Here is a 288358-nt window from a genome sequence, read left to right on the forward strand (position 1 = left end):
CCCTACAGCACAGACAGACTCTTGTCAGAGGTTCCTTTATTAACCATTCAGTCATGAGTCCACTACATTTCCTTATGTCAGATAGCGCAATGGACACACACACATACCACACGGGTTCTGCTTTGTCTTTTCTTACAGTTTCTCTCAATCACTTTGGCACATTTTTCAGATGTCAGTGCTATATTTTCAAAACTCAACACAAAGCTCATTACAGATAATGAACCATGTCTTATGTTCAGCGCCTTACATTGGAGTTGAACGCATCTTTCACTTCCGAGTCATTCAAGTTTGACATACCATGACAACATTTTGTTAGCAATAAATCATTTTCATAATGGATCATTTTGAAGTGCTAAATAGGAATAATAGAGGGTAAATACAATTTTCCATACATTATTTAGCTATGTACCGGTATATACCAATTTTCAAGTTGATTGCAAACAAATTCATTTGAATCCTAAAAGCCCAACAGGGGTACATTTTGACCTTCTGAAATTGTAGGAATTTGTCAAGCCACTAGTTACTGACAAGAAACAATTTACGATGATTTTTGTGTTACTACGGAGGAATGAAAAATCACCTCTCGTATATGTTAGTGGTGTGCTGCTAAGCGATAAATGTTGACTCAATGGTTTACTTTGTGATAAAAGCACCACATTTTGCACAGAGGTAGATGTACAGTTGAAGTTGGAAGTTTACATACACCTTAGCCAAATACATTTAAACTCTGTTTTTCACAATTCCTGACATTTAATCAGAGTAAAAATTCCCTGTCTTTGAAATTGTCGATATAGGCCTCGTTTTATTGTGGATATAGATACTTTTGTACCCGTTTCCTTCAGCATCTTCACAAGGTCCTTTGCTGTTGTTCTGGGATTGATTTACACTTTTTGCACCAAAGTACATTCATCTCTAGAAGACAGAATGCGTCTCCTTCCTGAGTGGTATGACGGCTGCGTGGTCCCATGGTGTTTAATCTTGCGTACTATTGTTTGTACAGATGAACGTGGTAGCTTCAGGCATTTGGAAATTGCTCCCAAGGATGAACCAGACTTGTGGTCTACGATTTTTTTTCTGAGGTCTTGGCTGATTTCCCCATGATGTCAAGCAAAGAGGCACTGAGTTTGAAGGTAGGCCTTGAAATACATCCACAGGTACACCTCCAATTGACTCAAGTGATGTCAATTAACCTATCAGAAGCTTCTAAAGCCATGGCATCATTTTCTGGAATTTTTCAAGCTGTGTAAAGGCACAGTCAACTTAGTGTGTAATGTAAACTTGTAAACTTCTGACCCACTGGAATTGTGATACAGTGAATTATAAGTTTAATTATCTGTTTGTAAACAATTGTTGGAAAAATTACTTGTGTCATGCACAAAGTAGATGTCCTAACCGACTTGCCAAAACTATAGTTTGTTAACAAGGTATTTGTGGAGTGGTTTAAAAACAAGTTTTAATTACTCTAACTTAAGTGTATGTAAGCTTCCGACTTCAACTGTATGTACCCTGAAAATATATTGATATGGAGCCACCCACAATTTGGCCCTTAGGCAGCCACTTTAACAAAAAAATTACTTAAAAATGTAAATACATATTTAGATTCCAGTCAATGTCTCTATACCAAGTCTAGAGTCTAACATTTTCACTTAGGGGTGTACTCACTTTTGTTGCCAGTGGTTTAGACATTAATGGCTGTGTGTTGAGTTATTTTGAGGGGTCAGCAAATTTACACTGTTATACAAGCTGTACACTCACTACTTTACATTGTAGCAAAGTGTCATTTCTTCAGTGTTGTCACATGAAAAGATATACTCAAATATTTACAAAAATGTGAGGGGTGTACTCACTTTTGTGATATACTGTATTTATGCAAAGTTTGGACCATGTTGTGAAAAATGTTAGTCTTCTTTCTCTTGTTATTGTACTGCTCGATATTGCTACGCTGTTAGAGCTAGAAACATAAGCATTTTGCTGCACCTGCAAAACTGTGTAGGCAACCCATAAACTTTTATTATATTTTATTTAATAAATCAATAATTTATTTCCAGACATATATGTTTCATATCAATATAATTACATTTTTCTCATAATAGCAGAAACAAGTGTCATTAATATTAACAATGGACGATTCCACCCTCTCATTGAAAGTAATGCTGCAGCAATGAGGCACTTTCAGAGCAGGGAAGAGAAAACAAATAAGAAAGAAAATTACATTTTTTCAGAAAATTACCACAGTTAACACATTTATTTTGTAAAGAGACAGGGCCGCTGATAATACTTCCATCGTCAGCGAGGCAGAGGACATAAGTCATAAAGGCGACGAGGCCAGAGACAGTTCCAGGCCTAGCTAGAACTTCAACAACCACTAGCATTAGCCTGGCTTGCACTTCAACCAGTAGCATGACGTGGAATATTCTAATCAAGTGAGAGAGACTTTGTCATTTCTTTAAACAATTATCTTAATTTAATATTGATTAATTAATGCCATAATGAGACTGGTCGACCCCACACTCTTGAGTGTTGGACCGAGAGCCTAACCTTTACAGAAAATATTGGTTCTTATATAGCGGACACTAAAAATGCTTAGTCATGGCTGGTTCCACCCCACCCATGCAGATCGGGGGCATCATAAGCAACTTTGGGTTAATATTGTGGTTAACTCCCACCCGGTTTAGTCTCCCAGATCCAAGGATGATTTTGCGACAATTAAGGATTTTTCTTCTCCTAAACTATCTCTAGTAAAACCTATTCTTGACCATACGCCCAGATTAGCTGCAGGGAGCTAGAGTAGAGACCAAAAAAACACAGCATTAGTAGAACAGAAATGTCTTACTATTGTTAAATATATAATTGTTAAATATCAAACAAATCAGCAAAATATGTATTTTTTCTCTCACATTCATTACTGCCTTTGTTGCATCATCATTAGTAGCGGCTAGCACTAGCAGCAGCGTGTTCAGTCAAGGTGGAGGGATGGAGAACTTTCAGCTAGATGGGGAGACACACCTGCATTGCCATGATGAACCAGGACCATTACCCAGTGAAATTGGGCATCAACTCAGACCTGAGCTCCACAGTAAGTACACAGTTATTTTGTTCCCACTACCTGGTATAAAAAGTTTTTAAAAAAAACGTAATATTTTTCATAAACATTCTTTCCAATTCATCTGATCTCTCCTCTTCTCCATTTTCGCCCTGCCTCTTGTTTCTTCCCTCTCTCTGCAGATTGTTCTGATGCAGTATGATTTCAGCATGTCTGTGTTCCTCCCTGATGAGGTCACTGCCAACATGTCCCTAATGGAGGAGAGCCTGATGGCTGAAAGTTTGTCTAGGACCTCTCCCTCACATTGCCTTCCTGGAGTTGAACTACTCTGCTTACCTCTGCTCACTGGCCAGGGTGAGTATTCATTCATTCAACCTCATCCTGTCTTCAAATGGTTCTCCCTCCTCCTCTACCCCTCTCTTCTAAACCCTTAGGACCAATAAAACTTAAGAGTAAAGTAAAATAACTATTTCTTTAAAAAATATGATGGAAGATAATATGTGTAAGGTCAGGTGTATATAATGAGTTAATGTCAAAAGTGCAGGGAATCATCTCAGTTTCTAACCTGTCAAGGACATGGTGCCTTCTCCCTCTCTCCAGGTCCATCTGGTTGGCGGAAACAGACATGATGAAGATCACCAATCAGGCAGCAAAGCACAGCAACCTCATTGACAAGGTGGCACACACACACACACACACACACAGACTTAGCAGGTCCTAAGAGGGGACCAGCCAATAAATATAATATTTACTCATCTAAAGCTAAATCTTTAAATATGGTGTACCTTTAATTAGAATTTTCTCGACAGACTCACTAGAATATATATCGAGAGACAGGTTCAGAATAGGCATCAAGGAAAGAAAGCCATCTAAATACGCGCATATTTGACTCAATTTCAGGACCAATTGGTAGATTAAAAAAATTATCTGATCTTGTAGATTACTTAGTCTTAAGAAAGTATGTATGAATCATACATGAACAGGGTGGGAGATCCTCTAAGCACAAAATGTATTGAAGGAATCAAAAAACACTGCGTTTTGATTCATCCTGAAAGTTGCCATATTCAATTGTTCAAGCCATGAAATATTGGAAGGTGAGAAATGTGTACAATAGGGGTTGAATAATAGTCCTATATATATATATCTACCCTAATCCTCATTAATCACGGAACTGTGATGACAATTGTCCAGTTGTCATGAACAGTGCTCCAGGCTCAAAGTTTAATCTGCTGCAGCATGTATGGTCTAACTTCCATAATGATTCAAATAGGCTACATGTCTCAAATTATTGGTCATCACTGCCGCAAAGTCATAATAATGGCTAAACCCAGCCTATTTCAGCAATCCAATTCCATAGGCTACAGCATAGGCTTGTGTCTCCAAATGTCAAATGACAAATTATGAAACCATAGTCCTACAATAAAGACACAGCTATTTATACTTCACTGTGGGAAAGAGGCCGAAATACCTGTCATTTTGACATGCTTTTATCAAATTATCAATTACAGTGCATGGAGATTGGTGTTATTTTTATTTGGAAAAAATAAAGTTGAGCTTTTCCACTTTGCGCGACCTTATTCATGGTTTCCTGGGCTTAAATGTTATGGAATTATGAGGGAATTAAGTCAAGGTCAAAATACAGTTTATCTGTAGACACATCTCTGCCACACCTCAATCTTACAGTTTTTCCTCAGTCGCTTTGGTGCATTTCTTAGATCAAAAGTGCAATTCTTGATACTACTTGTACAAATTCCAAATCATCTAGTCACTTGTGCACACCATTAAAGCAATTTCTTATTCCTTTGAACAAATTGCAATTGATAATGTACAAGTGTCAGCTTTTTTCCACATTATCAATTGCTCATGTCATGTTGATCAAAATATAGTAGATGGTTCTCTGTTGAATAGTCTTACCCCTCAAAACATCTAGGCATTAGATCCTTGCATAAGCCATTACATGCAAAATTGTTGAACTATTTGTCATAAACTGTCAAGCATAGTTTTACACATTTCTATTAGACCTTTTGTACAAAAACGTGAATTGATGAATCGTGCAGGTGAAATTGACCCTCACTCATGAAGGAATGTAAAGTGTTAGTTCAACCAACAATCAACCAGTTGTCTAAATTGCTCAAAGTTGCATCTCATGAAGAATCAATTGGCAAGCATATACAGTATAGACATACCACAACACAGAGTTGCAATTTTCCAATAATGGATGGACCAGGAAACGAACAGGGTCAACAGCCAAGAGGAGGAAGAAGAGGAGCAAGGATGCGTGGTGGAAGGCAAAACAGAGGAAGAGGCAGAAGATGACATAGGCGCATATCTGATGACATAAGGGCCACTATTGTAGACCATGTTGTCAATCATGGCCTTACAATGGCTGAGGCGGGTCGAAGGGTCCAGCCGAATATTGGGAGATCAACCGTGTCCTCAATAGTTCAAACGTTTCGAAGAGAGAACAGGTCTGTCCATCAATGTCCAGTGCACTGTTACTGTATATAAGCAGTATACTGTATACTTCCTACAATGCTTCATATTACAGTAGTCCACTTGTATTTCACAGCATACAGAAATATACTCTATACAGATACATACTGCACCTTACATGCACCCACCTGTATGTTTTACAGTAAAATGTGTGTTCGCATAGTTTTTATAAAATCTATGTGAAAGTGTGCGATGCATCACTGCATTTTTTCCCACATAGGAGTGCAAGATTACCTCAAACCGGTGGCAGAGGACGCCTTTTCACACCTCAACAGGAGGAGGCTATTTGCACCATGGTCCGAGTAAACAATGCCACGAGACTCAGGGAAATACAAAGGACCATTATAGAAGACAACGATGTCTTTGAAAACATCCATACGGTTAGCATCTCAACCACCGACAGGGTGCTGCATAGAAACCAGATGAGTATGAAACAGCTGTACCGTGTACCATTCCAAAGGAATGAGGACAGAATTAAGGCGCTACGGTACCAGTATGTACAGGTAAAACATATATCTATGCAACTACTTTACAGCAACATTTTATAGTGATACATAGTACAGTAAGCATAAACTGCACACATTTCCATTGCTGTGGAAGGAACATGCAATATATGTACATTTTATGTCACTCTTCCTTACCAAAACAAATCCAACTGTGTGTTCTGGGATATAGCGTATAATGGAGTTGGAATCAAGTGAACCCTCTCACAACTTTGTATACGTGGATGAGGCTGGCTTCAACCTGACCAAATGCAGAAGGCGGGGTCGGAATATCATCGGTCACAGAGCTACTGTGGATTTGCCAGGCCAACGGGGAGGAAATATCACCATGTGTGCTGCTATTTCGGAGCATGGTGTCCTAATCCATATCCCCCTTATAGGGCGATACAACACCCAGCATCTACTCAACTTTTTAGAGACTCTCTATGGGGCTCTCATCCCTGATGATGAGAGGGGTCTGTTTAGAGAGGATTTGCCAAAGTATGTGGTCATTTGTGATAATGTGAGTTTCCATCGATCAAACATCATAAGGTATTGGTTTGTGACCCACCCGAGGACGCTCATAGAATTCCTCCCACCTTATTCACCATTCCTTAACCCAATTGAGGAGTTATTTTCAGCATGGAGGTGGAAGGTGTACGATCGTCAGCCACACACACAGATGACCCTGCTGGCTGCAATGGATGCAGCATGTGAGGACATCACAGTAGACGCCTGCAGAGGATGGATAAGGCATTCCAAAAGATTCTTTCCAAGTTGCATTGAAAGGGAAAATATCTGGTGTGATGTGGATGAGAATATGTGGGCTGACAGACAGGAATGTCTGGATGTGTAGAGACAGCACAACAGTGCTGCGGGCAAAGTTGTGCCTTAGGGGTGGTTTCCTGTGTTTCTTTCTAATTTCGTTTTTTTCCCCTTTGTGTCCCTTGGGTTGTCCAGTCTCTTTCAATCAATAACCCACATACAGTAATATGTAAATAGTACTGTTGAAATTGATATATGCCATAGAAGTGCAGCCTTGTGCATTTTCAATACAGTAACTGTCATCCAAACTGTAGCCTAAGTTTACATCAGGTAATACTGTCAAAGTACACAGTTACATTGACAACATGCCTAAACATTTTGATGACCTTGTTCGTGAACAATGACTCAATGACTTATCATTCTGATGACACTGACATGATCATTGGCATGAATATTTACTTTTGAGAGATGTACTAAGGATTTTTAGTGACTGACTAGCTTTAGAAACATATCTATTGTATATTGCAGTTTGTACAAATTGTTCTGAGAAATGCACTTATTATTTTGCACATGTTAGGGATGATGTGAAAAATGCACCAAAGTGACTGAGAAAAACTGTAATGATCTCCACCCCAAACGAATAGCTGGCTGGCATATACTTTACCACATGCTTAAATTGAAGGTCAGAATAAGGGTAGAGAAAAAGGTGCATAAAAAGGGAATTCAGTTGTGTGCATTACTCAGGTCTGAATTCCCCTTGAAGAATAGCCCACACAACTGTTTTTCTCATTTGGAAACTAATGGCTACATGTATTTGAACAACTTTCATCACCCAGTCATACTATGTATGACAGTACGTTCTTAAAACCAGCTGCGCGCATGCGCCATCGTGCGCTATCATGCATTTATTTTGTCCCCCTACACCAAACGCGATCACCACAGGCAGGTTAAAATATCAAAACAAACTCTGAACCAATGACATTAATTTGGGGACACGTCGAAAAGCATTAAACATGGAAATGTAGCTAGTTAGCTTGCACTTGCTAGGTAATTTATCCTATTTAGCTAGCTTGCTGTTGCTAGCTAATTTGTCCCGGGATATAAACATTGAGTTGTTAATTTACGTGAAATGCACAAGCTCCTCTACTCCGCCAATCAATCCACACATAAAACGGCCAATCGAATCGTTTCTAGTCATCTCTCCTCCTTCCAGGCTTTTTCATCTTTGAATTCATATGGTGATTGGCATCTAAACGTTCATAGTATTACCACGACATCCGTCAAAACAGTTCGTCTTTCAATCTACCACGTGGGTATAACCAATGAGGAGATGGCACGTGGGTACCTGCTTCTATAAACCAATGAGGAGATGGGAGAGGCAGGACTTTCAGCGCGATCTGCTTCAGAAATAGAAAGGAGTTATATTTTAGCCCTTGGCAACGCAGACGCTAGTTGGCGTGAGCGAGCAGTGTGGTGCAATAATTGAATAACATGGATGTTTACATTTATTTTGCGATGTGTCCGGTCTCGTCAGCATGTTACTGTGCCTTTATGCGTGACGCCTACACTGAAGCTGTTTGTGCAATAGACATTGATATAGGCTATGAGTTGATGATAGGGCGGCAAGTAGCTTAGCAGTTAGAGTGCTGGGCCAGTAACCGAAGGGTTGCTGATTTTAATAACTGAGATAAGGTGAAGAATCTGTCTATGTGCCTTTGAGTAAGGCACTTAACCCAAATTTGCGCCAGGGGTGCAGTACTATCATGGCTGACCCTATAAAACAGCACATTTCACTGCACAGATCTGGTGTATGTGACAATAAAATATATATTTTTATATGTACAAAGTATGTAGACACACTATTTCAGCCACACCTGTTGCTAGCAGGTGTATACAATTGAACACACTGCCATGCAATCTCCATAGACAAACATTGGCAGTAGGATGGCTTTACTGAAAAGCTCAATGACTTTAAACGTAGCATTGTCATAGGATGCCACTTTTCCAACAAGTCAGTTTTTTTGCCCTGCTAGAGCTGCCCCGGTTAACTGTAAGTGCTGCTATTGTGAAGTGGAAACGTCTAGGAGCAACGATGGTGAAGTGGTAGGCTACACAAGCTCACAGAACGGGACCTCTGAGCATCCTCGGTTGCAACACTCACTACACTCTGGGGCTGTTTTTCATGGTTTGGGCTTGGCCCCTTAGTTCCAGTAAAGGGAAATCTTAATGCTAAGGCATACAATAACATTCTAGACAATTCTGTGCATCCAACATTGTGTCAACAGTTTGGGTGTCACGGTCGTCATAGTGAGGAGACCAAGGCGCAGCGTGATTAGAATACATAATTTTTTAAATAAACAAACAACACTTGACAAACTATACAAAACAACAAAACTATCGTGACGCTATGCACAACGAGTGCTGACACAGGCAACCATACATAGACAATAACCCACAAACTATCCAAGGCATATGGCTACCTAAATATGGTCCCCAATCAGAGACAACGAAAAACAGCTGCCTCTGATTGAGAACCAATCTAGGCAAACATAGACATAAAAACACCTATACTGGAAAAACCCATAAACATACAAAAACCCTAGACAGGACAAAAACACATACATCACCCTCGTCACACCCTGACCTAACCAAAATAATAAAGAAAACAAAGATAACTAAGGTCAGGGCGTGACATTGGGGAAGGCCCTTTCTTGTTTCAGTACAAAGCGAGGTCCATATAGAAAAGCACTCACAAACTTCTACAGATGCACAATCGAGAGCATCCTGGCGGGCTGTATCACCGCCTGGTATGGCAACTGCACCGCCCTCAACCGTAAGGCTCTCCAGAGGGTAGTGAGGTCTGCACAACGCATCACCGGGGGCAAACTACCTGCCCTCCAGGACACCTACACCACCCGATGTCACAGGAAGGCCATAAAGATCATCAAGGACATCAACCACCCGAGCCACTGCCTGTTCACCCCGCTATCATCCAGAAGGCGAGGTCAGTACAGGTGCATCAAAGCTGGGACCGAGAGACTGAAAAACAGCTTCTATCTCAAGGCCATCAGACTGTTAAACAGCCACCACTAACACTGACACTGACTCAACTCCAGCCACTTTAATAATGGGAATTGATGGGAAATGACGTAAATATATCACTAGCCACTTTAAACAATGCTACCTTATATAAATGTTACTTACCCTACATTATTCATCTCATATGCATACGTATATACTGTACTCTATATCATCGACGGTATCCTTATGTAATACATGTATCACTAGCCACTTTATACTATACTATGCCACTTTGTTTACATACTCATCTCATTTGTACATACTGTACTCGATACCATCTACTGTATCTTGCCTATGCTGCTCTGTACCATCACTCATTCATATATCCTTATGTACATATTCTTTATCCCCTTACACTGTGTACAAGACAGTAGTTTTGGAATTGTTAGTTAGATTACTTGTTATTACTGCATTGTCGGAACTAGAAGCACAAGCATTTCGCTACACTCGCACTAACATCTGCTAACCATGTGTATGTGACAAATAAAATTTGATTTGATTTGATTTGAAATGGTTTGTTGAGATCAGTGTGGAAGAACTTGACTGTCCTGCACATGGCCCTGACCTCAACCCCATCGAACACCTTTGGAATGAATTGGAATGTTGCCAGGCCTAATCACCCAACATTAGTGCCTGACCTCACTAATGCTACTGTTGCTGAATGGAAGCAAGTCTCTGCAGTAATGTTCCAACATCTAGCGGAAATCATTCACATAAGAGTGGATGGAGGCTGTTATAGCAGCAAAGGGAGAACCATCTCCATATTAATGCCTATGATTTGGAATAAGATGTTCGACGAGCAGCTGTCCACATACTTTTCATGCAGTGTATATACAGTGCCATCGGAAAGTAGTCAGATCCCTTGACTTTTTCTACATTTTGTTACTTTACAGCCTTATTCTAAAATGGATTAAAAAATAATAATCCTCAGCCATCTACACACAATACCCCATAAGTATTCAGACCCTGCGCTATGAGACTCGGAATTGAGTTCAGGTGCATCCTGTTTCCATTGATCATCCATGAGATGTCTCTACAACTTGATTGGAGTCCACCTGTGGTAAATTCAATTGATTGGACATGATTTGGAAAGGCACACATTTGTCTATATAAGGTCCCACAGTTGACAGTGCATGTCAGAGTAAAAATTGTCTGTAGAGCGCCGAGACAGGAGGACAACCATCTCTGCAGCACTCCACCAATCAGGCCTTTATGGTAGAGTGGCCAGACGGAAGCCACTCCTCAGTAAAAGGCACACGACAGGCTACTTGGAGTTTGCCATGAGGCACCTAAAGACTCTCAGACTATGAGAAACAATATTCTCTGGTCTGATGAATCAAGATTGAACTCTTTGGCCTGATTGCCAAGCGTCACGTCTGGAGGAAACCTGGCACCATCCCTATGGTGAAGCATGGTGGTGGCATCATCATGCTGTGGGGATGTTTTTCAGCAACAGGGACTGCGAGACTAGTCAGGATCGAGGGAAAGATGAACTGAGCAAAGTACAGAGAGTCTTGATGAAAACCTGCTCCAGAGTGCTCAGGACCTCAAACTGGGGCGAACCTTTGTCGTTATGGGGTATTGTATGTATATTGATCAGAAATCAATTTTAGAATAAGGCTGTAACCTAACAAAATATGGAAAAAGTCAAGGGGCTGAATACTTTCTGTATATATGATCTCATGGTAATCAATTGCCTTGGGTTTCATGGGGAAAGGGGGATCTTAGTTGGATGTAGAAAGGGTTTTAGGCTAAGACTAGCTCTTAAAAGTGCAACCACAAGTAGCAGCAGACTATCACTTGTCATGGGTCATGGCTAGGGTCACAGCTAAGGTTAAAAAAATATATATAGTATCAGTGTTGACTTGTGACCCCTATTGATGCTGACAGTGGAGTAAACCCTGTATGCCTAACTAACACAATTAATTCCTTCTTTGAAGCAATCTTTATAGGCCTACAGTATTCTGACATGGTAGGCTGATTTCATTGTTGGGATTTATTGGTATTGTCAAGTAAAGTAATAATCTAGATCACAGATTTTCGAAAACACATGAGTACGAGGTCTCTAGAATGTCTCCATGTGGAGCACGCGCGACTGCCATTGTAGCTATAAAAGCAGTTCATGCGCACGGCGCACGCCTCCTCATTCGCCGGATGCGTAGACCGGTATGGATCCGATGTGAGAATGAAACAAGCTAAATAGTATTTGAAGGTCTTTTAGTGCATTGGGAAAAGTTCAGTCGCTCTCTCTGTATCTATTTCATAATTTAGTGTGGGGACTATCTGAGATTTTGTTGTCTTTCTTCTTATTTCACCGAACACGTGGAGGTCTTTAAAAAGGCACGTAAGGTATGGGCTTTCTTCTACAAATCTACGTATTACAATTAGTCTTTATAGGGATTTCTTTCTCAACTGAATGACATTGATAAGATAGAGAGATCGCCTTCACTTTATTTCGGGAAATGTAAGGTTAATGAAATAATAAAGAGTATGAAAGAACTCTGTAAGATTCTCGTTATTGGAATGTCAAATGTATATCCGAATAAAATTAATTAGGATGTTTTTAAAAAATCCCATTCCATTTAAAAGTTCAATTGAAATTGACTTGAGATTCATTCCTATCAGAACATCTGTGAATACTTGTTTCGATAATGTGTTAATAAATAACCCCAAATAATGATATTGTATATCTTTTATGCATTTTTTAAATTATAACGTGAGAAATAATGAATTAATTTTATTATTTATTGTTTGATTTAAATTAAATGCTTTTGCATGATAGTATAGGGTGTACAAAAAAAGTACAAAACTGCCGTATTTAATAAGGTTTAACATTGGCTGTGTATGTTTAGAAATCTTTATACACATTATAAGCATATCATAAACATGATAGTATAAAGAGCATTATCAAAGCTGAATAAATAAGAGATATCAGAACTAACTGGAGTTGTTGAATGTAAAACATCTTTGTTGACAGTCTGCTTTCAAAGAGGATGAAAGATGTTTGTGACAGTCATTGGTATTACTTATGACAATCATTGGCATTGGGATATTATCATAATGCCAATGACTGTCACAAACATCTCTCATCCCATTTGAAAAACAGAATATATTCAGGCAAATAGAATGGTTGTTGAGCGCTCCAAGCTGAGTGGTTGTCATAGAGAAGTTCTGATATTCATTAATCGACATTCACCATCTTGCTATACTTACAACAACATTGTCACCTCACTACCCATAATTAATTGTAATGCTTCTTATGCATATCATTGTCGCTTCATGGAGACAGCTAACAAACATACCTTTTTTGGTGGATTACTGAAACATACTGTACACAGGATTCTGAGGTCCTACAGTGGATTGGCCTAAACCATACACTGCATTCTCAATTGATCACCTGGACAACCATATATATCTACCTACCAGAAGTCGATAAAACAAGTCAACAAAAAATATAATTCACCAAAGTGATGAAAGACTTAATGTGATTTAGCTTTTTTTTTTAAAGATGCCAAATATTTGTAATGATTTACTCCCGTGTAATAAATATGTTATTGTTTTTTGGGGTATTTTTAGCCTGACTGTTCTCCTGGTCTAATAAGAGGAGTTCAAGATGGAGGACACATTGGAACTTCAATTGACCACTACTCATTACATGACCTCTGACCTTATTCTCTCAACAAACCTCACCAACCTGACCGACTGCACCAACACCAACTCCAGCTGCACCGTCTCTAGCATCAAGCTCTCCCCTTACTACCAACATTCTTTGGCTATAGCAGCCAGCTTTACCCTAGCCTACCTGTTCATCTTCATGCCATGCATGGTGGGTAATTGCCTGGTGTGCCTCATTGTGGTTAAGAACCGTCACATGCGGACAGTTACCAACCTCTTCATCCTCAACCTGGCTATCAGTGACCTGCTGGTGGGCATCTTCTGCATCCCCACCACGCTGGTGGACAACCTCATCACAGGTACAGTAATACCTTATAGAAGCATAGCAAATCTCTTGTACATCAAGCTGCCTCACACTACAGAGACAAGTACACCCACTGGACAGGAGGCTAGTCTATCGCAGGGCCTTACCTCCAATCCATCTCATTAATGCTGAGTGTCAAGCAGAGAGGCATAGAGTCCTACCATTTTTCAGTCTTTTTGGTATGACCTTCCAATCTCAGGGAGGAAACTCTTACCACAAAGCCACTGAGTTGGTTTTACCCTACTGCTATAATGATTCTGTAAATTAATAAAACACCATACTCTGTATTCATTGCTGTTAGCTTTGATGAAAAGAATGATGCAACCTTTAGAAAAAGACAGTTATTTCTATAACTGATTTGCCAGTTTCCTTTAGCTATTGATTACAAACAATTATTAGCATAAACTCATCTTGTGCCTTGAAATAAACATAATTCTAGCTATCCCCAGTAGTCATTCACATGTATTGTATGACTCTGTTTCAGCAGGGGTCTTATATATGTCTGAAGTTGCACATGCCCCAGCCTAGCCAGCTTTGCAATGGTTTAGATAAGTTCAATTAATTATCACAGTAATACATCTTCACACATCTCACAAGCTGAATTGCCAGTCTGTTATTAAATGGTATTATTTTAATTTGTACTATTATTAATAGCAAGCCTTTTTAACATTGTCTTGAAAAAAAAAACACTCGCACATGACTCTTTTCAAACTTACTTTTCTGACTTTGCTGATAGCTACTTTATTGAGGAAAATGTACTTACCATGACTGTGCTATATGGTTGTCCCACCTAGTTATCTTAAGATGAATGCACTAACTGTAAGTCGCTCTGGATAAGAGCATCTGCTAAATGACAAAAATGTAAATGTAAATTGGATATTGCAGATTCATGTTTGAATAGTTCAGAACTGAGAGAAAAATAGTAGGTCTGAACATGATGATTTCAGCTGTCTTTCATTTGACAGCCTGATGAATAGCTTTACATTTTTAGACAGTTCTTCACGATCTCTTCATCTCTTCAATACAGACATTAGTTGAGTCCAGGCAGTAAAAGTGCTTTTAGAAAACCCCAAATGTACAAAAGTGTGAAATAATCATTGCCATAAAATCACTCAGACGGGAAGTCTTAACTTACAGTAATTACTTTTTCAAAACACAGCTTTTGTTGGCTACATATTCACGCTGGGTAGATATAAATACTTGATCCACTCTTGTGCAAAAAGGTATTTTGGCATCTTTCATGCAGGTTTTAAATGTACAGTACTCCTGAAGTTGTTTATTATTTGTGACCAAATCATGTGTACCAAACTAACCCACGTGTACCAAACTAACTCATGTGTACCAAAAATGACAAAAACACCTGTTCACAGTATGGCTATTGACTCTCATTGACATGTCTGGCAGCTCACCAATAAAGTGTTATTGTTGCTATTGTTGTTTGGCAGGCTGGCCCTTTAGCAATGCAGTGTGTAAGTTAAGTGGCCTGGTACAGGGGATATCAGTGGCTGCATCTGTCTTCACCTTGGTTGCCATCGCCGTGGACAGGTAAGTCCCCCACCTCTTCCCTCCCCCATTGTCTCCTTTAGGCATGCAGGGTACTTGTTAGTATCTGCACATGTGAATTGGAAGGGGAAATAAACACTTTCATGTATGCATGTTAAACACTTCGTGTTTTACAGTAAATTGTTTAATCTACAGATTTAGGATCTTAATTTGAGCCGGTTTGCTACAACAGAAAAATAATCCTGCAGCAACAGGAAATATGAATTATAATGAATCAACATTTTTTTGTTGATACATTTTTCATTAGGGAAAATCAAGTCTGAAATTTTAAAGCAGTAATTACAAACTTTAGAAGCCATTTAACCCTTGAATACACTACAAGTTTGCATTTCCTGCTCAGCAACAAAATAGTGATCAAATGAAGATCCTACATCTGTATGCGGCAAGAATCCTTAGTGAAATGAATCGCTTCATCACTTCTCACCTATCTCTCCTCTCTCTCTCTCTCCCATTAGATTCCGCTGTATTGTTTACCCCTTTAAGCCCAAGCTAACCCTTCTTGTTGCTAAGGCAACTATAGGGCTGGTGTGGGCTCTTGCACTGGTGATCATGCTTCCGTCGGCTGTGATGCTGACGGTGGATCAAGAGAAGGGTCACTTCATGGTATCCAGTGACAACAAAATCTACCCTCTCTACTACTGCTATGAGACCTGGCCTGACCCTGAGATGAGGAAAGTTTACACCATGGTCCTGTTTACGCACATCTACCTGATGCCCTTAGCTCTTATCATGATCATGTATGGCTGCATCGGAGCCAAGCTTTCTGCTACAGCTGTTCTATCCAACAGTGGGCACCCAGATATTAAGTCCCCTATCTCCCAGAGGAAGGTCAAGGTAGTTAAAATGCTAATCGTGGTGGCTCTCCTCTTCATGCTGTCCTGGCTGCCACTCTGGACCCTGATGCTCCTCACAGACTACGCCAGACCTGAAGGGGACCAGCTGGACCTTCTGACAGGCTACATCTTCCCCTTCTCCCACTGGCTGGCCTTCTCCAACTCCAGCATCAACCCCATCATCTATGGCTACTTCAATGAAAACTTTAAGAAGGGCTTCCAGGCTGCCTGTCGTCCTGGATCCTGTTGCAGCGTGGTCCCCCAGGAGCAGGCGGTGAGCAAGGATCATCAGGGGTGCAAGGCCAGAACCACCAGGGACACAGCCCTCAGTGCCAACCCTCTCACCATCCGGGGGGTGAGAAACCGCATCCACACCGACAGCGACCTGACTGGCTGCGTGTGTCTAGAGATGGAGCAGAGGAAGGCAGAGTGCTCGGCTGAGGCAGGAGGCTGGCGGGGCTCAGAGGCAGAGGGAAGTAACAGTAACGGTGGAGTGTCAATAAAAAGGGGTGTTCATGCGGAGGATGTCGATGGACTCTCTCCAATAGGGGTTGCTGTGTGTCAGGCGTGGGAGCATTGAAAGGCAGTGGGGTGGACAACAACAGTGGGGTGGACAATGACAGTGGGGTGGACAACAACAGTGGGATGGACAACAGTGGGGTGGACAACAACAGTGGGGTGGACAACAACAGTGAGGTGGACAACAACAGTGAGGTGGACAACAACAGTGGGGTGGACAACAGTGGGGTGGACAACAACAGTGAGGTGGACAACAACAGTGGGGTGGACAACAGTGGGGTGGACAACAACAGTGGGGTGGACAACAGTGGGGTGGACAACAACAGTGAGGTGGACAACAACAGTGGGGTGGACAACAGTGGGGTGGACAACAACAGTGAGGTGGACAACAACAGTGGGGTGGACAACAGTGGGGTGGACAACAGTGGGGTGGACAACAACAGTGGAGTGGACAACAACAGTGGGGTTGACAACAACAGTGAGGTGGACAAAAACAGTGGGGTGGACAACAGTGGGGTGGACAACAACAGTGGGGTGGACAACAGTGGGGTGGACAACAACAGTGAGGTGGACAACAGTGGGGTGGACAACAGTGGGGTGGACAACAACAGTGGGGTGGACAACAGTGGGGTGGACAACAACAGTGGGGTGGACAACAACAGTGGGGTGGACAACAGTGGGGTGGACAACAACAGTGGGGTGGACAACAGTGGGGTGGACAACAACAGTGGGGTGGACAACAACAGTGGGGTGGACAACAGTGGGGTGGACAACAACAGTGGGGTGGACAACAGTGGGGTGGACAACAACAGTTAGGTGGACAGCAGTGGGGTGGACAACAACAGTGGGGTGGACAACAACAGTGGGGTGGACAACAACAGTGGGGTGGACAACAACAGTGGGGTGGACAACAGTGGGGTGGACAACATTGGGGTGGACAACAACAGTGGGGTGGACAACAACAGTGGAGTGGACAACAACAGTGGGGTGGACAACAACAGTGAGGTGGACAACAACAGTGGGGTGGACAACAACAGTGGGGTGGACAACAACAGTGGGGTGGACAACAGTGGGGTGGACAACATTGGGGTGGACAACAACAGTGGGGTGGACAACAACAGTGGAGTGGACAACAACAGTGGGGTGGACAACAACAGTGAGGTGGACAACAACAGTGGGGTAAACAACAACAGTGGGGTGGACAACAACAGTGGGGTGGACAACAACAGTGGGGGGGACAACAACAGTGGGGTGGACAACAGTGGGGTGGACAACATTGGGGTGGACAACAACAGTGGGGTGGACAACAACAGTGGAGTGGACAACAACAGTGGGGTGGACAACAACAGTGAGGTGGACAACAACAGTGAGGTGGACAACAACAGTGAGGTGGACAACAACAGTGAGGTGGACAACAGTGGGGTGAACAACAACAGTGGGGTGGACAACAACAGTGAGGTGGACAACAACAGTGAGGTGGACAAAAACAGTGGGGTGGACAACAGTGGGGTGGACAACAATAGTGGGGTGGACAACAACAGTGGGGTGGACAACAGTGGGGTGGACAACAACAGTGAGGTGGACAAAAACAGTGGGGTGGACAATAGTGGGGTGGACAACAATAGTGGGGTGGACAACAACAGTGGGGTGGACAACAACAGTGGGGTGGACAACAACAGTGGGGTGGACAACAGTGGGGTGGACAACAATAGTGAGGTGGACATCAGTGAGGTGGACAACAACAGTGGGGTGGACAACAGTGGGGTGGACAACAACAGTGAGGTGGACAACAGTGGGGTGGACAACAACAGTGGGGTGGACAGCAACAGTGGGGTGGACAACAACAGTGGGGTGGACAACAGTGGAGTGGACAACAACAGTGAGGTGGACAGCAGTGAGGTGGACAACAACAGTGGGGTGGACAACAACAGTGAGGTGGACAACAGTGGGGTGGACAACAACAGTGGGGTGGACAACAACAGTGGGGTGGACAACAACAGTGGGGTGGACAACAGTGGGGTGGACAACAGTGGGGTGGACAACAACAGTGGGGTGGACAACAACAGTGGAGTGGACAACAACAGTGGGGTGGACAACAACAGTGGGGTGGACAACAACAGTGGGGTGGACAACAGTGGGGTGGACAACAACAGTGGGGTGGACAACAACAGTGGGGTGGACAACAACAGTGGGGTGGACAACAATAGTGGGGTGTATACATGGTGAAGTTGGATAATGAACAGGTTGGGGATAAGACATTTTACTGTGAAAGAGCTCTTTCCACCTGACTGTAATGCTAGATATGTCCTATACAGGAGCCCTCAAATCAACTGTCATTACAGAGACCCATTATAATATAATACATGTGAGGGAAGAATAAAGTGAACCACCTCCATGTCTGTCCTCCATCTCAGTTTACTGTCCTCCAGCTCAGCTTACTGTCCTCCAGCTCAGTTTACTGTCCTCCAGCTCAGTTTACTGTCCTCCAGCTCAGTTTACTGTTCTCCAGCTCAGCTTACTGTCCTCCAGCTCAGCTTACTGTCCTCCAGCTCAGTTTACTGTTCTCCAGCTCAGTTTACTGTTCTCCAGCTCAGCTTACTGTCCTCCAGCTCAGTTTACTGTCCTCCAGCTCAGTTTACTGTCCTCCAGCTCAGTTTACTGTTCTCCAGCTCAGCTTACTCTCCTCCATCTCAGTTTACTGTCCTCCAGCTCAGCTTACTGTCCTCCAGCTCAGCTTACTGTCCTCCAGCTCAGCTTACTGTCCTCCAGCTCAGCTTACTGTCCTCCATCTCAGCTTACTGTCCTCCAGCTCAGCTTACTGTTCTCCAGCTCAGTTTACTGTCCTCCAGCTCAGCTTACTGTCCTCCAGCTCAGCTTACTGTCCTCCAGCTCAGCTTACTATCCTCCAGCTCAGCTTACTGTCCTCCATCTCAGTTTACTGTCCTCCAGCTCAGTTTACTGTCCTCCAGCTCAGTTTACTGTTCTCCAGCTCAGCTTACTGTCCTCCAGCTCAGCTTACTGTCCTCCAGTTCAGTTTACTCTCCTCCAGCTCAGTTTACTGTCCTCCAGCTCAGTTTACTGTTCTCCAGCTCAGCTTACTGTCCTCCATCTCAGTTTACTGTCCTCCAGCTCAGCTTACTGTCCTCCAGCTCAGCTTACTGTCCTCCAGCTCAGTTTACTGTCCTCCAGCTCAGCTTACTGTCCTCCAGCTCAGCTTACTGTCCTCCATCTCAGTTTACTGTCCTCCAGCTCAGTTTACTGTTCTCCATCTCAGTTTACTGTCCTCCATCTCAGTTTACTGTTCTGCAGCTCAGCTTACTGTTCTCCAGCTCAGCTTACTGTCCTCCATCTCAGTTTACTGTCCTCCAGCTCAGTTTACTGTTCTCCAGCTCAGCTTACTGTCCTCCATCTCAGTTTACTGTCCTCCATCTCAGTTTACTGTCCTCCATCTCAGTTTACTGTCCTCCAGCTCAGTTTACTGTCCTCCAGCTCAGTTTACTGTCCTCCAGCTCAGCTTACTGTCCTCCATCTCAGTTTACTGTCCTCCAGCTCAGCTTACTGTCCTCCATCTCAGTTTACTGTCCTCCAGCTCAGTTTACTGTTCTCCAGCTCAGTTTACTGTCCTCCAGCTCAGTTTACTGTCCTCCAGCTCAGCTTACTGTCCTCCAGCTCAGCTTACTGTCCTCCATCTCAGTTTACTGTCCTGCTCAGTTTACTGTTCTCCAGCTCAGCTTACTGTCCTCCAGCTCAGCTTACTGTCCTCCATCTCAGTTTACTGTCCTCCAGCTCAGCTTACTGTCCTCCAGCTCAGCTTATTGTCCTCCAGCTACGGAGTTGTTCTCTACAGGTTGCTTAGATAAATAATGGTCTAGGGAAATCTTTAGGTAATGTAGGAGGACATTCATATGTTACTACTAACTGGGTATTACTGACATTCATTAACCATTTGAGTTGACCTCATGGCTGATATCCAATACACTCCCCCAGAGAGACAAGAAAGAGTTGGCCACAAAAAAAGACAATGGAGATCACATTTTCACATGCAAATAGCACGTTGTTTGATTTCTTCTGGTCAAGGAATGACATTCCATGATAGCAACATTTCTTTGAGTTAAACTATACAAATTCTGTTCACAATGTTTGCTGTTACTTACTGCATGAATATTGATGTGTTGTGAACCATATATGAGCCTATTCCAGATGGTAGAATGCAGAGCAGATATGAAGCCGAGAAAGTAACTGAAATTAACTGGCAACGGTAATGCAATTGTGTGTTTTCTTGGTGTAACCTTACATGCTCTAATACAGGGGTTCTCAAAGTGGGGGCCACAGGCAGTGGAGGCTGCTGAGGGGAGGACGGCTCATAATATTGGCTGGAATGGAGCAAATGGAATGGCATCAAACACATGAAAACCATGTATTTGATTCAATTCCACCAATTCCGCTCCAGCCATTACCATGAGCCCGTCCTCCCCAATTAAGATGCCGCCAACCTCCTGTGCACAGAGGTACTGCAGGGGGTCCGCGACCAGATCAAATGTTTATATGAATATTACCTACAGCAACAGATTAAACACATTTTAGGGATTAGTGGAATACGTTTAGAGGGTGTAATACTATACAATGTTGTATTATGAATCTAAAATTGATGTTCTTAATAATATTATGAATCTACAATTTAGGTTCTTAACCCTGGGCAACATAGGCCTGGGAGGCTTACAGGGATGTTGGTATCCACTGTACTCCACCAGTTATAGCATTTTCAACTCAATACTTCTTGTAGTCCTCCAATTTTTGGGGGGACATAAATGCACTGTAATTTAGGCTTTAAAACGGCAACGTTTTCTCTCTGCCTCATGGCAACGTGTAGAAATTCAGGATATTAGCTTTAAAGCTGCAGCAACAAAAAATCTCTCTGCCCATGGCTAAATGTGCAGAATTGCAGGAAATTAGTTGACAACTGCTAAATGTTCTCTACAATGTCAAGAGGTGGGCCTTTCAAATGTTTCTTTACAGGGCCGGAGACTTGTTTTTTTTTTTCTCCATGCACTGCCAAAGTCAGAGTAATTATTTACTTGAGTTGTATTCTGATTATGAGGGGTCCCTGATGAATTTGCTATCACAAAATGGGTCCCCGGAACCAAAAGGTTTGAGAACCCTTGCACTAACAGGGGGCTTGTAAACTTGAATCATAAACAGGTTGATGTTGGTGTGGACTGTGTATGAATACAGATCAAAGTGTTGTGTTGACAATGTGAAAAAGGTTTTTATCTGTGTTTGTGATTCTCACTATATTTTTGTGTATTTATTTTTGCAGCTTCTACAGAATGTTGCTTTAACTATTGGAGTAGTAAAAGAGGGTCACGCTTATTCGGATAGTCCGGATAGCATCTACAGATGGTGATATTATCAACAAACTATCTATTGATAAGCAGCTACTAGCTAAGGTTACGGTTAGTGTTAGGGTTAGTTTTAGAATAAGGGTAAGGGTTAAGGTTCGAGTGACTAGATACTTAGCTGAAATGTACTGATAGTCTGTAAAGCATCTACCCATGTACTATCCAAATAATGTGTAACCTAAAATAGTGCAAGACGATGATATGGTTGTCTATAGTATAGAAGTGATCTTGAGATACGTTTGCATTACCAGATTGCAGTTTGTCGGTGGACTGTTCTAGATAAGTATGTTTCGTAGCTTTCAGTTTAAATAAGACTGACATCCACCTCACACAGAGTTTCGAGCTATTTGTAATAATTGTGTCATGTTAGATATTGTCCTTAGGTGCTGCTTTGGTTGTTAAGTGGAAATTGTTGTTAAATGGTCTTCTTGTATAAAGTGTTATCAGGTGAAGCTTTGATGGAAATTTGAGTGAACCTATCCAAATGACAAAAACGACTCCCTTTTCTTCTATACTGTACTGCATGAGACAGGTTGTACTGCATGTGGATGTTTTTGTTTCAGAATAGTCCCCATCCTCTCATCGTATTCATCCCATCAAATGTTATTTTCCTGTTGATTGCTCGTTAGTGCATGTGGTATGGAGATAGCTCCAATTAGTTCCTTTTCACGTCAAATCCCTAAATCAGAAACCGAAGGTAATAACTCCCCTGATCAATAATGTATCATAATTGCTTGTTATCTTTGAATAAATTCCACTAAAACATGCACACCCCCATGTTGTGTCTTGTTACTGGGATTAAAAAAACAGTACAGGTGTAATATCTAAAAAAAAAAAAAACAGTTTCTCACAGCAGGAAAATAATCCTACAGCAACAGGACATGTGAATTATTATGTGGATTATAATTAATGGACAGTTTTGTCTGACATTTTTAAGTGGAAATTACACATTTTAGAAACCTTTTTAAACCTTGAATACAATACAAGTTTGAATTTCCTGCTGTGCAGGGAAAATTCTCTGCGACAATAGTGATCAAATTAAGATAACCATCCGTACTTCAGTAGTCATCAGTAATAAAAACATTAGTTGTTAACGGGATTTACCATTTCGATCATGTCTATCTAATGTAATTTCTCGACATGTATAAAAGATGATGCAGAACGTGTGCGTTTATGTTTAAACATAGATTAATGAGTGACAGTTTGTGTCATTTAAAGACAACCTCCAGCGATTTTTTTAAACTTTTACTGTAGAAAAGCGATATCCCAAGTATAAATACAGTATATTAGTGGTACACACACTAAAGAGGGAAAAAAAACAGTTTTGGGGCAAAATAGACACAACTGCACATTTCAAGGAAAGGGCATTCATGGAGTTGGTCTGATGGGGATTTGTGATGTCATCTGCCTCCCTCTGCTTGAGGAACAATAAATCAAATAAAATTGTATTTGTTACATGCGCCGAATACAACAACTGTAGACCTTACAGTGAAATACTTACTTAGAAGCACTTAACCAACAATGCAGTTTTAAGCAAAATACCTGCTAAGTAAAAAGAGAGGCTTTTTATAGCTTGGCTATATACAGGAAGAGGTTAGTCGAGGTATTTGAGGTAATATGTACATGTAGGTAGAGTTATAAAAGTAACTATGCATAGATAATAAATAGAGTAGCGGCAGCATAAAGAGGGGGGCAAATCAAATAGTCTGGGTAGCCATTTGATTAGCTGTTCAGGAGACTTATGGCTTGGGGGTAGAAGCTGTTTAGAAGCCCCTTGGACCTTGACTTGGAGCTCCAGTACCGCTTGCTGTGCAGTATCAGAGAGAACAGTCTATGACTGGGGTGGCAGGAGTCTTTGAGTCAATTTTTGACAATTCCAGGTCCTGGATGGCAGGAAGCTTGGCCCCAGTGATGTACTGGGCTGTTTGCACTACCCTCTGTAGTGCCTTGCTGTCGGAGGCCAAGCAGTTGCCATACCAGGCAGTGATGCAACCAGTCAGAATGCTCTCGATGGTGTAGCTGTAGAACCTTTTGAGGATCTAAGGATGCATGCCAAATCTTTTCAGTCTCCTGAGGGGGAATAGGTTTTGTCGTGCCCCCTTCACAACTGTCTTGGTGTGCTTGGACCATGTTAGTTTGTTGTTGATGTGGACAACAAGGAACTTGAAGCTCTCAACCTGCTCCATTACAAACCAGTCTATGAGAATGGGTGCGTGCTCGGTCCTCCTAGTCCTGTAGTCCACAATTATCTCCTTTGTCTTGATCACGTTGAGGGAGGTTGTTGTCCTGGCACCACACGGCCATTATCAGGGATCATTCCTACCACTGTTGTGTCATCGGCAAACTTAATGGTGTTGGAGTCATACCTGGCCATGAAGTCATGAGTGAACAGGGAGTACAGGAGGGGACTGAGCATGCACCCTTGAGGGCCCCCCGTGTTGAGGATCAGCGTGGCAGGTTTGTTGTTACCCACAGTACCCTTCCCACCTGGGGGCGGCCCACCAGGAAGTCCAGGATCCAGTTGCAGAGGGAGGTATTTAGTCCTCAGAGGTACAATAGAGAACAAAAGTACTATGTCACAAGGATACCTGGGTCACCTATTGAGATGTGCCTTTTGTTAAGGAAATCAGGTAATAAATGAGCTGAAAAGGAGACTGAGTAGGACCTTAATAGTGACTGGCTGCCAGTCAGCAGATGATAAAAAGCTAGCGGTGAGATACACTGTGTATCTCTGTGCTTGCCATGTCATCAGGCCTCCCCTAATCACCATAATACATAACAAGGGATCTTGAGGATACTGTTAAATGGGGTACATGTTCCATATTTAGGAGGTAGTCCAGAGTGGATTTAATTTGACTGGTTGACTCTATAGCCATGCGGCCTAGATCCAGTAGATGCTATTTGTGCCGGTAGTTTACTTTGTAATGCGAGGTAGTTTACGTTGTAATGCGAGGTAGTTTACGTTGTAATGCGAGGTAGTTTACGTTGTAATGCGAGGTAGTTTACGTTGTAATGCGAGGTAGTTTACGTTGTAATGCGAGGTAGTTTACGTTGTAATGCGAGGTAGTTTACGTTGTAATGTGAGGTAGTTTACGTTGTAATGTGAGGTAGTTTACGTTGTAATGTGAGGTAGTTTACGTTGTAATGTGAGGGACATAAGGTAGAGAAAGCTTTGTAATAAAGGCCTTGGAGTTTTGAACAAAGTGAGTTCTTTTAGTCAGACTTTAGCTAATGGCTGTCTGATAGATCATAAGAATTGAAATGTTCCAACTGAGAAGTCCTGTATGTAGAAGGAGAGCATATTTCTTGACCCTAGAGATTATGGTCATAAAATTCATTAGTTTTGTTACAAAGCAAAATGTATGATTTCACTGAAATGTACTTTTGTTGACCATGTGTTTCTGAAAGGGTTTTAAACACAATACATACAACTGAACTTCCACCATACCACCTTGGATATGCATTCAGCATTGGATAACAGAAACAGAGGCAGAGAGCAAAGTGACTTTAGATAATGGACGCTCTGCAATCCTGCCAAAGATAGTACTCTAATGGAAAACAGCCAGCCACTATGAAAATGAATCACTTACATAATAATAAAACAACACTTTTGTCATTACCTATAGCAACACTTCAAGCAGCCATTAACAGCATTGGATCAAAGGAATCAAAACAGGATTTACACAACTACTATTAATAGTATATTATTGTTATGTCACAATATGTGCTCATAAAAAAATAATGAGGCTTTCATCTACAAACAGAATCCTTTACATCTGAGAGTGTGAAGATGGTTCAATCCTTTACCACATGCATTATGGAAGAACCATGGAAAACATGTTGGATTGGTTTATATCACTTAGAATGACTACAGTGCTTATTTATGGGGGATGCTATATTATAAATGATTCTACCAATCTACTACCACTATAGCACAGTGTTTAAACTAAAGTATGCAATCTGTCATTCAATGAGAAATGTTCATACACTAAGAATACAAAACATTAGGAACATCTGCTCTTTCCATGACATACACTGACCAGGTGAATCCAGGTGAAAGCTATGATCCCTTATTGATGTCACTTGTTAAATCCACTTCAATCAGGGTAGATGAAGGGGAGCAGACGGGTTAAAAATAAGGATTTTTAAGCGCCTTGAGACATGGAATGTGTATGTGTACCATTCAGAGGGTGTAAGTGCCTTTGAACGGGGTACTTCCGGCGCCGACAGAGATGGCCGCCTCGCTTCGCGTTCCTAGGAAACTATGCAGTTTTTTGTTTTTTTACGTGTTATTTCTTACATTAGTACCCCAGGTCATCTTAGGTTTCATTACATACAGTCGAGAAGAACTACTGAATATAAGATCAGCATCAACTCACCATCAGTACGACCAAGAATATGTTTTTCGCGACGCGGATCCTGTGTTCTGCCTTACAAACAGGACAACGGAGTGGATCCTATGCAGCGACCCAAAAAAACGACTCCGAAAGAGAGGGAAACGAGGCGGTCTTCTGGTCAGACTCCGGAGACGGGCACAGCGCGCACCACTCCCTAGCATTCTTCTTGCCAATGTCCAGTCTCTTGACAACAAGGTTGATGAAATCCGAGCAAGGGTAGCATTCCAGAGGGACATCAGAGACTGTAACGTTCTTTGCTTCACGGAAACGTGGCTTACTGGAGAGACGCTATCCGAAGCGGTGCAGCCAACAGGTTTCTCCACGCATCGCGCAGACAGGAAAAAACATCTTTCTGGTAAAAAGAGGGGCGGGGGCGTATGCCTTATGACTAACGTGACATGGTGCGATGAAAGAAACATACAGGAACTCAAATCCTTCTGTTCACCTGATTTAGAATTCCTCACAATCAAATGTAGACCGCATTATCTACCAAGAGAATTCTCTTCGATTATAATCACAGCCGTATATATCCCCCCCCAAGCAGACACATCGATGGCTCTGAACGAACTTTATTTAACTCTCTGCAAACTGGAAACAATTTATCCGGAGGCTGCATTCATTGTAGCTGGGGATTTTAACAAGGCTAATCTGAAAACAAGACTCCCCAAATTTTATCAGCATATCGATTGCGCAACCAGGGGAGGAAAGACCTTGGACCATTGTTACTCTAACTTCCGCGACGCATATAAGGCCCTGCCCCGCCCCCCTTTCGGAAAAGCTGACCACGACTCCATTTTGTTGATCCCTGCCTACAGACAGAAACTAAAACAAGAGGCTCCCACGCTGAGGTCTGTCCAACGCTGGTCCGACCAAGCTGACTCCACACTCCAAGACTGCTTCCATCACGTGGACTGGGAGATGTTTCGTATTGCGTCAGATAACAACATTGACGAATACGCTGATTCGGTGTGCGAGTTCATTAGAACGTGCGTTGAAGATGTCGTTCCCATAGCAACGATTAAAACATTCCCTAACCAGAAACCGTGGATTGATGGCAGCATTCGTGTGAAACTGAAAGCGCGAACCACTGCTTTTAATCAGGGCAAGGTGTCTGGTAACATGACCGAATACAAACAGTGCAGCTATTCCCTCCGCAAGGCTATCAAACAAGCTAAGCGCCAGTACAGAGACAAAGTAGAATCTCAATTCAACGGCTCAGACACAAGAGGCATGTGGCAGGGTCTACAGTCAATCACGGACTACAGGAAGAAACCCAGCCCAGTCACGGACCAGGATGTCTTGCTCCCAGGCAGACTAAATAACTTTTTTGCCCGCTTTGAGGACAATACAGTGCCACTGACACGGCCTGCAACGAAAACATGCGGTCTCTCCTTCACTGCAGCCGAGGTGAGTAAGACATTTAAACGTGTTAACCCTCGCAAGGCTGCAGGCCCAGATGGCATCCCCAGCCGCGCCCTCAGAGCATGCGCAGACCAGCTGGCCGGTGTGTTTACGGACATATTCAATCAATCCCTATACCAGTCTGCTGTTCCCACATGCTTCAAGAGGGCCACCATTGTTCCTGTTCCCAAGAAAGCTAAGGTAACTGAGCTAAATGACTACCGCCCCGTAGCACTCACATCCGTCATCATGAAGTGCTTTGAGAGACTAGTCAAGGACCATATCACCTCCACCCTACCTGACACCCTAGACCCACTCCAATTTGCTTACCGCCCAAATAGGTCCACAGACGATGCAATCTCAACCACACTGCACACTGCCCTAACCCATCTGGACAAGAGGAATACCTATGTGAGAATGCTGTTCATCGACTACAGCTCGGCATTCAACACCATAGTACCCTCCAAGCTCGTCATCAAGCTCGAGACCCGGGGTCTCGACCCCGCCCTGTGCAACTGGGTACTGGACTTCCTGACGGGCCGCCCCCAGGTGGTGAGGGTAGGCAACAACATCTCCTCCCCGCTGATCCTCAACACTGGGGCCCCACAAGGTTGCGTTCTGAGCCCTCTCCTGTACTCCCTGTTCACCCACGACTGCGTGGCCACGCACGCCTCCAACTCAATCATCAAGTTTGCGGACGACACAACAGTGGTAGGCTTGATTACCAACAACGATGAGACGGCCTACAGGGAGGAGGTGAGGGCCCTCGGAGTGTGGTGTCAGGAAAACAACCTCACACTCAACGTCAACAAAACTAAGGAGATGATTGTGGACTTCAGGAAACAGCAGAGGGAACACCCCCCTATCCACATCGATGGAACAGTAGTGGAGAGGGTAGCAAGTTTTAAGTTCCTCGGCATACACATCACAGACAAACTGAATTGGTCCACTCACACAGACAGCATCGTGAAGAAGGCGCAGCAGCGCCTCTTCAACCTCAGGAGGCTGAAGAAATTCGGCTTGTCACCAAAAGCACTCACAAACTTCTACAGATGCACAATCGAGAGCATCCTGGCGGGGTGTATCACCGCCTGGTATGGCAACTGCACCGCCCTCAACCGTAAGGCTCTCCAGAGGGTAGTGAGGTCTGCACAACGCATCACCGGGGGCAAACTACCTGCCCTCCAGGACACCTACACCACCCGATGTCACAGGAAGGCCATAAAGATCATCAAGGACATCAACCACCCGAGCCACTGCCTGTTCACCCCGCTATCATCCAGAAGGCGAGGTCAGTACAGGTGCATCAAAGCTGGGACCGAGAGACTGAAAAACAGCTTCTATCTCAAGGCCATCAGACTGTTAAACAGCCACCACTAACACTGAGTGGCTGCTGCCAACACACTGACACTGACTCAACTCCAGCCACTTTAATAATGGGAATTGATGGGAAATGATGTAAATATATCACTAGCCACTTTAAACAATGCTACCTTATATAAATGTTACTTACCCTACATTATTCATCTCATATGCATACGTATATACTGTACTCTATATCATCGACGGTATCCTTATGTAATACATGTATCACTAGCCACTTTATACTATACTATGCCACTTTGTTTACATACTCATCTCATTTGTACATACTGTACCCGATACCATCTACTGTATCTTACCTATGCTGCTCTGTACCATCACTCATTCATATATCCTTATGTACATATTCTTTATCCCCTTACACTGTGTACAAGACAGTAGTTTTGGAATTGTTAGTTAGATTACTTGTTATTACTGCATTGTCGGAACTAGAAGCACAAGCATTTCGCTACACTCGCATTAACATCTGCTAACCATGTGTATGTGACAAATAAAATTTGATTTGATTTGATTTGATTTGATTTAGTAGGTGCCAGGCGCACCGGTTTGTGTCAAGAACTGCAATGCTGCTGGGTTTTTCACGCTCAAAAGTTTCCTATGTGTCTCAAGAATGGTCCACCACCCAAAGGACATCCAGCCAACTTGACACAACTGTGAGAATCACTGAGTCAACATGGGCCAGCATCCCTGTGTCTGTGCACATAGAAAAGAGAGTTGCATGTCATGTAACTTCACCAAATAACTTGTTTTTTGACCCGCTTTTTATTTTATTCGGAGAAGCACGGACATCTGAGGTCTCTGGTTCAACTGCAAAACGTATTGAATAGGTGACGTTCTGCTGTAACAAAGTTATTCAGCTCAGTGGTCTTGAGAATCCAGACCCTCTATTGAAACTTGCGCCTGTCAATAGATTTCAACATCTGCAAAGGGCTACATCTACAGGGAACGACCTATGACCCTGAGGCTGTCCTGACTTACCATGCAGAGACAATACGCAGTATAGACTGCAAAATAATTGGAAAAGCAGAATTGTCCCCTCAAAACACACTTCTCATATAAAATGAGATTAATACATTTTTCACTCGCATGTCATTTGATGACATACCTGTAAATAGGTTTATGACAGACATATTCATTAATCTACTTGTTGCAGAAATCCTTGGGTATAATCAGTGTAATAGAAAAAAGAGAAGAGTACAATCAGACTTTGATCCGTTTTCTAACTGCCTGACAGCTCAGACTCATTAAAATGATAATACGTCGGAGTGCAATGATGTATACTGTAGATTACGTTTTTTTTATCCTTAAAATCTTTGCACTCAAAGTCTGTCAATGTTTATAGACAATAAAGTAAATAAAAGATCATACAAAATGTTTGAAACACAACAAAGAATGTAATGATTGCAGTTGTAGTGAATTCATCATACAGTTCGGATGTGACAAACACACCTGATGACATCACTACAGCCTTGGTGACACAGTTGAACCACCCATCGGGAGGCCACTCAGACAATAACAATAGCCCAAGATTGCACAAATCAAATCAAACTGTTGATTACTTAATGACTACAAGTCTCTGTCCCCTGTTATTTAGGCACTTGTACAGCCACTTGTATTATTGTCCCGTTTTGTTAGATAGATGACGACTTGCTTATCACAAACTATTTCTGTCGCATCGTGTTGTCATGACATTTTCCCGAACCTCAGAGGAGACAAACTGATTGAAAAATTGTTCAGTGTTGGAGATAACTGCTAACCTTTGCTAGTGCGTAACCACCATGCCAGTCAGTATTGCGAGGCTTAACAGTCATGCGAGGAGTACTGTGAAAGCATTCCTCCGTATCAATGCTCAGCCTGACCTCAGAGCCATACAAACATACTTTACGTATTTCTGAGCACTTCCAAGTAGAAGGGTATAATTGCAGACAGCAATTAAGGGTGTTTTCTGATATAGGCATTTCTTGATATCAAGTTACACCCATTAACACTCGCCATTGGTCAGTGGCTGTTCCTTTTCCTAACCATAACCTCAGTCTCCTAACCTGTCACGCTAATTCACCTAACCTGCCACGTTAATGATTCTAACCTGCTATACAAACAAATCATCTGTGAATCCCCCGAATTGCGGTCTGCAATTACACCATATTCCCTCCAAGACGTACAGTATGATACATATCTACTAATGGTTGAGTTACATTAGACAGAAATGAAAGTAGTGAAATTGGTCAGGGAGGATGAGTAGGTGTAATCTGCGACCATCTAACAATTCAAAGGTTGCGTGTTCGAGTTGCATCGAGGACAACTGCAGCATTTTAGCTAACCCTTCCCCTTATTCTAAACTTTACCCAATTCACCTAACCTTTGTTGTTAGTTCCCCTAACCGCCATTGACAATTCTCCCCGTAACTCTCTTTTGTCGTTTGAGCACAACAAGCAATCTGGTCTCAGAGAAAAACCTATATGTACATATCTACCTCAATTACCTCGTACCTCTGCACATCGACTCGGTACTAGTACCACGTGTATATAACCGAGTTATCGTTACTCATTGAAGAATTTACTCATTATGTTATTCTTTATTATTTCTCTTTCTTTCTCTCTGCATTGTTGGGAAGGACCATAAGTAAGTATCTCACCTGTTGTTTACAAAGCATGTGACAAATCAAATTAGAATGCTATATGATAAGTTAGTTAAGTCATCCAATTCTTATGCTGTTGTATGACCGGGTAAGATGCATGATACGACACGTCCTATAATTACAGAATAATACGAATTGCCCTGAGACCACGCTGCAGGACTATAAGCACTACTTCACTAAGAAATCTCATCTCATCATCCTGTATAGTACACTGCTAAAATAATGGCCATTACAGTCCTATACAGAACCTTTTTGAAGACCATTTAGGGAGAGAGCCCTAACTATTAAGAGTGTGCAATACCATTAACGCTAAGAGTGTACAGCATTACCTCATGGCCTGGTCCATATGTTCCTGCATGGACATTTCTGCATGTTGCATTGATATACAGTACCAGTCAAAAGTTTGGACACAACTACTCATTCAAGGGTTTTTCTTTATTTTTACTATTTTCAATATTGTAGAATCAAAACTATGAAATAACAAATAATTGAAAAACAAATCAAAATATATTGACAGCTGCACACTCTTGGCATTCTCTCAACCAGCTTCATGAGGAATGCTTTTCCAACACGGTGGAAGAAGTTCCCACATTTTTAAAACTAGGCAAGTCAGTTATGAACAAATTCTTATTTTCAAGGACAGCCTAGGAACAGAGGGACAGAACGACAGATTTGTACCTTATCAGCTCGGGGATTCGAACTTGCAACCTTTCGGTTACTAGTCCAACGCTCTAACCACTAGGCTACCTTGCCGCCCCAAGTACTCACATATGCTGAGTACTTGTTGGCTGCGGTCCAACCCATCCCAAGCCATCTCAATTGGGTTAAGGTCGGGTGACTGTGAAGGCCAGGTCATCTGATGCAGCACTTCATCACTCTCCTTGGTAAAATAGTCCTTACACAGCCTGGAGCTGTGTTTTGGGTCATTGTCCTGTTGAAAAACAAATGATAGTCCCACTAAGCGCAAACCAGATGGGGTGGTGTATCGCTGCAGATGCTGTGGTAGCCATGCTGGTTAAGTGTGCCTTGAATTCTAAATAAATCACTGACAGTGTCACCAGCAAAGCACCCCCACACCATCACACCTCCTCCTCCATGCTTCACGGTGGGAACCATTTACCTACTCTGCATCACAAAGACAGCGGTTGGAACCAAAAGGTTCACATTTTGACTCAACAGACCAAAGGACAGATTTCCACCGGTCTAATGTCCATTGCTTGTGTTTCTCTTCCCAAGCAAGTCTCCTCTTCTTATTGGTGTCCTTTAGTAGTGGTTTCTTTGCAGCAATTCAACCATGAAGGCCTGATTCATGCAGTCTCCTCTGAACAGTTGATGGTGAGATGTTACTTGAACTCTGTGAAGCATTCATTTGGGCTGCAATCTGAGGTGCAGTTAACACTAATGAACTTCTGCGCTAATGAACCCTCTGCAGCTGAGGTAACTCTGGGTCTTCCTTTCCTGTGGCGGTCCTCATGAGAGCCAGTTTCATCATAGCGCTTGATGGTTGACTGACCTTCATGTCTTAAAGTAATGATGGACTGTCGTTTCTCTTTGCTTTTTTTTAACTGTTCTTGCCATAATATGGACTTTACCAAATAGGGCAATCTTCTGTATACCATCCCTACCTTGTCACAACTGATTGGCTCAAATGCATTAAGAAGAAAATAAATTCTGCAAATTAACTTATAACAAGGCACACCTGTTAATTGAAATTCCAGGTGACTACCTCGTGAAGCTGGTTGAGAGAATGCCAAGAGTGTGCAAAGCTGTCATCAAAGCAGGGGTGGCTACTTTGAAGAATCTTAATATAAAATATATTTTGATTTGTTTAACACTTTTTGGGTTACTACATGATTCATGTGTTATTTCATAGTTTTGATGTCTTCACTATTATTCTACAATGTAGAAAATTGTAAAAATTAAAGAAAAACCCTGGAATGAGTAGGTGTGTCCAAACTTTTGACTGGTACTGTAAGTACGGAGGGACTGCACTGAACACTATGAAGGTGTCTGCCCAATGAAATGCCACTGCCCCAGAGGTTGTCGTTATGTAGCACAGCAGGTAGGCTACACCACAGAGGGCTTCATTAAAATCAGCTACGAGATGTCAATCAATAGATAATATCTGTTTATCAAGATAATTTGAAGTTTTGTAATTGCTCTTGCAGATTTTAGATGGTGCTTATTAAATTAATTCATTTTTTATCTAATCAAGAAATGTCATGACACATCTAATCAAGAAGTGTATTGACACACTAATGTTTATTGTTGAATATGACAACTACTGATAAGCAGAATTTGTCGGGGCATGAACTCTGCAAGGTGTCAAAAGCATTCCACAGGGATGCTAGTCAATGTTGACTCCAATGCTTCCCATAGTTGTGTCAAGATGGCTGGATGTCCTTTCGATGGTGGACCATTCAAACCGGTGCACCTGGCACCTACTAGCATATCCAAGGGACTTAAATATTTTGTCTTGCCCATTCACCCTCTTAATGGCAAACATACACAAACCTTGTCTCAATTGTCTCAAGGCTTAAAAACATGAACTTGTCTCCTCCCGTTCATCTACACTGATTGAAGTGGATTTAACAAGTGACATCAATAAGGTTTCACCTGGATTTACCTGGTCAGTTTGTTATTGAAAGAGCAGAAATGTTTGGTAGACTCTGTACAGTACTGTACATTAACCTGAAGAAAGGAAAGCACTGTCATGGATCTATGGTCTCTGGATATACTCTGACCTCTTGTGGGACACCTGCAGCACTGCATTAGATTGTCAATGAGTGTTACGAGTGATGATCCTTTCTAATTCACTTTTCAGCCTGCATCACCCTATGAGATTGAGAGGTTATCCCAGAGGTTAGTCTTTCCAAGAAAATACATTAATGCTGATATTCAGTGCCCTCACTCAGGTGTCATAAATAAATACAACGTTTATCCTAAAGAAACAGATATCACATTGTAGGTTAAAGAGAATTTAAGCTGAAAGTTGTGTGTACAAGTCTCCCATCAACAACCAGAGAAAGCACACGCAAATGAGTAGATAGAAGATGAGTGGAGTTTGAGTTAGTGGTCGTCAGCAGGCTGGCTGGCCCAGAGAGAGGCAGGGTGTGGTAGATAGAAGATGAGTGGAGTTGGAGTTAGTGGTCGTCAGCAGGCTGGCTGGCCCAGAGAGAGGCAGGGTGCGGTAGATAGAAGATGAGTGGAGTTGGAGTTAGTGGTCGTCAGCAGGCTGGCTGGCCCAGAGAGAGGCAGAGCCCAAGTGACATCTCCAACATGTCAGCACAGTGAAGTGGACAACACATCCCGCCCTGCCCTCTGCACCCAATCACAAGATCAACAAGGACAAAGCTGTTTTCCCTCGACCCCCACACCACCCTGTCAGCCCCGAGACAAACTGCCGTTGGATAAGGTAGAACTGTTCTGCAGGTATCCTCTGCAGAGGATCCTATTCTATTTCCATACTTGATACTCATCCTTTGGACCTGAACCCGCCTTTGACTCAGGCAGTCATGGTTACTCCAGTGTTCTCCATACTGGGCTACATCTACTCTCTGAGCCTCCTGCCTCTGCTGCTGCCTGGTTCCAGCCAGGGCAGTCCCATCATGTCACCTGAGGAGTTTCGAAGGGGCCCTGGGGCTAGAGGTCTGGTGGATACCTCCATGTTGGAGCAGAATGAAGACCTGGACATGCAGGACTTTCAGGGTCAGTTTCTGTCCACATTGAACCTCACAGAGCTGGGCCCCTGGCCAAGGCCCCGTGAGGCCCGTAAAGAGCCACCAGAATACATGCTGGAACTGTACAACCGCTTTGCCAACGATCGCACGGCCATGCCCTCTGCCAACATAGTGCGTAGTTTCAAGAATGAAGGTACAACATGTACTTATATTTGTCTGAAGACATTGTTTTTTTAAATGTTTAACTTTTCATCATTTTGAAAAAATGTATCTTTGGATATGATTAATTGTTTATTTAGCTAACATTATGAAGCAACTCAAATTAACTTGAGAACAATAGCACTATACAATCTATTGACCAATACAACTTTAAAAGTATATTAAAAATGTACACTGATACTCAGCTGTTCTTTCAGAGGAGTTAAGATTTGACTAACTGTAAATCACTCTCTGTTTGGATAACTGAGATTAACTTTAAATGATTCAAAGTGTTATGGAGTTCGCCTTAAATTTTGACAAGAATGAAATATGATATTTACCCTTAAAGAAACTTTTATTAAATTGTAATTGGTTTAACAGTTACTTATTTCCTCTTCTTGAAGTCAAATTACATGATATGATCGCAATTTATTCTAACCATATAAAAAAATATCTCAATTAAAAGCTTTATTATTGATGCATTATTTAATATAAAATTGATTAAATCCAATTTGAGTCTAAACCCAATTCAGACCTTCATTGATATTTTAATTCCAGATTCCTCCTTCTACAGTGTGACGGTCAGGGGCGTGAGGACACACCCCCTGCTGTTCAACATCTCCATCCCCCACCACGAGCACATCCTCACCGCTGAGCTCCGCCTCTACACCCTGGTCCAGAGGGATCGCAGATGCTACGCCGGCCTTGATCGCAAGGTGACCATCTACAAGATCCACGAGGGGGGGCACTGGAGGAAAGAAGAGGGGAGGGACGAAAGAAGGAATGAGCAGGAGACAGACAAAATGGAGGAAATGGAGGTGCTGGCAACCCGGCAAATCTATGGTAAAGACGATGCCTGGATTACCTTTGACCTGACTCATCAGGTCAACCTTTGGTGTAAGGCAGAGAGCTCCGCCCACCGACTGGAGGTCCACATTGCAAGTCTGGGTTCTGATGGTGGGAAGACCCCCCAGGTCAGAGAAGAGGATGGAAGGAAAGAGTTGGTCGATGTGGATGTTGACATGGGCTCAGATGGTAAACACATGCCAGTGGTGATTGTGTTCTCAGATGATCAGAACAGAGACCATCGTGAGGAGGACAAGTGGGAGCTCAACCAGTTTACAGAACATGAGAATGACCTGCCGGCTGACCTGGAGCCGAGTCCACAGGTGAATTGGGGGGACCAGGCTGGGAGCGATGCTAGGAACACTGATGGAGAGGAGCTGTATGAGGAGACTCTCATGCAACTGCACTCCAACCTCATTTATGACACGCTTCCCCGAATCCGCCGCAACACCAAGGGTGACCCCTGTAAGAAGACCCCTCTCTATGTGGAGTTTAAGGACATTGGCTGGGATACTTGGGTCATACAGCCCCTGGGCTATGAAGCCTATGAGTGCAATGGTGTATGCAGCTACCCCATGACCTCTGAGGTCTCGCCTACCAAGCACGCCATTGTCCAGAGTCGGCTGAGCAGTAAGATTCCACAGAAGGCGTCACCAGCCTGCTGTGTTCCCACCAAGCTAGAGCCCATCTCACTCCTTTATGTCGAGGACGGAGGAGTGGTCACCTACATGCACAAGTACGAGGGCATGGTGGTGTCAGAATGCGGCTGTAGATAATCATAGAACTGACTGTAGGTTCAGGAGAGAGGTATAGAGACTGTGGATTAACGTAGACTGAGTGGTCATCAATTTCACTATCAAGAAGAAAATCAGATCAAAAGTGCCTATTTGAAAATAATACATTTCTGCAATCATTAAGGATACTTGCTTTGTGAGCTATTAGCAGACATATAGTGTAAACAGAATGCATACAGTAAACCATATTAAGGGCATGAAAAATTTCTATATCTATATTTTGCAGCATCAACTACATTGTATGACAAAGATAAACAGTGGAGGCGTAAATAGGAAGATGACAGGGCAAGAGGGTCCTGCCTGTATGTGCATTCAATTATGTACATTTGCCATTTGTAAAAGTACATTTCTTATTATATTGAGATTATATAAATGCTATTTTACAATGCCAGCAATATAATTATTTTTTTTTAAGAAAAAAAAAGTGAAATGTGAATATCATGCTGTTCTTTGTAGTTTGTGATCATACATTTGACTTTCATTTTGGCGATATTGGTATGTACCGTCAGATATACACAAAACCTTGTTGGTTTAAGTAGCTCTTGGTTTAAATGGTTGGTCCTGTATGGCTTAGTTGGTAGAGTATGGCGCTTACCAGGTCAGTATTGTGGGTTTGATTCCTGTGTCCACCCATATGTAAAATGTATGCACGCATGACTCTTAAGTCGTGTCTGCTAAATGGCATATATTGTTATAATATATCATTATACAATGAGTGTACAAAACGTTAAGAACACCCCCCCCCCCCCCCCCCCCACACACACACACACACAAAATGTTACCCATCCAGCTTCAATTCGTCAGGGCATGGACTTTACAAGGGGTCGAAAGCGTTCCACAGGGATGCTCGCCCATGTTGACTCCAATGCTTCCCACAGTTGTGTCGAGTGGGCTGGATGTCCGTTGGGTGGTGGACCATTCTTGATACACACGGGAAACTGTTGAATGTGAAAAACCCAGCAGCGTTGCAGTTCTTCACACAAACCGATGCGCCTGGCTCCTCCTACCACAACCCGTTCTAAAGCACTTAAATATGTTGTCTTTCCCATTCAGCCTCGTCTCAGTTGTCTTTCCCATTCAGCCTCGTCTCAGTTGTCTTTCCCATTCAGCCTCGTCTCAGTTGTCTTTCCCATTCAGCCTCGTCTCAGTTGTCTTTCCCATTCAGCCTCGTCTCAATTGTCTCAAGGCTTAAAAATGCTTCTTTAACCTGTCTCCTCCCCTTCATCTACATTGATTGAAGTGGATTTAACAAGTGTTATCAATAAGGGATCATAGCTTTCACCTGGATTCAGCTGGTCAGTCTATGTCATGGAAAGAGCAGGTGTTCATAATGTTTTGTACACTCAGTGTATATTATAAATGAAATAAAAAGTATAACAGATAACTCGTATATATCCTACATGCTAAGACAAAGAGGTGTATTCTAAAGCAGAGCAGAATAAATTGTGTTTGAAGTTCATTACAAATGTGAGTGCTTTCAGGGTTGGGTAGGTTTCTTTCTAAATTGAATACGTTAAAGTTACTATCAACCTGTCCAAAATTGCAGTCAGTGATGTAACGTCTAGATGACCCAAACTCAGTAACGTAATCGGATTACTTTTTTATTATTTTCCCCTTAAGTGGCATTAGAAGAAGACAAAAATTATCCATCAAACACATTTGGTGTGTCATCAGAGGTCTCTGACTTGAGGTCAGACTCGCTCAGGTGGAACAAACTTAAACCTGCATCTTTTTCCAATTCTGAATTGAATGTCATTGAGAAAACAGAAAGGTGTCTTTTTTTATTTAACTAGGCACGTCAGTTAAGAACAAATTCTTATTTACAATGACGGCATACCATATAGTGAAAAAATTGTATACATCCGCAAACACCCTTTCTGGATTTAAAAGTAATCCAAGAAGTGATCTAGTTTTTCAAAAGTATCTGTAATCAGATTACAATATGTTTGCTGGTAAAGTAAATGATTACAATTACTATTTGTTTGTAATCAGACAACCCTGTGTGCTTCCATGATTGACTAGACATAGCCTGGTGAAATGTGTTAGAGATTACACTTTGTTTGAGGTTCTCCATTAAAGGCATGCAGACAAGCCAAGAATACAAGTGCACTACAGCAGAAGTGAACCTGAAATTAATATTGCTTTGAATAGAGTGGCATTGTGCAAAAATGGCACTGAACAATGAACTTGCTATAACCTTTCAAGAGTGTTAAGTCAGAGAAGAGAATGTGAAAGCAAAGAAAAACAATACAAAAGTGTCATTACTTTTCTTTATTGCAGATCTCGTTTATCTCTGCAATACATCAAACTTCTCCAATTGTAGAAAACAGAAGCAGAAAGGTACAGATGATGCACAGAGCCATAGATTAAGTTTGTTTGCTAAGTGTTATTTTTCCTGAATACATAATACTGTTCATGTCCATAGAACCAAATGGTTGTTTCAAATCCATTCTATCCACTTATTTGTGGGGTAATCTATTTGCCCCAGTCTGACTCACACTCCCTCCCCACAATCACACTTCCTTCTAAAGCCACATGCCACGCGAGCCGCTTTCTCCCCCCCCCCCCCACCTCCCCCCACCTCAATGTGATGGTGATAAAGAGGTGTCAGGGCCTGGAGACTTGTAGACCATCACTCAGGATGAGACACCATTCCAAGTGGTGAGCAGTTGGGAGAGGGTGCTGTCAGATTCCTGGGCCCCAACACCAACAATCTGTATGGACGTTCCACCCCCCAGACAGCCTCTCTGTATTGGACGTTCTCTCTCTACCCACCGCTGCCTCCCACCTAACCTTGTCTGACATGGCCACTCGGCAGCCCTAATCATGGCTTTGTCTACAGGACAGATGGAAAAACACATGTCACATCATTACCCAGTTTCTGTTGTCAGTGGACTGAAGGCGAGACAACCTCTATGCAATAACGCTGAATGACTGAGTCCAGATTTGCACTTCACTGCCATGCATTTGTGAATCACAAGTATACTGTACTTACCTATGGGGCTGTTTCAGATATTATTTCAGAGTACTCACTTTATGAATTATGATGGTTATTTATTTTGTCAATTTCATTTGACATTTAATCCTGTGGCAATGAATTATCTTCATGAAAAATAAACTGTTTTGCAGCATGAAGACATGGTTGGTATATGGTGTTGTTGAACTAAATTCCAGATCAAATCTCCAGAGTGTTGGATATGCACATAGACCTATGGTACATTTACTTTACTTAAAACAAATGACATACCACCCCTGTACCCCACTGCCAGCTTGCCTCTGAAGCTAAGCAGGGTTGGTCCTGGATGGGAGAGCCAGTAGGAGGCTCTCTTTTCTCTGAAAATAAAAAGATCGCAATGCCCCAGGTCAGTGATTGGGGACATTACCCTGTGTAGGCTGCTTTGGATGTATGTTAAATGGGTGTCCTGACTCTTTGTGGTCACTAAAGATCCAATGGCACTTATTGTCGGGGTGTTAACCCTGGTGTCCTGGCTAATTTCACAAAATCACCCTTAAACCATCATGGCCACCTAAAAACCCCATAGCTTCCAATTGGCTCATTCATCCTCCTCCCCCCTGTAACTTCCCTAGGTTGTTGCTGTAAATGAGAATGTGTTCTCAGTCAACTTACCTGGTAAAAAAAGGGAACAATATAAATGTCTAGGCTATACACAACGAGGAGCAGAACTGATGAACTAAACACTTCTACATGAGTTTGTAGACAGGTTTAACATGTTAAATTACATTTGTCTGTTATGAATGGAATATCGAATGAACACATACAAACGATATGAAACCACAACTGATCTTATCAGCCCTAGGGCCAACTTTTAGCCGACCAGCCTGGCCACTGAGCTCCAGCAAAGCGCTCACAAAACATGCGCCCCCTGCTGCTGACATGAGCGGCACTGCACTCACTGGAGTCGCAGGGAGTTTATGTTTGTAGCTGGCGCTATAGCATTGTTTACGAGTATATTGCAAACATGTTGGTTTTGTTCAGTCACTGACACAATTGAAAAACGTAAAATACAGTCGCATAATATCTCATAACGAGAAGATAATCGAGTATTGGCTCGAAATTCGATTCAGAAAACACTGGTTTTGTTGACGACTACCGTTAGCAAGCTTTAGCTGTCGCTAAAGTAACTAGCTATGTGATAATCGGCTGTACTAAACACTGGACACCCAGGTAAGTCCGATAAATAGATAGCTATTACTTATTTTTTGCTTGTATGTAGTTTCCACTGACTTACAATTTAACCACACGGGGCACATCATCCTTGGGTTTGTAAACGACTAACGTTAGCATACTTAGCTAGTTGTTAGGAGATGTCATAAAAAAAAGTTACCTTTATTTAACTATGCAAGCCAGTTAAGAACAAATGCTTTATTTACCGGGAAACAGTGGGTTAACTGCCTTGTTCAGGGGCAGAACGACAGCGTTTTACCTTGTCAGTTCGGGGATTCGATCCAGTTACCTTTCGGTTACTGGCCCAACGCTCTGTAATAGTCACTAAGCTACCTGTCGCCCCAAAATGTTAACTTACTACTGATAGGCATTTGGCAGTCTCTTAGACACGATTTGACGCGTTTTATGCAACGTTAATTTGTTTTTGTAGCTAAGTAATATTTTGGTTTCTGTAACTTAAGGTTTTGTAGAAAAGTAGCTAGCTAACGTTTGTCGGCATCATTCATTTGCTGTCAGGCAATGCTTTTCTGCATTGACGTGAAATCACAGAAATAGTAGCAAGTTAGTACAACTAACATTCTTTTCTGTCTCCCTTACTGCAGACTGTCCTGGACACCCCGAAGTATGTAGAGTGAACAGGACACATGCCATTCTCACCCTAGCAAAAGGCTTCTGAGATTGTGTTTGACTTATTCCTAGAGTGAGAATTAAGCATATGATTGAACATCAAGTAATAGTGACTGTAGAACGGTGAGCAAGATGTCGATCACAAACACCCCCACAAGCAACGATGCTTGCTTGAGTATTGTGCACAGCCTGATGTGCCACAGACAGGGTGGCGAGAACGAGACATTCGCCAAGCGAGCCATCGAGAGCCTCGTCAAGAAACTGAAGGAGAAGAAAGATGAGCTAGATTCTCTCATCACAGCCATCACCATCAACGGAGCTCACCCCAGCAAGTGTGTCACCATACTGCGCACCTTGGATGGGCGGTTGCAGGTAATGGGGTAGCTGAGTAATTTAATATTATTGCACCAAAAAAAGTGTTTATTGGACAAGTTCAGGTAGTCCCTCCCTGTTTCAGTCCCATTGGTGCCTAATGAATACCAACCTGCTGATAGATAGAAGATATTACACTCACATTACGAGCTGAACTATTTTCTCAGATGACTGCTGTGCTTAGTTCATAACACGTCTTCTCTGTGCTCTCAGGTCGCAGGGCGTAAAGGCTTCCCCCATGTGATCTATGCCACATTGTGGCGGTGGCCTGACCTGCACAAGAATGAACTGAAGCATGTGAAATACTGCCAGTTTGTCTTTGACCTCAAAGCTGACAATGTGTGTGTTAACCCATACCACTACGAGAGGGTGGTATCACCAGGGATTGGTGAGTGGGATTTGTTTTCTCCACTCTCTTGAATACTGTTGTTTAACCCCTCTGAATTTTAAGTTGGATCTTATTTGTGTCCCTCTACTTCTCTTCACAGACCTTTCAGGACTGACTCTTTCAAGCTCAGCTAAGGAAGGGTCTTGCCCTGTACTAATAATTTGCAGTTCACAACAGAGGATTCAAGTGAAGTTCCCCAAAACGTTGACCCTCTCACCCTCCCTGCCCTACCAGGCACACTCATGGTCAAAGATGAGTATGAATTTGAGAACCAGCCATCTCACTCTGGTGCGGATGGCCACCACCAGACCATCCAGCACCAGCCCTCCAGACCAGGGGGTCCCCAGGAGTTGTTCAGCAGCTCGGCTCTGCTCCCTCCCCCTGAGGGCAGCAGCTCAGCCTCTACCTCTGCCTTCTCCAGCCTCGCTGCTGGAGCCTCAAGTGAGATACTGCATTGTGTTTAACCCTCCCCTGTCTTGCAGTTCATTACTCCCCTTAAATGTAACACTTCATTTTGTGGTGAATACACTCCTGACATAAATACAGGATACAGTGGCTCCCTCATACCCCAGTCAGTGTCATGCTGAGAAGCTTTTTCCTTTTTCTGAGGTGTCCTTCCTAATCACTTTTGTTTGTGTGTCTCTGTATTGTGGATTGTTTGGGTGTGTGTGTGTTTGCATATGTTTTTCCTACCCACTCACTCTGGCCCATCCTGCTCCTGCCTCTGTAGCCCAGTCCACTAGCCTTCTGTCAGGGAGCCATAGCACTGAAGGGCTGCGGCAGTTATCCTCAAGGCCAGGCCCAGGGCCTTCACAGGGGCAGAGCGGCTTCTCCCTGGCACAGAGTGCCACATACCATCGCAGTAAGCACCCACACTTGGCCCTCCACATTTCATACAATACCAAGTTTGGGGTTGATTCCATTTGCTTCTTGAATTTACCACATTTAAATGGAATTGACCCAAGCCCTGTCAAACACCATTAAATTGAGTTGGCACCTGCATCCAACAGCCTAAAAATAACAGCTTAGCACTCACACTGCCTATGTCACGAACAATCACATAAATTACCTGCACTTTCAAACAATCATTACAGGTAGCACTCACATTCATCTGCCTTCCATAGACCATGACAATGGAAACCTACGATGAGTGTAACAAACATTAGGAAATCTTTCCATGACATTTGCTCCCGAGTGGCGCAGCGGTCTAAGGCACTGCATCTCAGTGCAAGAGGCGTCGCTACAGTCCCTGGTTCGAATTCAGGCTGTATCACATCCGGCCGTGATTGGGAGTCCCATAGGGCGGCACACAATTGGCCCAGCGCTGTCCAGGTTTGGCCATCATTGTAAATACGAATTGGTTCTTAACCGACTTACCTAGTTAAATAACAAAATACAAAATAATAATAGACTGACCAGGTGAAAGCTATGATCCCTTGTTGATGTCACCTGTTAAATCAATCAGTGTAGATGAAGGGGAGGCGACCGGTTAAAGAAGGATTTTTAAGCCTTGACATGGAGTGTGTGTGCACCATTCAAAGGGTGAACGGGCAAGACAGAAGATTTAAGTGCCTTTGCACGGGGTGTAGTAGTAGGTGCCAGGCGCACCGGTTTGAGTGTGTCAAGAACTGCCACACTGCTGGGGTTTTCACGCTCAACAGTTCCCCGTGTGTATCAAAAAGGGTCCACCACCCAAAGGCCATCCAGCCAACTTGACACTATGCATTGAAGTCAACATGCGCCAGCATCCCTGTGGAACGCTTTCGACACCTTGTAGAGTCCATGCTCTGACGAATTGAGGCTGTTCAGAGAGCAAAAGGGGGGGGTGCAACTCAATATTAGGAAGGTGTTCCTAATGTTTTGTACACTCAGTGTACTTCTGCCATCCCACAAATCCCTGCCCTGTTGCTTTTCACCGTAACCCCATTTACTTCTCAGCATCTGGATGTTCTCTCAAAAAGCTTTTCAGCATTACCACATTGCCTCTCTAGGGGGTTAATTCCTCCTTGGTCAGTTAAATAATTCCTCTCAGCCCTCTGACAGGAGGCCGTTGTTATAGTTCATTAGGTATGTGTTTAGTGTGATTGAGTTATTTTTAGGTCATGGTATTTTCTATCTGTGCTTATGGTCTGATGCAACTGGTGATTGTTCTGATTTCAGATGCCGCCTCAGGCTGGCCGAGAAATGGGAACTTCACCCCCTCAGTGCCTCACCACCAGAATGGGCACCTGCAGCACCACCAACCCATGCCCCACACCCCACACTACTGTGAGTGGCTGTGTTATCCTCCCTCTCTGGGCATTAATCTAAGGGTGCTGCCAACATCTGAGCCTTACAGATTATATATCCCTCAAAGGAACAAGCTAACCTTGAACTAATGCAAAAATTGAGTTCTTGTAAAAGGAAAGAGCTGTTTCCCAGAAAGGATGTAAATGTGCACATATAATGTCAAATAGTCAATGTTATGTCATTCAACATTCATTTGTACTCCTTTGATCCGAGCAGTACAAACTACACCAAACAGCACCGTTGTCTTAATTACATGACATTCTCTTCCAGGGATGGTCAACAATGAGATTGCATTCCAGCCCCCCATCTCAAATCATCCGGGTGAGTCTGTGTGAAACGTTACTCAGAGACTTAGTTCTGTATGTACGGTATGTGTCCCCATTTGATCCGGTATGTGTTGTGAAATAGTACAGAGACCATGTGAATTGAATGTGGTAGTGTTGTTCTGTTCCAGCCCCTGACTACTGGTGCTCCATTGCCTACTTTGAGATGGATGTTCAGGTGGGGGAGACGTTCAAGGTTCCGGCCAGCTGCCCCACGGTGACAGTGGATGGGTACGTGGATCCCTCAGGAGGGGACCGCTTCTGCCTGGGCCAGCTCAGCAACGTCCACAGGACAGAGGCCATCGAGAGAGCTAGGTACTCTACTGTCGTGTCTTTGGCTATGGCGGATTAAGTGATATGACCTGCTATTCTATAAAATCCTTTCTCTGTAATTAATATTACCTGATTGAGCTAATCATGTAAATGTAATTAACTAGAAAGTTGAGGCACCACAAAATAATATTTATAGAGCTTTTATCTTCCGAATAAACTCTTAAAGACCTAGTAATATTTTACATCAATAGTAGTCAATATTAATCGTCACCTTATTTCAGTCTCATCTGAAAATTGTAAATTCTTGGTTATCTTCACGAACCCTGGCTAACAAGTTGAATCAGCAATACAAAATTGTGTTTAATTATTTATTTACTAAATACCTAACTAATCACACAGAATTACATATACACAGAATGAATCATACCTTGATTACAAATTATATCATGAAGGAAAACGTTCCTAGCGGTTGGAACAGATATGACAGCTGGTAACCCCAAAAAAATGGTCTGGGTTTGAGTGAAAGAGCGGGAAGACCGAGGAACAAAGGGAGAAGCGATGTCTCTATCGTAAATACAGTATTTTATGCATTCTAAATTACCGCCCATTTGGAAAAGGAAAATGCAATAAATATTTACTCTGAGCTGCGCTTCGGTAAGTTGGTGGTAGATGGAAGGCTGTATTGCCCAACCGAGTCCTTTGTCCTTTGAAGAATGTCTCTTGTGGTAAATTGAATACTTTGTAGTAACATCGTTGTGTGGTAGACGGGATACTCTGTCTGTTCTTTCCTAGGCCACGTTTGCAGCTGCTGTTGTTAACTCAACGGCTAGGAGGTATCACTTCTGTAGTGAATAAGAGTTCAAAGTTCATCCCATTCGCAACCAAAGCTCACGCTGAGGTTGGCTTCGTTCTGTAGTTGACTTGTTAGTCCTTTTAACGTATGGACCGTCGTCCTCACATCCTCGGAACAGGAGGTTACATTTTCGTCAAGGCTTTATATAGTGGAGCGAGAAGGATGTGTTTGAAAAGTTTTATAACCCATGTCTCTTCACAGGGGCGGGCCACTGATTGAGCAGAGCCCTAACCTTATGAAAACCCAAATCTCTCATATGGAAGCTAAAATTACATTTAATCTCTTCACCAATAATTTCACATTCAAACATTTAAATTGAACAACAATTCCATGTGAATCCGATAACTACAATGTGCAGACTTTCCACTGTAGAGTTTATGTCATCCTATCATTGGTGAGAATGTCTCAGATGACAACCGAACTGACATCATATTCATTAAGTACCACCGCATATGTTCAATTGGTCGGATTACCAGAATCTAGTTCATTTCCCCCCACCTTCTGATGTTCCCAGAATCTCTATGTTAACCAAGGGGTTTTCAAATGTCACATCAGTGGGGAAGAGGTATTTATGACTGTCATAAACCCACCCCAGGCCAAAGTCATGAACCTACCATATCAAATAGAAAAAGGAAAGATTTATAGAACAAGTAATGATTTAATGTCTTTGCTAAATGAAATGACTAAGCAGAACATCATTCATAGTTTTGGAAAAATACACTAGCAAAATGTGAAGGCTTTTACATTATTATTTTACTGTTTGTCTCCATCTGCTTCTTTCCTTCCTTCCTGGCTTTAGACTTCACATTGGTAAAGGGGTGCAGCTGGAGTGTAAAGGGGAAGGTGACGTGTGGGTGCGTTGCCTTAGTGATCATGCAGTGTTTGTGCAGAGTTATTACTTGGACAGGGAGGCAGGACGGGCCCCTGGAGACGCAGTGCACAAGATCTACCCCAGCGCCTATATCAAGGTGACAGATTTTATTTCAGTATTATTCTAATGTATTCCATTGAGGTTGTGTACTTATTATTATTTATTAATAATAATATTATTATACTTCTATTCTTATTGTTGTCACAAAGTTGAGAGTTGACTACTTGGGAAGGTTTATTGTTTCAAAACAGGTTAAAATCCATTAAGTTTTAGACTGTTGTACCTAGGGATGGTTACACAGTATCCAATAATGATGACGCAAAAACAGGTTTTGAAATTTTTGCAAATGTATTAAAAATAAACATCACATTTCCATAATTATTCATACCCTTTACTCAGTACTTTGTTGAAGCAAGTCTTAGATATGACGCTACAAGCTTGGCACACCTGTATTTGGGGAGTTTCTCCCATTCTTCTCTGCAGATCCTCTTAAGCTCTGTCAGGTTAGATGGGGAGCGTCGCTGCACAGCTATTTTCAGGTCTCTCCAGAGATGTTAGATCAGGTTCAAGTCTGGGCTCTGGCTGGACCACTCAAGGACATTCAGAGACTTGTCCCGAAGCCACTCCTGTATTGTTTTGGTCATGTGCTTAGGGTCGTTGTCGCATTGAAGGTGAACCTTTGCCCCAGTCTGAGGTCCTGAGCACTCTGGAGTAGGTTTTCATCAAGGATCTGTCTCTACTTTGCTCTGTTCATCTTTCCTTCGATCCTGACTAGGCTCCCAGTCATTGCAGCTGAAAAACATCCCCCACAGCATGATGCTAACACCACCATGCTTCACCGTAGGGATGGTGCTAGGTTTCCTCAAAGCGTGACACTTGGCATTCAGGCCGAAGAGTTCCATCTTGGTTTCATTATACCAGAGAATTTTGTTTCTCAAGGTCTGACAGTCCATCAGGTTCCTTTTGGCAAACTCCAAGCAGGCTGTCATGTGCCTTTTACTGAGGAGTGGCTTCCGTCTGGCCACTCTACCATAAATTGGTAGAGTACTGCAGAGATGGTTGTCCTTCTGGAAAGTTCTCCAATCTCCACAGAGGCCACTGTGTTCTTGGGCACCACCAATGCTGCAGAAATGTTTTGGTACCCCTCGACACAATCCTGTCTCGGCGCTCTACAGACAATTCCTTTGACCTTATGGCTTGGTTTTTGCTCTGACATGCACTGTCAACTGTGGGACCTTTTATAGGCAGGTGTGTGCCTTTACAAATCATGACTCCAATCAAGTTGTAGAAACATATCAAAGATGATCAATGAAAACAGGATGCACCTGAGCTCAATTTCGTGTCTCATAGCAAAGGGTCTGAATACTTCTGTAAAATAAGGTATTTCAGTTTTAAGTGTGCAAAAAATCTAAACCTGTTTTCACTCTTTCAATATGGGGTATTGTGTGTAGATTGATGAGGAACATTTAGAATAAGGCTGTAATGTAACAATGTGGGAAAAAGTCTTGGTCTAAACTAAATGATCAGTTTGCCATTGTTACCTACAAGGATATACCATGGCATTTAAAATTCTGAAGTGACTACGGTTCCAGATTTTTTTTGTCGTAGCAAAAAAAATTAGATTTCTGCGCTAGTGCAGGATTTTTTTTACGCCAGCTTTATTTAAAAAAATTTATTTTACCTTTATTTAACTAGGCAAGTCAGTTAAGAACAAATTCTTATTTTCAATGATGGCCTAGGAACAGTGGGTTAACTGCCTTTTCAGGGGCAGAACGACAGATTTGTACCTTGCCAGCTCGAGGATTCGAACTTGCAACCTTTCGGTTACTAGTCCAACGCTCTAACCACTAGGCTACCCTGCATAGCTGCAGCTCAGTGCTCCGCTGCGTTTTGCTTGGCGATGAAAGCCTTTGTCTGGTGTAGCCTACACACTTCATGTTGTACATACATAAAGGACATGGTCGACATGTCCCAACTAATGCATTCCATGTCTCATTAGGCTGTTGAGCATAAGTGCAATTTCATGTTTTCTCAGCAGGAGTTAGGCTACATGCAGCTATTTATTTACATGTTGTACATAAAAGACATGTAACTCTGGCTAATGGCTACATCATCACACAAAATGCAGATTGTTTTTTCTCTAATGCAATGGGTAGGGACTGTGTCCTGCATGTGCATCTGCAATATCCGTCACAACAGACAGAGAAGCTTGTAGCCTCCATAATGGCCTTGAATGCTTGTTCAAATCTCTGCAGGGTTTTTATTTCAGCTGTTTTAGAAACTTCAGAGTGTTCTCTATCCAATACTACTAATAATATGCATATATTAGCATCTGGGACAGAGTAGCAGGCAGTTTATTCTTGACACTTTATTCATCCAAGCTACTCAATATTGCCCCCCTGTCACCAAGAAGTTAAACAAATAAAAACATATTTTATATTTGAGATTCTTCAAAGTAGCCACCCTTTGCACGCTCTTGGCATTCTCTCAACTAGCTTCATGAGGTAGTCACCTGGAAAGCATTTCAATTAGCAGATGTGCCTTGTTAAAAGTTCATTTGTGGATTAATTGTGGTTAATTTCTTTATGCGTTTGAACCAATCAGTTGTGTTGTGACTAGGTAGGGGTGGTATACAGAAGGTAGCCCTATTTGGTAAAAGACCAAGTCCATATTATGGCAGGAACAGCTAAAATAAGCAAAGAGAAACGACAGTCCATCATTACATTAAGACATGAAGGTCAGTCAATACGGAAAATTGTAAGATTTTTGAAAGTTTCTTCAAGTGCAGTTGCAAAAACCATCAAGCGCTATGATGAAACTGGCTCTCATGAGGACCGCCACAGGAAAGGAAGACCTTTGCTGCAGAGGATAACTAATGAAGTTACCAGACTCAGAAATTGTTCAACTGTTCAGAGGAGACTGCGTGAATCAGAATTGCTGCAAAGAAACACTACTAAAAGACACTGATATGAAGAAGAGACTTGCTTGGGCCAAGAAACACAAGCAATGGACATTAGACCGTTGGAAATCTGTCCTTTGGTCTGATGAGTCCAAATTTGCGATTTTTGGTTCCAACAGCTGTTTCCTTTTGAGAAGCAGAGTAGATGAATGGATGACCTCCACATGTGTGGTTCCCACTGTGAAGCATGGAGGAGTGATGGTGTGGGGGTGCTTTGCTGGTGACCCTGTCAGTGATTTATTTAGAATTCAAGGCACACTTAACCAGTATGGCTACCACAGCATTCTGCAGCGATACGCCATCCCATCTGGTTTGCGCAGGGGGACTATCATTTGTTTTTCAACAGGACAATGACCCAACACACTTCCAGGCTGTGTAAGGGCTATTTGACCAATAAAGAGAGTGATTGAGTGCTGCACCAGATGACCGGCATATGTGGGAACTCCTTCAAGTCTGTTGGAAAAGCATTTCAGGTGAAGCAGTTTGAGAGAATGCCAAGAGTGTGCAAAGCTGTCATCAAGGCAAAGGGTGGCTACTTTGAAGAATCTCAAATATAAAATATATTTTTTTTTGGTTACTACATGATTCCATATGTGTTATTTCATAGTTTGTGTGTTCACTATTATTCCACAATGTAGAAAATAGTAAAAATAAAGAAAAACCCTTGAATGAGTAGATGTATCCAAACTTTTGACTTGGTACTGCACCTCAAGTGCGCATTACTGCTCTATCACTCAGAGCGCATTGTTGTGTTCGTTCACTCATTCACACACATTTTTCAAAGGTAAACGTTAGGCTTGGGCGGTATCCAGATTTTCATATCGTCTCCATGCCTGGATTTACGGTATTACCGGCATAACACACAAAGGGCATTTAAAAAACTCATTTACCAGAATGCTATCAAAATTAGCACAAACTAATAGCGAAATCACATAGCTAAATGCTAACACGCAAAAACGAACAAACTAATTGTAAAGATGGTCATCCAGCTCAAAGTTATACAAGCGTAGCTATTAGCTACCGAATGTGTGGACATTTACAAGCAAAGTGAACGAGAGAAATTATGCAAATGAACAAAGTTGTGATGCATGCTTTTCTGAAGAAAGAGCAGCATCTGTACGCGGAGCAGAGGAGGAGAAAAAAAATGCAGGTAGGAAGCACAGGGAAAAAATTACTCATCCAGAGCCCTTTGACTTCGGGCAGAAAGCCGTTGTAATATATCTGATGGCAAACATTTAGTATCGCCGATAGACAGAACACTATGGACTCACTAGCTTCCGCTTTCTCCCATTGTGCTATTTACAAACAAATGTCATAATGTGACAGGTGAAATGAAGAATGCAATCTGCTTTATCTCCTTACATATTGCACAAGTTGAATGCAGGTATTAACATTAAAAAGTAGCTACAAATATTCAAATTCATAGAAAAACTTTAAAGTAAATTGTTTTGAAGGTATTGAAAACCCATCACATGGCTTTATCCAAATACCCTGATAGACGGTATACCGCCCAAGCCTTGCAAACAACACCTGCAGATCAAAATGCACATGATTTCCTTAATTGTTCCTATTCAATTATCAACAAAATAGACTAATAAATAGCATGGCTGGCTACTACTCCCTGCATTTATTTAGATGAAAGTAGGCTAATTCACTTGTTTCACTTTGGAGAGGAGAAAAGCATTTCTCTCCCAACACTTATGCCACATTTGTGCGATCAAAATAAACTATCTACATTTCTTTTTATTTTCTAATAATCTGTCGCTCGGTGAACATGCCTAGGCGAGAATAAATAATAGCAAGCAAGCATGAGCTTGTATCACGACATAACGACAGCAACTGCAGAGGACTACAGGAGCGAAGTAGCTACTCTTAGCAAGCAAGAAGCAAACCTACATAAACTACTGGGGAACCCACACTCACCTACTTTGTCTTTTTCTTCCACCCCAGTAGCCAGACGCCGCTCTGGTCTGTTGGAAGTTTCACTGCCGTGTCGGCTCTCCACAGCCGACTGGCCGGTGCTAGGCAGGGTCCCATGCCAGAAGGAGTCTCCCCCTTCCCTGGAGAACAGAGCTGCTCTCACCCCCAACCAACCAGCCATGAAGGTATATTCCACTCACCGTGGAAGTCGAAGAAAGCGTCCTCTGGCAACGGGGGTCTCCATGGAGATGTTGAGCCCGGAACTGACACAGACCAGAAACAGCTTTGCCGCCCTGGAGCCAGGGGTTCTGGCGCCTTCGTCCATGGTGGCTTCCCAATCAAGATCGGATCCGGAGGTACCTGCGTCTTCGTCCTCGATTCTGTCTCCCTCTGCAGTGGCTTCTACCTTCGGGTTCAGATCCTCGGAGCTCCCAGCCTCACTAGACCTCGAGGCTGCCTGAGAGACTGACCCATTCAACATCACCAGCTGTCATCATAGGCAGCTCTATGGTGAGAAACATCTTGGTCCCCAAGGCAAAAACCCTGTGCTACCCAGGCGCACGAGTACAGGACATAACAAGGCTGCTTCTGACTGTTCTACCACAGATGCCGGGAGCTGACATTGTTGTAGTCCGTGTGGGGTCAAACGACGGAACATTTAAAAATGGATTTTAAAGAACTGATTTTAGCATTAAAAGACTCCAAAAAACTGCCAATTTCAGGTCCGGTACCATCGTTGGGCATTACACATCTGGCTAAAAGACGACTGTAGCTCTGCTGGAGTCACTTTTATTGATAACTTTGACACCTTCTTGAAACAGAAGATACTCTACAGGAATGAGGGAGTCCATCCAAATCATCTTGGCTCCTGGACTCTGTCCATGCATTTCAAGGCTGTGTTGAAACAATGACTTGTAAATGATCCAAGACCTGCTCAGTTAATCCCTACCATTGTGAGACTGAGTCGTCATAATGCTGCATCAAATGTACATGATCTTAGGGGCATTGGCAAACACAATGTAAGTAATTTAATTTATGTACCCCTAATTGCACCAAATACATCTGTTTATCCTACAGCTATTGTAAGCAGTAATCATGAGCCGAAAACCAAAGTTACTTTGAAGAATATATGCAAATGAACTGAGGCGGTGTGCAATAGTAGGAAGACCACTTTATGCAGCTCATTTATGCAGCTCATCCTGTACTATCAGCTCCAATGTAAATAACATGAGTAAGTCTACCTCTGATAAGCTTCCTAGTAAAGCATTAAAAACAATCAAACAACCCAGAAAAGTGCTAAAAATTGCCCATATTAACGTATGTAGCCTAAGAAACAAGGTCCATGAAGTCAATAACTTGCTTGTAACAGATGACATTCATATTCTGACTCTCTGAAACTCACTTAGATAATACCTTTGATACAATGGTAGCAATACATGGTTATGCCAACTGTTGCAGTCTATATTCAGAACCATATTCCTGTGAAGCTTAGATGAGGAATGGAAAAATTGTATGGTTGAGAGGGATGAGGCAAAAGGTATGGCAATTAAGTCTGGCAGCCCAACTGATTGGCAAATGTACTGCAAATTAGGAAACCATGTGACTAAATTTAAATGAAAATAAAAATAAACTACACTATGAAACAAAGAAATGTATATAAAGAATGATAGTAAAAAGCTTTGGGGCACCTTAAATGGAATCTTGGGGGGAAAAAGCAAACTCGGCTCATTCATTACAAAGCCCACTGATATTGCAAACTACTTTCATTACTTTTTCATTGGCAAGATAAGCAAACTTAGGGATGACAGGCTAGCAACAAACACTGATGAAAGACAATTGTATTTTTGAATTCTGTAAAGTCAGTGTGGAAGAGGTGAAAAAATGTATGTCAGCTTTTGACATTATTGATCATAGTCTGCTGCTGGAAAAAACGTATGTGTTATGGCTTTACACCCCCTGCTATAATGTGGATAAAGAGTTAGACAAGTAACAGAACACAGAGGGTGTTACTTCCAGCCTCTCAAGTATGATCCAGTTAGAATCAGGAATTCCCCAGGGTAACTGTTTAGGCCCCTTGATTTTAGGCCCCTTGACTTTGAGTAAAGCCTGTGTCTGTGTATAGCGTCGAGTCATCTGCATACATATCAGCTACTACAGCGACTGAAATGACTGCAACACTCAACAAAGAGCTGCAGTTTCAGAGTGGGTGGCAAGGAATAAGTTAGCCCTAAATATTTCTAAAACTAAAAGCATTGTATTTGGAACAAAACACTCACTAAACGCTAAACCTCAACTAAACCTTGAAATAAATAATGTGGAAATTGAGCAAGTTGAGATGACTAAACTGCTTGGAGTAACCTTAGATTGTAAACTGTCATGGTCAAAACATATTGATGCAGTAGTAGTTAAGATGGGGAGAAGTCTGTCTATAATAAAGCGATGCTCTGCCTAAACAACACTATCAACAAGGCAGGTTCTACAGGCCCTAGTTTTATCGCACCTTGACAACTGTTCAGTCCTGTACAAAAAAGGACTTAGGAAAATTGCAATTGGCTCAGAACAGGGCAGCACAGCTGGCCCTTAGATGTACACAGAGAGCTAATATTCATAATATGCATGGCAATATCTCCTGGCTGAAAGTGGAGGAGCGATTGACTTCATCACTACTTTTATTTATGAGAGGTATTGACATTGAATGCACCGAGCTGTCTGTCTAAACTACTGGCACACAGCTAGGACACCCATGCCTACCCCACAAGACATGCCACAAGAGGCCTCTTCACAGTCCCCAAGTCCAGAACAAACCATGGGAGGCACACAGTACTACATAGAGCCATGACTACATGGAATTCTATTCCACATCAAGTAACTGATGCAAGCAGTAAAATTAGATTTAAAAAACACCTTATGGAACAGCGGGGACTGTGAAGCAACACAAGCATTGGCACAGACACATGCATACACACACAATAACATACACACTATACATACACATGGATTTAGTACTGTAGATATGTGGTAATGGTGGAGTAGGGGCCTGAGGGCACACAGTGTGTTGTGAAATCTGTGAATGTATTGTAATGTTTTTAAAATTGTATAAACTGCCTTCATTTTGCTGCTTTGGCAGCAGCTAATGGGGATCCGTAATAAATACAGATGTCGTCAGCAATGGAATAATTAGAAGAACAGACAAACTAGTCTACTGAACAACGTCAAGTAGCCAGACAAAAACAACTATATGGCCTCTACAAAGTCGACAGGAAATAACTGCATTGAACAACGACTAGCTACGAATTCTGATTCATTCACAATGTTTGGAGAAGAGGATACTTGTGCCCTGAGACGTTTGACTGAGTGAAACAGAGCCGCGAGTGTGTCTGTGGGGAAATGAGAGCAGAGGGAAAATGGCTTGTTCTGATCCAATCGTTGCAGCAGGCTCATCCGATACCCTGACAGAAGAACTAGCCAATAATTGTTTAGAGTGCACATCGCTTCACACTGAGTGAAAGAGATGTGTGCTGGCAGCTGAAAATGACCTTTTTTCTGAACACAGATAATTACCAAAAATACTCATGTCATAATCGTATTTGTAACATTCTCCATATCCATTAGGATACTTGTTTTGTCTGAGTACTCGGCACAGCCCTAATTTTGACAATCTGGATATCTGGAAAAAATGTCATATGATTTGAATAGTGAAGTTATTTCAGATGCCCATCCCTCGTTGAACCCCTATCCCTTCTACCCTATTGTGTGTAGGCCCTAACCCTGCCTTTCCCCCTTGTGATGTGCAGGTGTTTGACCTGCGTCAGTGCCACAGGCAGATGCAACAGCAGGCAGCCACAGCCCAGGTGGCAGCCGCAGCACAGGCAGCAGCAGTGGCTGGAAACATCCCCGGGCCTGGCTCTGTGGGAGGCATCGCGCCCGCCATTAGTGAGTCTCTCTACATACTATTCATCCTTTAACCTGTCTGCCCAGCAATATATCAATTTGTCTTGTCTCAGAGCATCTCAGGACCTCACAGAAATGCGAAAGTGTATGTACTGTCTCAGATATGAAACTCTATATTCCCCCGAGTAGGTGGTGAATAACTGAGTGATTCATTCTGTCTGATGTACAGTGAGGGGAAAAAGTATTTGATCCCCTGCTGATTTTGTACGTTTGCCCACTGACAAAGAAGTGACCAGTCTATAATTTTAATGGTAGGTTTATTTGAACAGTGAGAAACAGAAAAAAAAGAAAAAAAATCCAGAAAAATGCATGCAAAAAATTTTATGAATTGATTTGCATTTTAATGAGGGAAATAAGTATTTGACCCCTTTGCAAGACATGACTTAGTACTTGTTGGCAATCAGAGGTCAGATGTTTCTTGTAGTTGGCCACCAGGTTTGCACACATCTCAGGAGGGATTTTGTACCACTCCTCTTTGCAGATCTTCTCCAAGTCATTAAGGTTTCGAGGCTGACGTTTGGCAACTCGAACCTTCAGCTCCCTCCACAGATTTTCTATGGGATTAAGGTCTGGAGACTGGCTAGGCCACTCCAGGACCTTAATGTGCTTCTTTGTGAGCCACTCCTCTGTTGCCTTGGCCGTGTGTTTTGGGTCATTGTCATGCTGGAATACCCATCCACGACCCATTTTCAGTGCCCTGGCTGAGGGAAGGAGGTTCTCACCCAAGATTTGACTGTACATGGCCCCGTCCATCGTCCCTTTGATGCGGTGAAGTTGTCCTGTCCCCTTAGCAGAAAAACACCCCCAAAGCATAATGTTTCCACCTCCATGTTTGACGGTGGGGATGGTGTTCTTGGGGTCATAGGCAGCATTCCTCCTCCGAACACGGTGAGTTGAGCTCCATTTTGGTCTCATCTGACCACAACACTTTCACCCAGTTGTCCTCTGAATCATTGATGTTCGTTGGCAAACTTCAGACGGGCATGTACAGTGGGGCAAAAAAGTATTTAGTCAGCCACCAATTGTGCAAGTTCTCCCACTTAAAAAGATGAGAGGCCTGTAATTTTCATCATATGTACACTTCAACTATGACAGACAAAATGAGAAAAAAAATCCAGAAAATCACATTGTAGGATTTTTTATTAATTTATTTGCAAATTATGGTGGAAAATAAGTATTTGGTCAATAACAAAAGTTTATCTCAATACTTTGTTATATACCCTTTGTTGGCAATGACAGAGGTCAAACGTTTTCTGTAAGTCTTCACAAGGTTTTCACACACTGTTGCTGGTATTTTGGCCCATTCCTCCATGCAGATCTCCTCTAGAGTAGTGATGTTTTGGGGCTGTTGCTGGGCAACACGGACTTTCAACTCCCTCCAAAGATTTTCTATGGGGTTGAGACTGGCTAGGCCACTCCAGGACCTTGAAATGCTTCTTACGAAGCCACTCCTTCGTTGCCCGGGCGGTGTGTTTGGGATCATTGTCATGCTGAAAGACCCAGCCACGTTTCATCTTCAATGCCCTTGCTGATGGAAGGAGGTTTTCAATCAAAATCTCACGATACATGGCCCCATTCATTCTTTCCTTTACACGGATCAGTCGTCCTGGTCCCTTTGCAGAAAAACAGCCCCAAGGCATGATGTTTCCACCCCCATGCTTCACAGTAGGTATGGTGTTCTTTGGATGCAACTCAGCATTCTTTGTCCTCCAAACACGACGAGTTGAGTTTTTACCAAAAAGTTATATTTTGGTTTCATCTGACCATATGACATTCTCCCAATCTTCTTCTGGATCATCCAAATGCTCTCTAGCAAACTTCAGACGGGCCTGTACATGTACTGGCTTAAGCAGGTCGGACACGTCTGGCACTGCAGGATTTGATTCCCTGGCGGCGTAGTGTGTTAGGCTTTGTTACTTTGGTCCCAGCTCTCTGCAGGTCATTCACTAGGTCTCCCCGTGTGGTTCTGGGATGTTTGCTCACCATTCTTGTGATCATTTTGACCCTACGGTGTGAGATCTTGCGTGGAGCCCCAGATCGAGGGAGATTATCAGTGGTCTTGTATGTCTTCCATTTCTTAATAATTGCTCCCACAGTTGATTTCTTCAAACCAAGCTGCTTACCTATTGCAGATTCAGTCTTCCCAGCCTGGTGCAGGTCTACAATTTTGTTTCTGGTGTCCTTTGACAGCTCTTTGGTCTTGGCCATAGTGGAGTTTGGAATGTGACTGTTTGAGGTTGTGGACAGGTGTCTTTTATACTGATAACAAGTTCAAACAGGTACCATTAATACAGGTAACGAGTGGAGGACAGGGGAGCCTCTTAAAGAAGAAGTTACAGGTCTGTGAGAGCCAGAAATCTTGCTTGTTTGTAGGTGACCAAATACTTATTTTCCACCATAATTTGCAAATAAATTCATTAAAAATCCTAGTATGGGATTTTCTGTAATTTTTTTTCTCATTTTGTCTGTCATAGTTGAAGTGTACCTATGATGAAAATTACAGGCCTCATCTTTTTAAGTGGGAGAACTTGCACAATTGGTGGCTGACTAAATACTTTTTTGCCCCACTGTATATGTGCTTTCTTGAGCCAGGGGGACCTTGCGGGCGCTGCAGGATTTCAGTCCTTCACGGCGTAGTGTATTACCAATTGTTTTGTTGGTGACTATGGTCCCAGCTGCTTTGAGATCATTGACAAGATCCTCCCGTGTAGTTCTGGGCTGATTCCTCACCGTTCTCATGATCATTGCAACTCCACGAGGCGAGATCTTGCATGGAGCCCCAGGCTGAGGGAGATTGACAGTTCTTTTGTGTTTCTTCCATTTGCGAATAATCGCACCAACTGTTGTTACCTTCTCACCAAGCTGCTTGACGATGGTCTTGTAGCCCATTCCAGCCTAGTGTAGGTCTACAATCTTGTCCCTGACATCCTTGGAGAGCTCTTTGGTCTTGGCCATGGTGGAGAGTTTGGAATCTGATTGATTGCTTCTGTGGATAGGTGTCTTTTATACAGGTAACAAACTGAGGTTAGGAGCACTCCCTTTAAGAGTGTGCTCCTAATCTCAGCTCGTTACCTGTATAAAAGACACCTGGGAGCCAGAAATATTTCTGATTGAGAGGGGGTCAAATACTTATTTCCCTCCATTAAAATGCAAATCAATTCATAACATTTTTTACATGCGTTTTTCTGGATTTTTTGTTGTTATTCTGTCTCTCACTGTTCAAATAAACCTACCATTAAAATTATAGACTGATCATTTCTTTGTCAGTGGGCAAATGTACAAAATCAGCAGGGGATCAAATACTTTTTTCCCTCACTGTAGCACTAAACTACAACCTCTAACCACTGAGTGTTTTTAACCCCCATCCTCCAGGTATGTCTGTGGCTGCGGGTATAGGAGTGGATGACCTGCGCAGGCTGTGTATCCTGAGAATGAGTTTTGTGAAGGGCTGGGGGCCTGACTACCCCCGGCAGAGCATCAAGGAGACACCGTGCTGGATTGAGATCCATCTCCACCGGGCCCTGCAGCTACTGGATGAGGTGCTGCACACCATGCCCATCGCTGACCCTCAGCCCTTGGACTGAGTTATAGAACTGCAACACATTCACGAACTGTCCATAGCCAGCCAACCCTTGAACTGACTGATGGACTGCCCATGCCCCGTAGGCTAGTCCATCTTAACTATTTATCATCCCGCTGTCTGCTGTGCTGAATGGGATGAGAGAGCAGAGGAATATATATGATTTATATTTTCTACCCGCTGGCATCACAGCTAGCCAGAGTTTCCGCTCTGAAGATACCAGCTCATGAATCCGTTTTCTACTCGCCTCAGAATCAGGATACACAGTCATGACTCATGGATGCTTTTCATTCTCTTTTTTTCTATTCATAAATATCTATTTTCATATCTTCCTATTCATGTCAGTTTATATACTGTATTTTTGAGTTGTCAATGCTATGTTTTTTAAATGACATTAGCTTAAATGAGAACTTTATTGGTTTACTTTTCATGTGCTTGTTTTCAGTATGTTGTGTCTTGTTGATTGTTTAGAAAATGTATTTGATATACAGTGTGAGGGTGGTTTCCACATTTATATTTGAAAGTAGGTATGTGTGTCTCAGAATATTCAGCTTTTGTAGCAATGAGTGTGATCCAGGCCAGAGCTTTTGGAAGATGGTGTTCACATCACTGACTTAAATTAATATTTCAGATGCCTCAATGTCTAGACAGATGGCGGTTGTACATTTCAGTTTCGGTCCATTTTTATCTCCACTATAAGTTCTGTAATCATGACTTGGAAGAATTGACTTAAGGGCTGTGATGATACCAATATCGCAATATTTTTTCCCATGGCAAAAATGAAAACATGAAGCAAACCAAACTCTTTGATCTTTTTAAAAACCTGCTGTATGGAAAATATTTTGCTATAGCTTGGAGAGAAAAAATAAATTGAACTCTGGATGACAACATGTTTGTGTTCAACCATAGAGCTGTTTTCCTAAAGAAGTTAAATCTGCTTTGTTTTGTTTCCTTGCCATGACGCTAACGAGTATTGCGATACTGCTATCGTCCCACCCTGGACTTGTGATAACATTCCTTAGAGATATTGGAGGAAAGTCTGAAGCCATATTGATACCAAATGGACCCATATGAAACGTGTAAATGGGTCATAGCAGTCATGTGAAACTTGTAAATACATGTTTTTAAGACCAGATTCTGCATTTGAGAATATTAGCAATCATGTGGTTCTGGATTACTTGTCAGTTTAAAATTGTATACTCATTTTGCTACCTAATTATGACCATGTTTTAAAGAAAGTTAGAAAATGATATGTAGGCTAAGGAAACAGTGCTCATTCTCTACCTTAATTTCTACCTATTATTAATGGAAATAAAATGTATTATATTGAATGTGTATAATTTCTGTTATCACATAGCTGCCCCACAGAGCAAAATTTTTGGACGTTGGTTGCATCCTTATAGGAAAAACCCACTCAGGTTATCTCTTGGTATTTTTTATATTAGTCCACTGGTAAGACATAACCTGACATGCAAAACATTATGGTAAAGACATAGGATTTTCAAGAAGCTAACAAAAACAACTGGGAACTCGAGCTCCGACTGGAAAAAATAGTTTTTAACGGTCATCCAATTTGGGAACACTGACCTCTTTCTAGAACTCACTTTCCGACCTGAAGATCACTGACGTCATTATTTCTCAGAGCTCCCAGTTGTCTTGAACACACCACAAGTGTCACTTGTCACATTAAGTTTTGTATAATTTATCTTGAACACTTGACTGCTGACATTCAAAACATTTTGGGACTGTATTGACTGGAATAATGGAAAAAAAGACCAAAAGATGGTTTGAGTAGATATTTCCTCTAAGCAGCGGGTGGTTGTCCTATTGCCTCACCAGAATGTGTCGTTAATTTCCCGACAATTCTACAAGTTGAATCGCCACCGTTCGCCATACAGCAGGTGATCACTAACACGCCCACTGCCTTCATCCGTTCATCTTCTCGGTGTGTCCATTCTCTATGACAACTTAATTGAGATACAACAGCAATGACAATTATTTTCAACAAGAAAAAGTTTATTAATTTAAAAGACAAGCCACAAATTTTAAGAAAACAACACTAAGCTAGCCTGAGCTCAAGTCTGAAATATTCAGAAAACCAAACTACGTGTTTTTAATAGTTCCTATATTTTCATCATTACGACAAACTAAATGTTAATATATGCCTTTATAAATATAAAAGTTTCCCAGTTTTCCTCATCTTTTATGTAAAATACACAATACAAATCACCCTACACTTATTGGTTAGCTCTTGCCAATTTAAGAAGATATAATATACTAGCTAAGAGGTAACTTGAAACAACACACAAAAAGAAAGTCACTTGAGATGTACAGTATGTATACACAGGCAACTGCCAAAATACAGGAAACATTAACATAGTGTCTTAATAGGGCGTTGGGCCACCACGAGCCAGAACAGCTTCAATACACCTTGGCATACAGTGCCTTCAGAAAGTATTCACACCCCTTGGCTTTCTCCACAATTTGTTGTTACAAAGTGGGATTAGAATGGATTTGTCATGTTTTGTTAACAATCTACACAAAATAGTCTGTCAAAGCGTAAGAAAAAATCTAACATTTGTAAAAAATAAAAATGTTTACAAAAATAAAATAAATATATCTTGATGAGATAAGTTTTCAACCCCCTGAGTCAAAGAAAACCTCCGGCAGCGATTACAGATGAGTCTTTCTGAGTAAGTCTCTAAGAGCTTTGCACACCTGGATTGTGCAACATTTGCCCATTATGCTTTTAAAAAAAAAGTCTTCAAGCTCTGTCAAATTGGTTGTTGATCATTGGTAGTCAACCATTTTCAGATCTTGCCATAGATGTAAGTCAACACTGTAACTCAGCCATTCAGGAACATTCACTGTCTTCTTGGTAAGCAACTCCAGTGAAGATTTGGCCTGTGTTTAGGTTTATTGTCTTACTGAAATGTGAATTTATCTCCCAGTGTCTGGGGGAAAGCAGACTGAACCAGGTTTTCCTCTAATCAAATCATATCAAGCTTTATTTATTCACAGCACATTTCAGACATGGAATGCAACACAATGTGCTTTACAGGAAAAAAACTAATTAAAATAAAAGCGGAAATATTTACTACACAACAAACATGATAGGATTTTTCCTGTGCTTAGCTCCATTCCGTTCCTATTGATCCTGAAAAACTCCCCAATCCTTAACGATTACAAGCATACCCATAACATGATGCAGCCACCACTATGCTTAGATGAGTGGTAGATGAGTGGTACTCAGTAATGTGTTGTATTTGCCCTAAACATAACACATTGTATTCAGGACAAAAAGTTAATCGCTTTGCCACATTTTTTGCAGCATTATTTTTTAATCTGTACAGGCTTCCTTCTTTTCACTGTCAATTAGGTTAGTATTGTGGAGTAACTACAATGTTGTTGATCCATCAATTTCCTAACGGTTTTAAAGTCACCATTGGCCTGATGGTGAGTTAATTACTTCAAAAGATGCCCATCTTTGTGAGGAATTGGAAAACCTCCCTAATCTTTGTGGCTGAATCTTTGTTGGAAATTCTTGTGAGTCTTGTTAAGCACATTATTACTCCTGAACTTATTTAGGCTTGCCATACTTGACAAGACATTTGCTTTTCCTTTTAAATTCATTTGTAAAAATGTCTAACATTATGGGGGTATTGTGTGTAGGCCAGTGTCAAGAAAATCTCAATATAATACATTTTAAACTCAGACTGTAACACAAAAACATTTGAAAAAAAAATCAGGGGTGTGAATACTTTCTGAAATTCCATCATTTGGTGTTTTGTTGATGGTGGAAAACGCTGTCTCAGGCACGGCTCCAGAATCTCCCACAAGTGTTCATTTGAGTTGAGATCTGGTGACAGACAGCCATGGCATATGGTTTACATTGTTTCATGCTCATCAAAACCATTCAGGTGACCACTCATGCCCTGTGGATAGGGGCACAGCCATGCTAGCCAAAACGTGGTGGGATGTTCATTGCTTAATTTGAATTAATTCAGGAACCACACCTTTGTAGAACCACCTACTTTTTTAACATACTTTGTATCCCTCATTTACTGAAGTGTTAACATTATCGTGGCAGCTACCTGTATATGAATACAATACATGATCCAAAACGAGGAAAAAGAGAAATCAATGTTTTTTTGGCTGAAATAAAACATCCAAAAAGAACAAAACAAATATTTAAGGAGACAGTAAATAAATATCCTTTCTTCCCATTTTGTCTATATTTACATCTTGGTTACATCTGGGGAGTTTTCAACTAAAAGGTTTCCCCATAAATCCACTGCCAAATGCGTGTGCTTGCATTAGAGCGTGCTACAGCGGGCCACAACTCACTAGACTGTCAAATGGCACTTAAAATAGAACAGGAAAATATTCCAAATCATACTGAATAAAGCAAACATACAGCAATCAGTGAATATCATACAACGAAAGGAAATGATCGTGACAACAATGAAAGTGATAGTACAGTGTTGCTATTGGCAAATATCCCAGTCCAGTTATGCTCCAATCTTTGTTAGTTTAGTGATACAGTAAATCTATACAATAGTAGTTCTCTCCTAATGCGCAGTCCAACAGCAAATATCTGGAGCACGCTACATCCATTGTAAACTGTCCTGTGTGGTCATTGGTCAGTAACAGTTGACCAGTACTCATAGTTTGGATGAGATCAGGATCAAGGGTAGAAGTGTACGATCCCTCAGGCCCATATCCTCCTCTCACTGTGAGCAGCCATTTTCACCTCACTACCATAAAACGCCTGTCTAAAGAGCCTGTATCTGGAACCATGGAGTCAGACCAGAGACGTAGGCCCCCCTGCCTGGGCAAAATCAAAGGCACTGGGTCTCGTGGATCAGTGAAGCTGCCGTATTCTCACCCCTCCCAACTGACATAGTTTGAGAGTAGCTGATATGTTTTGCAGGATGTCATTTTTTCCTTTTCAGTTTTTTGTTGTAGTTGCTGGATCTAACCTTTAACGTTGGAAATGGGCTCAATTATCAAGGAACCAAAAAGGGAAGGCCCTAATATTTTAAATCTTAAACAAATATAAATGTACGACTTTTTGTGAATGGTCAACTATGAATAAAACACAATTGATGTTAAAACAGGCAGGTTTGATGAGGTTACCGAGTGAATACAGCATTTACTGTCTGGCACATAAAAAAATTTAAAAAATGAGATAAACTAACAGATTCTAGCAGCACAAAAAGGCATGCAAGACCAAAAAAAGCACTTTCAAGATTCTAAAGCACATCTGTAAGCCGTTTGCACTCCAGGCACAAATGAATACACATTTAATCTTAACATCTTCAGTATTTTCATGACAAAAAAGGTCAAAGTCCAAGAGCCATATCTAACGGCATGTTGGGTGACAGTACAGTCATTAAGAAAGATCTTGTCATTTCTGTGAGGTCAGAGTTTGGCATGTAAACAAATGCCCAAAGGCCTTCAATTACCTGTAAGCAAGGTCGATGACCTTCAGTTTAAAGTGAACACACTTTATCTTCCGCGAAAACTAATGAAAGGCAATATAATTCTACTTGTCCTTTCTCATATCCCTGTAAAGAAAATGTAGTTTATCAAATAAATCCACTTCCACTGAAAACATAATTCCAGTCCTTTTGCAGGTACATTGTGTTTCTCAGAAGTTATAATTCCATTTTCAAGACTGGTTTACGCATGGATACATGTGCATAACTTAAGAATCATTTCTCAAATAGTAAAACAAAAGCACTATGAATACTAATAAATGAAGTCGAGGCAAAGCATTGGTGCAGACAGTTCTCCAGATGAGAGTTAAAAAACAGAAAGGTAACTTCAGTAGTATCAACAACAAGATTCTTCCAGTTCAACACATTGTTCCTGTGTGTTCTCCATTTCCTAAAAGCTATCAATAACAGTTCAAGTACAAAATGTGTATCCAGTGTCATCAGAGAAGCTGGTCCCCATGCCCCCACCCATTTCACAGTCAATCAACCAATCACAGAAGAGCTACAAAAGAAACAATCACAGATGACAATCAGATCAACCACATGAAAACAAAACAAACAAAATGAATACATTGTGTCATCCTTATATATATATATATATATATATATCTTTAAATATCAGAAAATATCTACTTTTGGTCCACTATACAAATATGCACTTTAGAAGGGAGATAATAAGGGTGATGACGTTGTGGACTAAGAACTGAAGGGGCTGAAATGACTGTGTATTTTAGTTGTGTGTGGTGTAACAGGCATGTATAATGTTAGTGTGCAGCGTTGAAGGAGTAATACGGTTAGTATGTCAGAACAAGTTTGGTGACTGTGCTGTACGTGTCAACGGGCTGGCAACACTGGTGTGAGGTAGGGTGACTAGTGGGTGTGCTCAAACACATGTTCAGACTCATTCATACACACACAATCAACATCTCAATCAAGTCCTCCCATCTGCACATGCACACACACTTCACCCAATAGCAGAGGCCAAAGCAGGAGCAGGCCTCGAGTGTGGAAAGAGTGAGAGCAGGTACAAACAAACAAAACATTTCATAGAACCAGCACAGAGAACTCAACAAGCACCTCTGAACCTGCATCTCTCCAGCCCTGCAGTAACACTGATGAGCCAGCCCAAATCCAGCCACAAGTCACCAGAGACACAAAGTTGTTGCTGGGACAGTAACGCAGAGGAGCTGTGTGTGTCTCTGTGTGTGTGTGTGTGTGTGTGTGTGTGTGCTATCCTTTCCCTCAACCACACAATCAGTCAGGACTACATGGACAGCTGCAGTAAGGGTTATTAAGGCACTACGATGAAGCCGAGGTACATAGAATCCCTGACATTCACTCTGCTCTGCAACACGGCACTGTTGGGACAGGAAACAGAACACGCAGCACCCTCGCCGTGGTAACTGTGGTGGCCATGATGGCTCTCTTTCGCTCTGCCAGTTTCCTCTGGTTGGTTGGTTTTTGGTCCATTCAGAACTCAAGAAACCTACAAAAAAACACACTTACTGTACTGAGAACATATCAGTAGATAATAAGTCCAACTAATGTAATTTTGTCACACTATCGAGCATCTAAACCCAACCAAACCAAGGCCATAAGTCAAGCACACCCCACACTATGCATGAAATGTGTAGAAAAGCCAGTGTTGTTGAAGTGTACTACAGCTTGTCTGTTTAACCTCGTCTCTCTGTCTCTACATAGTAACAGCATAAATAACAGAATGTCTTCCTTCATGGGCAGAACTAACTTCATGGCTAAAAGCCATTAGTGCTTATCAGGGGATCATGGCTACAATTATACACTATTCAATAAATCATAGGATGCCAAACAACACATTACAAGCAATAAGTAATCATAATCCACCAAATGTCATATCTCAACAATGCTTCGAAAGATTCATGACTTTAAAAAAATATTATGTCACTCAACTGAATTCTGTCTGAACATCTGGTAGTGTAAGAGAATAGCACCTGTGTGGTTGTTTAGATATATACTAAACAAGCCAATCTAAGAGAGAACCAAGTGTTTTCTGTCAATCAATGCCGTTGTTCTTCTGGGGCTGGTGGCTTGGATTTGAGCTTTTAAACATCAGGAAATACGTGAATCTCTAAGTAAGGACACCTTCCCTTCTACACAGCTACAGTAGGGTCAAGCCAGTGTCTCACGCCTGTACAACCCCCCACCTCCCAATCCCCCTCCCTGACCCAGAGGACAGCCACATGACAGACAGAGACAGCCCGTCCACATGACTCTGCCACATCCACATTCCCGTCTAGCTCTACTCATCCATCCACCGCTTGTGTGACGCCAGCTGTGGTCGTGATGTTTTTCACGCTCCCTTACTGGTCAGGGTGGAGGGGGGAGGAGTGTGTCTAGACGAGTGCAGAGAAAACACAGCGTACGACAGAGGGGACAGTGCAGACGTGCGTGACAGCGAGAGACAGAGAGAAGAGAGGTTGCCCGGCGGAGGGGGGGGGGGGTCATCTCCCTCTCAGACGGAGGCGTAGGTGTTGCCGGTGGCACTGCAGTGGCGGATGGTGGTGGTGGCGGCGGAGGTGGTGAGGATGTGCTCAGCATGGTTCTGGGGGGGCTGGGGCAGGGAGTGCAGGATGCCCGGCTGGAGCACCCCCACCACGGGGTTACTGCCGTCCTCCAGAGCCCCCACCTGAATCACCTGGATCACCTGGTGCTCATGTTCCACCTCAGCCTTCTCCCGCTTGGCCAGCGGCTCCCCGGACTCCTCCATGTCCTCCTCCAGGTCACTGTCCATCTCACTCACCTCGTCTGGACAGAGGGACAAGGTCAGTCAGACAGATTGGCAGGAAGACCAGAGGTACAGAGTTAAAATAATGATTCTCCAGGATTCTCAGGAGTCCTGCGGGACCATTGTTTTGACAGGAAAGGCTGCACACAAAACAACAGCTTTTCTTACTAACATTTGAATGTTACATTTAACTAAATCAATGGGTATTAATTGAAGGCGCTGCTCTTTAAGTGACAGCACGTTGAGACCAAGGTAAGAGGAGTTAAGGCTCCTGAAAGCTGAATGACCCACAGCCATGCTGGACGGACATATCTCAAAGATCTTAAGAACTCCATGTACTGTAGACGCAGAAACCTACAGAGACTTAGCCTGTAGACGCAGAAACCTACAGAGACTTAGCCTGTAGACGCAGAAACCTACAGAGACTTAGCCTGTAGACACAGAAACCTACAGAGACTTAGCCTGTAGACACAGAAACCTACAGAGACTTAGCCTGTAGACGCAGAAACCTACAGAGACTTAGCCTGTAGACGCAGAAACCTACAGAGACTTAGCCTGTAGACGCAAAAACCTACAGAGACTTAGCCTGTAGACACAGAAACCTACAGAGACTTAGCCTGTAGACAAAGAAACCTACAGAGACTTAGCCTGTAGACAAAGAAACCTACAGAGACTTAGCCTGTAGACACAGAAACCTACAGAGACTTAGCCTGTAGACACAGAAACCTACAGAGACTTAGCCTGTAGACACAGAAACCTACAGAGACTTAGCCTGTAGACAAAGAAACCTACAGAGACTTAGCCTGTAGACACAGAAACATACAGAGACTTAGCCTGTAGACACAGAAACCTACAAAGACTTAGCCTGTAGACACAGAAACCTACAGAGACTTAGCCTGTAGACACAGAAACCTACAGAGACTTAGCCTGTAGACACAGAAACCTACAGAGACTTAGCCTGTAGACGCAGAAACCTACAGAGACTTAGCCTGTAGACACAGAAACCTACAAAGACTTAGCCTGTAGACACAGCTTGGGGTTGGCTTACCTTTGTCTATGTTAGCAGGTGACATGGCGTTGAGGTCATCGAACTGCAATACAATAAACATCACATAGAAACCATACTGAAACTGAGCACAAGGATAATGGGACTGTTACATTTATGCGTGTGCGTGTCTATATATATATATATATAACGTGTTCATTTCTTCTGGCCCTTACTTCTCCCATGACACTGATAGGTGTCTGGCCGGTTGCCTGGGCGACGCGGTGTTCCACCAGGTAGAACATGTACTCGTCGTAGAGCAGGCGGATCAGGTGGAACGAGCCAAAACTGGCCGCGCTGCGCAGGGTCAGGTCCCGAATCACCATGGAGCTGAAAAAGAGATGAACAGGAGATCCTCATCAACCACTGGAAAACTTCTGAACTTCTAATAATCAATGAATATGATAAACAATACAACACACTACTTAAATTGGGTAAGAGGGCAAAAACATAGAAATGATTCTATTTCGATGGACGGTACAGTAGCTGACCTGTAGAAGGACCACTTGAGCAGGAACTGTCGTGCCGCCCTGGGGAAGCTGGGCCTGTCCTCGAAGGGCTGTAGGACCTGGGTGACCACGTTGTCCAGCCAGGCAGCCCACTGCTCCAGAGAGCTCTGCTGCTGCAGGGTGGCCTTGAAGTCCTGCTCTAACCTCTGAACCACACCCTCCTCACACTGACACACCCACGACGCCTGCTCCTAAAGAGAGAGCGACGAGAGAGATGGGACGGGTCATTGTGGACTTGCAAATACACAGATGCACACGCATCCTTTGATGAAATAAACAGCTAATTCAAGCAGAGAGAGGACTAACAGATGAGGACATATGGCAATACAATAGACAGATGTATTCCTCTAAATAAATACACAGACAATCAAACAAAACCATTGCCAGACAGCCGGACGGAGGGACGGACAGCCAGCCAGAGGGACGGACCTGCACGTTGGCGAAGTCGACGCGGTTGAGGTCGCTGAGCATCTGATTGATCTGGGAGGTGTTCTGCAGCACAGCGCGTGCTGCCTGGGCCAGGTGGTTCAGACTAGTGTAGCGACGCAGCGTCTGAGCAAAGGCACTAACAGCGGCAACCTGCAGCCAATCAAACAGCAGCCAATTAGAATCAGACCAAAACTAACAGATAAAACAGGAAAGTCAGGATCAAAGCAAATAATACAAAAATAGGCCATTTAAGTTGATTTGTCAAAATGTGTGTAAGTAAGTGAGCAAGTAGGTGTGTTTTTACCTTGGTCTGGATCATTCTCTGTGGAATGGTGTTCATGGCATTGTTGAGCCAGCCTTCCAGGCTTTTGGCAAAGTTGCGGATGGCTTGAGTCAAGGCACCTAGAGGGACAGATAAAAAGCATAGCAGTCTATTTAATGACCAACATTTGAATTCTGATGTCCAACTAAGGACGAGTGAGAGAGTGCGTGTGTGTGACAGCCACTCACTGGGGATGGGTCTGAGGACATCAGGGATGAGGATCTCCACTAGGGCCTGGTACATCAGGTGGTCACAGGAACTCATCCACTTGAGCACAGCCTCGTTCCTACAGAGCACCAGCAGTCTGCAGCAGGGCAGACGGCCCTCAATCTCACTCACACCACTGTGGAGACCAGGTTCAAGAGTTACACATACTCTCATATACTGGATCAGATTCACCTCAATCTCACTCACACCACCGTGGAGACCAGGTTCAAGAGTTACACATACTCTCATATACTGGATCAGATTCACCTCACTCACACCACTGTGGAGACCAGGTTCAAGAGTTACACATACTCTCATATACTGGATCAGATTCACCTCAATCTCACTCACACCACTGTGGAGACCAGGTTCAAGAGTTACACACACTCTCATATACTGGATCAGATTCACCTCAATCTCACTGGCCCTACTGTCCGGGGATGGGGTTGACCTTTGACCAGCCACATTACATCTCTCCAATCAAAAGACATCTGTCCATTTGGAAGACATTTGAAACATTTCCTTATCAAAAGGATATTTGAAGCATTCAAGAGGATGAAGAGTTTAGGCTTACTATAATGAAATATGTTTCTAATGGACATATTTTTCTAATGGACATCTGTTTTAAGGAGGTGAATGTTATTTATAATAAGATTTACATGGAGAAAATCAGACCTCTCTGAAATTAAAATGGATGGCCCTCCATTCAGCAAAATATATTTGACCTAAATCCTCCCTGAACGCTTAACAGAAAGTGACCCTCCCCTATACCCCAAATAATAATTAAAACAAAGTGGATAGCAGAGAACATTCTGTCGTTTACCCTCATTTCTTGGACAGACAGACAGTCTTAGATATGCCGTTTTAAAAACTGTTCTTCGTCCTGTAAGCATTACAAGGCAAACGCAGGAATTGTGGGCTACAGTTTGGGCTACACACAAATATGACCTCTCTATGTAAAGGTGAGACTCTCACGAACATGTTGGTTTTGCTCTAAGTTGCACACAAGCCTCAAGATTCGTCTGACGGTCCCCCGCTACCAGTTGAAACAATTTACAGAAGTACAGTATATATGGAGACAGTTTAGTGCCAAAAATAAGGGATTAAATACATGTAAAAAATATTGTTTCCTGATCTTTCTTCTCTCTCAGATGTAGGACAGATCCTTCAGAACAAACTTCCTTTAGATTTATTTTTTTTGGGGGGGACTATCTGTTGTTCCATGTAGTGAATCTGTTATTCAATGCATTTCTATGGGCTAATATCAGTAAGGCCACAAAATGTTTCCATCTAATCATTTTTGGGATACTTCAAGGGGTCTTAAAATTCAAAATCAAATCGCAAAATTATCCTTGGTATGACCTTAAAACAATTCCACATAGCTTAGTAGTAACAAGGTAGTCGGTATGCAAGCTAGTGCATTTTTTGGACTATGCCTAGTCAAAGACTTTCTTTGGAAAAGCCTTTGACTCTCCTCCTGAACTGCCCCCGTAGGCCTACACAGCACAGTCATTGGTTAGACAGCTCACAAAAACATTTTTGATCAGCAAGAGCAGAGCAGACCGGGGCTCAAGGTTGGAATATCCATTACAGGGTGTAATGCAGCCTAGTTTTATTTACACCATCCCAGCAGCTATCTTACAGATATACCTTTGCCTTATGCTTCCCCCGAGCATGTACTTTGTAGCCTATAGGCATACTTGATTTGGGCGCCCAGCGGAGAATCAGAGGTGAGGGTATACACTGAGTATACCAAACATTAGAAACACCTTCCTAATATTGAGTTGCACCCCGCCCCCCTTTGTCCTCATAACAGACTCAATTCGTTGGGGCATGGACTCTACAAGGTGTTGAAAGCTTTCCCAGGGATGCCATGTTGACTCCAATGCTTCGCACAGTTGTGTCAAGTTGGCTGGATGTCCTTTGGGTGGTGGACCATTCTTGATACACACAGAAAACTGATACACACTGAGAAATATTTAAATTTCATCAATTACATATTACCTGACCCTCCCCTGGACTACATACAAAAAATATATACTAAACCTTTCCTTTGACTGAAATGTAAAAAGCATGACCCTCTCCCATTTTCCTCCAGGTAACCATTTTGTAAATCTCGATCCATCCCTAATGGACAATGATTAATGACAACAAGAGAGATGGAGAGTTAACGAGTGAGAGAGAGTGTGTGTGAGAAACGGAGAGAGAGAGAGAGGAGAGAGAGAAGAGAGACAGAGAGAGAGAGACAGAGAGAGGACCTGTTTTCTGTGATGGTGGCGCCCTCCACTGAGTCAGAAGGAGAATAGCGCCAGAAAGTCTGCCACAGCTTCTCTATTAGACTGAACTGGAGGTTGACCACCACATCCAGAATGGCCTGCAAGAGACACACGACATGGTCAACATCACACAACGCTCATTCACAGTCATTCTGATTAGCATAGATGATCTGGTGTGTACCCATATACTTACATGTACATATTCTCATTTACCCCTTTAGATTTGTGTGTATTAGGTAGTTGTTGGAGAAGTGTTAGATTACTTGTTAGATACTGCACTGTCGGAACTAGACGCACAAGCATTTTGCTACACTCGCAATAACATCTTCTACCCATGTGTATGTGACCAATAAAATTTGATTTGATTAGTGGAGATGAAGACTTGGAAATATCATGCATGCCAAAGAAAGCTCCCATTCATTTGCACATTTATCATAATACAAAACTTTGATGTGAAATGTTGTTAGAGGTGATGGATAATCTCTGACCTCACAGTGCTCTCTGTAGAGTGACTGGAGAGCTTTGATGTCGTCTGGGCCGACATTGTCCACGTTGGTCTCTCCCAGGTCCAGCTCCACAAAGTCTGGCAGGGCCCGCGATGTGTCTGTCAGGAGGGACACATGGAAACCAAGGTCAACAACAACTCACGTTATCAGTCCAGTAAAAAGCAGAGAAACAAACAGGGTAGATATTTAACAAGGAAATGCTAAAGACTGAGAAAATGGTATCAATGGTTCAGTGCAGGATATAACCGACAGGGGAACACTTAGGAGACTGCTTACAGAACTCAGCAGAGGAACACTTAGGAGACTGCTTACAGAACTCAGCAGAGGAACACTTAGGAGACTGCTTACAGAACTCAGCAGAGGAACACTTAGGAGACTGCTTACAGAACTCAGCAGAGGAACACTTAGGAGACTGCTTACAGAACTCAGCAGAGGAACACTTAGGAAACTGCTTACAGAACTCAGCAGAGGAACACTTAGGAGACTGCTTACAGAACTCAGCAGAGGAACACTTAGGAGACTACTTACAGAACTCAGCAGAGGAACAATTAGGAAACTACTTACAGAACTCAGCAGAGGAACAATTAGGAAACTGCTTACAGAACTCAGCAGAGGAACACTTACTATCAAGCAAACTGTGTCAATAAATAGACCTTCTGGGAGCATCAAACGCTATCAATCTATTGACGCTGCAAGTCAGTTAGTAAGCATACACACTGCTCACTCACCCAGGTACTGCTGGTGGTGCTGGCTCTGTGCGATGACAGTCTGCTCCGCTGCACTGGGGGTGTGCTGGCCTCCGCCTGAGAAGTTCTCCCCAGATACACCATCAACCTTCTGCATCGGCTTAAACCTACAATAACAATGCCTCAGTCAGTACTGTATGTGTGTGTGTGTGTGTGTGTATGAAAGCCTGTATGTGTGTGTGTGTGTGTGTGTGTGTGTGTGTGTGCGCATGTGTATGAAAGCCTGTATGTGTGTGTGTGTGTGTGTGTGTGTGTGTGTGTGTGTGTGTGTGTGTGTGTGTGTGTGTATGAAAGCCTGTATGTGTGTGTGTGTTGTACCTCTGTTTCTGTTGGACAGGCTGCTGTCTGAGGGCCATGTACTGCATGTCCTCCTGCAGTCTGTTGAGAGGAGAGTCCGGCTTCAACCGGATCCCATAGTAGTGGTACTTCGAGTTCCCTCTGCAACACACACAGTCAGGAATGATCAGCTAACTGTTCTCAGTACTGAAGAACACTACACCAATCAAAAACATGCTGTAATACCAAACGAGAAATCCTAATGAAGACAGACGGGAAAAAAATAAAAGCCAAGGAAAAGGGAAATACTCAACTGCAGGAGTTCGAGGAGATACAGAGAATAGGACTGGAGATGTAGAGATAGGAGAGTAGAAGAGGAGAGAGAGTAGGACTGGAGATGTAGAGATAGGAGAGTAGAAGAGGAGAGAGAGTAGGACTGGAGATGTAGAGATAGGATAGTAGAATAGGAGAGAGAGTAGGACTGGAGATGTAGAGAAAGGATAGAAGAAGAGAAGAGAGAGTAGGACTGGAGATGTAGAGATAGGATAGAAGAAGAGGAGAGAGAGCAGGACTGGAGACGTAGAGAGAGTAGGACTGGAGATGTAGAGTTAGGATAGAAGAAGAGAAGAGAGAGCAGGACTGGAGGACTGGAGACGTAGAGAAAGGATAGAAGAAGAGGAGAGAGAGCAGGACTGGAGGACTGGAGACGTAGAGAAAGGATAGAAGAAGAGAAGAGAGAGCAGGACTGGAGACGTAGAGATAGGATAGTAGAAGAGAAGAGAGAGCAGGACTGGAGGACTGGAGACGCAGAGAAAGGATAGAAGAAGAGAAGAGAGAGTAGGACTGGAGACGTAGAGATAGTAGAAGAGAAGAGAGCAGGACTGGAGGACTGGAGAAGTAGAGATAGGATAGAAGAGGAGGAGAAAGAGTAGGACTGGAGGACTAGAGACGTAGAGATAGAATAAGAGAGAGCAGGACTGGAGACATAGAGATAGGCTAGAAGAAGAGGAGAGAGAGAGAGAGAGGTCAATACTAGAGCGTGTCTGTTCTCTCAGTAGCTTACCGTGTGCCCAGGCGACGCGTGCGGAGCCCCATGAAGATGGAGCGGATGAGTTTACCAAAGGAAGCAGCGTTGACCGGGTCCAACTTCTGCTCCTGGCAGTGGCGCAGGTAGTGGTTGTAGAGGGTGGAGCGAGGCAGACTCACCCCCTCCGCTGTCTCATAGTTATCCAGTAGCCACTGCAGCTGGGAGGGGGGGGGGGGTGGGGGTGTATGGAGTCAATTACACACATGTATGTCACTAGCAGATAGTCCCATGTGTCACCCTCCCCCACTTGTCTGTAAAATACCATCACCCACTGATCTGGCATTAAAAGCACAATTAACTAACGGAGTGAAACATTTCAATCAGAGCACAGGAGGCATCCCAATCACCACAGAGTGAAAGAGAGCGAGAGAGAGACAGCTGGAGATACTAGAAGAGAGAGAGAGCTGGAGATACTAGAAGAGAGGGAGAGCTGGAGATCCTAAAAGAGAGGGAGAGCTGGAGGTACTAGAAGAAAGAGAGAGCTGGAGATACTAGAAGAGGGAGAGAGAGCTGGAGATACTAGAAGAGAGAGAGAGAGCTGGAGATACTAGAAGAGAGGGAGAGCTGGAAATACTAAAAGAGAGAGAGAGGTGGAGATATAAAAAGAGAGAGAGAGCTGGAGATAATAAAAGAGAGAGAGCTGGAGATACTAGAAGAGGGGGAGAAATGGAGATATAAGAAGAGAAGGAGAGCTGGATATACTAAGAGAGAGGGAGAGCTGTAGATACTAGAAGAGAGGGAGAGCTGTAGACACTAGAAGAGAGGGAGAGCTGGAGATACTAAAAGAGAGGGAGAGCTGGAGGTACTAGAAGAAAGAAAGAGCTGGAGATACTAGAAGATAAGGAGAGCTGGAGATACTAGAAGAGAGGGAGGAGAGCTGGAGATACTAGAAGAGAGGGAGGAGAGCTGGAGATACTAGAAAAGAGGGAGAGCTGGAGATACTAGAAGAGAAGGAGAGCTGGAGATACTAGAAGAGAATGAGAGCTGGAGATACTAGAAGAGAAGGAGAGCTGGAGATACTAGAAGAGAGGGAGAGCTGGAGATACTAGAAGAGAGCGAGAGAGCTGGAGATACTAGAAGAGAGCGAGACAGCTGGAGATACAAAAAGAAAGGGATACTTGGAGATACTAGAAGAGAGGGAGAGCTGGAGATACTAGAAGAGAAGGAGAGCTGGAGATACTAGAAGAGAAAGAGAGCTGGAGATACTAGAAGAGAAGGAGAGCTGGAGATACTAGAAGAGAAGGAGAGCTGGAGATACTAGAAGAGAAGGAGAGCTGGAGATACTAGAAGAGAAGGAGAGCTGGAGATACTAGAAGAGAAGGAGAGCTGGAGATTCTAGAAGAGAAGGAGAGCTGGAGATACTAGAAGAGAGGGAGAGCTGGATATACTAAGAGAGAGGGAGAGCTGTAGATACTAGAAGAGATGGAGAGCTGTAGATACTAGAAGAGAAGGAGAGCTGGAGATACTAGAAGAGAAAGAGAGCTGGAGATACTAGAAGAGAAGGAGAGCTGGAGATACTAGAAGAGAAGGAGAGCTGGAGATACTAGAAGAGAGGGAGAGCTGGAGATACTAGAAGAGAGGGAGAGCTGGAGATACTAGAAGAGAGAGGGAGAGCTGGAGATACTAGAAGAGAGAGAGAGCTGGAGATACTAGAAGAGAGAGAGAGCTGGAGATACTAGAAGAGAAGGAGAGCTGGAGATACTAGAAGAGAGGGAGAGCTGGAGATACTAGAAAATAGGGAGAGCTGGAGATACTAGAAGAGAAGGAGAGAGAGCTGGAGACACTAGAAGAGAGGGAGGAGAGCTGGAGATACTAGAAGAGAGAGAGAGAGCTGGAGATACTAGAAGAGAAGGAGAGCTATAGATACTAGAAGAGAAAGAGAGCTGTAGATACTAGAAGAGAGGGAGAGCTGTAGATACTAGAAGAGAAGGAGAGCTGGAGATACTAGAAGAGAGGGAGAGCTGTAGATACTAGAAGAGAAAGAGAGCTGTAGATACTAGAAGAGAGGGAGAGCTGGAGATACTAGAAGAGAAGGAGAGCTGGAGATACTAGAAGAGAGGGAGAGCTGTAGATACTAGAAGAGAGGGAGAGCTGTAGATACTAGAAGAGAATGAGAGCAGTAGATACTAGAAGAGAGGGAGAGCTGGAGATACTAGAAGAGAGGGAGAGCTGTAGATACTAGAAGAGAGGGAGAGCTGTAGATACTAGAAGAGAAGGAGAGCTGTAGATACTAGAAGAGAAAGAGAGCTGGAGATACTAGAAAAGAGGGAGAGCTGGAGATACTAGAAGAGAAGGAGAGCTGGAGATACTAGAAGAGAAGGAGAGCTGGAGATACTAGAAGAGAAGGAGAGCTGGAGATACTAGAAGAGAAGGAGAGCTGGAGATACTAGAAGAGAGGGAGAGCTGGATATACTAAGAGAGATGGAGAGCTGTAGATACTAGAAGAGATGGAGAGCTGTAGATACTAGAAGAGAAGGAGAGCTGGAGATACTAGAAGAGAGGGAGAGCTGTAGATACTAGAAGAGAGGGAGAGCTGTAGATACTAGAAGAGAAGGAGAGCTGTAGATACTAGAAGAGAAAGAGAGCTGGAGATACTAGAAAAGAGGGAGAGCTGGAGATACTAGAAGAGAAGGAGAGCTGGAGATACTAGAAGAGAAGGAGAGCTGGAGATACTAGAAGAGAAGGAGAGATGGAGATACTAGAAGAGAAGGAGAGCTATAGATACTAGAAGAGAAAGAGAGCTAGAGATACTAGAAGAGAGGGCGAGATGTAGATACTAGAAGAGAAGGTGAGCTGGAGATACTAGAAGAGAGGGAGAGCTGTAGATACTAGAAGAGAGGGAGAGCTGTAGATACTAGAAGAGAGGGAGAGCTGTAGATACTAGAAGAGAGGGAGAGCTGTAGATACTAGAAGAGAGGGAGAGAGAGCTGGATATACTAGAAGAGAGGGAGAGCTGTAGATACTAGAAGAGAGGGAGAGCTGTAGATACTAGAAGAGAGGGAGAGCTGTAGATACTAGAAGAGAAAGAGAGCTGTAGATACTAGAAGAGAGGGAGAGCTGGAGATACTAGAAGAGAGGGAGAGCTGGAGATACTAGAAGAGAGGGAGAGCTGGAGATACTAGAAGAGAAGGAGAGCTGGAGATACTAGAAGAGAAGGAGAGCTGGAGATACTAGAAGAGAAGGAGAGCTGGAGATACTAGAAGAGAGGGAGAGCTGGAGATACTAGCAGAGAGGGAGAGCTGTAGATACTAGCAGAGAGGGAGAGCTGGAGATACTAGAAGAGAGGGAGAGCTGGAGATACTAGAAGAGAGGGAGAGCTGTAGATACTAGAAGAGAAGGCGAGCTGGAGATACTAGAAGAGAAGGAGAGCTGTAGATACTAGAAGAGAGGCAGAGCTTTAGATACTAGAAGAGAGGGAGAGAGAGCTGGAGATACTAGAAGAGAAGGAGAGCTGTAGATACTAGAAGAGAGGCAGAGCTTTAGATACTAGAAGAGAGGGAGAGAGAGCTGGAGATACTAGAAGAGAAGGAGAGAGAGCTGGAGATACTAGGAGAGAGGGAGAGAGAGCTGGAGATACTAGAAGAGAAGGAGAGCTGTAGATACTAGAAGAGAGGCAGAGCTTTAGATACTAGAAGAGAGGGAGAGAGAGCTGGAGATACTAGAAGAGAAGGAGAGAGAGCTGGAGATACTAGGAGAGAGGGAGAGAGAGCTGGAGATACTAGAAGAGAGGGAGAGAGAGCTGGATATACTAGAAGAGAGGGAGAGCTGGAGATACTAGAAGAGAGGGAGAGCTGTAGATACTAGAAGAGAGGGAGAGCTGTAGATACTAGAAGAGAGGGAGAGCTGTAGATACTAGAAGAGAGGGAGAGAGAGCTGGATATACTAGAAGAGAGGGAGAGAGAGCTGGAGATACTAGAAGAGAGGCAGAGCTGGAGATACTAGAAGAGAGGGAGGGAGAGCTGGAGATACTAGAAGAGAGGCAGAGCTGGAGATACTAGAAGAGAGGGAGGGAGAGCTGGAGATACTAGAAGAGAAGGAGATCTGTAGATACAAGAAGAGAGGCAGAGCTGGAGATACTAGAAGAGAGGGAGAGAGAGCTGGAGATACTAGAAGAGAGGGGGGAGAGCTGTAGATACTAGAAGAGAGGGAGAGCTGTAGATACTAGAAGAGAGGGAGAGCTGGAGATACTAGAAGAGAGGGGGAGAGAGCTGGAGATACTAGAAGAGAGGGAGAGAGAGCTGGAGATACTAGAAGAGAGGGAGAGAGAGCTGGAGATACTAGAAGAGAGGGAGAGAGAGCTGGAGATACTAGAAGAGAGGGAGAGAGAGCTGTAGATACTAGAAGAGAGGGAGAGCTGTAGATACTAGAAGAGAGGGAGAGCTGGAGATACTAGAAGAGAGGGAGAGCTGGAGATACTAGAAGAGGGGGGGAGAGAGCTGGAGATACTAGAAGAGAGAGAGAGCTGGAGATACTGGAAGAGAGGGAGAGAGAGCTGGAGATACTAGAAGAGGGGGGGAGAGAGCTGGAGATACTAAAAGAGAGAGAGAGCTGGAGATACTGGAAGAGAGAGAGCACAGCTATGCAGGCAAGGTGAGGCGTTTAGAGTGGTGACTTACATGGCTATTGAGTAGTGAGCTTCTCTGACTGGATAAACCTTCAGTCTTTTGGAGCGTCTCAATCGCCATTTCAATCTGATAGACCAAGGAGCAAAAAAATGGAAGGAAAAACAACAAAGGACGAAGTTGCAGTAGAACAATGAAAATACTGACACATAGAAAATCTGAAAATCCAGGACAGATCCTAAAGCAAGCATCACCAAAATTACTCCTAAAAGCCCTGCTTTGCGAAGCCAGTTTAAACTTAAATTCAATTTACTGTCTCTGTCTGTACATGGACATACTTCTTCTTTTGAAAGTCAAGGAAAACAATGAAAAATGTTAACACCACAATAATATAAGAAATGATCTCAGAAGCTGTGAAACTACCATATTGTGAAACTACCATATTGTGAAACTACCATATTCAGCCACCGGAAGGTAGCACAGATCCACTGCGGTGGACTGCACTCAAGTCTAAACGCTTCGCTACAGAGCAAAGCAGAACCAACAAATATTATGGAGGAGATTTATTTATTTACACCTCAGCTAAAACACAGCACAAGAGGAAATTATGTTTCACAGTACTGGATGGGTAGATGACAATAAAAAACTGAAGTACTAGCTGAGAAGACCACAGGAAATAGGGAGACAACACAATTACAGACATTCTCAGACACCGACATGAAGTAGCTAAGTGGTGCTATAGCTACTGAAGAAAGGCTTCAGATATGCATTATGACAGGCAGAAGAGAGTGGCCTGGCCGTCAGGGACAGACAGGGACAGACGGGGACAGACAGGGACGGACAGGGAGGGACAGGGACAGACAGGGAGGGACAGGGACAGACAGGGACAGACAGGGACAGACGGGGACAGACGGGGACAGACAGAGGGACAGACAGAGGGACAGACGGGGACAGACAGGGACAGAGACAGACAGGGACAGACAGGGAGGGACAGGGACAGACAGGCAGGGACAGGGACAGACAGAGAATAGTAAGTAGAGGGGGGCCGTACACTCACAGTGGCCGGGGAGGCTCGGGTGGTCTGGGCTGCTGGGTGGGGGGCAGAGTTATCCATGGTGTTGCCCCCGATGAGGTAGGCCCCAGAGCTGCTGATGATCTGCCCCCCAGCCAGACCCATGGTCAGCCCCCCGTTCCCCCCGCCGTTGTTGGCCATGCCATGGGATGACACCACCGTAGACACCTGGGATGAGCTGCCCTGCGTGTCAAAGTAGCTCCCTCCACTGTTCTGGCTGTACAGCTGGGGCTCGGAGTACGAGTATGTCCGTCTGGGCAAAAATAGTGGAGGAAAAAGTTACACATTTCCCCCCCCCAGAGCAATAGGTTCAGGATAATTGCCCTTTACATAAAGTTTCAATATAGTGCTAGAGTGCTTATTGGAAGTGAATTAGCGGTACCATTCTGAGCCTTCGTGGGCATGCAATATTCCTGTGTTATTGAAAGTGGAGTTTCCATGGTTACTCAAATCACCTGAGGAGTGGCCGTGCTGACAGAGATTTCTGTGTTTGTCGTTTTGACTGCAGTCACTCCATTAACCTGGCCTCTGATATAATGGCACCCTTCAGTGGCTTGACACAACTCCCTTTATGATAGCAGGTCTCAATTCACGTGGACCAGAAACATACTCTCTCAACCCTTTATAAGACCTATGCCAGAACTCTGACCGTACGAAAACAAATTGTAGTCAGAGGTCAGTGTAACTGCAGTATGCTGTGTCCAAAATAACACCTTTTATTCTGCGATTACTGTGTCCAAAATAACACCTTTTATTCTGCGATTACTGTGTCCAAAATAACACCTTTTATTCTGCGATTACTGTGTCCAAAATAACACCTTTTATTCTGCGATTACTGTGTCCAAAATAACACCTTTTATTCTGCGATTACTGTGTCCAAAATAACACCTTTTATTCTGCCATTACTGTGTCCAAAATAACACTTTTTATTCTGCCATTACTGTGTCCAAAATAACACTTTTTATTCTGCGATTACTGTGTCCAAAATAACACTTTTTATTCTGCGATTACTGCGTCCAACACATTTTATTCTGCGATTACTGTGTCCAAAATAACACTTTTTATTCTGAGATTACTGCGTCCAAAATAACACTTTTTATTCTGCGATTACTGTGTCCAAAATAACACTTTTTATTCTGAGATTACTGTGTCCAAAATAACACTTTTTATTCTGAGATTACTGCATCCAACACTTTTTATTCTGCGATTACTGCATCCAACACTTTTTATTCCGCGATTACTGGGTCCAAAATAACACTTTTTATTCAGCGATTACTGCGTCCAACACTTTTTATTCTGCGATTACTGCGTCCAAAATAACACTTTTTATTCTGCGATTACTGCGTCCAAAATAACACTTTTTATTCTGCGATTACTGCGTCCAAAATAACACTTTTTATTCAGCGATTACTGCGTCCAACACTTTTTATTCTGCGATTACTGCGTCCAACACTTTTTATTCTGCGATTACTGCGTCCAAAATAACACTTTTTATTCCGCGATTACTGCGTCCAAAATAACACTTTTTATTCTGCGATTACTGCGTCCAAAATAACACTTTTTATTCCGCGATTACTGCGTCCAAAATAACACTTTTTATTCCGCGATTACTGCGTCCAAAATAACACTTTTTATTCTGCGATTACTGTGTCCAAAATAACACTTTTTATTCCGCGATTACTGCGTCCAAAATAACACTTTTTATTCTGCAATTACTGTGTCCAAAATAACACTTTTTATTCTGCGATTACTGCGTCCAAAATAAAGCTGACTGCAGTTACTGCACTTTTAAAGTTTGGGGCACTGGCATGATTCTTGTTGACAAATCATGTGAACTGTAAGAAATATCCACTGCCCTTTTTCATGTAGAAGACATTACTGTACTCTTTTCGGTCTACTTCTGTGGAGGAGACAAGAATGTGGTACTAACACACAGTTAACAGACTCAAATAGATTGTGTGTAAGTGTGTGCTCAGCTCACTTGTTCTGCCCTGAAGTGAGACTGTGTTCAGCTCGCCTGTTAGCCGGGCTGTACCCCTCCCTGAGCCCCTCCCTCAGAGACCGCTGTCTGTCTGTGACTGTGTGTCTGTCACTATGGAACAGGCACAGCCTGGGCTAGTCAGTAGAGTGTATCCTGTCCCCCAAGCCCAGGAGAAGACTCCGTAGCACTTCTAGATACTCCTGGTCATCTCCAGGTGACTGCACATATTCAAGCAGTACTTCACTGTGCTTGTACTGCCCCTGCCATGTTTGTGTGGCAGAAATGCTGCTGTGAAGTGACTTTAGCTGTTGCCATTGACTACAAAGAATACATTAAAGCAACTATGTATAGTGCCACTGCAGCAGAGGGGTGGCAAAAAGTGGGTGAACAACACGAAACACTCACATGTTCCCGTTGGTATAGACGCCACTGTTCTCCTCCACGTACTGCACCTGTTGTGCTGGGTATACATGCTGAACCTGTTGAACAGTCTGGGCCTGCAACAACACAGTGAAGCGTTAGATATAAATCTCACTTTCACACACACACACACACACACACACACACACACACACACACACACACACACACACACACACACACACACACACACACACACACACACACACACACACACACCTGAGAGGACACCTGCTGGGCGGAGCCTGCAGGCTGCACAGGCACAGCGGTGTGGACAGTGGAGGCGGATTCAGCGCCTGCCTCAGGGGTCTGCATGGCGCCTGCAGAAGAGAGAGAGGACACATTGGTCAACTGGGTACGACCAGAGCCATAGACGGAGGGGACTATAGAAAACCACAAGCTCTGAACAGTGGCTAAACAAACTCCACTGCAACGAACTCCACAAGCAACCTTCTTCTCAATTTGGTTTGCATACACAGTACCAGAACAATTCATGAAAAGGTGTGTCTGGGTCTGGGAGTATAAAATCAATATTACATAAATCCTAGATGATTTGCCAATATTATTATTATACAGTGAGGGAAAAAAGTATTTGATCCCCTGCTGATGTTGTACCTTTGCCCACTGACAAAGAAATGTTGAGTCTATAATTGTAATGGTAGGTTTATTTGAACAGTGAGAAACAGAATAACAACAACAAAATCCAGAAAATGCATGTAAAAAAATGTTATAAATTGATTTGCATTTTAATGAGGGAAATAAGTATTTGACCCCCTCTCAATCAGAAATATTTCTGGCTCCCAGGTGTCTTTTATACAGGTAACGAGCTGAGATTAGGAGCACACTCTTAAATGTAGTGCTCCAAATCTCAGTTTGTTACCTGTATAAAAGACACCTGTCCACAGAAGCAATCAATCAGATTCCAAACTCTCCACCATGGCCAAGACCAAAGAGCTCTCCAAGGATGTCAGGGACAAGATTGTAGACCTACACTAGGCTGGAATGGGCTACAAGACCATCGCCAAGCAGCTTGGTGAGAAGGTGACAACAGTTGGTGCGATTATTCGCAAATGGAAGAAACACAAAAGAACTGTCAATCTCCCTCAGCCTGGGGCTCCATGCAAGATCTCGCCTCGTGGAGTTGTAATGATCATGAGAACGGTGAGGAATCAGCCCAGAACTACACGGGAGGATCTTGTCAATGATCTCAAGGCAGCTGGGACCATCGTCACCAACAAAACAATTGGTAACACACTATGCCGTAAAGGACTGAAATCCTGCAGCGCCCGCAAGGTCCCCATGCTCAAGAAAGCACCTATACATGCCCGTCTGAAGTAGATGTCGACCAATTATGATTTTTCAACGCCGATACCGATTATTGGAGGACCAAAAAAGCCAATATCGATTACATCGGCTGAATTGTATTTATTTATTTGTAATAATGACAATTACAACAATACTGAATGAACACTTATTTTAACTTAATATAATGCATAAAAAAAATCTATTTAGCCTCAAGTAAATAATGAAACGTTCAATTTGGTTTAAATAATGCAAAAAACAAAAGTGTTGGAGAAGAAAGTAAAAGTGCAATATGTGCTATGTAAGAAAGCTAACGTTTCAGTTCCTTGCTCAGAACATGAGAACATATGAAAGCTGGCGGTTCCTTTTAACATGAGTCTTCAATATTCCCAGGTAAGAAGTTTTAGGTTGTAGTTATTGCAGGAATTATAGGACTATTTCCCTCTATACCATCTGTATTTCATATACCTTTGACTATTAGATGTTCTTATAGGCACTTTAGTATTGCCAGTGTAACAGTATAGCTTCCGTCCCTCTCCTCGCTCCTCCCTGGGCTCGAACCAGCAACACAACGAAAACAGCCACCCTCGAAGCAGCGTTACCCAGCATTACCCATGTAGAGCAAGGAGAACAACTACTAGAAGGCTCAGAGGAGTGACATTTGAAACGCTATTAGCGCGCACTAACTAGCTAGCCATTTCACTTCAGTTACACCAGCCTCATCTCGGGAGTTGATAGGCTTGAAGTCATAAACAGCGCAATGCTTGACGCACAACGAAGAGCTGCTGGCAAAACGCACGAAAGTGCTGTTTGAATGAATGTTTATGCGCCTGCTTCTGCCTACCACCGCTCAGTCAGATACTTCAGTCAGTCAGATTATATGCAACGCAGGACATGCTAGATAATATCTAGTAATATCATCAACCATGTGTAGTTAAAGTGATTATGATTGATAGTTTTTTATAAGATAAGTTTAATGCTAGCTAGCAACTTACCTTGGCTTACTGCATTCGCGTAACAGGCAGTCTCCTTGTGGAGTGCAACGAGAGAGGCAGGTCGTTATTGCGTTGGACTAGTTAACCTCTAAGGTTGCAAGATTGGATCTCCCGAGCTAAAAAGGTGAAAATCTGTCGTTCTGCCCCTGAACGAGGCAGTTAACCCACCGTTCCTAGGCCGTCATTGAAAATAAGAATGTGTTCTTAACTGACTTGCCTAGTTAAATAAAAGGTATTTAATTATTATTTAAAAAAATAATAATAATAAATAAAAAAAAATTTAAAAAATCGTCAAATCGGCACCCAAAAATACCGATTTCCGATTGTTATGAAAACTTGAAAATCGTCCCTGATTAATCGGTCGATCTCTAGTCTAAAGTTTGCCAATGAACATCTGAATGATTCAGAGGACAACTGGGTGAAAGTGTTGTGGTCAGATGAGACCAAAACGGAGCTCTTTGGCATCAACTCAACTCACAGTGTTTGGAGGAGGAGGAATGCTGCCTATGACCTCAAGAACACCATCCCCACCGTCAAACATGGAGGTGGAAACATTATGCTTTGGGGGTGTTTTTCTGCTAAGGGGACAGGACAACTTCACTGCATCAAAGGGACGATGGACGGGGCCATGTACCGTCAAATCTTGGGTGAGAACCTCCTTCCCTCAGCCAGGGCACTGAAAATGGGTCGTGGATGGGTATTCCAGCATGACAATGACCCAAAACACACGGCCAAGGCAACAAATGAGTAGCTCACGAAGAAGCACATCAAGGTCCTGGAGTGGCCTAGCCAGTCTCCAGACCTTAATCCCATAGAAAATCTGTGGAGGGAGCTGAAGGTTCGAGTTGCCAAACGTCAGCCTCGAAACCTTAATGACTTGGAGAAGATCTACAAAGAGGAGTGGGACAAAATCCCTCCTGAGATGTGTGCAAACCTGGTGGCCAACTACAAGAAACATCTGACCTCTGATTGCCAACAAGGGTTTTGCCATCAAGTACTAAGTCATGTTTTGCAGAGGGGTCAAATACTTATTTCCCTCATTAAAATGCAAATAAATTTATAACATTTTTGACACGCGTTTTTCTGGATTTTTTTGTTGATATTCTGTCTCTCACTGTTCAAATAAACATACCATTAAAATTATAGACTGATAATTTCTTTGTCATTGGGCAAACGTATAACATCAACAGGGGATCAAATACTTTTTTCCTTCACTGTATACTAATGAACAGTGGTGTCATGACGTTGCCCTCTTTGGGTATAGCAAGCCCCATCCCCCTCTCCCTGCCTCCCCCTTGCCTCCTTCAACTAGGCTGGTGTGGTCAGAGAGAGGTCGTACATTCCTGAGGAGAAGACCCTGCCACATGGCCACACAATATAAGAGGCAGAGTAAATTTTCATAGAGAACAAAGGAATTTCTTCCACCTCACAGAACGTGAGGTACGAAAAAATGTCATGTTCCGGAGGAAGTATAAAAGATGGGTGAAGAAACCAGCTATGAACTGATCCGTTTGTTACAACTTGGGGAAGCTCATGGGAGACGGTGTGGCCACATTACCATAACGCTGTTTAGATAATAGCCTCAGATATGAGGTTTACATCTAATTGTTGTATAAGATGAATGAGTGAGTATGATACTGTTTACACAATTTTACATTGTGATTTTGGACTGTTTAATGAAGGAAACGCCAATTCCCTTTTGAGTTTAACTGAATCAGAGGACCGCCCCTGAGCCCAGTTAGGGTCAGGCATCCTGGGACAGCCCCTTTTCTGCAATTCCGAATAAAACCCAACTTTGAGAAATTATCACCAGACCATATTTTTCTCTAATAGGAGAGGACGAAGGTTGTAGACCATTGCTGAATCTTTTAACCATACCACGTGGTGAAACTCTTAGACTGTCGATACCGACAGAATAAGAACAAGTCTTTGATATTAATTACTAGTCTGCAGCTAGGAATTCGGTATCATTGAACGCGAAGAACAACAACCGCCGAAACATCCATCCTATAACAAATGAATGAATGTCACTCTGAACTATTCCCTCTAAGCAAGACAGAGAGAGAGAGAGAGAGCGAGATGACGAAACGCTCCAGTAGAAAAACTTTTCAAAAGCGTTCAAGACGACACACTGAGCGTAAATATATATATTGATTGCAATTGTTCCAAATGTGTGATCGTTCATATGCAAAGGATTAGCATTTCAATTGTTATAATTATCAGCTTTGTAGTGTCTCATCTCAGTTGACCCCCACTTCCCCTTTTGCCTAACAAGCCGCGATGCCGGTTTAGCCCACTAAGGCACATTCCCTTATTTCTTGTAACCACATTTACCTTGTTTGCTTGTTTATGCATTTCTGTGAATTACTTAGTTAGTAATAAATACATTATTTAAGACAATTGATGTATGGATGACTCATAGGGAAGACTGGGTTCGTGCAGATAACCAACAATTTACAACGTTTGGAATGAGACTAACGTGAGGTAAAGTAAATAATTAATTAATCAGAAGACTATCAATCAGATATGAAAATATCTGAAAGGTTATATTAGGAAATTATAATCTTGTAATCTGAATATTTTTCCTTGGTGGCCCGACTTCCTAGTTACATGATTAATCAGTTGATCGCGTAATACTAATCACAGAGAATCTTTGATAAAAACTATAAGTCTTCAATTTAATGATAGTAAAGACATGCCAGTGGTCATTCAGATTCTGGAAAGACAGGAAGTAAGCTTCTGTACCAATCATCTATGCACAGATTCAGTCACAGTGCCATAGAAATGGCAGGTAGCCTAGAGGTTAAAAAAGTGTTGGGCCAGTAACCAGAAGGTTTCTGGTTTAAGTCCCTGAGCCGACTAGGTGAAAAATCTGCTGATGTGCCCTTGAGTAAGGCACTTTTATTAATTTATTTAACCCTTATTTTACCAGGTAAATCTGTAAAAAACGACCTGGGGAATAGTTATAGGGGAGAGGGCGGGGATGAATGAGCCAATTGTAAGCTGGGGATGATTAGGTGACCATGATGGTATGAGGGACAGATTGGGAATTTAGCCAGGACACCGGGGTTAACACACCTACTCTAACGATAAGTGCCATTGGAACTTTTAGTGACCAGAGTCTGTTTAACGTCCCATCCGAAAGACGGCAAGAAATTCTCCAGAAATCTCAGAGATCAGGTGGTAAACTGATTTACCACCCCAGAATATCCCCGAACATCTATTTGCACCCCTACTGGATGGAAACTACAGATGTAATGGCTGTGCTCAATGCATAGCCATTGTAGATCCTTCAAAAACACCCCAAAACAGGGGAGGAGATCCCAATCAAAAGGTGTTATCACATGCTCACATGCTCAGGTAGTTATTTATCTTATAACTTGTTATTGTGGTAAAAATGAGGTTGGTAAAACGAAGCGCGAATTAAAAGTAAAAATCTCGGGTCATCGTAGCACCATCACGTGCAAAAACTTGACATACCCAGTGACAGTCCACTTTTTGAAAGCAAACCACTATATTGTCCCTACGTTATATCGGCATCGAACATATCACCCTCCCTAGGAGAGAGGGTGACCTCGACAATTTATTGTTAAAACAAGAGGCTGCCTGGATCATTCATTTAAAGACCCTTCGATCTGAAGCCATTCTTGTGATTATTGTGATTTTGATATTCATTGTAAATATTTGTAGGCTTATGTAGCCAAATTGTATCTATGACTATATGCTGTCCATTTATGTTTTTTATATGTTCTATTTATATCTGTAAATCAACCAATGACATCAAGCCACACCCGGCCATGATCACAGACACCCGTGAGTCCTTTGAAACTATATAAACTAGTGACCCGCAGTGTTTGTGATTATACCCTGATGAAGACAGCTTGTCTGTCGAAACGTTGGATATTAGATTATTACATCTGAGCTCCTAGAATGTGCGGCTCTCCTTTTCGTTTTCATGCGTCTGGGATTTGAAAATCAATATCACTCACAGAGACAAAAATCCTAGATGCTTTGACAATAACTATAATATGATTATTATAATATACAGGTTGACTAATGAACAGTGATCATTCAGATCCTGGCAAGACAGGAAGTAAGCTTCTGTGCCAATCGTCTATGCACAACATTCACTTTTACATTCACAGTACCATAGAAATGGCAGGTAACTTAGCGGTTAAAAGTGTTGGGCCAGTAACCAATAAGGTCGCTGGTTCGAGTCCCGGAACCGACTAGATGAACAATCTGCCAATGTACTCTTGAGTAAGGCACTTAACCCTAATTGCTCCAGTAAGTCACACGGTACTAGGAACCCATCACACTGACTGTACCTGTGATATTATAGCTGCTGTACTCATGCAACAGGCAACTGTGGCCAGCAGTACAGAATGTACTCAGGTCACTAAGGTAGTGTAAGAGTCAGTGGTCCAAGCAGCGAGTTCCTGTCTCTGTGTTCATAGCAATAAAATCAAGTTAAATATTAACAGCCCTAATGAGCTGCACTTTCATTCTCTGCTCTCACAAATCTGGATTTCTTTACAACTTCCAACTGTTTTGTATCATTCAGATATCTTTTAATTTATTTATTGCCAAACACATTTAGGTTAATTTTGTGAAAATCTGGTCATGTCCACTGCCAAACCACGTTTTTTTACTTCGTTCTCTCACCTCTGCATTAGAACACATACATAGATGTCCCAAAATGCAGGGTGTCAGTGATTTAGAATCCACCTTTATTGGCTAACGACCAAACCTTGAACACACAGAGCTATAGTGAGATGAGGACTTGGGCAGAGGGAGACATTCACAGTAACGCTACATGTAGGCTAATCATAGAACAGCCACCTCTCCCCCTCCTCCGTGGTGCCTCCCCCCCTTCTCCCTCCTTCTCCCCCCTCTTCTGCTCAACTTAGTTTCCATGACCAAGCCTCTCCTGGTTAATTAAACTGTCTCCTAATAGCTCTGCATCTCTCAAGGGTCTGCCTTGCCTGCACCATCTTGCTCTCTCTCTCTGTTCATCTTTAGTGATATACCGGAGGTTAACAGGTGTTGTGGTCTGAATGCACAGAGATCGACATCATTCCCATTCAACTCAAGAGGCTGGATTGAATAGGATTTTCCCCCCATCCTTTATTGCTAAAAAACTGAAACAGTTGAGCACTGATTCAGACAGGTGGTTCCATGCTGTTCACAGAAAGAACCAGAGACCTGGCAGAACATTCTGCTGCTGTTGTTCTGCCGTCAGTCACAACTTTTAAAATGAAACCTCTCAGTGGAAGGAACATAGCCTATACTTTTATGGTGCGGCAGGGGTTGAAGTATTCCCCTTGTTTCTGTAATGTATTAGCCAGTTGATACAATCCAAGGCAGAAAGACGTTCAACATGTTGAAGAGCTCTCAGAATCCGGTGAAGATGAAAATCCTATATGACTTAATTAACTTATTGTTCCATCTCTGATTCGTTGATGATTCGTTGATGTCTCTCAGTTAACTTTCCATATGTTCTGCTGATAGCCTGACAACATGGTGTAAAAAGCTCCAAAAGCCCAGGTAACTGACCACAGGGCGGTGCTAGGAATAAAGCAGACAACAGAAACTAACTTGACAGTGACAGTCAGTGCCAGGGAGATGATGCTGACATGGCTAAGTGATGGATCCAGAGGTTACCTGCAGGTCACGCTCTCTCCTCTAGTCTCTACAGGTTCCATTTTTCTTCTGCTCCATGCACTCTGCCAAAGGAGAGCTAAAGTGCAGGGCCCTGTCTGACTATACTACACAAAGCCCACCTGCTCCCTGCAGCCTGCCCCTGATGAGACCCCTGATGATTAGGAGACAAGGAGAGGAATGACTTTCTGGATGTAAACAGGGCACCTGCCGCCCCTTACACCCCCCCCATCCCTAGGCACTTTGTTCAGCCTGCTCTCACTCCCCTGTGGCCCACTTAAGCGCTGTGCTCCACTGAGCAACTGCATGTTCTACAAAGCCAAGTAGAAACAAAGGCCACTGAGGAGGGCAAGACTTGCGTAGCCTCTCCTTCACCCTTCCCGGCTCCTTCCCCCCAATTTGACTGACAGCTGAGGAAATGGGGAGGGCTATTACATCAGAGCAAGATGTCATCACATTATCAGAGCCAATAAAGGAGCAACTTGAATGACGTAACCAAAATGAATACATTATGTTGAAAGTCTAAAATACTGATGCCTCCTATATCCATTTGAGACTGATAGCAAGTGGATTGTCCAAAACCTAAAAATGTATTGATGAATGTCCTGAAACAACATGTTTTGGGGAAAGGGGTTGTAACACTGTGGAAGAAAGGCAACCCCAAATAAAGAGGCATGCATCATGTTAGACCTATGTGGTAATGAGTAAGTTTCCATGCACACCAATAATCTGGTTTTAAAATGATTATGGTAGTAGACAGAGTATGGCATTAAGCATAATAAAAGGTGGTTAACATAACTATCTTAAATCGGCGTACGATCGGCATGCGCCGATTAAAACACCTGGTTTTCTGAGCAATTTTTCAAATTAGTGGGACACGTAAACACCTTAAAATCGGAGTTACGTCAATGTATTATATATGCTCATGTGCTAGCACCACCCGAGCGAGCCTCCCTCTTTCCCTTACAATTATGGAACAGTGATACAGTACACCTTGTCATGTAAAAACACAATGAGATGACAGACAGAGGTGGGCTTATTTAAACATGGGAAGGTCTCCTGTTCGGTCAACAATGTCTGATCCACATGTAGTGTACACAGGCTGCTGTGCATGTAGATAAGAGAACAAAACACACAGTTTATGCTGCTAAGCTATGAAAATGGATGGATGAATAATTGAATGAATCAGCTGCTCTTTAAGTGATTGGAAATGGAACAGGATCCAGGGAACAGGTGGCATGGTCCTATTTTTGCCCTACACCTGACTTCAGGTAAAGTGGTAATGTGATCTGATAACTAGCCGTTTCTGACATCCTGTCCTCTGTCCACAGAGGTGCGTGTGTGTGTTGCCTTAAACATCTATGGAGAGGGGAGGAATTGGCTGAATATAAATCAAGAGAGGTAGTCACACACACACGACAGTGGTTGCATGTTCTTACGAAAAAAGCCTAGCCTATAACTAATGGGTCCTATTTTAACAATGTAGAACAACAATAGTGTCAAAAGACAGACTTTCAGATGCTCATGATTTAGACTTTCAGATGCTCATGATTTAGACTTTCAGATGCTCGTGATTTAGACTTTCAGATGCTCGTGATTTAGACTTTCAGATGCTCGTGATTTAGAACTAGAGTCCTCAGATCACAGCAATAACTGTGCAAATAATCATTAAGCTAATTCATTGTAATTTATTCATTTAAATGAATTGTTTTCCCGATGTTGCTTTTGCCAGTCTGTTCCATTCATTTGGAATTGATGCCTGCAGAGGTTTCTTCTAATGCATCAGGGCCCACACAACACATTCAGTGGAATATGACATAACAGATTTCTTGATGTAGCTTGCAATGCTATAAAAGGTAAGATTTAAATTATTTTATTTTGAGAAGCTACCCAAATAGGCTTGCACTGCAGTAATGATGGACAAATTAATATATAGGTTTTGTGTCACTGGCCTACACACAATAACCCATTATGTCAAAGTGGAATTATGTTTTTGAAATGTTTACAAATTAATCAAAAATGAAAATCTGAAATGTCTTGAGTAATTCGTATTCAACCCCTTTGTTGTGGCAAGCCTAAATACGTTCAGGAGTAAACAAGTCACATAACTTGCATAGACACACTGTGTGCAATAATAACAACGTTTAACAAGATTTATGAATGACTACCTCATCTCTGTACCGCACACATACAATTATGTATTGAGCAGTGCATTTCAAAACACAAAGACCAGGGAAGTTTTCCAATGCCTCACAAAGGCATCTATTGGTAGATGGGTAACAAATAAAAAAGCAGACATTGAATACTTCTTTGAGCATGGTGAAGTTATTAATTACACAAGTTATTATCAATACACCCAGTCACTACAAAGATATAGGCATCCTTCCTAACTCAGTTGCTGGAGAGGAAGAAAACCACTCAGGGATTTCACCATGAGGCCAATGGTGACTTTAAAACAGTTAGTTTAATGGCTGTGATAGGAGATAACTGAGGATGGCTCAACAACATTGTAGTTACTCCACAATACTAACCTAATTGACAGAGTGAAAAGAAGAAGGAAGCCTGTTCAGAATTAAAATATTCCAAAACATGCATCCTGTTTTCAACAAGGCAGCACAAAAGTAATACTGCAAAACATGTAGCAAATAAATTAATGTCCTGAATACAAAGTGTTATGTTTAGGGCAAATCCAATACACACTACTGAGTACCACTCTCCATATTTTCATTGTGATGCCTGAGTCATGTTATGGGTATGCTTGTCGTCGTTAAGGACTGGGGGAGTTTTTCCGGATAACAAAGAAACGGAATGGAGCTAGGCAAAATCCTAGTGGAAAACCTGGTTTAGTCTGCTTCCACCAGACAGCGAGAGATGAAGTCACCTTTCAGGAGTTCAATAATTTAGCAAATTGTGTTTTATATTAAAAACGTGTTTTTGCTTTGTCATTATGGGGTATTGTATGTAGATATTTCCCCTAATTCATCTACACACAATACCCCATAATGAAAAAGAAAATGTTTGCAAATAAAAAAACTGAAATATCACATTTACATAAGTATTCAGACCCTTTACTCAATACTTTGTTGAAGCACCTTTGGCAGCGATTACAGCATCGAGTCTTCTTGGGTATGATGCTACACGCTTGGCACAACTGTATTTGGGAAGTTTCTCGTACTCTTCTCTGCAGATCCTCTCAAGCTCTGTCAGGTTGGATGGGGAGCATCGCTGGACAGCTAATTTCAGGTCTCTCCAGAGATGTTCGATCAGGTTCAAGTCCCGGCTCTGGCTGGACCACTCAAGGACATTCAGAGACTTATCCCGAAGCCACTCCTGTGTTGTCTTGGCTGTGTGCTTAGGGTCATTGTCATGTTGGAAGGTGAACCTTCACCCTAGTCTGAAGTCCTGAGCGCGTTGAGGCAGGTTTTCATCAAGGATCTCTCTGTACTTTGCGCCGTTAATCATTCCCTCGATCCTGACTAGTCTCCCAGCTCCTGCAGCTGAAAAACATCCCCACAGCATGTTGCTTCACCACCATGCTTCACTATTCACAGGGAATATCCCTAGGGATGGTGCCAGGTTTCCTCCAGACGTGACGCTTGGCATTCCAGCCAAAGAGTTCAATCTTGGGTTTCATCAGACCAGAGAATCTTGTTTCTCATGATCTGAGTCCTTTAGGTGCCTTTTGGCATACTCCAAACAGGCTGTCATGTGCCTTTTACTGAGTAGTGGCTTCCATCTGGCCACTCTACCATAATGGCCTGATTGGTGGAGTGCTGCAGAGATGGTTGTCCTTCTGGAAGGTTCTCCCATCTCCACAAAGGAATTCTGGAGCTCTGTCAGAGTGACCATTGGGTTCTTGGTCACCTCCATGACCAAGGCCCTCCTCCACCAACTGCTCCGTTTGGCTTGGCAGCCAACTCTAGGAAGAGTCTTGGTGGTTCCAAACTTCTTCCATTTAAGAATGATGGAGGCCACTGTGTTCATGGGGACCTTCAATGCTGTAGAAATGTTTTGGTACCCTTCCCCAGATCTGTGCCTCGACACAATCCTGTCTTGGAGCTCTACAGACAATTCTTTCAACCTTATGGCTTGGTTTTTGCTCTGACATGCACCGTCAACTGTGGGTCCTTTTGTAGACAGGTGTGCGCCTTTCCAAATCATGTCCAATCAATTGAATTTACCACAAGTGGACTCCAATCAAGTTGTAGAAACATATCAAGAATGCATCCTGTTTTTATTGATCACCAGAGCTCAATTTCGAGTCTCATAGCAAAGGGTCTGAATACTTGTAAATAAGGTATTTATGTTTTTTATTTGTAATAAAAACCTGTTTTAGCTTTGTCAAAATGGGGTATTGTGTGTAGAAGAGGGAACATAAAAAAAAAAAAAAAATTTTAGAATAAGGCTGTAATGTAGAAAAGGGGAAGGGGTCTGAATTACTTACCAAATGCCCTGTACGTACCAAGATTGAATGTTCCTGAATGGCAGAGTTACAGCTTGGACTTAAATCTGACCTGAAAATGGTTGTCAAGCAATGCTCAAAACACGCACACGCACAGCCTTGCAAAAGTATTCATCCCCAGGGGTGTTTTTCCTATTTAGTTGCATTACAACCTGTTATTTAATGGATTTTTATTTGGATTTCATGTAATGGACATGCACAAAATAGTCCAAATTGAAAATTGAAAAGAATTACTTGTTTCAAAAAAAAATAAAAAAATAAAAAAAGCATGAAGCTATGAAGCCCTTAAATAAGATCTGGTCCAACCAATTACCCAGAAGTCACATTATTTAATTAATTAAGTTCACCTATGTGCAATCTAAGTGTCATATGATCTGTCACATGATCTCAGTATATTTATTTTACACACACACACACACACACACACACACACACACACACACACACACACACCTGTTCTGAAAGGCCCCAGTGTCTGCAACACCACTAAGCAAAAGGGCACCACCAAGCAAGCGGCACCATGAAGACCAAGGAGCTCTCCAAACAGGTCAGGGCCAAAGTTGTGGAGAAGAACAGATCAGGGTTGGGTTCTAAAAGAAACTCGGAAACTTTGAACATCCAACGGAGCACCATTAAACCCATTATTAAAAAATGGAAAGAATATGGCACCACAACAAAGAAAAGTAAATAAAAACAATTTGGGGGGTAGGTAGGTTGGATGGGCTATTTTACAGATGGGCTATGTACAGCTGCAGCGATCATTAAGCTGCTCGGATAGCTGATGTTTAAAGTTATTGAGGGAAATATAAGTCTCCAGCTTTAGCGATTTTTGCAATTCGTGCCAGTCACTGGCAGCAGAGAACTGGAAGGAAAGGTGGCCAAAGGAGGTGTTGGCTTTGGGGATGACCAGTGAGATATAAATGCTGGAGCGCGTGCTACAGGTGGGTGTTGTTATAGTGACCAGTGAGCTAAGGCGGAGCTTTACCTAGCAAAGACTTATAGATGACCTGGAGCCAGTAGGTCTGGCGACGAATACGTCAAATCAAATCAAATTTATGTCACATACACATGGTTAGCAGATGTTAATGCGAGTGTGGCGAAATGCTTCTAGTTCCGACAAGGCAGTAATAACCAACAAGTAATCTAACTAACAATTCCCAAACTACTACCTTATACACACAAGTGTAAAGGGATAAAGAATATGTACATAAAGATATATGAATGAGTGATGGTACAGAGCGGCATAGGCAAGATGCAGTAGATGGTATCGAGTACAGTATATACGTATACATATGAGATGAATAATGTAGGGTATGTAAACATTATATTAAGTAGCATTGTTTAAAGTGGCTAGTGATATATTTTACATCAATTCCCATTATTAAAGTGGCTGGAGTTGAGTCAGTGTGTTGGCAGCAGCCACTCAATGTTAGTGGTGGCTGTTTAACAGTCTGATGGCCTTGAGATAGAAGCTGTTTTTCAGTCTCTCGGTCCCAGCTTTGATGCACCTGTACTGACCTCGCCTTCTGGATGATAGCGGGGTGAACAGGCAGTGGCTCGGGTGGTTGTTGTCCTTGATGATCTTTATGGCCTTCCTGTGACATCGGGTGGTGTAGGTGTCCTGGAGGGCAGGTAGTTTGCCCCCGGTGATGCGTTGTGCAGACCTCACTACCCTCTGGAGAGTTTTACGGTTATGGGCGGAGCAGTTGCCGTACCAGGCAGTGATACAGCCCGACAGGATGCTCTCGATTGTGCATCTGTAGAAGTCTGTGAGTGCTTTTGGTGACAAGCCGAATTTCTTCAGCCTCCTGAGGTTGAAGAAGCGCTGCTGCACCTTCTTCACGATGCTGTCTGTGTGGGTGGACCAATTCAGTTTGTCCGTGATGTGTACGCCGAGGAACTTAAAACTTACTACCCTCTCCACTACTGTCCCATCGATGTGGATAGGGGGGTGTTCCCTCTGCTGTTTCCTGAAGTCCACAATCATCTCCTTAGTTTTGTTGACGTTGAGTGTGAGGTTATTTTCATGACACCACACTCCGAGGGCCCTCACCTCTTCCCTGTAGGCCGTCTCGTCGTTGTTGGTAATCAAGCCTACCACTGTTGTGTCGTCCGCAAACTTGATAATTGAGTTGGAGGCGTGGGTGGCCACGCAGTCGTGGGTGAACAGGGAGTACAGGAGAGGGCTCAGAACGCACCCTTGTGGGGCCCCAGTGTTGAGGATCAGCGAGGTGGAGATGTTGTTACCTACCCTCACCACCTGGGGGCGGCCCGTCAGGAAGTCCAGTACCCAGTTGCACAGGGCGGGGTCGAGACCCAGGGTCTCGAGCTTGATGACGAGTTTGGAGGGTACTATGGTGTTAAATGCTGAGCTGTAGTCGATGAACAGCATTCTCACATAGGTATTCCTCTTGTCCAGATGGGTTAGGGCAGTGTGCAGTGTGGTTGAGATTGCATCGTCTGTGGACCTATTTGGGCGGTAAGCAAATTGGAGTGGGTCTAGGGTGTCAGGTAGGGTGGAGGTGATATGGTCCTTGACTAGTCCTTCAAAGCACTTCATGATGACAGGGCGGTAGTCGTTTAACTCAGTTACCTTAGCTTCCTTCGGAACAGGAACAATGGTGGCCCTCTTGAAGCATGTGGGAACAGCAGACTGGGATAAGGATTGATTGAATATGTCCGTAAACACACCAGCCAGCTGGTCTGCGCATGCTCTGAGGGCGCGGCTGGGGATGCCGTCTGGGCCTGCAGCCTTGCGAGGGTTAACATGTTTAAATGTTTTACTCACCTCGGCTGCAGTGAAGGAGAGTCCGCATGTTTTGGTTGCGGGCCGTGTCAGTGGCACTGTATTGTCCTCAAAGCGGGCAAAAAAGTTATTTAGTCTGCCTGGGAGCAAGACATCCTGGTCCGTGACTGGGCTGGTTTTCTTTTTGTAATCTGTGATTGACTGTAGACCCTACCACATACCTCTTGTGTCTGAGCCGTTGAATTGCGATTCTACTTTGTCTCTATACTGACGCTTAGCTTGTTTGATTGCCTTGCGGAGGGAATAGCTACACTGTTTGTGTACGAATACGTAGCGAGGGCCAGCCGATAAGAACATACAGGTCGCAGTGGTGGGTGGAATATTAATCAGAGAGCCAACAAAGAGACCAAAAATAACCCTGAAGGAGCTGAAAAACGCCACAGCGGCGATGGGAGTATCTGTCCATAGGACCACTATAAACCATACACTCCACAGAGCTGGGCTTTACATAAGAGTGGCCAGAAAAAAGCCATTGCTTACAGAATGAAAATAAGCAAACACGTTTGGTGTTCGCCAAAATGCATGTGGGAGACTCCCCAAAACATAGGGAAGAAGGTACTCTGGTCAGATGAGACTAAAATTGAGCTTTTTGGCCATCAAGGAAAACGCTATGTCTGGCGCAAACCCAACACCTCTCATCACCCCGAGAACATGGTGGTGGCAGCATCATGCTGTGGGGATGTTTTTCCTCTGCAGGGACTGGGAAACAGGTCAGAATTGAAGGAATGATGGATGGCGCTAAATACAGGGAAATTCTTGAGGGAAACCTGTTTCAGTCTTCCAGAGATTTGAGACTGGGACTGAGGTTCACCTTCCAGCATGACAATGACCCTAAGCATACTGCTAAAGAAACACTCGACTGGTTGAAGGGGAAACATTTAAATGTCTTTGGATGGCCTAGTCAAAGCCCAGACCTCAATCCAATTGAGAATCTGTGGTATGACTTAAAGAGTGCTGTACACCAGTGGAATCCATCCAACTTGAAGGAGCTGGAGCAGTTTTTCCTTGAAGAATGGACAAAAATCCCCATGGCTAGATGTGCCAAGCTTTTGAGACATACCCCAAGAGACTTGCAGGTGTAATTGCTGCGAAAGGTGGCTCTACAAAGTATTGACTTTGGGGGGGGTGAATAGTTAAACATGCTCAAGTTCTATTTCTTTGTCTTATTTCTTGTTTGTTTCACACAAAAAAATATTTTGCTTCTTCAAAGTGGTAGGCAAGTTGTGTACATCAAATGATACAATCCCCCCTAATTCCATTTTAATTCCAGGTTGTAAGGCAACAAAACAGGAATGCATTCGCAAGTCAGTCACTGTACACACATACATATACACACATACATATACACACAGTTGAAGTCGGAAGTTTACATACACCATAGCCAAATACATTTATACTCAGTTTTTCACAATTCCTGACATTTAATCCTAGGTAAAAAAATCCCTGTCTTGGGTCAGTTAGGATCACCACTTTATTTTAAGAATGTGAAATGTCAGAATAATAGTAGAGAGAATGATTTATTTCAGCTTTTATTTCTTTGATCACATTCCCAGTGGGTCAGAAGTTTACATACACTCAATTAGTATTTGGGAGCATTTCCTTTAAATTGTTTAACTTGTGTCAAACGTTTCAGTAGCCTTCCACAAGCTTCCACAATAAATTGGGTGATTTTTGGCCCACCCTTTGTGATGGCCACTCCAATACCTTGACTTTGTTGTCCTTAAGCCATTTTTCTAAAACTCTGGAAGTATGCTTGGGGTCATTGTCCATTTGGAAGACCCATTTGCGACCAAGCTTTAACTGATGTCTTGATATGTTGCTTCAATATATCCACATAATTGTCCCTCCTCATGATGCCATCTATTTTGTGCAGTGCACCAGCCCCTCCTGCAGCAAAGCACCCCCACAACATGATGCCACCACCCCCGTGCTTCATGGTTGGGATGCCTCACCCTTTTTCCTCCAAACGATGGTCATTATGAGCAAACAATTATATTTATGTTTCATCAGACCAGAGAACATTTGGCTTTTTTATGGCAGTTTTGGAGCAGTGGCTTCTTCCTTGCTTGGCAGCCTTTTAGGTTATGTCGATATAGGACTTGTTTTACTGTGGATATAGATACTTTTGTACCTGTTTCCTCCAGCATCTTCACAAGGTCCTTTGCTGTTGTTCTGGGATTGATTTTCACTTTTGGCACCAATGTACGTTCATCTCTAGGAGACAGAACGCATCTCCTTCCTAAGCGGTATGACGGCTGTGTGGTCCCATGGTGTTTATACGTGCGTACTAATGTTTGTACAGATGAACGTGGTACCTTCAGGCATTTGGAAATTGCTCTCAAGGATGAACCAGACCTGTGGAGGTCTACAATATTTTTTCTGAGGTCTTGGCTGATTTCTTTTGAGTTTCCCATGATGTCAAGCAAAGAGGCGCTGAGTTTGAAGGTAGGCCTTGAAATACATCCACAGGTACACCTCCAATTGACTCAAATTAAGTCAATTAGCCTATCAGAAGCTTCTAAAGCCATGACATAATTTTCAAACAGGTGCAGTTAATACAGGTAATGAGTGGAGAACAGGAGGGCTTCTTAAAGAAAAACTAACAGGTCTGTGAGAGCCGGAATTCTTACTGGTTGGTAGGTGATCAAATACTTATGTCATGCAATAAAATGCAAATTAATTACTTAAAAATCATACAATGTGATTTTCTGGATTTTTGTTTTAGATTCCGTCTCTCACAGTTGAAGTGTACCTATGATAAAAATTACAGACCTCTACATGCTTTGTAAGTAGGAAAACCTGCAAAATCGGCAGTGTATCAAATACTTGTTCTCCCCACTGTATATATCACACACACACACACATATTATTATTCTGTTTTACAAATTTTAGAATTTTTCTTCTACTTTCACATTAGAGCATTTTGTGTCGATTGCTGACACACAAAAAAGACAATCAACTACATTTTAATCTCATTTTGTAATAACAAAATGTGGAAAAAGTCAAGGGCTGTGAATACTCTCTGAAGGCACTATAACAGTCATTTCTTGGCTTGTTTGTCTGGGGAAGGTAATGTGAGGGAGCTCTCAAACAATTAGGGTCAGGAGACCCACATCTCCACACACACCTGTTCCTCTCCCCTAGCAGGGCCAGAGGGCTGCGGCTGGCTGCAGCGAACTCCCAGTGGACCTGACTGTAAAGAAGGATAATGCAACGTAAAGAAACCTGGTGCTTTCCCTTCCTCGCAGAGGGGTCCAAATCCATCTATAATGATCATCCAAGAGGACATAAGAGCCTCAAAATCACTAGGAGGAACTGATAATCTATATAGATCCATGTGTCTCTACACTTTCATTGTCAATTTGCTGTGAACAATTATACAATAATGTAGCCTATAATTGATCAAGTAAAAAATGGTCTATCGGTAAGGAGTAGCATGAGTGGATATAAATTATTTTTTTATCTGGGCAGCAGGCCTATACACCGCTCTTGACTGAGCAAACACCAAACTAGCATTCAGTGCAAAGATGGCTAGGATATTTCCATGTTGCAGATTAATAAAAAGTGTGGTGCACCTTAATGCAAATTGCAGAGGTTTGAGAGAGTAAAAATGGTGTTCAAACCTTTTTTAATGATGCGTTGGTGGAGAGAACTGGGATATAGCCCTGATAATTACTACAACGCCACCCAGTCTATTCCAGATACAATAATAATTCCACTTTAAGAACCTGACTGTCTGCTGCCCCTTTCATTGTCCCGGCGACTCTATACTAGAAGTCAACAGATTAATCGGAATGGCCAATTCAAGTTTTCATAACAATCCGCGCCGATTTCCGATTATTCCATTTTTTTATTTGAATTTTTATACCTTATATTTAGCTAGGCAAGTCAGTTAAGAACACATTCTTCTTTTCAATGACTGCCTAGGAACTGTGGGTTAACTGCCTTGTTCAGGGGCAGAACGACAGATTTTCACCTTGTCAGCTCAGGGTTCCAATCTTGCAACCGCACAGTTAACTAGTCCAACGCTCTAACCATTGCACTCCACAAGTAGCCTGCCTGTTACGCGAATGCAGTATAAGCCAAGGTAAATTTCTAGCTAGCATTAAACTTATCTTATAAAAAACAATCAATCATAATCACTAGTTATAACTACTAATCCAGTTTAGCAGGCAATATTAACCAGGTGAAATTGTGTCATTTCTCTTGAGTTCATTGCACACAGAGTCAGGGTATATGCAACAGTTTGGGCTGCCTGGCTCATTGCGAACTAATTTGCCAGAATTTTACGTAATTATGACATACATTGAAGGTTGTGCAATGTAACAATAATATTTAGACTTAGGGATGCCACCCGTTCGATAAAATACCGAACGGTTCCGTATTTCACTGAGATAATAAACGATTTGTTTTCGAAATGATAGTTTCCGGATTCGATCATATTAATGACCAAAGGCTCGTATTTCTGTGTGTTATTATGTTATAATTAAGTCTGATTTGATAGAGCAGTCTGACTGAGCAGCAGCAGGCCCGTAATCAATCATTCAAACAGCACTTTCGTGCGTTTTGCCAGCAGCTCTTCGCAAGCACATCACTGTTTATGACTTCAAGCCTATCAGCCTAATGGCTGGTGTAACCAATGTGAAATGGCTAGCTAGTTAGCTGGGTGTGCGCTAATACTGTTTCAAACTTTACTCGCTTTTAGATTTGGAGTAGTTATTCCCCTTGCGCTGCAAGGGCCGCGGCTTTAGTGGAGCGATGGGTAACGATGCTTCGAGTGTGGCTGGTTCGAGCCCAGGTAGGGGCGAGGAGGGGGACGGAAGCTATACTGGCAATACTAAAGTGCCTATAAGAACATCCAATAGTCAAAGGTATATGAAATACAAATAAATACTAAATATAAATAAATACTATATTAACTACAACCTAAAACCTCTTACCTTGGAATATTGAAGTCTCATGTTAAAAGGAACCAACTTTCATGTGTTCTCATGTTCTAAGCAAGGAACTTAAACATTAGCTTTTTTACATGGCACATATTTTTATATGGCACATATTACTTTCTTCTCCAACACTTTGTTTTTGCATTATTTAAACCAAATTGAACATGTTTCATTATTTATTTGAGGCTAAATAGATTTTATTGATGTTTTATATTAAGTTAAAATAAGTGTTAATTCAGTATTGTTGTAATTGTCATTATTACAAATTAAAAAAATTGGCCGATTAATCAGTATCGACTTTTTTGGTCCTCCAATAATCGGTATCGGTGTTGAAAAATCATAATCGGTCGACCTCTACTCTATACCGCTCTCCGTTTTCAAGGAGGGTCTGAGAATGTAGGCCTAACGAAATGACATCTGAAAACCCCAGGTACAATCCCAGTTAGAATTGAATATTCAAAAGTTATGAACCTCGTATTCCGTGCCATGAATGTCTGTGAGAAAAAGAGACATGACTGTCATTTGCAATAAGTTTTAGGCCACATTTCCCCTGCTTGGTGGAATCCGTGGGTGTGTTCCTCTGTCCAACTGTTGCTGACATCTGCCAGATCTTACAACGCCTGGATAGGTATTTTACCTATCAGCCAACCATATCATATGTTATAGCAATCTGTCAGTCAATGACACAGTCGATGACATAACATTCAACCATTGGCTGATGCATGCAACATCTGAGCAGGGGAACACAGCCAGTGAGTCCAGAACGCAGCTGAAACAGGGTGGTTACACTGCTATTAACCCATCAGTTAGCTACCTACCCAACCCCACAAGTAACTAAAAAAAAATAACTTAAAAAAAACAACACCTGTCATCATCAGGTTCAGTTTGTTTTTGATCTGCCAAACAGCAGTTATTAGCCTAAGTTACTTATCAATACATTTTTTTTTTATAGATGACTGCATTTATTATTTGTGCTTTGTCTTAAAGACAGTATCAACTTCACTCTTCTACCCGCTCACAGCACAATTCCATCTCTCTCTGACACACACACTACAACTGTAGCTAAATGTCAATGTGATAGCTATCGTTTATTTTACTTTTTAAACAATTCTAACGTTAGCTAGATAGTGCTCTGTGCCATAGCATAGGCATTTCAAACTGGCTAGCTAGCCATAGCTAGATAGGTTATGACTTATGAAACTAGCTAGCTGGTTAACGGGTAATGGATTGTGACGACACATTCATCTAAAAACATCTGAAATCAATAACCATTGAAAGGTTTAGCTAAAGTAGTTAGCTAGCTAACTTGGCTAGCCGCTCTCGCTTAACACAGGGTTAGCTACCGAAGCCTTTGTGGCACCTGCTCCGCAACGCTAGCTACAAAGGAAGCTAGCTGGTTAACCAAGTGTATGCTAGCAAGCAAAGACAAAAGGGAAAAGCTACTGCTAACCTCAATTAGCAATAATTACTGAATGAACATGGTAGCTCGAATTGATTTAAAATGCCAAAGCAAGTAACTACCCATATTTCGTATAATATTACTGAAAATGTGCAGTATCTTGACAGCCATCATACCAGGAAGTTGGCGATGGTCATTGAAACACACAAATCAGACACCTGCTCTGACTGTATCTAGCTAGTTGCTAACTAGTGTTAGCCAAAACAAGCTAGCTAGCGTTAGCTGTCATTGCACGGCCGATGAGCCACAGCAAACTCGGATAGAATATCTAACGTTAGCAAGCTAGCAACATAAAACACTTATTTTGCGTATAAACGTTGTTTATTAGCTTGCAAGTTTAGCTACTTTCGCAAATAAGCACATTGCTTTCTAGCGTTACCTGGAAGGAAATAACATTAACGTTATCTCAGCTAGCTAACCATAATAAAGGAGAGCAGATATGAATTTGCTTATGACAAAAATAGCACGGTAGACATTTTATAAAGTATAATCATTTGGCGTGAATTAGAGAAAACACATGCTGGTATAAATAGTAAGTATATTCAAACCTGGGCTGAGGACTGGTTGATGAGGATGAGGATGGTGTGGTGGTAATGATGGAACGAGAGGTTGTTGTTGTTGGTGGGTTACAGTCGCCAGGACTACGGTGACTATGGCGCTGCCTCACAGGGCAACAGTTGCTATAAAACTCACCGGGCGCAACCTACCCTGAGTATTCTGTAGGAGGAGCTACAATGATGGCGTGTTGGATGGGTGTGCTGCTGAGAAAATAAAAATAAGATACAAGAAAACCAGCTTTAGTATTACAAGCGGTATTGCAATTAATTAAGGAGGATGTTATCATAAATATATGGAATCATCAATTTACTCATCAGCTCTGCTGTAGAGCGTGGGACGTCTGGAAACATTGAGGTGGATAGGGGTGTACTGTTCATGTGTAATTTAATCTAATGTATGAAAGTTGCGGATAAAAGTATTGTCATAGAATAGTTCATTATGTGCACATTACAACATGGAAAACAGTATTAATAATCGCATAAGTTCATTGAATCAAGTTGTTTTCCCAAAGCGGGACTACCGTGCACCACTGGGTGGTAAAGAGTGGTTGAGATAACAAAGAAAGGAGGCAACCCGCTCCCACTCTCATTGTCGCGCACACACACATCTGTGATTTTTAAGACAATCTAAGCTTGAAAGATACAGACAGATCATGTATAAAAAAGATTGTGTTTTAGTGATATACATCATCTCATTAAATGATTAGACTATTAGACAAATGTCTATGTCATTAAGGGACATTTGATCGTTTCTGTCTAAATAATGGTCCCTCAATGCCTTTCAATACATAATTGCTTTATTCCATCCAACCAATAAAGGGCCTTTTTTTGATTTTTTTTACTGGGGTTACTTCTGTAATATAAATTACTTTGTCATTAATTAACAATTTCTATTGTTTAGGACCAAATTAAATATGTCAGGGTTTCATCATCTACCAATGCAACTAAATGTAATAAATGACAAGGTTTATTTTTACCTTCTTACAAAAAACTAAAATATTCTCTAGGCTTAATCATACATTTTTTATTAAAAAAACAACCAATTCAAGTCAGATTCCTCAACATATTCGCACAAAAATATATTTGATTTATCGAAGGACATTCTGTTTCATGAAATGAATGCATATGCTACGAAGAACAACACCCATTTGAAAAAGAACAACACACATATGCCTTCAATGTGCTTCTTATGGTATTTACATTGTGTAATTCCATAAAAGGAGGGACAATATTTTGATATAACTGTACAAATGCATTCAATTAATGTAAACATTTTATTTTTATTTTTTTATTTTTATTTCACCTTTATTTAACCAGGTAGGCTAGTTGAGAACAAGTTCTCATTTGCAACTGCGACCTGGCCAAGATAAGGCATAGCAGTGTGAACAGACAACACAGAGTTACACATGGAGTAAACAATTAACAAGTCAATAACACAGTAGAAAAAAGGGGAGTCTATATATACATTGTGTGCAAAAGGCATGAGAAGGTAGGCAAATAATTACAATTATGCAGATTAACACTGGAGTGATAAATGATCAGATGGTTATGTAAAGGTAGAGATAGATATTGGTGTGCAAAAGAGCAGAAAAATAAATAAATAAAAACAGTATGGGGATGAGGTAGGTGAAAATGGGTGGGCTATTTACCAATAGACTATGTACAGCTGCAGCGATCGGTTAGCTGCTCAGATAGCAGATGTTTGAAGTTGGTGAGGGAGATAAAAGTCTCCAACTTCAGCGATTTTTGCAATTCGTTCCAATCACAGGCAGCAGAGAACTGGAACGAAAGGCGGCCAAATGAGGTGTTGGCTTTAGGGATGATCAGTGAGATACACCTGCTGGAGCGCGTGCTACGGATGGGTGTTGCCATCGTAACCAGTGAACTGAGATAAGGCGGAGCTTTACCTAGCATGGACTTGTAGATGACCTGGAGCCAGTGGGTCTGGCGACGAATATGTAGCGAGGGCCAGCCGACTAGAGCATACAAGTCGCAGTGGTGGGTGGTATAAGGTGCTTTAGTGACAAAACGGATGGCACTGTGATAAACTGCATCCAGTTTGCTGAGTAGAGTGTTGGAAGCAATTTTGTAGATGACATCGCCGAAGTCGAGGATCGGTAGGATAGTCAGTTTTACTAGGGTAAGTTTGGCGGCGTGAGTGAAGGAGGCTTTGTTGCGGAATAGAAAGCCGACTCTTGATTTGATTTTCGATTGGAGATGTTTGATATGGGTCTGGAAGGAGAGTTTAGAGTCTAGCCAGACACCTAGGTACTTATAGATGTCCACATATTCAAGGTCGGAACCATCCAGGGTGGTGATGCTGGTCAGGCGTGCGGGTGCAGGCAGCGAACGGTTGAAAAGCATGCATTTGGTTTTACTAGCGTTTAAGAGCAGTTGGAGGCCACGGAAGGAGTGCTGTATGGCATTGAAGCTCGTTTGGAGGTTAGATAGCACAGTGTCCAAGGACGGGCCGGAAGTATATAGAATGGTGTCGTCTGCGTAGAGGTGGATCAGGGAATCGCCCGCAGCATGAGAAACATCATTGATATATACAGAGAAAAGAGTCGGCCCGAGAATTGAACCCTGTGGCACCCCCATAGAGACTGCCAGAGGACCGGACAGCATGCCCTCCGATTTGACACACTGAACTCTGTCTGCAAAGTAATTGGTGAACCAGGCAAGGCAGTCATCCAAAAAACCGAGGCTACTGAGTCTGCCGATAATAATACGGTGATTGACAGAGTCGAAAGCCTTGGCAAGGTCTATGAAGACGGCTGCACAGTACTGTCTTTTATCGATGGCGGTTATGATATCGTTTAGTACCTTGAGCGTGGCTGAGGTACACCCGTAAACGGGCTCGGAAACCAGATTGCACAGCGGAGAAGGTACGGCGGGATTCAAGATGGTCAGTGATCTGTTTGTTGACTTGGCTTTCGAAGACCTTAGATAGGCAGGGCAGGATGGATATTGGTCTGTAACAGTTTGGGTCCAGGGTGTCGCCCCCTTTGAAGAGGGGGATGACTGCGGCAGCTTTCCAATCCTTGGGGATCTCAGACGATATGAAAGAGAGGTTGAACAGGCTGGTAATAGGGGTTGCGACAATGGCGGCGGATAGTTTCAGGAATAGAGGGTCCAGATTGTCAAGCCCAGCTGATTTGTACGGGTCCAGGTTTTGCAGCTCTTTCAGAACATAAACATAAAAACATCCTCTAAATCTCAATATACAATCTTTAGGAGGCACTTTCATTGTGGGCTTAGACTCTGAGATCTGATGATACTGACTTGAAGGAAGACAGCATCTAAGATGTCAGAATTATCATGACTTGCCATGATGAAAACAATGTTCATTGACTAATATCAGTTAATAAGTGATGTGGACATGTTCATTTTGCCAATTTAATTAAAGCTACTAAATGTCCCCTTTTGTCTACAGTTCTCACCCAAGATGGGCATCACACTCAGGTCAATGTCAAGGAACATGTTGCTGAAGAACAATATAGTTGTTGCACGAGTTGTATTACAGAGTATCTGTTTTAGAAAAGAGGTAGATTTGCTGACGTCACTCCTCAGTGTAGATACAGGAGAGCTGGCTAGGGCAACGGTCCACTGCACTGACATGTAAATAAGCATCCTCTGACATCACTGGCACTGGGTTAACAAGCAGATCCTGTGATGCACCCTGCAGGTCATATACTGTGGATGCAACAATAACACACAGAGTCATTATTATAAGATAGATGCAAATGAATGCATGTTGATCCGTAATGTACTGTATTGTCCTTTGTGTCTCTTTATTACCTGTGAGCCCAGACAGAGCTCTTTGGGAGATGTCTAGTCTGTTCTGAGTTGGGAATGTTTGAGAAAGGCTATCATCAAACTCTGGGATCTCCATCAGGTGACAGGAGTTTGTCTGCTTGGTGTATTTATGTGTACCATTATTGTATAATGGAGAGTACACCATCTGGATCTGACCACTAAAACCTGAGGAGGAAAAGAACAGGTACTTCTTGTTATTTTAATTTCTGAATAGATGAAGGGGGAGACTGTAGTATCTGTTTTCATTCTCTGATGTTTCCCTATTTTCATCTTCATTAATTTTTATTTCTTCAGAAGCAACTTGGCTTTATTTTAATTTAATTTATACATTTGATTTGAACAGGGACAATTTACAACAAAACATAAAAGTCTCAGAAGTGGGAGGTGATGTGTTGCACCAGAGCTAACAGCTCATTTACATAATCTACGTCCCCGGGCAGGTGAACAATAAACATGAAAACATTATATACAAACAGGCAACCCACTGGGCACAGATGTCAATTCAATGTCTTTTCCATGTTGGTTCAACAACACTTTATTTAAATTATGTGGAAACAATGCTGATTCAACAAGTGTGTGCCCAGTGGGAACATACATACATAGACATATTAAACCCAGAGTTCATATCTTTCTCTAAATACGGTATAGATAAAAGTAATAATAGTTAGTTGAAGTTCTATGAACCATTACAATCACCATGGCATCTTATTGAAGAACTATTATTCATCTGATATATAAAAACAACAGAAATGGTGCACAGCGTGCTTGTGTGAACACCTTGTCAACATTAAGTACTGCTGTCCAGTAGGGAAAAAGTGATATCCATTTTAAGCTATGATTGAGAGTGAAGCTGCTTCTTCTTTCCTACATAGAATAACATCAGCCACCAGCTGCACAACTGATAGAAATAAGCCAAGATCAACCTACAGAATGTCAAACCACCCACACAATTCTTTAATAGACTTTTTCATAATAAAACAAACAATAACTCTCATTGCGGAGTATACATTTCCCAGAGGAATTGTACCATTGTTTTCTTTCCCCAGGCACATTTCCACAGTCAATAAGCGAAGCCCCTTTGTAGGTGCAGGTGTAATTCTATGAAGATCTCTGTGATGCATTATCGAATGTCACTTTTGACATTCCAATGAAGGATATCACCAACTCAGCACATTTACACATAATAGATGCAGCGAACATATGAGGTGCCTGTAGTTAGTAGGTGTCATTTACCTGGGTGTTGGTCTGTGTTTACTACAGGAGTGTGACTGGGATGATTCAGGGGTGTGCTGGTCTTTAGGGATAAGACAGTAGGATGGTGAGTGTGAGGACTGGAGGGGCCAGGCAGTTGGTGTTGGTGGGACCCAGGGTTGAGTTGGTGGGTGGACCTATCAACAAACCTGAAATGTTTCAAATATAGTGAATATCAGGCTGTTAAAATGAGACATACAGTCAGCTACAAAAGTATTGGGACAGTCACACATTTGTTGTTGTTTTGGCTCTGTACTCCAGCACTTTGGATTGGAAACGATACAATGACTATGAGGTTAAAGTGCATACTGCCAGCTTTAATTTGAAGGTATTTTCATCCATATTGGGAGAACCGTTAAGAAATTAAAGCACTTTTGGTACATGGTCCCCCCCTTTTATTGGACCAAAAGTATTGGGACAAATTGTAACGGTTCTCTTGTTGTGGAGTAGAGGCGGACCAAAACGCAGCGTGGTGGTTGTTCATTGTAGTTTAATGAAGACACTATACATGAACAAACTAACGAAAACAAGAAACGTGAGAACTCAAAACAGCCCAATCTGGTGTAAACACAAAGACAGGAACAATCACCCACAAACAAACAGTGAAACCCAGGCTACCTAAGTATGATTCTCAATCAGAGACAACTAATGACACCTGCCTCTGATTGAGAACCATACTAGGCCGAAAACATAGAACTGACCCAAAACATAGAAAAACGAACATAGACTGCCCACCCAACTCACGCCCTGACCATACTAAATAAATACAAAAAACAAAGGAAATAGAGGTCAGAACGTGACAGTACCCCCCCCCAAAGGTGCGGACTCCGGCCGCAAAACCTTGACCTATAGGGGAGGGTCTGGGTGGGCGTCTGTCCGCGGTGGCGGCTCTGGCGCGGGACGCGGACCCCACTTCGCCATTGTCTTAGTCCGCCGTATTGTCCGCCTCCGTGGCTTACTCCCCATGCCCACCCCTCTCAATGACCCCACTGGACAGAGGGGCTGCTTGGGACAGAGGGGCAGCTCGGGACAGAGGTGAAGCAGCAGCTCGGGACAGAGGGGCAGCTGCTCGGGACAGAGGGGCAGCTGCTCGGGACAGAGGGGCAGCTGCTCGGGACAGAGGGGCAGCTGCTCGGGACAGAGGGACAGCTGCTCGGGACAGAGGGACAGCTGCTCGGGACAGAGGGACAGCTGCTCGGGACAGAGGGGCAGCTGCTCCGGGCGGAGGGGCTCTAGCGGCCCCTGGCTGACTGGCGGCACTGGCGGCCCCTGGCTGACTGGCGGCACTGGCGGCCCCTGGTTGACTGGCGGCACTGGCGGCCCCTGGCTGACGGGCGGCACTGGCGGCCCCTGGTTGACTGGCGGCACTGGCGGCCCCTGGCTGACGGGCGGCACTGGCGGCCCCTGGCTGACGGGCGGCACTGGCGGCCCCTGGCTGACGGGCGGCATTGGCGGCTCCTGGCAGACGGGCGGCACTGGCGGCGCTGGGCAGACGGGCGGCACTGGCGGCGCTGGGCAGACGGGCGGCACTGGCGGCGCTGGGCAGACGGGCGGCACTGGCGGCGCTGGGCAGACGGGCGGCGCTGGCGGCGCTGGGCAGACGGGCGGCGCTGGTGGCGTTGGGCAGACGGGCGGCGCTGGCGGCGCTGGGCAGACGGGCGGCGCTGGGCAGACGGGCGGCGCCGGGCAGACGGGAGGCTCCGGCAGAGGCGCCGGACAGGCGGGAGGCTCCGGCAGAGGCGCCGGACAGGCGGGAGGCTCCGGCAGAGGCGCCGGACAGGCGGGAGGCTCCGGCAGAGGCGCCGGACAGGCGGGAGGCTCCGGCAGAGGCGCCGGACAGGCGGGAGGCTCCGGCCGAGGCGCCGGACAGGCGGGAGGCTCCGGCAGAGGCGCCGGACAGGCGGGAGGCTCCGGCAGCGGCGCCGGACAGGCGGGAGGCTCCGGCAGAGGCGCCGGACAGGCGGGAGGCTCCGGCAGAGGCGCCGGACAGACGGGAGACTCCGGCAGCGCTGGAGAGGAGGAAGGCTCTGGTAGCGCCGGAGAGGCGGGAGACTCCGGCAGCGCTGGAGAGGAGGAAGGCTCTGGACGGATGGGCCGGAGAGACAGCCTGGTACGGGGAGCTGCCACCGGAGGGCTGGGGTGTGGAGGTGGTGACGGATAGACCGGGCCGTGCAGGCGCACTGGAGCTCTTGAGCACCGAGCCTGCCCAACCTTACCCGGTTGAATGGTCCCGGTCGCCCTGCCAGTGCGGCGAGGTGGAATAGCCCGCACTGGGCTATGCAGGCGAACCGGGGACACCGTGCGCAAGGCTGGTGCCATGTAAGCCGGCCCAAGGAGACGCACTGGAGACCAGATGCGTAGAGCCGGCTTCATGGCACTTGGCTCGATGCCCACTCTAGCCCGGCCGATACGCGGAGCTGGAATGTACCGCACCGGGCTGTGCACCCGCACTGGGGACACCGTGCGCTCCACAGCATAACACGGTGCCTGCCCGGTCTCTCTAGCCCCCCGGTAACCACAGGAAGTTGGCTCAGGTCTCCTACCTGGCGTAGCCATACTCCCTGTTAGCCCCCCCCCAAGAAATTTTTGGGGCTGACTCCCGGGCTTCCATCCACGACGCCGCGCTGCCTCCTCATACCAGCGCCTCTCCGCTTTCGCCGCCTCCCGTTCTTCCTTGGGGCGGCGATACTCTCCTGGCTGAGCCCAAGGTCCTTTACCGTCTAGTTCGTCCTCCCATGTCCAATCCTCCTCGCGCTGCTCCTGCTGCTGCTTTCTCCTTTGCCCATTACCACACCGCTTGGTCCTGTTGTGGTGGGTGATTCTGTAACGGTTCTCTTGTTGTGGAGTAGAGGCGGACCAAAACGCAGCGTGGTGGTTGTTCATTGTAGTTTAATGAAGACACTATACATGAACAAACTAACGAAAACAAGAAACGTGAGAACTCAAAACAGCCCAATCTGGTGTAAACACAAAGACAGGAACAATCACCCACAAACAAACAGTGAAACCCAGGCTACCTAAGTATGATTCTCAATCAGAGACAACTAATGACACCTGCCTCTGATTGAGAACCATACTAGGCCGAAAACATAGAACTGACCCAAAACATAGAAAAACGAACATAGACTGCCCACCCAACTCACGCCCTGACCATACTAAATAAATACAAAAAACAAAGGAAATAGAGGTCAGAACGTGACACAAATTCACTTATGTGTATTAAAGTAGTAACACGTTAAGCATTTGGTCCCATATTCATAGAACGCAATGCCAACATCAAGCTTGTGACTAAAATAATTGGTTGGATGCATTTGCTATTTGTTTTGATTGTGTTTCAGATTATTTTGTGCCCAATAGAAATAAATGGTAAATATTATATGGTGTCATTTTGGAGTCACTTTTGTTGTAAATAAGAATATAACATGTTTCTAAACACTTCTACATTAATGTGGATGTTTCCATGATTAGCCTACGGATAATCTTGAATGAATCGTGAATAATGATGAGTGAGAAAGTTAGACATACAAATATCATAATCCCGGTAATCATGGCAACATCCACATTAATGTAGAAGTGTTTAGAAACATATTATGTTCTTATTTAATAATAATCTGAAACACAACCAAAACAAATAGCAAATGCATCCAACCAATTATTTTAGTGTGTCACTGTCTCAATACTGTCCCAATACTTTTGGAGCTCACTATAATTTAATCTGCATACCGACTGCACAATATCATGATGCCGTGAACTCCACTCTGCCTCAAACTACTGACAGCTCTTTCAGTCAAAAGACACTGACAAGAAGACGTCTGTTTAAGAGGCAGCTACTTCGTAACTGAGGCATAGTAACATAGCACACTTAACCGACTTTAAATAACCAATTTGAACTAAGCACAGATAGAAGTTTCTTATTTAGCAGACGGAATGTGAGAGAAATCTTAATGACCTGTTTGTTTTTTTGTTGTTGCCCAGACTGGATTTTTTTTTCTTCCCAAACTAAGCATCAGAAAGTAAGAGATAAGAAAATGCTTCAGAAGGCAAAACAATGAGTTGGTTGAATGCTTTTATTGTGTAGCTGTAAACCTTTTTCATTTTTCTTACTGGCACAAGTGTAATTAAAATAATTGAGGTGTTTACAATGCAATTGATTAAGGGAATAACGATGAACAGGTTGAATGAGTGAATAACAAAATCACATAAAGGCAGTGAAGAAAATGTCAACAGGGATTTTACAATCGATTTAACATCTAGAAAGGTAATAACAGCAATTCTCTTCCCACAGCCTCTGAATGGTATTTTTCAGATTTTATGATTCACTTATTGAATTCCTGAGCCACTCAAGTTGGTGCCTATAGCTTCCACTAATGCAGGCCCTTGAGACCAATGACCAACGCTTTCAATGGCTGATTGTGTACCTAGAATCCTGTGGTGAATGCTGCGGCCTACCGCTGCTACCAGGACAATCAGTGTCAGTGAGAAGCCATGAGCATCTGGCTGCCCAAAACGACAGAAAACCCTCCTTCTCACCGTCTTTGAAGTGCATGGACAAAGTTATGTTTTTTTGTGAGCTGAACAGGCAACAGTGTTGCTGGCAATTCCCAACCTGTAAAACCTCTTCTCAACAACTCTCTTCACAGCTGAGATGCAGCGTGCCACAAAAAGCCTATTGGAGTCTTTCACAATGGGAGAAAAGTGTGCTTTATTTTAATCAGATTATTCTAACTATGAGCCTACTGCCATAAAGCCATGACAACCAATGTTTAAGTACTTATTTGTTGCAGATGAGAAAAAAATAGAGAAAAGGGGAGAGGCATTTGAATCAGTCATGGCTACAGGGACTGTGCCAACGGGAACTCAAAGTGAATAGAAAATAGCAAGTTGCTTGCCCAACAGATGCAACTGGGCCTGCAGGTTCTCTTCACAGAAAGTAGATGTGAACACGTTTAAAAAACCAAACCACATTAACGGGATGGATGAGAAATATAACCATCTATTCACCATTGTCTGACACATTGTCAGAGAGTCGAACATTATGCAATCAGTGATGCCATTAAAACACATACAGTGGGGCAAAAAAGTATTTAGTCAGCCACCAACTGTGCAAGTTCTCCCACTTAAAAAGATGAGAGGCCTGTAATTTTCATCATAGGTACACTTCAACTATGACAGACAAAATGAGAAAAAAAATCCAGAAAATCCCATTGTAGGATTTTTAATTAATGTTTTTGCAAATTATGGTGGAAAATAAGTATTTGGTCAATAACAAAAGTTTATCTCAATACTTTGTACCCTTTGTTGGCAATGACAGAGGTCAAATGTTTTCTGTAAGTCTTCACAAGGTTTTCACACACTGCTGGTATTTTGGCCCATTCCTCCATGCAGATCTCCTCTAGAGCAGTGATGTTTTGGGGCTGTTGCTGGGCAACACGGACTTTCAACTCCCTCCAAACATTTTCAATGGGGTTGAGATCTGGAGACTGGCTAGACCACTCCAGGACCTTGAAATGCTTCTTACGAAGCCACTCCTTCATTGCCCGGGCGGTGTGTTTGGGATCATTGTCATGCTGATCATTGTCAGACCCAGCCACGTTTCATCTTCAATGCCCTTGCTGATGGAAGGAGGTTTTCACTCAAAATCTCACGATACATGGCCCCATTCATTCTTTCCTTTACACGGATCAGTCATCCTGGTCCCTTTGCAGAAAAACAGCCCCAAAGCATGATGTTTCCATCCCTATGCTTCACAGTAGGTATGGTGTTCTTTGGATGCAACTCAGCATTCTTTGTCCTCCAAACACGACGAGTTGAGTTTTTACCAAAAAGTTCTATTTTGGTTTCATCTGACTATATGACATTCTCCCAATCTTCTTCTGGATCATCCAAATGCTCTCTAGCAAACTTCAGATGGGCCTGGACATGTACTGGCTTAAGCAGGGGGACACGTCTCGCACTGCAGGATTTGAGGCCCTGGCGGCGTAGTGTGTTACTGATGGTAGGCTTTGTTACTTTGGTCCCAGCTCTCTGCAGGTCATTCACTAGGTCCCCCCGTGTGGTTCTGGGATTTTTGCTCACTGTTCTTGTGATAATTTTGACCCCACGGGGTGAGATCTTGCGTGGAGCCCCAGATCGAGGGAGATTATCAGTGGTCTTGTATGTCTTTCATTTCCTAATAATTGCTCCCACAGTTGATTTCTTCAAACCAAGCTGCTTACCTATTGCAGATTCAGTCTTCCCAGCCTGGTGCAGGTCTACAATTTTGTTTCTGGTGTCCTTTGACAGCTCTTTGGTCTTGGCTATAGTGGAGTTTGGTGTGTGACTGTTTGAGGTTGTGGACAGGTGTCTTTTATACTGATAACAAGTTCAAACAGGTGCCATTATTACAGGTAATGGAGTGGAGGACAGAGGAGCCTCTTAAAGTGATTTCTGTGAGAGCCAGAAATCTTGCTTGTTTGTAGGTGACCAAATACTCATTTTCCATAATTTGCAAATAAATTCATTAAAAATCCTACAATGTGATTTTCTTAATAATTTTGTCTGTCATAGTTGAAGTGTACATATGATTAAAATTACAGGCCTCTCTCATCTTTTTAAGTGGGAGAACTTGCACAATTGGTGGCTGACTAAATACACCCCTACTGTATCTGCCTGTCAATGTCTTAGACACACTGAGACAGAAAAAAAGTATCTGCCAGGAGCCATCAATAGAGTATGTTGAAGGGAGTGTAGATTTCAACAGGACTAGGTAAGGTCTGTCACTATATAAAGATATAATTGTCCCCTGCAGAGTACCAAGAACGCTGTTAATCGGTAACCCAGAAGGGGAAAGAGCAATGATGTATATAAACCCTCGATTGCTGAAGCTATGTATTGGTCAGTGAGATGCTTTGAAGTCCCCTTAAGGAGCAGTAGAATGAATAGAATACTACAAAGACAAAATTATACACTACATGACCAAAAGTATGTGAACACCTGCTTGTCGAACATATCATTCCAAAATCATGGGCATTAATATGGAGTTAGCCCCCCCTTTGCTGCTATAACAGCCTCCACTCTTCTGGGAAGACTTTCCACTAGATGTTGGAACATTGCTGCGGGGACTTGCTTCCATTCAGCCACAAGAGCATTGGTGAGAACTGATGTTGGACGATTAGGTCTGAATTGCAGTCGGCATTCCAATTTATCCCAAGGGTGTTTGATGGGGTTGAGGTCAGGGCTCTGTGCAGGCCAGTCAAGTTTTTTGAACACCGACAAACCTTTCTGTATGGGTCTCACTTTGTGCACGGGGGCATTGTCATGCTAAAACAGGAATGGGCCTTCCCCCAACTGTTGGCACAAATTTGGAAGCACAGAATTTAGAATGTTGTATGTGGTAGCGTTAAGATTTCCCTTCACTGTAACTAAGGGGCCTAGCCCAAACCATGAAAAACACCCCCAGACCATTATTCCTCCTCCACCAAACTTTACAGTTTGCACTATGCATTGAGGTAGGTAGCATTCTCCTGGCATCCGCAAAACTCAGATTCGTCCGTCAGACTGCCAGATGGTGAAGCGTGATTCATCACTCCAGAGAACATGTTTCCACTGCTCCAGACTCCAATGGCGGCAAGCTAAACACCACTCTAGCTGACGCTTGGCATTGTGCATGGTAATCTTAGGCTTATGTGTGGCTGCTCGGCCATGGAAACCCATTTCATGAAGCTCCTGATGAACAGTTCTTTGCTGAAGTTGCTTTCAGAGGCAGTTTGGAACTCGGTAGTGAGTGTTGCAATCGAGGAGATATGATTTTTACGCGCTACACACTTCAGCACTAGGCAGTCCTGTTCTGTGAGCTTGTGTGGCCTACAACTTCGCGGCTGAACCGTTGTTGTTCCGAGGTTTTCACTTCACAATAACAGCACAGTTGTCCGGGGCAGCTCTAGCAAGACAGACATTTTGCAAACTGATTTGTTGGAAAGGTGGCATCCTATGACGGTGCCACGTTGAAAGTCACTGAGCTCTTCAGTAAGGCCATTCTACTGCCAATGTTTGTCTATGGAAATTGCATGACTTTGTGCTCAATTTTACACACCTGTCAGCAACGGGTGTGGCTGAAATAGCCGAATCCACAAATTGAAAAGGTTGTCCACATACTTTTGTATATATAGTACATATATTTAAGTATTTTGTTGTTGTAGTGAGGACAGTAACAGAACATTCCAAAAAATTATACTTTAAGTAAAAAAAATGTAATATGTTTTTTTATCTTTATGTTTATCTTACATAATATCATTTAAAAGTATGCATTAAGGTGTCTGTAATAGAATAAAGGTGGCAAAAACAAATGGTGACATTAAAAATGCATTTCTATAGCTTCCAAAATCTCTTTTTACACCGGCGGTGGTGCCAAGATAGAGCTGCGAGGGCTTCAAAACAGCGCCCCCTGTCAGTCATCTAGTGTATATATTAGATACTACTTGTTTGATATTACTGCACTGTTGGAGCCAGAAGCACAAGTATCTCGCTACACGCGCAATAACATCAACTAAACATGTGTATGTGACCAAAAACATTCGATTTGATAAATCATTGGGAGTGAGACTGAAAGACAGTTCTTAAGGCAATGACTTCAGAACGTTCATTAGCCAGCACTTGTCATAACTGTGAAACACATGAAATATAAGTTCTTCAAACTTTACACAAGACCTGGAAAAATGACTGAATTCTCAGTCTCAAGGAAGGAACATTGAATGCAATTATAGACATCCTTGTATGACTCCTTCTCCTATATGTTTATTACAGTGGAGGCTGTTTGGGGGGAGAAAGGCTCATAATAACGTCTGGAATGGAGTGAATGGAATGGTATCAAAAACATGGTTTTCATGTGTTTGATACCATTCCAGTCACTCCGTTCCATCCATTAAACTCCATTCCAGTTATTATTATGAGCCGTCCTCCCCTCAGCCGCATCCACTGGTTTATTATAAATTGATTATTGCATTTATGGTGAGAATACTTCATTACAGCGATATAAATATGTGACTAAATATAACTATGATGAATGGTATCCACTTTTCTAGTTCAAGACTTTCTCTTACACTTTTTTTACATTTAAAACAGAATTACAGTATATTAGGCACATATAGTTTTAAAATGGAAATGGTCTCACCATAAATGTCTTAGAAAATTATTTCCACATAACCACAACGGCAACACATACTTAGTGACAGAAGTCAGGGAAGTTTAGCATGGTCCAGGTTGTGACAGCTGCCTATGAATTGTAATAATCTAACCATAGGAAAAACACAATTTTACGAATAATAATTGTTTATCCTAAATGCAAAAGTTCCCTCCCCATATAAATGTAAAACCGGCAACAACAATAAACAAACTCTAGAATTGCCTCACAGCTGAAAAAACATATGTGGTGAACTCAAATAGATTAGTTAAATAAAGGTTAAATAAAAAAAAGAAAAGACTAGAAGACTAATAATAGTCTTTATGCTGTGTGGCTGTATACCTATAACTGTCCTGCTGGGGGCGCAGCAGAGCCAGGTGTGAGCTGTTTGAGGAGGGTTGGCCCTGTGGAACAGCTCGAGGGAAAGGGATGGATAGAGACACACAGTGGCTAGACTGCCCACTGGTCAGCAGATCTATCAAACACAGACAACAAAGGAGAGATATGGATACACCGAACAATGCTACACACAGCATAAGCCTCTTAACTCAGACTCAAACTAAGGAGTATAAGAACATGACTTCATGACCAAAAGTATGTGGACACCTCGTCAAAAGTATGTGCTCGTCGAACATCTCATTCCAAAATCATGGGCATTAATATGGAGTTGGTTCCCCCTTTGCTGCTATAACAGCCTCTACTCTTCTGGGAATGCTTTAGATGTTGGAACATTGCTGTGGGGACTTGCTTCCATTCAGCCACAAGAGCATTAGTGAGGTCGGACACTGACGTTGGGTGATTAGGCCTGGCTCGCAGTTGGCATTCCAAGTCATCCTAAAGGTGTTTGATGGGGTTGAGGTCAGGGCTCTATGCAGGCCAGTCAAGTTCTTCCACACTGATCTCAACAAAACATTTCTGTATGGACCTCACTTTGTGCACGGGGGCATTGTCATGCTGAAACAGGGAAGGCCCTTCCCAAAACTGTTGAAAAACAGCCCCAGATCATTATTCCTCCTTCACCAAACGTTACAGTTACATCCGCCAAATCCAGGTTTGTCCGCCAGACTGCCAGATGGTGAAGCGTCACTCCAGAGAACGTGTTTCTACTGCTCCAGAGTCCAATGGAGGCGAGCTTTACACCCCTCAGTTCGACGCTTGGCATTGTGCATGGTGATCTTAGGCTTGTGTGCGGCTGCTTGGCCATGAAAACCCATTTCATGAAGCTCCCAACGAACAGTTCTTCTTTGAAACTCGTAGTGATTGTTGCAACCGAGGACAGACGATTTGATTTATACACACTACTCGCTTCAGTACTCTACGGTTCTGTTCTGTGAGATTGGGTGACCTACCACTTTGCAGCTGAGTAGTTGACCTAGACTTTCCACTTCACAAACAGCATTTCCAGTTGACCCGGGGCAGCTCTAGAAGGGCAGAAATTAGACGAACTGACTTGTTGAAAGATGGCATCCTATGATGGTGCCACGTTGAAAGTCACTGAGCTCGTCAATAAGGCCATTCTATTGCCAATGTTTGTCTATTGAGATTGCATGGCTGTGTGCTCAATTTTATACAGCTGTCAGCAACGGGTGTGGCTGAAATACCAGAATCCACTCATTTGAAGGGGTGTCCATATACTTCTGTATATAAAGTGTACGAAACCATGGCTTTCACATTCTAGAAAGGCCATATTTGCCAGAACTACTGTCCTAAAGGCACCATCAATGCATGTGAAAAATGCTTACCTGTGTAGAGATCTAGGGAAGGTATTGGTGATTGGCCCAGCTTGCTGTTAATCATGTCCAGAGGAGAGAGGCTGGGTAGCAGGGGTTGGATGGTTAGACAGTCCGTTAATGCCTCTTGGCTCATGTCAATAGATGACCTCAGCTTAAGACCAATCACATAGAAACAGATGTACAGAGATCAGCATAAATGCAAGCAGAGAATAAAGTCACTTGCTAATGAAAGAAGCTGTGAATGTGGGAGCGCGCATTTGTAAACTGTACTTTTTTAAAAATAGAAACAACTCACCTCCTGTGGCTGGTTGTACAGTATCTATGGTTACATAACCTTAACTCGAAGATAGAGTTAATGAGGATGATTTTTATCAACAGGAACTTTAATAGTCTGAGTATTACAACGCAGCAAAGCAAATCAACTAACTAGAGAAGATGTATACAATATTATGTGTAGGCATAGTGTACTGTACGAGGGAATGTGTTTGTGATACAACAGAAGTGTCCCCATCACGTACAGTAAATGGGGAAACTAAGAGGCAGTGAAAGAGAGAGAGTGAGAGTGTGTCTAAAGAGTCTAAATAGACATTGAGACTGCAGTCACACTTTGACTGCAAAGTGTGATGGAGCTGATTATCAGGTATAACTGTTAAGGGCAGAGTCCAGGCAGCTCCATACTGACCTTCTTCCTCAACTGCCTCTCTTTGGAGGAATGGGATTTGATGTGCTTGCGCAGGGAGCTTGGGTCAGTGTAGCGCTTTACACAACCAGGGATCTGACACGCGTACGGCTTCTGCACAAACACACAGACACAAAATGTAAATAGTCACAAAACCAACAACTTTTGGCTTTCAATGTGTGTTTTCAAATCAAATGTTATTTGTCACATGCGCCGAATACAACAGGTGTAGACCTTACAGTGAAATGCTGACTTATAAGCCTTAACCACCAATGCAGTTTTAAGAAAAATAAGTGTTAAGTAAAAAATTGGTAAGTAAAAAATGTAAAATAACAAATAATTAAAGAGCAGCAGTAAAATAACAGTAGCAAGGCTATATAATGGTGTCATGTTCTGACCTTAGTTCTTTTGTTATGTCTTTGTTTTAGTATGGTCAGGGTGTGAGTTGGGTGGGTTGTCTATGTTAGTTTTTCTATGATTTGGTATTTTTGTGTTTGGCCTGGTATGGTTCTCAATCAGAGGCAGCTGTCAATCGTTGTCCCTGATTGAGAACCATACTTAGGTAGCCTGTTTTTCACCCTTGAGTTGTGGGTGATTGTTTTCTGTTTTGTGTCTACACCAGACAGGACTGTTTTCGTTTCGGTCATTCTCCTTTGTTATTTTATTTAGTGTTCTTGTGATAATCAAGTATCAACATGGACACTTACCTCTCTGCACATTGGTCCGATCTCTCCTACTCCTCCTCAGAGGAGGAAGAAGAAAATCGTAACAAATGGGGGTACCGGTACAGAGTCAATGTGCAGTGGCACTGGTTAGTCAAGGTAATTGAGGTAATATGTACACTACCGTTCAAAGGTTTTGGGTCACTTGGAAATGTCCTTGTTTTTGAAAGAAAAACATAGTTTTTGTCCATTAAAATAACATCACATTGATCAGAGTTACAGTGTAGACATTGTTAATGTTGTAAATGACTATTGTAGCTGGAAACAGCAGATTTCTTTATGGAATATCTACATAGGTGTACAGAGGCCCATTATCAGCAACCATCACTCCTGTGTTCCAATGGCATGTTGTGCTAGCTAATCCAAGTTTATCAATTTAAAAGGCTGATTGATCATTAGAAAACCCTTTTGCAATTATGTTAGAATAGCTGAAAACTGTTCTGATTTAAAGAAGCAATAAAACTGGCCTTCTTCAGACTAGTTGAGTATCTGGAGCATCAGCAACTCCCTTCACAGAACAGCGCAAACTGGCCCTAACCAGAATAGAGGAATGGGAGGCCCCGGTGCACAACTGAGCAAGAGGACAAGTACATTAGTGTCTAGTTTGAAAAACAGACGCCTCACAAGCCCTCAACTGGCAACTTCATTGAATAGTACCCGCAAAACACTCGTCTCAACGACAACAGTGAAGAGGCAACTGGCATGCTGGCCTTCTAGGCAGAGTTCCTCTGTCCAGTGTCTGTTATTTTGCCCATCTTAATCTTTTTATTGGCCAGTCTGAAATATGGATTTTTCTTTGCAACTCTGCCTAGGTCAGCATCCTGGAGTCGCCTCTTCATTGTTGACGTTGGTGTTTTGCGGGTACTATTTAATGGATCTGCCAGTTGAGGACTTGTGAGGAGTCTGTTTTTAAACTAGACACTAATGTACTTGTCCTCTTGCTCAGTTGTGCACCAGGGCCTTCCACTCCTCTTTATATTTTGATTACAGACAGTTTGAGCTGTTCAGTGAAGGGAGATCTTAAGTTTCTTGGCAATCTTTTGCATGGAATAGCATGGAATAACTTCTCAGAAGAAGAATAGACTGATGAGTTTCAGAAGAAAGTTCTGTTGCTGGACATTTTGAGCCTGTAATCAAACCCACAAATGCTGATTTATTTATTTTGATTTATTTCACCTTTATTTAACCAGGTAGGCAAGTTGAGAACAAGTTCTCATTTACAATTGCGACCTGGCCAAGATAAAGCAAAGCAGTTTGGCACATACAACAACAGAGTTACACAAGTAAAAGTAAAAAAAAGAAGTAAATTCAATATAGCAAGTAAAACACTGGAATGGTAGATTTGCAGTAGAAGAATGTGCAAAGTAGAGATAGAAATAATGGGGTGCAAAGGAGCCAAATAAATAAATAAATAAATAAATAAATACAGTAGGATGAGAGGAAGTTGTTTTGGCTAAATTATAGATGGGCTATGTACAGGTGCAGTAATCTGTGAGCTGCTCTGACAGCTGGTGCTTAAAGCTAGTGAGGGTGATAAGTGTTTCCAGTTTCAGAGATTTTTGTAGTTCCTTCCAGTCATTAGCAGCAGGGAACTGGAAGGAGAGGCGGCCAAAGGAAGAATTGGTTTGGGGGTGACCAGAGAGATATACTGTACCTGCTGGAGCGCGTGCTACAGGTGGGTGCTGCTATGGTGACCAGCGAGCTGAGATAAGGGGGGACTTTACCAAGCAAGGTCTTGTAGATGACCTGGAGCCAGTGGATGAGTATGAAGCGTGGGCCAGCCAACGAGAGCGTACAGGTCGCAGTGGTGGGTAGTATATGGGGCTTTGGTGACAAAACGGATGACACTGTGATAGACTGCATCCAATTTATTGAGTAGGGTATTGGAGGCTATGTTGTAAATGACATCGCCGAAGTGGAGGATCGGTAGGATGGTCAGTTTTACAAGGGTATGTTTGGCAGCATGAGCGAAGGATGCTTTGTTGCGAAATAGGAAGCCAATTCTAGATTTAACTTTGGATTGGAGATGTTTGATGTGAGTCTGGAAGGAGAGTTTAGTCTAACCAGACACCTAGGTATTTGTAGTTGTCCACATATTCTAAGTCAGAACCGTCCAGAGTAGTGATGTTGGGCAGGTGCAGGCAGCGATCGGTTGAAGAGCATGCATTTAGTTTTACTTGTATTTAAGAGCAATTGGAGGCCACGAAAGGAGAGTTGTATGGCATTGAAGCTCGTCTGGAGGGTTGTTAACACAGTGTCCAAAGAAGGACCAGAAGTATACAGAATAGTGTCGTCTGCGTAGAGGTGGATCAGAGACTCACCAGCAGCAAGAGCGACATCATTGATGTATACAGAGAAGAGAGTCTGTCTAAGAATTGAACCCTGTGGCACCCCCATAGAGACTGCCAGAGGCCCGGACAGCAGGCCCTCCGATTTGACACCCTGAACGCTATCAGAGAAGTAGTTGGTAAACCAGGCGAGGCAATCATTTGAGAAACCAAGGCTGTCGAGTTTGCCGATGATGATGTGGTGATTGACAGAGTCGAAAGCCTTGGCCAGGTCAATGAAGATGGCTGCACAGTATTGTATCTTATCGATGGCGGTTAAGATATCGTTTAGGACCTTGAGCGTGGCTGAGGTGCACCCATGACCAGCTCTGAAACCAGATTGCATAGCGGAGAAGGTATGGTGGGATTCGAAATGGTCGGTAATCTGTTTGTTGACTTGGCTTTCGAAGACCTTAGAAAGGCAGAGTAGGATAGATATAGGTCTGTAGCAGTTTGGGTCAAGAGTGTCCCCCCGTTTGAAGAGGGGGATGACCGCAGCTGCTTTCCAATCTTTGGGAATCTCAGACGACACGAAAGAGAGGTTGAACAGGCTAGTAATAGGGATTGCAACAATTTCGGCAGATCATTTTAGAAAGAAAGGGCCCAGATTGTCCAGCCCGTCTGAGTTGTAGGGTTCCAGATTTTGCAGCTCTCTCAGACCATCAGCTGACTGGATTTGGGAGAAGGAGAAATGGGGAAGGCTTGGGCGAGTTACTGTGGGGGGTGCAGTGCTGTTCACCGGGGTAGCCAGGTGGAAAGCATGGCCAGCCGTAGAAAAATGCTTATTGAAAATCTCAATTATAGTGGATTTATCGGTGGTGACAGTGTTTCCTATCCTCAGTGCAGTGGGCAGCTGGGAGGAGGTGTTCTTATTCTCCATGGACTTTACAATGTCCCAGAAGTTTTTTGAGTTTGTGTTGCAGGAAGCAAATTTCTGCTTGAAAAAGCTAGCCTTGGCTTTTCTAACTACCTGTGTATATTGGTTTCTAGCTTCCCTGAAAAGTTGCATATCACGGGGGCTGTTCGATGCTAAATGCAGAATGCCATAGGATGTTTTTGTGTTGGTTTAGGGCAGTCAGGTCTGGAGAGAACCAAGGGCTATATCTGTTCCTGGTTCCAAATTTGTTGAATGGGGCATGCTTATTTAAGATGGTGAGGAAGGTATTTAAAAAAATAACCAGGCATCCTCTACTGACGGGATGAGATCAATATCCTTCCAGGATACCCCGGCCAGGTCGATTAGAAAGGCCTGCTCGCTGAAGTGTTTCAGGGAGCGTTTGACAGTGATGAGTGGAGGTCGTTTGACCGCTGACCCATTACGGATGCAGGCAATGAGGCAGTGATCGCTGAGATCTTTGTTGAAAACAGCAGAGGTGTATTTAGAGGGCAAGTTGGTTAGGATGATATCTATGAGGGTGCCCATGTTTACGGCTTTGGGGTGGTACCTGGTAGGTTCATTGATCATTTGTGTGAGATTGAGGGCATCAAGCTTCGATTGTAGGATGGCTGGGGTTTTAAGCATGTTCCAGTTTAGGTCACCTAGCAGCACAAGCTCTGAAGATAGATGGGGGGCAATCAGTTCACATATGGTGTCCAGAACACAGCTGGGGGCAGAGGGTGGTCTATAGCTGGCGGCAACTGTGAGAGACTTGTTTTTAGAGAGGTGGATTTTTAAAAGTAGAAGTTCAAATTGTTTGGGCACAGACAAGGATAGTAGGACATAACTCTGCAGGCTATCTTTGCAGTAGATTGCAACACAGCCCCCTTTGGCCGATCTATCTTGTCTGAAAATGTTGTAGTTAGGGATGGAAATTTCTGAATTTTTGACGGTCTTCCTAAGCCAGGATTCAGACACGGCTAGAACATCCGAGTTGGCAGAGTGTGCTAAAGCAGTGAATAGAACAAACATAGGGAGGAGGCTTCTAATGTTAACATGCATGAAACCAAGGCTATTACGGTTACAGAGGTCATCAAAAGAGAGTGCCTGGGGAATAGGAGTGGCGCTAGGCACTGCAGGGCCTGGATTCACCTCTACATCACTAGAGGAACAGAGGAGGAGTAGGATACGGGTACAGCTAAAAGCTATGAGAATTGGTCGTCTAGAACGTCCGGAACAGAGAGTAAAAAAAGATTTCTGGGGGCGATAAAATAGCTTCAAGGTATAATGTACAGACAAAGGTATGGTAGGATGTGAATACAGTGGAGGTAAACCTAGGTATTGAGTGATGATGAGAGAGATATTGTCTCTAGAAACATCATTGAAACCAGGTGATGTCATCGCATGTGTGGGTGGTGGAACTGAAAGTTTGGATAAGGTATAATGAGCAGGGCTCTACAGTGAAATAAGCCAATAAACACTAACCAGAACAGCAATGGACAAGGCATATTGACATTAAGGAGAGGCATGCTTAGTCGAGTGATCATAAGGGTCCAGTGAGTAATGAGGTTCGTTGGGGTAACGGCGATTCAGACAGCTAGCCAGGCCATCGGTGTCACGTCCTGACCGTAGTTCCTTTTTTATGTCTCTGTTTTAGTTTGGTCAGGGCGTGAGTTGGGGTGGGCATTCTATATTTCTATGTGTTTGGCCTGGTATGGTTCACAATCAGAGGCAGCTGTCAATCGTTGTCTCTGATTGAGAACCATACTTAGGTAGCCTGTTTTCCCACTCTTGTTTGTGGGTGGTTATTTTCCATATCAGTGTTTTCACCATACAGGACTGTTTCGGTTTTCCTTTATTCTCTTGTTCGGTTGCATTCAGTGTTCAGTTTATTAAAGGTAAGTTATCATGAACACGTACCACGCTGCGCTTTGGTCTACTCCTTCTTCCACCAACGAAAAGCGTTACAATTGGTAGAAAGCTAGCATAGGATGGAGGTCTGTTTTTAGTCACCTCGTGCCTTTCCGCCGGTAGATTAGTGGGGTTCCGTGTGGTAGAAGGGACCAATCTATCAAAAATAGATAGTTAAAGTGACCCAAGAGAAATTGTCCGATAGACCTATTCAGATAGCAGCCGATAAGACAGCTAACGATTCGCGGGCCGCAGATGGGCGTTCAGGTATCGTCGCGACGGAGGGGCCAGTTGGATAACTTCCTCGGGCAGATAACGTCAGTAGTCCAGTCGTGAAGGCCCGGTGGGGCTCCGCATCGGTCCGGATAGGTGATTGTAGCCCAGGAGTGGCTGATGGAACTCTTCAGCTGGCTAGCTCCGGAATAATTGATGTTTGTTCCGGGATCAACGTAAGCCAATAGTTACACGGATAGCAGCTAGCTAGCTGCGAGATCCAGGTGTAAATGTCCAGAGCTTGTGTTGAAATCCGGGGATATGGAGAGAAAAATAGCTTTTCGAGCTAAAGGATAGCCGATGACCACAAACCGTGGTCAGCTGAATACTAATGTTAGCCAGTAAACTGGCTAGCTTCTGGCTAGCTTCTGGCTAGCTTCTATTGTGGATTTCAGATTTGAGGTAAATAATACTTTTTTTTATTTTTAAATTGGTGATGCAGGTTGCAGGAGAGTGTTTTGAAGTTGAGTTTTTGGAAAAGAAAATATATAAAAGATATGCGAAGAAAGATGTAAATATATATATATACACGGGACACGACAAGATGAGGAGAAATGTTAGGGTTTTCTTCCGTCGAAGGAGAGTCGGACCAAAATGCAGCGTGGTTAATTCGATACATCTTTAATGAAGATGAAACACGAACAATACAAAAACAATAAACGGAACACGAAAACCTAACAGCCTATACTGGTGCAAAACAAACAGAGACAGGAACAATCACCCACGAAACACTCAAAGAATATGGCTGCCTAAATATGGTTCCCAATCAGAGATGACGATAAACACCTGCCTCTGATTGAGAACCACTCCAGACAGCCATAGACTATGCTAGAAAACCCCACTAAGCCACAATCCCAATACCTACGAAAAACCCCAAGACAAAACACACCACATAAAAAACCCATGTCACACCCTGGCCTGACCAAATTAATAAAGAAAACACAAAATACTAAGACCAGGGCGTGACAAGAAAGGACGTCTGACTGCTATGCCACCTTGGTATGATGCTCCAGATACTCAACTAGTCTAAAGAAGGCCAGTTATATTGCTTCTTTAATCAGAACAACAGTTTTCAGCTGTGCTACATCATTGCAAAAGTGTTTTCTAATGATCAATTAGCCTTTAAAATGATAAACTTGGATTAGGTAACACAACGTGCCATTGGAACACAGGAGTGATGGTTGCTGATAATGGGCCTCTGTATGCCTATGTAGATATTCCATTTAAAAAATCTGCCATTTCCAGCTACAATAGTCATTTACAAGATTAACAATGTCTACACTCTAATTTCTGTTCAATTTAATATTATTTTAACGGACAAAAAAAATGTGCTTTTCTATCAAAAACAAGGAGATTTCTTACTGACCCCAAACCTTTGAACAGTAATGTACATGTAGGAAGAGTTAGTGACTATGCATGGATAATAAACAGGGAGTAAGAGCAGCGTAAAAGAGGGGGGCAATGCAAATCATCTGGGTAGCCATTTGATTAGCTGTTCAGGAGTCTTATCTTTGACAATTTTAAGGGCATTCCTCTGACATTGCAAGCTATTGAGGTCCTGGATGGCAGGAAGCTTGGCCCCCGTGATGTACTGGGCCGTACGCACAACCCTCTGTAGTGCCTTTGTAATATACAGTTGAAGTCGGAAGTTTACATACACCTCAGACAAATACATTTAATCTCAAGTTTTTCACAATTCCTGACATGTAATCCTAGTAAAAATTCACTGTTTTAGGTAAATTAGGATCACCACTTTATTTTAAGAATGTGAAATGTCAGAATAATAGTAGGAAGAATGATTTATTTCAGCTTGTATTTCTTTCATCACATTTCCAGTGGGTCAGAAGTTTACATACACTCAATTAGTATTTGGTAGCATTGCCTTTAAATTGTTTAACTTGGGTCAAATGTTTTGGGTAGCCTTCCACAAGCTTCCCACAATAAGTTTGGTAAATTTTGGCCCATTTCTCCTGACAGAGCTAGTGTAACTGAGTCAGGTTTGTAGGCCTCCTTGCTCGCACACGCTTCTTCAGTTCTGCCCACAAATTTTCTTCAGGATTGAGGTCAGGGCTTTGTGATGGCCACTCCAATACCTTGACTTTGTTGTCCTTAAGCCATTTTGCCACAACTTTGGAAGTATACTTGGGGTCATTGTCCATTTGGAAAACCCATTTGCTACCAAGCTTTAACTTCCTGACTGATGTCTTGAGATGTTGCTGCAATATATCCACATAATTTTTCTTTCCTCATGATGCCATCTATTTTGTGAAGTGCACCAGTCCCTCCTGCAGCAAAGCACCCCCACAGCATGATGCTGCCAACATCGTTCTTCACGGTTAGGATGGTGTTTTCGGCTTGCAAGCCGCCTACTTTTTCCTCCAAACATAACAATGGTCATTATGACCAAACAGTCCTATTTATGTTTCATCAGACCAGAGGACATTTCTCCAAAAAGTACGATGTTTGTCCCCGTGCGCAGTTGCAAACGGTAATCCAGATTTTTTTATGGCAGTTTTGGAGCAGTGGCTTCTTCCTTGCTGAGCGGCCTTTCAGGTTATGTCGATATAGGACTCGTTTTACTGTGGATATAGATACTTTTGTACCTGTATCCTCCAGCATCTTCACAAGGTCCTTTGCTGTTGTTCTGGGATTGATTTTCACTTTTCGCACCAAAGTATGTTCATCTCTAGGAGACAAAACTCCTCTCCTTCCTGAGCAGTATGACGGCTGCGTGGTTGCATGGTGTTTATACTTGCGTACTATTGTTTGTACAGATGAACGTGGTACCTTCAGGCATTTGGAAATTGTTCCCAAGGATGAACCAGACTTGTTGAGGTCTACAATTTGTTTTCTGAGGTCTGGCTGATTTAATTTGATTTTCCCACGATGCCAAGCAAAGAGGCACTGAGTTTGAAGCTAGGCCCTGCAATACATTCACAGGTACACTTCCAATTGACTCAAATCAGTTAGCCTGTCAGAAGCATTTAAATCCATTTTCTAGAAATTTCCAAGCTGTTTAAAGGCACAGTCAACTTAGTGTTTGTAAACTTCTGAACCACCGGAATTGTGATAGTGAATTATAAGTGAAATAATCTGTCTGTAAACAATTGTTGGAAAAATTACTTGTGTCATGCACAAAGTATTTGTTTGTTAACTTCTTCGATATAGGGGGCGCTCTTTTAATTTTTGGATGAAAAACGTTCCCGTTTTTATCAAGATATTTTGTCACGAAAAGATGCTCGACTATGCATATAATTGACAGCTTTGGAAAGAAAACACTCTGACGTTTCCAAAACTGCAAAGATATTGTCTGTGAGTGCCACAGAACTGATGTTACAGAAAAAACCCGGATACAAATACAATCAGGAAGTACCGCATTTTTTGAAACCGCCTCATAGCAATGACTCCTTATATGGCTGTGGAGGAGCTAGGAGTCAGCTTACCTTTTCCACGTTTTCCCCAAGGTGTCTGCAGCATTGTGACGTATTTGTAGGCATATCATTGGAAGATTGACCATAAGAGACTACATTTACCAGCTTGGTGTCCTCCGTTGCAATTATTGCGTAATCTCCACCTGAGTGTATTTTTCCATTTTCTTCAGAGGAGAAACGCAACTGCCACGAATGATTTATCATCGAATAGATATGTGAAAAACACCTTGAGGATTGATTCTAAACAACGTTTGCCATGTTTCTGTCGATATTATGGAGTTAATTTGGAAAAAGGTTTGGTGTTGTAATGACTGAATTTTCGGGGTTTTTTCTTAGCCAAACGTGATGAACAAAACGGAGCGATTTCTCCTACACAAATAATATTTTTGGAAAAACTGAACATTTGCTATCTAACTGAGAGTCTCCTCATTGAAAACATCCGAAGTTCTTCAAAGGTAAATGATTTTATTTGAATGCTTTTCTTGTTTTTGTGAAAATGTTGCCTGCTGAATGCTAGGCTTAATGCTATGCTAGGCTATCAATACTCTTACACAAATGCTTGTGTAGCTATGGTTGAAAAGCATATTTTGAAAATCTGAGATGACAGTGTTGTTAACAAAAGGCTAAGCTTGTGAGCCAATATATTTATTTCATTTCATTTGCGATTTTCATGAATAGTTAACGTTGCGTTATGGTAATGAGCTTGAGGCTATGATTACGCTCCCTGATACGGGATTGCTCGACGCAAGAAGTTAACAAGAAATTTGTGGAGTGGTTGAAAAATGAGTTTTAATGACTCCAACCTATGTAAACTTCAACTGTATATTTTTTTTATTTAACCATTATTTAACAAGGCACGTCAGTTAATTAAGAACAAATTCTTATTTACAATGACGGCCTACCCCAGCCATACCCGACCAACACTGGGTCAATTGTCCACAGCCCTATGGGACTCCCAATCACAGCCAGATGCGCCTGGATTTGAACCAGGGACTGTATTGACTCCTCTTGCACTGATGCAGTGCCTTAGACCGCTGCACCACTCGGGAGCCTTGTGGTTGGAGGCCGAACAGTTGCCATACCAGGCAGTCATGCTCTTGATTGTGCAGCAGTATAACTTTTTAAAGTTCTGAGGACCCATGACAAGTCTTTTCAGTCCCCTGAGGAGAAATAGGCTTTGTCGTGGCCTCTTCATGACTGTTGGTGTTAATTAATTAATGATGGTGTTGGAGTCGTGCCATGAGTGAACAGGGAGTACAGGAGGGGACTGAGCACGCACCCCTGGGGGCCCCCGTGTTGAGGATGAGCGTGGCGGATGTGTTGTTACCTACCCTTACCACCTGGGGGCAGCCCGTTAAAAATTCCAGGATCCAGTTGCAGAGGGAGGCGTTTAGTCCCAGGGTCCTTAGCTTAGTGATGAGCTTTGTGGGCACTATGGTGTTAAACCCTGAGCTGTAGTCAATGAATAGAATTCTCACATAGTTGTCCCTTTTGTCAAGGTGGGAAAGAGCAGTGGGGAGTGCAATAGAGATTGCATCATCTGTGGATCTGTTGGGGCGATATGCAAATTGGAGTGGGTCTAGGGTTTCTGGGATAATGGTGTTGATGTGACCCATGACCAGCCTTTCAAAGCACTTCATGGCTACAGATGTGAGTGCTACAGGTTGGTAGTCATTTAGGCAGGTTACCTTAGTTCTCTTGGGCACAAGGACTGTGGTGGTCTGTTTGAAACATGTTGGTATAAAAGACTCAGTCGAAAATGTCAGTGAAGACACTTGCCAGTTGGTCCGCGCATGCTCCGAGTACATGTCCTGGTAATCCGTCTGGCCCTGCAACCTTGTGAATGTTGACCTGTTTAAAGGTCTTACTCACATCAGCTACGGAGAGCGAGATCACACAATGTTTGATGGTTTATCTGAGTGATTTCTTATAAGCTTCCGGGTTAGAGTCCCGATCCTTGAAAGCGGCAGCTCTAACCTTTAGCTCAGTGCGCAAGCTGTCTGTAATCCGTGGCTTCTGGTTTGGGTATGTACGTATGTAATTCATGCAAATTAATTACTTTAAAAATCATACAATGTGATTTTCTGGATTTTTGTTTTAGATTCCGTCTCTCACAGTTGAAGTGTACCTATGATAAAAAATTACAGACCTCTACATGCTTTGTAAGTAGGAAAACCTGCAAAATCGGCAGTGTATCAAATACTTGTTCTCCCCACTGTATGTGGTCGTAGTTCATCTATTTTGTTATCCAATGATAACAACGTTGGCTGATAGGACTGATGGTAAAGGCAGATTTACCCTCTCACCATAGGATCCTTACAAGGCAACACGACCTACGTCCCCGATATCGCTGTCTCTTTGTCCTGCGAATGACGGGGATGAGGGCCTTGTCGGGTGTCTGAAGTAAGTCCTTTTATATCCGACTTGTTAAAGAAAAACTCTTCTTCCAGTACGAGGTGAGTAATCGCTGTCCTGATATCTAGAAGCTCTTTTCGGTCATAAGAGATGGTGGCAGGAACATTATGTACAAAATAAGTTGCGAAAAAACACACACAATAACACAATTGGTTAGGAGACTGTAAAACGGCAGCCATCTCCTCCAGCGCCATTGTCCCACCATATGTGTGTCTGTCTGAGTTATGCCACTCAACTCACCGTGTCCAGGTGTGTGCGCTGATGCTTGGCTCTGTCACTGGAGTTGCTGAAGGCTTTGTGGCAGCTGGGGTACTGGCATATATAAGGCTTCTCTCCAGTGTGGCTGCGCAGGTGGATCTTCATGTTCTCCAGCCGAGAGAAAGCCTTCTGACAGCCCTCAAACTGCAACCACACACATAGGGCACAGGGACAGGAGTGATAGGTATACTAATTGTACACTATCATAAAACTATACTGTACAACTTGGGCCACAAATCAATAGTTCAGGCTATCTGGGATACTTGGGATGTCCCAACTCTGACAATACCCCATTGAAATTAACATTTAAAATGGTTAGGGTTAGGTTATGGATAGGGTAGGGGTTAATGTTAGGGTTTAGGGTACGGACAACCCAAGGATTGCAGATAGCACTAACCACAAAACAATATCCGGGAAAAAACAACATTGACAAACAAAATGTAACCAGCAGGGTTCAGTATCTGTGTGTAAACAGACCTCAATGTCTGTAAAAACAATCTTGTCTTTAGGGTCTCGTAGGAGCTACATGACAGAGTAACTCATTGTAGAAAAATGCTACCACCAACTGGTAGAAGGGCTTAGGTAGAGAGGTTTGTTCTTTGCCAAAATAACTTGCTCCCTGCCCAGGTCTACTGCACTCGCTGTCACAAGCTATGAGATACAGTAGTAGTGTAGTTAATTCAAGTCAGCAGAACTGAATAGCTCTCCTTTGTGCAGTACTACCCACCTCACTGCAATGACTTCACCCTCAAAACATGTGAATCATCACAGTTTCTTACTGTAAGCCAAGCCTAGCTCTTTGCGCTCTCTGCGGTCATGGTGCTTGGAATGTTCTTACTTCAGCATCACAGAGTAAAGTCATGGAACCGTGACCCATTTTATTATTGTTTCTCCAGGACTGGATTCCTTGCATTCCTTGCTATACCTCTCCCTCAGTCTAAACTGACTAAATACAGTTCCTTTAATATTTGACTCATCGCATTCGTATGGGACATATTTCCCATTCCTTTAATTAATGTAATAACATAGCGCTAACTTCAAACTCTATTTCTCTTCTGAACTCTATCTGAATCAACATTGCTGGTATCTTCTTGCAGGACAGTATCTTTATGAAATTCACATATCTAACGTACAGTACAGGCAAAGCACTACCTACTCCAGAGACACTACACTCGCAAATGTTCTCTCTCGAAGTTGGAAAACAGCAGGCACAAACATACACCCTGCAGAGCAAAACCACAACCACCAGCAGAGTACTGTCATTATGCCAAAACTAAATTCCAGTAAAGCCATTATGACTCCGTCTGATGGGAACCATATGTTCTTAATGTCAAAGGAATGGAGTAAAGGATATATTTTATAAGCCTTAAGTAACTCAAGAGGAATCGAGGGATAGGATATGCCTGAGAATTCTATTAGTGCTCAACCGTCTATTAGGGATAGAAAATTGATTCTGCATGACTGTATCATAGTAAATGTGTGAATTTGGGGGTATTTTCAACAGCATTTTAATGCTTACAAATGGAGTCTCCCATGCAACGATGACGATCTCTCTCCTTGTGGGTGTTTACCATGCCCTGCATGTCTGGGGACATGACCTAACAGCCGTTGTGTATTACTGAAAGTGGAGAAAGCCAGTCTTACAAAAGTCTTCTTCACACACAGCAGGATATTCTGTCCAAATGTTGTCTAATACAGTGGCATCCTAGGAAAGTACCCTATGACCAGACACTCAAAACAACAGTGTAGAGAAAGGGATCAGCATCGGACCATTCAGACCGGCTAGCATAAGAAAAACACAGGCCACGGAGAATGAGCAGGATAAATAGTCATTCAACCTGGGGATGGGAAAAAAACTAAGAACTAGCATCACACAACTATACTGCCAGGAGCCCAGCAGTGCCCCCCCTCTAATAAAGCTAATAGTCCCCTTTTAGCTGCTTTGAGAGACAGAGGGTCTGAATAGATAGCAACATGGCTCCTCGGTGGAGCTAAATGCCACAGCCAGCCTCCTGACAGGTCCTGGCAGCCTCCTTTGCCCTGGGGAACAATGACCTGCCCACATCGTGCCAGCAGAGTCAGTCTAGTGCCCACAGTAAGCCTCTCTCTACTCTCTTGACATATCCCCTCTCACATCTCCACTCTCTCATCTCCTCTCTGTCGCATCTCCACTCTCTCTTCTCTCTCACATCTTCTCTCTCACATCTCCACACTCTCTCACATCTCCACCCTCTCTCACATCTCATCTCTCACATCTCCACTCTCTCTTCTCTCTCTCTTCTCCTCACTTACTTCTTCTCGCTGTTCTCTCTCACATCTCACATCTTCACATGGCGTTTTTCATACTCTTATCTACAGCTCAACTCCCATTCTTATCATCTTCAGACTCTCATGTCTCACTTCACTCTCACATATCCTCTCCTCATTCTCAGTCAAATTATCCTCTTGTCTGCTATCATCTTCTTTAAATGTAAAAGGTTAGTGTATGAGATTTTTAGGTCTTAAAAGTAACTGTCCAGTGAAAATCTCACTTTTAAAAGTTAATATTCTGTTAACTCATACCCAAATAATGTTGACTCATCCTACACTCATATTTGTGGCCAAAGCATGAATTGGAGAAAAAAAACACTTAAAAAACCCAACCTCAAATTTGTATGTCAAACAGACCATTTAAAAAATCCTTTCTATTTCCACATAGAACACAGTGTCATGATGGCTCATTGGCTGAGATGGCCAATCAGTGGTCTACTCATGTAAATATTTTTACTGACTCATCTACACCCACACCATTCTGTTGTTGGGATACACCCACACCGTTCAAACACAGAAAAATCTTCAATTTTTCCATACTCAATTGCAATTTTTGTGAAGAAAAACTATTTCACTCATATTGTAATTCATTTTAGGTCATATTTCATAGAACTCCAGAAACACTGGACAGTTACTTTAAAACAAGAGCTAAAAACAGTTACAGAAACTTGAGAAGAAGCTGGGTTGTTAAAATACTTTGAAGTCTGAATCGTTTTTTTTGGTGCCAAGTTATTTCCCTCCTTGCGGTTGTAGAGGTGCCGCTAAAAATCTTGGCAAACCAGAAATCTCACCAGGCCTGCATTCTGTGGTGGTGTGGGCAGAACTAGAATTTCAAGCTGTCCATTGTAAGGAACTAAGTGGATTAACACAGAACTACTGGGGTTTCAGTCTGAATGTCTTCTTTCAACTTAACAACTGATATGCTTAAATGCACACTGTGATTACACAAGTGAACCTATTACTCATTTGAACCTGGTGCAGAATAGAACACCCAACACCAAGAAAATGTACAATCAGATTTTTTACAGTATGAAAGGGAAATGGCATATGAATGAAGGCCTTTTTTTGGTTAACCGTAAGTGACCTACTTTGAGGCCCAATCAATCAAAACGGCTAACTCCTGATATACACCAGTCAACATATCGAGAGCTTGGAATGATAATCCACTGGGAACACACTAGTTGAATCAATATTGTTTCCAAGTAATTTCGATGAAATTACATTAAACCAACGTGGAATAGACGTTGAATTGATATCTGTGCCCAGTGGGAAGGGTTTATCTGCATTTTTGCCAAAACTTAGTTATTGACACAGACTTGTTCCTTACAATGTTCTCTACCTATACAATATTCTAAATACCCCAATTCATGTTGTTAAGTTAAAAATAATACAAGAATTGTGGTAGATTTATAGGACTACTGTTTGCAAACCTATTCCTGTCAATCATTCCTCACAATAAGCCAGAGCGTAAATCTTGAACAATTGGCTGGCATGGCATCTAAGACCTGGTTCTCTCTCTCTGTGAGAGGCTCTGTTGTCTAAGTCTGGATCCTGTCAGGATCCTGACTTTGATTGCTTAGACTGTTTTTGTTCAGTAAGTCTTGGTTTTCTGACTGTTTTTGTCAATAATGTACTGACCATGTTCTACTTCTTTTCAGTAGGACTTTTTTATCTTATGCTGCCGAGTCAAACCTGGGATGATGGGATGGTGTACAATGGATACAGATGTATGATCTTAATTTGAGCCAGTTTGCTACAGTAGGAAAATAATCCTGAAGCAACAGGAAATGTGAATTATTATGTGGATTATAATTAATGGGCATTTTTGTAGGGGTTGATACATTTTTCGTAAGCTTTTTTAAACCTCAAATACATCGAAAGTTCTCCAGCAACAGGGTGATAAATGTAAGATTCTACCCATAATAACACAGTTATAGTAACAGTATTCCACTTTTCATGTAGTCTAATTTTGGCTAGCCTAACCAACATTATGGACTAAATGTTCAAATCCTGTTGCTGCAGGATTATTTTGTTGCGACAATACGGGTCAAATGAAGATCCTACATCTGTACGTACAAAATAGCACTCTATTCACTAAATAGGGAATAAGGCACCATTTCTGACACATCCAATGTCTATTCTGTTTTTGGGTAGGGGGTCAGATTACATGGTACACAGACCCATCCGACTACAGCTGCAGCCTCCATAGCAACGGGACTGGTTAGCACTAATATTTTATTTTACCAGCTAAGTTGACTGAGAACACATTCTCATTTACAGCAACGACCTGGGAAATAGTTACAGGGGAGAGGAGGGGGATGAATGTGTCCTTAATCACTGCCATGGGGGGATTGGAATATTTTTTAGACCAGAGGAAAGAGTGCCTCCTACTGGCCCTCCAACACCACTTCCAGCAGCATCTGGTCTCCCATCCAGGACCAACCCTGCTTAGCTTCAGAAGCAAGCCAGCAGTGGGATGCAGTGTTTTGTGAGTGTTTTGGAGCGAAAGGTCGACCACGGGTATGCATCCAGTTAATAATTGACTAACCAAGAAGCGGCGAAACAAGACAAGGAATGAGAATGGTTGGTCTATTCCTCATCTGAACCTCAAGTATGTTCCCAGTGGGGTTGAGAGTGTGGGGTATCTCTACAATCATCCAGACTGTGATCTTGAGTATGAGTGTGATATTATCTCCTTGGAAACCTAGTTAACTCTGCTCATCCAGCTCGATGATCCTAAAACTGAGCCCAAGCTCATTACTGCAACTAATGTGCATAGATGTTTTGCCGCTCTGGCTCCTGAAGTATACCTTTAACTGCATTTACAATACAGTAGAGCTAGGACGATTAACTGAAAATGAACGACACCGATCACTTATCGCAGGCATTTTGCTGATATCGTTCAATGCAATAAGTAGCCTATACTAGAGAAATGTAAATACGTTTGAATTAAGTTTGCTAATATGGGTGATTGTACTAGAATTGATGGCAACAACCATAAAACTAGTCATAGTAGTTCAAAGGATAATGCATATTAATGTTATAAATGTATTGTTATATCATTATCGCATCAATTCAGGTAATTTAGGGCAAAATATGGATTTTAGTCCATATCGCCCAGCTCTAATATACAGTGTAGTACAACTCATCTGTCAACCGATAGAGACTAGTGAACCAAAACGTGGCACATTTAAGAGAACCACCAGCAGCAGCACTAGGCCTGGGAGCACCTGTCTCAGGGGAATCCAGCCAATTCCCTCATCAGAACTAGGTCCAAGGATACATGGCTTTCAGATTAACTCCATTCAACTGTCTCTCTGCTTGGCCATATAACCAGACCGATCAGAACCGGGCCAGGGGGCATCACCTTCACAGAACCCCAGCCAAGTCTATACCTGACTTGGCACTAATAAGTCTTATTGGCTACTGACAGGCCTGGTGGGGGGGGGGGGCAGACGGGGAGAGAGAGAGCAGGAGGCTTACTGAATGGTACCCTGCCAGATATTAAGCACGGCACTGTCTTTGTGCTTATTTAATAACTACATAATTGAGTTAACTCTCATGTCAATTTTCACAGAGCTGGCTAATTAGCCCATGGCAACAGTTAAAAGGAGAAAGACCAAATTTCTGACCCCAACCTTTAGCCTTCAAACGTACATCAGAGCACACAAAGGCATTAAAGAGGTACAACATGCGTACTTCAAGATGTCTATTTCCCTGGCTGGTTGACTCACAGTAGACAGGAGAGACAGTCGGGAAGGGAACCCCCTGTAACACACTTATGGAAAAAAGGATGTTAACCATTGTGCATAAGGGGGACGGTATGTAAAGCTGAGGTAAAATTGGGTTCAGGTAAAGCCAATGGATTCTGAAGTGGATGACTAAACAGATACACACTTGCATGTTAAAGGCAGTTTTGAGGCCTTCACCAGAGATTGATTTGCTATGTACCGTGCACTTGTTGGGCTTCTCTCCAGAGTGGACTCTCATGTGGATGAGGAGTTTGTAGCGGGCATTGAACGGCTTGAACCTGCGTGGACACACCGCCCAGAAGCAGGTGAAGTCTTCGCCCTTCCGCTGGTCCACATGGAGCTTCTCTATGTGCCTAACCAGCTCCTCCTTTTGGTTATACACAGCACTGCAGCCCACCCAGCGGCAGCAGTGCCCCCCACTGTAGTCCTCCAGCTCCCCCTCCTCCAGCATGGGGAAGAGGGACAGGGGATGGGGCACGAGGCTGGTCCCATGCCCAGGGGGAGCTGGGGGGGGCTGAGAGACAGGGCCCTGGGACTTGGGCTGACCCTGGATGTGGCTAGGAGGTCTTTGGAGATGGCGGTGCTGGTAGTGAGAGTGGTAAGGAGGTGGGGGGCCCTGCGGTGGACTATCTGATCTGATGATGGTGGCCAACTCAAGCTGAAAGTGTAGAGATGGCACCAGGTCATTAGTGTTACTGGCAGCCCTCTGTGGTGTTCTTCCCTCCTCTGGGAGACACTGCTGCTCCACTACCATGTTAGCCATCTGGCTCTCCAGCGTCCTGCCCTGCTCCAGCCTCTGCATGCGGCCACACTCCAATTCAGGTTGGGGGTCACTCAGTGGGGTCAGAGCGAGCGTGGAGGGTGTGAGGCTGAGGAGGCCTGGAGTCTGAGGATAGGGGATACAGCTCCCTCTCACCCCCAGGAAGTGGCCATAGACCTCAGGCTGGAGTGGTGAAAGGGTGTGGTGGGAGGTTGGAGAGCTCCGGGAGCCATTGATGTAAGACACCAGCGAGGTGGGTGAGGTACGGATGATGGAGTTGAAGTCAAGGCCATAGCCGTCTGACAGAGGTGAGATGGAGAGGGCCCTCTTTTTGGAGTGGGCTGAGTACTGCCGGGGGCTGTTGGCATCTCCCCCAAACAGGTAGGAGGGCAGGGAGGCAGAGTTGGAGATGCTGGTGCCCCCAGACATGGCAGTGCCAGGGGGCAGGCTGAGCAGCTCACCCCCCTTGCTGACCTGGGTGGAACCCTGTTGTGGGCAGAGTGGAGGAAGGACCCGGTAGCCATAGGGCCACTCCTGTCTGCCACTCAGAACTGAGTGGGTCTCTGCTAGGCTCAGGGTGGTGGATGCCAGGGAGTCTCTGGAGAACAAGGACCTGAAGAAAGGATAGAAGTACAAGGGAAATCTCACAAATGAGTAACACAACTGTTTAATATAGTACTGTATGTTGACTTTGTTTAGAGTACAGAAATCAGTGTAATGACAAGAGTATGGTGGTATACTCCCTCACCTAGAGTGGTGAAGAGGTTGACTCACCTGGTATCTGTGTACGGTACCACCAGGCCTTGTGGGGGTTGGGGGTGTGTTACCAGAGGCACAGAGGTGTAGGACTGACTCGTGACAGGAGATACTGGACCCAGGCTCTGGACCACCATGGGACTACTGGTGACCCAGAGGTTAGCACCAGCCTGCTGGCCCAACACCTGCATACTTGGTCCTGAGACAAAGTAACCTGGTAGAGACAAGTTCACTATTAGAGGGTTGAGGGTTCACCACCAAGGTCATATTCTAAAGGGACATAGGAAATTAGACCATATGCTTTACAAATCAAAACAGTGAAAAAAAAGATGACATTTTATGGGTTGGAAAAACACTTTCAGTGTAAACTTTAACGACTAAAATATGTTTTTAAAATATGTTTTTATAATATAATATTTGAGAAGAACCAAAATAAAAGCTAGACAGTCAGCGGGAATTTAAAATTTAAAAAACAATGAATTTAGCAGTATTGATTTTGTTATTATGTTTGAGGAAACGAGCACAGAATTATTATCCATGGCAGAATGCATAGAATTGCAACATTTTCTCAAAGCTCCATGGCAAAATTTGTAGAATTGCAGGAAATTAGCTTCAAAACTGTTTTTATTTTATTTATCTCAGCTCCATGTTGAAATGTATAGAATTGCAGGAAGTAGGCAAATGCAAAAATGTCTCCAAACCAAGATGAGGTTTCCTCTAAAATTCAGCCGTGCCGGCCACGTCCATTGCCACGCTGTCAACGGTGGGTGCAGCTGGTGGATGGAAGTCAGGCGCAGGAGAGCAGAGATGAATGGACAAAGCACTTTACTTAGGCAATCATAATACAGAACCCAACTGTGTCACAACACAAAATGCTCAAGGAAACAAAATGAGGCAGCAAAAGTACAAAACCCAAGTACAAAGTACCGGCTGCCACAAAGCACGGGTAATAAAACAAAAACCGCCGCAAACCAGCCGGAAGCGTGCCAACCTTGACAATAAACAATACCCCACACAGACATGTAGGGAACAGAGGGTTAAATACACATGTAATTAGTAGGAGATGTAAACCAGGTGTGCAGGAAGATAAGACAAAACAAATGGAAAATGAAAGGTGGATCAGCGATGGCTAGAACGCCGCCCGAACAAGGAGAGGAACCGACTTTGGCGGAAGTTGTGACACACGCCTCCTACCACGCTCACCACCTAAGATCCCTTTTTATCCAGAAAAAAACCTGTATTACAAAAATCATATTGAATCAGAAGCCTATATCTGAGCACTCCAGCCTCAACATTGCAGTGTTGTTGCTTGTGCTAAAGTCTTTCAATCAACATTGTTTAACATAGCTTGAAACAAGATTAAAAATAACCACTTTCGTAAGTTAATTAATTATAGAATGAAGCTTTTCTAAGTAAATTATAGACAAGACAACTTGTCTATATAATAGAAAGAAGGTTGTGGAGAACTCTCACTGTGTGTATTTGTAGTGAGCGCTTTAACTACTGCAGTCTTCTACAATGTGGTTGTGGCATTGTCATTTGCATCCAACCAGTCATCATACTGTGTCTTAGATCTCTCTTTATGTGGTGTTGTGTTGTCTCTCTTGTCGTGATGTGTGTTTTGTCCTATATTTATAATTAAAAAATATATTTTTAATTCCAGACCGTCCCCGCAGGAGGCCTTTTGCCTTTTCGTAGGCCGTCATTGTAAATAAGAATTTGTTCTTAACTGAATTGCCTAGTTAAATAAATATGGTTCAATAAAATAAATAAAAATGTATCTGACACACATTTCTAGTTTTTACTGTAAGTATCTGACTTTGATAGAGATGCAATGAATCCATGGTTCAGGGTCTGTTCATCTCCATCACAGTTCACTTCACCATATTAACACAGCAACCTGTGTTTGCACACCAGGGACCCGTGAGACAGACATCTTCAACAGAAATCAAACACAAACCTAATGGTTTTTGTCGTGTTTAGTAGACCCTTACGGAAAAACCACATGAATTTCACGTGATCGCATGTACATTGTTCCAGAAACATGTTTTCCTGTGATCACATGTGCTCTTATGTGAAGTTAATGTGATAAGATTTGAACATGTAAAGCAACGTGATAACATGAAACTACACAATAAAATGTGATCACGTGAAATATTTTCCAAAAACACATGTTTAATCATGTGGTTTTTCTGTAAGGGGAAGCTTATGAATCCTGAAATTCCCCCTAACAAACCTGAACAGAGACACTTTCTGCTTTCTGCTCTGTTCATTACAGAGGAGATTTATTTTCTTCCTCTTTTTCCTCCTTGGGTCATTTGGGGACAAGCTTTCTGCTTGGTTAATTATCAATAAACAGGCCAGGGACAAAGGAGGTCTGGGGTGGGTTGGAGGTTAGGGTGGGCAGACGATATTGAGGTAAAGTGAAGTATGAAGACGTCAATGTACAGTAAATCAGTGCTACTTTGAAGAGAGGGGAGAAGAGAGGGGCTGATTGAACAACTCTGCTTACAACATATCACTGTGAGCCTGTCTTCTGTTCTAGGACATGTGCACTCTGGGATCTTTCAGTTGAGAGGAAGAAGAGTTCCTCAACACAGGTCCTGTCAGAGCATATCCAAAATATCTAAGTTTTAAATAATAGTTTATGGTAGGAAACCACAAGTGGTTACTTCAATAGGACACTTCAAACTTATTTGGAGTGACATCCTCATTTTACAAGTGTATCAGCATTTAACATGCTGAGTGATGACTACTGCTCTAAGGTCATTAAGGTCACACTATATCCTACTGATGGTAAAAAATCTGAGGCTGCTCGAGTCCATAACAGTTATCTTACATAGAAGATCAGGACATCATCATTGGCTGTTTACCCATGTGTCAATGTATTACTCTGTATTTAATGTTGTTTATTACAAGGCTTTCAAGAAATTACCTTTGACACCAGTCAGAGCAGTCAGACGCCAAGCACTGATTAGTGGTAGGAACTTTTGCCCTGACATCTGTAAGACACCTGAAACATTTGGCTGTTTCCCATTGGTCAACACCTGCTTGCGGAGGCTCAGGGCAGGAAGCAGGACAGAACTCCCAAAGTGTGTCCTGGTGCTGAGGGGTACTTGGAAGTAGTGGACACCCTCCCCCCCTCTGCCCCTGCTACCCACCAGAGATGGGCTCAGGGTGGCACAGCATCCCAGGGAGAGGGTGGTGCGTATAGGTATCCTGATAGATGGGGCCTGCTGTCCTGTGATCATGCCCAGGGAAAGGGGCACACCAGAGGGGGAGACCAGGAGGTGACAGCCCTTACTGTTCATGTCTGACCCCGTGTCTTCTTCACAAATAGCCTTTGGAGAAAATAATGCCTTGTCCCAAAATGCTCCTCTTCCCAAAAGTAATGATTGAGTCTTGCAGAAGAGGAAGAGCAGCATCTAAATCAGCATCTCTCAGTTGAATGCATTCAGTTGTCCAACTGACTTTGTATACCCTTTCCCTCATCTTCGGCCCTCAGTGGTCTGTCCATACGGACAAATACATCTGAAATGTATCAGTGAGACAGGCATATTTTATCGTCATGAGTAATAAGGGAGTCACAAACTATAACTGGCATAGGGAAGAATTCACTGTTATCTTCAAAACAATATTTTTATTTTGTTGTTATTTAACTAGGCAAGACAAATTCTTAATTTCAATGACGGCCTAGTGGGTTAACTGCCTTGTTCAGGGGCAGAACGGCATATTTTTACCTTGTCAGCTCGTGGATTTGATCTTGCAACCTTTCAGTTACTAGTCCAACACTCTAACCACTAGGCTACCTGCCACCCAGGTGTTGCCAAATGTGACTCGTTTCAGGAAACTAGGCATATATCACGCGTCACTACTTCACAGGAGAGGCGTTTGAATGTAAACTTTAAAAAAAAATCTAAGTGTGTTTTTTGTCAGAAATGCTTTCTGGAACATGTGAACTTTCATATGCCTTAATAACAAACTTGTATGCCATCTGTAAATACAAATAACACTGTTAAATTACGAGCCTAGTTTGTTTAGCCATGGAAAAAAGAGAGGAACCTTCCCGCTAGCCATGATCGGCTGAGATAATGAATGGGCTGGACTTGTCAAGAGATGAGTTTGGATTGGTCTGCCATGTAGCACGCCTCTGTCTATAACAAAGGGCTGCTCAGTATGTGTAGGTAATATCTGCGAACATGTTGCTCTCCGCTTTCTGGAGGACTGAGTTTTGAAATCAGTGGAATGCCTGGTGGAAGAAGAGGATGATACCTAAGGAGATGGAGAAAATTCTGGCGTTTGATTGCAAATATCGAGTCGAAAAGAGAACAAACAAAAGGCTGTTGTGTCTCCGGATTACATCTTAAAACTAAGGGCAACCATGGCATCCGTGACAAAGGGAGAAGTGTCCATCCACGGGTAAGATAGTCTAGCTAGCTACATTTTCAGATATTATACATTTCTGATTTAGTCAGAAAGTTGTTTTCATTTCAAGTTAAAGCGTACTGTTAGCTAGCTAGCTAACGTTAGCTGGCTGGCTCGCTAGCTAATGTTACATGTATGATCTGTATAGTAATATTATTCATATCTCAAAGCCATTTGCATTGCTAGTTATTGCCTAATGTTAGCTGGCTAGCTAACATTGAACCTGTTTAGTTAGCTACCCACAGATTCATGCAGGGTAGTAATGTTATGAATTGGGAATATGGTTAATTGTTTAGCTAGCTAGCTACATGTCTAAACAAAAGACTCCACTATGCAAGTAACCATTTCATTACACCTTTTGTATCCTGTGCATGTGACAAATAACTTTGATTTAATTTGATATAGTATGTGTTTACCAGAGACGGTAATGTGAAGAACATGACCTGCACCAAAATCAAATTAGGATATAAAGTCAATGAGACAGTGTCCAAGTTCTAAAATTCTCTGGTAGAATGCCCTGCTTTTATTTCGTCACACTCACAACGGTAAGCTATTTTCTGTAATTGGCTCGCCATTAACTTGTAAATAATGATCTTGTTGTGAGTTTATTTTCCTGTAATATTTAAGACAAATGAGCTAAAGTGAAGACGTTGTCAGCTATATGAAATTGCCATTATTTGAACTAGCTAGCTAGCTAGCTAACAAGCTAGAAATTAACCAAAACATTGTTTAGAAAGTTGCTTTTAGTTGCCTGGTTTGCTAGATTGACATATACTAAATACATTTTTAAATGGGTGGGTTTATTGGTGCTGATATACACTAGCTATGCTATTATGGAACACAAGTCTGTAGTTTTTGTGTTTATACTTTTTCATAACGATAACAACATGTTTGATGTCGGACGACAATAGAATGTTCATGATGTCACTGCATCAACTGTCGATAGACGTAGTATTAACCAGCCTTTAGTCTTTAAATCTTTGGTTGTTTAGTACATGGCCTCATGTGAATCCTTAAAGAGATGTGTGGGGCTAAGGCTTAAGAGGGTGTGAATAATGCTGAATGGGTGTAGACAAGAAAGAGCTCTCCAGTAGGTTTACCAAAACATTCCAGGTCCATTTTCTCAAAAATTAGGTTACAAGTTTATCAACATTCAAAGCAGAATTACTTCCCCCATTCTCCCTTAACTGTAGTGTTTGATATACCATTTTCTAACTCTGAGTCTCTACTTTCATCCAATGAAAAAAACTATTTCAAATGTTGCTACACAAGACTGTATCAAGCCAGCCTGTCACATATAATCTACTCTACTCTCTCACCTACAAAAGCAAAATATTGCATCAATTTTCAAGCAAGTCTACAATGTAATACAATGTAACTTATATAAATTCTAAATTGAGGATAATAATACAGGATTTGCTAAATAAGTGTATTCAAGAGGTGATACAGGCCTAATGAATACACTAATGCACTTTCTGTCCAACACACATGATAGGCTATGGTCAATAAAATCGTACATGTTATTTAATTAAAAACTACTTTATACAAAACCAATTGCAGTTTCAAATTACTGTTGGCTACCATTACGTAATTTGCAAAATGTGTAATTTGGTAGATTAGAATTTATTATCAGAGTCATTTTAAAGAAAAATCATTTACTATTTTATACGTTTGTAGTATTAATACATTACGCAGATTTAACGTTTACAGTAAAGTCAACTAAAGTCAATGACAATGCCAAACCATTGAATTGGAAATACAGCCACTGACACTTTTACTCACCTGAAAAGTATTCACTTAAACTATCTTCTGTGAATTCGCGCGCAGTAGATTGACAAGGTGGAACTGGAAACTGGAAACGGCAAGGTGACGATGACTTCGATAAAATAATGTATCTAGGTTATACAATAATTTCTCGATATCACCACACTTTTGTTTCGATATATTATACCCCTCTATGCTCTCTGAGAGTTTGAGAAATTGTGAGGAAGTTAGTGGCACGCGCTCTCCTCTTGTTTGTAGTCTACGTAGGCTATTCGTTTTAGTCATCATCTCCAGCAGGGACGTGTATCGGTTACTGTTTTGCCCATGTGTGTGAGAGATATGATTCCATTTTGAAGAGGACGTTCTGTAACTCTGCTCTATGCAAATCCAAAAGCCGTTGGTAGTATTTTACAACTAGGCAAATTATTGACATTGTGGACAATTAGCTGAATATTAGGCTACATCATATGATCGATGTGGCCTAGCCTACTTTTCATATTCATGGAAGTTCATTCACAGGTCAGATAAATATGTTTTATGAAAAAGACAGGAGTCATCTTTCTCTGTCTGTCTGTCTCTCTCTCTAGCTGTATCTTTCTGTTTGTGTGATAGAGAGAAGGAAAGAATGAATGAAAAAAAGACAGTCCCATAGCGTGGCGCACAATTGGCCCAGTGTCGGCTGCGTTTGGCCGGGGTAGGCCGTGATTGAAAATAAGAATTTGTTCGTAACTGACTTGCCTAGTTAAATAAAGGTAAAATAAAATAACTTCCTATTGTTTAAGCCTGTTTATTTAGCTATAATTATAAGGAATTTATATTCCCAGTCCACACTCGTAGAAAAAAGGGCTCCAAAAGTGTTATTTGGCTGTCCCCTTTTTGGTTCTAGGTAGAACCATTTTTGGTTCCAGGTAGAACTATTTTGGCTTCTATGTAGAACCCTCTGGGGAAAGGGTTCTACCTGGAACCAAAAGGGTTCTGCCTGGAACCAAAAAGGGTTATTCAAAGGGTTTTCCTATGGGGACAGCCAAAGAACACTTTTAGGTTCTAGATAGCACCTTTTTTTTAAGAGTGTACCCCTCCATGGTCATGGCTATAAATGGATACAGCTTTTGTCAAATTAACATAAAATAATCAACATTTTAGCATTTCTCTAACCTTAACCCTTTTCCTAACCTTAATTTTCCTAACCTGCTGCGTAAGTTCTGCTAACCTGCTACGAAAAGTCAAATCTGCCAAAAGCTGTATCCCATCTAGTCAAAAACTCCCTCCACACCAACCCCATCAACCTCAGTTCAGGCTCCATTGTTAACTACTTTTCTCCTGGCGTCTCGAGTGTTTACCCTGTGGATCCTGCTCCGAGTTGGCATAGCAACAATTGTGTTTACTCTAGAGTGACTTGAAAGTAGTCTGCTTGGTAACCCGTATAGAGGAGGAACCCTCTGGACAGGGGCAACACAGTCAAAAATAGTGTCAAGAGAAATGTAAGGGGAATATGAGGGGAATAAACGACACATTGTGCCACTCACTGCCAAATAAAAGCATTTTCTATGTTGTCTCAGATAGGGAGCTGGTGAAAAACACTATATTGGGGACATTGACGTATGTGGGTACCATAGATATAGAATAATTTTAGCCAAATCAGTGTGATATCAGGGAGGTTCTGAGATTCTCAGGTGTACAGGCATGTATTGTGCCTTTTATGATCAGTGGGTCATCTTTCAGCCCCCATCCCCTCTTTGATTAAACCTGTTTAAGTGTCAAGAAGAAAATGCAGGTAAAGTAATGAGAGTATTACTGGGGAAATACATGTCGAATGATAACTTATATTGCATTTGCACTGTAACTCTGCATTGTGAATTTTAGGCTGTGTATTAGAGTGGAAGTGAGGCAGAATGGTAATTTGGCCTCATCACTTCGATGTCAACTTTCAGCAAGAAGTCAGTGTGATGAGGATATCTAGTGGAGTGTAGAAGTATGATTAATCCTCAACGAACAGGATTCCACCAGAGTAGGCTGTTGGGAGGAGCAATAGGAGGATGTGCTCATTGTAATGGCAACGATATAGAAAAAATTAAACCGTATCAAACATATCAAACATATGGAAACCACAGGTTTGGCTCTGTTCCATTTATTCCATTTCAGCCATTACAATGAGCCCATCCTCCTATAGCTCCTCCCACCAGCCTCCTGTGTATTTCACACGTCCCTTTCCCTATTCTCTCTTGCTGTCAATATTAATTAATTCCCCATTTATCATTTAATAATTAATTGCAAATTAATAGTACTGTGTGTAATATTAATCAGCTCACAGGACTGATGTATGCTATGTATGATTTTCTGTTCTGTAACCTCCTTGTATGTAAAAAGTTCTCCCTCTTACCAGCAGGGGCTACTGTTAGTACACCAATGAAATGGTTTAGGAGTCTAGTAGTACAGTATTTAAGTGTCCCTTTTGGACAGACATAGCTCTTAAAATACATGAAATGGCAACATTTGCAGCCTGTGGAGGTCAACTATATGATTGGATGTTGTTTACAAGATTATCATGACAATTCTATGTACTTTCAGGGTATGTTTACTTCAAGCAGCAACCTTCCGTTGATCCCACTGTGATTTGGCCTCTCCTTTCCCTCTCCTTTCCTTGGCTAAGCTAGCTACGGTGGGTTTGTAAATGTCAGAGCGTGGCAGAATATAACAGCAGTAGGGCTGGGGGCAAAGCAACAACACTGACTCCATCTTCACTACAAACACTGATACAGCAGTAGGGCTGGGGACAGAGCAACAACACAGACTCCATCTTCACTACAAACACTGATACAGCAGTAGGGCTGGGGACAGAGCAACAACGCAGACTCCATCTTCACTACAAACACTGATACAGCAGGAACACCACGATAGGGTTTATGTCCATTGTAGATGGTATTTACTGTTTATGTAACCCTTAGGGTAAACTCAGCATTCTTTCCAACCATGTATTTGTGTACTGTATACTGTAGATACAGTAGCTTAGCGATGGTCTAGGTAAAATATTGCTGTTTTCTGTGTCACACATTAAACTGCTATTGTGAATGTAAACAGTATATACTGTAACAGTTTATGTGTAAACGAGTGTATACTTTGGGAAAGAGAGAGGGGTGGGGGGGGGGTGTAGAGGGGGGAAAGGGGTGACAACCATTTCTGGAAAGAGATACATTTGTACTTAATGCATTTATGGGCTTTCTGAAACTTAACCAATCATTCCATACTTAATGACAGTAGCAGCACTTCCAAAAGCAGCAAAGCACTCGTGTCAATGTGAAAGACTATTGGCGATTTTTCTTGAAGTTATATTAAAATAGCCACTTACTGTAATGCACATCCCGTGTGACTGCTGGCTAATTAATCCACGTTTGATTTGCTAATGACAATACAAGTCAAACACAAGGTTACTACAGGCTGACTCAACCCTTTTAGTGTAGGCAGAGTGAGACAGAGGGTATTGTGTAGTGATTTAAAGTTATCAATTTATTTGAATCATACCTTTTACTACATTAAAAAATTACAGAGTCATTATTTATTTTTTCTGGAATGCAAAATCAAGAATACTTAAGAGATATTCAATAGATACTCCAACAAAAGTCCATTACATAAAGGATGGATTGTTTTATATCATGTCAGACAACCTGTAACATACAGTAATCTATTTTACCTTTATTTAACTAGGCAGGTCAGTTAATTAAGAACAAATTCTTATTTACAATGATGGCCTACCTGGGCCAAACCTTAACGACGCTGGGCCAATTGTGCGCCGCCCTATGGGACTCTTTATCCCGGCCGGTTGTGATACATCCTGGAATCAAACCAGGGTCTGTAGGGATGCCTCTAGCACTGAGATGCAGTGCCTTAGACCACTGCGCCACTCGAGAGCCCACCATGAGTGGCTTTCCACTGTAAACAACAGTATGGAGTAGGTGTTAAAAAGTGCTGGCACTCTGAGCCTCCCTGGAAACAATGCCTCATCACTCTAAAGGCCATAAATTCTCTCTCTCCGCTCCTCTGAAGTATGGATGATGCCATCCACTGTGTGAATGCCAATGTAAAGGAGGAGTGTAAGGCATCCATCCTTCTGCCCTCTGAAGGCAGTCCCTCCAGCTATAATCCTCCAGACAGAGATGAGCGAGGAAGAGATGGGCCTCTAAATGTCTCTCACTTCCATCCATCAATCTTACTCTATTTCACTTATAACCTGGGCAACAGAATGACCACTAACTGAGGAAAATGTATGGATTGCAGACAGAAGATGGATGCAGAGACATAGACAGAAGCCCCTACTCTTTCATTCTGGCCATGTGTTCTTTTTCTGTTCTCACTGTTGTCTTTGAGTACAGGATGATTCTAATAAAATACTGCTGACAGAACAGCTCGTGTTGAAAACAGCCGTCGGGGCAAAGGCTTGTTTTTCATTTCAGTAGGCCTGCAGGGTCAGGCCTGGGGGTATATGTTGTAAACTCACTTCTCTTTGGATGTTATTAACAGCACAATTATATGGGACCTCTGATATGTTGCCTAATACACTCTTAGAAAAAAGGTGCTACTGTATCTAGAACCTAAAAGTGTTCTTCGGCTGTTCCCATAAGAGAACCCTTTGAAGAACATTTTTGGTTCCAGGTAGAACCATTTTGGGTTCAATATAGAACACTTTCCACAGAGGGTTCTACTTGGTACCAAAAAGGGTTATATCTGGAACTTAAAAGGGTTCTCCCATGGGGACATCCGAAGAACCCTTTCGCAACCCTTTTTTTTAAGAGTGTACTGGACATCCTTCAGCTCCTCGACTCCCTCTGCCAATCTGACAGGATTCCCGGGCCAGCACTACACCTAAATTAAGGCAGACAATGGAAACTAGTATTTTTGTAAAACGTAATGAAAAGATACTAGACATTTGTTCTGTTTTAAAAGCTTTGAAATTGACATTCACAGCTCATTAAATGTTTTTTGTATGGAAGTACTTATTTGTATACATATGAATGGAAATCCAGTAACTTGAAACATGAAGCACAGTGTTGTTCATCATCTTCTTCCACTGCAGTGGTGATCTGTGGATGTGTAAACATAAAAGAGCTGGAGCTGCAATTTCCCAGAGCTATTGTGAGTTTTGAGAGGTAGTTGAGAAAATAAGCAAGACCTGTGCCAGATGAGTTTGTGAACATCCCAGGGGGAAAAAATGATCAATATGCTTGCTTGTGAATTAGGTAGGCCTGCAGGATTTTAGATTGAATTGAATTGAACTTGGGTTGAACATAGTTCTCATTTGACTCCTCTCGATGCAGTGAGTAAATATGAGCACTCATAGGAGATGAGTCTCAACATTCCAAGTGTTGAGCATGAACTTTGAAATGACAATACAAATGCAGCATCACTTCAAACTAGAGGCGTAACCACCAAAGAGATGTCACCGTCACATAAAACGTTACACCTTTTACATCCTTATCTGACACTTTCAAACGTATTCAACCTCTTGAATAATAGACATGGCATCACATTAAATGTGACAGGCCATCAAAAGTTGTGTTTGATAAGTGTGTAGCTGATGCTCACTGAATAGTGTAAAGTCATGCAGGGGCTACTCAATCTCTCTGTAACATTATGTCTGCTACTGATTGTATTAAGTCTTCAGGTTCCAATCTCTCTCATTAGGGAGCCTGGGCAGTGGACCCTCCACGTGTCATTAGCCCCCTGCATGGCACCTCCTAGTCAGGCCCTCCTATCTACACATTCATCTTCATTAAAGAGGTGATACTAGCCGCTCTCTGAGCAGATGGTCATTAATAGCCCCCCTCCTCTTACTTCTACTGGGACACTACCTGGAGGACACCCATCACATCACCCCTCTAATTGCACCATATAGTCATACTAGCTACCCCTCACTGGAGTGGAGGAACTCCCACGAGGCCACCTGACAATGACACTAGCTAGGCCTGTTCAAAGGTTTTTTTTCAGACACTTTGCTTGTGATGAAGCAAACTTTTAATGACAATCTGCATCCAAGGTCATACTGTAATAACTAGCATTTGACTTGGTGAGATTGGATGTTAACATTTCTTGAATGTCTTGACAGTATGACAGCATGTTTGTATGGCCATAGAATGAATTAAAACCTATTTGCAATCGACTTGGAGTTTGTAAAGTGTCAGATGGGAAATCAAATCTGTCCATACTGTGGAGACTTCTTACTGTATGTTGGAAAGAACATTCCCATAACACAGTGGTGTATGTACTGCTGATGACATCCACCTCACCTGATTAACCGGAAGCTGTGTTATCCTTTTAAGACAGTAATTATCTCAGTATCTCACCCTGATCGTGCTTTACATCACTTTCTAACTGCAGCAGTAGAATGATGACTACAGTATCTTTCTATGCAGGTCTTGTCTTATAAGGCTTGATAAAGACATAGGCTATTCTTTCTCTCTTCCTCCATGTCCCATCTGTCCAGTAGAGCTGTGTGGGATGCAGGTGCAGTGGTGGACCTGCCATCTGGTATTTCTGGCCATTTTTAGCCCAGTAGGCTTGTCTAACTTGTTATTTTTTGGGGCGCAAACTGATCATTATCTGGTTAATATTGGGAGCCTTAAAGGGGAATTTTACCTAAAATCAAACATTTCCCAATTGATTCCAAACATTGGCACTCGTTACGTGGAGTTTGCCTTCTCCCCCTCTCTTTCCTGGCATTGCTAGCTCTGCTCAATTGTCAGTCAAAGAACGATCTAGAAATCATAGAATTGTAGACAAATCTTTGTTTTATTGAAAGCATATGGCTGATTGAACTCTGTTTTTCAAAAGCACCATCGGTTTTGAGTCAGGAAATGTGTACTTTTCCACCTAAAATTATTGCAATTATTTGATATCATTAATTTATGTGGCCGACTGCAACAACAGCGGAGATGGGTAAAAACTGCGCATGCGTGCTCTCGTGGGGCAAAGTCTGTGACGTACACTACCAGTCCAAATGTTGGACACACTCACTCATTCAAGGGTTTTTTGTAACGACGTTCGTCTGTAGGAGGAGAAGCGGACCAAAAAGCAGCGTGGTGGTTATTCATGTTCTTTAATGGAAAACTGAACGATACATGAAATAACTCAAATCTACAAAACAACAAACGGAACGTGAAAACCTATACAGCCTATCCTGTGACAACAAACACAGTGACAGGAACAATCACCCACAAACACACAGTGAAACCCAGGCTACCTAAGTATGATTCTCAATCAGAGACAACTAATGACACCTGCCTCTGATTGAGAACCATACTAGGCCGAAAACATAGAAATGCCCCAAAACATAGAAAAACAAACATAGACTGCCCACCCAACTCACGCCCTGACCATACTAAATAAATACAAAACAACAGAAATAGAGGTCAGAACGTGACAGTACCCCCCCCCCCAAAGGTGCGGACTCCGGCCGCAAAACCTTGACCTATAGGGGAGGGTCTGGGTGGGCGTCTGTCCGCGGTGGCGGCTCTGGCGCGGGACGCGGACCCCACTTCACCATTGTCTTAGTCCGCCTTATTGTCCGCCTCCCTGGCTTACTCACCATGGCCACCCCTCTCAATGACCCCACTGGACAGAGGGGCTGCTCGGGACAGAGGGGCAGCTCGGGACAGAGGTGAAGCAGCTGCTCGGGACAGAGGGACAACTGCTCGGGACAGAGGGACAACTGCTCGGGACAGAGGGACAACTGCTCGGGACAGAGGGACAACTGCTCGGGACAGAGGGGCGATAGCAGCTTGGGACAGAGGGGCGGCAGCTGCTCGGGACAGAGGGGCGGCAGCTGCTCGGGACAGAGGGGCGGCAGCTGCTCGGGACAGAGGGGCGGCAGCTGCTCGGGACAGAGGGACAGCTGCTCGGGACAGAGGGACAGCTGCTCGGGACAGAAGGACAGCTGCTCGGGACAGAGGGACAGCTGCTCGGGACAGAGGGACAGCTGCTCGGGACAGAGGGGCGGCAGCAGCTTGGGACAGAGGGGCGACAGCTGCTCTGGACAGAGGGGCAGCTGCTCGGGCGGCCCCTGGCTGACTGACGGCACTGGCGGCCCCTGGCTTACTTGCGGCCCCTGGCTGACTGGCGGCACTGGCGGCCCCTGGCTGACTGGCGGCACTGGCGGCCCCTGGCTGACTGGCGGCCCCTGGCTGACTGGCGGCACTGGCGGCCCCTGGCTGACTGGCGGCACTGGCGGCCCCTGGCTGACTGGCGGCACTGGCGGCCCCTGGCTGACTGGCGGCACTGGCGGCCCCTGGCTGACGGGCGGCACTGGCGGCCCCTGGCAGACGGGCGGCACTGGAGGCTCCTGGCAGACGGGCGGCACTGGCGGCTCCTGGCAGACGGGCGGCACTGGCGGCGCTGGGCAGACGGGCGGCACTGGCGGCGCTGGGCAGACGGGCGGCACTGGCGGCGCTGGGCAGACGGGCGGCACTGGCGGCGCTGGGCAGACGGGCGGCGCTGGCGGCGCTGGGCAGACGGGCGGCGCTGGCGGCGCTGGGCAGACGGGCGGCGCTGGCGGCGCTGGGCAGACGGGCGGCGCTGGCGGCGCTGGGCAGACGGGCGGCGTTGGCGGCGCTGGGCAGACGGGAGGCTCAGCTGGCGCTGGGCAGACGGGAAGCTCAGCTGGCGCTGGGCAGACGGGAAGCTCAGCTGGCGCTGGGCAGACGGGAAGCTCAGCTGGCGCTGGGCAGATGGGAAGCTCAGCTGGCGCTGGGCAGACGGGAAGCTCCGGCAACGCTGGAGAAAAGGAAGGCCCTGGTAGCGCCGGAGAGGCGGGAGACTCCGGTAGCGGCGCCGGACAGGCGGGAGGCTCCGGCAGCGGCGCCGGACAGGCGGGAGGCTCCGGCAGCGGCGCCGGACAGGCGGGAGGCTCCGGCAGCGGCGCCGGACAGGCGGGAGGCTCCGGCAGAGGCGCCGGACAGGCGGGAGGCTCCGGCAGAGGCGCCGGACAGGCGGGAGGCTCCGGCAGAGGCGCCGGACAGGCGGGAGGCTCCGGCAGAGGCGCCGGACAGGCGGGAGGCTCCGGCAGCGCTGGAGAGGAGGGAGCCCCTGTAAGGATGGGCCGGAGAGACAGCCTGGTACGGGGGGCTGCCACCGGAGGGCTGGTGCGTGGAGGTGGTGACGGATAGACCGGACCGTGAAGGCGTACTGGAGATCTTGAGAGCAGGGCTGGCACCAACCGCCCTGGCTGGATCTTCACCCTAGCCCGGCAGATGTGGGGAGCTGGGATGTAGCGCACCGGGCTAAGCACGCGTACTGGGGACACCGTGCGCACAACTGCATAACACGGTGCCTGACCAGCACCACGCCCGCCACAGTTAGCACTGCTAGGAGCACTGTAGTGCTGAGATGGCACAGGACGTGCAAGGCTAGGGAGATGCACAGGAGGCCTGGTGCGTGAGGCTGGCACAGTCTTCACCAGACCCCTCGCTCGTACCTCAGGATGCGTATGGAGAGCTGACCCCGGTGCCATTAAATCCCTGACACGCTCCGTCGGGCGAATGTCGTGCCTCATGCACCAAACCAGCAAGTCCCTCATGTCACTCTCCTCCAATTTCCCCATTAACTCCTTCACAGTCTCTGCTTCGCTCACCTCCAACACCAGCTCTGGTTCTGAGCTCCTCCTTGGCTCCTCACGATAAACGGGGGGAGTTGGCTCAGGTCTGACTCCTGACTCTGCCACACTCCCCCCTGTGCCCCCCCCCCAATACATTTTTGGGGCTGACTCTCGGGCTTCCGTCCGCGCCGCCGTGCTTGCTTCTCAGAATGCCGCCTCTCTGCTTTTGCTGCCTCCAGCTCGGCCTTGGGGCGGCAATATTCTCCTGGCTTAGCCCAGGGTCCTCTCCCGTCGAGGATTTCCTCCCATGTCCAGAATTCCTTACTACGTATCTCCTGCTGCCGCTGTTGCTTCTCCTGCTGCTCCTGCCTGTTGACACGCTGCTTGGTCCTGTTGTGGTGGGTGATTCTGTAACGACGTTCGTCTGTAGGAGGAGAAGCGGACCAAAAAGCAGCGTGGTGGTTATTCATGTTCTTTAATGGAAAACTGAACGATACATGAAATAACTCAAATCTACAAAACAACAAACGGAACGTGAAAACCTATACAGCCTATCCTGTGACAACAAACACAGTGACAGGAACAATCACCCACAAACACACAGTGAAACCCAGGCTACCTAAGTATGATTCTCAATCAGAGACAACTAATGACACCTGCCTCTGATTGAGAACCATACTAGGCCGAAAACATAGAAATGCCCCAAAACATAGAAAAACAAACATAGACTGCCCACCCAACTCACGCCCTGACCATACTAAATAAATACAAAACAACAGAAATAGAGGTCAGAACGTGACATTTTTCTTTATTTTGACTATTTTCTACATTGTAGAATAATAGTGAAGACATCAAAACTATGAAATAACACATATGAAATCATGTAGTAACCAAATCCAAATATATTTTAGATTCTTCAAAGTAGCCTTGATGGGGGGATGGTAGGGGACGCCATGTGTGACTGATGTGTTCTCCGTTTGCTCCTGTGGTATTCTTAAAGTTTATGTGATTTCTGCAGCAGAATCATATTTATTTTCAAATATTAATTTGGTGATCCCTTTCCGTAAAAACCAAGACTACTTTGCTTCCGAATGTCAGCATGTCGACCAAACATAAGGCCAAGAGCATGACTTTGAGAAAACCCGGCCTACAAGACCCGCTCTCATCACCGCCCTCTCCTGAGTCTGAGGGCCCGGGGACGCACACTTTACCCGGGGGCGCGGCTTGGCCTGGCGGCGCTGAAATGAACATTCTCGAGGCCATCAAACTACTACGCTCTGAGATAGTTGAAATGAAAACACAGATGGTTGCTACGATTGAGGCCAGAATACAGGAGGTTTCTGATACTTTAAAAGCAGATTTAACCATCCTGCGGAACGAGACTGTGCCGGCAATTACATTACTCAAAACAACAACTGCGTCACACACTACAACGATTACAGCACTGGAGGCCTCCGCTACTAATGTCTCCGATTTAACTACATCCCTGGAAACTGAAGTTAAACGCCTAGCTGCGGATTTGAAAAAGGTGAGGGAGTGCTGTGTGAGTTTAGAGGGATTCTCTCGCCGCAATAATCTGAGACTTGTATCAGTCCCAGAGTCCGCGGAAATGCATCGCGCCACGGATTTCGTTTCAGGGCTGCTGAAGGATGCTCTTGCCTTAGATGATAAGCCACTGATTGATCGAGCCCACCGGTCGCTGCGCCCAAAGCCCCGGGATGGGGAGAGGCCCCGTGACATAATTCTTCGAGTGCACTTTTTTCATGAGAAGATGGAGATCCTCCGAAGAGCCCGCAATACCACTCTGAGCTTTCAAGGACAGAGCTTTTCCATTCACCAGGACTACTCCCCCACTGTTTCCAGGCAGCGCGCAGCTTTCGGACAGGCCAAACGAGTACTTCGGGACGATTCCTGGCCCGTTTATGGATATCTCATGAGGGTAAAGACCACACATTTGAATCTCCGGATGAGGCTATGGCTCACATTCTGCGTCACATCAAGAAGTCTTGAATATGCTCACAGTGTGGATTGTAAGTACCATACTTGTGGTACAATTATGTTTAGATATAACAGGCTAGTCTTGTATAGTTGGTGAAACTATTCAGGCTTATTTGATGTGATCTAATGTTTTGATTATCTAGTGTGCGTGCCTTATCTCGCTCACCTATTTAGTTTGTTTACACATTGTCTCAGTGACTCAAAAAAAGTTTTGGTTATTTGTTTACTGCATCCGTTTGCATTGACCCAGTAAACAGTAAATGTCTCCCGAGGCTACACGGTTTCTGGGGCCTCACTTTAATTTTAAAAGTTTTGAGCGTCATTTATGCCCAGCAAACGTTCAACACATAGTTTTTTGGTATTGGTTGTAAGCTGTCTCAGCTTCAACTAGACTACTATTATAATTACTATTATTTTTGATTGTCTAACTACGATTTCCTTACTTCAAATTAGATTTTTGGCTGAGAGCCTTTATACATTTTATTTATTTTCTCTCTCAATGCCTGTTATAAGACGGGGAATACAATTATATACATCTACAAGTGGTGCTTTTGTCATTCCGTTTGCACAAGGGATTCGCCTTTTTTTTATTTGAAAAAATACATACAAATCTTTCTTTTTGCTGCTTGATCCACTAACAAAACACGACTTTAAAGAGCGGGACTGTGGGTTTAGGTTTAAGACCGCACTCTCACAGACATACTGTGCGAAGAGAACATGTTCTATTTAGGCTTGTACCTCATTTGGGGAGGTATTGTCTGGGATGGGGGGAGGGGGTGGGGGGAGGGGGTGGGGGGGCAGGTTGAATTGTTCAGTTCTAATGTTGTCATTCTGTCTTTTTAGTTTTTTTTTCTGTTTTTTTTTCTGTACTTTTTCCAAACATTTACCACCGTACATTATTACTCTGAGACAAGTTATTCTGGGGGTTTTGGGCGCTCATTGCTTTTCCATTCTATGCTCTAATGACAGGGTTGAATAACGGGAATGCCCAGAGGGGCCGAAATAATACGATCAAGTACATTTCTTGGAACACCAAAGGGGTTAACAACCCGGTGAAGCGTAAGAGGGTGTTGACACACTTAAAGGGTTTGAATGCAAATATTGCATTTCTACAAGAGACTCACTTGAGGACTGGTGAGCATTTTAGGATGCGTAAGGACTGGGTTGGTCAAGTGTTCCACTTCCATTTTAGGGGGGGATTTCAACTGTAAAATGTCCCCAGTTCTGGACAAGTCCTCACAAACAAATACAGGCCCATCTAAATGTGCCCTACTTATTCACTCCTTTCTTCAGAAATATGCTATGTTTGAGGTCTGGCGTTTCCTACATCCTACAGATAGACAGTATTCCTTTTATTCTCATGTTCATCAAACATACTCCCGGATTGATTACTTCTTTTTGGACAAAAAACTTCTGCCTAACCTTCAGCAGTGTACTTACGAGAGTATTGTTATCTCTGACCATTCACCATTAGTGCTTGAACTAGAGTTTCCCCAGCGACCTCCTAGGTGTTATCAATGGCGTCTCAACCCCATTTTACTCTCAGATAAGGAGTTTGTCAATTTCATTTCTTCTGAAATTGCCTTATTCCTAGAAACTAATTCAACACCAGGTATGTCCTGCTCTACCATATGGGAGTCTCTCAAAGCATACCTACGTGGCCAAATTATTTCTTATACAGCCAACCAAAACAGAGTTCGCTCCCAGCGACTTCGGGACCTGAGCGAGTCCATAGCCACATTGGATGAGAAGTATGCTACGGATCCTTCCTCTGATCTGCATAAAGAGCACCAACTACTCCAATCTGAATTTGATGAGCTTTCTACCAGGCAAGTTGAACAGTTACTCTTGTGAGCTCGATACAAAGTCTATGAACAAGGCGACAAGGCCAGTAAACTCCTTGCACATCAGATCCGTAAATCTGAGGCCTCACGGCTAATCCCACAAATAAGGACCCCGTCTGGTGCCACCACAGTTATACATAAAGAGATCAATGATCAATTTAAACAATTTTACTCTGCACTATACACCTCTGAATCCCCTCAAGACCCTTTGCTGATTGACTCCTTCTTTAATGGCTTGAACATGCCTTCAATTGATACAGACTCCCATGACTGTCTAGAAGAAGAATTTACGCTTGAGGAGATTGCAACAGCAGTGTCCGCAATGAAAAGTGGTAAATCACCGGGTCCGGACGGTTTTCCAACCAAATTTTACAGGACGTTTTCTGGTCTGCTTTTCCCATTCTTGTCCCGACTATTTGCAGAGTGCCTCAATACTTCAAAGCTGCCGCCTAGTCTTTATCAGGCTTCAATTTCATTACTACTAAAGAAAAACAAAGACCCCCTGGAATGTGGATCCTATCGCCCAATCTCGCTTTTAAACTGTGATTACAAAATCCTAGCTAAGCTTTTAGCCATCCGTATGGAAGGCTCGCTACACCAAGTAATACACTCTGACCAGACTGGCTTTGTGAGAAATAGGCATTTATTTTTCAATATTAGGCGCCTTATGAATATACTGTACTCCCCAGCGTCGGAGGACCCGGAGGTGGTGGTCTCACTTGATGCCGAAAAAGCGTTTGACCGCATTGAGTGGGATTACCTAACAGCTGCTCTTTATAGATTTGGCTTTGGCCCCAAATTCATTGCGTGGATAAAGATTCTTTATTTTTCCCCCATGGCTTCGGTACGGACTAATAACTTGTCCTCTGACTATTTTCCCTTGCACCGCGGATCCAGACAGGGTTGCCCACTCTCCCCCTTGTTGTTTGCTTTGGCAATCGAGCCTCTCGCCATTGCACTACGCTCTGATGATGCCATTCAAGGCATAATCAGGGCGGGCTGGGAGCAGAAAGTCTCGCTATATGCTGACGACCTCCTTTTGTTTATCTCCAACCCTGATACCTCATTGCCACGTGCCCTATCTGTTCTTAAAAAGTTTGGATCAATCTCAGGGTACAAGCTGAATCTAGGCAAGAGTGAGCTTTTTCCGGTAAACAAGGCTGCTTTAAAGTGCTCTTTCACAAGTTCTCAGTTTAGGATTGTCCGGGATCAATTCACTTACTTGGGAGTAAAAGTGACAAGGAAATATTCAAATTTGTTTCAGGAAAACTTTGTTGCTCTAGCAGACAGATTGAAACAATCTTTTACTTTTTGGAATTCGCTACCCCTTTCTCTTATCGGAAGGATTAATGTCATTAAAATGAATGTGTTGCCCAAATTTTTATATTTATTTCAATGTTTACCCATTTTTATTCCAAAATCTTTTTTTATTTCACTGGATCAAACATTCATGCATTTTATTTGGGATGGCAAGGTACCACGGATTGGTAGAAAACATTTACAGAAGCCTAGGTCATTTTTTTTTTTTTTTTTTTTTTTTAACCTTTATTTAACTAGGCAAGTCAGTTAAGAACAAATTCTTATTTTCAATGACGGCCTAGGAACAGTTGGTTAACTGCCTGTTCAGGGGCAGAACGACAGATTTGTAGCTTGTCAGCTCGGGGGTTTGAACTTGCAACCTCCCGGTTACTAGTCCAACACTCGAACCACTAGGCTACCCTGCCGCCCCCGGGGGGGTTTAGCTCTACCAAATTTTCAGACATACTACTGGGCTGCAAATTTTAGAGCCGTTCTGTACTGGCTGCAGACTGATCCTACTGGCCCTAGACCACTCTGGGTCCAGATGGAGTCTGAATCGTGTAAACCTGCAGCACTTTCCTCTGTGCTGTGCTCGTCTCTCCCAGTGTCTCTAGGCAAAAGGTGTGCCAACCCAATTTGGCATTTGGCACTCACTAGGCCTTTCCTCGCTAGCCCAATTATTCTTTGATGGTACATTTGCCTCTTTTTCTCAGCTGCAGGAAAAGTTCAATCTCCCCCAATCCCACTTTTTCCGCTATCTCCAGACTAGAAACTTTGTCAGGGCTAACACACCTGGATTTCCCAATAGGCCTGCGAATACAGCTATAGAGAGCATCTTGGAGCTGAACAAGCTTCCTAGGGGCGCAATTTCAGATGTATATGCAATCATTCATGACTTACAGAACCCTTCTTTGGTGCCTTTAAAGACTCGATGGGAAAAGGATTTGGGGGAGGAACTTGGGGAAGACGCCTGGTAATCTGTGCTGCACAGGGAGCACTCGTCCTCTTTTAGCACTAGACACAGCCTCATTCAATTCAAGGTGGCCAAACTTGGAAGAATATTCTCTGATTTTGATCCTACCTGTGTCAGATGTAAGGTGGAACCAGCCACACTGTTGCATATGTTTTGGGACTGTCATAAACTGTCAGGTTTCTGGGAATTAATATTTAAATGTTTCTCTGATATATATGACACTGTTATAGAGCCGTCTCCCCTTACAGCCATTTTTGGAGTACTGCCCATGGGTACCCCCCTATCAAGAATCCAGTCGGACACTGTTGCTTATACAACTCTTTTAGCTAGACAGCTAATACTACAGAACTGGAAGATGGCAGCTCCCCCATCTTATAAATATTGGGTGAGGGATGTGTTGTGCTCTCTGAAACTAGAAAAAATTCAATTCAATTCACGTGGGAACCCCAAACTGTTTGATGAGGCTTGGGCTCCATTCCGGTCTTACTTTAAACAGTCCATCCTCTGATGGCATTCCAATTAATACTAAAATAAGTCTGTGACTTAAGGGTTGGAGTTTCTCTCTGTGTTTTTGCTGGGGGGATGGCATTAAGATCCACGTGCTTATTGATTGTGGTCCGCAGATGCCTTGTTCATCTTGCCCAGGCAGAGACTGAAGTGTGAGCTTGTTTTTCCCAGTTATTTTTACATTTTGTTCACGCCTACATGAATAATCATTTCATCATCATTTTTTTAAATTTATTTTAAAGCATTGTAAACTTTTTTTTTGTCCAGTGGATGGTCGGTCTGTGGCCATGACTCTCTGTGAGTGGTTGCATTTCTCCACCCTTATCCCTTGAACAATGGTGAGATGTTTGCCCTGTCCCTGTACTATAGATTGCCCTTTAACCTCTGTAGCCTTCTGCCTGGTGTGTTTAACTTGTCTAAAGTATGGTATCTTTAAAGCTATTTTTTTATTTGTATTTTTTTTTCTAGTTGAGTATATTATTTATATTGCTTTGTCTTGTCTGTATGTTCAAAACTTAATAAACAGAGTTAAATTTTTTTTTTTTTAAGTAGCCTTGATGACAGCTTTGCACACTCTTGGCATTCTCTCCACCAGCACCTGGAATGCTTTTCCAACAGTCTTGAAGGAGTTCCCACATATGCTGTTGTGCACAAATTTGCCTGATCAACTTTATGAGTTGCGCTGGATGAGGCAAATGGTGGTCACACCTGATACTGACTGGTTTTCTGATCCACGCCCCTACTTAAAAAACGTATCTGTGACCAACAGATGCATATCTGTATTCCCAGTCATGTGAAATCCATAGATTAGGGCCTAGGGCATTCATTTAAATTTACTGATTTCCTTTTATGAACATGTAATTCAGTAAAATCTTAGAAATTGTTGCATGTTGTTTTTACATTTTTGTTCAGTGTAGTTTATTCAGCTGTGTTTACTAGGGATGGGGGGGGGGGGGGATTGTGTCTCCCTTCTGACCCACCAGGACTGGAGTTGCCTATACATGATATATAATGTATACAACAAATTTTCCAACAACAGGTTTCTGTTCCAATGCACCACACAACGAATAAACAAAGCATACCGACTTCGGGCACTTCAATATCATGGTTTGCATTTTCAAAACCACAATAAATAGATGTAAATCTCGACAAACCTCTCTCCCTACCCTGTAGGTCTACCCAGTATCAAAGGCTTGGCTTGACAATCTCTGGATGTCATTTAACTTTTTGGTGTTTTGTACCAGATGACTCTTTCCAAACGACAGGTCAAGGCAGGCAGGTGTCGATAATCCAGAGTAGGATCAAAGGTACAAGACGGCAGGCAGGCTCAGAGTCAGGGACAGGCAGAGTTCAGTAATCCAGAGGTGGAGCAAAGGTACAGGACGGCAGGCAGCCTTAGGATCAGGGACAGGCAGAGCGGTCAGGCGGGCGGGTACAGGGTCAGGACAGGCAAGGGTCAAAAACCAGGAGGACGAGAAAAAGAGAGTCTGGAAAAAGACAGGAGCTGACAGGACAAACGCTGGTAAGCTTGACAAACATTACAAACTGGCACAGACAGACAGAAAACACAGGTGTAAATACCCAGGGGATAAGTGGAGAAGATGGGCGACACCTGGAGGGGGGAGGAGACAAGCACAAGTACAGGTGAAACAGATCAGGGCGTGACATACAGACACATTGTCACGTCCTGACCTTAGTTCCTTTTTTTATGTCTTTATTTTAGGTTGGTCAGGGCGTGAGTTGGGGTGGGCCTTCTATGTTTTGTTCTATGTTTGTATTTCTATGTGTTTGCCTGGTATGGTTCCCAATCAGAGGCAGCAGTCAATCGTTGTCTCTGATTGAGAACCATACTTAGGCAGCCTGTTTTCGCCCTTGAGTTGTGGGTAGTTGTTTTCTGTCTCTATACCAGACAGGACTGTTTTGTTTGTTCCCTTTGTTATTTTTGTTCTAGTGTTCAGTGTAATTAAAAGATCATGAACATGTACAACGCTGCACCTTGGTCCTCTCCTTCTTCCACCTACGACAACCGTTACAGAACTACCCACCACAACTGGACCAAGCAGCGTGGTAACCAGGAGCAGAGGGTTCTGGACTCCTGGACATGGGAGGAGATTTTGAACGGTAAGGGACCCTGGGCACAGGCTGGGGAATATCACCGCCCCAGGGAAGAGCTGGAGGCAGCCAAAGCCGAGCGGCGGCATTACGAGGAGTTAGCACGGCAGCGCAACAGGGACGAGAGGCAGCCCCCCAAATTTATTGGGGGGGGGGCACACGGGGAGTGTGGCTAAGTCAGGTAGGAGACCTGAGCCAACTCCCCTTGCTTACCGTGGCGAGAGGTTGACCGGGCAAGCGCAGTGTTATGCGATGAGGCGCAATGTGTCCCCAGTGCGCATGCATAGCCAGGTACGCTACATCGCAGCTCCTCGTATCGGCCGGGCTAGAGTGGGCATCGACCCAGGAGGAATGAAGCCGGCTCAGCGCATTTGGTCTCCAGTGCGTCTCCTCGGCCCGGGTTATATGGCACCAGCCCTACGCACGGTGGCCCCGGTTCGCCAGCATAGCCCAGTGAGGTCTGTTCCACCCCGCCGCACTTGCCGGGCTACAGGGGGTATCCAGCCAGGACAGGTTGTGCAGGCTCGGTGCTCGAGACCTCCAGTGCGCCTCCACGGTCCGGTCCATCCGGTGCCTCCTCCACGCACCAGGCCTCCTGTGGCAGCCCCACGCACCAGGCTGTCTCTCCGTCTCCTCCCTCCAGGTGCTCCCGCCTGTCTAGCGCTTCCAGAGCCTCCCTCCTGTCCGGAGCCGCCCGTTAGTCAGGAGCTGCCAGAGCCGCCCGTCAGTCAGGAGCTGCCAGAGCCGCCCGTCAGTCAGGAGCTGCCAGAGCCGCCCGTCAGTCAGGAGCTGCCAGAGTCGCCCTTCACTCCGACGCTGCCAGAGTCGCCCTTCACTCCGGTGCTGCCAGAGTCTCCTGTCTATTCAGGGCCCACTGAAAGGGTCCCCAGTCTGGGGTCGGCGGCGAGGGTCGCCGCTCCAAAGGCGCCACCTAAGTGGGCCCAGACTAAGGTGGAGTGGGGTCCACGTCCCACGCCAGAGCCGCCACCGCGGACAGATGCCCACCCAGACCCTTCCCTATGGGTTTAGGTTTTTATGTCTCTATTTTAGGTTGGTCAGGGTGTGAGTTGGGGTGGGCATTCTATGTTTTGTTCTATGTTTATATTTCTATGTGTTTGGCCTGGTATGGTTCCCAATCAGAGGCAGCTGTCAATCATTGTCTCTGATTGAGAACCATACTTAGGCAGCCTGTTTTCGCCCTTGAGTTGTGGGTAGTTGTTTTCTGTCTCTGTCTCTGTACCAGACAGGACTGTTTTGTTTGATCCGTTTTGTTATTTTTGTTCTAGTGTTCAGTGTAATTAAAAGATCATTAACATGTACCACGCTGCACCTTGGTCCTCTCCTTCTTCCACCTACGACAGCCATTACACACATTACGTAGATACAGATACATTACATAGATACAGATATAGATACAGACACATTACATAGATACAGATACAGTACATAGATATAGATACAGACACATTACATAGATACAGACACATTACATAGATACATACACAGTACATAGATATAGATACAGACACATTACATAGATACAGACACATTACATAGATACAGACACAGTACATAGATACAGACACAGTACATAGATACAGAGCTGCTGGTGAACCATGTTGTGCAGGCATAATCAAAATGACACTGCACTAGCACACTAGGGTCTCAATAGCTAGGTTTGCATCCAATTGACGACAGATTTTTACGCAAATATTCCTAAATCTGCATAAAAACAGTACGCACATTTTCCCATTGTGTTTCTATCAAATTGACCTGTTGTGGATAGAAGTTTGTGCTTAAAAACATGCAAATTACATTTGTGTTTAAATTCCCAAGCACCAAATAAAAAATAGAAGAGAAATGGGTTTCCGTAGCATTTTCAATTCTAGGCCGACTAAAAATTTTGCGCAGGGATAGCGAATATGCCCACTCTGGTATTGGCACTTGCACTCCAGCCAACCGCTTGCAGATACAGTGCAGGTATAGACTACTACATGACGATTATTATGTACAAAAGTGCAAGATTATTTTTATTTGTCAAACAGCAGCCGAGCATCGATCATCATGTCACCACAATATGACCCTCAATATTTATTGAAAGAAGCATCATCCCCATGCATTTTCACCACACTGTGAAGTTCATCATAACTTATTTAATCTGGTGACTGATCGATGCTTGGCTGCTGTTTGACAACTACAAATAATATCACTCTTATCCATTATAATCTCATGATGTAGGTAGCCTTTTTTTTATCAGGGAGTGCTGCAGCATCCTCAGCACCCTACTTCCCGCAGCTATGTCTAATCCTAACCTTTTATACATTTTAGCTAACCCTTCCCCTAACCCGAACCTTTTAATCATTTCCCTAACCCTAACCTTTTAACCATTTCCCTAATCCTAACCTTTTAACCATTTTATCTAACCCTTCCCCTAACCCTAACCTTTTAACCATTTCATCTAACCTTTCCCCTAAACCTAACCTTTTAACCATTTTATCTAACCCTTCCCCTAACCCGAACCTTTTAATCATTTCCCTAACCCTAACCTTTTAACCATTTCCCTAACCCTAACCTTTTAACCATTTTATCTAACCCTTCCCCTAACCCTAACCTTTTAACCATTTCATCTAACCCTTCCCCTAACCCTAACCTTTTAACCATTTTATCTAACCCTTCCCCTAATCCTAACCTTTTTGCCATTTCATCTAACCCTTCCCCTAACCCTAACCTTTTAATCATTTCCCTAACCCTAACCTTTTAACCATTTTATCTAACCCTTCCCCTAACCCTAACCTTTTTATCATTTCATCTAATCCTTCCCCTAACTCAAACCTTTTAATCATTTCCCTAATCCTAACCTTTTAACCATTTTATCTAACCCTTCCCCTAACCCTAACCTTTTAATAATTTCCCTAACCATAACCTTTTAACCATTTTATCTAACCCTTCCCCTAACCCTAACCTTTTAACCATTTCATCTAACCCTTCCCCTAACCCTAACCTTTTAACCATTTTATCTAACCCTTCCCCTAATCCTAACCTTTTATACATTTTAGCTAACCCTTCCTTAGCTAACCCTTCCTAACCCTAACATTTTAACTATTTTATCTAACCCTTCCCCTAATCCTAACCTTTTAACCATTTCATCTAACCCTTCCCCTAACCCTAACCTTTTAACCATTTCATCTAACCCTTCCCCTAACCCGAACCTTTTAATCATTTCCCTAACCCTAACCTTTTAACCATTTTATCTAACCCTTTCCCTAACCCTAACCTTTTATACATTTTATCTAACCCTTCCCCTAACCCGAACATTTTAATAATTTCCCTAACCCTAACCTTTTAGCCATTTCATCTAACCCTTCCCCTAACCCTAACCTTTTAACCATTTTATCTAACCCTTCCCCTAACCCTAACCTTTTAACCATTTCATCTAACCCTTCCCCTAATCCTAACCTTTTAACCATTTTATCTAACCCTTCCCCTAACCCTAACATTTTAACCATTTTATCTAACCCTTCCCCTAATCCTAACCTTTTATACATTTTATCTAACCCTTCCCCTAACCCTAACCTTTTAATTATTTCCCTAATCCTAACCTTTTAACCATTTCCCTAACCCTAACCTTTTAACCATTTAATCTAACCCTTCCCCTAACCCTAACCTTTTAGCCATTTCATCTAACCCTTCCTCTACCCCTAACCTTTTAACCATTTTATCTAACCCTTCCCCTAACCATAACCTTTTAACCATTTCATCTAACCCTTCCCCTAACCCGAACCTTTAAATCATTTCCCTAACCCTAACCTTTTAACCATTTTATCTAACCCTTCCCCTAACCCTAACCTTTTAACCATTTCATCTAACCCTTCCCCTAACCCTAACATTTTAACCATTTTATCTAACCCTTCCCCTAACCCTAACCTTTTAACCATTTTATCTAACCCTTCCCCTAATCCTAACCTTTTATACATTTTAGCTAACCCATCTTCTTATTTCCTATTCTTATGTTTATTTCTTGTGTGTTTTTGTTCGAGCTTTTGTTATCTTTAGTTGTAAATTGATATTGATTACTGCATTGTCAATGGTGATTTGTTGTAGATCTGGTTCTGAGTTGAAATAAGCAACATCAATGTTATTGTATCTACATCCGTGCACAGATAACTCCAGCCGTCTCAGCGATTCCCAAATGACTTCTGTAATGATTCCTCACCAGAGAGCAGTGTCAGTAGAGTGAATATATTATCCATCTTCACCATATTCATTTTCATCCAGCAGACAGACACAGGTGTTCTGGCTCCACTCTCTCTTGTCCTCACCATTAGTGGGACTGAATTACACCTCTGTCCCAGGGAAGCTCCATACACTGCTGTGGAGAGAAATAAGACTAGCTCCTCTCATTAAGAAGCTCATAAGAGATACTCTTGTACTTGACAGAATGTGTTCTGTACCCTACAAGTAAATCACCAACAGGATGTTGTTCTATGTCTGTCAGTCAGCCTGCATTGTTTCTACAGAATGTATATGTGGTCAAAGACCACGCTCCAGAGGGGGTTTACGTTAACAGCATGTCGTATTTTGTCTCGTCGTCCTCTTCTGTGGCTCTAATGAAGAGAGACAAAGTGACAGACTAGGTCGTTGTACAACCCAGGCTACACAGAGGTGACAGTAGAACGTGTCATACAGAGAGTGGTGGCATGTTGCGGAAACCTCAATCTATCTTACACTCACACGTACAGCAGGGTGTACAGAACAGCTTGTTTGTTACTGGCAACATTCACATGGACACATACTATGAGAGACCAGGCCATCTTTATGTGTCTTGTCAATGGTCTACAGAATTCACTGAAATTGAATGAAGTGGTGCATCTGAAGCTGTTCAGACGGCTAAGTGAGGACCTTTGTAAGCAACAATGTATTTGTTTTTTTATGATTCTGTGATTGGTGTTATGTTTTTATTCATATTTCTTTCATTATTGTATTGTGTTTTTCTTGCTTATATCTTGGTATGTACAGTAACTAGGTTTATGTTTTGTAATTTTCCCCAGGTTGTTGCTGCAAATGAGAATGTATTCTCAGTCAACTTAAATAAAGAATAATAAAACATAAAACAATGTGCCATGTGGAGACGAATGTTGAACAGAGAAACACAAGTTTGTGAAATATATTATGCACTTCAAATGGTTTTTGGTAGGATCATTTTCATATAAATTGAACAAGCTGTACAAACACACCTCCAGTCTGTTTCCGGTGGATTCTTTTATCAAGCATTTGATTTCCTCATTATGTTGACTTATGTCGCATTATGTTTCAATGCTGTTGATTAAAATACATTTATCTAATAACGCCCACACGCCCTGCCCCCTTTTCCCACAACGCACCTATTTTAATGTGTTCTGGGCATCACTTTGTCCTGGAGGTAAAATAGGAAATGTTCAAAATGCGGTGGAATATGAAAAGCAATCATATTTTCTGTATCAGTAAGCAGGTCTGCGGTAGCTGGGGGTCATTCTTGCTCTCTGATCTTGCTTGGGGAGGCATTTTGTAAGAGCCCTAAGGCTCACCTAGTTAATTATCTTTTCAACTTTTATAGTAATGTACTCCTTTATTTTCCTCTTCACATAGCAAAGGCTTTTCCCAACTGAGGAGAGACAGGAACTGTAAACCACATCCACTGCATCATGAACTGGTGTATTTTAGGCTTGAACACCTTGAAAAAAATATATATTTATAGATGTTTTTTATTGATTCACTCCTGTTTTGATTTGAGTTGTTAGAACACCTGTCTGTTATGTGTTCATGAGATAATGATTATTTGTGAAAAAGTGTTTTCCCTCTATTTATTATCTCACACACTAAACCCGCCAAAACAAATCAGCACTTGATTGCTGAACATGGGTTCAGAGGAATACAGCAGTGTTGAGGCAGAGTGCTTGTAGTGAGGACGACTGGCTACTATTCTGAACTTTGTGTGGTGAGCTTCCAGCAGCATACAGTGCCTTGCAAAAGTATTCATCCCCCTTGGTGTTTTTCCTATTTTGTTCCATTACAACCTGTAATTTAAATAGATTTTTTATTTGGATATCATGTAATGGACATACACAAAATTGTCCAAACTGGTGTAGTGAATTTTTTTAAATGACGTTTAAAAATTAAGAAAAATTAAAAAGGGAAAAGTGGTGCATGCATATGTTTTCACCCCCTTTGCTATGAAGCCCCTAAATAAGATCTGGTGCAACCAACTAACTTCAGAAGTCACATAATTAGTTAAATAAAGTCCACCTGTGTGCAATCTAAGTGCCACATGATCTGTCACATGATCTTATTATATATACACCTGTTCTGAAAGGCCCCAGAGTCTGCAACACCACTAAGCAAGATGCACCACCAAGCAAGTGACACCATGAAGACCAAGGATCTCTCTAAACAGGTCATGGACAAAGTTGTGGAGAAGTACAGATAAGGGTTGGGATTTAAAAAAATATTTGAAACTTTGAACATCCCACGCAGCATTAAATCCATTGTAAAAAAATGTGGAAAGAATATGGCAAGGAGGGCATTAATCAGGAGGGTATTAATCAGAGAGGCAACAAAGAGACCAAAGATAACCCTGAAGGAGCTGCAAAGCACCACATTGGAGATTGGGGTATCTGTCCACAGGACCAAGCCGTACACTCCACAGAGCTGGGCTTTATGGAAGAGTGGCCAGAAAAAAGCAATTGCTTACAGAAAAAAATAAGCAAACACCAAAAGGCATGTGGGAGCCTCCCCAAACATATGCAAGAAGGTACTCTGGCCATCAAGGAAAACGCTATGTCTGGCGCAAACGCAACACCTCCCATCACCCCGAGAACACCATCCTCACAGTGAAGCATGGTGGTGGCAGCATCATGTGGTGGGGATGTTTTTCGGCAGGGACTGGGAAATTGGTCAGAATTGAAGGAATGATGGATGGCGCTAAATACAGGGAAATTCTTGAGGGAAACCTGTTTCAGTCTTCCAGAGATTTGAGACTGGGACGGGGGTTCACCTTCCAGCATGACAATGACCCTAAGCATACTGCTAAAACAACACTAGACTGGTTTAAGGCGAAACATTTAAATGTCTTGGAATGGCCTTGTCAAAGCCCAGACCTCCATCCAATTGAGAATCTGTAGTATGACTTAAAGATTGCTGTACATCAGTGGAATCCATCCAACTTGAAGGAGCTGGAGCAGTTTTTCCTTGAAGAATGGGCAAAAATCCCAGTGGCTAGATGTGCCAAGCTTTTGAGACATACCCCAAGAGACTTGTAGCTGTAATTGCTGCAAAAGGTGGCTCTGCAAAGTATTGACTTTGGGGGGGGGGGGTTTTGTCTTATTTCTTGTTTGTTTCACAATAAAAAATATTGAACATCTTCAAAGTGGTAAGTGTTTTGTGTAAATCAAATGATGCAAACCCCCCAAAAATCTATTTTAATTCCATGTTGTAAGGCAACAAAATAGGTGAAATGCCAAGGGGGTGAATACTTTCGCAAGCCACTGTTTCACCCTGCATCTCACTGCTGGCTTGCTTCTGAAGCTACAGTTTGTTCTGGTCAGTCCCTGGATGGGAGACCAGATACTTCTGGAAGTGGTGTTGTAGGGCCAGTAGGAGGCACTCTTTCCTCTGGTCTAAAAAAATATCCCAATGCAGTGATTGGAGACATTGCCCTGTGTAGGGTGCTGTCTTTCGGATGGGACATTCAACGGGTGTCCTGACTCTTTGTGGTCACTATAAGATCCCATGGCACTTATTGTAAAGGGACACACATTATCTTTTCCATGCATTAAATGGAAAAAGAAAAATGAATGTACAGTGGGAATTAAGTTTATTTATTTTACACGTTGCAACAAGGCATATCTGTATGTAAAAAAACAAAGGATTTGTCAGAAATATACTAATCTCTTGATCTACGCAAACATAACTGGTGCCGTATAATCTGGCTGCAAGGAATGGGATGAGTGGAATGGGACATTCACTCACTCACCCATTCACACTCTTAGCCCCCTCACTCACTCCTTCTTTCCCTCACTCCCTCACTCCCTCACCAGGGGTGGAAAGATAACTGAGTATCCCAGTCAACTAGAAGTAATGTTACTTTAATTACATTTTACTCAAGTAGAAGTAAAATGACTGACTTTGGCAAACTATTTCCCAGCAGCCCCAGATGATGCTTCTACATCTGTCCCCGGCATGGACGACCCCTTGGTCCTGACTCTTTCCAACCTGTACTTGCAGATCAACATCCAGGAGGGGGAGAATGCCAAGCTCAAGAAGAAGAGCTACTACCTCCATACTGAGGTACTGAGGGATGAGAGGGCTGTTCAATGGGTCCGCGAGAACGAAGACAACTTGGCCAAGCTGGAGAACATTCTCTTTGTGGAAAAAGAGAGACTGGGGCAGTGCCAGAAGGTGGAGCATTCACAGGAGGTCGGGGAGGAAGAGTCACAGGGGCTCACCGAGGAGTACAAGCAGCTTGGCAACCTGGAGCCTCAGCCTGAGGAAGTGCAGCAGGTTGTGGTGGTGGTCATGGAGGAGGAGACGAAGGAGGAAGAGCCCAATGTGGAGGAGCCAGAGAAGCCTCAGAAGAGGAAGGAGAACAAGGCCAAAAAGAAATGCAACTGCTTCTCTTCCCTGTGGAACTAGGCCTGATATGAACAACAGGGAACTCACCGTGCAGAAGAAGAAGTATCCCCCAATATTCCTTTGACCAATTGATTTAATAAATACACTTTTTTCATTTGTTTTACAAACCAACTTGCTAGGTAAGAAATACTAAATAGATCTATATAGATAAATAAATAGAATAAATAAATAGATATATATCTAAATAGATAAATAAAATACATCTAAATAGATAATTCTGAATTATAATAATGTAATATGATTATAATAACTGATCAGAAATTATTTATGAATAAATAAATAAAAAATATGCTCAGTCTGTGTCAAAGAAAAAGATGGAGGAGGAGAGCTAGAACTTAGAGAAACTTCTAAAGAGAAAACAACTTGATAACTTTGTTTATCTCGTTGTTAACTGTGAACCCATCCACTAAGTGAGCTAACTCCCCTCCCAGCCACTCACGGGCCCATCAGTTGTAATCAGAGCAAAATTAAGGTTTGATTTTGAGTGTTGACCCCTAGTGTCAGAGCACAGGTCATTAGTTTGATGAAGTTCTGTAGAGGAAGCAGCATCCTGTGGGACCCTGGCTTTAATTACTCTAATATTACATTAGAGAGAAGCGCTCAGTTCTCCCTCTCCTTGCTCTTGGCACAATCAAGATAGGCCTTTGAAGTGTTTTACTAGGAGTGCAGGCTTTGTTAAAAGACAGGGATACATAGACACCCTCTGAATTGCTAAATAAAACCTTTGGAATAAGGGGGCTGTAGAGAGGCGATAGTATGTATTTTTATTAATGTAAAAAGAAAATGGTCAAATATTTTTTTCCCCAGAGAACAAATGCATTAAATCAAGGAATAATGTAATGCTTACCGGATGAATATCATAGAGACAGTTAGAGAATACAACAATGTATCTGTTCCATTATGTCATCTGTGAGAGAATGGACAACGTCATTAAGACCATCTACATTTTTAAGTAGTCCATTTTCTTCTTCTACTGCTTCTATGAGTTGGTAAACAAACTGAAAGGGTGCATACTGACACCTGGAGTATGTTGTTTGAACAGGTATAAAGCCGAGGTTGGGATTTACTGCCACCTGCAGTTATGTAATGTTTGCTCACAAGTATGATTCATTGGAATTATATTTCTTCAAAATGGTGAAAGTCCTCAATGGCGCCACCCATGCTAAATCTGACTTTTGCGCACTAGAGTCCTCTATATATCACTATGATGAATGTCAATTTCCCATCCTACCCCTGAAGCCCAAATGGACCAACCAGCTTCGAGGAACGTTTCCCTCTCTTCAGGCTCACAAAATTTCACTAAAAGTCACCAGTCAGCATCGCCCAAAGGTTCCCGCCCACTTCGCTTCTCATCACTTTTCTTCCATTAAAAATGAATGACTTTTGTTGTTTCATTGCCACAGATTGTCTTCAGTTAACGTGTACTGTTACTTGTGGAGTTTGCTAGTGCCAGCCCAGTTAGCTAAAATTGGAGCTTGTCTTGGGAACTTTAATAAAATCTTTTTCAGTTACCTTTTTCTCAATTGAATGGAAGTAACCATTGATCTACAAAAAGCTACATTTGATAGCATAATAGTCTGCAACGTTACTGGGAGAACTGACACAGAAACTAGCCCCCCAGCATCATTGATCTGAAGTTCACCTACCCTCCCAGCTAGCACAGTGGATCTGGGCCGATTCCGACTGAGAGTCGGGACACTCTGCTGAGAGTTAGACTCGACCGACGTCATGTGGCCCAAGTCTGGGCCGCCTTAGGCAGTATTACAGGGGTATCGAACCATGCTGTAGTGACTCCTGTGGCGGGCCAGGTGCATGCACGCTGACATGGTCACCAGGTGCATGGTGTTTCTTCCCACACCATTTTTTTCCTGGTGGATGGGTATAATTTGTATGCATAAAATGTATAATAGTAATATTTAAAATGACTAAATCTGGTAATTTTATAGACATTTATTTAAATTTGCATCGGGCCTTTTCTGGGGTGATTCTGGTAAGATGACGGCAAAGTCAGCTGAATTCCGGTACATCGGGCCGATTCTGGCCAGTCATTCATTTTGATTCTGGGCTGAGTCCAACACCCAATTCCGGGTCGATTCAATCAGTTCCCACCCCCCAGAAGAGGGGCCGATTCCTCATTGCTATCTGGTCCACATATGTATTATTTTTATACAATTGAGTGTGAACATGCCACGGAAAAGGACTAATACTTGTGTTGATGATCCCGACTCCTGTGAGAATGTCAGCATCCATGTTTTTCTTGACAGCAGAGAGCAGATCATGACGACATGGTAGCCTACTATTTTGGTGCATTCGTTTTAGCCTGCTGAGGATGCAGGGTCAGCGCCGGCTGCATTTTCATCTCGTTAAACTCGATGGTGAAGCCACAAAATAATATTGCAAGCAAACGGGCGAGTCAGAACGAACGCACTGTCTTTTCATCTTCAATCTGAGCCAGAGACCGCCTCTGCAGGAGACAGTCACCAGTGGAACATTCACTGCACTTCACGCCAAGGGACTGGTCCGTGGGTAAAGACATTTGTCACCATCCATTGAATTTTAGTTTTTGGACATTTAGCTACTGGTTTTTATCCAAGAGTTATCAGGTATTACAATATAAAGACATGGAAAGGAGATGAAAATGGAATGTATTTATTTTTATCAGCTAATTCCTTTCATAAAATGTATTCTAAAAGTGTAGCAAAACATTTAGATCAAATGGATTGAATCGTAGAGTATGGTTCTTAGGAGGTAGACTTACTTCTGAGACTTTCACCGTGAGGCAGTGACCTACCTCTGCTCTCTGGGAGACACTCATTACAGCTCGTAGGGATATGTGTGTGCTTGATCTGGGGCCTGTAAACCACATCCTCTGGGCTGCCTGGCAGAGGGTAGAAAGAGGACACATAGAGGTGGTAGTCTGGCCTGTCTGGTGTATCAGAGGTGTTGACAGGTCTCACCAGAGGACGGAGATCACACATCACTCTCAGTCACTTTGTAAAGAGAGGGAGTTTCCTCCCACTCTAACCAGGGTAGGATGGGATTGGCTAACACTATTAAGTCTGTCACTCCAAAGTTGCTAAGGAAGGAAGTTCAACTTCTTACCTCCTTTCATTTTTGCCTTAAGTAATATGATGTCTTATGTAACCATACCAAACGTAACATATCATACTAATTTGAGTGTCTATTAGACCAGGCTGGTTGTTAAGCCCTTCCTTTGAGAAGAAGGCAGCCACCCTTAGCACTGATTGATAGTAAGACGTTCTGAACTCTCATGGGAAGGCAACTGTGTTTTATGAAACTCATATATCAAAGATAATAGATTGTATAACCAGCTTGGCTCAGCTTTCTTTTTAGCTTATGAATACAATTAATAAGCAACAACAAATGGTGAATAAATAATCAGTTGGACGCCCTTGAGAATGGTTATAACCTGATTGAAATAATTTCGCAAGCTCTCTTAATACCACAACTCACTAAGGGGAGAAGATGAGTGCACACACACACACACACACACACACACACACACACACACACACACACACACACAGCGATGGGTACGGCAGTGCAAGAGATGGCAGCCAGAGCTGTTGATCAGGATGCCGCAGATGGGAGTAATACATCCGTTTAGCATTAATCAATGTCGCTCAGAGGTTCATTGAGCAGCGCACTCACCAGAGCCCACATCCTACCTTTGTCTCTCCAAGCCTTTTAATATAATTGGACATTAAACTCCTGTCATTATTCCTCCTGCTCCTAGACTTATTTATGCCTTTCTAGCTTGCTTGTCTTTACCTTTTCATTACACCCTGCCATTTTACATCAGCAAACTCATTAAGGGGTATGAATCAAAGGAGAAGGCTGATGTGTGGCTGAAAAGTGTGATTTAATAAATATGCGTTAGGGGCGGCCATGGTACAAGACACATCATTCATGTTGTTTACTGGCATTTATGTGGCGCTAGGTGAGGGCACTCTGACGATAAAGACAAAGAGGCCGAACACAAAGGCAAAGGCATTCTAATCTAATGCACACTCCTACCTACTGTAAGTGACTGGATCATCATCATACTAACGGAAGGCAGCCAGCTACATCCTAAAAACGTCACTGTTGCTGTAATTCACACCCTGCGCCAACACATGTCAGTGTAGCTGCTGCTTCTTACTACTCTACAAATAGATCCTTGATTTACATGCCCATGGTTAGTGTTGCTTGTGTTTTTCTGGCATTTTCCAACACATTTCACAACACATACTATATCTATGTAGTTTTCAGGGATATTGTTATAATTCCTCCATGATTGACATACAGTGCATTTGGAAAGTATTCAGACTCCTTGACTTTTTCCACATTTTGGCACTTTACAACCTTATTCTAAAATGTATTAAATTGTTTTTTCCCCTCATCAATCTACACACAATAGCCCATAATGACAAAGCAAAAACTGTTTTAATACATTTCTGCAAATGCATTAAAAAAACTGAAATATCACACATTCTCTATTTTGGTTAGGCCAGGGTGTGACTAGGGTGGGCATTCTATGTCCTTTTTTCTATGTTTTATATTTCTATGTCTTGGCCTGGTATGGTTCTCAATTAGGGACAGCTGTCTATCGTTGTCTCTGATTGAGAACCATACTTGGGTACCCTTTTCCCCCACCTGTTTTGTGGGACGTTAACTTTGCAGTTGTTCAGGGCACATAGCCCAAAGCTTCACGGTTGTTTTTTTGTTCTTTGTTTTGTCGGCGTCATTTTTAAATAAAGTTCAAATGTACGCTTACCATGCTGCACCTTGGTCCAGTCATTCAGCCAGCCGTGACAGAACTTCAGCCAGCCGTGACACCACCAACGGACTAAGCAGCATGGTAGGGTGGACTTCTGGACATGGGAGGACGTTCTGGACGGCGAGGGAGTCTACACGTGGGAGGAGATCCTGGCGGGAAGGGATCGCCTTCCATGGGAAAAGGTGGAGGCAGCTAGGAGGGCAGAGGCAGCCGGAGAGAGGAACCAGCGGTATGTGGTAACACGACTGGCAAGGAAGCCCGAGAGGCAGCCCCCCCCAAAAAAATTGGGTGGGGCACACGGGGAGTGTGGCAGAGTCAGGAAGCAGATCTGAGCCAACTCCCCGTGCTTACCGTGGCGAGCATGGGACTGGTCAGGCCCCGTGCTATGGGTCTCTCCAGAGATGTTCGTTTGGGTTCAAGTCTGGGTTCTGGCTGGGCCACTCAAGGACATTCAGAGACTTTTCCCGAAGCCAGTCGTGCGTTGCCTTGGCTGTGTTCTTTGGGTCGTTGTCCTGTTAGAAGTTGAACCTTCACCCCAATTTGAGGTCCTGAGCACTCTGGAGCAGGTTGTCATCAAGGATCTCTCTGTACTTTGCTCCGTTCATCTTTCCCTCGATCCTGACTAGTCTCCCAGTCCCTGCCGTTGAAAAACATACCCACAGCACGATGCTGCCACCACCATGCTTCACCATAGGGATGGTGCCAGGTTTCGTCCAGACGTGACGCTTGGCATTCAGACCACAGAGTTTAAATTGGTTTCATCAGACCAGAGAATCTTGTTTCTCATGGTCTGAAAGTCCTTTAGGTGTCTTTTGGCAAACTCCAAGCAGGCTGTCATGTGGCTTCCGTCTAGCCACTCTATCATAAAGGCCTGATTGGTGGAATGCCGCAGAGATTGTTGTCCTTCTGGAAGGTTCTTCCATCTCCACAGAGGAACTCTGTCAGAGTGGCCATCGAGTTCTTGGTCACCTCCCTGACCAAGGCCCATCTCACCCGGTTGCTCAGTTTGGCCAGGTGGCCAGCTCTAGGAAGTGTCTTGGTGGTTCCAAACTTCTTCCATTTAAGAATGATGGAGGCCACTGTATTCTTGAGGACCTTCAATGCTGCAGAAATGTTTTGGTACCCTTCCCCAGATCTGTGCCTCGACACAACCCTGCCTCGGAGCTCTACAGACAATTCCTTCGACCTCAGGACTTGGTTTTTGCTCTGACATGTACATTCAATTGATTGGACAAGATTTGTAAAGGAACACACCTGTCTACATAATATCCCACAGTTGACAGTGCCATAGGTGGACTCCAATCAAGTTGTAGAAACATCTCAAGGATGATGAATGGAAAGAGGATGCACCTGAGCTCAATTTCGAGTCTCATAGCAAAGGGTCTGAATACTTATGTAAATAAGGTATTTTTAGTAAATTAGCAAACATTTCTTAAAAACTGTTTTCGCTTTGTCATTATGAGGTATTTTGTGTAGATTATTGAGGATTTTTTATATTTGATCTATTTCAGAATAAGGCTGTAACGTAACAAAATGTGGAAAAAGGGAAGGGGTCTAGTTTCTGAATGCACTGTATGTTTTTTTTAATTAGGCTCCTCTCTCCTGCACCTTCTTAACACAATGTTTGCCAATTAATGATGGAGTTCACCAGCAGGGGAGAGGAGGAAGGAGAGGTGAGAGTCTGATGGCTCCAGGATCCTAGGAGACTCCCCAGTCATCAACTGTATGCATGGCCAGGCGTAGAGCCCTTCTTCATGGGTGTTTAAGCAAGCACTTTAAATGGAAATGTACTTGACACTTTAGGAGATGTAATCATCACAGATTAGAATGCAGCTGACTTCCCCCAGAATATGCAGTGCACTTCTCTCTCTTTCTCACTCCATCGCTTTTTAATTTTCTTCATCATTTTACATCTTTGAGAAATTTTATTTGTCTGCTCTTTATAACGGAACAATTGTAAAATGTGTGGGTAGTCTCTTTGACAAACACAGAGCCTGCTGTAGGAGGGGATGTGATAATGTGTTGACAAATCTCAGACAGTAGCTAATTAGCCGGCTCTAAGAAGTGACAGATGTGGGATGCTCTTCTTCATGCGTTTATAGACAGACAGCAGATCAGATCTGAAGGGATAAGTTTGACAGTGAAGTAAATGAAGAGAAAAAAACTCCACTGAAGAGAAAGGGAGATTCTTGACAGGATGCAATTAGCGTTTTGATATTTATTTTTTTAAATCATCAAATCAGAATTGTAGTGGACGTAATACCTTTAGATTTTTCATAATACCTTTTGAATTTGCTTGATGGCTTGTTCTTCTCTTTGTCTCTTCTTTCTCCTCCTATGCCTGGTTGCCTGTACAGTACAGTGCCTCATCTCCAGGTCTTCCTTCTTGAGGGACCTGCCCTCCCATTACCACAATTACAGCCTGTGCACATTTCATTATCCTAATATGTCTATGGCTTGGCTGCTGCATCATGTGTGAACACATCACCCAGCTGGAACCCACTCTATCTCTGCTCCCCACTACACTGCCACTACCACCCCCACGGCCAGCCTGCAGGGACAGACATACAGCTCCACACAACAGGTGGAGAGACAGAGAAAGGAGGAGGAGAGAAAGGAGAAAAATATTAATGGAGGGATAGCAGGAGATGGAGAGAGGGAGCACGATAGGGGGAGGTCTGAGAAATTGTGAAATAATGAGATACAGGTATGGAAAAATAAGAAAGGTGGAGGTAGAGTGATAACCAAGGAGAAAGTGGATGGTGAAAGTGGATGCTAACCAAGGAGAAAGTGGATGGTGAAAGTGGATGCTAACCAAGGAGAAAGTGGATGGTGAAAGTGGATGCTAACCAAGGAGAAAGTGGATGGTGAAAGTGGATGCTAACCAAGGAGAAAGTGGATGGTGAAAGTTGATGCTGACCAAGGAGAAAGTGGATGGTGAAAGTGGATGCTAACCAAGGAGAAAGTGGATGGTGAAAGTGGATGCTAACCAAGGAGAAAGTGGATGGTGAAAGTGGATGCTAACCAAGGAGAAAGTGGATGGTGAAAGTGGATGCTGACCAAGGAGAAAGTGGATGGTGAAAGTGGATGCTGACCAAGGAGAAAGTGAATGGTGAAAGTGGATGCTGACCAAGGAGAAAGTGGATGGTGAAATTGGATGCTAACTAAGGAGAAAGTGGACGGTGAAAGTGGATGCTAACCAAGGAGAAAGTGAATGGTGAAAGTGGATGCTAACCAAGGAGAAAGTGGATGGTGAAAGTGGATGCTGACCAAGGAGAAAGTGGATGGTGAAAGTGGATGCTGACCAAGGAGAAAGTGGATGGTGAAAGTGGATGCTGACCAAGGAGAAAGTGAATGGTGAACGTGGATGCTGACCAAGGAGAAAGTAGATGGTGAAAGTGGATGCTGACCAAGGAGAAAGTGAATGGTGAAAGTGGATGCTGACCAAGGAGAAAGTGGATGGTGAAAGTGGATGCTGACCAAGGAGAAAGTGGATGGTGAAAGTGGATGCTGACCAAGGAGAAAGTGGATGGTGAAAGTGGATGCTGACCAAGGAGAAAGTGGATGGTGAGCGAAAGTAGTGTGTTACAAAGATAGAGCGAGAGAAATAGAAAGAGAGAGAGAGAGAGACAGAGAGAGATAGAAAGAATAGCACCATCATGTTCTCTAGTGATTTAAAACATGTGCCAGTGAAGCGGGATGCAGATTTTGTTCCCTGTCTCTCCAGCGTGGTGAGTGAGTGGCCGTGCTGAGAAGTGCTGGACTGAGAGCTGCAGGCTTTTGTTCTCTGTCTCAGATGGTCTGTCTGTCGTTTACGACCGAGCCAGCTCACTGGGTGCTGCAGTCTGCTTCATATTAACTGCCTCAGAGGTCAACCCAGTTTGATCATTATCTCCTAACAAGCAGCTGGGAATCCCCTCCTCCTTCTGGTCCATTTATCAGCACTTTGCATATTCTACTCTGTCATATCCTAATACTCTCTCTCTCTGTCTCTTCCTTGCTACCTCTCATATGATGAAAAAAAACACTGTGACAGATTTCATTCTTTGACTCTTCACTATTGACTCTTCACCACACTACATTTTGTAGTATGAATGTCGCTGATATTACACATACTCACAGTGCTGAGATGGAAAATGTTAATCTCAAACTGTTTTATGGATCACTCAACTGCATCTCACTCATTTCCAATCAGTTATGGACATCTGATCTTCGTGGGCAGTACAGTATGAAATAATTCCATGCGTTAGGTAATTGAACACAAGCATAAAGCTAAATAAAACCAGTCCTTGATAATATCAGAAATCTATAAAACCTACTACAGGGCAAATTAGCTCGCAGTCAGACATTTCTTCCCTTAAAAAAAGACATCCACTCCCCGCCTCTGCACGCCGTGCGTTGTCAATCTCACACACTTTCCATGGGAAATTAATTCCATTATTAAACATGCCACACTTCAGAAATTTCAATTACTGGGAACAGCACAAGGAGAGGAGGGGAAATGGAGAAGAGAGAAAGTAATGCACGCCCAGGCTAATGCATGAATATTGCATTAGGCCAAGAGAGTAATCAAGGCTGGTAACTCAAAAGTCAAGTGTCTCAAGGGTCCATTTATAAACATGACTTCTGACCAGATGGCCATCAAAGACAGGTCCCTTTATGAGATGCATTTACAGTGCCTTCAGAAAGTATTCAGACCCCTTGACTTTTTACAAATTGTGTTGTGTTATAGCTAGAATTTAAAATGGATTCAATTCAGATTCTTTGTCATTGGCCTACACACAATACCCCATAACGTCAAAGTGGAACTGAATCAAAAATGAAAAGCTGAAATGTATTGTGTCAATAAGTATTCAACCCCTTTGTTATGGCAAGCCTAAACAAGTTCAGGAGTAAAAATGTGCTTAGAAAATCACATAATAAGTTGCTTGGACTCACTGTGTGCAATAATAGTGTTTAACATGATTTTTGAATGACTACCTCATCTCTGTACCCCACAGATATGTAAGGTCCCTCAGTCGAGCAATGAATTTCAAACACAGATTCATCCACAAAGGCCAGGGAAGTTTTCCAATGCCTTGCAAAGAAGTCACTACAAAGATATAGGCATCCTTCCTAACTCAGTTGCTGGAGAGGAAGAAAACCACTCAGGGATTTCACCATGAGGCCAATGGTGACTTTAAAACAGTTACAGAGTGTAATGGCTGTGATAGGAGATAACTGAAGATGGATCAACAACATTGTAGTTACTCCACAATGCTAACCAAATTGACAGAGGGAAAAAAGAAAGCCTGTACAGAATCACATATTTAAAAACATGCATCCTGGAAATCAAGTAAAACTGCAAAAATGTGCCTAAACAATTCACTTTTTGTACTGAATACAAAGTGTTACATTTGGGGCAAATCCAATATAACACATTATTATTATATTTTCAATCATAGTGGTGGTTGCATGATGTTATGGGTATGCTTGTAATAATTAAGTACTGGGGAATTTTTCAAGATAAAAAAGAAACTGAATAAGGTTAAGCACGGGCAAAATCCTGGAGGAAAACCTGGTTCAGTCTGCTTTCCAACAGACACTGGAAGATGAATCCACCTTTCAGCAGAACAATAAACTAAAACACAAGGCCAAATATACACTGGAGTTGTTTACCAAGAAAACAGTGAATGTTCCTGAGTGGCAGAGTTACAGTTTTGACTTAATACTTGAAAATCTATGGCAAGACCTGAAAATGGGTGTCTAGCAATGATCAACAACCAATATGAGAGAGCTCTAAGAATTTTGAAAAGAATAATGGGCAAATGTTGCACAGGTATGGAAAGCTCTTATAGACTTACCCAGAAAGACTCACAGCTGTATTCACTGCCAAAGGTGCTTCTGCAAAGTATTGACTCAGGGGTGTGAATATTTATGTAAATTATATACAGTTGAAGTCGAAAGTGTACATACACCTTAGCCAAATACATTTAAACTCATTTTTTCACAATTCCTGACATTTAATCCTAGTAAGAATTCCCTGTCTTAGGTCAGTTAGGATCACCACTTTATTTTAACAATGTGAAATGTCAGAATAATAGTAGAGAGAATAATTTATTTGAGCTTTTATTTATTTCATCACATTCCCAGTGGGTCAGAAGTTTACATACACTCAATTAGTATTTGGTAGCATTGGCCTTTAAATTGTTTCACTTGGGTCAAACGTTTTGGGTAGCCTTCCACAAGCTTCCCACAATAAGTTGGGTGAATTTTGGCCCATTCCTCCTGACAGAGCTGGTGTAACTGAGTCAGGTTTGTAGGCCTCCTTGCTGGCACATGCTTTTTCAGTTCTATATTTGAGGTCATGGCATTGTGATGGCCACTCCAATACCTTGACTTTGTTGTCCTTAAGCCATTTTGCCACAACTTAGGAAGTATGCTTGGGGTCATTGTCCATTTGGAAGATCCATTTGCGACCAAGTTTTAACTTCCTGACTGATGTCTTGAGATGTTGCTTCAATATATCCACATCATTTTTCTTTCCTCATGATGTCATCTATTTTGTGAAGTGCACCAGTCCCTCCTGCAGCAAAACACCCCAACAACATGATGCTGCCACCCCCTTGCTTCACATTTGGGATGGTGTTCTTTGGCTTGCAAGCCTCCCCCTTTTTCCTCCAAACATAATGATGGCCATTATGGCCAAACAGTTCTATTTTTGTTTCATCAGAACAGAGGACATTTCTCCAAAAAGTACGATACTTGTCCCCATGTGCAGTTGCAAACCGTAGTCTGGCATTTTTATGGCGTTTTGGAGCTCTGGCTTCTTCCTTGCTGACTGGCCTTTCAGGTTGTGTCGATATAGGACTTGTTTTACTGTGGATATAGATACTTTTGTAGCTGTTTCCTCCAGTATCTTCACAAGGTCTTATGCTGTTGTTCTGGAATTGATTTGCACTTTTCGCACCAAGGTACGTTCATCTCTAGGAGACAGAACGCATCTCCTTCCTAAGCGGTATGACGGCTGCGTGGTCCCATGATGTTTATGCATGCATACTATTGTTTGTACAGATGAACGTGGTACCTTCAGGCATTTGGAAATTGCTCCCAAGGATGAACTAGACTTGTGGAAATCTGCTATTTTTTTCTGATTTCTTTTGATTTTCCCATGATGTCAAGCAAAGAGGCACTGAGTTTGAAGGTAGGCCTTGAAATAAATCCACAGGTACACCTCCAATTGACTCAAATGATGTAAATTAGCCTATCAGAAGCTTCTAAAGCCATGACATTATTTTCTGGAATTTCAACTTAGTGTATGTAAACTTCTGACCCACTGGAATTGTGATAGAGTGAATTATAAGTGAAATAATCTGACTTGCCAAAACTATTGTAAGGGTGTGTGCTGGTGGCAGGGAAGTCAGGCGCAAGAGATCGAACTTGGTATAACGGAGCAATTGAATAAGTACTCAAAAACTCCGAAAACCCAAATATACAAAATAATGTAAGTGGGGGTACAAAATACGTCGCACACCAAAACATAACTTGCACAATGCTTACAAACAATACATCACCGACAAGGACATGAGGGAGAACAGAGAGTTAAATACACAACATGTCATTGATGGGATTAGTACCAGGTGTGATACAAGACAAAACCAAAGGAAAATGAAAAGAGGATCAGCGATGGCTAGAAAGTCGGTGACTTCGACCACCGAACGCCGCCCGAACAAGGAGAGGGAACAACTTCGGCGGAAGCCGTGACAATTATAGTTTGTTAACAAGACATTTGTGGAGTGGTTGAAAAACGAGTTAAAATGACTCCAACCTAGGTGTATGTAATCTTCCGACTTCAACTGTATTTATTTATTTAATTTTCAACAAATTAGCAAACATTTCTAAAAACATGTTTTCCCTTTGTAATTATGGGGTAATGTTTGCAGATGGGTGAGGGAAAACATTGGATCCATTTTGAATTCAGGCTGTAACACAACGAAATGTAGAATAATTCAAGGGGTCTGAATACTTTCTGAAGGCACTTTATGCAACTTTGAAGAACTTAAATGTGGGAATGGGGTAAAGCCTTAGACAACAACACAAAGCTGCCCCTTCACCTTTTGTAGTTGAGAGGAGCAGTAGGCGTAATGTTAGCTTACTGTAAAGCTGCATTATTATCTAAATGAAAATGAGCTAATGCTGTAATATGATCATTTGCTCTATGCCTCCCCCCCCAGACTTCGTAATATTTCCATTATCGTACAATCCATACAATTTACCTTGAGGGTTGGAAGTATTGAAATGAATGTCAAGGTTTCTGGAACATTTTTTTCGTAAATAGGAAATGCACATTCCCAGAGGATTGCAGTTTTCAGTTTCTCCCATAGAGGACATACCTCTGTTAATTTCCACATTCCAGTCCCTGTTTTTCTAATATTCTGCCGACCTGAGCACTATTTCCATTTGGCATAAAATGTCCCAGCTATGAGTCGGAGAGGAAAAAGGTCAAAGCAATTTATATTTGACACGTGGAGTTTGATCGCTCTGTCATCGCCTCAGGGTCCAAACACACCACACACACACACACACACACACACACACACACACACACACACACACACACAAACACACACACACACACACACACACACACACACACACACACACACACACACACACACACACACACACACACACACACACACACACACATTCTCACTCCTCCTCACTCTGTATGAGAAGGTGTCAACCCAAGGAGACTTGGGTTGCACGCCTATGATGCTTCTTGGTAAGCAGCAGAGATTGGAGGAATGGTGCAGGAATACAAGGGCGTTTTGGGTTTAGTCATTTTTGAGGGGATGATTTTTTAAATAATATTTCTGAACGGCAGCTGTCTAGCTTTGTTTTTAGCCCAAAGATAAGTCTGTTAATCTCCCATCAACAATAACAATGGCCTTGAGACAAATAAAGACAGCATGAACTGAAGGCAACACACTCTACTGTGAAGATGCTTGAGGATGGAGAGAGAGCGAGACAGACAGAGGCTGGGTTGACGGGCAATGTGTCAGTGTGGAACATCATGAGTGGAGTGGATGAAATGGTCACAACAGGGAGTTATTTATTGTACACATCTGCCTGTGTAATGAAATACAAGACTGAGGGAGTCTGGGTAGTGGTCTGCTGCCTCCATGAATGCTCATCATGGTGATTTACGATAAGGCTGGACGAGGAGGGGGACAAATGACCTTCACACACAGTTATCAGACAGAGATATCAATGGGTAGAGATCTCTGTATCATGTCCCCCCCAGGACCTCCCACAGATTTGTGTCTGTGTGCGTGCGAGCGTGCGTGCATGTACATGAGAGCAAGAGAGAGCGAGCGAGAGGAGGGTGGGTGTGTTGAGTAAAACTGACATTTGAGCTCGGCCTCAGGAGATGTATGGCTGATGTGGAATGTGTGTGTGTGTGTGTGTGTGTGTGTGTGTGTGTGTGTGTGTGTGTGTGTGTGTGTGTGTGTGTGTGTGTGTGTGCTTGTTTGTGTGTGTGTGTGCTTGTTTGTGTGTGTGCATGGTGAGACAATTATATATGAGCTTCTCTCCACAGCCAGCACAGTGTGGCACAGGAAAACTCAATTTCCCTTTCAAAATGAGTCATAATCAAAAATCCTATTCACTTACTGGCAGTCAAACCATCTGCTATCTACCAAACCATTATTCAGACTGCCCCACCAGGAGTTGGACACCTAATGTCACTATAATTGCCTTTCACATCAGTTACCGATATAAATCACCTATTAAACATTTATAATCAATCCATCATTATCAAATCATACCGTATTTGTAATTTGACTGTTTACATTATAGGCCTAAATAACTCCTTATTTGAATAATCCATCTGTAGATGCTCTACAGACTATCTGCAGACAATCAGTAACATTTCAACTAACTATCTACCTACCCTAGCCCTAACCTTAACCCTAGCCCTAACCTTAACCCTAATCTTAAACCTTACCCTAACCCTTATTCTAAACCTAACCCTAACGCTAACCATAACCTTAGCAAGCGGTCACTTATCAACAGATAGTTTGTTGATAGGATGACTATTTGTAAAGCATCTACAGATGGACTATCCGGTAGCCTAGAGATTAAGAGTTTTGGGCCAATAACTGGCTTGAATCCCTGAGCTGACTAGGTGAAAAATCTGTTGATGTGCCCTTAAGCAAGGCACTTAACCCTAATTGCTCCTGTATGTCGCTCTGGATGAGAATGTCTGCTAAATTACTGAAAGGTCAAAGAGTAAAAAATCAAAATGTATGTTGACCTCTGATTTGGTGTGTGTGGATTGACTATCTCTCTGTCATACCCTACATCTGTAAAGTATCCCCTGCCACTAATGGTGTTTTGTCAGACTGACAGACAGGTTGTTATGACGACTTTCAGTGAACTGACTAGATGTGTGTGTCTCTGTCTGAGAGCTTGGAACTGGCTATTGCATGATGCCTCTGCCCATGCCTTGGCTGGGAACTGGATTTGTGGGTCTGCTACTGGTTGCAGGGGGACATGTCATCACCCACATAGGGGCCTGTTGTTTAGTGTCTTTGACACCCCTTAGCCTGCTAGAGTCAGCAATCCTATTTTCCACAGTTTCTCTCTTTCTCCCTTCTGAGAAATGCAGTGCATAAACGCATGGATGCAATATATGTTTATATTATACACTTTTAACACATATTATGCACCTGAATACTCCTGCTCACACCTACAAATGTGTTGTTGTATCATAAAGCCTGCAATATAACAGGCTTGCATAATAATTACTTTTGTAGCTCAATAATCATGACATTGATCAGCCATATCAATGTAGATTAGCAAGTCATGCAGCACAATGCATTGTTCACTGTAAATACAAACATTTATCGTCACTGTGTAGGGAAATATTCATTCATATACAGTAATGCCCATGAGTGGACTGGAGAAAGGCACTGTGAGAGACTTGGATTCGGACTCGACCAGTGGTGACTCGGATTCGGACTCGACCAGTGGTGACTTGGATTTGGACTCGACCAGTGGTGACTCGGATTTGGACTCGACCAGTGGTGAGTTGGATTTGGACTCGACTAGTGGTGACTTGGATTCGGACTCGACCAGTGGTGACTTGGATTTGGACTCGACCAGTGGTGACTTGGATTTGGACTTGACCAGTGGTGACTTGGATGTGGACTCGACCAGTGGTGACTTGGATTCGGACTCGACCAGTGGTGACTTGGATTCGGACTCAACCAGTGGTGACTCGGATTTGGACTCAACCAGTGGTGACTTGGATTCGGACTCAACCAGTGGTGACTCGGATTCGGACACGACCAGTGGTGACTCGGATTCGGACTCGACCAGTGGTGACTCGGATTCGGACTCGACCAGTGGTGACTTTGATTTGGACTCGACTAGTGGTGACTTTGATTTGGACTCGACCAGTGGTGACTTGGATTTGGACTCGACCAGTGGTGACTTGGATTTGGACTCGACCAGTGGTGACTTGGATTTGAACTCGACCAGTGGTGACTTGGATTTGGACTCGACCAGTGGTGACTTGGATTTGGACACGACCAGTGGTGACTTGGATTTGGACTCGACTAGTGGTGACTTGGATTTGGAACTCGCCCAGTGGTGACTTGGATTTGGACTCAACCAGTGGTGACTTGGATTCGGACTCGACCAGTGGTGACTCGGATTCGGACTCAACCAGTGGTGACTTTGATTCGGACTTGACCAGTGGTGGCTCGGATTCAGACTCAAACAGTGGTGACTCGGATTCGGACTCGACCAGTGGTGACTCGGATTCAGACTCGACCAGTGGTGACTTGGATTCGGACTCAACCGGTGGTGACTTTGAGTCGGACTCGACCGGTGGTGACTTTGATTTGGACTCGACTAGTGGTGACTTTCATTCGGACTTGACCAGTGGTGACTTTGATTTGGACTCGACCAGTGGTGACTTGGATTTGGACTCGACTAGTGGTGACTCTTATTCGGACTCGACCAGTGTTGACTCGGATTCAGACTCAAAACAGTGGTGACTTGGATTCGGACTCAACCGGTGGTGACTTTGATTCGGACTCGACCGGTGGTGACTTGGATTTGGACTCAACCAGTGGTGACTTGGATTCGGACTCGACCAGTGGTGACTCGGATTCGGACACGACCAGTGGTGACTCGGATTCGGACTCGACCAGTGGTGACTCGGATTCGGACTCGACCAGTGGTGACTTTGATTTGGACTCGACTAGTGGTGACTTTGATTTGGACTCGACCAGTGGTGACTTGGATTTGGACTCGACCAGTGGTGACTTGGATTTGGACTCGACCAGTGGTGACTTGGATTTGAACTCGACCAGTGGTGACTTGGATTTGGACTCGACCAGTGGTGACTTGGATTTGGACACGACGAGTGGTGACTTGGATTTGGACTCGACCAGTGGTGACTTGGATTTGGAACTCGCCCAGTGGTGACTTGGATTTGGACGCAACCAATGGTGACTTGGATTCGGACTCGACCAGTGGTGACTCGGATTCGGACTCAACCAGTGGTGACTTTGATTCGGACTTGACCAGTGGTGGCTCGGATTCAGACTCAAACAGTGGTGACTCGGATTCAGACTCGACCAGTGGTGACTCGGATTCAGACTCGACCAGTGGTGACTTGGATTCGGACTCAACCGGTGGTGACTTTGAGTCGGACTCGACCGGTGGTGACTTTGATTTGGACTCGACCGGTGGAGAGTTTGATTTGGACTCAACCAGTGGTGACTCAGATTCGGACTCGACCAGTGGTGACTTTGATTTGGACTCGACCAGTGGTGACTCGGATTTGGACTCGACCAGTGGTGACTTGGATTTGGACTCGACCAGTGGTGACTTGGATTTGGACCCGACCAGTGGTGACTTGGATTTGGACTCGACCAGTGGTGACTCGGATCCGGACTCGACCAGTGGTGACTTGGATTTGGGACTCGACCAGTGGTGACTTGGATTTGGGACTCGACCAGCGGTGACTTGGATTTGGACTCGACCAGTGGTGACTTGGATTTGGACTCGACCAGTGGTGACTTGGATTTGGGACTCGCCCAGTGGTGACTTGGATGTGGACTCGACCAGTGGTGACTCGGATTCGGACTCAACCAGTGGTGACTTGGATTCGGACTCAACCAGTGGTGACTTGGATTCGGACTCAACCAGTGGTGACTCGGATTCGGACTCAACCAGTGGTGACTTGGATTTGGACTCGACCAGTGGTGACTTGGATTCGGACTCAACCAGTGGTGACTCGGATTCGGACTCGACCAGTGGTGACTTTGATTTGGACTCGATTAGTGGTGACTTTGATTTGGACTCGCCCAGTGGTGACTTGGATTTGGACTCGACCAGTGGTGACTTGGATTCGGACACGACCAGTGGTGACTTGGATTTGGACTCGACCAGTGGTGACTTGGATTTGGACTCGACCAGTGGTGACTTGGATTCGGACACGACCGGTGGTGACTTTGATTTGGACTCGACCGGTGGAGAGTTTGATTTGGACTCAACCAGTGGTGACTCAGATTCGGACTCGACCAGTGGTGACTTTGATTCGGACTCAACCAGTGGTGACTTGGATTCGGACTCAACCAGTGGTGACTCAGATTCGGACTCGACCAGTGGTTACTCGGATTCGGACTCGACCAGTGGTGACTCGGATTCGGACTCAACCAGTGGTGACTCGGATTCGGACTCGACCAGTGGTGACTTTGATTTGGACTCGACTAGTGGTGACTTTCATTCGGACTTGACCAGTGTTGACTTTGATTTGGACTCGACCAGTGGTGACTTGGATTTGGACTCGACTAGTGGTGACTCTTAGTCGGACTCGACCAGTGTTGACTCGGATTCAGACTCAACCGGTGGTGACTTTGATTCGGACTCGACCGGTGGTGACTTGGATTCGGACTCAACCGGTGGTGACTTGGATTCGGACTCGACCGGTGGTGACTTTGATTTGGACTCGACCAGTGGTGACTTGGATTCGGACTCGACCTGTGGTGACTTGGATTTGGACTCGACCAGTGGTGGCTTGGATTTGGACTCGACCGGTGGAGAGTTTGCTATCAGAAAATCTCTCTCTCTTGCATAATTCAATATAAAGTACCAGGTATAACAGTACATGTTAGATATCTGCATTATCTACTTAGCCTTACAAATGTGCAACACTGTAAAGAAATTTAGCTTTAACAATGGTTGGACCGCAGCTTTTAGCACTACCAAGGGACTCGTGACTCGATTATAAAGGACTCAGACTGGGACTCGAACACTAGAGATTGGGGACTCAAGGTTTATTGACGACTACATCACCGGAATAGGGCAACCAGATTGTGGAATCCCTAGCCCTGGCTCAGATTCACTCAAATGAACCGGAGGGATAGCAGTGAAGAGCTCGTTGCCGGGTTGCTTACTGTCTGTGTTGCATGGCTGCACAGCATCACATCATCAAGTGTTCTTTGGCTGTTCCTATAGGAGAACCCTTTTGGGTTCCATGTAGAACTCTCTGTGCAAAGGGTTCTACTGTTCTCTCTGCTACCGCACGGCAAGCGGTACCGGAGCACCAAGTCTAGTTCCAAAAGGCTCCTTAACAGCTTCTACCACCAAGCCATAAGACTGCTGAACAACTAATCAAATGGCTACCCGGACAATTTACATTACTTTAGTTAATTTAGTACTATATTTTCTTAAATCTATTTCCTTAAAACTGCATTGGTGGTTAAGGGCTTGTAAGTAAGTATTTCACGGCGCATGTGACATTTTTTTATATTTATTTGACCTGGAACCAAAAAGGGTTAGTCAAAGGATTCTCCTATGGGGACAGCTGAAGAAACCTTTTAGTTTCTAGATAGCACCTTTTTTCTAAGAGTGCAGACCTTAATGTCAGTTTCAGCATATCGGACAGAGATCTAAAGCCGTTTACAGCTGGAGCCACAACCGTGTTGTGTCCACATAATTCATGAAAAACAAATGGACATCCAAACACGAACACCAAGTAGGTAATCACTGCATAGTGAAAGATGCCTTGCACCGCCACAGATTAATTGTTGCCATTATTGAATCAATATTCATAACAATGTCCATGTTGAATTATCTTGATTTTAATTTGGTTACATTCCTATTCAGTACGAGCAAGAATACGTGTCTGTGTGCGTGTCCGTGCACATGCTTGTGTGTGTGTGTGAGAGAGAGACAGTTTGTACGTGTAGTGACTGGCAGTGTATTACAGCTAGGAGACTACCAGAGGTCTTCAGCCCGGACAAGGGGGTTCTGTGGACCAGGGGGTGTCTGTGGACCAGGGGGTGTCTGTGTCATAAATCAGATCAATCCATACTAGAGCCAGCAGTGAGCAGTTTCCTACCCAGATAGTATAGTATCTAGAAGCTTTGGCAGTAACTCCTTTTCCCTGACACCTACAGTATTTTTTAATCTTTATAATAACATTGACTGGCGCTGGGAAATCTTTGTGTTCCATTTGTCAGGCCTTTTAACTGGAGCACCTGTTACTCAGGTCCACAGATCATAAACCCAATAAAATAGGACAATTTGTGTTAAATTTACCAAGCTGTGCTGCTATTGGCTCTGGGCTCGTTAGTCCCCACCTTTATCAATTCCAAGTGGAGCACCTTGGGCAGTGAGAGGGCCAGGGCCATCCAGGTTATTGTCCTATTGATTTATGTCTCTCAGCATGCCAAAGTTAAGGACTGACTGGCCAGAGACAGCCCGCTGAGAGACGACCACTACCTATTGGGAGTAGAATATAAACTACTGCCCTGTTATAGTCTCTCTTTATACATGCTGTTGACAGAGTTATGTTAGGGAAAGACATACTGTACTGGGAAATTACAGTGAGGAGGATGGCCTAAATCTGGCAAACCAAGCATCATATAAACAATGGCACATGCATTGATATAGGCTATTCTCACTGCGGTTGCCAGTATCTGTTTGGAATCTTTAATTAATTGTCAGCTAATACAATGTTCTCATTTCAAATCCAATCAGAACTGAGTGATTGGATTTAAAAAACTAATTTAGATTTTTGTTTTTTTACAAATGAAAACAGTAGAGTACATAACTACAGATGTTAGATTTGAATTTGATCACTGTTACTGCAGGAAATTTCCTGAACAGCAGGAAATACAAACTTGTAGTGTGTTCAAGGTTTAAAATGTGTATTTTTAAAGACAGCTTGGGCTTCCGGGTGGTGCAGCGGTCTAAGGCATTGCATCTCAGACCCTGGGTTGATTCCAGGCTGTATCACAACCGGCCGTGATTGGGAGTCCCATAGGGCGTACCAGAATTGGTCCAGTGTTGTCCGGGTTAGGGTTTGGCCTGGGTAGGCCATCATTGTCACTGTAAACTGACTTGCCTTGTTAAATATAGGTTAAATAAAAAAATATTCTATAGTTAGTCATTTCCACTTAAAAAATGTCAGACTTGATTTGCCCCAACTAAAAATATATCATCCCTGTTTCTGCAGGATTATTTTTCCTGCTGTGGGAAACTCAAATTAAGATCCTACAAGAAGGTAGGGCCCAGTCCTGAAATAGAGTGAGGATGTTAACAGGAAGATGCCAGTCATCTCTTTGATTGGGGTGTGACAGCTGGAAATCCAATACTTGGGCAGTGGCTCATGCATACTGGAGTTACTTAACAAATATTACAATTGTGAAAAGTATAGAGCTGGGGAGGGAACAAAGGCATCGTCCCATTTCAGACCTGTCACTCTGACAGATTACTCCCTTTTCTTCATCCATTGGGAACAAACTCTGGTCAAACCTTTTAAAAATGTGTATAACTAAGGATCTGTAATCTCTCACCATTAACAATTCCCCCAATGAATGATAGCTTGGGAAAACCTTCTCATATCTGGTCAATTAGATTTGTAAGAGGGTAAAGTAGAGGAGAACCACTCATCTGAGCCCACAATAGCTAACCTCTGCTGAAGATGTTGCCACAGTAGGCAGGAATTAAAAAGCATGATAAGCAATAACATTATTCTCAATAAGGTGCGTCATTTTTAGAACACATGCACACACTTCCTTTTATTTAAAGAAATCGCTGACATAATGAACTTCATCAACACATATCATGCTTACAACTACACTCCACCATGCAGTCACACACGGCTCCCCACATTACCAGTCCTCTATTACAGAAACATGTCTCATATCGCTCTGCTTATTAACTTCCCAGTGACAACATTAATAGGGTGCGATGGTCCGTTCAGTTCTTTCCCCTCTCCGTGTGCTACCCTGGGCCTTGGGCCCTCCCCTGCATGCATTCCCCCTGCCTCTCTCTCTCTCTGGAGGGGGGAATTGCATGTCATTACAATGTAGTCAATAATGGTTTGCTTGTGGGTTTTATTCTGGTCACAGAAATATATTGAACTCTATTGGACAACTTTCAAAATTGGAAAGAAGATTAACACTGTCATCTGAATGTGTAACTGCTTCAACTGCCAGAATAAATTGTATGTAAGAAAACGTGTATTCGTAGCCAATTTCTAAATCTACTGTAATATGTGTGTATGGAATGAGGACTTTCCATGCATGGATGCTGCTGGTCTAGACTGAGCTGCATCCTGGCAAGCAGACTCAGGTAATCACAGCTCGCATCAAACCAATCACAGACCCATTCAGGGGAGGCATGTACTCTATAAAACACTGTCAAATGAATGATCACACATCTTCATAGAGAAAGTAAACAGACGTGTGCGCAGACAGACACACAGACAGACACACGCAGACAGACAGACAGACAGACAGACAGACAGACAGACACACGCAGACAGACACACAGACAGACACACAGACAGACACACAGACAGACAGACAGACAGACAGACACACAGACACACACACACACACACACACACACACACACACACACACACACACACACACACACACACACACACTGCATTAAGAGTTAGACCCATCTGGTCTCCGTGGTAGCATAGCACTCAGTGGACCCTTATTTCATTATCTCAGCGTGTTATCAGTGACCCGGAGAAAAGTGACATCTGATTTACCTCAAGATCAATTTGTATGTAAATCGTAAAACTGGAGGGCAATAAAGAGGTGGCATTATAAAAGCTGTTTTCAAGTGTGCAAGCAGGTTTGTGGGTTTGGTTCAGTCAGCCCGACAGTCCCCACAGAGAAAGACTAATGGAGATGATTTAGGTAATGGGACCCCTTGGGCCAAGGGGGCGGATCTCTGAAGAGGCCCCATAGTACAAAACATACTTTCACACCTTATTCTAAGCCATCCTGTTAATGTCAAAGTCATTCAAATCTCGTTATTTTCAATTGAATGTGCTTTTCAATAGTTGACATTATAAAGCTATTGTGTTTTTTGTTGTTGAAGTTATCGGAAGGATAACTGTCATTTAAAGAACTTAATTTTCTGAAAGCTGGCACATATTCCTTCATATCTCACTCAAATGATTGACATAAAGACATTTCTTTTTAATTATTTAGCAGACTTTCAGTAGTAAGTGCATGCATTTTATTTTTTTCTCCTCTGTACTGGTCCTCCGTGGGAACTGAACCCACAACCCTAGTGTTGCAAGGGCCATGCTCTACCAACTGAGACATACGGGAAATGTAACTGTATGTACACTGTAATGTCTCTTTATGTAACCAAAAATGATTAAGGTACATAAAGATGACATCACATGAGAACATCATCACATAGTAACATCATACTTCCTGCTTTTAGACACCCACTGTGTACAGTCTCTCTGCCAGCCCTGCTAGCCATCAGTGTGCCTTGGAAAAATTACAGCCAGCCAGAGAGAGGACCTTTTATCTGCAGAGTATAAATTGATGTTCTGCCTCACACATATTCAGCCAATTTCCACCTCTTTGATTCCGGACCAAAGCAGAATTTGTCAGATCACACATGACGTGTCACTCTGCGCCCGGAGCAGGGAGGCCTCAGCTCAGCGCCCCACATCATCCTCAGATTCACACTCCATCCACACATGGTGCAACAACTTCTCTGTAGAAGTCAGCAGCCTCTCCTCAACTAAGTCTCTACTGATGTACCTGTAATGACTCTAAAAAAAATACCCTGAGGCAGCCTGGCAGTTTTGTAGGAGCACAGTAGAGTATTTTTGAAACAGAATAGCCTTCAACAAGAACAAAAGGTAAAATACCAGAAAATAGACACACATTGGGAGGAGCACCATTGTGGCAGTATGATAGAACTCGCACTTACAAGATGTGGCAGTGCAGAATAAATGCTTGCATGCTTGTTTATTTTCCCCAATGGACAATGTTCTTAATGAGTATCAGAAGATGCAGATTAAGCAGGCTACATATTGACTGCATTACCGCTGAGGCCATTAGGTCTATAGACAGTATTCATGTATTCATATGAATTGCTGATCAAAGCCAGAACAAATGGTAAAACTAGCTCTTAATTTAATTACTGTCCGGCTAATGTTTGTCTTAAGTGGTCAGGGAGAGTGGCTGGCGTGGAGTATGGGACCAAGGGGAGGGGTCAGGGGGAGGGGCTGGGGTGGAGCATGTGGTCAGGGGGAGGGGTCAGAGAGCGTGGCTGGGGTGGAGCATAGAAAGCCAGGGGGCTTGGTCAGGAAGAGTGGCTGGGTGGAGTGGCTGGTGTGGAGGGTGGGGCCAGAGGGAGTGGCCAGGGAGAGTGACTGGGGTGGAGTGTGGGGACAGGGGGAAGGGTCAGGGAGAGTGGCTGGGGTGGAGTGTGGGGACAGGGGGAAGGGTCAGGGAGAGTGGCTGGGGTGGAGTGTGGGGACAGGGGGAAGGGTCAGGGAGAGTGGCTGGGGTGGATGGTGGGGACAGGGGAAGGGTCAGGGAGAGTGGCTGGGGTGGATGGTGGGGACAGGGGAAGGGGTCAGGGACCACTTGATTATGCAGGTGATTGACAGCTGACCTTGAGAACTGATGTCATCTGACACATGACAGGTAATCAATATCTATATTGCATGCCTTTTGTCACTGCTTAGATCAATATGACCTGCGGCGGTTTGTTACTAATTGGTACGATACAACAAAGGGAGAATTAGAATTAGATTGTAGTATCTTAGGGCCTATAATTTAAAAGATACACTCTTTGAAAAAAGGCTTCTAAAATGGTTATTCGGCATGTCCCTATAGCAGAACCCTTTTGGTTCCAGGGGGAACCCTTTTGGGTCCCCAAAAGAAGGTTCTTATCTACATGGAACCCAAAAGGGTTCTACCTGGAATAAAAAGGGCTATTCTCCTATTTGAACAGCTGAGGAACCCTATAACGTTCTAGATAGCACCTTTTTTTCTAAAAGTGTAGATATGCAGAGAAAAAAGACTTAAATGTACAGTGCAGGGAAAAACATGATTTGACTGTGTTTTATATATACTTCCACACTATGAGGATGGAATAATACTGTGAAACTGTCAAAATGATATGATAATGTCCTTTTAGTGTAAGCTATTTTTGGTTATTTTTGATCCTTTTAATTGAAAAACAATCACAGTAAGGAACTTAATTGTTACCCAGAAATGATTTGATATTGAGATAAAAAGCTGCATTTGTGTAAATTATTCTGCCCACAAACAAGCACACATACACACAGACACGCCTTCAAATCGGCAGTAAATATGGGCCTGAGACTGTCATGTAACATTAATCCAGAAATGATGGCTGAGGGTAGTTTAATTTGATCTGCAAACCAAAACGGGCTAACTAGCCAATCAGAGCCTGCCAATCCCAGTGACACAGGGAAAAAAAGCTATTTGTGTTATTAGATGGCTAAATAATCTATGACTGAAAACTGCTAGTGAATATGACAATGATTGCATTACTCACTAACTGGGCCTTCCATTTCTAAGTGAATCAGTAGCTTCCTTCATGTCACTTCTGGTGACAGTGTGTCAGTGCTCTGTTATGGTCCCAGCTATTGGTCCCAGCATGGCTTCTGGGCAATAGAAACCATCACACAGGCATAATAACAAATTAACCATGCAGTGCTGTTTTGTTAGCATAAAACGAAAAACCCAAATTCCCATCAAAATGAAATATCCCAGAAGTGTTCATCCACAAGTACTGTAGTAAAGAGATGCAGGTATTTCACACAATGTCACTTTTATTTGATTTTTGTTTTGATTTGAAGTTCAAAAAGATGGCAACTGATGTAAATGGTCAGTCACATATTATGGCAAACATAAACTAAACTGCAGGCCAATCTCAGGTCTACTGGTTGCTATGGCACTAAGAGATCCCCTTTCCTATAGTTCCAGTGGTGTTGTACCATGCTATTGAGACATATGGGGTACTTACAGATTTTATTAGAGGAGAAAACTACGGTGAATATAGCCGGAGCCAGGAAACAGATTCATAGGGTCAACTTGATCCATTTTTACACCCAATACAGAGGGTTAAACTATGTGCCATCAAACATACATTCCCTCAGTGCAGTTTAGTCAGTACACCACCTGGGTGCATGGAGGGTACTATACAGCATGCACCAAACATTACTAATTCAGAAGCACTATATTGTATCTCTTTACAGCAGAGGTTTGACTGTCCTCCAGTGACCCAAATCATCCTCCTATGATCCAAATTAAGAACAAAATAGTGTATGTATTCTCATAACTCCCGACCCACCTCTCACATGCCCAGGGCCCACTTTGGGTCTCAACCCACAGTTTAAGGAACCCTGCTTTACAGCATGAGGATACGTCCTGAACCATGTCTTCCTCAACCCATTAACCCCCTCACATGCTTTCATCTCCACTCTTCCTCCAACCCTACCCGAGGTACTAGGGTTTAATGGCTCCTCTCCACTCGGCTGAATGGGGTGAAGCACAGCCTAGCCTGCAGCACAGGACACACACTGGAACCTGTCGGGGAGAAAGCTGGAGGACTCTTGATGACCTGGTTCGTTTTTATATCTTCCATAAATTACTCCATTAACATCTCCATAAAGGCTCTAATAAAGGCCTAGGGTGTTCCGCTAACGAATGGAAACATCTGCTTCTGGTGATAGGGAGGCCACTGAGGCTTTGGTTCCACTTCATAGAAGATCTGGTGGTTCTGTAGATCTAATGTCTGTCTGGGTTGCAAAATTCCCAGAATTTAAATAAATTCTGTGTTTTTCCAGAAATCCTGGTTGGAGGATTCCGGATGTCCTGCTTATTCCCTCCTGATTCCCTGGGAACACCAGGGAATTCATTGAAAGTTCCAGGAATTTTGCAACCCTAGTCTGGACTGACTGGGTGAGACAGAGTAAAACTCTGAACGAATTATATTTCATATCAAATGAATGGGCATAAAATTGACCAGATGAAATGGAATTCAATTTACTGGTACTCTGAAGTAAGAGCACTAGTGTGTGGACGCATGATGACAAAAGTCTCAAGCAGTGGGCTTCATGATGGAGAAGACATTAAGTAAACATTATGGTAAAGACATTAGGCCATTTAGAAATGGACTGAGATTGAAATATCCATGAAGAGATGGAATGCTTTTCCATTTATTAAGAGCAATATGGAGTCAACAATATGGACTTGGAGTTATTCCTCCAGAGTAGCAGTTTATTTAACGACAGCAATATCAAGATTGGAAGACAATAGGTAAGGGAAGCTTCTGGAAACAATACATATTGTAAGAAATGTTCTTCTAAAAGAGGTCAAAGAAGGACAAGTAGTACTGTCATTTGTTTGTACTGTAGAGATCAGATAAAAACACACTGTTCATGCTAAAATAATCTCTGAGAACAAATGTAGACAAAAGAACAAAGACCCAAAACACAAAGAGCCTGCATGCATTACGATTTGTGCTCCTCGACACTCCAAAGAATTAATCCCTCAAACAGTTTTGACAATCAACCCTGTAGGGGGTAGCTAATGTTATGGCAAGGGACTTCATTTAAGTAGCCTGCTTCTTCACTCCTTTTCTCCCCAAACTGAGTGATCTAATTATTGCATGTTAAATGGGCATCTGGTAAATGGTGCGTATAATGATGCGCTTGCACTGAATTAAGTGCCTGCCTGTCCTGCTGCAGGGGCTAACACACAAATTGGCCTTCTCCTGCTCTCTCCGCCTCCTTCTCCCGCCTCCTACCATCCCTTCTGCCATCAGTCTTGTCCTCTGTCCCTGATGTGGGCGAAGGCAGGGTGGGTACCCTCTCAGAGGGAGAGGGAAACGCCCCAGGTCCTGTCTGGATTAATGAAGGCAGGCCTCAGATAGTTTTGGTCCATAACCCACCACTGTTGGGGGGAATGAGGGGAAATTGCAAAGTCTCATCAACTTAAAAATGAATCCAAAATCATGCAGTCAAATTAAACAGTATCAGATGATTATTTTGATCAATACTTTTGTAAGATAAATTGTAGTCAGTTTAGTCTAATTCAGTAAGTGTACAGTATTTTGTTCTATTGTTTGAATGTTCTATCATCTAAGTGGGTACATTGGGGGTCTGTGTGTAGGCCCCAATGTGTTTTGGCTGGTTTTGCTTTGCATTTTTACTTGTACACACCCTTAAAACCCTTTTCATGTATTTTCTGTTCAAGGATTTTCCTTTTTTGGTATTCCCTTTCATACATCAACCAACATACATTAAACATAAATATCTTACCCATCTTTTATAGTAAAGTTATTTACCACTGAGACTCTCCAAGTGTTATTGACTCCCCGATCTATTATTGACCTTGATCTGGGGTGGCTTGCATCAGACTACTGGTTCCAACACCGTGTGTTGCCTAGTCCTCTTGAGTTAATCTAACAGAGTAAATATCAAGACTAGAATATCAGACTGTCTCCGACTCTCCGTCTGTCTCACTATAATCTGACCTTTTCCTACATGATCTGCTGTCAGACTGTTGCCAATATGAGCCAGACAGACTGAGGAAAGGTTTCCCATCGCCGCCTGTTTAAATGTCTGTTGGCAGCTTCATTACAATGCCAGGAGATGAGTCTACAACAAGAGGATTTATGAAAACGTCATCTCACTGCAGATGTAGATGTACAACACACATACATGTCTCCCACACACTAACAATAAGGGTTTAGGTTCGTTTTTGGTTTAAGTGTGGCCTTTCTAGTTACAATAGCGCTAGTGGTAGGTAGGCAGTCCACACTGAGCATCTGACAAGTAACAACATCTGGGTGCCCAGGATACTCGTAATATCCGAGTGGGCCGATGCAATGTGATCCTCAGAAATTGAGAAAGACTGGTATCACCACTGGGGGCAGCAGAGGACAGACAGTGTGAGAATATTGTGTCTCTTTACTCACTGTGATATACTTCCTGTTGTAGAGTCACAGTAACACCCTTAGATCATTGAGGTTCTGACACTTCAAGGGTGACTGGAGCTGAATGGTGATTGGAGCAGAGTTCATGGGTTTGGAAAACAGGGACCTCTGCTCAAAGTTTGTAATTACTGTGTGTCAATAGTCATTATAGGGCTATTTATAGAAAAATATGCCCATCTAATGATTGGATGGGGGTGGAGTTGGTTGCGGACAGTAATATTGACTATAGGGCACTGGTGAGAGAAAAACAGACTGTCCCAGCCAGGATGCCAGCCTCTCCTCTCCTGTCCCTCCCACCCATCTGCCCCTGCTCCACTTGTAAAGCGCCAGCCTCAACTACAAACCACCTGACCTTGGTTCATGTGATTAATGACGGACATGGAGGGAGAGTGCGTATGCTTACTGTCTCGGTAATGGACACATCAATCAGTGACATGTCACAGACTCAAATTAGACATCATTAACTCTGACAAGACGTGTCTAGAGTGTATCTAGTGTGTGTGTGTGTCTAGTGTGTGTCTAGTGTGTGTCTAGTGTGTGTGTGTCTAGTGTGTGTGTGTGTGTGTGTGTGTGTGTGTGTGTGTGTGTGTGTGTGTGTGTGTGTGTGTGTGTGTCGTCTTTCAATGCAGGTCTCTTATGCACATGCATGTATAACCTTGACTATACCCAGTAATGCGAGAAAATTACAGCTACCTATGTATTTTAAAAATGAAAACACCAAGCATGTACTGCAAGCTCTGTTACAAGACCTTCAGCATGTACAGTATACAGGTATAATCACATAATGTAATATAATATAATCACAGTCTCCTCTGAGATAAACCAACCAAGAAGGTATCTGTATCGCTCTCTTTTTAGTGGCTTCATCCTCGGTAGAGAGAGAAACAAAAGTGAGAACAGGATGATTGACTGAAGCTGAGTTGTGTGGCAGCCCAGACACTCTCCTGCTCTTCCTGTGCCAGGCCTGTGGTGTTGTGGGGGGCTTGTGTGTGTGTGTGTGTGTGTGTGTGTGTGTGTGTGTGTGTGTGTGTGTGTGTGTGTGTGTGTGTGTGTGTGTGTGTGTGTGTGTGTGTGTGTGTGTGTGCGTGCGTGTGGCAGTGGCGGTTGGGCCTGGGAGCTACTGGGAGCTAGTGTGGCTGAGGAGAGGCGGAGCAGACTGGAGTTGTTCACTCCAGTGCCTCTGCATGCTGAGGACAGCTGACACACGCTGGTATTAAGACAGACTCATCAACCGTCCACCGGTACAGAGAGCCTTTGGACAGCAGAGGAGATAAGGAGGGAAGGAGAGGAGATGAGGAGGGAAGGAGAGGGACATCCAAAAACTTGCCTGTCCCCACTGGATAGCTCACCTGTTCCTATAAAATGCAGCCAACTTTCCTCCCGCCCACATATGCATGAACTTTTACACCCCAAATGTACAAATCTGTAAACAGGCACACACAGACATTCACAGACACCCACAGACATGCACACACATTTTGTTCTTCTATCATCGAGGGAACCTAAAATGTATTCCTATTCAGAATCCTATTTTCCCTAAACCTTACCCTTAAAATAACCCTAAACTTAACCCGTAACCCTAACCCTAACCCTAACCCGTAACCCTAACCTAAACCTAACTCCTAAACCTTACCCTTACATTAACCCTAAACTTAACCCAAACCTAACTCCTAACCCTAACCAGTAATCCCCTTACAATAACCCTAAACTTAACCCGTAACCCTAACCCAAACCTAACTCCTAACTCTAACCAGTAATCCCCTTACACTTACCCTAATTCTAACCAAAACCCTAATTATATACCTAAACCTAACACCTGATCTTAAAATAGCCTTTGTCCTCATGGGGACGTGGGCAATGTCCCCACGAAGGATAATTTCCCCTGTTTTACTACCCTGGGTACTTTGGGGGATTTTAGGCCCCCACAAGGATAGAAAAACCAACACACACACGCACACACACACACACACACACACACACACACACACACACACACACACACACAGACCTTACCGGAACATTGGGGTAAGCCACTCAATAACTACCTTTGCTTACAGTATGGTCATTAGGTCCATATTTTTGCATGCAGTAGAATATTGCACTGACCGTGTGTCTTGACCACATGTATTGACCACATGTATTGACCATGTCTGTTGACCTGGAGTGCTGACTGCATGTGGTTTCCAGGTTGTGGTGCCACCATCGACTGTATAAGGGGACAGCAGGGCTGACAGCTTGGTTTTGTGCTACCCTGCACGAGCCTTGAGCACTACAGATGCCACCCCACTAGTGGATATGGGCAATGTGGCACAAAAGGTGGGACTTGATTGGTACCAGTTTTAAAAATGTCCATCTCTGGTACTTGTTTAATTGTATTAGTAATACTGTTATTAAGTGAAATAATACAATACAATTGACAACGCCGTGCCATGAGTAAAATATATTACATCAAAAGCTGATATGTAACTGTCAATTCTAGTGTGCCTCTCAGTCAAGGCCTTCGAGACACAGGTCTCTCTGTACTACCACACCATACCATGACATCCATTCAATGGATGTACTGTCATTCTTTGAATGTCACCCGACAAGTTTGTCTCTCCACAGACAAAGCAGCAGTCTTAGAAAAGCACAGTGCAGTCTGTTCGCAACAGACTAATAGACAGAGCACCACAGCAGCGCTAGTCCACAGGGGGATGCAGGAGTGCTATCACGCAGCTCAAGGTCATTGAGGTTTGCTGCATGCACAACATCACACCACCAAACACAACAAACAAGTAAAACATGGATTTCACTCCTCTCTTCCTCCCTTCCACCTCTTCTCTTCTCTTCTCCTGGGAGTCTGCAGAGTGAGCTGTTGGAAAAGGTGCCTTAGCGGTGAAGGTCACCTTTGATGGCTACGTCTAGTTCTACCTGCACTCCACTGGCGAACAGGAAATCCATCACCTGGCATCGCCATGGTAATAGACTCATTTTTTTCTGGCTGCTGCTGGTTGTCAGGGAGACCCACGAGGGATTGGTGAATAATTGACCCGGTGCCAGAGGGAACGTGGAGGTCAGCAGAGCCAATGACGATGAGGACACCCCTTAGACTCTGGTCTACCCACACTACCTCAAATACTGGGAGGTACAGAGGTCCTGTAGGGGAACAGGGGCAGTGACAATGAGCCAGGGAGTGAGACAGAGAAAGATCAAGAGACTAGAAAGAGAGTAAAGGAGAGCGTGCAAAGGATAGGTAGAGAGAAAGCAAAAGAGAGATAGGGAAACGGGGAGTGAGAGGGAGGGAAACGGGGAGTGAGAGATAGGGAAACGGGGAGTGAGAGGGAGGGAAACGGGGAGTGAGAGGGAGGGATGGGGAGATGAGGATGGCCTGACTGGAGAGGGATGTCACAAAGCCACCTTGACTGAATAATAATATTGACTATGGGACTGCAGAGATCAGAGAACTGTTTTGCATATTATTTATCTGACAAACAAGACCCAGACATTTTTCTCAGTGAGACACTTTGTGACTGATAAGGAGCCATCAGTGAGAGAGTTAATAATCTTATTCAATATGATATGTGGGCACAAAGAATTGGGTTCTGCCTGGGATATGCTAAATATAGTCCGATATGACGCAATCACATTCATTCCATAAATGTCCTAAATCATATTCATTCCCATATCTGTAAGTCCTCAACATGTTCTATTCAGAGTGTGCCCAAATTGTCCGAAGGAAGGATGACGTTATTACAACCCTAACAATATTCTGCTTATGAATAGTCATATATTCTATGTCTTTCATGACAGACAAAAAGGTGAGAAAGTATCTTGATGTCTATGACAGTAGCTATGTCACTAAAACATGCATGTTAACGGAGGTGGGGAGGGGACATAAAAGGAAAATGTTTCTGTATGTAAAAACAGAGCAGATTGTGTGGCGGTGTTCCCTTTAGACTGGTTCGTGTGTAGGATGTAGTGTGCAGGCTGCTCTTGCCCTGCAGCAGTGCTGCCTACAGGGCACAGGGTCCCTGCATCTACACATGTATATGAGCTCCCAGCCCTGGCACAGATACTGGGGATGGCACTAACCCATGAGGGAGCTGGCAGGCTCTCCAAAATGTCTGCCAGGGCCTTGGTGCCCTCCTTCTGTTTATGTGCCATACAATACCGTCCATTTAATTTTCCCTCCTCTTTTGAGGAGATATTGTCCGGTGTTCAGTTGAACAATCAAACCTATATCAGGCAGCACATGAATAAGTTCAAATGTTGGCACCTACAATAACTATGGTTGTAATCCAACAATTCCAAGATAGATGCAGTTACAACCAAAATGTCTGACACCTTGATAAAGTTGAGACAAAAATACAAATAATACAAATACTGAAGTATATTGTTATGATCCCAAAAAATTAGGAAATTAAATTATTTTATTCTAACGCAATTGCTCAGAGAAAAATTATTTTATTTAACAAGTAATATGTTTTTTCTCATGATTGGCATCCTTGTCTGCATCACTCCGGCACCCTCACACCCTTGCGAGGATAACTGCGCTGAGCCTTGTTCTTGAAAATTTTTTTTGTCACGATCGTTAGTATAGACGGACCAAGGCGCAGCGTACGTAGAGTTACACATTATTTATTAAAGAAAAAAACAAAACAATAAAGAATAAACTAAACCTGCCGACAATGCAGTCCGAACAGGCAACTAAACATAAACAATATCCCATAACCCACAGGTGGAAAAAATTTGAGACAACGATAACCAGCTGCCTCTAATTGGGAATCATACAAATCACCAACATAGAAAATCAAACCTAGAACCCCACATAGAAAATATAAACTAGAACAAAAATCCCTAGTCAAGCAAAATAGCCCCATAACATAAAAGATCCACCACCATATTTTAAAGTAGGTATGAGGTTCTTTTCTGTGTATGCATCCTTCTTTTAACACCAAACCCATCACTTGTGTGCGTGGCCAAAGAGCTCTATATTCAGGTTATCCCATTGAAAACATGTGGTTTGAATTGAAGAGGGCAGTCCAGAAGCACAGACAAGGGGTATACAGTATATTTTATTTGATTTTGGAGTGCTGCATCAGAGGACCTGGCCTAAAACACTTACATTCCTCCACAGATAAGTCACCCAATCAATACAAATGGCACCAGCTCATCAAAATGAAGTACACTGCTCAAAAAATAAAGGGAACACTAAAATAACACATCCTAGATCTGAATGAATGAAATGTTCTTATAAAAATACTTTTTTCTTTACATAGTTGAATGTGCTGACAAAAAAATCACACAAAAATGATGAATGGAAATCAAATTTATCAATCCATTGAGGTCTGGATTTGGAGTCATACTCAAAATTAAAGTGGAAAACCACACTACAGGCTGATCCAACTTTGATGTAATGTCCTTAAAACATGTCAAAATGAGGCTCAGTAGTGTGTGTGGCCTCCACGTGCCTGTTTGACCTCCCTACAACGCCTGGGCATGCTTCTGATGAGGTGGTGGATGGTCTCCTGAGGGATCTCCTCCCAGACCTGGACTAAAGCATCCGCCAACTCCTGGACAGTCTGTGGTGCAACGTGGCGTTGGTAGATGGAGCGAGACATGATGTCCCAGATGTGCTCAATTGGATTCAGGTCTGGGGAACGGGCGGGCCAGTCCATAGCATCAATGCCTTCCTCTTGCAGGAACTGCTGACACACTCCAGCCACATGAGGTCTAGCATTGTCTTGCATTAGGAGGAACCCAGTGCCAACCGCACCAGCATATGGTCTCACAAGGGGTCTGAGGATCTCATCTCGGTACCTAATGGCAGTCAGGCTACCTCTGGCAAGCACATGGAGGGCTGTGCGGCCCCCCAAAGAAATGCCACCCCACACCATGACTGACCCACCGCCAAACCGGTCATGCTGGAGGATGTTGCAGGCAGCAGAACGTTCTCCACGGCGTCTCCAGACTCTGTCACGTCTGTCACATGTGCTCAGTGTGAACCTGCTTTCATCTGTGAAGAGCACAGGGCACCAGTGGCGAATTTGCCAATCTTGGTGTTCTCTGGCAAATGCCAAACGTCCTGCACGGTGTTGGGCTGTAAGCACAACCCCCACCTGTGGATGTCGGGCCCTCATACCACCCTGTATGAGGGCTCGAGTCTGTTTCTGACCATTTGAGCAGACACATGCACATTTGTGGCCTGCTGGAGGTCATTTTGCAGGGCTCTGGCAGTGCTCCTCCTGCTCCTCCTTGCATAAAGGCGGAGGTAGCGGTCCTGCTGCTGGGTTGTTGCCCTCCTACGGCCTCCTCCACGTCTCCTGATGTACTGGCCTGTCTCCTGGTAGCGCCTCCATGCTCTGGACACTACGCTGACAGACACAGCAAACCTTCTTGCCACAGCTCGCATTGATGTGCCATCCTGGATGAGCTGCACTACCTGAGCCACTTGTGTGGGTTGTAGACTCCGTCTCATGTTACAACTAGAGTGAAAGCACCGCCAGCATTCAAAAGTGACCAAAACATCAGCCAGGAAGCATAGGAACTGAGAAGTGGTCTGTGGTCACCACCTGCAGAACCACTCCTTTATTGGGGGTGTCTTGCTAATTGCCTATAATTTCCACCTGTTGTCTATTCCATTTGCACAACAGCATGTGGAATTTATTGTCAATCAGTGTTGCTTCCTAAGTGGACAGTTTGATTTCACAGAAGTGTGATTGACTTGGAGTTTCATTGTTACATTGTTACATTGTTTAAGTGTTCCCTTTATTTTTTTGAACAGTGTATATTTTGGATTTCGTTCCAGCAATACGTTGCATTAAAACTAAAAGCAGATTTACCTAGTTCGGTGGAGACGCTCAGAACCTCAAAAGTTAACCAATCCTGTGAACGGGTTAGGCAACTCAGGTGTCTATACTTCAACAGCAAAGATAGATAAGACAGAAGTTTATGAAGTAGGGCCTTGTAAACAAAAAGGGAGTAATACAGAGATCTACAGGTCTTTAGCAAAGTCCAGTCAACATTTTGATACAGGATGCAGTGACCTGTCACCTGTCACCTGTAACAAAACTGTCACCTGTAACAAAACGAAGGGCACCATGGTAGATGGCATCCAAAGGTTTAAGAGTAGTAGCAGCTGCACTTTGATAAATAATATCACCATTATCAAGAACAGAATAATCTGCTTCCTACTGCTTAGAGAAAGGCACAATCTGTTTCTGTAGAATAAGCCAACTTTAAATCTTAGCTTAACCAGCTCATCTATAGTTTTTATAACGTCAAATCATTATCAATCATGAATGAATCAATCTAAGAATGTATATGAGGGCACACGTTCCATTGGAGATCCATCTAGTGAGTTAACATGTACTTCAGCTGAAACATTCTTGCGAGAGAATGAAAACAACATGTACTTAGTTTTGCCCGTATTAAGCACAAGTTTTAAATAAAAACTCTGACTGTAGTTTTGATGCAGACAGATTAACAGTCGGGGAAACAGCATACATAATAGTATCATCCGGATGTAGATGACATTTTATTTATTTTTTTACAGATTGACCAATAGTGTTTATATAAATTGTGAAGAGAACAGATCCCAAAATTGACCCCTGTGGTACACCTTTATGTACTTCAAGAAATTCAGACTTAACCCCATCAATCACAATAGCATGATATATGTCACTAAGATAATCATGAAACCATGAACAGGTGTAAGAGTTCAGGCATATCTAGGAAACTGTTTTCAATAAAATAGCATGATTAACAGTACCAAAAGCTTTTGACAGGTCCACAAACAAAGCAGCACATTTCATTTTAGTGTCTAAAACATTGACAAGATCATTAACAACTTAAGTGATTGATGTAATAGTGCTATGCCCAAACCCAGATTGGTTTACATTCAAAGCATATTCCACATTTGTACAAAGTTGCACATTTACCAAGGATTCAATAATCTTAAAAATGCGGTGTTCAGGCTTCAAAAGGGGAAATAATGATTAAGATCACTACTATCCCTGCCTTTATGTAGTGGCAGCACAACTACTCATTTCTCTACATTTGAAAAGTACAATGTTAAATAAAAAATGTGGGTTGTTGAGCCAAGAATGATGGGCGCTGCGCACTTAAGCAGACCAGGATCCAATCGGTCAGAACCCTGTGGATTTCTTGTTGTCTATTTCTAGCAAAGCATCCAGGACTAAAAGAAAAGCTTTGATTATAATTTCTCTGATCAGTCAGCAAGTTTTCCTTATTAGCATCCAGCCCAATATCATTGTGAAGAGGCTTAGAAGTTATTTCAATGAGATAGCCCGCTGAAATAAAATGGTGATTTAATGCATCAATGAGGGCATTTTTTTTTCCGTAATAAGGTCAGTGTCTGAATTAAATTGTTGTGGCAGAGAGGAGGAAGTGGAACCCTTCAGGGATTTGACAGTTTTCCAGAATTTAGCCATGTTCCAATTACAATCCAAAAGACATCCACATAATAATCAGATTTAGCCTTTCTGAATTGTCTTACACAATGATTCCTAGTTGCATAAAAAGGATTGGACCATTTTTGAAAACATTTTGCTTAAAATTACATACCCAAATCATTAATATAAAAAAATATAAAACATTTTACCCCTTTTTCTCCCCGATTTTGTGGTATCCAATTGGTAGTTACAGTCTTGTCTCATCGCTGCAACTTCCGTAAGGACTCAGGAGAGGCGAAGGTTGAGAGCCGTGCGTCCTCCGAAACACAACCCAACCAAGTCGCACTGCTTTGTGACACAATCCCCACTTAACCCGAAAGCCAGCCGCACCAATGTGTCGGAAGAAACATCATGCACCTGGCGACAGTGTCAGCGTGCAATGCGCCCGGCACGCCACAGCCACTAGTGTGCGATGGGAATAGGACATCCCTGCCAGCCAAACCCTCCCCTAACCCACACAATGCTGGGCCAATCGTGCACCGCCCCATTGGTCTCCCGATCGCGACCCAGTTCCTACATTTGAATATAAAAAACAAAACTACACTACATTGTATCTCTGGGTTCCTCAGGGTAATAAATCAGAGCAAGATTACTGAATGTAAGTACATTATTTAGCTTCTGAGGTGAATGTTACAAACCAGTTGCCATGATAAAAGTGTTTTGTTGTTGTGCACTATCCTCAAACAATAGCATGGTATTTTTTGTTGTTGTAATAGCTACTGTAAATTGGACACTGCAGTTAGATTAACAAGAATTGAAGCTTTCTGCCCATATAATACATGTCTATGTCCCAGAATTGGCTGTTGTTTACAATGGCACTATACATTATCACATATTGAGCAACAACCATCCCAGTTTAGGGACACTGATCCTGTAGAGGTTTAAAGCCTATGTTCCTGGCCTTGACCCAAGTATCATCTCTTTTATGAATGACTTCTGATCATTCCGGAGTGTACCAGGCCTTCAATCTACCTTTAACCCTTCATTTTTTGAAAGGAGCATGATTATTCACAATAGTATTGAAGACACCTGCAAAAAGGCTCAAAGCTAAATCAGGTTCAGGGATAGCTGAATTACAATCAAAGTCAGTGAATTAAATATAATGTCAAATAGCCTATTCACTGAAGTTTTTAAAGTTTCTCTTTGTGATGATATAAGGCTTATATTTTTGTATTCTCACATCTCTAACACAAACAACTGGGCAATAGTCACTAATGTATTGGGCGAAGACACCAGTAGAAACACATTTCTCTGGTGTATTTGTAAAACTAAGATCAATCAGAGTTGACATTGAAAGATCTCTATGGTTGGGCCGTGTAGGCTTAGTCACCAGCTGGGTTAGGTTTAGATCATTACACATGTATTTTAGATTGTCTGAGGTGTGCATTTCCCAATCATAATTTAGGTCACCCAGGATAATAACTTCTGATTTAGTAAAAGAATACAACGAACTAGTTAACTACTCGAGTGCACAAAGGTTAGTCGAGGGAGGACACTATATACCAGTTATTGATAAATTTTTACCCAGACAAAGGTATAAAGATAGTAGCAAAAAAATTGTCAAGGTAAATGGATTTCAGTAACTCCACCTCCTCTACCCTGTCTGTCAGCTCTGAACACATTATAACACTCAATATTAATATCAGAGTCCAGAATGTCTCCAGAGATCCAAGAACGCTATAGTCAATGAACAGCATTCTTACATAGGTATTCCTCTACTCCAGATGGGATAGCGCAATGTGTAGTTAGATGGTGATTGCATCTTCTGTGGATCTATTGGGGCAGTATGAACATTTAGGGGGGCTAGGGTGTCAGGTAAGGTGAAGGTGATAGGATCCTTAACTAGCCTGTCATGATGACAGAAGTGAGTGCTACAGGGCGATAGTCATTTAGTTCAGCTACTTTTGCTTTCTTGGGTACAGGAACAATGGTGGACATCTTGAAACAAGTGGGGAAATTGAATATGTCTGTAAACACTCCAGCCAGCTGGTCTGCGCATGCTCTGAGGACACGGCTAGGGAAGCCGTCTGGGCCGGAATGTCTTACGTCGGTCTCGGATAACGAGAGCTCTCAGTCCTTGGGAACGGGCCATGTTGGTGGCATTGTGTTATTCTCAAAGGGTATATAACAAAGTATTGAGATAAACTTTTGTTATTGACCAAATACTTATTTTCCACCATCATTTGCAAATACATTCATTAAAAATCCTAGAATGGGATTTTCTGGATTATTTTTCTCATTTTGTCTGTCATAGTTGAAGTGTACCTATGATGAAAATTACAGGCCTCTCTCATCTTTTTAAGTGGGAGAACTTGCACAATTGGTGACTGACTAAATACTTTTTTGCCCCACTGTAAATGAATAGCGTACGATCATAGATACAATTTGGCTACATAAGCCTACTGTACAAACATTTACTATAGCAAAATCACAAGAATGGCTTCAGATCAAAGTCTATGTTGAGACCGAAGGGAGCAAGAGTCTTTAAATTGAAGATCCAGGCAGGCTCTCGTTTTGACAATAAATTGTCGAGGTCCCCCCCTCTCCTAGGGAGGGTGACATGTTCGATGCCAATATAACGTAGAGACGAAATCGAGTGGTTTTCTTCCAAAAAGTGGGCCGCAACTTGGTAAGTAGAGTTTTTGCATCTAATGGTGCTCCGATGCTCCGAGATACGTACTTTTAATTTTCTCTTTGTTTTACACACATCATTTTTACCACAAGGACAAGTTATAAGATAAATAACTGCCTTAGTGGAGCATGTGATAACACCTTGGATTGGGATCTGTTTCCCTGTTTTGGGGTGTTTTGAAGGATCTACATTTATAAGTGCCATTGCATTGAGCACAGCCGTTACATTTGTAGTTTCCATCCAGTAGGGGTGCAAATAGACGCTGTGCAGGGAAATCTTGGGGAAAACTCGGAGGTTTCTGCTCTGCGAGAATTCCGCGAGGTTTCTGCCCCGCAGAATGGTCTAAGAACCCTCCCAATGTGTTCTCCAATCTCATAAAACATTTGAGAAAAAGTCTCAGTGTCGTTATCCTCGCAAGGGGAGGGTGCCAGAGTATTGAAAACGGGTGCCAATAATTTGAGATTATATTTTATTATTACTTACTAAAATCTCTTTCTCTGAGCAATTGTATTAGTATGAAATAATATAACTTCCCATTTTTTGGGGCATACAATATAGCTCAGTATTTGTATTATTTAGTTTATACAGTCTTTTTTTGCTCATCTTATTATTTTCGGTCATAACTGTACCTGAGACCCTTTCCAGTAAATATAACAATTGGGAGTGTAAAAGTGTTGGCGTACTGATAATTGTGTAGGAGTTGCAACTCTATTGTCGTCAAGGTTATTTGTCAACCAATTTCTTATCTAAGTCAGAGCAGCCACCTCTATCTTCGCATTTACATTCCTGCCGGCCTCTCTCTCAAAACCTCAGGTGTAATGCTTCAATGTGCACTCCAGCTAAGCTATTATTTAATTGGTCTATAAAGAGGGACAGTGAAAAAGTATGAGCCATGCAATGATAATGATATTAATACTGTAATAATGACTGAAGCGCTCTAAATGGCTCTTCTTGATTTCAGACAGTAGAGAGTGTTATTTATCAAGATTGCAACACAGCTTAGAACCAGCCGTGTTGTGGATATAAAAAATCCTCTCATTGGTTGATCTACAATAGCTTTCTCTGTTACTCCCCAAGGTGGAATGAACCAATTTATTATGATGTTTCTATGTTGTAGATGTATTTGATAAACTGCTGTTGCTAGGAATGCCCTTCGTGTGTGTCTGCTGTAATTAACACATTGAGCACAGCCTTGCACAGTGTTGTTTCTACATAACGTGTGAAATCGCCCTCGTAATAAAAACATTCCAGGAACGTAATTGATTGTGGTAACAAAACATTCTGTATCTAAAGCGTCACAGGAAATCAGGTGTAGGAGATGATAATGAAGTCATCTTACAGTAGATGATCAGAGGGTCTAAGGAAGAAGTGCTAATCATCTTTGGGCCTGGGAAAGGATTGTTCTACAGGCTGTGGGCTTTGCGACTGTTTATGTGCCCAAACCTCATGGATCAGATCTAAGCATCTCAAAGATGCACCACTACAGTGTGTGAGGAGGTGTGGATAAGGACAGATATCCTAATCCCTTCTCAACTTTTAGCCCCCACTCAACAATACAAGACACATACACCTACCTGTGTGTACATATGTATATCTTAATGACTGTTAATCAAAAACTTTCATCCATACTCCTTAGTAGCCAGTACCGTAGAAGATGGTGTTTGTGTGTATGTAACAGTACTCGTCTTGCGTTGTGTACAATCAGTCATCGACACGGAACTCCAACATGTAGCACCAGTCATGTAGCTTTATTCTGATAAGAACGACACAAAATTGCACGTCATGCAATGCACGTCTCACCATCCAAATCTGCACTCACGCACGCTGGTTTGGTGCTTGTTCACTGGGACAGTTACCAAAATAATACAATTACAATATAATATATTTAACAATGTACCTGATAAGAACGACACAAAATTGCACGTCATGCAATGCACGTCTCACCATCCAACTCTGCACTCACGCACTGTACAAAATATATGAACCCCCCCACCAGACACAGTAAGTTGCTAGCTAATACTGGCGGGAATTCTCTACAACAAAATGCACAACAAATATTCTCCAAAAACCGCTGCATCTTATCGAATAACATTTACAAACAATTTGATATAAATTGTACATTTAAATTATCACTTGAGAGTATACAAATCACTTTTGATGTACAGTGCTTTGCAACCAACAACTTACCGCTGGTTTGGTGCTTGTTCACTGGGACGATTCTAACTGGAACATCCCCCCTCGTAAGCAAGCTACGCAAACCAGCCAATAAGATGCCATGTTGAGTAGGTGAAGGCAAAACAAACTCAAACCAAAAACCCATTGGCTTAACAATAAAGTGGCAAGTGGAATCACCAATATAACCCTGTTACATGTACATGTATATATCTGACAGGAAGACCCTACACTGAGAGTGTGTATAAAGACAATGTCATGTGAATGTGTCTCAGGGAGACACCAGCTGTAGGGCTGATGCTGCCTCCTGAAACTGGGCTAAGCACTCACAGACAGCTTCTCACACAGCCTCTCTCACAGACAGACAAGACAGTGGAGACAGTGGAGATAGACTCTAAGACAATGGGCTGGGCCTCATCTCATCTCTGTGCTCCTCACACGGGACACAGGGATCTGGCACACTCAAACTTGGCCTGATCTTGAACGAGGCTTTATCAGGTTTGGCCACAAAGCCGATTAGTGGATTCCACGGGAGTCTTGTAGAACAGAGAGAGGCTGGCTGTCTTAGCTCACCTCCCATAGGAATCCACTGGCCGACAACTGCATACTGTACAGCTCTGTTTGTGAAAGAATAGGAATGTAAGGAAACAGAGAGAGAGATGGGGCCCTAAACAGAGAGTACACAGTGGCAGAATACCTGACCACTGTGACAGACCCAAAATTAAGGAAAGCTTTGACTATGTACAGACTCAGTGAGCAGCCTTGCATTGAGAAAGGCCGCAGTAGGCAGACATGGTTCTCAAGAGAAGACAGGCTATGTGCACACTGCCCACAAAATGAGGTGAAATCTGAGCTGCACTTCCTAACCTCTTGTCAAATGTATGACCATATTAGAGACACATATTTCCTTTAGATTACACAGACCCACAAAGAATTTGAAAACAAATCCAATTTTGATAAACTCCCATATCTACCTGGGTGAAATACCACAGCGTGCAATCACAGTAGCAAGATTTGTGACCTGTGGCCACGAGAAAAGGGCATTTATTTATATTTATTTATTTTCCCCTTTGTATTGTAAACTATTTACACATCGTTACAACACTGTATATATGTTTACCGTTCACTTTTTATTGTTTATTTCACCCATTTCACTTGCTAGAGTGAGAGAGAGAGAGAGAGAGAGAGAGAGAGAGAGAGAGAGAGGGGTAGAGAGAGAGAGAGAGAGAGAGAGAGAGAGAGAGAGAGAGAGAGAGAGAGAGAGAGAGAGAGAGAGAGAGAGAGAGAGACCAAGACCTCAAAGGAAGTGATTCCCAAATATTCCATAACAAAGCCATCGCCTACAGAGATATTAACCTAGAGAAGAGTCCCTCAAGCAAGCTGGTCCTGGGGCTCTGTTCACAAACAGACCCCACAGAGCCCCAGGACAGCAACACAATTAGACCCAACCAAATCATAAGAAAAGAAAAAGATAATCACTTGACAGAATTAACCCCCAAAAAAGCAACCTGGAATGCTATGGGAACGTAAAAAGAGCGTAAACAGTGGCAGATTACCTGACCACTGTGACTGACCCACAATTAAGGAAATCTTTGACTACACTCTTAGAAAAAAGGATTCCAAAAGGGTTCTGGGGCCGTCCCCATAAGAGAACCCTTTTTGGTTCCATGTAAAATTATTTTGGGTTCCATGTAGAACCCTCTCTGGAAAGGGTTCAACATGGAACAGAGGGGTTATTCAAAGGGTTTTCCAAAGGGGACAGCCGAAGAACCCTTTTTGATAGCACCTTTTTTTCTGAGTGTATGTACAGACTCAGTGAGCAATGCTATTGAGAGAGGCCGCTGTAGGCAGACCTGGCTCTCAAGAGAAGACAGGCTATATACAGTGCCTTGCGAAAGTATTCGGCCCCCTTGAACTTTGCGACCTTTTGCCACATTTCAGGCTTCAAACATAAAGATATAAAACTGTATTTTTTTGTGAAGAATCAACAACAAGTGGGACACAATCTTGAAGTGGAACGACGTTTATTGGATATTTCAAACTTTTTTAACAAATCAAAAACTGAAAAATTGGGCGTGCAAAATTATTCAGCCCCCTTAAGTTAATACTTTGTAGCGCCACCTTTTGCTGCGATTACAGCTGTAAGTCGCTTGGGGTATGTCTCTATCAGTTTTGCACATCGAGAGACTGACATTTTTTCCCATTCCTCCTTGCAAAACAGCTCGAGCTCAGTGAGGTTGGATGGAGAGCATTTGTGAACAGCAGTTTTCAGTTCTTTCCACAGATTCTCGATTGGATTCAGATCTGGACTTTGACTTGGCCATTCTAACACCTGGATATGTTTATTTTTGAACCATTCCATTGTAGATTTTGCTTTATGTTTTGGATCATTGTCTTGTTGGAAGACAAATCTCCGTCCCAGTCTCAGGTCTTTTGCAGACTCCATCAGGTTTTCTTCCAGAATGGTCCTGTATTTGGCTCCATCCATCTTCCCATCAATTTTAACCATCTTCCCTGTCCCTGCTGAAGAAAAGCAGGCCCAAACCATGATGCTGCCACCACCATGTTTGACAGTGGGGATGGTGTGTTCAGCTGTGTTTTACGCCAAACATAACGTTTTGCATTGTTGCCAAAAAGTTCAATTTTGGTTTCATCTGACCAGAGCACCTTCTTCCACATGTTTGGTGTGTCTCCCAGGTGTCTTGTGACAAACTTTAACCGACACTTTTTATGGATATCTTTAAGAAATGGCTTTCTTCTTGCCACTCTTCCATAAAGGCCAGATTTGTGCAATATACGACTGATTGTTGTCCTATGGACAGAGTCTCCCACCTCAGCTGTAGATCTCTGCAGTTCATCCAGAGTGATCATGGGCCTCTTGGCTGCATCTCTAATCAGTCTTCTCCTTGTATGAGCTGAAAGTTTAGAGGGACGGCCAGGTCTTGGTAGATTTGCAGTGGTCTGATACTCCTTCCATTTCAATATTATCGCTTGCACAGTGCTCCTTGGGATGTTTAAAGCTTGGGAAATCTTTTTGTATCCAAATCCGGCTTTGAACTTCTTCACAACAGTATCTCGGACCTGCCTGGTGTGTTCCTTGTTCTTCATGATGCTCTCTGCGCTTTTAACGGACCTCTGAGTCTATCACAGTGCAGGTGCATTTATACGGAGACTTGATTACACACAGGTGGATTGTATTTATCATCATTAGTCATTTAGGTCAACATTGGATCATTCAGAGATCCTCACTGAACTTCTGGAGAGAGTTTGCTGCACTGAAAGTAAAGGGGCTGAATAATTTTGCACGCCCAATTTTTCAGTTTTTGATTTGTTAAAAAAGTTTGAAACATCCAATAAATGTCGTTCAACTTCATGATTGTGTCCCACTTGTTGTTGATTCTTCACAAAAAATACAGTTTTATATCTTTATGTTTGAAGCCTGAAATGTGGCAAAAGGTCGCAAAGTTCAAGGGGGCCGAATAATTTCGCAAGGCACTGTATATAAGTCCTTGAGAACATTTGTTTCTGAGTGGCCAGATGACAGTTACATTACTAAATGCTAAAAGTAGACCTATGTATAAGAAGCATATGGTATATTCTTCAGAGTAATCATCAGCCTTTACGAGCATCTCCAAGATATTCAGAGCAATTCATAGCCCATATGTAGACCACAAACTCACTCCCCACTCTGATTTCCCAATGTCGCCTCAGCACCCTCGCAAAACTACACATAATGGTACTGGAAAATATATAATTCATTACTAAACTTTGTGACATTTTGTAAATATAATAATATATAATCATAAAATGCACATTTATTATGCATCTGGCTGTAGTTGTAACAGAAATGTTGGTTTCTCATATATGTAGGTGTTATTGGCCATCCATCGGTCTGAATGAATTGAAACATTAATTAATCATCTCTTTGACGTTTCCTTCATATTTTCCGATTCTCTCCATATCAGTTGGCAGGGAGCCTTTTTTTTTTGCCAGCGAGAGACTTAGTCTGTATCATACTCTCATGAAAAGAGATAGAGATATGGAAAAGGGAAAGATGATAGTAGATAAGAAAGATGAAAGGCGATAGGTATATGAGATGGAGGAAGTAGCCTGAGCGGGACAGAGACCTTAGTCAGGAAGTCTCATTTCTCATGATCACTCACAATCCCAAGAGATCAAATTACTCGCAGTATCAAATCAAATCACATTTTATTCGTCACATGCGCCGAATACAACAGGTGTAGTAGACCTTACAGTGAAATGCTGAATACAACAGGTGTAGGTAGACCTTACAGTGAAATGCTGAATACAACAGGTGTAGGTAGACCTTACAGTGAAATGCTGAATACAACAGGTGTAGGTAGACCTTACAGTGAAATGCTGAATACAACAGGTGTAGGTAGACCTTACAGTGAAATGCTGAATACAACAGGTGTAGGTAGACCTTACAGTGAAATGCTGAATACAACAGGTGTAGGTAGACCTTACAGTGAAATGCTGAATACAACAGGTGTAGGTAGACCTTACAGTGAAATGCTGAATACAACAGGTGTAGGTAGACCTTACAGTGAAATGCTGAATACAACAGGTGTAGGTAGACCTTACAGTGAAATGCTGAATACAACAGGTGTAGGTAGACCTTACAGTGAAATGCTGAATACAACAGGTGTAGGTAGACCTTACAGTGAAATGCTGAATACAACAGGTGTAGGTAGACCTTACAGTGAAATGCTGAATACAACAGGTGTAGGTAGACCTTACAGTGAAATGCTGAATACAACAGGTGTAGGTAGACCTTACAGTGAAATGCTGAATACAACAGGTGTAGGTAGACCTTACAGTGAAATGCTGAATACAACAGGTGTAGGTAGACCTTACAGTGAAATGCTGAATACAACAGGTGTAGTAGACCTTACAGTGAAATGCTGAATACAACAGGTGTAGTAGACCTTACAGTGAAATGCCAAATACAACAGGTGTAGTAGACCTTACAGTGAAATGCTGAATACAACAGGTGTAGGTAGACCTTACAGTGAAATGCTGAATACAACAGGTGTAGGTAGACCTTACAGTGAAATGCTGAATACAACAGGTGTAGGTAGACCTTACAGTGAAATGCTGAATACAACAGGTGTAGGTAGACCTTACAGTGAAATGCTGAATACAACAGGTGTAGTAGACCTTACAGTGAAATGCTGAATACAACAGGTGTAGTAGACCTTACAGTGAAATGCCAAATACAACAGGTGTAGGTAGACCTTACAGTGAAATGCTGAATACAACAGGTGTAGTAGACCTTACAGTGAAATGCTGAATACAACAGGTGTAGTAGACCTTACAGTGAAATGCTTACTTTACAAGCCCTTAATCAACAACGTAGTTCAACAAATAGAGTTAAGAAAATGTTTACTCAATCAACGAAAGTTGAAAAATGAAATCCAAAAGTATCGCAAGAAAATGACATAACAATAAGGAGAATTATATACAGGGGGTACCGGTACCGAGTTATCTCCCGGGTAGCCGAAGAGGTCTTCCAGCTATTTATATTTTTCCAATTGGCCTGGACCCATTTTGCTGACACGGAGCCCTGCCGATCCATCATGACTGGTCTGCCGACGTAATTGTCCGAGGAGGTTTCGACAGGCTTTTCCATTGCGACGTCACAGTAGACCCATCTGCTAGCACCGGCCCGCTAGCCCTGGCCCGCTAGCTTTCTGAATTGCCATGTCTCTAGCACGCCTAGCGTAGTAGCGACTTCCGAACAGCTCCCTGATCCACCTATTGCTCCCCATGATCACTCGGCTACACATGCCTCTCCCTAATGTTAATATGCCTTGTCTACTGCTGTTTAGGTTAGTTATTATTGTTTTATTTCACTGTAGAGCCCCCAGCCCCACCAAACAAGCTTTAGATAGCTCTTTTGTCCCACCGAGCCACATATGCAGAGCCCTCACCTGGCTTAACTGGTGCCTCCAGAGACACTACCGCTCTCACCGTCACTCAATGCCTAGGTTTACCTCCACTGTAGTCACATCCTACCATACCCTTGTCTGTTCATTATGCCCTGAATCTATTCCACCACGCCCAAAAATCTGCTCTTTTTCTTCTCTGTTCCCAATGCACTAGTCAACCAGTTCTTATAGCCTTTAGCCGTACCATTATCCTACTCCTCCTCTGTTCCTCCGGTGATGTAGAGGTTAACCCAGGCCCTGTAGCCCCCACCACCACACCTATTCCCAGGCCCCAGGCACTCTCATTTGTTGACTTCTGTTACCGTAAAAGCCTTGGTTTCATGCATGTTAACATCAGATTCCTCCTCCCTAAGTTTGCTTTATTCACTGCTTTAGGACACACCACCAACCCTGATGTCCTAGCCATGTCTGAATCCTGGTTTAGGAAGGCCACCAAAAACTCTGACATTTCCATCCCCAACTACAACATTTTCCGACAAGATAGAACCGTCAAAGGGGGCGGAGTTGCAATCTACTGCAGAGATAGAACTCTGCAGGCTGTCATACTATCCAGGTCTGTGCACAAACATTTCGAGCTTCTATTTTAAAAAATCCATCTTTCCAGAAAGTCTCTCACCGTTGCCGCTTATTATAGACTCCCCTCAGCACTCAGCTGTGCCCTGGACCCTTTTTCAACGGCTTCCCCGGCAAACAGGTCTGCACCCCCCACCACAGAAACTTGCCCAAGTCCCCGCCCCATTTCTCCTTCACCCAAATCCAGACAGTTGATGTTCAGAAAGAGCTGCAAAATCTAGATCCCTACAAAGCAGCTGGGCTAGACAATCTGGACCCTCTCTTTCTAAAAGTATCCACCAAAATTGTTGCAACACCTATTAAAAGCATGTTCAACCTCTCTTTTGTATCGTCTGAAGATCCCCAAAGATTGCAAAGCTGTTCAAAAGGGGGAGACACTCTAGACCCAAACTGTTATAGATCAATATCCATCCTGCCCTGCCTTTCTAAAATCTTCGAAAGCCAAGTTAATAAACAGATCACCGACCATCATAGTACCTTCTCCACTATGCAATCTGGTTTCCAAGCTGGTCGTGGGTGCACCTCAGCCACGCTCAAGGTCTTAAACAATATAATAACCGCCTTAACCGACAGTACTGTGCAACCGTCTTCGTCGACCTGGCCAAGGTTTTCGAGTCTGTCAATCACCGCATTCTTATTGGCAGACTCAATAGCCTTGGTTTCTCAAATGACTGCCTCGCCTGGTTCAACAAATACTTCTCAGATAGAGTTCAGTGTGTCAAATAGGAGGGCCTGTTGTCCGGACCTCTGGCAATCTCTATGGGGTGCCACTGCTACTCTGGACAGTTCTGAACTAGAATATGTGGACAACTACAAATACCTAGGTGTCTGGTTAGACTGTAAACTCTCCTTCCAGACTCACATTAAAACCTCTTAGAGACATGTGAGACGCTAGCGTCCCACCTAGTCAACAGGAAATGGAAGTGCGCAATGCCAAATGCTAATAGTACTCGATAAAACTCAAACTTTCATTAAAACACACATGCAGGGTACTGAATTAAAGCTACACTCGTGAATCTAGCCAACATGTCCGATTTTTAAAATGCTTTTCGGCAAAAGCATGAGAAGCTATTATCTGATAGCATGCAAAACCCCAAAATACCTGAAGGGGACGTAAACAAAATAATTAGCGTAGCCGGCGCTACACAAAACGCAGAAATAAAATATAAAACATTCATTACCTTTGACAAGCTTCTTTGTTGGCACTCCTATATGTCCCATAAACATCACAATTGGGTCTTTTTCCCGATTAAATCCGTCCATGTATACCCAAAATGTCAATTTATATAGCCCGTCTGATCCATCCAAAATCTCTGTTCCAAAACGCAACGTCATTTTTTAAAATTAAATAAGTTGCCTATATTCTTTGACAAAACACTTCAAACTACTTTTGTAACCCAACTTTAGGTATTTGTAAACGTTAGTAATCGATCAAATTGATCACTGGGCGATCTGTATTCAAAAGCAGCTACTCTAGAAAACGTTGTCCTTTCTCTCTCTCCCAAAAGTCTCTTCCTGTATACTGGATGAAAGGAAGGACCTACTTCTCATTCCACAAAGGATTTAAACCAATGAAAATGCCAGTACTGGCGACATCGTGTGGAAGTTGAAGAAACTGCAAGCTCACCGTTATATATTGTTGCTTGCAATAAACAATTCAGAGACTGGCGGATTAATACTTTTATGTGGTTTTTGTGACCAGGTTTTTTGGGGGATTTCGCTTGCTGTTCACGTTCTGTTATAGTCACAGACATTATTTAACCAGTTTTAGAAACTTCAGAGTGTTTTCTATCCACACATACTAATCCTATGCATATACTATATTCCTGGCATGAGTAGCAGGACGTTGAAATTTTGCGCGATTTTTAACAAAATGTTGAAATAATTCAGGGGAGCTTTATTAAGCATCTCCGATCCAAAATTAAAACTAGAATTGGCTTCCTATTTCGCAACAAAGCCTCCGTCACACATGCTGCCAAACATACCCTCGTAAAACGGACTACCCTCCCAATCCTTGACTTCGGCGATGTCATTTACAAAATAGGCTCCTACACTCTACTCAGCAAATTGGATGCAGTCTATCAGAGTTCCATCCATTTTGTCAACAAAGCCCTGTATACTACCCACCACTGCAACCTGTACAGTATGCTCTCGTTGGCTGGCCCTCGCTACATATTCGTCACCAAACTCACTGGCTCTAGGTCATCTAAATTGGGGCAAAAAAGTATTTAGTCAGCCACCAATTGTGCAAGTTCTCCCACTTAAAAAGATGAGAGAGGCCTGTCATTTTCATCATAGGTCCACTTCAACTATGACAGACAAAATGAGAAAAAAAAATCCAGAAAATCACATTGTAGATTTTTTAATGAATTTATTTGCAAATTATGGTGGAAAATAAGTATTTGGTCAATAACAAAAGTTTATCTCAATACTTTGTTATATACCCTTTGTTGGCAATGACAGAGGTCAAACGTTTTCTGTAAGTCTTCACAAGGTTTTCACACACTGTTGCTGGTATTTTGGCCCATTCCTCCATGTAGATCTCCTCTAGAGCAGTGATGTTTTGGGGCTGTTGCTGGGCAACACTGACTTTCAACTCCCTCCAAAGATGTTCTATGTGGTTTAGATCAGGAGACTGGCTAGGCCACTCCAGGACCTTGAAATGCTTCTTCTTACGAAGCCACTCCTTTGTTGACCGGGCGGTGTGTTTGGGATCATTGTCATGCAGAAAGACCCAGCCACGTTTCATCTTCAATGCCCTTGCTGATGGAAGGATGTTTTCACTCAAAATCTCACGATATATGGCCCCATTCATTCTTTCCTTTACACGGATCAGTCATCCTGGTCCCTTTGCAGAAAAACAGCCCCAAAGCATGATGTTTCCACCAACATGCTTCACAGTAGGTATGGTGTTCTTTGGATGCAACTCAGCATTCTTTGTCCTCCAAACACGACGAGTTGAGTTTTTACCAAAAAGTTATATTTTGGTTTCATCTGACCATATGACATTCTCCCAATCTTCTTCTGGATCATCCAAATGCTCTCTAGCAAACTTCAGACGGGCCTGGACATGTACTGGCTTAAGCAGGGGGACACGTCTGGCACTGCAGGATTTAAGTCCCTGGCGGCGTAGTGTGTTACTGATGGTAGGCTTTGTTACTTTGGTCCCAGCTCTCTGCAGGTCATTCACTAGGTCCCCCCGTGTGGTTCTGGGATTTTTGCTCACCGTTCTTGTGGTAATTTTGACCCCACGGGGTGAGATCTTGCGTGGAGCCCCAGATCGAGGGAGATTATCAGTGGTCTTGTATGTCTTCCATTTCCTAATAATTGCTCCCACAGTTGATTTCTTCAAACCAAGCTGCTTACCTATTGCAGATTCAGTCTTCCCAGCCTGGTGCAGGTCTACAATTTTGTTTCTGGTGTCCTTTGACAGCTCTTTGGTCTTGGCCATAGTGGAGTTTGGAGTTTGACTGTTTGAGGTTGTGGACAGGTGTCTTTTATACTGATAACAAGTTCAAACAGGTGCCATTAATACAGGTAACGAGTGGAGGACAGAGGAGCCTCTTAAAGAAGAAGTTACAGGTCTGTGAGAGCCAGAAATCTTGCTTGTTTGTAGGTGACCAAATACTTACTTTCCACCATAGTTTGCAAATAAATTAATTTAAAATCCTACAATGGGATTTTCTGGATTTTTTTTTCTCATTTTGTCTGTCACAGTTGAAGTGTACCTATGATGGAAATTACAGGCCTTTCTCATCTTTTTAAGTGGGAGAACTTGCACAATTGGTGGCTGACTAAATACTTTTTTTGCCCCACTGTATAAGTCTTTGCTAGGTAAAGCCCCACCTTATCTCAGCTCACTGATCACCATAGCAACACCCACCAGTAGCACTCGCTCCAGCAGGTATATTTCAGTGGTCATCCCCAAAGCCAACACCTCCTTTGGCCGCCTTTCCTTTGAGTTGTCTGCTGCATATGACTTGAATCAACTGCAAAAATCACTGTACCTGTACACAGCCCATCTGTAAATAGCAGACCCAACTACCTCATCCCCATATTGTTATTTATCTTCTTGCTCTTTTGCACCCCAGTATCTCTACTTGCACATCATAATCTGCACATCTATCACTCCAGTGTTAATGCTAAATTGTAATTATTTTGCCTCTATGGCCTATTTATTGCCTTACTTCCCCAATCTTACTACATTTGCAGACACTGTACATAGATTTTTATATTGTGTTATTGACTGTACTTTATCCCATGTGTAACTCTGTGTTGTTGTTTTTGTCGCACTGTTTTGCTTTATCTTGGCCAGGTCGCAGTTGAAAATGAGAAATTGTTCTCAACTGGCCTACCTGGTTAAATAAAGGTTAAATATTGTTTTTATATAAAAGTCCCAGGGTCCTTAGCTTAGTGATGAGCTTTGAGGGCACTATGGTGTAGTCAATTAATAGCATTTTCACATAGGTGTTCCTTTTGTCCAGGTGTGAAAGGGCAGTGTTGAGTGCAATAGGGATTGCATCATCTGTGGATCTGTTGGGGCGGCATGCAAATTGGAGTGGGTCTAGGGTTTCTGAGATAATGGTGTTGATGTAAGCCATGACCAGCATTCGAGGCACTTCATGGCTACAGAGGTGAGTGCTACTGGTCTGTAGTCATTTAGGCAGGTTGCCTTGGTGTTCTTGGGCACATGGACTATGGTGGTCTTCTTGAAACATGTAGGTATTACATACCCGACCAGGGACAGGTTGAAAACGTCAGTGAGGACACTTGCCAGTATGTCCGCGCATGCTCGGAGTACACGTCCTGCTAATCCATCTGGCCCTGCGGCCTTGTGAATGTTGATCTGTTTAAAAGTCTTACTCATATCGGCTATGGCGAGTGTGATCACACAGTCATCGGGTACAGCTGGTGCTCTCATGCATGCTTCAGTGTTGTGTCATGACGTTGGCCAGGGGGGTAGGTTTATGACAGTCATAAATACCTCTTCCCCCCTTTTTTCCTCTCTCTAACCTACTGAGGTTACATTTAAAAAACCCTTGGTTAACATAGAGATTCGGAGAACTTCAGGAGGTGGGAGGAAATGAACTATATTCTGGTAATCCGAACAATTGAACATATGCGGTGGTACTTAATGAATATGATGTCAGTTCGGTTGTCATCTGAGACATTCTCATCAATGATAAGATTACATAAACTCTACAGTGGAAAGTCTACACATCAGAGTTATCGGATTCACATGGAATTGTTGTTAAATTTAAATGTTTGAATGTGAAATGATTTATGATGGGATGAAAGTTTATTTTACCTTCTAAAATGTGAGATGTGGGTTTTCATAAGATATTGCTGCTCACTCAGTGGCCCGCCCACATGAAGAGACAGAGGTTGTAAACTATGACACACACCCCTTTTCTCCCTTCCTATATAAGCCCTTGACGACAATAGAACTTCCTGTTCCGATGAGCTAGGATGACGATCCTATGTCAGAATGGTTCAGAAAATAACTACAGGACGAAGCCAACATCAGCAGGAGCTTTGATTGTGAATGGTATGAACTTTGAACTCTTATTCACTACAGAAGTGATACCTCCTAGCTGTTGAGTTAGCGACCGCAGCTGCAAACGCAGGCTGGGAAGGAACAGACAGAGTATCCCCTCTATCACACAACGAAGTTACTACAATGTATCCAATTGACAACCAGAGGCATTCTTCAAAGGACAGAGGACTCGGTTTGGCAACACGGCCTTCCATCTACCACCAACCTACTGAAGCGCAGCACAGAGTAAATATTTATTGCATTTTCCGTTTCCAAATGGGCGGTAATTTAGAATGCATAAGATACTGTATTTACGATAGCACAGCTTCGCCTTTGTTCCTGTCTTCCCGCTCTTTCACTCAACCCAGCCCCTTTTCCTGTCATATCTGTTCCGCCTGCTAGGGACGTTTTCATTTATGACGTCATTTGTAATCAAGTTATGATTTAATTACGTGTATGTGAATTATGTGTGATTAGTTATTTGTGTGATTAGGTATTTAGGTATTTAGTAAATAAATTATTAAACCCAATTTTGTATTGCTGATTCAACTTGTTAGCCAGGGTTCTTGCAGATAACCAAGAATTTACAACTGTCAGATTATGAGACTGAAGTAAAATTAAGATTAATGTTGACTGCTATTGATGTAAAATATTACTAGGTCTTTAAGAGTTTATTCGGAAGATAACAGCTCTATAAATATTATTTTGTCGTGCCAGACTCTCTAGTTAATTACATTTACATGATTAGCTCAATCAGGTGATATTAATTACGGAGAAATTATTTTATAGAATAGCATTTCATATCACTTAATCCGGCATAGCCAAAGACACGACAGTTGCTTGCCTCGAGGCGCGGACAGAAGTCATTCTTGTCTGGTCAGCTTGTGTTACTGGACAGCTCGCAGCTGGGCTTCCCTTTGTAGTCTGTAATAGTTTTCAAGCCCTGCCACATCTGACGAGCATCAGAGCTGGTGTAGTAGAATTCAATCTTAGTCCTGTATTTACACTTTGCCTGTTTGATGGTTTGTCTGAGGGCATATCAGTATTTCTTATAAGTGTCCAAATTAGAGTCCCACTCCTTGAAAGTGGCAGCTCTACCCTTTAGCTCAATGCTGATTTTGCCTGTAAACCATGGCTTCTGGTTGGGGTATGTACGTATGATCCCTGTGGGGACAACATCATCGATGCACTTATTTATGAAGCCAGTGACTGATGTGATATACTCCTCAATGCCATCGGATGAGTCCCAGAACATATTCCAGTCTGTGCTAGCAAAGTAGTCCTGTAGCTTAGTATCTGCGCCATCTGACCACTTCCGTATTGAGCAAGTTACTGGTACATCCTGCTTTAGTTTTTACTAGAAGCCGGAATCAGGAGGATTTAATTATGGTCAGATATGCCAAATATAGGGTGAGGGCGAGGGAGAGCTTCTCTGTGTGTGGAGTAAACATTTTGGTAGAAGTGAAGTAAAACGGATTTAAGGTTTCCTGCATTCAAGTCTAGGAGCACCGCCTCTGGATGAGCATTTTCTTGTTTGCTTATGGCTTTATACAGCTCATTGAGTGTGGTCTTAGTGCCAGCATCGGTTTCTGGTGGTAAATAGAAAGCTACAAAAATTATAGATGAAAACTCTCTTGGTAAATCATGTGGTCTACAGCTTATCATGAGATCTACCTCAGGCAAGCAAAACCTCAAGACTTATATGTAAGGATATTCTGTAAGTAAGGTTTTGAATCATGTACAGTTTTTGATTAGTTTGTATGCAACATTTGTTCGACCATTTCATTACGCTTTCATTATCAAATGGTTGGCTATTTCTTCAAGCTTATCTACCCTTATCTACCCTTACATAAGCTCTGTCCTCTGTTTGGAAAATGTAATTGAACAACTGGCATATCTGTCTTGTGATGATCACAAAAACTACCAGACTGCATGGTACATGAGACATGTCTCTGTAATGGAATGGGTTTATCACAGTGTGACTCAGAGAATAACAGCCCAGACACAACAGCCACGTCAGGGTGCTGGGCGGACCACAGATGCATGCTGGGAAAAGGAAATTGGGGCCCTGTATAAGAGCTGTGCTGAAACCACAGGAACAGAAATGGATAGAACCAATTTTACTTTCCTAGTCATATTCTTTCAGCAAAGTTGAATTGACATACAGTATGAATGGTATTGATTTACATGCAATCTACAATATTAACACAGCACAGACTGTCTTAGCATAGTTTCTTATGGCTGTGTGGGTTCTGTGCATTGTCAGGTCTGTGCTGTGCATGTCTGCCTGGGAGATTAGCCCTGATAATGGCACATGGTGCAGACGTTTATTGGGATGACTCTTGTCCTGGAGGTGGATATGAGCGATTTCCACTAGATGGGCCAGCTGCAAAGTAAACATTTTGACTATATATTGTAAAAATGAATTATTGCTGTTGTTGCTTTTTGGTCTTAATTTAAGGTTATGGTTAGGAGTAAGGTTAACAGTGTGGTTAAGGTTAGGGTTAAAGTTAGGGTTAGGTTTAAATCAGATTTGATGACTTTGTGGCTCTGCCAGATAGTGACGACCCTGCAGAGCTGCCTCCAGTACATGAGACATCCCAATAAATGTCAACCAGTGATAATGGCAGAGATAATTTTCTGACTCCACACAGCTGTATTCCCATCTGCCTGCTCTCACCCCAGAGAAGGGCCTTAATTGATAAGCATAATAAACACATTAGCTATTCACACGGCTATGAAAGCTCATCTACATAGAAATGTAAAACGAATAGTGGTCCCTTCCTCCCTAAGGTGTTGTGGTGACATTCATCTTTGACATAATGTTCCTCAGGTTCATTTGCAAATTACAACCCCTCCTATCCATGTTCTTAAAGAGAGCCGAGAGCGATGATAGGCCTACACATAAATGTCATGTTTAGTAAATAAACACAGTGTCAATGTGTCCAATGTGTTTTCTGTGTAATTTAGTTTTTTAAATGTATAACAGTACTATGACAGCAGCTATAGCTGGGCATATCAAGTGGATTCCTTTGTATGTTGGTGGTCCATTGCGCTTCTCACTATGTTGATCGAAACTGGTATTAATTTAAAAACTGGGACATATATTTTCTGCATTGTTCATCACCCCACCATGTAAGCATCTGCCATTTTCCTATGCTGTTACCAAGGCTACAGTGTTGGAGAGCGCAGCCCTAACAAACACCCCCATCTGCTGTACTGTACGAGCTCCATGGATCCTGCCCACCACCACCGACCCCACACAACACACTTCCCCAAAAACTTCCTCTGCCAACAAGCAGTTCATTAGCCGATCTTGAAAGCATCAGTTAAAACTTTCCTCCGTGGCTTTGCACTATTGTATCAGCAGCGCGTCATAAATCATGTTCTTTCTCCCACTCCAGGAGCTAGGGGGATCGCAGGGATCTTTTCCAGAATAGATTGGAAATCCTCAACCATACTACTCATTTTGGAAAAGTTAAGAATCGCACTGTCATACAGAGATGGATGCTGCCTAGAGCTACAGCTAATTAGTTTGCCATGAAAACGATTCATTCCTTTTACTCTTGTAGAAGCAGGCCTGTAACAACATCTAACGTAATACTCCCGATTATTCCTATGGATTATGATCATAAGGTCCAAGTATGCCATTATACATCGCTTTTATGCCATTTACTCCATCTTGTTATATGTAACCCACAATGTGTGTCTACGTACACAGCCATCCCCATCATGTTTAGGGCCACAGGGTCAGAGTGGCTATGTGAAATCTCTAGCCACACATCCCCGGGGAAGAATGTGGGGATGGATATATGAATTCTCCAGTAACACATCGTGTGTGTGTGTGTGTGTGTGTGTGTGTGTGTGTGTGTGTGTGTGTGTGTGTGTGTTGCAAAGAACACAGATTATTTGTTTAATGGTCTGTGTAGGATAAGACATGAATGTTCATCTTTTTTATTTGGGCCGAAAACCTCACAAAATCCATTTCTAAATGTTGCACCATTCTCTCTCAAAAATCTATACACAATTCGAACCAGAACCTTAATTTTGTGCTTGTCAGTTTAAAGACATTGGGTTAAAGGCGGGGGGGGGGGGGTTCAAGCTCTAATAATCATGATAGGTGGAAACGTTACCAATTTCAGAACCCCAAGCAGTGAGCACCTACAGCAGTACATTGACTTGAGCCATGCAACAGCCATGTTGTTCATCAACATATAGTATCATTTTAATGCAATTGTGATAAATGAATAGTGAAATATGTATTTCCAGGAGACAGGAGTTATTTTGGAATATTCCTTCAAATGTACAGTATATTTATTTTGACATGCCAATACTAGAAGAAGTGCTGTTCGACTCTGGTTTATCCTAATGGTGTAGGCATGCTGTGTAATCTCATTCTCATAATGGTTTAATAGGAAAATGGCAAATTAGCACTATTATGCTAAGTAAATTAAGCTCCTAAATAATTAAATTGAAAATCTACTGTTGCATATCTTTTGCATACGAGTACCAAACCGTATCTTTGTATGCATGTGTGTGTACTGGCATGCAATACATGTATTTCTATTTGTGTGAGTTGGCGTACACAGTATGTGTGGGAGATTTGTTGTGTATGTACAGATGTAGGATCTTAATTTGGACCGTATTGTCACAGCAAATTTATCTGCAGCACTAAGATTTGAATGTTTATTCCAGAACGTTGCTTGATCAGTTGAATTACATGCAGTTGAGCCCATAAAAATGTCAATCTCAGCAACAAAAGAGTGATCAAATTAAGATCCTACATCTGTATATGAAAGGACCATTCTTACAATTGTGTCTTTGCTCTCCATACCTCTGCCTGCTCCTGTAGCATCCTTTCCCTTCAGATTCCCATTCCTTCTGTAGCTGTTCATTATCCTGCCCTCTGCTCCTCATTTAGGCACACTACACTTCCAGCCCATGTTGTCCTTTTTGCTGATTTTTTGTTATCAGGCTGAATCTGACTGGCATCCATCCAAAGAGGTTGCCTACTGCACTCCTGCACCACCTTGACCTGCATGAAGACAAAGGGTATGCATGTATAACTTTTTAAAGAGTATCTTAAATACAATAAATCCCATTGCATGTTAATACTGTACTGTACATTTAAATAAATGAGTATGCTCTGTACAATCTCATGAAGTAATGACCTTTTCCCCCTCAATATTAATTGATACAGTACAGTGCATACTGTACAGTAGAAGCATTTACACCATGCTCTCATCTGCATATTTCTCAGTAAGGTATTGGACTTAACAAGTGAACCGTTGCATAAGCCAAACAAAATTGTTCATCATATTCTGGCATGGCTAGCATGTATTTAGGATCTAGCACATTTTTTTCTCTAATCCTATTAGATTGATTAAAGCATGTTAAAGACTATGAAATACAGTAGTGCATTTAACCAACTAAAAACAATCAAGTCTAACATATCCAACAGCATACTATGTTTCCTCTCCATAGAAACGGTTGATTTCTGTTAAATCTGAATTACATGCAGTTGAGCCCAGTAAAGACTGAATTGTTTGGAAAAGGTCCAACTTTCCCCTCAAACTGTGCTGCACTCCATTAGCTAATGTTGCTTGTTAAATGTAACTAAACTGAAGAAATAAGTTAGAATAAGTAAGATAAGATAAGATTGTACTATGATTAATGAGTAGGGGGCTGGGAAGGTATTGAGGTACCCCACTGTCTCTCTAGTAAGGATTGGGTAGTGAGCATCAGGAGGCTGGTGAGGGGAGGACAGCTCATAATAATTGCTGGAATGGGGTGACTGGAATGGTATCAAACCCATGGAAACCATGTGTTTAATGTGTTTGACACCATTCCATTAATTCCTTTCCAGCCAATACAATGAGCCCGTCGGCCCAGGGCCTTTTTGGGGCCCAAGACAAGATTTGAAAAGCGGGCCAATTTGTTTAGTGGCCCCCCTCCTGCAGAGTTTAAAAGTTAATGTCCTGTAATTCTACACATTTTGCTATGGGGCGGAGAGAAAATGACTTTGCTTATCCCTGGAGCCAGCCCTGCGTCCTTCCCAATTAAGGTGCCACTAGCCGCATGTTGTAGTGAGGTACCCCACTGGGTCGTTCCATGTCATTTCACCAAACCATGACACACATCATCTCAGATCGTTCTGAAATCATTTCTGTAGTTAGAAAGAGATAAGACTAGCATTCCTGCAACACTATTTTGTTGAAATATTAAGCTCATTGATTGCACCCAAATTGGACATTTAAATGTCGGATTCACATAATATTAAATAAATAGAGTACATTACATCTTATTTGGACCAAACTCTTTTCTATTTGGACCAAAAATAATTTTTCCGTTGGTGGCTTTTGACCAAAGACATGGTGGAAAGCCACCCAGGGACCCCCAACACCCCACGCCAATCCCACCCCAACAACAAGTCTGCCCTTACCATCAATATTATTTGCCAAAGTACAATCACTGGACAATAAATTAGAGAGGTATGATCACGAATATCCTACCAATTGGACATCAAAAACTGTAACATCTTATGTTTCACCGAATCATGGCTGAATGACGACATAGAAAACATTCAGCTAGTGGGATATATGCTGCACCGGCTAAACAGAACAGCAGAAATGCATTCCAGGTGACTACCTCATGAAGCTGGTTGAGAGAATGTCAAGAGTGTGCAAAGCTGGCAAAGGGTGGCTGCTTTGAAGAATCTCATATATAAAACATATTAATTATTTGTTTTAACACTTTTTTGGTCACTACATGATTCCATATGTGTTATTTCATAGTTTTGATGTCTTTCCAATTATTCTACAATGTAGAAAATAGTAAAAATAAAGAAAAACCCTTGAATGAGTAGGTGTGTTCAAACTTTTGACTGGTACTGTATATATATCATTTATAAGTCCAAAAATAGATGTAGTAACTACAGATTGCCTCTTTAAGTCTATCAAAAGTGTACGAGTTTGAGCATGTGTCCATTAGGCCTATGGATGTATTTTTTTTATCATCATGAATTAGATTGAGCAATAAAAGCCCCACTTTTATTCCATAGGCTGGGATCTGCACTATGCAGCTTTTGCAAGAGTGCATTTTCACTGGCTGTCCACTGGTTTCAGAAACGATGATTGATAGGCAACTTAAACTTCTTGAATTCAATCAGTATTGGGTTCAAATACACATTTGCGTTTATGAACAGCCATCCGCATCATCCACAATCCATAAGGTGCGAATAGCTAAATGAGAGAACAGCAATGTGATTCACATCAATGCGCTGCATAGATATTAATAATAAGTTATATCCGTATCGCCTTAGAATAAACCACTGCTGTCATCCTTACCTCCAAGTGTTTATTCAAGTTGGATAATCTTTGGATGCCGACAGCAGTCGCACCATTGGAAGACAGCTTGGACTGTAGCCTACAAAAGCCTTTCCTGCTATTTTCCTGCTATCCATCAAACACATTTGGTGTGTCATCATAGTGGACTTCCTCACATGGAACAAATTTAAACCTACGCCTTTTTTCAATGCTGATTTGAATGTCATTGAGAAGACAGAGAAGTGTGAAACATCCTTTCCTTGATTTAAAAGTAATCCTCAAAGTAATCATCTAGTTTTTTAAAAGTATCTGTAATCTGATTACAATGTTTTAACTGGTAATTTAACCGATTACAGTAACCGTTTTTTGTAATCCCTTACATGTAACGGATTTCATGAGCCACAGCATGTGACATGTAATCCGTTTCTCCCCAAACCTGCCTCCCCAGTATCACATACTAGTGTCACTTGCTTGATACTCATTATCACTTGCTTGTTACTATGTAAAAGAAGACCGAATGTACCTAATAAGTGAGGCCAATGCATTCTCTTAGCCATTCTATGAGATACGATGCAATAAACATCCACAGAAAGCTTAACTGCAGAGGCCCAGTAGCAGCAGTACATCAATTAGCTGAAAAAAAGGATGCAATATTCCCTTTAGAATTTGAAGGCATCATTGACTGTCTGTGGTAGAAATGCAGCAACATTACTGTGATTAATGCCCCCTATCACACACACACACTTCAAAGTAGAAAAGTCCTAAAAAAAACCTGTTGCCCTTCCGCTAATGCTCCAGTCTACTTGACCCAATTGTGGCCCCCGTCGAAGCTCAAGGAAGCAGCTTACTGAGAGCGTTATTAACTATCCCATTTCCCTGTCATTAAATTTCTATTGCATTATAGCATTTAATGTTTAATACCACTATAAATTCACCAGCATGTGTCCTTTACAGTCTGAGCCTAAACCCGAGATGCACTTCTCCTGTCCTAAGCCACAGCTTGTGACATACAACCAGCACTCTCAAGTCATCCCGCACACATCGACGCCTTCTGATATAGACGAGGGAGCAAATGTTTTTTACTGAGCCACCCAACAGACCATCCTCCCACATCTTCATGCCACATATCTACTGCATAATACTGTAGCTTGTGTGCTGTATCAGCTGGTGTCATAGGGATCTGCAGCCGTGTCGGGAATGTAAGGCACGCCCTCCCCTGTAGGCTTTTTCCTCTCACCATAATTAGATGGTAAATGATGAATGAATGTAGGATGGGATGTTAGGTCTGACTGTTGAAGACAGTTATCCCAGTTTGGTACTTCTTCTTTTCCTTTGATCCACGTTTAATTCCAACCAAACAATTATCCATTTCAGACAGATGTGGTATTTTACCTGTAAAAAAGACAAGACAAGGTTTACATGACCCCTTTCAAACAGCCCCTAATTTACCACTTATTTGCAGGTATACCCCTTTTATACATATCAGTGGGTAACTAGCAAACTGGGAGGGGTGGGGGTTGGTGGGTGTTGTTAACCAAGGAGGGTGTTTGCAGTTCAAGTTAGGGAGGTGTTAAACAATCAAAGTGTTCATGAATTTACAGGGTCTGTGAAAATATTTTGATTACAGGGTCTGTGAAAATGCAGGAATCATGACTAGGTCTTTAGGTAGGATTTAATTTACCATGTTGTTTACCTCCTACCCATTTCAGGTATACAAAATGTCTGTATATGAAAGGGATATATGTTGCATGTATCAACAGACCATAACAACTTACTTGACACCTGAGGTCAGGGATAGGATCAAATATATTACTTGAAGCGCATTCTTATTAGACAACTGTTGAGACATACGGTACCAGTCAAAAAACCTACTGTTTCAAGGGTTTTTCTTAATTTTGCCAAGAGTGTGCAAAGGCAAAGGGTGGCTACTTTGAAGAATCTCAAATGTCAAATATATTTTTATTTAACACTTTTTTGGATACTACATGATTCCATAAGTGTTATTTCATAGTTTTGATGTCTTCACTATTTTCAATGTAGAAAATAGTAAAAATAAGGAAAAACCCCTGAATGAGTAGGTGTTTCCAAACTTTTGACTGGTACTGTAGCTTCACAAATATGTATTTCTTCTCTTTGCAAGTTTTAAACACTCGTCTCTTTGTCTGGTTGTATTTGCAGTCTCCCATCAAGGCAAATTTTGATATACGTTTCAGTTATCTGGAGAATGTGCAATGTGCAGTGTTGTGTTTAGGCCATCGGTCATCATATTTTATTGGACAGGAGAGTTTGAAAGGCATGACATTGTAAAAGTACATATCCATACCTCAAGATGGCAGCCCAGCGACTTCCATACATCTTGTTAAATGTGCTTCACAACATTGTACATTAGTTCTCATACATAATCTCAGTTTAGGATTATAAGGTTGAAAGTATTGGAACAGTACTAAGAGGCTTGAAAGCATTGGAACAGTGGCAGCAGTACAGTCACCATTGGCTTATTTTACAAAATGTGGAGTTCCAGATCCCATTGGGACACTACAGGACAAAACAAAACAAAAATATGACAAACTTGAAAAAAGGCTAAACTTAAAAATGGAACCATTAGTGGTGAAACTGCCACGTCTGTTTGCAATATCACATCAACAAAGAAGTTACTGACGAAACAAGAAAAAATAAAAGTTCTCCCTCAGACATCATTGCACGCTTGATACAACAGCAGAATATGTACTGCTCACCTCTGTTTGGACGCTTCTTACCTTCGTTTAGTCAACCAGTGACGCTGTTTCACCTTTCGCAGATCTCAGCTTTAAACTTGATTGTAGGCTATTCCCATTTGGCTTGGGCCCTAAAAAGTGACATATGCTACTACATGTGTCAGTGTCCTGCCATGAGGAGACACCAGTCCTTTTTGTAGGAGTAGCTCCTCCTACCGAGACAAACCAAACAGCAAACGATTCAAATTACAAATAAAATTCCCCATAACTTAGCTAATATGGTGTCATAATGGAACCAAAGTAAATTATAATGAAAATGATACTTAAATTGTCAAATAGGATAAATTACAAATTGTTCATGAATATACTAAGGCCCATCATACTTGTTCTGAACCCTGGGCACCCCTCTAGTGTCCTTGGAATTTCCTAATTTAGGTTTACCCTTTCCTGTTTGGACAGACGGATGGAGACAACAAACAATATTGATTTAAATGTAATGTTTTTTGTTGCCCTTTTTCATGGTATCCAATTGGTACACAGTCTTGTCTCATCACTACAACTCCCGTACGGACTCTGGAGAAGCGAAGGTCGAGAGCCGTGTGTCCTCAGAAACACAACCCAACCAAGTGTCACAGTTTCTGTTTAATTTTGAGTGTTTCCTTAGGTTACCGCTGGAGGGCACCCTTACCTCTAGTTCCCAGGTTACCCTGATTGTTTTTATTGGTTTCACCTGTGTTTGATTGCCCTCTCTGTTCACCTGGTTGCCTGGCTATTTAGGTTCCTCTGTTGGCCTGTATCTGTGCTTAGGTCTTGTGTTTTGTTTAGTGCACTCTTGTGCTGTTGCCTTGTTTCTGTCAAGACTTTAAGTAAAGATCTGGATTTACCCTTACCTCTGCTTGCTGTGTTTCTCTGCGACTGGGTTCGAGTTTGTACAAACATCATTGTAAAAGTATACCTAAGCCAATAATGGACCCAGAAGAGATTTCTCACTCGTCCGAGGAACATGTCAAACTCCACCATTTACGGTCAGCTCTCACCCACCATGGAACTGTGACTGGCCACCATGAGGCGTGCCTGCAGGCATTGTCGGGTGATTTAAGAACTCATGTCCACTCTGTGGACAGGACAGATGGGACCAACGGCTGCTGCACCTGTGGCTGTTCCTAATCCTCCACTCCCTACCAGCTCAGTGTCTTCCTCCCTCCGGGAGCCTCATCTACCAGCGCCGGAGCGCTATGAGGGGCATCCTGGGAGGTGTCGTGGATTCCTCTTCGAGCTGCAGGCATCAACGTTTCCCACCGAGCATTCCAGAGTGGCAAACGTCATCTCCTACGTCATCTCCTCTCGGGACGGGCTCTGGCCTGGGCAACGGCCATATGGGAGTAGCAATCAGACATTTGTTTTAATTGGCAAAGCTTCACCCAGGAGATGAGGAGGGTTTTTGATCACTCCATCAGTGGCAGGAACACTGCTCAAAGACTCGGATTACGCCATTGACTTTCGGACTCTCGCCACTGAGAGTGGTTGGAATACAGAGGCACTTCACTCAGCCTTTCTGAACGGACTCAGCAGGGTCCTCAAAGATGAACTGGCTTCCCAGGACAACCCTGACACTCTGGAGGAGCTCATTGTTCTGGCCATCCGGATTGACAACCGGCTCCAGGAACGTTGTTGTGATAGGATGGAGGGGTTCAGAGTTTCGGGTCTCACTGAGGGATTTGATTTTTTCGGGTGTCCCACTGCCTTATGCTGCGCCTGCTTGTTCTGTACCCCGCCAGAGTTCTCAAGTCGGTTCTGGTTCCCCTTCATATACTTCAAAGGAGCCGATGAAATTGGGACGCACAAAACTTTCCGCTCTGGAGAGAAGGCGCAGTATTAATGAGCAACATTGTCTTTACTGTGGACAGTCTGGACACTTCCATGACTCCTGTCCTTAGCTGACGGGAAACGGGATGACTCGCAGTAAACGGGAGAATACTGGCGAGTCAGATACAGTCTCCAGCTGCCGACCCGGTATGCACCATGCTTCCGGCCAACCTGCGGTAGGACAATGGGCAGTTGGACATTCCTGCCTTCATAGACTCTGGGGCTACCGGCTGATTTCTGGATTTGGATCTGGATTTACGCTAGCTGTGTTTGTCTGCGACTGGGTTCGAGTTCGTACAAGCATTATTGTAACACCAAGCCGCACTGCTTCTTGACACAATGCCCACCTAACACAGACAACAGCCGCACCAATGTGTCGGAGGAAACACCGTACACCTGGCGACCATGTCAGCGTGCACTGCGCCCGGCCTGCCACAGGAGTCGCTAGTGCGCGACGGGACAAGGACATCCCTGCCGGCCAAACACTCCCCTAACCCGGACGACGCTGGGCCAATTGTGCGCCGAACCCATGTGTCTCCCGGCTGCGACAAAATCTGGACGCGAACCCAGAATCTCTAGTGGCACAGCTAGCACTGCGAGGCAATGTCTTAGACCACTGCACCACTTGGGAGGCACTTTTCAATGTTTTACAATAAATATTACATAATTTGCAAATCTAAAAACCTTTCTGAGTACGTGCTGGCAAAATCAATGTGCCAATAGGTCGTTACCATCTAAACAATGCTGTACAAACGTGGCGGTTCTATGGGGATGAGCCCAAATGACATTTTGTCCACCTAACCAAATTCAGATGATATAAATCGACCTATAAACCATGCATATCTCTGCGACACTTTCTATTCAAAATAAAGTCCAGGAGTAAAAAAAACATGTACAATTATAAGATATGTAACTTAAGCTCATAGTAGACAGCAGGTAAGTATTACACGTGTTTTATCTGATGTGTGTTGGCATGATATGACGCTCACTAAGATAAACATGAATAAATACCACAAAGTACATTTTGCTTTGCCTGGAGTACCCGTGAAGTACCCCCTCATGTGCATTTTACCAGTAATCTTATGGCCTCATGAGTCTTCTCAAGTATGTCTTGTGGATGGCCAAGTACCCCCAGGGGGTCCTAGTACCCCTGGTTGAGAACCACAGTACTAGGTAAGCCTCATAAACCTCTGCTAAGTCTAATGTGTCCAACACAAGGTTGAAAGTGCTCAGGTTGAAAGGGTCCCCTTGTTTATTTCAGGGTCTGCCCACCCCACTCCCTCCCTCTCTTTACCAACCACCCACAGCTGTTTCCTATTTCTGCCCAAATCCAGCCCAGCTGCCCGTTGCCCCCCCATCCTGCTGAAAGAGGTTAATGAAAGGGTCCAGGGCCCATGATGAAAAGATAGTGCTTGTGTTAAGGTTAGGTTCAAATCTAAAGCAGGCCGCTGGGCCGGAAAGGCCTGCTGTGTAATGGGGAAACGTCCTGGTGACACATCTGTACTGTGTTGCACCAGCAGAGTTACAGTAAAAACAGTTGAGATGGTCCATACGCTTAAAAAGGGAGCACCAAATGTATGATCTTATGATAATAATTTGAAATGCATGTTTGAAGCTGGTTGTGTATGCCCTGCAACACTTGGCCTTGCCCATATCTAGATAGACTTGAACCTCTCAGGGATGTGGAACATGCCATGATTGACATACAACAAGTCATGCGTCCTCCAATACACTACAAAGGAAGCTATATCTACTCAGGGTTTTCTTTTTTGTTGTTGAATTTTACCCCTTTTTCTCCCCAATTTCGTAGTATCCAATTGTTTTTAGTAGCTACTATCTTGTCTCATCGCTACAACTCCCGTACGGGCTCGGGAGAGACGAAGGTTGAAAGTCATGCGTCCTCCGATACACAACCCAACCAAGCCACACTGCTTCTTAACACAGCGTGCATCCAACCCGGAAGCAAGCCGCACAAATGTGTCGGAGGAAACACCATGCACCTGGCAACCTTGGTTAGCGCGCACTGCGCCCGGCCTGCCACAGGAGTCGCTGGTGCATGATGAGACAAGGATTTCCCTACCGGCCAAACCCTCCCTAACCCGGACGACGCTAGGCCAATCGTGTGTCGCCCCACGGACCTCCCGGTCGCGGCTGGTTACGACAGAGCCTGGGCGCGAACCCAGAGTCTCTGGTGGCACAGCCGGCGCTGCAGTACAGCCGGGAGGCCCTTACTCAGGGTTTCATATTCCAGCTCAGGCTTCAACCGTACTACGATGGTGGATATATGCCTGTAACTGTGGGTGCATGTTGCACACGGCTTGTCGAACACCGAACTCTTCATTGAGACAATGGTGAAACATCAAAGGCGAGTCAGTGTCACATTTTAATTTGTTTCCGAAATCAAAATGAAAGAAAAGTTATCTTGCAAATTCAGCAGGCTATGGTGTGAAATAAGCTTTTAGAAGTGCAGTCTTTATTTTCTAACTTATTGTTAATGCCGACTTTGGTGTGCTTATCAATGCACAAGCACCTTTTTTCCCCACTCCTATTGATAAAATAATTGTATTACATCATACAAAAGTGTTTAAAATGCATTCTGTCATTAATACATGTGTAATGCAATATCACTGAGTTTACAAAACATTAAGAACACCTGCTCTTTCCATGACATACACTGACCAGGTGAAAGCAATGATCCCTTATTGATGTCACTTGTTAAATCCACTTCAATCAGTGCAGATGAAGGGGAGGAGACAGAAAGATGTTTAAGCCTTGAGACAACTGAGACACGGATTGTGTATTTGTGCCATTCAGAGGGTAATTGGGCAAGACCAAAAATGTAAGTACCTTTGAATGGGGTATGGTAGTACGTGCCAGGCGCAATGGTTTGTGTAAAGAACTGCAACGCTGCTGAGTTTTCCACGCTCGGGTTACCCGTATCAAGAACGGTACACCACCCAAAGAACATCCAGCCACTTGACACAACTGTGGGAAGCATTGGAGTCAACATGGGCCAGCATCGCTGTGGAACGCTTTAGACACCTTGTAGAGTCCATGCCCCCACGAATTGAGAATGTTCTGATAGCAAAAGGGGGGGTGCAACTGAATATTAGGAAGATGCACAAAAGTACAGTGTAGAAAGACAGAAAATGTAGTCCCTGCAAGACATAAAAATAAAAAAAATACACTAAAAACCCAAGCTGGTCTCTCATTCCAATATTCGATAGGGTCACACTGCCAAGAAACAAGAACACACAATGTGCCATCTGGTAAATCACAGTCTTGTGTTCTCATCAACACTGCCCAATCTGGAGTCTCTCAGAGAAGCTGTCAATTGGCCACATTATCCAGGGGGCATACACTGACTGGTAGCATATCACTGACATGTTGTAAAAAGTACATAGAAAGAGTATGCATACAGTATGTTTGTAATCATTCATTCTCTGCCTTCATACAGGACATGATAGTGTCAATCCATCCTGGAGGTTTTCTTGGTTATCTTCAAGGATAATCTGTCCCTTAGGTGATCTGGTAAGTGTTTTACAACATCTTATCTGAGAATCATTGCTCTCCAAACAGAGCCAATATTATTTAATGAGAAGCAACAGGATTAGCCTACTTGTGAAGAAACAAGACTCTAAGACATACACGGATAGGCTCCCACATGAAAACAGGGAGTCTGTTACATCGCCTAGCCACCATTTAGACGCTATTCTTCAGGGGTTGGAGGATTTAAATGTGGCCAATGATTGGCTGCAAAGGGCCTGCCTGAAGAATAGCTTTCAGCCAATCCCTGGTGAGGGAGAAGAGTTCCATGCTTCACTGACCAGTAATGGGGGAAAAAAAACTCCAGACTATTGCACATGTGCCTGATTTACATGCAATAGTTCTAATTGCCTGAGTTTGAGTCCTATATTAGGATTAGTCCAGTAGCTTAATGTGCTGTTACTTGGGAGTTGTGTACCTGCTAATGCTCTCGGCCCCTTACGTTCCTGCAGGATTTGAAATTCATGCACTGTCTCAATCGTCAATCACGCTGACTGTTCTAGGGAGGTTGTAGCTGTGAGGTTAGCTGAATGTAGCAGAAGTACAACCATACATATTTCTTAAATTACAATTCATTTTACAAAGAAGAAAATTAGGAATCATTTTGTAAAAGAATAGCACAGAAAATTCCCACAAAACAAAACAATTCTGCTATACAAGACTATGAGTAATGGAATAATATACTTTGTTTCCTGACATTGGTTTCTAATCAATCTGCATCCCATATATTCTGATGTGATTTTAGCAAATACAGGACAACCTCTAATAAGATTTAGAGTGTTTAGATAACATGTTCACAAAAAGGGCACACAAACAAACACACACACATGTACTAGTACACACACATGCTCCAAACCTTCCCAGCTATCCCCCCCCTGCTGTTCAGTTTACTGTCTCCTCAGCTCTCGTGGCTCCTTTGATGTCCCCCCACTCATCCTAAATCCTCTCTGATGGTCTCTGCATGAAACTATATGAAATATACAGAAGGTAGAGCTTACGGTAAACATGATAATATTCTCCACATGCTTCCTCAACATGCAACAAACTTTCAACTAAGGCCCGTCTGTAGATTTGCCTCTCTCTCTCCCTGTTCTGGTTCCTCTGCTTAGAGGCTCAGGACACTCCCAGCTGAGAAACTGAATTAAAAAACCTCCGGTCTCTGTCCTGTAGAGATAGAGAGAAACACACCAGAAAAGGTTGCATTTGTAATAATCCTTATCAATATCCTTATCTGTTTTATACTCACAAAGGGAAGCAGTGTTGTTTTTCATCTTGTGATGTTCTCTTCTCACTGGCAGGTTTATCTCAGCATTCCATCTGCAAATGGGACATGCCACAGACATGAGGACCAGTGAACAGCATGAGATGGGACTTTGCCATTCTCATAACTCCTATTATTATCCTAAAGAGGTAAGAACATCTTAAAGGCAGATGTATGGTGATAATTCTGCTACTGCTGTACCTCTAGGGCACAGATTATTTTTCAGACCGAAGTGTTCTTTAAAAGCAATTAGCGGAAAATGGCGTAAAGTACTTAATTAAAAATACTTTAAAGTCGTTTTTTTTGGGTATCTGTACTTTACTTTACTATCGATATTTTTGACAACTTTAATTTTGACTCCCCTACATTCCTGAAGAAAATAATGTTATTTTTACTCCATACATTTTCACTGACACCCAAGAGTACTCGTTACATTTCGAATGCATAGCAGGACAGGAAAATGGTGTTGGAGTGTGCCCCCGGCTATCCGTCAATTAAAAGTACAAGAAATTGTGCAAATCTTGTTTGCTGAAATTATTTATACTTTTACTTTGATACGTAAGTATATTTAAAACCCAAATACTTTTAGAATTTTATTTAAGTAGTATTTCAGGGGAAGTTTCACTTTTACTTGTATCTTTACTTTTACTCAAGTATGACCATTGGGTACTTTTTCCACCACTGTTTGTGGGTCAGAAAAAGGGCAGTTAATTGAAAATATATAGGTCCATTATAATTTCTACATACTTTCTATCTAGTTTTAGATGTTCAAGAGTGGCCAGGAGTGTTTTTTTTTTTTTACCCCGAATACAGTTGAAGTCGGAAGTTTACATACACCTTAGCCAAATACATTTAAACTCAGTTTTTCACACTTCCTAACATTTAATCAGAGTAAAAATTCCCTATCTAAGGTCAGTTAGGATCACCACTTTATTTTAAGAATGTGAAATGTCAGAATAATAGTAGAGAGAATGATTTATTTCAGCTTTTATTTCTTTCATCACATTCCCAGTGGGTCAGAAGTTCACATACACTCAATTAGCATTGCCTTTAAATGATTTAACTTGGGTCAAACGTTTCGGGTAGCCTTCCACAAGCTTCCCACAATAAGTTGGGTGCATTTTGGCCCATTCCTCCTGACAGAGATGGTGTAACTGAGTCAGGTTTGAAGGCCTCCTTGCTTGCACATGCTTTTTCAGTTCTGCCCACAAATTTTCTATGGGATTGAGGTCAGGGCTTTGTGATGGCCACTCCAATACCTTGACTTTGTTGTCCTTAAGCCATTTTGCTACAACTTAGGAAGTATGCTTGGGGTCATTGTCCATTTGAAATACCCATTTGTGACCAAGCTTTAACTTCCTGACTGATGTCTTGAGATGTTGCTTCAATATATCCACATCATTTTCTTTCCTCATAATGCCATCTATTTTGTGAAGTGCACCAGTCCCTCCTGCAACAAAGCACCCCCACAACATGATGTTGCCACCCCCGTGCTTCACGGTTTGGATGGTGTTCTTTGGCTTGCAAGCCTCCCACTTTTTCCTCCAAACATAACGATGGTCATTATGGCCAAACAGTTCTATTTTTGTTTCATCAGACCAGAGGACATTTCTCCATAAAGTACGATACTTGTCCCCATGTGCAGTTGCAAACTGTAGTTGTGCTTTTTTATGGCGGTTTTGGAGCAGTGGCTTCTTCCTTGCTGAGCGGCCTTTCAGGTTATGTCGATATAGGACTCGTTTTACTGTGGATATAGATACTTTTGTGCCTGTTGCCTCCAGCATCTTCACAAGGTCATTTGCTGTTGTTCTAGGATTGATTTGCACTTTTCTCACCAAGGTACGTTCATCTCTAGGAGACAGAACGCGTCTCCTTCCTGAGCGGTATGACGGCATGGGGGTCCCATGGTGTTTATACTTGCGTACTATTGTTTGTAAAGATGAACGTGGTACCTTCAGTCGTTTGGAAATTGCTCCCAATGATGAACCAGACTTCAAATACATCCACAGGTACACCTCCAATTGACTCAAATTATGTCAATTAGCCTATCAGAAGCTTCTAAAGCCATAACATAATTTTCTGGAATTTTACAAGCTGTTTAAAGGCACAGTCAACTTAGTGTATGTAAACTTCTGACCCACTGGAATTGTGATCCAGTGAATTATAAGTGAAATAATCTGCCTGTAAACAATTGTTCGAAAAATTACTTGTGTCATGCAGAAATTAGATGTCCTAATCGACTTGCCAAAACTATAGTTTGTTTAAAAAGAAATTTGGAGTGGATGAAAAACGAGTTTTAATGACTCCAAACTAAATGTATGTAAACTTCTGACTTCAACTGTATATGTTACAACATACGTTACAACTACCACTACTCCTAACTACTACTGTTGCGGTCAATGCTATGTTGTAATCACTGCTTGTGTTCTTGGTCTAATGGAAGCACATGTCCTTCAACTATGGGAGAAAAAAGCTACACTCAGATTTCTTATATACGTGCTATATGGTCCAGTCTAACTGACAACATAAGTCAGAAGGTTGACTTGTTGTATACTTTATGTACACTCACATGGTTGTTTCTGCTGATCCCCTCTTTTTTAAATTCTATACAATAATTGTGTCGGAAACCTACTGCTTTTCTTATTCTTCATGATGTTTATTCGTACTACAGATCAGACCAACTACAAACTCACTGCAGCTGACCTGGTTGAACATTCAGATACAATCTCCATTACCTCAAAGGATGCTTTCCCAGTTACCTCAGTCTCACTATGCATTCCTCTCTCAGCCAAGATGCAAAGCTGTAGCCGTGACTTTTAAAGAAATATGCTGTTGTTATTACAGGCTTGCTATCTCTATGTGAGAGGGCAAAACCAATGACTTGAAGAGCTGGGTGACATTGGAGGTGGTTGTAATGTACTGTACAAGTTGAATGACACAGATGAGGGGAACAGGACTGTATGGTGTTGGTTTCCCTGAGGACTTAACTTCAAAGCTTCACCAACAGGAAACACAGTTAATCTCCCCAGTGGGGTTCTCACTATCTACACACAGTACAGTGAGGGGAAATGGGCCAAGGAGTGCATTATAGAATGATAAAGACATCAGAGATTACTGCATGCTGACGTGTGAGCATTTTAATAAATACTCAACTAGAACATGTTTCCAGTTACTGTAGCTAAATACTGTACTTCTCCCCGGTAATTATGCAGAATATATATCGTCTGCCTTCGTCTCCACAACAACCGAGTCCAATGCAAAACATCACTCATGATCTTCCCTGTACTGTTATCTACCTCTGGTATATAATTGATCGGTTTAGAGTATAACGCTTTTCCTCAACCTTTAGGGAGGATTGTTTTCTCAATGTGGAAAACTCTGTAGTATTTACTGAAATAATGATGGTAATTAGAGAATGGAGAATGGAGAATAATAAACCGTAAACCCCAGCTCATAGTCTCCCTACTCTTCACTTAGCTGAGAAACAGAGCAGCTACACCACAGAGAGAGAGACCAGTGTGAGTTAAGAACCCAAAACCGGCTTAATGGCTCCCTCCTCTAAAGAGAAGCTATAATTAACGTTAAGTGAGCAGATGTCGCATTTTTCGCGATAATAAATGTGGTTTTGAATTTAACACCTTGGGGGTAAGGGAACCCTTTCTAAATTACCCTAAGGCCCCTGCCCCTTCTTCTTCTGTAGTGAGTTGTAATGCTTTAAGTGCAGTAACGACACCCTCTCATCCCTCCCCCTCTTCCCCTCCCACCACTCTCTATGCATCCCAGCCCTCTGGCCAAGGTTAAAACCCTTCTGTTTCAGCGGGATCGAGTGACAGCACTTAAGTGCGGCAACAATGTCAATGAAATTGAGACCAACAATGTTTACATTGTACCTACAAGATGGCTCGTCCCTGCAGGAAAAAATAGATGTGTGAAGGGGATGGAGATGGGTTGAACCAGCATTCTAGTTGCTAAGGACCTATCAAGCTTCCGAGGGTTTGTTTGCACTGCAACGGCACTGTGGAATAAAAGCTTCAAACTGCTTACGTGAAAATTCAATCTCCAGCGTATGAAAGGAGTCTATTGTAGGCTGCTGCTGTTTTATCAATATATGAATAGTTAATTTCTCTGCATTTCTCCCTCTTATTGAAAAACAGGTCACTCTCAATTCACAGTTGAACATCACTTGTGAGAGTCTGCTCTGCCATGCCTGCTATGAAAGAAGTGTGAGTTTGGGTGCTTTATTTGAGTTGGGTTAGAACGTTGTGCTGTGTTTTCTGGTATTGTTTCATGTTTACTTATTTTAAGCCACATAACACCCATATGGTACATGACAAGGAGAGATGTGGCAGTGTAATGATGTGCTGCATTGCACAGTGGAGACTATGGTTGCTAGTAGTTACATATGAGTTTGTCAGAAGCTACAGGAAGACTGGATTTCTTTATTGATTGTTTTTTCTTCTTATGGGTTTATTCCCTTTTCGTTTTGTGTTGTAACATAACTATCCTCAGCCATAAACAACCACAGAAAATATTCGTAATATTTTCTGGAAAGGATGTGGTGAAGGTTTGGAAGAGAATGTGCAGAAAATGTGTTACCGCGGGGCATACTTGACAAGTCTTTATATGAAAGGGTGGCAGGTGATTCAAGTAATTCATGTTTGATTTGGTTGCAGTCAAAGCAACCTCTTCACTCTTGAAAGTCCTCGGTAGCTCTACATAGTGCCTTCCGCATGAGCAGAGCAGGTATATAACATTCCCCATGAGCAGAGCAGGTATATAACATTCCCTATGAGCAGAGCAGGTATATAACATTCCCCATGAGCAGAGCAGGTATATAACATTCCCCATGAGCAGAGCAGGTATATAACATTCCCCATGAGCAGAGCAGGTATATAACATTCCCCATGAGCAGAGCAGGTATATAACATTCCCCATGAGCAGAGCAGGTATATAACATTCCCCATGAGCAGAGCAGGTATATAACATTCCCCATGAGCAGAGCAGGTATATAACATTCCCCATGAGCAGAGCAGGTATATAACATTCAAGTATTTGGCACTTGATGACAGTTACCCTTTAACTGCGCCCTACCCAGGCTCACCCTGGTTCATCCAGGAGTGATGCTGCCCCCCTCCATGACTTTAACTGTGCCCTACCCAGGCTCACCCTGGTTCATCCAGGAGTGATGCTGCCCCCCTCCATGACTGAGGGGACCCCTGCTATGGCTGCTGTAACCTGGGGCTCCATCAGAGCAGGGGTCCCCGGTTTATCTCCCACCCTTTGGCCTGGAGAGGGCCCCTCTAGACACCATATCCCCTGCTCTGAGCCTGGAGAGGAGTCTGAAGCCCCTCTCTGCAGGGGGCATTGCTAGAGACCAAACTCTGCTCTCAGGGCTACAGTCTGTGGCTGGGGAAGAACAAAAGTAGAATTAAAAACGCTCTTTGTTTTATCGCCCCCTCCCTCCCATTTCTGGGGTTTTGGCATTTGGTGTCTGGTTTCTGTACCTTGGGCGACAGTCACATTGGTTTCCTGGAGTGTTGGGCTCTCTGCTCTACTCTGCTGTGTTGTCGTTAGGTTGGGGATGGGTTAAGATCTTGCATTGTTGTTTACTGTTGTTATTTTTTGTTGTGTTGTTTACTATTGTGTGGTGTTAGGTTTATTTTCTGTTTATAGTCAGGATTCTCTGGTTGATGCAATATCTCAGCTATTCTCTTATTCCACTATGTGGTGCTCAATCTTGAGTAAAATAGGTTTTCAGAACATTTACTTTTTACTTGTTTATGTGTTTTTATTTGTTCACTATTGCCAGGAGTAAATATGGGGTAGGATGTTCTAGTTTTGAGGGAAAGATACTTATGTACCAAGATAAAGAGATGTTACTGTACCAAGATTAAAGACATGCTACTGTATCAAAATTAAAGCATAGCTTCTTCACTGAACTTTAGACTCTGAAAATAGAAAAGATCTATTGCGCAAAAGAAAATCACTTCAAAACACACCGAGACTCTACACATAAATGAAATGCAATTCATATTGATTGGCCAACCTACACATCTACACCGAGTGTACAAAACATTAGGAACACCATCCTAATATTCAGTTGCACACCCTTTTGCCCTTAGAACAGCCTCAATTCATTGGGGCATGGACTCTACAAGGTGTCGTAAACGTTCCACAGGGATGCTGGCCCACATTAACTCCAATTCTTCCCACAGTTGTGTCAAGTTGGTTGGATGTCCTTTGGATGGTGGATCATTCTTGATAGTTTTGAGGCTCTCTGTGTGGTGTAGCTGCACTGTTTCTCAGCTAAGTGAAGAGTAGGGAGACTATGAGCTGGGGTTTATGGTGTTATTCTTGTCATGACGTTGCCCTGGGGTTAGGTTTATGACAGTCTTAAATACATCTTCCCCCCTTTTTCCTCTCTCTACCCTACTGATGTTACATTTGCAAAACCCTTGGTTAACATAGAGATTCTGGGAACATCAGAAGGTGGGGGGAAATGAACTAGATTCTGGTAATCCGACCAATTGAATATATGCGGTGGTACTTAATGAATATGATGTCAGTTTGGTTGTCATCTGAGACATTCTCACCAATGATAAGATGACATAAACTCTACAGTGGAAAGTCTACACATCAGAGTTATCGGATTCACATGGAATTGTTGTTCAATTTAAATGTTTGAATATGAAATTATTCGTGATGGGATGAAATGTGATTTTAGCTTCTAAAATGTGAGATTTGGGTTTTCATAAGGTAGGGCTCTGCTCAATCAGTGGCCCGCCCCTGTGAAGGGACATGGGCTATAAAACTTTTCAAACACGCCCTCCTCTCCCTTCCTATATAAAGCATTGACGACAATATAACCTCCTGTTCCGAGGATGTGGGGACGACGGTCCGATGTCAGAATGGTTCAGATAATAACTACAGAACGAAGCCAACATCAGCGTGAGCTTTGGTTGCGAATGGTATGAACTTTGAACTCTTATTCACTACAGAAGTGATACCTCCTAGCCGCTGAGTTAGCAACAGCCGATGCAAACAAGGGTTAGGACGGAACAGACAGAGTATACCGTCTATCACACAACGACGTTACTACAATGTATCCAATTGACAATCAGAGACATTCTTCAAAGGACTCGGTTGGGCTACATGGCCTTCCATCTACCACCAACCTACCGAAGCGCAGCTCAGAGTAAATATATATTGCATTTTCCTTTTCCAAATGGGTGGTAATTTAGAATGCATAAGATACTGTATTTACGATAGCACAGCTTCGGCCTTTGTTCCTCAGTCTTTCCGCTCTTTCACTCAAACCCAGACCCTTTTCTTTTGTGTAACAAGCTGTCATCGCTGTTCCGCCCGCTAGGGACGTTTTCCTTTATGACGTAATTTGTAATGATTTAATTATGTGTATGTGTAATTCTGTGTGATTAGTTAGGTATTTAGTAAATAAATAATTCAACCCAATTTTGTATTGCTGATTCAACGTTAGCCAGGGTTTGTGAAGATAACCAAGAATTTACAACTTTCAGATGAGACTGAATTAAGATGAAGATTAATATTGACTGCTATTGATGTAAAATATTACTAGGTCTTTAAGAGTTTATTCGGAAGATAACAGCTCTATAAATATTATTTTGTGGTGCCCTGACTCTCTAGTTAATTACATTTACATGATTAGCTCAATCAGGTAATATTAATTACGGATAAATTATTTTATAGAATAGCATGTCATATCACTTAATCCAGCATAGCCAAAGACACAACATTCTCCAGGCTGCTGGGGGGAGGATGACTGATAATAATGGCTGGAACGGAGTGAATGGAATGGCATCAAACTTGTGATTGGTGTATTTGATACCATTCCACCTATTCCGCTCCAGCCATTACCATGAGTCTTCCCCAAGTAAGGTGCCACCAACATCCTGTGAAACACACAGGAACTGTTGAGTGTGAAAAACCCAGCAGCGTTGCAGTTCTTGACACACTCAAACTGGTGCGCCTGGCACCTACTACCATACCCTGTTCAAATGCACTTAAATATTATTTAACATGTCTCCCCCCCATTCATCTACATTGATTGGTGGATTTAAGAGGTGACATCAATAAGGGATCATAGCTTTCACCTGGATTGACCTGGTCAGTCTACGTCATGGAATATTTTGTATACTCAGTAAATTGAATGAATATATAAACAGTATATATATTGAATATACTGTAGAAGCTGTGTTTGATATGTTGAACAACATATTGTGTTCTGTATATGCTCTGTCCTGCCAAAAGGAGACTCCCCAGAGAACACCAAGGAAGAAAAAATATTTTGATTCTAATTTTTCTTGCTTGGCTTGCATATTGTTCCCCTTCAGCTACAATATATTAATGAGGCAAACAGGTCATTCCCAGCAAGGGAGGTGCTTACCATGTTACCACACATGAATAGGCATGTTCTCTCTCTCCCTTTCTCTCACTCGATCACGTCGCACACACACGAACACACATACACACCACGCTGGACATCCACCACCTTTCCTCCTCCTCCCTCAATTTTACAACCCTTAGAGATTACATTTGCAGTATAAGTAAATCAGCTTTTCTTCGATTGATTTGACCTTGTAGGCACAGCAACTACTGCAACATCATTGCTGCTACAAACTTTTTGCTTACCTTGCAGAGTAAGGAGCCTAACGATGTGCACTTTATGCACAAAAGAACACAACCTTCCACCCCCCCCATCCCCCTTCCCTCAGGACATCTAGCAGATATGTAAATGGAAGCAGTGCTGAGTAAAGGGGCAGGATGGGAGTCACAGTGCCTCCCCCCATCACCTCAGCGACCAGCAGCCCCACAGGATGTACTCTGGGAAAGGTCCCGCTTCTTTATTGAGGGCTCTTTGATGCAGGTTAATGTTTATTGTCATGAATCTTGCCATGGAGGCAGAACTGAACGATGTCTGCTGGATGGGCCAGCTGCAGCTTCAAAGTCAAAATTGGCAATATCGTAAAAATTCTTGAAAACAAATTAGCTTTTTGGTCTTAATGTAGCCCTTTACTGCAGTCAATGAACAAAAGAGTCCTCTTTAGCCCCATGGGTGGAATGTTATTCATATTTTCATCATTTCATCATTAATAAAGATTATATATATATATATATATATATATATATATATATATATATATTTAAATCGTTTATACAATATGTGAAACAGTTTTGTTATATTTGTCTTCTGTGATGTATATCAAGTGTAATATTGGGATGCAAACTCTATATCTGACATGATACAGGTGTCTTCTTTTTTTAAGCCCATAACCATGTGTGTGAGGTGTACACTTTTGTTTCAAAGTAGATTTGTTTAAGAATACCAAGAATCATTCTGTGTGACCCTGATTTAGCCCACTGCAGTATTACGTTTAGGGTTAGCCATAAGGTTTAGCAGTGTGCTTAATGTAAGGGTTATGTTTAAAATCATATTTTTTTACTTTGTGGCTGTGTCATCCCAATAAATGCCAACCTGCTTCTTTGATGGGTCAGAGTGAGAGTCTAAAGTTACACCCAGAACATGATCCCTGTACTGTGTGCTCTCCACACACCCAACTTGTGTAGGATTGTGTTTGTGATGTTGACGTGATCATACAGAGATAAGTGAATCCCTGTCTTAACAATAATAAGAATAATAAATTACATTTCTATTGTGCTTTTCATAGTATCTCAATGCGCTTTAAGAGCAAAAAGACAAATAAGCAATATATCATCGCAGGTTAACCAATTAAGGCCAAGTCTTTGAAATCTGCATCCTCTAAAGATGAGAGTCAGTTCATGGCTTGAGCAAAGGGAGCTGGTAAGCGGATGGTAGAATAAGTTAAGAGAGTGTCACGCCCTGATCATAAAGAGCATTTTATTCTCTAAGTTGGTTAGGTCGGGGTGTAACTAGGGTGGGTTATCTAGGTTATTGTATGTCTATGTTGGCCTGCTATGGTTCCCAATCAGAGGCAGCTGTTTATCGTTGTCTCTGATTGGGGATCATATTTAGGCAGCCATTTCCATCACTGTGTTTTGTGGGATCTTGTTTTGTAGTTGCCTGGGAGCACTACATTTGCTGCACATTTTGTTTGCTGTTTATTGTTTTGTGAGTTTCATTTAATTAACATGTGGATCTCTGCGCCTTGGTCCGATGTATGATTACCACAACGTTCGTGACAGAGAGAGGTTTCTCCAAGGACTTAAAACTAAAGATGTAGTTGAAATGCTCTGCTATAGTGCTTCTGGTCAAGTTGAGAACTACTTTCATTAAACAAAATATACTTATTCTCTCTCTCTTTCTCTCTCTCTCTGACATATTCATTAATCTATTTCACCAGCAGCAACAGTTTTACTCCGGACAGAAATATAGTATATTCTGCTGTATTAAGTAAGTTACTGTAGGTTAGATGGACAGGTTCATATTGAGGAATGTGTGTGAGTGTGTTGGGTTCTAGTGTGAGGTCTTCGTTAGGGTTCCTAAGCTGTGTTTACAGTAGCATTGTGACTAGCGGCTGCATTACCATAGGCCTCACAGCCTCCTCCTGAAACCATCATAAATCATCGTTAACAGACAGCTTCTGACATCCTGCCCATATAACACCACATAGTCCTCACTAGTCAGGAATGTATACACTGGATGTACAAACATGGCTGGCTGTGTAGTGTCAATTACAAACATTACTGAAACTCACACCCCTAACAAAGAACGAGAGGGTTGAGTTCCAAAGAGAGGGATGAAAGTGTCTCCCAGAAAGTGGAGAGCACTAATGCCTCAGTACATTATGTTAAGCTTTTCTCCCTCCAAACCTGCCAGGAATTTGGATTTCCGTGTTTATTCCTGCCAGACTGAGTAGGCTACAATGACAGTCAGGCTGCTTTAAAGCTATTAATGAATGCCAGAGGTATGGAATAAGTGGAGCAGAGTCATATCTATATGGCTCTGAGTGGAGGTAAGTGAGAGCATGATGGTGTGCATAGTACATACTCAGTTGTTCGTAAAAACAAAATGCAGCATTTTGAGCAGTAAAAGTAAGTAGAACTGAAAAAGACAAGACCCAGATGCAGACAACGTCGAATTAACAATGGTTTAAAGATCCAACGGGGGCAGACAATAGATAGGTCAAGGCAGGCAGGGGTCAATAAACCAGAGGTAGGGCGAAGGTACAGGTCGGCAGGCAGGTTCAGGGTCAGGGGCAGGCAGAGTGGTCAGGCAGGCGGGCTCAGAGTCTGGACAGGCAAGGGTCAAAACCAGGAGGGTGAGAAAAAGAGAGACTGGGAAAAGCAGGGGCTGAGAACAAAAATGCTGGTTGACTTAACAAAACAAGACAAACTGGCAACAGACCAACAGAGAACACAGGTATAAATACACGGGGGATAATGGGGAAGATGGGTGACACCTGGAGGGGGGTGGAGACAATCACAAAGACAGGTGAAACAGATCAGGGTGTGACAAAGGCAGTCATGCAACAATAACTTCTGTACAATTTAGGAAAATAGGTCCAAATGGTAAAGAAATTAAATAGGTAAAACCATAGATGGCAACTAACATCATATTACTGGGAACAAAGATCATACTTTAGTCTTATTTTTGAATTCATAGTCGTAATGAACCATCAAAAATCTACATACTGTATTTGACTATTTGTCCCACAATCAATGACATACCAGTCACTATCTATTTATCCTACAATCAATGACATACCAGTGACCCTATATACTTCAGATGCCCCAAATTGCTCTGCAAGGTCATTACATAAGCAATGGACAAATAGAGGGAAAAATATGAACTAAGAAACCTATTTTTCCCTGTACAATTACAATCAAACATCTACTGATTGCAATCAGTAGAGCTTTTCTCCTGCAGTGCCAGTTCACACAGTAACACTGTTGATTGTTTTCCCCACTCCACACCTCAGCAAAAATAGGCAATGTTCAGTGCACAATGGCACATCCAGGGATTTAGATTGCTTAACTTTGGCTTTTTTTTATGTCGCTTTTAAAAAAAAATAGATCAAGCCTCTTCATTGACTATCGAAAGGTTTATTATTTGAAATTGAATGAATTCAGCTAATCGAGAGTGAACTGCAGGAATCCATAGAGGGAGGATCGGAGCACTCTGACAGGCTCCATCTGTACAATATATCATTGTTTAGGAGGCAGCAGTACGATGACGACCCACAGACACAGATCTACTCATTGATCACCTACGTACTCACTGGCTGCTTTAAACCATCAATACCTTTTAAAGGGCCACTTAAGAAGAGGGACATATGTCTCTTATATACTCTGTCTGAGTGCCTGGGTTTTTTCCTGTAGGCCAGGGGTCCATTGTCTTAGGATCAGGGGACTGTACCAGAGACATAGCTTCCAGCAGCATGATAGTAAAGTCTAACCCAAGAAGAAGTGGCAGGAAGCCTAGTGGGACGGCCAGTAGCCTAGTGGTTAGAACATTGAGCCAGTAACTGAAAGATTGTTGGATTGAATCCCCGAGCTGACAAAAGATTCTGTTGTTCTGCCCCTGAACAAGGCAGTTAACCCACTGTTCCTCGCTCGGCCGTCATTGTAAATAAGAATTTGTTCTTAACTGACTTGCCTAGTTAAATAAAGGTTTAAAAAAGAAATAATAAGCTCTGATTCAATTCAACACACCTTCCTCATGACAGTTGTGTTTCTGGCAGACTTGTTTTTGTACTTATCAAGTACTAGCTCTTGGTGAGACACTTTTCATTTTAAGAATGTAAACAGTTATTAGAGGCTAATTGAATGTGTCTGTCAGAAATTGAATAATGTTGCATACTGTCATGAAACGTTTGAAAGTAGAAATCAAATAATGATTTATAAGAATTAAATGATGTGATATTTACTAAACGAGAGCAGAGAAAGCTCTGAGCAGTCTGAGGTATATTTTCTTTGTTCCTCTATTTATTGTTATGTAAGATATTTAATTCATATTCAGAATTGTTCCATTTCAGTACCATATTATTGTTTGTCCCAGGCAGCAGTTCAAAGCAGGACATAAGAGTGCTTATGGTGTACTGCCCGCTACTGGTGCTTGGTCAAACAAGTCTGTGCTGCTCCATTATTGGGTTGGAGAGTGATGGATTCCTCCAGACCGTAAAAGTATCCTTCCCTCCCTCCTCACTCGGTGTCCTAGACACACTTTCTCAAGGTTGTGGATACACTGACCCCATCAGCTGGTGCAGTCCAGCTCCCGGAGGGGGAGCAACACCCTACACCCTACATCTCCCTGCCACACATGCCCACATACCAACCCTCCTCAGATGCCTGGGGCTCTCCCCCTGACAATTCTCTCTCAAACAGTGATTAATGCCTGTTTACCACAGAAGGCCAAATCATTCCCATGGAGGGTAGGAAGGGGCTCTTGGAGGGTAAAGGGAAGTCATATACTGTATGTATGGTCACCATGAATGGGATCATACATATATGATGTGGGTGTGTTTATGTGTGTTGTAGGTTGTGTGTGTGTTTGCATGCGTGCATTTGCATGTGTATGTGTGTGTGAGAGTGTTTACGTATGTGTGTGTGTGTGTGTGTGTGCGTGTGCGTGTGCGTGTGCGTGTGTGTGTGTGTGTGTGTGTGTGTGTGTGTTTGCGCGTGTGTGTGTGTGTGTGTGTGTGTGTGTGTGTGTGTGTGTGTGTGTGTGTGTGTGTGTGTGTGTGTGTGTGTGTTTGTAGTATTCTCACAGGTCTACGGGGGAGTACAGTGAGCCAAGCAGAGATTCTGTGCTCTGTTTGGCCCTTGTGTGCCGGGATGGGCGAGAAATAAACAAAACCTTTCATACTGTTAGAAAGGCCAACAATACATTTCGATGGTACTGAGTCATATAATGCTTGGTGGATGCATAGGCATACAAACATTTCCTCAAAGGTTGTGTTCTGTGGTGATTATAATGGTATATCAAACAATAGATCACAGAATCACACAAAGGATTTCCTTCTGACTTACAATTGTATCACAGGCTACTGTAACAGTGACAGGGTTGTGATACAATAGCCAAAATGCACCTTTGGCTTATCCAATCATATTGCATCACAGGATATTGGAACAGTCACAGGGTTGTCATCTTTCACCTCTATGCACAGCAATAGGAGTGACAGTGAGTCACTCGAGGACTAAACACGTTTATAAGGTTCGGCCTTGGGGCGGAAATGTGAAGAATAGCTTCTTTAAGACCCTGGACTCTATCCTCGTCTTGAGTTGCTTGCTTTAATCTGTAAACTTCATGTCAATGACGCTGACATTTTCTTTCAACCTATTGAATCACTGATATATTACTATGACTTATTATTCACCTGTAGTTGGGGGCACTTTATTCAAACCCTCTGCCATAGCAGAGCCTTAACCACAGAGATCCTATTGAATGACTATTATAAATCCTAATTATATGGCCTTTACCCTGTTATCAGCATGCCACAACAGATGCCATCGACTGAGATGACATCGACTGTGTGACATCTATTATATCATGAATATGACAGTGAAAACACACTTAAGGAACTTCACAGATGATCTGAGGCTGAACCTCAGCACCATGTTGGATCCCTACAGTCTTCCTTCTTTTCTTTGTGTAATTTGTGCTGACACTGAGCTTCTGGGCCACAGCACAGTAAACTGCCTCCCACCTTCCTATAGGCTCTGAGCTCACAGGAGAAATAGGGTGAAAGGTCAGAGGTTAGGAGTTAGGGTTAACATCTGCCTTACTTCACTGGACACCGAAGAACAACAGTGGTGGTCTACGGAGGCCCATTAGGCACAAATACCAAGAGACAAGCTGAGTACTCGTCATGGGAAGAGCAGAATAGTAAGGTACTGCATGTGGTCCCATACCAGAAACAAACAACACATTGTGTGGATGAAATACATACAGTATGCATTCATTTATCAGACAATGTGTACAGTACCAAAATACAGAAAACCTGACCATTATCTAATAAATGAATGCATACTCTATTTTCCAGTTTAGCTCTATCTACCTTGCCCAACCTACTTCTCTCTCCAGTATGTAAAGTGGTGAGCTGCCCAGTTTGTTCTGGCAAACCCACAGAGGAGTATAACATCAAATGAACCCTCTGCCATTATTAACCCTTTCAGAAACCAAATGACTTTAGTCTCTTTAAGAGGTTCACTGGGTTATGCAGAATATATTAATCATGCCAGAAAACCAATTATTTGTGATAGATTCTCTGCAGCAATTAATGTAAAAGTACACAGTTGTGGATGAGGAGTGAGAGTAAAGAAAATACCTCTTAGTTTGCAACCACTGAGAGAGAAGAGGCATAAGTCATTGGAATGGTTGTGACATACACTAAATAGAAAAGTCTTGTAAAATTGCAGTAAGACTTTCCTAGGCACCACTCATCACTCATCTTAATACTTTGCATGAAAGAGGCCAGACACTACACTGCATCGGCTGCATTTACAGAGGCAGTCCAATTCTGATATTTGTTTCAGGGATGGATCAAAATGTACAAAATGTTTACCTGGAGGAAGATGGGGGAGGGTTATGCTTTTAAAATTTCAGTCAAGGGGAGGGTTTAGTATTTTTAAATCTTGTCCAGGTGAGGGCATGTCATTTGTAATTTATGAATTATCAATAATTCTCAGTGTTTTAGAATTAGTTGCTTATTAGGCTATATATCGATGTGTGCATGATGCGCGCCCCTCATCTCTGATTCTCCGCTGGGCGCCCAATATCAAGTACGCCTATAGGCTATTTAGTGTGGTCTCAATCAAATGATCCATAGCCTATAGGCTACAAAGTCCATGCTCAGAGAAGCATAGAGCAAAGTTATATTTATGAGATAGCTGCTGGGATGGTGTAAATAAAACTAGGCTGCATTACACCCTGTAATGGATATTCCAACCTTGAGCCCCGGTCTGCTTTGCTCTTGCTGATCAAAAATGTTTTTGTGAGCTGTCTAACCAATGGCTGTGCTGTGTAGGCCTACGGGGGCAGTTCAGGAGGAGAGTCAAAGTTTTTTGTTGTTGTTGTTGTTGTTGATTAGGCCTAGTCCAAAAAAATCACTATCTTGTGGTGGACTATCCTATAGCCTATGTTCTGTCAGTTTGAGAAGGAGAGCGAAGATGAGGAGATTAGAAAGGAGGACCGGAGGTCAACTTTGATAGCTTGCTACTACTATACACAGTGGGGCAAAAAAGTATTTAGTCAGCCACCAATTGTGCAAGTTCTCCCACTTAAAAATATGAGAGAGGCCTGTAATTTTCATCATAGGTACACTTCAACTACGACAGACAAAATGAGATAAAAAAAATCCAGAAAATCACATTGTAGGACTTTTAAATTAATTTATTTGCAAATTATGGTGGAAAATAAGTATTTGGTCAATAACAAAAGTTTATCTCAATACTTTGTTATATACCCTTTGTTGGCAATGACAGAGGTCAAACGTTTTCTGTAAGTCTTCACAAGGTTTTCACACACTGTTGCTGGTATTTTGGCCCATTCCTCCATGCAGATCTCCTCTAGAGCAGTGATGTTTTGGGGCTGTTGCTGGGCAACACGGACTTTCAACTCCCTCCAATGATTTTCTATGGGGTTGAGATCTGGAGACTGGCTAGGCCACTCCAGGACCTTGAAATGCTTCTTACGAAGCCACTCCTTCGTTGCCCGGGCGGTGTGTTTGGGATCATTGTCATGCTGAAAGACCCAGCCACGTTTCATCTTCAATGCCCTTGCTGATGGAAGGTTTTCACTCAAAATCTCACGATACATGGCCCCATTCATTCTTTCCTTTACACGGATCAGTCGTCCTGGTCCCTTTGCAGAAAAACAGCCCCAAAGCATGATGTTTCCTCCAACATGCTTCACAGTAGGTATGGTGTTCTTTGGATGCAACTCAGCATTCTTTGTCCTCCAAACACGACGAGTTGAGGTTTTACCAAAAGGTTATATTTTGGTTTCATCTGACCATATGACATTCTCCCAATCTTCTTCTGGATCATCCAAATGCTCTCTAGCAAACTTCAGACGGGTCTGGACATGTAAGCAGGCGGACACGTCTGGCTCTGCAGGGTTTGAGTCCCTGGCGCCGTAGTGTGTTACTGATGGTAGGCTTTGTTACTTCGGTCCCAGCTCTCTGCAGGTCATTCACTAGGTCCCCCCGTGTGGTTCTGGGATTTTTGCTCACCGTTCTTGTGATCATTTTGACCCCACGGGGTGAGATCTTGCGTGGGGCCCCAGATCGAGGGAGATTATCAGTGGTCTTGTATGTTTTCCATTTCCTAATAATTGCTCCCACATTTGATTTCTTCAAACCAAGCTGCTTACCTATTGCAGATTCAGTCTTCCCAGCCTGGTGCAGGTCTACAATTTTGTTTCTGGTGTCCTTTGACAGCTCTTTGGTCTTGGCCATAGTGGAGTTTGGAGTGTGACTGTTTGAGGTTGTGGACAGGTGTCTTTTATACTGATAACAAGTTCAAACAGGAGCCATTAATACAGGTAACGAGTGGAGGACAGAGGAGCCTCTTAAATAAGAAGTTACAGGTCTGTGAGAGCCAGAAATCTTGCTTGTTTGTAGGTGACCAAATACTTCTTTTCCACCATAATTTGCAAATTAATTCATTAAAAATCCTGCAATGTCATTTTCTGGATTTTTCTTTCTCATTTTGTCTGTCATAGTTGAAGTGTACCTATGATGAAAATTACAGGCCTCTCTCATCTTTTTAAGTGGGAGAACTTGCACAATTGGTGGCTGACTAAATACTTTTTTGCCCCACTGTAATTGATTTGATTAAAAACAATATGTTTCTTGCCCATGATGTAGGCCTATTTATCAGAGTTTTTGACATCACAACAAGCCAGATTCTAATAACTTACACCGTGGTGCTGAAACTTGAAGTGGCACAATCAATCGGAAATGGACAGCTCATGGTGCTGAAAGTAGGAATGTTGGAGTAGACATAATTCATTTCAACCCACCATGCACTCTTTAAATAGCCTACCTCCATGTCAGTGAAGGGCTGTTAAGTTAAAACCAAGACTCGAATGAGGGGGAATGAGAGGTTATGCCATAGGCCTACCCTTTATTAATGAAAATGGCAAAAAGCACAAGCCTACTACCCCTTGTTAGTTTAAGATTTTGAAGAAAATAAAACAAATCTGATAATATAAAGTGATATATAACAGCGCTTTGGTCCGCAATGCTTTATGGTAGAAACAAGCTGTGAAATACCCGGGAAAGAAGTGTCTCTGACGCAAATGCGTATATCATTGTTTCATTTCTTTGACATTCATAGGCTGAGCTACAATCTTCTATAGCCAAGGAGACAAAAATGTACTTTGCTTGGAAATTAATCTAATTATGTCACTATCAATTGATTAACCTATTCACTTCCTGTACAATAGAATATGGTTAAATCCAGACAGCTTTTAGGGAAACACTTGTTGTAACCTTCTCTCATTGGGTTAAGACACAGAAGAAGAGTAGCCAGCAGTTAAAGCTTACATTTTTCTGCATCAATAGGCCTATTCCATCTGGTGTGAAAAGGTAGGCCTAACTTTTCAAAGTACAGTACCATTCTTAATGAGGTCTCAGATTTAATTATTTGCAAACAGGGACAGTTTCGTTACAGACTGATTTGGCATTGGAGAAATTGTAATGGGTGTGTGTTGGTGGCAGGGAAGTCAGGCGCAGGGGAACGAACTTGGTATAAACGGAGTCGTTTAATAAATGCTCATAAAACTCCAAAAACCAAAATATAAAAAAAAGAATAAAAGTGGGAACAAAACCCGTCGCACACCAACATAATACATGCACATCACATACAATCAAACAATCTCTGACAAGGACATGAGAGGAAACAGAGGGTTAAATACACAACATGTAATTGATGAGACTGGAACCGGGTGTGAAGACAAGACAAAACCAATGGAAACCAATCGCAGCATAGAAGGATCCAACACGTCCTCGACCGGAACCCAGCATCTCTCCTCCGGACTATATCCCTCCCAGTCCACGAGGTACTGAAGGCCCCTCGCCCGACGTCTCGAATCCAGTATAGAATGAACGGAGTATGCCGGGGCCCCCTCGATGTCCAGAGAGGGCGGTGGAATCTCCCGCACCTCAGACTCCTGGAGCGGACCAGCCACCAACGGCCTGAGGAGAGACACATGGAACGAGGGGTTAATACGGTAATCGGGGGGAAGCTGTAACCTGTAACAAACCTTGTTCACTCTCCTCAGGACTTTAAATGGCCCCACAAACTGCGGACCCAGCTTCCGACAGGGCAGGCAGCGGGGCAGGTTTCTGGTCGAGAGCCAGACCCGGTCCCCCGGTGCGTACACTGGGGCCTCACTGCGGTGACAGTCTGCGCCAACTTTCTGGAGCAGTACGGCGCGCTGAAGATGGCCATGGGTGGCGTCCCATGTTTCCTCCGCGCACTGGAACCAGTCGTCCAACGCAGGAGCCTCGGTCTGACTCTGATGCCAAGGAGCCAGAACTGGCAGATACCCCAATACACACTGGAAGGGAGAAAGGTTAGCAGAGGAGAGGCGGAGCGAGTTCTGGGCCATCTCTGCCCAGGGCACGAACGCTGCCCACTCCCCCGGCCGGTCCTGGCAATAAGACCTCAGAAACCTGCCCACATCCTGGTTAACTCTTTCCTGCCCGTTACTATCGGGGGGAAAACCTGAGGTAAGGCTGACCGAGACCCCCAGACGTTCCATGAACGCCCTCCAGACCCTCGACGTGAACTGGGGACCCCAATCAGACACTATACCCTCAGGCACCCCGTAGTTAAAAAATATATATATATATTTTACCTTTATTTAACTAGGCAAGTCAGTTAAGAACAAATTCTTATTTTCAATGACGGCCTAGGAACAGTGGGTTAACTGCCTGTTCAGGGGCAGAACGACAGATTTGTACCTTGTCAGCTCAGGGATTTGAACTTGCAACCTTCTGGTTACTAGTCCAACGCTCTAACCACTAGGCTACCCTGCCGCCCCAGTGCCAGAAGACGTGTGTAAATAGAGCCTCTGCAGTCTGTAGGGCCGTAGGGAGACTGGGCAAAGGGAGGAGATGACGGGACTTAGAAAACCGATCCACAACGACCAGGATCGTGGTGTTACCCTGTGAAGGAGGAAGATCAGTCAGGAAATCCACCGACAGGTGCGACCATGGCCATTGTGGAACGGGTAAGGGTTATAACTTCCCTCTGCGGTTTCTAGTGTAGAAAACATTAGAATTGTGCTGCCAGGGTAATCAAGTTCAGAAAGAGATATTGGGTTGGTGAACGCAAAACATCTCACCATTCATTTACCGACTCTGTCTGGCACATTGTCAGTAAATAACTGTATTCTTAATTACACTCCTTTTTCAGTTTCTAAAGAAGTAACATTTTATGGAAAATGAAAATGATTATGTAAATCTCACTGTGAAGCTGTTGAGGTGACACTAACCAGTCCTAGATGTAGACAGGTAGGTCAGCAGTGTCTTTGGCTGTGTGTGTTTTTCACGATGACTCACGGTCGTGATGGACAGGTAAATCCATATCTTGACTTCAGACACTCGTTTTTGTCTTACAGGAAAAGCGACGGTAATGGAAGAGGACTGTAAATAAGTGGAGGCTTCTTGACAAATTAATCCACTATCATTCTCCTGTGTCGCATGGTGAGCAGATTTGCAGTTTTATGGGGCAGGAAAAAGGAGCCTGTAAATCTGTGAAACCGAGTGAGAAGCTGAGAGCAGGCCAGGGGAGAACACATCTCCCATGATGCAGCACTTTATCTCCCTATGAAATGGCATCTTTATCTGCCTAAATTAAGTTTTGATTCCTTGCCACATACGGTGTCGCAAATCACTTTAATATTGATTTCAAGGGCAGCAGTTAAAGTAGCGCTGAAGCCATCGAAAACAGCTTTATAGTGTGGCACACACTGTCGTCACCGACCGGTAGACAGTCACGGTGTCTCTGTGGCTTACAGTAATAAAAATCACCTCTGAACTGCTGCTTTGTGCGCAGACTATATCAGGCTGTGTCACGATCGTCGGAAGCATACTCGGATCAAATTGCAGCGTGATCTGGGTTCCACATATTTATTGGAGAGAAATGCACACCAAAAAAAAACAATAAAGACACGTGACGCTCATGCAGTGCTCACAGGCAACTACACAGAAACAAGATCCCACAAAACACAGTGGGGAAATGGCTGCCTAAATATGATCCCCAATAAGAGACAACGATAAACAGCTGCCTCTGATTGGGAACCCTACCAGGCCAACATAGAAATAAAAAAACCTAGATAGGAACACCCCCCTAGTCACACCCCGACCTAACCAAAATAGAGAATAAAAAGGCTCTCTATGGTCAGGGCGTGACAGGTTGTCTGTGTCTGTCTGTCTGTCTCTCTCTCTCTCTCTCTCTCTCTCTCATAGGCTAGTCTACATGATGAGATTATGGATAAGAGCGGGAATGTTTTTATTTGTCAAAACAGTAGTCAAGCATCGATCATCATGTCACCCTCAATATTTATTGGAAAGGAGCATCAAGCTCATCACCTTGCACTTTCACCACCCTGTGATGTTCATCATCATTTATTTCATCTGTAGCCTAATTTAAACTGCATGGTTTCCCGAGTCATATTAGGAGGACCCACACACCATGTCATCGCATTACTCCAAGTTTACTTCGAGGTTGGTTATTATATCAATATTTGAGCAAAAAGGCGCTTCGGCTGCCATTTCTCTCATAATTAATTTTAGCGACATAAAAAGAGCCTGCCATGTCGGCATTTATAAAATTGTACTTCCTGTTCCCATCACAGCTGTCGTGATTTTTTTAAATATGGTATAAACTGTGGATTGAAACGTGGTTACTCAGCCACCATTACAGTGTATTCAGAAAGTATTCCTACCACACCACAATACGTTTTGTTGTTGTGTTAAAGCCTTTTATCACTGGCCTACACACACTACCCTGTAAGGTCAAAGTGGAATGTTTTTTTAAACATTTCTACAAATAAAAAATGAAAAGCTGAAATGTCTTGAGTCAATAAGTATCAACCCCTTTCTTATGGCAATCCTAGATAAGTGCAGGAGTAAAAAAGTGTTTAGTGTTTAACCTAATGTTTTAATGACTGCCTCATCTCTGTACCCCACACATACAATTATCTGTAAGGTCCCTCAGTTGAGCAGTGAATTTCAAACAAAGATTCAACCACAAACACCAGTGAGGTTTTACAATGCCTCGCAAAGAAGGGCAACTATTGGTATAATATCCCTTTGAGCATGGGGAAGTTATTAATTACACTTTGGATGGTCAATACAAAGATACATGCGTCCTTCTGAACTCATTTACCAGAGAGGAAGGAAACCGCCCAGGGATTTCACCATGAGGCCAATGGTGACTTTTATAGAGTTTAATGGCTGTGATAGGAAAAAACTGAGGATGGATCAACAACATTGTTGTTACCTCATAACATTAAACACTTCTTAGGGCTTGGCGTCTCGCCAGCGGGACAGCTGTCGACAACTTCCGGGTGAAATTGAAGGGCATGCAATTCAAATAAATAATCATAAAATTATGGATATTAAACATCTAGATACATACAAGTGTCTAATATCAGTTAAAAGCTTTACAGTGAAAACATGCCATGCGATTGTTTGAGGACAGCGCTCCACATCAAAATATTTTTCAACCAGCACAGGCTTCATAAAATCACAAATAGCGATTAAATATTCACTTACTTTTTGAAAATCTTCCTCTGATTTGCAATCCAAAGGGTCCCAGCTACAACATACATGGTCGTTTTGTTCGATAAAATCCTTCTTTATATCCCAAAAAGTCTGTTTAGTTGGTGCCATCGATTTGAGTAATCCACTCGTTCAACATGCAGAGAAATGAATCCAAAAAGCTACCGCTAAACTTTGCTAAAACAAGTCAAAATACGTTTCAATCTAATCTTCAGGTACCCTAAAATGTAATTAAACTATAATATTTCATTATAAAATAAGTATGTTCAATAGGAAAGTAAAATTAGCAGGTGCATTTCCTCTTCGTTGCGCGCACACAGACTGATTTCCAACTGTGACTCTCAGTACGAAAATTATAAATTCTTCCTCATTTGGGAAGAAACAAGCCTGAAACCTTGAACAAAGACAGTTGACATCTAGTGGAAGCCATAGGAATTGGAATCTGGGAGCTGGAATTGAATATGCCCCATAGCTTTCCAATGTCAGAGCATGGGCTCTCAAAAGATAACATTCGGGTTTGGTTTTTCTTTGGATTTCCTCCTACCATATCAATTGTGTTATAGTCTCATACATTATTCTAATATTTCTACAAACATCAAAGTGTTCTCTATCCAATGGTACCAATTACATGCATATCCTGTCTTCTGGGCCTGAGTAACAGACAGTTTACTTTGGGCACATCAGTCAGACAGGAAGTGGAGAAAAATAGACCCCAGCCTGAAGAAGTTTTAACCTAATTGACTGAGTGAAAAGAAGGAAGTGAGGCACAAAAAATGTGGCACAGCAATTAACTTTATGTCCTTTCTACAAAGTGATATGTTTGGGGCGAATTCCATACAACACATTACTGAGTACCACTCTCCATATTTTCAAGCATAGTGGTGGCTGCATCATGTTATAGGTATGCTTGTAATCATTAAGGACTGGGGAGTTTTTCAGGATAAAAAGAAACGGAATGGAGTTAAGCACAGGCAAAATCCTAGAGGAAAACCTGGTTCAGTCTGCTTTCCACCAGACACTGGGAGATGACTTCACCTTTCAGCAGTACAATAGCCTAAAACACCTAAAAAGGCCAGTTGCTTACCAAAAAGACAGTGAATGCTCCAGAATGGTCGAGTTACAGTTTTGTCTTAAATCTGCTAGAAAATCTATGGCAAGACCTGAAAATGGTTGTCTAGCAATTATCAACAACCAATTTGTCAGAACTTGAAGAAAAAAGAATAATGGACAAATGTTGCACAATCCAGGCGTGGAAACCTCTTAGAGACTTACCCAGAAAAACTCAAAACTGTCATCGCTGCCAACGGTGCTTCTACAAAGTATTGACTCAGGGCTGTGAATACTTAGGTAAGTTAGATATTTCTTCATGTCTTTTTCAATACATTTGCAAAAAATTCTATTTTTTTTAATTTATTTGGCATTAAGGGGTATTTTGTGTAGATGGGTGAGAAAAAAATATATGTTTAATCAATTTTGAATTCAGTTTGTAACACAACAAAAGAATAAGTAGAATAAGTCAAGTGGCATAAATACCTTCTGAAGGCATCATATGCCTCATACTGTCCCAAAAGCAAATGGCAACATCAATCCTAAGTAGTCTTTGATGAGACACGGAGAATATTCAAGTTTTGGAGAGCCTGAACAGTGTGGGGACATTACTCTCCCTAACTACTGTAGGCTATCAGCAGGGCTATAGAGAGACATAATACTGACTGCTGCTGTTTATTGTACAATTCAGTCTGTGGTGTGGTCAGCCTGATTACCACAACACACAGCCTCCCTCTCCTTCTTCCTTCTCTAATTAACAACCACACCATTAATAACACCAGAATGGAAATTCAACACTTTTACTGTCCTTCAATGAATTAAAATCTGACACTAATACGAGTGGAGGAAAGAGTAGCCTGCTTCATCTGGGCGCTAATGAGTCTATCTGTCAGAGAGTTTGGTAGCAATGTTTAACCGTGCACTATTTACATGGTACTATATCTACTTAGAAGTTACAAGGAGGTAATTAATAGCCAACATCATTATGGAATAAGCATTTTTAATCACTACAAAGTAGTTACAAAATAGTTAAATTACACAGGTTTGTTCTGGAGGCAGCACAACCACAAAGTCATAAAATCTGATTTTTAACCTAACCCTAACCTTAACCTTAACCACACTGCTAACTCTAATGCCTAACCCTAACCTTAAATGAATTACAAAAAAATAATAATGACTTTGCAGCTGGCCTATCTAAAGGGAAATCGCTCAGTTCTGCCTCCAAGACAAGACTCATGACAATAAACGTCAACCTGCTGAAGCACTTGAAATATTTAGCAGAAAGTACAGTAGTCTGTGTGTTTATTATATATATATATATATATATATATATATATATATATATATATATATATATATATATATATATATATATGCAATTACCATGTAAACAGTACTGTAATAGTAACATTAGCCCTTTCCCCATGAATTAACAACAGATGTATGTATCTGTATGACCTTTAATGTCTAATTAGAGTCCAATGAAAATACTGACTGCAATTATTCAAATGCAGCAGGTTTTCATTGAGTGATAATGTAAAAATGGAAATGGCATAATCTGCTTTAATTTCCCAGTATACTACTGTTCATACAGTTGTATATTTAAAACATTCAAATATTGACCTATAGTAACTGGATCACTAGGCAAATCACCACACTGAAAGTGATTCTGAAAATAAGTCTATTTGAGGGATGGATATTTTGGAGCCCCATAATGCCAGTCAGCTTGTCTCTCCCATGGCAAAAAAAAAGCAATTTCCTGCATCTCATAACTCAAATTGAAATGCCAGTGAGTTGACAACGGCCCATTGACATCATTGTTCATTCACCTTAAATGGAGGGAAGGTGATAAGAATACCCCGTTTCTTAAATTAGATTTACATTTACAAATGGTTATTTTCACTTAAAAAAAAATCTAGGCATAGAGCTACTGTCGACTTCACATTTCACATTAATCACACAGATTCCTGGTAGTGTAGATTATGTCACGCATAAATAATCTTTCAGCAGCAGTAAATAAAAATAAATAAAAAACGTAATTTTCTAATGGAAAAAGTATTGCCCTAAATGCAATAAAGTCTTTGCCATTTTCTCTCTTCGCAAAACAAAGTTATGTCTAAAAAAGTAAGACTCCATAGAGCTTGATTGATGTGCAGTGATTTTTGAAAATGGTTGCGGACTGAATCATCACATCCCCAAAGCCTAGAACTATGTGTGCCTGTATAATCTCTCCAAACCCCACTTTTACTTGTTTCCAATTCTGCGCTTGCTTCTCCAACTCTCTTCAGCCTATCCATTGTGGCCATGACTTGTACGGCTTTCTGATATAACCAACCAGGATATTGTTCATTCATACAATATGTTGCCTCTGGAAACAAAACTGTTACAGTGCTTAGCAGCATTGATCTGTACCAGAAATGTCAACTATACTGGTCTATTCAAGCAGGCTCCCTACTGTAATTGGCAAAAAGTAAACACACCATGATATTGATCTCCCTCCATCCAGGGTTGCATCGTTATTTCAATAGACACATTCAATGTCAATGAGATATGGAGCTTGTTGTGCAGAATCCATTTATTTATCTTCTCCTGTAGGTCAGACTATGTGGGAGCAGGGACTGAAGGAGTCAGACAAGGCCAAGGGTGTTGAGACTCATTCATGCCCCTCTGTGGTAATTATTGATCAGGTCTTGTGACATTGCTGCATGTTAGGCCTAATGACCGTGTCTAAATGAGAATCAGGAGTGTGGCTGTGACAAGAACAAATGCCAGTTAGAGAAAATGTGTTTCCTGATTGAATTTCAACAGTTTGATTTGATTTGTGGCCTTACAGCAGTATAAATAGATGTTGCCTTATATTTGCTCAGTAAGCAATATTCATGCTCAAATAACCTTTACAACATATATTGTAATAGCCAAATACAAATTATAGTTATTGTAGGGTAGAATAGAACTATTAAATGCCATATATTTAAATTCAAAACTGACTGATTCGGCTACCTCTACATCACCAAAAATGTTAGGGTCAATTTCAATGTCCACAGTCTATTCTTTACAATATATCAATACCAGTTTGTGAACATTTTGGGGGAATTTTCAAAAATCATAGCATGGGAAATAATTGATGGTATACTAATGCTTATCAATAACTCCACACTCCTACAAACTGGTTGCCTGAAAATGTCACGAAAACGAGCCATTTGTTGTTATGACTCTGGATTGCCAGATTGCTAGCAACAATGAGAAGATGCTACCATGTGGGGAGGTGTCTCTTTCAGCTAGATCTTGTTATTGATATCATTTGTTACTTTGAGGTGTTTTGACTCATGTCATGTCTATGCTAATATGGCAAAAATGTATTAGCTAGCTAACCAACAACAGTAATAATGTATTTGAGAACCAACAATTGCTCATTTACTAATCTATTTACGTTTTCAATAAACATTTGGAAAGGAAATATAGTTGACATGTTGTCAACAATCCTTTGATTCTAAGCCAAGTCAGTCTGTTTTGCCCCAAAGTTGCACACACATCAGTTTTGTTGTTATAACAACTCAGCCGTCTATAGTCCATCAATATCATCCATTCCGAAGCGCCAGGCCGGGTTTTGATATGGCATCCACAGACAGGAGTCCGTTGTATTTGGATTGGTTGAAGCGGCAGAGTAAAGAGACGGAGCCTTCTCTGATTAAAGTCGATCAGTGCGCTAGACTCGGTACTGAGGTTGCACACTCTGGCTTGATGGAGTGAGGACGCGGTAGAGCCAGTTACGGAGGACTTTTGTGAATTTCCAGATTCGGAACATGAACTACATATCAAAAAGACATCGGCCCATAGATTCAGCTAGACCAGTTCAATATTAAAGTGAACAGAGCAAACGGTAATTTCAGAGGTTTTCATGCATACCTTCATATAAAGCCAATGTAATATATCTGTCGTATTTCAAAACTGTTTCACCGAAGTCCTGGAATTTGTTGATTCTCTATCAATTTTCCTCCCTCTTTCTACCTTCCCTTTCTATTCATTACATTTGAGGCTCCGAAAGCTTCCATTGCCTCTGCTACAAGGACTGTGGTGATTTGGAACGGCATTTGATAGCCACTGGGCTTGATTCATCGCGGAGTTTTTGACTCCTCGTCATGGGGTACAGTGGACAAACTGCTAGAAGTGGAAGAAGAGGAGTCGCGGGATACTTATTGAAGATGATCACCATATTTTTGATTTTTCTAATTGCCCTCGTGGATATCGGAGCTTCTCAAGGTAAACTATCGAATTTATAGCCATACCTGCATGCAGAAAAATGCTCGAGCTGAGTGTTCGAGTGTTGTCCGGATGGCCAGTTGTGCTGCCTATGCCATCAAAAAGTAGATAATTTGTAGGCTGGATTTTCGGAACAAAAAAATCATAGTCAGCCTACATCAAAATAAATGGTCTACACTTGCCACTTTATGCTCTCAACGAAAAAAGTATAGAGTCGCAAATAGTTTGGAATGGAAAAATGTAGCTAAAATGTCATGTCTATGATGGCACACCATACGCACTGGGCTATGCCCCCTCCAATTACTGTTTCTTGTAGACTACTGTAATGAGGTGGATATCAACCTTTTTAAAATGTGTTAGGCTATGCATTAAAATGACAGAGCTTCAATGAAGCATTAGTTTGGTGTAAACAGAAACATAGTCTTGGTTGACCATACCAATTTTTGCTCAGTTTTGTTGTTGTTTTATTATGAAAGACTGGGAATCTTAAGCTACACCTGAGTCATATCGTCACAATCTTTTTCTTTATTTTTCCCTGTCTCTCTCTCTCTTGCTCTCAATTCAATTCAAGGGGAATGGGAAACATATGTTTACATTGCCAAAGCAAGTGACATAGATAATAAACAAAAGTGAAATCAACAATAAAAAATGTACAGTAAACATTACACTCACAAAAGTTCCAAAAGAATAAAGACATTACAAATGTCATATTATGTCTATATACAGTGTTGTAATGATGTACAAATAGCTGAAGTACAAAAGGGAAAATAAATGAACATAAATATAGGTTGGATTTACAGTGGTGCTTGTTCTTCACTGATTGCCCTTGTGGCAACAGGTCACATATCTTGCTGCTGTGATTGCACATTGTGGATATGGGAGTTTATCAAAATTGGTTTTGTTTTTCGAATTCTTTGTGGGTCTGTGTAATCTAAAGGAAATATGTGTCTCTAATATGGTCATACATTTGGCAAGAGTTTAGGAAGTGCAGCTCAGTTTCCACCTCATTATGTGGGCAGTGTGCAAATAGCTTGTCTTCTCTTGAGAGCCAGGTCTGCCTTCGGCGGCCTTTCTTAATAGCAAGGCTATGCTCACTGAGTCTGTACATAATAAAATATTTTCTTAATTTTGGGTCAGTCACAGTGGTCAGGTATTCTGCCACTACTGTGTTCAGGGCCAAATCGCATTCTAGTTTGCACAATTTCATTTGTAAATTCTTTCCAACGTGTCAAGTAATTATCTTTTTGTTTTCTCATGATTTGGTTGGGTCTAATTGCGTTGCTGTCCTGGGGCTCTGTGTGTTTGTGTTTGTGTTTGTGAACAGAGCCCCAGGACCAGTTTGCTTAGGGGACTCTTCTCCAGGTTCATTTCTCTGTAGGTGATGGCTTTGTTATGGAAGGATTGGGAATCGCTTCCTTTTAGGGGGTTCTAGAATTTAACGCTCTTTTCTGGATTTTGATAATTAGTGGGTATCGGCCTAATTCTGTCTGCATGCATTATTTGGTGTTTTACGTTGTACACTGAGGATATTTTTTGCAGAATTCTGCATGCTGAGTCTCAATTTGGTGTTTATCCCATTTCTCTCTCCCTCTCTCTCGCTCTCGCTCCCCCCACCCACCCTCTCTCTCTCTCTCTCTCTCTCTCTCTCTCTCACACACACTGTGATTTCAACCCTGTGTGAGGATCACAGTGCGCTGGTCGGGATATCTTTTATATGAGACTTTATAAAAAAAGACTTATCTGATAGTGAAGCTTCTCTGGCTGCCATCTTATGTTGTATGCTTAATACAGCAATTGAACATATTTTGATGTAACTTACTTATTACTCTAACCCCATCAGCAAAGGCTTATCTTTTGTCATACGCTTTACCCACATTTATCATATTGTTGCTACAATGGGTTAGATCAATCTTATCATTGGATTTTAATGCACTCATAGACTTTTATATTAAAGTATATAGTTGTGATATATGATGTTGCCTCCTATTGTTGTGGATTTTCATCACCTTTCATTTCCGTCTCCCCTCCCTCCCTCCCTCCCTCCCTCCCTCCCTCCCTCCCTCCCTCCCTCCCTCCCTCACTGACTCCTTTTTAGAGGATGGTGAAGTTCGGGGTTATAGATCACTGCCTCATCCATCAGGAGAGTTGCTCCTCGCATCTGTTGTCCTTGGTTATTCACCTGCTGTTATCTGAACAGTGGTACAATGCTGAGGCTAGAGTCATCGGTCAACAATAGTACCGGAAGCCATTATTGGTTTAATATACATTTCTGATTTGTTTGTGTCGGCCTGTATCATTCTTCAATCTTTTAATGCCGTCTGACATTTTATTACAGTATTAGGAACAGAGACAGTTGTATATTAAACTATGTTTTCTTTTTAAGATGTTATCACACAGTAAATAGCAGTGTAGAACACCCAAACACATTTACCAAATCCACTCCCTACATAGCTGGATTGTCTGTCAAACAAAAAAGGGTATAAAACTATCCCCTAGGGTGCATTGAATGTGCATTCCTGTATGTGTGTGTTTTTTTCCTCAGGAGGCAGGTGGGTGGCCTCTTTCCTATCGTGCATGTACTATGTGAAAATCCAAAACACATCCATGCACGCATAATGTAAGTAATGGTGTGAGGATTTTTCACATTTTCTGAGTCAGAACTCAGGGCTTTAGTAACACAGACCCAGCTGGAGGAGGAAAGATACATTTTTTTCCCCGAGTGGTTTGGAAGTCACTCTTTCGCCCTTCATGCTCTGGCTCATTCCAAGAGTAGCCTGCAATTTCAAATTGCAGACCCAACACCATCATTTCAGATGATCCATACAGGGAAAATCAACCCACACTCAGTCAGTCCTGGCCCTAGCTCCAACCCAAGCCCTAGCTTCCAGACCCATCTTCAGCTCCCAGCAGCTACCAGCCCCAGACCTAGCCCCAGCTCTCAGCCTCAACCCAATACCCAGCCCTGTGTCCCAGCCCCGGCATCACAGTCTCCTACATAGTTAATGAGGAGTGAGCAAAGGAGAAAACGAAGGATGAAATACAGTGCAGCTCTGATTTCTGAAGGGCAGGGCTAGGATGACATAATGGTCATTCCAGAACCCCGGAGAGGCCTGTCTCATTGACTGGAGTGGGAACACAAACCAGGTCGTTCCCTGTACATTAAGAAGTCAATAAGACAGGAGAACATTGTTTGGGGCTAATTAATGGCCCTGCCTTTTTTGGACACTGATGAGTTGCCTGTGCACATTTCCAAATCACTGGAGAGTCTCTTCAGCTCAGAAAGACTCACCCGTTTGGTGATTACAGTGTCTCACTTACCCAGACACACCTGCTCTGCTCTGCACAGCAGTATCCTGGTGCTTTTCTCTTTAAGATAGTGAGGAGTGTAAGGAAGCCACGGGTATTTTTTGAAAGATATAGTTGATAGAATGGGACAGACTCTCGGGATGGTAGCTCCTCATGGTGAATTTAAACAGGCTTTTCTTCTTATTAGTCTATGTTTGAACCTGTACTCTTGACAAGGTAATCCACCTAGCTTGATTCCAGCAGAGAGAAAGCGTGATAGAGAGAGAAAGAGAGAGAGAGTAGACTGGATCTTCCGTTTGGAAGGGCTCCCACTCTCTCTACTCCCAGCTGGCCAGCTATCACTCTGGGACTGTTTGAATATGCAGATGAGCTGAGGATGAGCGAGAAGAGGCAGTTGAAGAGAGGGTTTATCTTGGATCGTTCTCCAAACAGTGCATAGCTAAATCAATGTATAGGCCTATTTCAAATACATCCCAGCACATACACCCTGCTGTCACTAAGGTATGGAATTACACAATTATATAGAACCAAAAGTCAAAAAGTGTTAACAAGATTTAACTATATTATTACTTAAATTAAAGGCCTATTAGATACATGAGATACTTCATAACGAAGAGCAGTGTGACGCCAGCTTAGCCTCTCTGTCCTTTTCAGACACTGCGCATAGGCAATGATCCTCACTGTGCTTCTCCACATGTAGCTCTCCACATGTAGCAGTTCCGGTGGCATGCATTGAAAGATGCATCTTTCTCATGTCTTTCTTTTTCAAAATGACTATGAATTAACTTATTTTCAAATAATTGTCAACATTTAACATCACATTAAGGTGTGGGACATTCGCTGTGTTACAGGGAAGAATAGCAGGTCTATTTTCCTCCAGAGAAGTAGCTCATTGTTCCCTTGTTGACGCAGACGTTAGACTAGCTTCTAACTAACGTTAGCTAGCTCTCAAGTTAGCCAGATTTCCTTAGCAGCTTGTAGACAGCCCACAGCCCTTGCGGCTAGGACCACGGATTGTCCGGGGAGTGTCCCTGATTTTTGTTGTGGTTTCCATCTGCCCTGTGACCTATCCTTTCTGGAACTGCGTGGAGTAAAAGTGTAGCCTACATTGCTACCATGACAAAGACCAAAGCTGGTGGGAGTACTGTTGAGGACAGTAGTGTCTCTATCACAGGTGAAGGATATTTTAAACAAAAAGAGTTCGACAAGCAGTTGTTACAACAACAAGAAAATAGCATCAAGTCCAAATACTGGTGGAGTCAACTAATAAAAGAATGGACGATCTGACCAGAGAGGTCCAGGACTTGAAGAACAATTTACAGTTCTCCCAGGGTCAGCTCGATTAGTTTAAACAGGAGAACAGCAAGATGACAACAATCTGTAATTCATTGAGAGAGGACATAAGTTCTGTATGTGAATCTATGATAACAATGATGGAGAAATCAGATTATCTCGAGGGACCAACATTGGTGTGGAAGGAATTGTAGAATCTCCACATGAAACCTGGACGCAGTCTGAGGACAAAGAGAGGGAAATGATCATTGAGAAACTGAAGATGGGGCCACATGAAGATTGAGGTGGAGTGCGACTACAGGATTGGAAAACCCACCACCGGCCCAAGTAGATAGGTCCAGGCAGATAGTGGTCAAGTTCCTAAGGTTCAAGGACAAACTATGGGTTCGTAGCTTCAACCCCACAGCACACACACACACCAACTGATTGATGGGCTGATGAATAATGTTTTTTTTGTTGTTGCTTTGTTTCTTCTTTTCCATATTATGTCTAGCACTTTTAAGCTACCCAGGAAAGGGCTAAAAATAGCCCATATTAATCAAGCCCCCAGTGTCTGGTCTGGGGCACTTCAGCTCTGCTGGTCGGCTACTATGTAGCAACCTAGCAGTGCCAAAAGCCCTGGTCTCCCCTCAAACGCCTATTTCTATTATGATCGCCAGAACGATCAACCCCCCCAAAATGTAAGGCCATTTAGGGATCTAAAATATGTTTACTATGATCAAGTTCAATCCCCACCAATGTACCTTCTAAACTGCGGACGGCCAAGTGCAGCTCCTGGAACAGGCCCACACAGAAGAATTGCCAGCCTGCACAGAGGTGCACGAGATTGAACTTCAATAAAATTTACACTGGCTTTAAACATATATAATTTTCTCTTAACTGTGGAAAGTGGTATTCAACACAATAACAGTCTTGTTCAATGCAGATAAGCACATCTAACTGCGGTGGGGATTTTGTTTTAGGTTGAGAAGCATATCGGAGTAGCCTTGTTTTATTTCACGGGCACCAGCGTTTTTTCCATCACCCTCCGTTGAAGAGTAACCTAGAATGCCTATTTTGGATTACAGAGCAGAGCCGCGTGTGCTCATTTGTTGATATTCTTTGCTAGTTAGTGAGTTACTAGTTTGGTTATAGTAATGGGGATTGACTGCTTCCTACAAGAGCACAAAATGTGTACTTCTAACTGTCTTTGAAAAGAGAGTCATGTAAAGAGTTTTTTTTTTTTCTTAAAGGGGCAGTGTCCTATTTTGAGACTGGCTTGAAGGCAGAGGTTAGCATCCATTTTTTTGTATGATTCTCTGTATGGTAATAATAATGATAGCAATGAATTAAATGTTGTTAAGTGGTTTCAATAATGCAATTTTCAGTCAGCTATTTGGCCAATTGTGTTACAGATGATTTATTATATTTATAAAGATATTTTTTTTTAAGTCTCATGGAATGTATTGAACACCACATATTGGCTATTGTAGGCAATGTCATATAAGTCAACATCTAAATCCATGTGGAAATGTTATGGCATTTGCTTTATTGGATTTGTTGATAGGCCACTCCGATGGGCCTACAATATACTCAAATAGCCACAAATGTCTATTGGCCACTGTCTGAAATTGTAACTTAAAGGCCCAGTGCAGTCCAAAACTTGATTTTTCTTTGTTTTAAATATATATTTCCAAACTATTAGGTTGGAATAATACTGTGAAATTGTGAAAATGATGATAATGCCCTTTTTGTGTAAGAGCTGTTTGAAAAAACCGCCTGACAATTCTGCCTGTTTTGGTGGTAGGGAATTTTAGCCTTCCATGGTGATGTCACCATGTGGTAAATTAGTTAAAAGACCAATAAGAAAGAGTTCCAAACCTCTCAGCCAAGTGGGGAGAGCTTTCCCTTCCCAACTCAGACCACTCCCAGACAGTCCTAGCAACATTTTTGCTTGAGAAATTAGAAGCTTTTTTTGTTTATTTTTGACCATTTGAAGTGAAAACGATCACAGTGATCACTAAGGTGGTTCAAGACCTGAAATTTGCTCAGTGCCCAAAACATTTGACAGGAACATTGATCCCCACATTGAACTATTTTAAAGTTTGCTACAAATAGAGATATTTATTTTAATAGTGATCTACTTTCTACTTTCTTGGGGACCTGAATATTGACTGATTTTCATCAAGCTGTCTGCTCTAGAGGTTCAGGTTGTTTACAAACACTACAGTAACTACACTGAGTATACTAAACCTTAGGAACACCTTCCTAATATTTCTGAAATGTCTTACAGGGACAACATTGCCTGTCTTTCTACACGGTTATTTTTCTACAAGGTGTCGAAAATGTTCCACAAGGATGCTGGCCCATGTTGACTCCAATGCTTCCAACAGTTGTGTCAAGTTGGCTGGATGTCCTTTGGGTGGTGGACGATTATTGATACACACAGGAAACTGTTGAGCATCAAAAACCCAGCAGCATTGCAGTTCTTGACACAAATCAGTGCCCTTGGCACCTACTGTACTACCATACCCCATTCAAAGGCACTTAAATCTTTTGTCTTGCCCATTCACCCTCTGAATGGCACAGATATACAATCCATGTCTCAATTGTCTAAAGGCTTAAATAATCCCCCATTATCTACACTGATTGAAGTGGATTTAACATGTGACATCAATAAGGGATCATAGCTTCCACCGGGATTCACCTGGTCAGTATATGCGGGTGTTCTTAATGTTTTGTACATTCAGTGTATATCATTCACATTTATTGATCACATTTTTACTAATACTGTAGAGCTTTGTTCTAACGCTGTATCCGTACCCGTTGGATGCAGTGACTATCCAGGGAAGCCAAGGTTCCAAAAGCTGGGCCTAAAATAGTGTATAAGAGATCATACAAAATAATTAACTGTGAATCTTATGTGGATGATGCAAAAAATATTTGTTGGTTTGATGGGATTAATAAGGAGCATCCAAACGCTGCTTTAGATTATTTTATGAAGTTGCTTCTTCCAATTATTGATAAACATCCACCAGTAAAGAAACTGACTGTTAGGACTGTTAAGGCTCCATGGATTGACGAGGGATGTTAAACTGTATGGTTGAAAGAGATGGGGCAAAAGGAGTGGCTTATAAGTCTGGCTGCACGTCTGACCGGCTGACTTACTGAACATTTTGAAATTATGTGACTAAACTCAACCAAAAGAAGAAGAAACTTTGTTATGAAGCCAAGATTGATAAAGAATGACAAAAAACACTTTAAATTAAATTATGGTCAGAAAGACAAATTCAACTCCATCTTTCATCGAATCAGATGGCTTATTCATCACAAGACCATTTGATGTTGCTAACTATTTTAATGATTACTTCATTGGCTAAGTGGGCAAACTAAGGGCAGGAAATGCCAACAACAGTGAGCCATCGTAGTCATGCATAAAAAAAAACTAATAATGAAAGAAAAGCATTGTAAGTTAGAATAAGCAAAGCCTGTGTGTCCATGTATGGTGATGATTTGACCCTATACGCATCAGCAACTACAGCTAGCGAAATCACTGCAACATTAAACAAAGAGTTGCAGTCAGGTATAGAATGGGATGGCAAGTAATAAACTGGTCCTGAACATCTCTAAAACTATGAGCATTGTATTTGGTCCAAATCATTCCCTAAGTTCTAGACCTCAGCTGAATCTAGTAATGAATGGTGTGGCTGTTGAGCAAGTTGATGAGACTCAATACGTGGTGTTACCTTGGTGTTACATTCCAAATTGTTTGCATATTAAACTTACAGACAGCAACGACAAAGGCTTGGGTGGTACCAGTGGAGGCTCCTCAGAGAAGGAAGGGGAGGACCATCTTCCTCAGTGAATTTTATACAAATAAAAATAGTGAAACATTAAAAAGGTGATCAATTTTAGATAAAACTATACTAAATATATTCACGTCAACAGAACTCTGTAGAGTAGCACCATGGTGTAGCTGGAGGACAGCTAATTTCCGTCCTCCTCTGGGTACATTGACTTCAATACAAAACCTAGGAGGCTCGTGGTTCTCACCCCCTTCCATAGACTTACACAGTAATTATGACTCCTTCTGGAGGATGTTCTCCAAACTATAAGAGCTCTTGCACCATGAACTGACATGTTGTCCACCCGATTAAAGGACAAGAGAATTCATCTAGTACTGAAAGCATAAGCTACAGCTAGTTAGCACTGCAGTGCATAAAATATGGTGAGTAGTTGACTAAAAGAGAGATTAAAGCAATAGTTGAACAGTTTTGACCAAATTAATTTATTCGAAAATGAGAGAGAAGAGAGAGAGAGAGAGATACAGTTGAAGTCGGAAGTTTGCATACACTTAGGTTGGAGTCATTAAAACTTGTTTTTCAACCACTACACAAATTATAGTTTTGGCAAGTCGGTTAGGACATATACTTTGTGCATGACACAAGTCATTTATCCAACAATTGTTTACAGACAGATTATTTCACTTATAATTTACTGTATCACAATTCCAGTGGGTCAGAAGTTTACATACGCTAAGTTGACTGTGCCTTTAAACAACTTCCAGAAAATGATGTCATGGCTTTAGAAGCTTCTGATAGGCTAATTTATATAATTTGAGTCAATTGGAGGTGTACCTGTATTTCAAGGCCTACATTCAAACTCAGTGCCTCTTTGCTTGATATCATGGGCAAATCAAAAGATATCAGCCAAGACCTCAGAAAACAAATTGTAGACCTCCACAAGGCTGGTTCATCATTGGGAGCAATTTCCAAACGCCTGAAGATACCACGTTCATCTGTACAAACAATAGTACGCAAGTATAAACACCATGAGACCACACAGCCGTCATACCGCTCAGGAGGGACACGTGTTCTGTCTCCTAGAGATGAAAGTAATTTGATGCGAAAGGTGTAAATCAATCCCAGAACAGCAAAGGACCTTGTGAAGATGCTGGAGGAAACAGGTACAAAAGTATCTATATCCACAGTAAAACAAGTCTGTATTGACGCTAAGCAAGGAAGAAGCCACTGCTCAAAACCACCCCAAAAAAGCCAGACTACGGTTTTCAACTGCACATGGGGACAAAGATCATACTTTTTGGAGAAATGTCCTCTGGTCTGATGAAACAAAAATATAACTGTTTGGCCATAATAACTATCGTTATGTTTTGGAGGAAAAATGGAAAGACTTGCAAGCAGAAGAACACCATCCCAACCGTGAAGCACGGGGTTGGCAGCATCATGTTGTGGGGGTGCTTTGCTGCAGGAGGGACTGGTGCACTTCACAAAATAGATGGCATCATGAGGGAGGAAAATGATGTGGATATATTGCAGCAACATCTCAAGACATCAGTCAGGAAGTTAAAGCTTGGTCGCAAATGGCTCTTCCAAATGGACAATGACCCCAAGCATACTTCCTAAGTTGTGGCAAAATGGCTTAAGGACAACAAAGTCAAGATATTGGATTGGCCATCGCAAAGCCCTGACCTCCTATAGAATTTTTTTGGGGCAGAACTGAAAAAGCGAGTGCGAGCAAAGAGGCCTACAAACCTGACTCAGTTACACCCGCTCTGTCAGGAGGAATGGACCAGAATTCACCCAACTTATTGTGGGAATTATGCTTAAGGCAACCCGAAACGTTTGACCCCTAGTTAAACAATTTAAAGGCAATGCTAACAAATTCTAATTGAGTGTATGTATTCTTCTGACCCACTGGGAATGTGATGAAAGAAATAAAAGCTGAAATAAATTATTTCTCTACTTTTATTCTGACATTTCACATTCTTAAAATAAAGTGGTGATCCTAACTGACCTAAAACAGGGAATTTTTACTCTGATTAAATTAAAAACTGAGTTTAAATGTATTTGGCTAAGGTGTATGTAAACCTCCGACTATATTCGTATGTAAACTGTAGCTATATTTCATTTTATTTTTAACTTTCACTTACTTAGCTAGAAAATGCAGCTATCTAGCAAGTTTAGCATACTCAAACACCCGGCTCAAACAGAGAGGGATGCTATGTCACCTAGCTGGCTATGGCTATCCAACACTGGAACTCTTCCAAGTCAAGGTAAGCTTTTGGTTTTATTAATTTATTGCCACCGGGGCCCGCCGGTGTAACTACTAAACTGCTTGCTAACTGTACACTGTACTGCATGATTGTGGCGGTTTTAGTAGTTCTAGTAGCTATGTTGACTTGATGTTAGCTAATATAGTGACAACGGTATAGGCTGTGTGTAGCGGTTAGCATTCATGATATGAAGGTTTGGCTTGGAAAGGTTATTTCGCCTAGTCACAGCCAGCTGATGTGTTGTGCACTGAAGTCCACAATCGAAGAGAAAGGGTGAGAGGAGGACAGTTCGTAGATGCGAGAAGGAATTATACAACGATTTAACTGCTATGATAGTGAACTGCTTTTGCCTGTGATCAGGGGTGTATTCAGTCTGCCGATTCTGTTGAAAAGTTAAGCCAGTCACCTGTTTGTTTGTAAATAGCACAACAGGAGAAAGCTGGAGGTGGTGAGTCCATTGCGTTCTATATCTATCGGTGAGTCTCTATTGTGCAACGCGCATGAGGTGACAAAGTTACACTGTATGCAATTCACTACTAAATGTTTGCCGTCAGATGTCTTAGAATGTCTTTCTGCCGTGTTTGAGATGTCCAAGAGCTCTGGATGAGCTGTCATTTTTTCTCTACTAGCGTCTTTTCCTTTCTTCGTACTTTCCCCCTATGCTTCATGTACATGTTCATGTTCTCTTCCTTTAGAAAAGCATGCATACATTTTTTCAGTTGCACAATTTCTCTCCTTCACTTTCGCTTGTCCACCCTTACCGAAAATGACATTCGGTAGCTACTAGCTATGCTTTAGCCTGTCTTTGCAATTAAATTATGCTCGTTTTCGCTAATTAGCATTTAGCTAACAGCGTCTATGTGATTTAGCTATTACTTGTGCTAATTTTCTAGGCATTCTGGTAATCGACGCCCAATGAGCTTTTTTTCGCTCATTTTTAGCGAAAAAAATTCAACTGTTGCCGGTATGCCGGCAATAGTGTAAATCTCAGGATGGCAAAAGAATGGTATGATAGTATGGAAATCTGGGTATCGTCCAAGCCTAAATGACACACGCACTTAATCCACTATACCACCAGAGGTCTTTTCACAGTTCCCAGGTCCAGAACAAATTCAAGGAAACTTACAGTATTATACAGAGCCGTATTATAAAGTTGCCATTGGCATCGGCTAATGGGGATCCTAATCAAATCAAATCAACCCAATCTAACTGAACACGACCCATGGAGTATCTCACTCTCTCTCCCTCTCTCCCTCTTTCCCCCTAGTCTTTAGTGTGTGTCTTCTGAGCTTTGTTTATTGGAGAGAAAAGCTACTGGGATCTATATTGTTCAAACTACCAGACAGAGTTTGTCATTTTTTAAGTGAAGGGAAACTTAGTGTGAAGGCCTAACCACACATGCAGAGGCACACACACGCATTACACGCACACTCTCACCCCCGTATGTCAAGATTGATCAGAAAGTGTGTAAAAAAAAATAGAGGTTAGTGAGAATGTTATTGCTAATATTATTTTTACTCTAACCGTTTCCCCCCATTGCCTGGCAACTCTGGTCCCAGAGGTGCTGCTAAGGTTACAGCCATTGCGGTCATTTCACAAACGATGCCTGTATGCACAATGAGCACATTGTGTGTGGAGGAATGCTTGTGAATTACATAGCGCTAAGACCTTTTGGCAATGCCCAGAATGTGACAAGATGACACAGTTTATACTTTAAAGCCCATATTTAATTGAGGGAAAATGAGACTCAGTAACATAAGCACTCACACATAGGTGATGGCAAAGGGCAAAACCCAACACTGTGTATGTCATCACAAATGGCCACCCGGAGCCTTTTCCTCAGGCTGATGATGTCAGAGGAACATGCTGTTTGTTGGCTCTACCCCAGACAGTGTGTGGTTCAGTGTGATAATTACTGTGAAAAGAGACTGCTGTGTTTGTGTCCCCACACCTGACGTCACTTTCTATTTTTATTGGTGGGAAAAGGTACACGACTGTTACTTCACTGGATGTGTGTGCAGCAGTGCTGTTGAATCTGGATATCTCCAGCTGTGCAGATGCGACTAGATACTGTATCATGGGCACAGTAACGACTCCCAACATCCTGTGTGTCATCTGTCTTATTCACTGAGATACAGGGAGCAGAGATACAGTAGAGAGGGGAGGGAGGGATGGAGGGATGGAGGGAGGGAGGGAGGGGAGCAGAGATACAGTAGAGAGGAGAGAAGAAAGGCGGGAGAGGAAGTTTGGAGAGGGTGAGAGTCAAAGAGGAGAGAGAGTAGGATGTAGAAGTTGAGAGGGAGAGAGAGAAGATGAGAGGTTGACAGAGAGTGAAGAGGAAAGGAGAATGTCATTAATCACCCTGCAGAGTGACACTCTAAACTGCAGGAGAGCGTCACAGTACAACATTCACTTCTATTAGCAGTGCATTAGCAGGGCCCAGCACAAGTAGCAGCACTTGACAAGCAGGCCTGTGCCAGAACGGCTGACCTCTGTTTCAGCACAACGGATACTCCTCTTCAATACCACCCAGAGAGCAGAAAGCCTCTCCCATTCACATCACATACACAGCTGAAGTGTTGTGTGTAATGTGTGTGTGTGTGTGTAATGTGTGTGTGTGTGTGTAATGTGAGTGTAATGTGAGTGTGTGTGTGTGTGTGTGTGTGTGTGTGTGTGTGTGTGTGTGTGTGTGTGTGTGTGTGTGTGTGTGTGTGTGTGTGTGTGTGTGTGTGTGTGTGTGTGTGTGTGCGGCTTTGTTTTCATGAGTGCTCAGGGTTTGGAGTGACACAGAATGCATTAGAGAGCTCAGTGAACGATCATTCTGTCTGACTACTATCTCCAGAGTACTGTGTTCCATTTTGACTTTTGACTGCATTAAGTCACTGAAAATGGTCATTGAAAAAGAGCCCCTGTTCTCAATCAACCTACCA

At 42.8% G+C, this 288358-nt stretch overlaps 6 protein-coding genes across 29 annotated transcripts in view; 4 read left to right on the top strand and 2 right to left on the bottom strand.

Moving 5' to 3' along the window:
* The first annotated feature begins 13477 nt into the window (after positions 1–13477).
* LOC110536813 (neuropeptide FF receptor 1-like) lies at positions 13478–16830 on the top strand. Its single transcript, XM_021622491.3, has 3 exons — positions 13478–13838; positions 15289–15388; positions 15862–16830. The coding sequence occupies exons 1-3, from the start codon at positions 13478–13480 to the stop codon at positions 16817–16819; spliced, it is 1419 nt and encodes a 472-aa protein (XP_021478166.2). The 3' UTR covers positions 16820–16830.
* An 18481-nt stretch (positions 16831–35311) lies between these two features.
* LOC110537151 (bone morphogenetic protein 10-like) lies at positions 35312–39485 on the top strand. Its single transcript, XM_021622969.3, has 2 exons — positions 35312–35849; positions 36413–39485. Exons 1-2 carry the CDS (start codon positions 35492–35494, stop codon positions 37474–37476), a joined length of 1422 nt encoding a protein of 473 aa, XP_021478644.3. The 5' UTR covers positions 35312–35491; the 3' UTR covers positions 37477–39485.
* A 1895-nt stretch (positions 39486–41380) lies between these two features.
* Positions 41381–61417, top strand: LOC110537152 (SMAD family member 4). Of its 4 annotated transcripts, XM_090191964.1 has the most exons (12): positions 41381–41680; positions 42283–42679; positions 42893–43067; positions 43168–43194; positions 43299–43508; positions 43798–43929; positions 45228–45335; positions 45627–45677; positions 45811–45994; positions 47605–47773; positions 56350–56488; positions 59879–61417. In XM_090191964.1, the coding sequence occupies exons 2-12, from the start codon at positions 42440–42442 to the stop codon at positions 60088–60090; spliced, it is 1647 nt and encodes a 548-aa protein (XP_090048090.1). In that variant the 5' UTR covers positions 41381–41680; positions 42283–42439; the 3' UTR covers positions 60091–61417. The 4 variants fall into 4 exon arrangements, with proteins under 4 accessions (XP_090048090.1, XP_090048092.1, XP_090048091.1 ...); XM_090191966.1 differs by lacking the exon at positions 47605–47773; XM_090191965.1 differs by lacking the exon at positions 43798–43929.
* A 667-nt stretch (positions 61418–62084) lies between these two features.
* On the bottom strand, positions 62085–106128 carry LOC110536814 (transcription factor RFX3-like). 5 transcript variants are annotated; one of them, XM_036937156.2, is made up of 17 exons: positions 105966–106128; positions 84009–84109; positions 83775–83866; positions 81368–81641; positions 80371–80445; positions 75731–75912; positions 74710–74829; positions 74374–74498; positions 73628–73743; positions 73122–73237; positions 70845–70999; positions 70639–70736; positions 70335–70484; positions 69888–70096; positions 69573–69726; positions 69400–69442; positions 62085–68371 (listed from the first exon to the last, which is right to left on the bottom strand). In XM_036937156.2, exons 2-17 carry the CDS (start codon positions 84102–84104, stop codon positions 68079–68081), a joined length of 2298 nt encoding a protein of 765 aa, XP_036793051.1. In that variant the 5' UTR covers positions 84105–84109; positions 105966–106128; the 3' UTR covers positions 62085–68078. The 5 variants fall into 5 exon arrangements, with proteins under 5 accessions (XP_036793051.1, XP_036793052.1, XP_036793049.2 ...); XM_036937157.2 differs by having other exon boundaries at positions 81374–81641; positions 105966–106108; XM_036937154.2 differs by having other exon boundaries at positions 70845–71218; positions 105966–106108.
* Positions 106129–106983: 855 nt separating this feature from the next.
* Positions 106984–225970, bottom strand: LOC110537153 (zinc finger protein GLIS3). Of its 14 annotated transcripts, none has more exons than XR_016484927.1 (12): positions 148610–149253; positions 145338–145933; positions 142421–142616; positions 141086–142259; positions 140834–140902; positions 134807–134968; positions 122614–122724; positions 121941–122011; positions 120541–120673; positions 111024–111190; positions 109773–109955; positions 106984–109667 (listed from the first exon to the last, which is right to left on the bottom strand). XR_016484927.1 is itself a non-coding variant. In XM_090191968.1 (12 exons), exons 2-12 carry the CDS (start codon positions 145825–145827, stop codon positions 109534–109536), a joined length of 2961 nt encoding a protein of 986 aa, XP_090048094.1. In that variant the 5' UTR covers positions 145828–145933; positions 148610–149189; the 3' UTR covers positions 106984–109533. The 14 variants fall into 14 exon arrangements, 7 of the variants coding, with proteins under 7 accessions (XP_090048094.1, XP_090048096.1, XP_021478646.3 ...); XM_090191968.1 differs by having other exon boundaries at positions 121941–122082; positions 148610–149189; XR_016484928.1 differs by lacking the exon at positions 140834–140902 and having other exon boundaries at positions 148610–149245.
* Positions 225971–274155: 48185 nt separating this feature from the next.
* Positions 274156–288358, top strand: part of LOC110537154 (netrin receptor UNC5C) — a 267850-nt gene continuing 253647 nt past the window's right edge. For 2 of the 4 annotated variants that reach the window (XM_036937158.2, XM_036937160.2), the window contains exon 1: positions 274179–274777. In XM_036937158.2, coding sequence (XP_036793053.2) covers positions 274657–274777 — 121 coding nt within the window. In that variant the 5' untranslated portion in view covers positions 274179–274656. Of the gene's footprint in view, positions 274778–288358 lie in introns of all 4 variants that reach the window. The other 2 variants (XM_036937159.2, XM_090191973.1) reach the window with 2 other exon arrangements.

Source organism: Oncorhynchus mykiss, chromosome 12 (genome assembly GCF_057628025.1).
Source record: "Oncorhynchus mykiss isolate SJ-2025 chromosome 12, ASM5762802v1, whole genome shotgun sequence".
NCBI lineage: Eukaryota > Metazoa > Chordata > Actinopteri > Salmoniformes > Salmonidae > Oncorhynchus > Oncorhynchus mykiss.

What these genes read in the sequence shown, in the direction of transcription:
- LOC110536813 (XM_021622491.3), top strand. Translation starts at nt 13,478, where the DNA reads ATGGAGGACACATTGGAACTTCAATTGACCACTACTCATTACATGACC. An exon ending in GGTGGACAACCTCATCACAG is followed by an intron (nt 13,839 to 15,288) that starts GTACAGTAATAC and finishes GTTGTTTGGCAG; the next exon opens with GCTGGCCCTTTAGCAATGCA. An exon ending in GTTGCCATCGCCGTGGACAG is followed by an intron (nt 15,389 to 15,861) that starts GTAAGTCCCCCA and finishes CTCTCCCATTAG; the next exon opens with ATTCCGCTGTATTGTTTACC.
- LOC110537151 (XM_021622969.3), top strand. Translation starts at nt 35,492, where the DNA reads ATGGTTACTCCAGTGTTCTCCATACTGGGCTACATCTACTCTCTGAGC. An exon ending in GCGTAGTTTCAAGAATGAAG is followed by an intron (nt 35,850 to 36,412) that starts GTACAACATGTA and finishes TTTTAATTCCAG; the next exon opens with ATTCCTCCTTCTACAGTGTG.
- LOC110537152 (XM_090191964.1), top strand. Translation starts at nt 42,440, where the DNA reads ATGTCGATCACAAACACCCCCACAAGCAACGATGCTTGCTTGAGTATT. An exon ending in AGGACTGACTCTTTCAAGCT is followed by an intron (nt 43,195 to 43,298) that starts CAGCTAAGGAAG and finishes TCCCTGCCCTAC; the next exon opens with CAGGCACACTCATGGTCAAA. An exon ending in GAGGCCATCGAGAGAGCTAG is followed by an intron (nt 45,995 to 47,604) that starts GTACTCTACTGT and finishes TCCTGGCTTTAG; the next exon opens with ACTTCACATTGGTAAAGGGG.
- LOC110536814 (XM_036937154.2), bottom strand. Translation starts at nt 84,104, where the DNA reads ATGCAGACCCCTGAGGCAGGCGCTGAATCCGCCTCCACTGTCCACACC. An exon ending in GCTCACTACTCAATAGCCAT is followed by an intron (nt 75,913 to 80,370) that starts GTAAGTCACCAC and finishes CCCCCCTCCCAG; the next exon opens with CTGCAGTGGCTACTGGATAA. An exon ending in CTATCAGTGTCATGGGAGAA is followed by an intron (nt 69,443 to 69,572) that starts GTAAGGGCCAGA and finishes ATTGTATTGCAG; the next exon opens with TTCGATGACCTCAACGCCAT.
- LOC110537153 (XM_090191968.1), bottom strand. Translation starts at nt 145,827, where the DNA reads ATGCTGCTCTTCCTCTTCTGCAAGACTCAATCATTACTTTTGGGAAGA. An exon ending in AGAGGCAGTTGAGGAAGAAG is followed by an intron (nt 122,083 to 122,613) that starts GTCAGTATGGAG and finishes ATTGGTCTTAAG; the next exon opens with CTGAGGTCATCTATTGACAT. An exon ending in CCCCAGCAGGACAGTTATAG is followed by an intron (nt 111,191 to 120,540) that starts GTATACAGCCAC and finishes GAAACATTTCAG; the next exon opens with GTTTGTTGATAGGTCCACCC.